Source organism: Platalea leucorodia (genome assembly GCF_965183815.1).
Source record: "Platalea leucorodia genome assembly, chromosome: 7".
NCBI classification, from domain to species: Eukaryota; Metazoa; Chordata; class Aves; order Pelecaniformes; family Threskiornithidae; genus Platalea; species Platalea leucorodia.
Window position 1 is genome coordinate 27087093 of NC_138829.1, and position 284023 is coordinate 27371115.

The following is a 284023-nucleotide window of genomic DNA, read 5'->3' on the forward strand; positions in this document are numbered from 1 at the left end:
GACCTGTAAAGGAGACGTTACCTGAACAAGATTTTGATCAGCTTTCTTTGGAACTGACAGCCCATCCTGCAGTTACCGACTAAACAGGGAATAAATATAGACCCTGTGCTTCCAGCACTTACACAGACTAGCTCACCAGAATAAACCTTCGTAAATATTTTTGATATATAAATTGACCCAGACTGCGTGTTTCTGGAATGACAGAAATGACAGAATAACAGAATGACAGTAAATCTTCACATTTACATTTGTGCTAATGAAAGGGGATGAATGACAGGGTAATCAAAACTTTACATGTTTTGTAGTAATTAATTTCTATTACTTTTTAAACGGTTGCGTTTTTTTGATGCTAACATTCTCGAAACTTATTTTGTGAAATGTTTGCTGGTTGTTGGTGCAGCTGTAGCATTAACTAAATTCTAACATTAAATTCCTTTATGCCTAGAAATACCCTTCTATTTTAAAGAAATAAAAGGTGCATTAAAGGGTAAAATATCCACCAACTGCTATCACAATGTCATCAGTGACCTCAGCAAAATGGTCTGCAGCCCATGAAATCATACATTAAGTTTTCTCTCTGGGCTTTAGACCTTCGGTCTCTCTGATCTCCACTCTTCCTCGGTAGAGCCAACCAGGGTTCTGCTCTCCAGCTGCACAGAGCCAGGCTGGATGCCTCAAAATGCAGCAGCTCCTGTAAAGCTGGCACTACAGTCTTTGCCTAAGCTGAAGAAGTCTGTAATAATTAAAAAGGCAGAGAACTGATCACCATACCACTAAAAGAAAGTCCTCCTTAAAGTCTTATTTGACGAAGCGGTGTAGAAGATAACAAAAGCACCAGCATACAAAGTGTTATTTATATAAAATGATTTGTACTGAATTATATTCATAGGATGCTCAGATGCCGTGGTAATGACCACAGCATAAAAGTCTAGATTAGATACTTCAAATACATGCTTGTGAATAATATTATATGCAAATACTTCCATGCACAACACTGCTGCACCTGAAACTTCTGGAGCCTGAGCCGTGCTTGGTCCTTCTCCCCTCCCTGTTAACGCAGACCTCTCTGCAGCAAAGCCAAGATCTCGGCCTCAAATTCCTGTGCAAGTGCTGAGCCTGATCTGATCTCACCAATGTCAATGATACAGGATAGATCTTAGTACAGGCGTGAATTTAAATTGATGCCGGAGGAACAGAGGAGCTGGTTCAGTTGACTTTCCAAACACTGCAGTTGTCCCTGAGAGATGGAGCAGCCATTTATGGATGAGTTTTGGGGGAAGGGGTAGCGACTACAGATGGCTTAGTGCTTAGAAGAGGGAAAGGTGGACCTGCTGCTGTGAGCAGTGCTCTTAAGGGTGACGTCTGAAGGGGGAACAGAGCTTTTAACTCAGAAACAGGGTGTCAGGGAAGACAGCATTCACATAGTAAGCCAAGACATTAAAGGTTTTAAATATCTAGCACCTTAGTACAGGTAGATGAGTCTATGGCAGTGAATATGTTTGGGTTTTCGGCTTCATTTTTCTTGTAAAAGAGTGTTTCTCTAAGCCATGTCTCTAATCATCACTGCCCACATCTGACAAGCTCCATGTTGGACTAGGGGGTAAATTTGACTTAGGTTGCTAACTGATAGTTTCCAAATCATGTTATGAAATTACCTGAAATAAACAGTCCACTCCAGCTCAGCAGTGAACAGCAGCAAATGATTTTTTTTTCCTTGTTCTAATTTACAAGAGGAGTAAAAATAAACTAATAATAATTTTTAGTTATTCAGCTTCATGCCGTTGCACATCACAGCGAGAGACAGAGGTTTGCACCAGGAGTCCCAGCTGACACAGGTGGGTGACAGCTAGGAGGGAGGGAGGGAGGGAGCTCGGTTAGATGAGGTGAGGGCCCCCCCAAGAGCATTCAGGTAGCAGGGTGCTGTATTTTTCTCTCCATTTTTTTCTGCCTTCAATACCTAGACAAGTGCTGCACTCTCTCTTTCAGCCTGGCTCTGGGGTATTGTGGCTGCATGCTTGGAAGAGAAGAGAATATCACTGAAAAAATAAATCCATGACAAATTTCCTGGAAAAGTCTGGGCACGCTTCTCCAGGGAGAGACACCGTGGGGGCTCAGGGACTTGCTGCTGGTTCTGCCTGGTGCAAGAGGAGGGGCCAGAGCCTCTGTGCTGTTTATGATTTTATTACATCCAGCACAATGTAGAAATCGCTCTGCACGACTCCAAAAGACACGGAGAGGGAAACCTGAAAAGAGTCTGGCTTAGGAACCCAGCGAAAAGGCAGCGATTCCAGAAATGTTTAACAGAAAAGTGAGAGTATAAAGACACCATCATTAACATGGCTTGAAAGACAGGACATTAATGCAGCTGAAAGCTCTTGCTGGTTGGACCTGCCAGGACATCCCCAGCTACATGGGTGTAGCAGCAGCCGGAGGGGCTTTGACTCTGTTGACGTAGGTACGTATAATCAGGAGAAAGTGGAGAGAAGGCACAGGAGGGACAGAGACCAAGAAATGAAAAAGTAGGAAGAGAGGGGAGAGAGAGGAAAGAAAGGACAGAGAGAAAAGGGAAAAGGAGAAAGAGAGAAAATGGGGGGGGAGAAGAGAAATGGGGAAGGCGAGCAAGCGAGACTGTATTTCTATAATTACTGTGGATTGGCTCGGATTAAGGGCAACTAGCTATCTCTTGGTTTTTCCTTTTTATATAACAACTAATCTCCTTCTAATCAGTTATTATTAAATTATATTCCATTTTTAATTCATTCACAGATCATTGGTGGCACAATTCGGACATCTGGACAGATAATTGAATAGAGATAATTTATGTAAATGAAGAACAGTTGTGTACAGAGGTGGGGGAGGGGAGATTTCGGCTCCTGAGGCCGGTGACCTAATGAAGAGTCTCCAAAAGCTGCCCTTGCTCCCTGGGAGGACTCAGGTGTGAGGGGGGATGCTGGGGATATTTGGGTATTGTGAGCTGGATATTAATACATGTACAAGAGGCCATCAAGCCTGAGCTGTCTCACTTGACCCAAGGGACCAAGCTGTATTGAACATCATTTCTCCCAAGGCTGAAGACAATGTCCAGATCGGCATCTGAAGACACCCCTTGCCTCCCAGGAAGAGGATGTTTCTACCCCAGATCTTTTCACCACCCCGATTTACAGCGTGATGCCCCAGCGCTGCACTGACCTGTCCATGGGGCTGGGGCAGCAGTGCAGGAGCTACCCCCTCTCAGTTATCCCAGGTGGAGTCCAGCAGCCTGTGGAAAGGCCCTGGGTGATGATGGTCTCTCCCAGGGAGTGAGCCCCCAGCTCAGCCCGCTCGGGGGAGCTGCTTGCCCTGAGCCAGGGCTGAGGGACAGAGCAGGCTTGGCTCAGTCACAGGCACATCAGGCTTCACAAGTGACTGAGTGCCATTTCCCTGTGACCAGGGGCTGCTATCTTGCAAAATTAAAATCTCTCAACAGCTGGCCACCTAGCGCTGCTGGGTGGATGAACACCAGCCAGCTGCCAAGCCTAGTACCTTGTGCAGGCCTGATCTTAACCCCGGGGACTATTTCTTACTCCTCAAGAATGCCTCTGTGCTCTTTGATAGACATCAGCTAATCCCTCATTGCTTGTCTCAAACCCTGAATTTGTGAATCAGGATAAACTTATGAAGGTAGCCTTCACAGAGAGCTTTCATGATCAAAGGCAATAGCCGAGCACCACAGAGGATCTGGACTAAAGCATTGTGTTAGCAGCAATAGGAAAGAACTTCCCCAAAATTCCTGCTTATTGTCGTCTATATGGTAACTCAGAATGAGCGAATGGACATCTGGAGTCAAATAATGTCCAGAGGGAGAACACAATGTGGCAATGGGATTCATCAGGCCCAGAGTGAACATCTACAGTGCAGGGAGACTACGTTGAGCCCATTCCCATTCTATCCAGACGTTTCTGGTCAATAGGCTCAATAGAGCCTAGAGCACAGTTCATCTTATCTTGAAATAGTTGTCCACACTGGATTAGAGGAATTGCATCTCCATTGACTTTATTGACAAGATTGATATTGACTACAGAAGTAGCCCATGACTACCTCAGGTGTAGGCATCTAAAGTTAGGCGAGATGGATCCCACTTTAAGGGAGACAAGGTATTATTCTGCTTTTGCAGTAATGGAACAGCAGAAATGCTTATTCCTCTGCCTCAGAACAAGGGCGAAGATTAACAAGTTCTTGTTCTGGGCTGTGGTTGTATTATTTTTCTGCTACATCTGGATGGCACAGAGCTAGGTGCTGAAGAAAGAAGCATGGTAGATAAATTTATCTTTCAAAGGGGGAAAGAATGCTAGACTCAATTGCAATGGCAAAAATCTAATTTCCATCACTCTGTCATAAGAGGAGGAATTTTGCTGTGCATACTGAATTGTCTTAGCATTATGGAACTGTTAGAGGAAGGGAACACCACAGATGCATTCAATGTGTGGGAAAGCTGCTCACAAGATTTGTTTGTCAAAATAAATTCAGGCTGAATTGCCAAGGACACAATCCAAATGAAATGAAACTGGTTCAGGTGACCTTCTTGCCTGGTGTCAGAAATACACTGGGCTTTGTTCAGCTCTGTGGTTTATTTTGTTGATTAAAAAATTCCATTTTCAGGCCTGTTCTTGAGGTTCTAATTAGCAAAATGTGAAATTGCCACTGGAAAATTATTGTGAATTTTCAGACAGGAGTTATCAGTGGGAATGAGAATGCAGCCAGATGACTGTACATGATAGGCTCTGAGTGTAACTGTCAGGCTGGGACAGAAGTTCTCCAGCAAGCAGAGTTTAAATCTGCCCTTCTTCAAGTCTTCATAAACGATGGAGAAAGCAGACCAAGCTGCATATTAATGCCATTTGCAGATGATACTGAGATGGAAGAATTTGTGCCCATCAGGGGGAGAGAACCAGAATGGTGCAGCAAAGAGAATGTAGGTGGGAGTCAACTCAGCAAACTGTCACAGAGGGAAGATCCCAGAGCCAAAAATATGCCTGAGAGACAGACAGCTGGACAGTGAGAACAGCTGGAAATAATAGTTTGGTGTGATCACAATGTACATTTGCAATATGACGAAGCTCTAAAAAGGATCGAGACAGCTCCACGTTCAGAAGCATGACACTGTGGAGCAGCCCATTAATGTTATATTGCTCTAATGTTGAGTTAAGTCTCAAATTTTCTGTGCAGTTTTGCACATTTGTTTTTTAAGGAAATACTGACAAACTGAACAGAGTCTAGAGAAGAGGAAAGAAAATGACTGAGAACTTGTGGTTTTGGTCTGTGAGCCATGCATAGATGTGCCTGACCTGCTTAAGTGATAACTAAAGGGAGGGGAGCAGCGATCGCTCAGCTACCAGAAGAGTACAAAATCTGATGAGGAAGACTAAAGATTTGGGCTAGCACCAGGAACAGGAGTGGTAGTCACTAAGTGAAATGCAGATCACCTATGCACAGGATAAAGGTGAACGCTGAGAGGGGATGGATGACATTAGACTGTAGACATTTCCCCAGAGTAACTGGAAGGACTGTGGGAGCTCTGTCATGGGGAACATTTACTAGATTAGATGTTTTCACTCTCACACACTTGTCCTCTTACTGGTGGTAGCCACCAGTGCCAGACACAGGAGCTGTGCAATGCTGCTGACCCCTTGCATCCTGCATGCTTGGCTCGTACGGGTCCCAGTGAAGGCATCTGCATTGCAGGGAATGCCTACACCATGTACCACATCCTGTCCCAACCTGCCTCACCCCCCTCCCCAACCTTTTTGACATGTTTTCCTGCAATCTTCTGTACACTCTGTGTCTTACCTGATACTGCTCTTCCTTCAGCATACTGGGGGCTGCTGAATGTCTTAGGGTCGCAAACCATTTTTCCTTATGACCATGAAACTATTTTGGTAACTGCTAATATAGTCTGTTAAGAAGGGGCTATTGCAGTTTTTTGTTTGTTTTAATCATACTTTATAATATTAAGCCCTCTTTTCTGTTATAGTGGAAAAGCTTCTTAAGATAGGGAGCACTGCTGTATGTCCTAAACGTATCCAGTTTGGAGTAGTGTACTTCCTCTGCGAACTTATTCATTAGCCAAACCTCTTTGACATTTATCTCAGTTTCATCTCCAGTTTCCCTCATTTCATCATGGACTTAGTCAACTGCATTTTCCCAAAGGAGCAGCTGGGCTGTGATGAAAACGCAGACTCAAATGTAATTGACTCTGAGAGAGCTTTGAAGACCAGAGCTAATATCCTGGCTTGGCAGACAATGCAACGTGAGAATCGGCACAACTGCTGGAACACAACAGTGAGCTGCTCATAGCAGCCCAAAGAAAGGTGGACCCTGGGATTGTGTCCACCTTTAATCCCGGATATAGTGAATTTAAGTCCAAGGCCCATCTGGCCAAGGGACCATGATCCTCTTGTGGTCTGTCTCTCCTCTCAAAAGAAAGCATGAAAGGCTTTGTGCTCCTCAGACAGACAAGGGTGTGTGGAACATCAAGTGTGATACAAGGGTGCGATACAAGTATCTTGGCTTGTATCAGAAATAGTGTGGCCAGCAGGACTAGAGACGTGATCGTCCCCCTGTACTCGGCACTGGTGAGGCCGCACCTCGAGTGCTGTGTTCAGTTTTGGGCCCCTCACTACAAGAAGGACATCAAGGTGCTGGAGCGTGTCCAAAGAAGGGCAACGAAGCTGGTGAAGGGTCTAGAGCACAAGTCTTACAAGGAGCGGCTGAGGGAGCTGGGGTTGTTTAGTCTGGAGAAGAGGAGGCTGCGGGGAGACCTTATCGCTCTCTACAGCTACCTGAAAGGAGGTTGTAGTGAGGTGGGGGTCGGTCTCTTCTCCCAAGTAACAAGTGGTAGGATGAGAGGAAATGGCCTCAAGTTGCGCCAGGGAAAGCTGAGATTGGATATTAGGAAAAATTTTTTCACCGAAAGGGTAGTCAGGCACTGGCACAGGCTGCCCAGGAAAGTGGTTGAGTCACCACCCCGGAGGTATTTAAAAGACGGGTAGATAGGTGCTTAGGGACATGGTTTAGTGGTGGACTTGGCAGTGATAGGTTAACGGTTGGACTCGATGATCTTAAGCGTCTTTTCCAACTTAAATGGTTCTATGATTTTACGATTCTATTCTATGAACAGGAATGCCTGGGGCCAAGAAAAGAAGGTGATAGAGGATGAACATACAGACTGAAAATAGCTGGGAATAGAGAGAAAGGGGCAAGGAAAAAAATTCCAACCTTTACTTGAAACTCCATTACTTGAGGTGGATACTTGTTCCAGCCTGATAGATTTCCCCAAGGAAACGTTGCAGAAATAGATACATCTATTAAGGTATATAGACAGTTTATAGTAAGTCTTCAAGCCATTGCTTGATTTAGATTTCCTAGCAGGGAGGAGCAGTACCAGCAGTCAGGTCAGTGATCTGGTGGTAATAGGGAAGGAGATGCTCACACCACTGTTTTAACTCTGGCAGCAATGCTCAGTCAGTCATGGGCTGGCATGACAGTGATCTGGGTGGCATGCCCCTGCCCTTTGCTTTTAGCCAGATCCCAGAAGATGGTAGGGGCCAACACTTTGTCCATCTCAAGGGTTCAGTCATCTCTTAGGTCTCTGTCATCTCTCAGGTCTCCATCTTGTCGTCATTCCTGGTTAGTAAGCGTATGCTGGGGCATGAGCGAGGAGAGCACTGATGTGGCCAGTGAACCAGTGGCACTCCCTTATGCCTCATCCCTCTGTACTTCCGTCTCCAATATTGCTGAAGGTTAGATGGTGGATGTCAGAAATCAGAAGATGGACTCCTAGAAAACTAGGCCTGGAAGGGACCCGGAGAGGCCGTCTCTTCCTCCTCTCTGCCTTGTGGCGTGACCGGCTATACCTGTCTCATTCTTGACAGATGGGCAAGCACCTAAGTAATCTCTTCCAGTGTCTCCCTTACAGTCTCTCTCTCTCTCCCCCCGCTCATTTTTCTTAATTTTGCTCCTACTGCCTAACACAGACCTTTCTTGCTGCCATTTCCTGTGGACTTACCTGCCTGCCATGGGCACAGAGGACAGATTTTTCCCTCTCCCTTTACAACTTTCGCGCCTGGGGATTTTCTTTTATCCTCTCTCAGTCTTCCCTCTTCAAGTTACACAACACCACTTCTTTCAGTTGTTCCTTGCAGGAAATGTCTCAGATCTGTGATCATTCTCGTTGCCCTCCTTTAGACACACTCCAATGGGTCCGCATGGAAAGGCAATGCCAAAACTGGGCTCAAAACACCAACTAAAGTCTCACCAAAGCTGATTAGAAGGAAAGATAATTTCCAGAGGTCTTGGCAGCTGTAGTCTTATTTATTCCTTACAGTAGGAGGTTTACTTTTTTGCAACAGCATACTATTTTTGACAGGGCTTGTAATCCATTATAACCCCTCCTGCTTTTTTTGAAGAATTGCTGCCTAACAAGTTGTTTTCCAAGCCCTGTTTATGCATTTCATTTTTTCTGCATCACCGACATTCTTTGCATGGTTTCTTGCTGACTTTCATCTATGTTTTTTCAACCACTTTCCCAATTTGCCAAGATGATTTTGAATGCTAAGCCTGTCCTCCAGTGTACTTAAAGTGCCTTCCAGGTCTGTGTCTTCCTGATGTCTCTTTTGTCATCCATGTTGTTAATTAAATCAGTGAGCAGAACCAGACCCAGAATAGATCTTTGTGGAGCTATTCTCAATACATTCTTTATTTTGATAGTAAACCACTGAGGACTATTCGCTGAGCACAGTTTTTTGACTAATTTTTTATCTATCTAACAGTAGTTTCTGCTAATTTATATTTCCCTAGTTTACTCATAAAGATAGCTTTTGAAATGGACCCTGAACAGCTTACTGAAGTAAAGATACACAACATCTTCTGTTCCTTCCTTATCTACAAGACCTGTGGCCTTGCGACAGCAAGAAATTAGAGTGACTGGAAGGGACTGATCCTTGACAAACCCGCACTGAATGCAACTGATTGATTGTCTCATTTTGCCTTTGATATTTAGAGATAACTTGGTGATTTATTCCAGAATTTTAATGGGAATGGGAATTAAGCTGATTGGTCCATAATTACCCATTGGCCTTTCCTTCACTTTTTAAAGAGCAATGCCTGTGGTTTTTCTGTACTCCACCACATCTCTACAGGTTCTGGAAGACAGCCACTACTGACTCTGAGACTGCTGTAGTCAAATTTCTAAGTACCTGCAATGAAGCTCATTATACCCAATAAATCTGAATGCATCTAACTCAATAACATTACCTCTACCATACTCTTTCCTTATTCTATGCCAAGATCTTACCTCTTTATCACTGCTATTAGTTTCTCTAATATTACCCTCTGTCAATAATTTTCATTCCCTGTCGAGCAGTGATCCAATATTTTGCTTAGTCTTCCTCTTGCTACTAATGAATTTACAGAATGATTTCTTGTTCCCTTTGATTACCCTGCTACCTGCAAACTTATTTTATGCTTGGCCTTTTTGATTAGGTTCCTGCATGCCTCTGCTGTTCTTCTATACACACCTTTTGTGCTCCAACCTACTGCTTATCTTCTGCATCCTTCCTTCACAGGTGTGAGGTCAATGGGGAATTTGTGAACTAACCAGGTTGTCTTTAAAATATTTTTTCCTATTTTACCAGGAGGCTGCCCCTCCTGGAGAAGGGAAGGACAAGGTGGCTCAGATAAATAAGGCTGGTGCTGCACGACCTTGCTGTTCTCCCACCTTGTTCCAGTGGAAGAAGAAGGTTCAGGGGCAGGTTGCAGGTTGGCAATTGGATTAGGAGATGCCAGAGGCAGGGAAATGCAGGAGAGTGCTTTTTCCCACAGTTGTGTTTGTTGTAAAAGCAACTATTTTGAACATTATTAAAGATCATAACCAGAGCTCTAATGACATTTGTTTGAAGGCAGTGTAGGCTGCATCCTTGGACTCTGCAGCCTGAGGTGTTAGCCTGCTACTCCAACCTGGGTGAAGCAGGTTGGTCTGATCCTCAGTCCACTAACAGTGCCAGGAGTGGGCGGGCTGAGGAGGGGCAGGAGACCACAGTGCTGTGCTGCAAGGAGGCCCTGCACTGCAAGGCACCCAGGGACAATGCCAGGGTCCTGGCCTGCCCCCACAGTGTGGCCCTGTCACCTCTCGCTATGCTACCACCAAGCCCTCCTGTACACCACCAAGCCCTCCTCCAGCATCCCACCTCAACAACGCCAGGGGCTGAGTGCACGGGCAGAGGGCTTGGGGGGATGCCAGGGTGAAGTCCTCCTCAGCGCCCTGTCACGTCACCTTGCCAGTGCTGCCCGACGCCCGTGTCTTCTCCAGCCTCCCAGCGCCAGTGTCCTTGCCCCTTTGTACCCCCCCTTTTGCCCTGACAACAGGTCCTCCTCTTCCTTCTCCTCCTCCTGGCACCCTGGGGGTCTGTGCAGGCAGGTCCCCTCCCTGCGCTCCTCATTAACACCCCTCCCAACCGGCAGGCGCAGACACCACCAGCAGCTCCTTTCCCCTCCAATCCCCTCCCCTTCCCTTCCATAATCTATCTACATATTAAAATGAGTTTGTCCCTGATTTACATGCGTAAGAAGGGATGTAATAATGAGGACGTAGATTAGAAGATTTAGCACAATCGTTTGTGTAGATTGTGTCCCATCAAAGGGCAGCTCTGACGAGCCGAGATTAAGGAGCAAACAGCTGCTGCTGGAATTCAGTCCATTTGTTTGTTTGCTGTTTTCTCTCTTGACTCCAGCAAACAGTCTCATTAACATGCAAGTGATTTGCCCCTTAAGCCTTTTCCTGTTTATTATTGGGGGAGTTGCTGACGAGGGCTTTGTAGAGTCCCTGGCCCAGTTCTGAGAGATCGACGTGCAAATCAAGATTAAAATGGGAAGTAATTAAAAACAAAGAAGAGGCCTCGACACCTTGGTCCCCTATTCCCTTTGAGGGGGTCTTAAAGTTAGGGCACCGGGAGAAGGTGTGGGGTGGGGGAAAAGGGAGCACTGCCCACCACGCCTGTGTGCCCCAGTGGGTCCTTCTCGGCTGTGGTGCTGGGCTCTCCCTTTCTCCTGCTCTCCTCCACTCCCCCCTCTGCCTCTCCCCTCCTCAAAAGGTCTGGCTAAACTCATTTGCAGCCTTTGCTTCAACGGCCTCGTTTGGCGGCACCTTCCATATGGTCCCTGCTCGCTCCCCGCCATGGCCTCGGGACACTGGGCAGCACGCCCCACACCAGCTGCTGCCTTCGTTCGTGGCCTCTAGCCCAGGGCCATCCCTGCCCTCTGCCCCCTTAGCAGTAGTGTCCCCATCCAGCATCATGACCCCACCAACAGACCCTGCAGCCTTCAGCATTCTTGGTGGGTGAGGGACTGGGATGCGCAGGGATGGTGCAGCGGCCACGCTCATGGGCACGGACGGTGATGCACCGAGGGCTCCTCATGCCTGGAGCCACGCCGGTTGTGAAGGGTAGCTCAGGTCACTGGAGCAACACTGGGAACAGACAGGCACGGTGTCTGTCTTTCAGTAGCACTCAGATTCAGCTGGGTAACTCTGCCACAGACCCAGGTGAACACCACTGGTGCCCTCAGCACCTCCGAGGTGGCGCAGCACCAACAACCACTGCTCCCTGGGCTGTTCTGCCTGTTTCGGTTTGGGGTTTTATCTTCCCAGGGCTGGCCAGAGCCTGCTTGGAGGCGGCTTTGTGCTGACCCACTGCTGGTGAGAGTGCAGGGACAATGACGGTGCGCTCATCCACCGGCTCCCCGGGTCTGGCTCACCCTATCTGCAGCTGGCTAGGGATGCCAACCGTGAGGAACGGCACAAAGGATTTCCTGGGCTGAGAAAGAGACTGACACATAAATCCCCTGCAAAGCAAGCAGCCCTTTCTGTTCATTTATCAGAGCACTTGCTGTATCTCCTGCAAGACAAGTGAAAATATAATGAAGACTAGAAACTTGCTCTGGGAAGCAGTAATGGTTATTAAGTGTGTGTCTACACAGGCAAGCAAGGACAGATGCGGGTTTGCTCTGGCTGGCAGCTGGCTCCAGCCTGGCAGCGTGGAGCTGTGCTGGAGCACCTCCACGCCCAGCCTCATGTCTTGGTCACTCTCAAGGTTCCTGGCTCAGGCACAGCTGCTCCTGGACCTGGGAACGCAGCATGTCTTGCACCTTGCCAAGCAGACTTGCACGTGCGCGTGTGGGCGTACCCTCCGTGGCAGGATGAGGCTGTTCACCAGGTGCTACCACACGACACTGAATGGTTATGAAATTTGTGACCTTCTTTCACGATTTTCTTAAATGCCTGATGTTGACAGGCCGCTGTGCACCTTTCCATGGGGCCCAGGGCCAGCAGGAGCGCAGGACGGGCAGCCCACTCTAGGCTAGCCCAAAACCCCTCGCCCAGGGGGCTGGCCGTTGTTTTTGGTGAGGTTACCCAGTTATCGCTGAAGTTAGTTTCACGCATGACCGGGGAGAGACTGCAGCACTGCAGATATGTGATTGCAGATTGCATTGTAATGAACAGGCATAGGAGAATCACGATGCGCGTTGTAAGTACTTTCTAACCTGAGTGCTGTATTTTTATAATCTTGGGGTAGAGCTGCACAGAGGGTTGGTCAGGAAGAGCTGCTGACTCTCCACCTTGCTCCAGTTAGCTGTCAAGTCCAGAGAAGCTCACGGCTTTCGTAGGATCGACTGTTTAGAGCAGCAGTGCCTTCCCCTCAAACCATTTCTGCTACTTGCCAGGGCAATGCAGGAAGCAACAACCAAACCAAAACGTGGCCGGCCTCAATGTTATGGCATTGCGCAAAGTAAACCAGGTGGTGGTCATGATCCTTACAAACACCCGGTGTCGCATACGGACGGAATGACAGGCGGGTTGTTGTGAAGTCCCTACTGTTGCTTCTAACTCATTGGCCAAAACAATTAATGAAATAGTTATAGCTTTTGCTTTTTCAAAATCAGAAAATGGCACGGCTTCATTGCTCACCCAGCTTTTTTTTGTGTTTGTTATGACAGTGCCAAGGGGGAGAAGAGTATTTTCCCAGCTGGGGCATTACCTGCAGGACAGCAGAGTCTGGTACATCTGGAGCAGCCAGTAGTGTTCACACGTCAGGGATGATAGAAATAAATATCTTTTTCTGTCTTGTACCTGAATAGCCACTGGATTCCTCTGATCTACTCTGGCCCTACCGCTGTACCCTTCCTCCTCCTCTCCAGGACGTACATCCCCAGCCAGTGGCCGGGCTCCAGGAGTGCTCCCCTAAGAGGTGGCTGTGTGGGGTCCCAGCCAGGCCCTTGGCTTCCCCAGAGAGGCAGCGCTCGGCCATACAGCTCCTTGCACACTCGCCTGCCATGCAGCCCCAGCGGCAGGGAGGTCTCCAGGCAGCAGCAGCAGCGTCCCACCAGCAATAACACTGCCTCTCTCAGCACGATTTTTCGACCTGTAACAACTCAGCCCTATTGCAATTGATTTTCAGTGGATCATTGAAAGCTGCTCCATCAGTCTAGCCCTAACAGATTTCTACGGCCTTGTTGTTTTTTTTTTTTCATTTCCACAAAGATAGAGTTTTTGTTTATAATAAGATAAGGGTTCTGTGGCTTGGGCATTTACTCTCATAAACACCTGAGCCCTTTTTGCTCAAACACAGCACAGTCAAAGCAACCGCAGCTTCCTTGGGTGGAGATCAGATCTGGAGAACTTCACACTCCCAGACCGAAAGAGTTATGAGTGATTAAGAGGGCAGGTGATAATAGAAATGCTTAGTCAACCTTGATGTAAGTCAGTCATTTGAGTGCTCCAGATCTAAATGGGAATGAGCTGGTGAAATCAATATGCATCTGCAGCATGCCCGTAAATAAACAGGGAGCTGCAGGAGAGCACTGCTCGCCCGCAGCTCATGTCACCATCCGTGACACCATCACACAGAGCATCCCTCCCAAGCTGGTCCTCGGCAATGTGCTGATGGACCCCACAAAGAGCGGGGCCAGTGCTTCAGCCAAAGGAAAACACGGGGGGGGGGGGGGGGGGGGGGGGGGGCTGGAAGAAAAACACTCGTAAATTGAGGAACGTGAGGATACTGGGGTGGTTCCTGATTCCCAAAAGAAGAGCTACCCTCCCAGCAGGGTCTAGAGATTCACCCTGAGATGGCAGGTGCCGGGGAAGCTCTGGAAAGTGGTGTCTTTGCCAAGGGGACAGAGGGGACACTGAGTCCCCCAGCACCTCATGGGCTCCTGCATTATGTGTGCAGAGGGGTCCCTGCCCAAACCCCCTGCTGCGGTAATAAGCACTCGACTGAGAACAGGGCAGGCAGAAAAAAAAGAAGGGCCTCATGGTCCCGGCTGCAGCATGTGCCACTGCGTGAGCCGGGAAGGTGGGGGAGTCTCTAATCCCCCAGGCCAGGCCAGCTGCCAGGATCCGGCTCGTTCCCCAGCATGGCAGCACCGCAGCCCCTCTCTCGTCACCCAGTGACACCCTGTGCAGGGCAGGAGCTGCCTGCAGCTTCTCTTCTCGGGGGTTGTGCTCCAAATAGCTACAGGGACAGAAATGCCACGTTTGATGTGCACCTTCTCTTGAGAGGTCCAGGGGGCTTTTTGGGACCTGCATAGGCACTTAGCAGGGTCAGGGGGGCAGGTTGCATCTCCTAACTTGCCCCTCTAGTTGCTGGTTGTTTCATGCACCAACTTTGCCTTACCTGTGCTGGGCTGTTGCTTTTCCTCTCTGTCAGGAATAAAGTATAAAATCATCCTTCTGGACACAACAGAGGGATTTTTAATCAAAGGCACTCCAATGCAGGCAGCTTCTCTCTTCAGAACCGAGGGATCCAACTCACCTTCCACCGCATCCTTCTTTCAACTATGATTATTGTTGCATTACCATTGCTATTATGTCATAAATTGACGTCTTGTGTTCCTGTTTGTTATCCAGGGATTCTGCTCTAATCTTGATGATCGCTAATGCAGTGTAAATCCAGTGCACTGGGTGATAATCTGGCTACATAAAAAAAAAAAAATGGACTTTCTAGGCATAATCAAAACCTTTCACTTTAATATTGCACACAATACTTTTACCATGAAATTGCATTTCCCTCAGCCCTTCTTCTCCGTGGCTCAGAAAGATACTTTGCTCTGTTTGCGCTCAAATAAAGCTGGTGCTTGCTGGGATTTAGCGCGCAGGGCGCAGGATCCGGCCCCCGGCGCAGCAGAGAGCAGTTTGCCTCCGGCGCTCCGGTGACATCTGAAAGTTGGCAGGAGCCCTGCTCCCTCCCCGGCCCCGGCAGGGAACGGCTCCCCTCTGCCAAACAGAGCTCTGGAGGATGGGGGTTTTTTGGGTTGTGCTAATTCCACATGAAAATTAATGCAGTACGACTCATTTTTATAGGTAGTAATTAATACCCATTGAAACTCCATTTTCCATCTACATATATCTTCACGCCATTAAGGAGGTGTGCTCATAACCGAGGTGGGCCTGGGTCAGTGAACATGAGGTGCGTTTCAGTCCCCCTTCTCAGACATTAAAAGCATACAAGTGCAGAAAGCACGGCAAACGAGGGAGAGAAAATGGAGGTGGCAAGATGATACATTAAGGCATGGCAGCACAAATATTAAGCAAGAAAATCCCCCAGCCGTCACCCACGCCACGACTTTTTGCAGGCTGGGCCCCCCAAGCAGCGCCCGGGGGCTGCCCCACGCTGTCGGGGGCAGGAAAGCCCCGGCCCCGGCCCCGGTGGCCCCCCGTCCCTGCCGCCCCGCCACCGCGCTGGCCCGCGGCGGCAGGCCCGGGGCTGGGGGCCGGCGGGGGCCGGGGCGCCCGCGAGCGGGGCGGGCGCCCGGGTGTCGGTGGCGCGGCGTCAGGGAATGCGCCGCTGATCCTAACCAAGTTTGCCAGCCATGCTTTTCTCATGGCTCCCGCACAATGGCCCGTTTTCTGCCCACCTGCCGATTATGCTTAATTAGGCGAGGAGTTGATTAATTTGAGGTAATTGACAGCTAATTACAGGCCTGAGGGCTCATTAACTTGACGTCCTGTCTGAGGGAATCGGCTGGAGGGGGTCAGGTGATGTGCAGCCCCCCTCCGGTGCCCGCTCACCTGAGCGGCCCCGGGGATGGGGACAAGCGAGGCCGCCCCGTGGGAGCCGGGATGCTGCCGGGCCACGGCCGCGGGCACCTGGGGACAAACACCCCCAGAGGGGACACGGCGTGAAGGACACTGCGGGGCAGGAGGGCTCCCCACCGTGACAAAGCAGGCTCTGGGTGGAGAGGGGGTTTGGAGGCCAGTGATGGGGTGGGGAGCTCGCGGAGAAAACGGCCAAGCACGCAGGTAGGAGGGAAGGGGGACATGGATGGGGTGAGGGCTCCCCAGGCTGCGGCTCCCCGTAGGCTCGGCCAGCAGTCCCCACCACGCCCGCAGCCCCAGCGGGGGTCCATGGCAGCGGAGGGCTGCCACAGGTCCGTCACCCCAACAGGAGCGCACGGTGGCTGCTGGCAGGCTGCAAACACCCATGCTTGCCATAGGGCAGGTCATTGTAAGGCACCGTTAGCCGCTTCATATTTACATCAGAGAGTACAACTACTGATTGAAAACAGGGAATTTTTTTTCAATAAGATTTTTCTCAGTTGCTCTTTACTGCATGCAAATCATGAGACAGCAGGAGAGCTGTTTACCTAACGTCCTATATGATCTCCCTCACCAGAGAATTTGGGCATGTCCTCTGGATTTACAAATTTATCCTTACCTCGCCCTTCTGGAGCAGGCAGGATCCCTGCATAGGGAGAGGCTAAATGACATAACCAAAGTCACATTGAAAATCTAACAGCTGAATCCAGATTTTCGAGCCCTAAACCCAGGGCCCTGACCATAAAACCAGCTTCACCGTATTCCTCAAGCACAAGGCAGGTTACCTGACCATGACTGACACCTGCCAGAGGTCTGGCCTTGCGGCCACTCTTCTCCCAGGGGACAGGCAGCTGCAGTGGGGCACTGGCAAGTCTGGGATGTTCCTGGCAATGCTGAGGAGAGGGGCAGAGGAGGCCTTTTTAAACTACATACCTTGCTGCTGTCTAATTACGTCAGGCAGGACGTGGCTGAAGAAATGTACTTGACACTTGCGTGTCCAAAGAAGGGCAACGAAGCTGGTGAAGGGTCTAGAGCACAAGTCTTATGAGGAGCGGCTGAGGGAGCTGGGGTTGTTTAGTCTGGAGAAGAGGAGGCTGAGGGGAGACCTTATTGCTCTCTCCAACTCCCTGAAAGGAGGTTGTAGTGAGGTGGGGGTCGGTCTCTTCTCCCAAGTAACAAGTGATAGGACGAGAGGAAACGGCCTCAAGCTGTGCCAGGGGAAGTTTAGGTTGGATATTAGGAAAAACTTCTTCACCGAAAGGGTAGTCAGGCATTGGAACAGGCTGCCCAAGGAAGTGGTTGAGTCTCCATCCCTGAAGGTATTTAAAAGACAGGTAGACGTGTTGCTCGAGGACATTGTTTAGTGGTGGACTTGGCAGTGCTAGGTTAACGGTTGGACTCGATGATCTTAAGGGTCTTTTCCAACCTTAACGATTCCATGATTCTATGATTCTATGAATGGTCACAAAGGGATGGCCAAGGTTTGTGGTGGCTTCTTGTTGCTGTGGGAGTGCTCACCACCCTTAGAATCCATCTCATCTTTTGGAAGTCTTGCCCCAGAGATGGTGCATCCTGGATGTAACAACTGATTATTAAGCTTGGTTCAGGATTCAGTGGTAAGCCAGTACAGAAAACGGCAGAGAGGCTGAATTAAAAGTAAGCCATGCCTGTGAGCAGAGTGACTACAGCACACAGTAATAGCTGGACTGTCCTAGGAGCCGCAGGCTCCATACCAAGGTACTTTGCACTACTACTGAAATGAAGGCTTGGATAACTGAAGTGGAAGGAATAGGATCTCCTGGCAAAATTGCAGACAGCTCTTCCTGGGTGCCCACATGGAAGTCTGGTGAAGAATCCACAAAATCATCTTAAACCACAGTCTGAGCTGACCTCGGAGGCTCTTCAGCCAAAGGAAACTGCATGGCAACTGCAGCCTTCTCAAACGCTTCCCTTCGCCCACTGGCATCATCCCTCTGCCTTGCTTTGGCCTTACTTCTGCCTGTGGCTCCTGTGAAAGCACTGTGCTGTCCTCACATTCTTGGTGTGATCAGAAGGGATAAAATATAGTTAGAGGTGTCTCATCTGCATATTGCTGACAGTGGATTTTAGAAACCTGACTAAACAACTTGCTTCGATATCCTGCTGTTGCATGCCATGGCTAACTTACACACTGCCCTTTATTCCTTTGAAATGTACTGGGGTTTCATTTTCTAAGCTCTTTTGTTTAAATTTTATGGAGTTGGGTAAAGCTGAGTGTTCTTTATGGCAAATATTATTTAATACCCTCCTCCCATTTGTTGTTCCTTCTTTCTACCCTAAATACACCCAGACTCAGTGATGATTCATGGTATGGAGGCCAAATGGACCCATGTGATGAATAAATTTTGCTCACCTGCTCAGAACCTCTCCTGTGTCTGTCTCTTTCAGGAGAAGGTGTCCATAATTTAAGTGGTATTTGAGAGGAGAACACCCCAACAACTTTTATTATGGCATTTATCACTTAGAACCTGGGAGAGGAGTTATTTGGAGAGGCCCAGACAGGTAGTTTCCTCTTTTTCTCTCTTGATCCATTGTTGAAATTGGCTAAACCTTGGTTATTTCTCATCTTGACTATTACAAGGCTGTTGCCTTCTAGCGTAAATACAAAGACTATACGTTGGTGCAATGATATTAACCATTAGGTATAGCACTGGGCTACCTAGTAGTGAATTTCTTCCTCTTTTCTGTGTTGACGCAGATTCCATCAACAGTGCATGAGAGTCTCATAAACAGGGATACATTTAACCATATACATTTTCTATGAGATCGCTTAATGTTATCATCAGTTTACAGATGGAGCACCAGGACCCAAGCAGATTAAGCGGTTGCCCGCGTTTAACAGGATGTCTGAGGTAGATTTAGATGGGAAATGGGCATTCTCTGTGTTTTAACTCACTGAACCTTTAGAGCTCTCTTTTGCTATGGAAAGCCTCACCCACCAAGCACCGCACTGTGATGCTGAGTGCTTTTCTGAAGAAGGAATGTTTTGTGGAGGCTGTGATTCTTCCAAGGCCTAAGCTTTAGGAAAATTAAGCTTTTTCATGCTGAATATCTGCCTGAATTCCCAAGTCATCTCTAGAAGCCAGAAGCCCCCTCAACTGAGTTAAGAGCTCCTTCTGTCTATAAGAAAATTGCTGAGTCCAGGCTTAGGGGGTAGCAGGAAATTTTACACAGCTGTAAAGCTTTGGTTAGGCAGCAACAGATCTGATCCTTGAGGGAGTGCTAAGTAGCCTCGCTTGGGTTGTCGCAGCAGATTGATGGATCAGGATAGTGTAGGATCCTTCATTTGAGAGGTGGTTCTTCAGAGCAATCCACCCTATAGCAGTATATTTTGACTTCAACTGATGTCAACTCAGCTGGAGAGACTGGTTACTGGTATATGTTCATGACAATTTATTGGTATTTGAATACAGGTCTCTTGGACATCCAGAATTTAATTAAATTTAGGCCATCCCCTTTCTATAGAAAGTCTGTGGATGCTGGAGGAAAAAAAATTTGGAAAAATCGCCAGTACTCATAGAATCATAGAATACCAGGTTGGAAGGGACCTTAAGGATCATCTGGTCCAACCTTTAAAGACTACTCAAAGAGAAGCATATAATACTGGTGGTCTATTTTACAGTAGTAGAAGTGCAAGAACTCCCTATACAAACTACACGCAAGCTTTCTAAATAGGTTGACAGAATGGAAATTATTGCTGACATCAAAGACAGGGTAACCTGTTTGAATTTAATTTGCTTTTTATCTCAGAATTTTTGGCTTTAGAATACTCTGGCTCTTGGGAATCCAAAGAAGAGGGGAAGGTCTCCTCAAATCATTTGTCCATGGAAGGCAACTCTACCATTTTTGAAAAGCCATCTGGACTTCCGGCAGGTTGGAGTGTTTTAGAAAGTCTGCAGATTTCAAGGAAGAGGATAAGATATTCCTGCTTCTGATCATTACCTAAGCAGTTGCAAGGATGCAGTTGCTGATGCCCCTGCCAGGGTAAAATGCTGCATCAGCCATCATGTGAAGCAGTCATTTGTGTTGCCCGGATGAGAACTGTGCTCACATATGGACTGGTGACATGGCTTGTTCTTTCTGGGATACCCTTTCCATTGCTTTCCTCTTTGGACATAGCTCAGGCCGTTTCAGGAGGAAGAGCGTTTGATCTAAAATACTAAGATTTTCTTGAATCTTCACCTGTTCTTCTCTGATTTGGCAGATACAAGCCGTTGTTCAGCACTAACATCCCTGGACCACGTGTCCAGCCACAGGTGCCTACCTCATAACTGCATTTGCAGCTGAAGCTGCGTCTGAACCTATTCACACCACTCTCTGTAATCACTGACTTTTAAAAAAGCAACCTGCTGTCTTCATTTCATTTGGGTACCTCTGTGGCATGAGATAATACAACAGGCCAGGAGGACGACTCTGAGCTCGAGGAGTGTGAATGTCTGGAGGGAGGGTTTCTTAGGTCTGAGTTTTCTGAAATACTTCCAGCTCTTTTTCTTACCTAATTTCTTTTGTAACATATGGAGGGAGTGGCCACCAAAAATAAGGTCTTTCTATTGAGTCTGGCTCCAGATGTCATTTTTTTCCAGATATACAGGGTCTGTGTGAATTAACACAAGGCTGTGATGCCAACAACAGCAGCTTGATGAAATGTTGCTTTAAAATCCAGGTCATAACCACTGTATGTGTATATATGTCCATGCTCATACATGTGTATGTTGGCACCTACTCTGCAGAGGCTGGAATGACAACTCTCCCAGATCAATGAGAAGACTGGTAGTGGCATCACTGAATTTTAGGTGAAGATCCTGGTAAACAGCTTCAAAAACTGCCACAAATATCCTTAGCCCATGGTTACACCAACCAGGTCAACTTCCCAGTTCTGAAGTTCAAAGAAGATATTTTTCAGATGCTGCCTGCGACAGCTCCCAACCACCAGCAAACCAGCCCGTATTTTAAGCTTAAATGTGACCTCGGGATCAAAATTCTACACTTCCAACCCAAATGCATAAGAATGTTTATCTCATTTTAGGCTAGCAGAAGAGATAGCAATTGTGAAATTTATCATTAGACCAAATGTATTTTTATTTTGCTGATGAATAAATGTTGAATGACTGACCTTTGTGCTAGTATTTTTCCCATTATTTCTGTAGGAATTTTATATTAAATTTGCCATAAAATGCTGGAATTTTTTCCAAATAAGAACAAACGACCTTATTCTTATCTGTCCTGCATTTTAACATTTTGGGGTGAGAGGAGAACCAAAACCCACCAGGTTCCATGCTGTAGAAAATAAAGAATATTTCTGAACGCTTAGCTTACATGAGACTCTTTATGTTCATAAACAGCAGTGCTGACCTGTTGCAAACTTGTTTGAATTAAACTGAAGGGTCCCAAGGGGGACCTCATATCTAATTTGTTTGAAGGTGCTGCAAGACAGTGTGAACCACAAGAATCAAAGAGAAGGAAACCTTTCTTTTTAGATCAGCAAGTCACCGGCAGGACTAGTCTCCTGGAGTCCCTGAGAGCGGTTGATTACCTTGGAAAGAGTAAACCACCCAGCGAGCTTCTCCTTCCTAGGATCCACCTCTCTGTACATCCAAGTGAGGACCGCAAGTCCAGAGTGAAGAGGGCACTTTGGTAAATGTGGGACAGTACCTCCTGCAGATCTGGAGAAGTGAGTCTGAGGAAAGGAGTATGGGGACAGCCGATTCAGAGTATCTATCCACACCTTCTCCCAACTTGAGAAGTATTTTGAAGTCGTGTAGGTGCTAGACATTAAAAGACATCAGATACTCACCCCTTCAAAGTACAGATTCTGTTTACTTTGGTATAACTCCGAGCCGGGATTTATAACCAATTTAGCAGGACAGCTCCTCAGAATTTATAGAGGTTGATTATTTTGGCATTAGTTTGATGACTGATCTCCAATCCAATGCTGAGACTAAATTAAGGTACTGATCTGATAAGACAGTGTTCTTTTTGTTAGCTTACCTCAATAATAACCTATAGCTTACATATGTATATAAATATGTATGTAGCTTATTTGGATGCTATTTTTATTTCATTTTAGTTTAAAAGACTTTTATGAACATTATAATAAAAAACATGTACAAATACCCTCCTGATACTTCTTCAGTAGGCAATAACAATTGCCCAGAATGGATATTACCAGGCAAAAAGCCTGACTGGATTCACTTAAGAAGTTAATGATTTGCACACATTTGTTTCACTGACAGCACATTTGGCTCGTTGAATATATAGCACTCTGCCTGCACATTCAAGTTTTTAGGATGGGGGCTTGTGACAAAAAGACATCTATCCATCCGCTACAAGAAAAAAAGACAAACATTACTTTTTTTACCACAGACAAGAATTTTGTTGAGTTACAAAAACTAGGAAGCTGCCTAGGGATTAGAGAAAAGGAATTGTGCCATTGATCATAAAAAAAGAAAAAGGCAAATTTAGAGTTCTCAGGAATATCTATTGCCAGTAAAATAATAGAATAAAAAAATTGGGGAAAAAAAATCACTAACCACCTAGGGATAAGAAAACAAGTATCAGCACTAGGCATTTACAAAGAACAAATTGTGCTGGAGAAACCTGATGATTGCTTTTTTTTAATAGAATTATAAAATTAGTGGATGAAGGGAACACGATGGATTTGATAATTTGGATTTTAGTAAAGATCTGATACATAAATCCTACTCAAAATTAATTCAAATTGGCTTGGCTACACCACCACATGGAATGAAAAATTGGCTGGAGACCCACAAATAAAGGATAATGATGCATAAAAAGGTACTGTGTTGGAGGGAGAGGTCTCCCTCCCTCCCAGAGACCAGCAGTCAGTTCTGTTCTATTTAACACCTCTTGACATGACACCTTCTGCCTGGAAATCAGGAAATTTTGATAAGAGAGTGAAATACAGAAGGACACATGGGATAGACCAGCTGAAAATAAAATGGGATCCCAGTAAAAATTCAAGTATTATCCAAACCACAGTATCCAGTCATGAGGAAGTCCCTAGAAAACACCAGATGAGAATCACGGCAGCAGAAACCAACAAGATAGGAATTTGCAGCGAAGGACAGCAGAAAAATAGCTGGAGTGTCTGAATAATAGAGCTGCAATTCATCCCAGTACAAAAAGACCAGAAGGCTTTTGCAGTATCTCTTCCCACATATGCTCTCAATGAGGCCCCAGGCAGGTTTTGGTGGCGTAGCTGGTAGGGGAGCCCCTGGAGTCCCTCCTATCGCATGCTGGAGACAAAACTGCAGTAAGAGATCTTTCTCCCCAGAAATAACCAGTGCAGACACTCACAGGGAAGTCAGCCTGATTTGGGAGGAGGGCTTTAGAATCATAAAATCATAGAATCATAGAATCGTTAAGGTTGGAAAAGACCCTTAGGATTATCGAGTCCGACCGTTAACCTATCACTGTCAAGTCCACCACTAAACCATGTCCTCGAGCAAGACGTCTCCCCTTCTTTTAAATACCTCCAGGGATGGAAACTCAACCACTGCCCTGGGCAGCCTGTGCCTGTGCCTGACCACCCTCTCAGTGAAGAAGTTTTTCCTAATACCCAACCTAAACCTCCCCTGGTGCAGCTTGAGGCCGTTTCCTTTCGTCCTATCGCTTGTTACTAGGGAGAAAAGACCTCATGCATTGTATTTTTTTAAATGTAAAACCAGGAAAGAAAATGGCAGTAAAACAAATTAAATGCATTAATAGCAGATATAAATCCCCATTTTCCTAATGTTTTCCCCTGCTCTGTCACTCACTCAGTCCATTTGCAATTTCAGCTATTCACCATCTTATCTTACCACCCATCCACAGGTGTACATGGGTGTCCCAATGACTTTGGAACCTGTAGGCCAATTTCAGACAACTTTGTGGAGGGTAGGTAATACGTTTCTGTACGTTTTGTTACGTTAACCGTCTGACAAAAGAAAGAAATCCAATGACTGCCCTCACTGAAGTGTGAGCGTACCCTCTGTTAGGCATCAGAGAATCCACACATGATGCAATCTTGAGACATATCCACAAGGAAAACCATGCTTCCCTGGCTGGTTCCACTGCTCATGAAACTTCTGCTTTTCTCTGACCTCCTTCTTGCTGAAAACCACTATCTATTCCTATTTGCTCCCCTTCTGTTTTGCTTTTTTCACTCTTTTTCTTCTTAAACTGCATTTATAACAGTCTGCTGCCTTCGCTCTTTTGCATTCTCCCCAACGTCCTGCCCATGCCTTGCTGTCTTCCCAACTGTGCTTTCTTACCTCTCTTGGTCTCCCCTCCTCTGTTTTTAAGTCCCTATCTTTTAAATTCTTCTCCCTTCCCTGTATTTTTCTTTCAGTCTTCCATATCACTCCATTTCCACAGTCCTCTCCCACCAAAATAGCTTGCTAATCATATTTTGATACTTGCTAGTGAAACTCCTGTAAACCTTACCTGGAAGCATTACACTAATGGGGTACACTAATATTTGTTGTAGCAAGTTCCTCCCTTTCCAAACTATTAAAGTGAATGAGAGAAGTGATCTCTCTTTTGCTAGAGCAAATAGTTTTAAGCTCCCTAGAGAGCTGCAGTGATCATTTTCATAATGTTCTCTGTTAAGGCAGGATCAGACCCACAGAGCATCAGAGCAAGAGCAAGGATTTCAACATGGCAGAATTAGGAAAATTACATTTTTCCTGCCCTGGTCTGTCGGCAAACATTTGGACTGAGCAAGTGTAGAATTCCATGAAATCTGGAAAGTAGCACTTACACCCTCTCTGAATGAGTGTGAGAGGCTCGGGAAGGTCAGAATAAGTGTTTGCATCCGTGAAGATGTTCAATTATTATTAGGATCTCTGTAACGCTCATAGCTCTCCTAAATGCGTGTGTACACTGTGCACTCTATGGCAGCTAATAGCACTGTGAGAGACCTTCATTTTTAGTGTTCTGTTTTTTAATTCTCAATCTTTAACACTGCATTAAAATGACTTTTAAAAAAATTTAATTCTCTGAATAGTTCTTACAGGTCTTTAAAAAAAGATTAAAATGTCTGGTATTGCACTGTAATTTATTATTATTTAAATTGCTAATGCCTGTCAGTTGCTTAGGCGTTTGCATTTTTATTTATTTATTTATTTTAAAGCCACATCTATTTAATGAAACAACAAGGCAGATGGCAAGCAGTGGAAGGGCCACTGGACTGTGGCTAGGAAGTTACAGGGTTTGAACTGTGTTTGCTGGATAACCTCTAAGGAGTCTCTGTACATCTTGGTGTCTTCTTTTCTCCTCCTACTCTTTTACTGCTTCATCTGTTCATAAGCTCTCAAGGACAGAGACCTTCACCTAATTATGTGTTTCTGTGATTGACAGCACAATAAAGTTTTGATACTTGCTGAGGTCACTGTGACTTAAATGACTACTGGAATGCAACTGATGATAACTCAAACTGCCGAAGAGATGTCCTGCAAACACCACTCCAACCCACAGGCCAGGTACCATACAATTAGTAAGTGGTACGTGAATGCCAGAAGGTCTTAGTGAAGGACACAAGAAGCTATCGCACCCTTTCCCTCCATCTGCATATTTTTCACCTGTCTTCACAATATTCTCAACTGCTGCTGATCTGTATGAAGGATCTTCTTCTTCTTCTTCACCAGAACATCCTCTTCACAAGGACACAGAACCAACACTTTTTTATACTCAGTTGATCCTTGTCTGCATTTGGAAGTCAGAAATTTGGCATGATATTAATACAGCAAGATGACAGGTCAGTAAAATAGAGGTGTAACAAGCAAGGACCCTAATACTTCCTTGGGCAAAGAAACTGAGATAAAGTGGGAAAACCAGCAATGTGTCTTCTTGGAGACTTCTCCTGGTGTCTGCCAGTGAGGTCCAGTCTCTCAAGGGAGGCTTGCCATGGGAAGTGTCACCAGCCCTTACTCCAGGAGGTCACTTGGCTCCAGAGCATGAAAATGGAGGTGGGTATGATGGTATTTAGTTTTCTGCCATTGATTTGGGACTCCTCCTTAGATCAAGACTGAAGCATCTGGAAGGCAAGTTAAGTGGCCACTCGGTGTAACAGGCAGTAACAGTAGTTTTTCCTCTTCAGAAACTGGTGTTACGGACCTGTTCTGGTGGGACACTTGAAAGCAGTGGTGATGTGGGTTTCACTGAGCATCCACCAGAGAGCCTCAGGTCAGGTGGAGCAATTGCATTCAGATGTTTCTCTCTCTGCCTCTTTCTATTCATGAGGCAGCACAAAAGCTGCCAGCTCACTGGTGTAAGGCAGGAGCAATAAAGCTTTTCGCCTTTCCTCTCTGGGTTTTAGTAAGAGGATTACATATCTCCTCCTTCTAGAATAAACCTCTTTGCAGGGAAGATACTTACTTCTCAAGCCCTCTTTGGAGATCAGTCCCTGCATCGAGACTCCTAAGATTCAAGCCATCACAGCAGCCAGTGGGAAATGAACCCCAGTTAAAAGCGAAAGGCTTTTACAGCTCTGCAGGACTGCAGGGCTAGCACATGGTATACATGCTGCCACGGGGAAAGGGTCCTTGCTGGGTTCACAGCTATCAGAGACAGAAAAATAAGGAGATACAAGCACAGAGCAGAGTTCAAGCTCCACCCACGATGACAGGAGACAGTTGCTGGAGCCTTGGAAAGACACAGCTAACCCTCTTGCTGGAACAGCTTCACCATCAGGGACAAACAACCCAAGAAAGAAAAGAGGGAAGGAACCTCTTGTAACTTCAACACTTTACCAAATATGTCTGAAAACAGTACCCAAGCATGCATGAGTGCATGGAATCAGCACATTGTTAAAACAGAGAAAGAAAATTGAAAGCTTTAAGACAGAATTATATGTTTTACTACATCTAGCCCAAAGACACTGATTAATTAAGGCCCTTTAAAGGACCATAACATCCAAATCAGACTTAATCACTAATACATTCCCATAACTTTGGAAACATCAACCAGCAATTGCTTCTGTTACTACATTCCTTTACAAAAACACCTATGCATTAAAATGAAAATCTGTGTGACAAGTAAATAAAACTGCTCACTTCCACTGACCCTCCTCAGCACCCACTGTTCTTCCCTTCTGCTGAGGCTATCTCAGCCGCTGTGATACTAGGGACCTTGTCTGGCTCCTGTTTTGCCTCCCATCTTTCCCATCACTCTCTCTACTCTCACTGTAGCCCGTTTAGGCTAATGGCATGAAAGCGCACAAATTATTTTGTAGCGTTTCCTATAGCTCCTTTGGTCATCATCTTCACCTACCTTAATCTATGTGAATCATTTCACTTTTGCCTAGATGGGACAAAAGAAACATCCTGATACATACGTACATCTTGCTTCTCACCTCAGACCACAAGCGTCCCCATCAGCGTAGAGGGATAGTCTGATTCACCTCCATGTCACCTCTCATCTTTCCAGCTTTCCCCTTCCTGGCTACACCAGGACCTGTGATGATCACTACAACTCAGAGGAGACAGATTTCTTGACGGCACCTGGAGGCCCTGGCGATTCCTCAGGTCTCTCCCTGCTGCCCACTTTCCACCCCTGCGGGGCAGAAGATGACACTTTGCACTCTATGTGAAGGGGCACTGGGGAGAAGGGATTGCTGGAGCTCGACCTGCTGCTGCTGCAGTGCTATGCCCTTTCCCTCTCTCTGTTGACCATTTTAATGGGTCTTCTGCACTTTTGGATGGCTGATGGACCCATCATATGTAAAGCCCCTTCCCCTCATACACACAGTGTTTGCCTGGCTTGCCCAGCGAGATGGTTGGGTTTTGGAAGCACCAGGTGCAGCTGCTGGGACCACTGGTTGGAGAAACATTTGCCTCCTGAGCCCGTTAATTAGCACAGTAACGGTAACTGTGCTCCATTAGCCAACCCATGTGGTCGAGTCCCCTCCCCGTCCACCAACCTTGCCCTTAATGAGAGCTGGAAGGGGGACACTCACAAAACACTGCTTCAGAATAATATTCGGCTTTGTCCACGCCGGTAACGAGAGCTGACAGGATCACTACGTCCATTTCTCTTCTAATTAGCACACTTCCAGCTCGGCCTGAGCCAGCAGCCAGAGAAAAGCGATCGGACAACCGTACCGAATCACAAACACAAAGAGGCCCATTCCCCGTAATTAGGTGAGACAATCCCTCAGTCTTTTCTCGGCTGGAGCTTGCCGGTAAGACTCTCGCTGTTTTGGTAAGTCCCAGCAACACAAGTTACACGTCTCCCCAGGACACTAATAAGCCCCTAATTGTCTTCCGCTTCACACGGCTTGTACCATAGGTCTGACTTGGGGGAATTCTTCTAACGAGCGGCAGCCAGCGCTCCCTGTGCCGCAGACGGACAGGGAGCCGCCTCTCGGGCACCGGGAGGAGAAGGGGGACAGGGAGAAACAGCCAGAAAAGCAGCTCAGGCTCTGGGGCCCAGCTACACGGCACGGGGCCGGTGGCTGGGCAGCAGCCACCTGTTGCTGGGGACACGGACCTTCTCTACCCTCTCTCCATTGCCACCGTCCACCTGTGTGGTGGAACCCCGAGTTCAACTCTCTGGCCTGCCTTCTCCTTTCTTGTCTCCAGCAGTACCCAGGTACCTGCGCTTTCACGCAGAAATGTACCATCCAAGCCAAACATATGATTGCGAAGATTTGCCTTAAGTCTCTGCTAAGGCTCACTGGGGGCTACCCTTAGAGAAACGCAGCACCTGGCATGGGCTCTTCTCCAGTGAAGCCATGCTGTGGGTCTGCCTCAGAGTTCAGGCTGGGAAGGAGCACGGGTGTAAACAAAACCCTGTTGGTTCCCGTGGAAAGGAACACGTGCTGGGTCTCACAGGACAGGTTCCTAAAGACGCCCACAAAATGATTAAAAACACAAGAACTTCCAGAAGCTGTGAGGTGGGTAGGAGACCCCAGCTCAAACTCCCTGATCAAAACAAGGCAAAGAAAGACATATACTCCCTCTAACTTTGAATCCAACATTTTCTTGAGAAACCATCATCAACCAAATATTTTTCAGCAAAACATTTTCCCTAATTTTTGATGACAAGCTCATTTTGAGCAAAATATCTCAGCTGATCCCATTAAGGGTACTCAGGGCCTGCAGATCCCTTTACCTCCTCTGCAGCTGATTACAAACTGATCCCTCCTGCAAATCAGGCCAACGGGCCTCCCCAGAAGTGCTTCGTCCCCGTTTTACATGTGCTATTCAGCTTCGGTGTGCTAACCAGGGGGAGAAACTTAAGAGAGGGTGACAAACTGATCCATGCAGAGTACAAGAGAAAAACAGGCGCCGGTGATTACCTTGAAAAGCAAGTTAGGATAATCAATGTACATATATATAAATAAATCAATTAAAACTAGCTATAACTAATAAATTACTTTAATACAGGGAGAGGAAAACAAAATAAAGGCCACGGAAGGAGGCAGCCTGAGTATCCATGCCCACTTGGGTCACTCTGCTGGTCTCTTGTTCTTCATTCTCATGTAGCTGATAAGCCCTCTTCCTGCCTTTTCGTACATAACCTGCTGCGTTTTGGGCTATTGTAGGCAGTGGAAGATGGCAAATGGCCAATTTCTGATGCTTCAGAATTAGCTTTAAAATTATATGATTATGAGGAAAGTTGTTAGACATGCACGGTATTTTTGGGAGGGGAATCTTCCCTGGCATCCAAGTGCCTGCAAGCACAAAATTTAATTACCCTATATTATTACGCCTACTCATCAGCTATTGGCCACAGAGCCAGCCTTTCAAGTGATACAGAACCAAGTCAAGTACTTTGTCCCCCCAGAGATCTGGTCAATAAATAAGGTGCAAGGTCATTCTTATTACCCATTTTTTCTACTAGCAATTAAGTAAGGGCTTTCAAGCTCAGCCCTCTTCCTCTTTTCTGTTCCTTACTGAGGTGTCTATAACAGAGACAGGCAGGGAGCGTTCTGGCTTCACTGGTCACTGATCTGTATTATAGGAATCAGCAGGCAAGCCAGAGGTCAACCACACAAACCCAACAAGAAAACGCCTATTCTGTACACGCATCAGCTGCCTGGAGTCAGTCATCCTGCTCAAAGGGACATGACGGAAAAGGTCAAGTCTAAAAATCGGCAGTTTCAGTGGATGATGAAGTCAAAATGTGAAGAGATCCCGCCGTGCTGAAAATCTAGCACAATCTAAATTACAATAGCATTATTGCACATATTCTATGCAGAATGTGAATTACACTCTTTAGAAACTGGATGGGTCCATATTTCTCTGGCCACTCGAGCTTTTAAGTATCTTTACGTGGACTTCAAATGATTGGCCACAATTGACTTCAGGATTTTGCATTTCACATCCTCCTGAAAGAAACTCAAAGCACTGATGTAAGGACTGGCTTGCAGAGATAACACATCCCTAGAATAGCTTTGATTCCAAGAGTCACAGTATCACATGAAAACAAAAGGATCCAGTCTTTTCCTTTTCCATTTCCGTGTTCTCCTTTTTCTCTCTTTTTTTTCCCTTTTCTTAACTTTTAAAAATATCAAGGCTCACCTCTTATCAGGACAATGCATATTTGGCACCACACATACAGTATCTTTGGAAGTATGTGGCACACTGGCAGATGTATATGCTGGGATGTGCATGTAGGAACCATGGGTTTTGATATTTCTGTGGTGGGACATTTTTGTTACAGTGATTTTAGAAATGCATTTACAACATTTGCATTTGTTGTTCTAATCATGTTGATTCAGTTCAGAGTTTGTTGGTCCATGGGAAATTTCTGTCCAACTGTGATTTTCCTGGGCTGAAGATACAGAGAGGATCCTCTGGGAAACTTTCTTTCAATGAATTATCTTCTCCTTCTATAGACTGATGATTTAATGACTTTTTAAAAAGTGTCAGTACAGAATGGTATATGAAAATGGCGGTATCACATTAAGGACTACAGATTATTTTCATGTTATATCAAGTTTGCAGGCCATATTCAGATAGCTCAGTCAAAGATGTGACACATTTCCCTGTTAAGAGTTGTCTTTTTCTTTTGATTGGGTATCTCTACAAATTGGTATTAGTTGAGATGTATTACAGAAATGTTTATGCAATATTACTGAACTTGTGGTAGGATAGAACGCCAGGATTTCAGACCATATGACAAAGATATAATTTATTTTTTTTACCTACTGCATAGGTTGATGATGGCATTACCCAGTATCACTTCCTCAACATGAAGTGGTTGGCATAACTCTCGTCACGATTTGGAAAAAGTGTTGCCTAAGACAAGTTACTGCGGGTGAAGATGAAATGGATGAGATCAGCTGCATGCACAGACTGCAAATCTAAGTGATGATCCTGTTCTCAGAGATACTCAAAACAGGATTTAGCCCATGATGATGTGGGAGAAAACAGCGGAGGAACAAAATATAAGCTGTAATTAGGACTTACACGCCTCCACAGTATGCTCACAATCTGAATACTCTGCAATTTTGATTATGCCATCTCAGATAGGCTGTAATAGAAGACAGACAATTGAACAGTGTGAACATAAGGAAGGTGAACATAACCATGCAAGCAAAAACATAACATGAGCTGAAAAACCATGAGCAGTGCACAGACAGCAAAGAAGAAAAAACCAAACAACTGTTTCTGACAATAAAGGAAATGGAAGGTTCAAAATGGAATTATCAGGCAAGCAGGTTTAAAACAAACAATGACCTCGCCCTCCCCCTCCTTTTTTTATTAAACTTTTCTTTGTATGACTGAATTATGGAACTCGCTGTCCAGGGGCATTTTAGGGGACAGAAGTACAGACAAATTAGGACTAAGACAAATTTACGGAAGGTAGGGTCTACTGTGGACGAGATTCAACTAAAACAGATTGTTGGATGCTGGGTAAGTTACCCTAAAGCAAAATCACTCTGTGTAAGCCTTTTGTTTATATCCTTCCCTATGAGCCTACAACTGTTTATAATCAAAGAGAAGATTACAGATCAGAAGGGCTTGTGATTTGACTTGTAATAGCACCTCACATTTTTATGTAACATAAAAATCAGTAAGATAAACCAGAATAAGGTTCAAACATTACCTCCGAGTTGGATTAGTCAGTTTTCACTAATCTGTTATTTCCAGGTGACTTGTTGAGGGAAATACGAAGCAAAGTTGAGAACTGTCGTTATAGGATTGTTCCAAAACTGTTAATTTTGTAATGGCAAAACACTGAGTTAAATGGAATATTCTGCTCTTCAACTGCCAGTGCAACTAGATTTTTATTTTGATAATGATTACTATAACTAACACGAATTTCTTCTCAGTTGGATTAAACAGCAAAGCATTTGATACTCCAAGATTGAAGTGAACAGCCTTTACAACTGAATACATGTAACACTGGCATTTAAAAGGAACTAAATACATACTGGGTTTATTTCCAAGAGCCTCACAGTAACATTTAACATACCAACTCATGAAAACACTTTATAAAGCAATGCATTAGCTCAATTAATATTACCAAATCTTGATCTTCTTATACTCTTCATTCCCATCATTTATCAGAACTTTTTTTTTGTTTCAATATACAGAAGGTTATCAGCAGCAAAAAGTCACTCAGATTTTCTTGTACAGAGAGATACTGCAGGGATGTCAGGAAGGACATCACTGAAGGAAAAAAACAGAGTTCCCTTAGTACCATTTGGATATTGCCAAATATTTATTTACTGATGGGAATGGAGCATCCGCAGGCCAAACCCTGAGGTAGTGGCATGCAGACACGTGAAGAAAAGGCTGAGGAAGAGTATTGCCTAGGTGGCTAAGCAAAAGCTTTTGCATCTCCGAGGGCTATTTTGGAAACCCAGATGAATCTCTGAGCTTTGCATTTGTTTACTATCAAACCACAAAGCAATAACAGACAGATTACAACTCTCTGGCTAACATGCAAAAATACATATAAATATTACCAATAAAAAAATACATCACTGACTCATCTCTACAGATGACAAGTACAAAGCCAATAAATATCACAATTCTAAAGCATACGTTACTGGCTGCCCTATAGAAGATAAGTACTGCATACAGTAAAAGGCTTTTTTTGTTTGGTTGGTTTTTTTTTAAAACACATGTATGTTACTAAAAACTACCTACAGTTTGAAATTCCTTACTGAATGTACCAGAAAATATACATATACTTCCATGCCAGGCTTTCATATCTTCTCCTATATTCCTCCTCCTTTCAGATCTCCATTTCTTAATGTGTTGGATCAACAAACCTCTATAAAATGCACAAACTCATATTGGTGATATAGACGAAGTATCCCATTATGTCATATATGTGTATATATATTATGTATATAGTATACAAACTTAAAATTGCATTTGAAATGTATAATTTAATACTTAAAGCTACATCAACATCAGTTTGCACCAGCAGGTTTTTTCTCTGTCTCTGAATTACCGCTTTTAGCTTCTCTTCACATTCATCTGTCTTAACTCTTGTGTTCTCAAGGGATGGAGTTCCTGTTAAGCTCAGCCCTGCATAAACTGTGAAGAAATAAATCCATTAAGTTTAAAATCAGACTCCTAGCATTCCTAAATATTCAGTATTTGTACAGGGGTCTTTCCGGGATGTGGCTTTTAATTCTTAAACTCAGTTAACAGGAGCTGTCCAAAAGAAGCCTACTTCTGACTGGTGATAGCCAAGACCACAGACTGCAAACCGAAAGGCCACCAGCATTTTAGTAAAAATTCAGAGAAGTCTATTCAATTAAAAAAATCTCCTCCTCTTTATTGCACATGCACCTGAAAAGAGACTCCTCTCTCTGCAAAGACAGAAAAACGCACTGCTCTAAGGACAGCCTATTTCCAAGTCATTTCTCCTCTCACATGTGAGTGCAGCCTGGAAAATGACAAGTTTTGAAAAGTCTCCATGCTAAAAATAACATTTCTAAATGGAGAAAAAGCCCTGCTCTTCATCAAATGTTTCAATATTATGTTGTAGCCTAGAAAGAACAAGTTTACTAATGCTTAAAATGTTGTTTTCTAGGAAAAGGAAAGAGGATGAAATGAAAAAACCTTATTCTCTTAAATAAAAGTCTGAACACGCTCTTCACCTCTTCTCAGGGGTGAACATGCAGAAGTGCATTAACAGAAGGAAAAGACATTAAACTCTAAGATGAATAAAGCCCAAAACTGTGTGCTGAAAGAGACCAGGTCACAGAAAATTCTCTCTTAAAAATTGTGGGTTTGTAGGGGAAGAAAATTTTGAGGTTGCTGTTTTATAAGGAATTAAAAATATCACAAAATATTATTTTCAGAAGTGTTAAGATTTTGTATAAGCAGACCATCCTTGCAATGTGGCTAACAATCCTGTTGCCCCTTCTTAGAGCGCTAACTGAAAATATTACCACCTTTCAACTTCATAACTTTCTTCAGTTTCTAGCTCTGTAAAAAGCAGAGAACTGCAGTGGACTGACGAAGCTGTTTCTTTGCATACTGGCCGAAGTTTCTGTAGGGATATCTTCCCTCATGATACAGTAATACCTCTTACTCCCTATGGTCTGTCAGTCTTGATTGCACCAGAGAAATGTTTAGTGGTGAGATGAAGCTCCTGGTACACCAAAGGTTTGGAGGTCCTCCTCGGAGGACCAGACATGCTTCTCTGAAGGCAGTGGGTAACTGGAATCTAACACACTGACTGCACTCAACTTCTAGGCTAAAAGCATATGCTCCTGCTGAACCAGTGCTATCGGTCAATCCGCACCCCAAACTCTGCTCAAACCTTTCAGCACAGAAGTTGCACATAGGAAATCAATGCATCTAAGACAAAAGACAAGCAAAAGGGTCAATGCCTCATGATGCGCACTGGCCAGTGTCAGATCTGCTGTGTGCTTCAAACAGGTGCTGCCCCTGAGAGCAATTGAATAAGGACACTATGGCTGTTCACTTTGAATAGCTGATGAGAACAGGTAACTTTGCCACAGCACGTCAGGGCTGAGTCCTCCTATTGGACATCTTATGGTCAGATGAAGTCCGAATTCCAACGCAACCAATTGCAGTCCTTGTGACCTGTGTATGCAATATACATCTCTCCTGTAAAGAGATGAGCTGTGGAAGCAAAAAGAGATGTTTCCTTCTGAAGGTCTAGAGCAAGAGCTTTGTACTTCTTAGAAGTTCTGGGGTTCATCTGGATCCGCAGTACGTAAAATGATCTAGTTGGGGTACTTTTGTCCAAACTCCAGATGCGGCAGCTACTTTTTGGGTTTCTCTAGGATGTTCAGGAATTTCCCTCGAGTCATTTCTCTAGCTGAAATCACAAGGGAGGAAAAAGAGATTAGTATTTTTTAAAAAGCCAAGAAACCCAAACAATTGTATAATTTACGGATTTTAACCACAGGATAAGAAATTCACTTAGATTTGTGCATATACCAACAGTGAGTAAGGACTATTTTATTTATTTTTTTTTAAAGTGGAAAATAAATAAAACTGCATTCCAGCTTGAATTCCTGACATCCTAGAAATGCAGGCAGGGCCTGGAATCTTCTAACCTCAGCAATAATTCCCACAGGCTGTCTCATTACATACAATCTATGCTTTCTATTCCTACTGCGTTATGCTCTCATAGCATCTCTTTTTCTCTGTACTATCCATCTCTTAACGGTGTAATCCAGATCTCCATCACTCTGTCTCAGAGCAATTGTTCCTGGATGTTATAATCCGTCAGAGATTATGGAACTCTCTCTTTCTCCATTTCAGGATTATTGGTCCCTGGATGCTATGATCTTGAACAGAAATTAGACAGCATTTTCTCTCTCTCAGCAGTGTCAGTCCCTGGATGCTGTAATATAATGGGGTTTATATTCCTTCAATGCAGTTCATCTATGGATGGTGTAATAAAGTAAAGTTTATAGAGCTTTGGTCTTCTCTCTCTCTCTGCATTGTCAGTCCTTCGATGTTTAATACAGCAAGGCAAGGTTTATATGTCTCTCTCTCACTCTTGGCACCATCAATCTCTGGTAGCTGTATTACAGCAGGGTTTACACAGCCACTTTTCTGCACGAGACACTTCTGACTTGTGAGCCCATAAGCCCACAAGCTGGCAGAGCAGCCCTAATACTATCTTTGTCTTGCAATAACAATATAATGCATCAAAGACAATGCGATTAGCAACTGAGTCCTGGAGAAAGACAATCTTCCCACCAGTGCTTCCCTTCATTTCCTTTAAATAAAGGTGTAAGCTTTGTGCTGGACTGACAGGCATCAAAACATGGAGGTTTTTATTCACAGGACTGATGAAAGCATGCATGTTTCCCACACCTAGCCTAGAGAGACTCTGGAAAGAGATGGGAATTCATTTTCTGTTTTATCCATTCAATTCCTGACCTCTCTACTGAGAGGAACAACAGAAATTACAATTAGCATAAAAACTGGAGGTGGGTTTGTTGCTGATGTTGGGTTTTCTTTTGACATTACTGATTATCTGTTAGAACAGAACTAAAATGTAATAAAAATGTTCAGCTTAAAATATTCAATACGTACCCTCAGGTAAAGACATTTTGTTATTCTTTACCTAAAGGTTAGAATTTGTGTCTTAAAGCCTCTTCTTTAAACTATTACATTCTAATTTGTCTACCCAAAATTGTACCACAAGGTACTGTTATCAACAAGATCCCTGTAAAACAATTAGTGGTATTATGAACTGCCTGGTACATATTGATATTCATAGGCTGCAAAGTCCATTGCCGTGAGTGGAACACGCTTCAGACTGGCTGCAGATTCAAGCAGATCACTGCATTATTCGCTTGGTTCATGCCTCCAGCTGTGAGTTATAACATCTGGGATCCATTCCCAACTCTGATTCACAGCGTGTACCACCACAAAAGTACTCCTTTGTACCTCTACTTCCCCATCCGCAAGCGAGCTTGTATCTTTTAAGTGCTGCCGAGGTGACACATGGACAGAACGTGCTGCAGAAGGGCAGAGTGGATTGTTATTTTGTCAGGAACTAAGCTGTTATGCACAAAGCATATGATTAAATAAAAAAGCAAGTTTTTACAAATTTCAGCTAGCAGTAGATTTTCAGCACCAGTTCTTTGACACCTCCCTGCCTTGCACCTTCAACAGTGCATGGTTTTAAAACACTCTTAACCAAGAAAGCACAAAGCCGAACTGTAGTTGATAGAGTGGAAAGTTTTCCGGAGTGCAAGTCCCATATAGGAGATATACGAATGCATGACAATTCTGTTCCCCCAAAGAGGGCTGCACCCTATAAATCAGGCAGAGAGCATAGACTCCTTCTGTGCGCTGAGTGAAATTACTGTGGGTTGGGGGTTGCTCCAGAGCACGTGCCCTCCTGTTCACTTGTCATCGGAGATGTTAACATTTCTGATTAATTCACAGACCTCTCATTTTATTCTTCATTCCTTTATCCTTGCTATCCTGTTCTGCCGCAGCTTAAAGATTCTTACCGACCTGCTACAATAATCACCGCCCGCTTCCCCCCCCAACCTGGTGAAATTGTTTAGTGATGCCAACCGCGCTTTTAATTTGCAAGACATCAGACACAGAGGTAATTTATACCAACATCTGTTCATTTCTGACTTCTGAAACAAACTCGCACATGCTGCTACAAAATCCCATTAGGAGCAGGAGACAGCCTTCTGCTATTCTGTATTCCTCTTCTCCTCACATACTCAGGCTTGCAGCGGGGCTTTATTTTTAAAGATATGATGCCAAACTGAAAGAAAAGACCTTACATCTTTGTATATGTATGAAAATGGCCAGGAAATAACATCCTCATATCACAAAAAAAATCACAGCCAAACTAAGGGCAAGTTTCCACAAACATTAACAATCTTGTTTTCCCTGCTTCAGCCGCTTCTCTTATCTGCCCAAGAACCACAGTTCTGTGTATTCGTGGTAAACACAGGCCAAATACATGTTACATGGTACTGTGTTCAAACGTCTTGGCTATTCCTTCCCCTTTGTTCCTCTTTAATCTGCACTGGAGTATGATTTCAGCTTGGGTTTTGTACAGAAAAACCTCTAATTAAACTGACTCCTCTGCTCAGTATTGCTTCTGATAAATGAATTCTTAATAATGGGAATATCATTTCCGACGGGGCCTTTTGGAGGTTGCTGGAGTGAGGGAAGAGCTTGTGAATGAAGAAACCATCACCCACATTCTAAATATGATTGCAGTCTAAGAGAGACGGTAAAACCTGCCGTAAGCAACTACCCAAGGGACCAGCAGAAGCCAGTTGCGTAGTAGATAGAGGTGGATTTTTTAATTAAAAGGTTGGACAAAACCGTAGTGAAAACCTTAGGGATTTTTTTCTTTAAAATGGTTGCTTAAACCACGGACTTCAAGTGAAGAGAGGGCTTGAGCGCAGGCTTCATCATACCAGCAAACAGACACAACAGAGGCTGTGCAGCGTGAAACAGAAACATGAATCTCCACGTCAAGTCACGATTTACAACCTTGCCTACACTGTGCGTCTACTACAATAGAAAAATCAACAATGGATACGATCGCAATAGCTTGGATACAAATTAATCTCACCTACTAGGGAGGAGGAAGATGATACTGAAGACCATAGAAAAAACATTTTAAGATGTTATCAGCACTGGTTACAATGGAAGTTGAGTGCTTGAATAGACTCTTGCAGAGAAATGTATTGAAAAATAGTAGCAGCCTATTGTAATGAACAGAGAATGCTGTACTGTATGAATTAAGTTTGCTGCCTGGCACGATCTGCCAAGCAGATCTCAAGAACAGGTAGTGGGTAGGAAGGGCTGGGGCTGAAAGGAGAAGGGGAGATTTCTACTTGACAGGGGAGCAGAATAAGATTTAATATAATCTCCTCTTTAGAACTTCAATCCCTCAATCCCGCATTTAGCCTTGTTGCCCAGGGTTCCTTTTCTACTACAATTGTCCCCAAGCTGCCTCTCCACAGTGAATTTTGTGGTTGCTGGTTGAAAAGGTTCAGTAGTACAGATTGATTTCCTACAAGTGAGGAGATGAGGGATTACCAAAAGCAGTCCTGGTTAACAAGATTGGGTACAGAATCTCCTGCTAGAGCAGCCCACTCTGCCAGTGCTTTGCATCCTTTCACTATGACATATGGGTTTCATTACACAAAGATTTTCCTGATTTTAACTTGGAGCCGATTACATTGGAAACTCAGAGCTATCTTTACATCTGTAGCAATTTAAAGGTTAAGTAACTTTTAATCAAATGACAAAGACTCATAATGTTTTTTCCTTGATTGAAAATGAAAACCGCTGTTCTGGATACTCCTTCCGGTGACAATTTAATTAGAAAAAACCACTGCACTGGAGATTGGGGTCCAGCCTGATTGCTCCCCGTAAAAAGCCTTCTCACACATATGACAGCACAGGACATACTGTGTCACAAGGTCTGGACAGCCAGGAAATAATGGAAGGATTTACTGCTATAAAATCAGCAATGAAAACAGTGATTTACACTTATATAAGCAACTTTCATCCAGGAGAATCCCTAAGCAACACACATATGTACACACTTTTTTAACATAATATACACTTAAATGCAAAAGCGCAACATACTTGGTGATAAAGTCTATGTAAAAGATATATGTGACCAACTGTATTTATCATGATCATTACACCTTCCGCTGCTTACTACTTCTGGGCTTATCTAAAAATCCCAAAACAAAGCCTGTGAGCATCTTCAAATCACAGATATTTTAAAATGAAGTCACCTGCCAAAGAAACACTTCTCTGCCTCTCCCCCAGATGTACAACTTACGGGACAAATTTGGCTGCGCTGCTCCTCTGACCTGAAAATGTAGCCGTGTTGAAATCTAAAGGTCTTGCTACTAAAAAGAACTGGAAATACAATTAATGCCCTGTGAACAGAACATGTTTTTAGCCCTGAAATGTCTTGTAGTATCACACTTTGAATGCTACATTCTTGACGACAAAAAGGTTAATTTAAGCACTGTCATACTTTGTTAGCTTATCAGTTATTCCTCCCATTCAGTTGTAGTTAGGGTAACTAAAGAACTTGTTTTTCAACATGGAAGGATTCCTTTAAAGTACTAATCATGCACTTTCAAATTACTGCTGTGTCTTGGCACTATGCAGAAAACAAAACTAAAAGGGTTTATTTCTGAAGAACTATCAGTGGAAATTACCAGTTCAGGGCAAAGAACACGAATTGCAGAGGGACAGCAGAACAATCCTCTGGTTTTTAACCCTTCTATCACAAGGGCCTGTTGCATCAGAAATTATTTCTTTTGTCCAGGGATACAATGTTAGGATAAGAAGACACAACCATTCTTTTTCCTAGTTGGTAGGACATAAAAAAGGCCTAGAGGAATCTGCCTGGGAGTAACCGCGGGAGTCTAGCTTGACTGGACTTGTGAAAGCCAATGGCAAAGCCACATCTTTTGGCTGAGGTCAACTAGTATTGCATTCGAAGGGAAATAAAAATATCAGTTACAGGGGTGGGAGGGAGTGAAGGCAAAAAGGCGATCTAAACACAGCAAAAATATTCAAGATTGACATTGTTACTAAACAGCCCTCAAAGAAAAAAGAGGCTTATTTCAGACAAGACCAACAGAATATTATAACCCAGCTAACATAATCTGAACTTCTATCAGAGAGAGAGATCTGTATGGACCACTTTCTATCTTCGAGACCAGATCCCCAAAATCCTACCACCACCTGGATGCCTGCTGGCACCAGCTCGCTCCTCTTCCTTCATCAAAAGAGCTCCAATTACTCTGCTAACTGCATACTTCCTTAACGTAATTGTCAAATGAACTGCTACTTGATGACTGTGGGCCTTTGACAAATAATTATCAGTGAATGCTACACCAAGCCTAATTTCATAAAGAGCTGGAACTGCCATCTCAGGAGAGCAGTGGTTAGCAAAAGCAATGTCAGTCGCCTTTACTGAAGGTAGAACTGGCACATGCAGATACTCAGACCTGTGCTTCAGGAACTGTTACGTGTACACTGAAAACCAGCGTAATCACCTAGCACTCCTGAAACACATTTTTCAGGTAAGACGACAGAATCAGCATAAACCTCCAGGTGAAATAAGCTTGCATTACCATGGCATCTTTCAATAATCAATATCGAAGCACTTGCAAAGTTTATCAAGCTTCACAATATTCTTGAGACCTACAGTGATTTAATTCCCATCTTACAGATGGGGTCACAGCCTCAGTAAGGAGTGATGTACAGATGTATACTAAAGGAGTCAGCAACCGTGCTAGAATTCAGGCTCTGAAAGATGAGTTCTGTCAAGTCCTGCTGCAGCATTTTAAAATATTAACACCACCCTTGGTAGGAAACATCACCGTCCTTCCCTTGGTGAATGAGACAGCAGAATCTGCCCTTACTTCAGCTGTAGTTCAGAGTCTGGCATGACTTGTTTTGAAATGCCAAAGGTGGGGGCTTGCACAAAACCAGGCTGTGAACCAGAGCAGGTGAGGCACAGGGACTGCTCCCCCCAGTGTGCTATGAAAAGTTATCTCTGACAGAGAAGCTGAGACCGATAATGTTTTAAACGACTGAAACAGCTTAGTGAGTGTTAGCTAGAGCCTTAAGAATTGGAATCAAATACCTAATGCTTTCCTGAATCATGAATTCCTCATGTGACCTCTTTCCACCTCGTTTTTCTCCACCCATGGTAGTGGTGTTTTATCATATACCTGATAAGAGATTTCAGAGATCATTCAGGATTATCCAGAATGGTGATAACAGATCTGCCGCAGATTGAGATATTCTCAAAAATGTCACTGTTACTATAAATAAATACTAAAATTATATCAGCTCTAAAAAAAAATTAGGTTCCTTCTCTGCAGAATAACTTACCTTGTTCTCCTAATCAGATTTCCCTACCTTGCAAGGCAGCACCATTCTGTTTGCACTCAGTTGCAAACAATGATGTTCACAGAGCTTTGAATGCAAAAACTACAAACAGTATTCATTCAAATACAGATGGGCAAAGCCAGTCAATGAAAACACTTGAAGCAAGGGTCAATGACATCCCTGCCAATGCCCAGGGAGCTACTAAACTTATGTTCCAGGTCACGGATATTAGGATGTACAGATATTTTGCCCTGAGTGACCCCCATATGAAAAGAAACTCTTACAGTACCTCCCACTTCTAGAAGCTGCCTATGGCCAACACCCTGTGGGGCCAAAGACCTGATCCCTTTGACCCTCAAAGCAGGGAAAGAGTTACATCTTCTCTCTGCGAAGCCAATAAAAACCTCTCTTGATTATAATTTAGATAAGAGCCACTGGATTGAATAATAATGTCTGAAACTCCCCTGGCTGTTTCACCTTGAGACGTCCATCACTGGGTTAAACATGATGCTAATTGCATTTGGATTGATTAATTTCTCTCACTCCTGTCTATTCGAATAATGCTTAACAAAATAATCACAGCACCCAGAGCCAAATCTTCTCCGTCAAAGGAATGAAGCCATCAGAACCAGCAGAGATGAAAGAAATGAAGATGACCCGTAATTACTGCTACGGTGATATCATTACCATATTATAGAAAATGAGTGTACGTGGGGGGAGCAGGGGCTGCGATTATTATTTATTTTTTAATGGAACCTCACATCCCAAGAATACAGATCTGACACAGTGGAGCATACAGAAATACAGAACTAAAAAATTATTGTGCATTAAATTGCAAAATACAGTGAACACTGGGACTCTAGATGCATCGAGTGTCTTGTACTGTGAGCTGCTGTTTATTCACTTCACTATTTTTTCATTGCAATAATACTTTGTATATGACTAGCATAGAGATTTAAGATGCCTACCTTCCCAAAAAGATCCTCAAGTATCTGCAACAGAACTCACCCATAACCCTGATGCTAAAGCCATTCTCCTTTAATATCATTACAAGTCATCTTACTTTGAACATTGGCATTCAGATTTTTAAACCACAAGATCTGACTTGATGCTCAAAGAAAAGCTAGCATGCAAGAAATTTTTATTCTTAAATGCTGATTCCTATCTGAAGGCAGTTATAAATTCCATCACCAGCCACAGTAGATCACTTTCAACCATTCATTACACTGGTTCTGTAAAGATATCAAATGTATCAAGTCTGGAAGAATTTAAACTAGGATTAAAAAAAAAAAAACAAAAACAAACAACCAAAACCACAACCCTAACATCCAAAAGGAAGGCCTTCTGCTCCCTTTATTCTCCCAAATACACTCCCAAAGCCCCTCTCATTTGAGAAACAAATAGCTTGGCAATTGTGTAAGATCTTCAGACACCTGTGCACTGCAATTCTAATTGTGGTTTATACAGTTCACTTCTCTCAGTGCTGCTTATGTCTGCCCCCTAGTCTCAGACCGAAGACAAAAAAACACACACAACTAGCAGCATAAAATATTTATTCTGGAATAAAGCCAAGGTCAAATACACAAAAAAATTTCACAAGCCAAAAATGTCAAGACCTAAGACCAGGCACTGGCTCATGAAGCTAATTAAACACAGAAAAATGATGTTCAAGTATTTTATAAGGCTTAAAGAAAGAAATTCAAGTTATGCTTCTAATAGTAAAAACAGTATGAAAGACAATTTTATATCAAAGTTGAGGATATTTTCAAGTATACCTGAAAGGGACTTCACCAGCGTAAGTTATCACTGGAACAGCTACAGCTTGGGAGAGCTTTGACCACCAAGTCCCACAGATGTTGGAGGCAAATAGTGGGATAGAAACATGGCACGTTTTAACAAGAGGCACTCTAAAGGGTTTTTTTCTACCTGCTTGTACCAAAAGGCAAATAATCTCTTCCTGGCCTCCCAACTCCTGCGGAGGACCAAGAGTTTTTGATGATTTAGGTTTTCTCATGACAGTATCTCAAAGAGGAATCTTCTTTATTGAGCAACACAGAGAAATGAGATCAAAAGTGTTTGCTCAAGAACTCTTGAGGATAAAACACACGAAGAAGCTAGGCAGAGAGGTCTGCACTGAACATACGCACACAGCCGGGTATGAGAGGTTTCTGGAGGTGAACGGAGCCTTCTCAGAAGGCACGCGGGCAGAAGCGCTGCCCAGGCTCCCACAAAACAATCCACCATGATGCGGTGTCCCTGCCTGCGCTGGGGAGCAGGTATTTACTGGCTGGGAGCAAAGCAAGTGAACCTTGAAAGTAACAATTTTTTCAAGTCTTACCAGTGGCCAGGGCACGCAGGCCACAGCAAAATCTGAGCCCAGGAGCCAATAGGAACAAAGGGATTAAGAGTTATTAGGAGTAGGAAGAATTACATATTTACTGAAAAATAATCGTGTAATGATTATGTAAGTCCCTATACTCCTTTTGGCTAATAATGTTGGGATACAAGCTGTATGGTTATGCAAGCCAGGGCACACAAATCCAATCAGAAGACATCAAGGCATGTTTACGGGGAGGCTTGCAGCTCTGGTTCAAGAACGGTACGGCTTCCTTGACCTTCAAAAGGCTGAAACAAGCCCCTGTCAGTAGGTTAGCTAATGGCTTGAGCTGTGAAGCAGAACTGAATTTTTAGATTTAAGTTCTCTCAACAAGCTTCATGGGAAGAGACACCTGGATGAAAGAAGTTTATACTATGGTAGTCTGTATTTATTTGTCCAGAGGTATGTCTTTACTTCAAAAAGCAGACTAAATTTTTAAAATGTTTTCTAATCCCAGGATTCCTTACTGAAACATTTTTCCATGTAGATGACTGCAGCCCTTGACATGACAATGAATTATCAATATTGAAGGTCTCTATGAAAAGAAGACTCATGCTTTTTATGACTGAACATTATTATTTGATTTACCCACGAAGTAAACCAAGATTCCTTTTGGCATTAGCACAATGATACAACACATGAAATTACATAGAGGACTTCCATAATTTCAAAAGATCCAAGTAAAAATCTGTATAAGCAAATACAAGTAAATGATTGAAATCTCAGTGTTCCAAGCCCAAAGTCTCAACCTCAGTTGAACCAGAATTATGGAAGAGCAGCAATATGCAGTTTGTGGGCTGCAGAAGAAAACTTTCACAATTGCCTCCACCATTTTATTCTTTCTTCCACATGAATCAAAGGCACTTTCTTTAATGACTACCCTTATCCCTATCCTCATCCTTCCCATTATATTCACTGTTTGCTTTAGTCCAGCTTTTTCAGTTATACTACTGACTAGTTTCATGCGCCCTGCCCGCCACAATCCTCTTCTCCTGGCAACAATACCCTGAGCTGAGGAATATTTGAAAGTCCAGAAGAGGGTTCAGGGAATTCAAAACCGTCTTTACCAACTTCAAGTTGGTCACAAGACATCGGAGGAAATGCATGGATTTGGAAATGTCACAGTTTTTACAGCATCCAAATGCTACTAGAGTCAAGTTCAAATGAATATAGAAAAAACGTCTATTCGGAAGAGTCAAAAATCACGGGAAAACTGTTGTTACTCAGAAAAACTATCACTAGTTTTAATCCGACCTACTTGATAACAAAATTGTAATACCACTCAGGGCTGTTTGGAATAGATATTAAAATATAAACACTGCAGGCTCTGCTACAATTATTACAATTTAGCTGTTAATGAGCTCAAAGGCAACTAGGGAAGGCCCAGTTATAAAAGCAGATATAAAAGATGCACCCAAAAATAAACCCTCCCAGACCCATAAGAAATGTGACAACATTTTTCATAAACACCCTCACACTTCTAGGACCCATGGGTTTTGAAGAAAAGCTTAAAGACATGATTCAAATACAAGAAATACAGAGCTATCAGAGTCTGCAGATATCTCCTAAGAGTAGCAGCCAGAAGAAACTCCAGTTTCTTGAAACCCAGAAATAAAGCATACTAGCCAACTGTCATTCCTAAAAAAACCAAGCCAAACCAAACCAAACATTATTTTTTGCTCCAGAAGGGCTACTGAGAGCAGCCTAGTAAGCTTTGGTACTCTTTTGCTTCCAAAAATCTCTTCATGTTTATTCCCAGCCCATGCACACCGCTGGTCTGAGGCGATGTCTACCATTACTTTAATCTCTTATAAAAGCTGAATACAGGGCCACAGGTATCTTTTAATGAGCAGACTAGTGTTCTTCATCCATTACTGGAAACCAAGAACAGAGGCACTGCAGTAAAGTAGATGGCAAACCATCTACAACACAGCTCAGAAAGTAGAGCAGAAGGTGGTGATGGCCACGAGGAGTCTCCATAGATTTAGTGACTGGTGAGATCGCTCTAAGAGTTGAGGGGCATTGAAGAAACTTTGGAAGCCAGGAGAACCCAGAAGACTCCATGATCCAGTGACAATGGGACTATCAGACATATTTGGAGGTAGAAAGGCACAGTGGAGTAAAAGAGGTGTAAGTAAAAAGAGGATATAAGGAAGAAGTGATGAGTGAAGAAAATTTAATCTACGAGAACAGAACAGATCAATGATAAGGTACACAGTACAATATCATATGAGGAAAATTGTACAGAATCAGAGAATCATTCAGGTTTGAAAGGACCTTGGCAGGTCTCCAGTCAACCTTCTGTTCAGAACAGACAGGCTGCTCAGGGCTTTAGCCAGTCAAGTCATGGATGGACACTGCACAACCTCTCTCGGCAATCCTTCCAATACTTGACTACTCCACGCTGAAAAAGTTTTCTCTTGAATCCATTCAGAAACCTTCTTGCTTCAATTATGACTGTCGTCTCTTGTCCTCCCACCATGCAGCACTGTGCAGAGCCTGACTCCATCTTCTCAATACCCTTCTCACAGGTACTAGCAGGCAGCTATCAGGTCCCTGCAAACTCACCTCTTCTCCGTGCTGAACAAGCCCCATTCCATCAGCCTCTGTTCGCAGGGCAGGTGCTCCAGCCCCCGATCATCTTGGTGGCCCTCCACTGAACTCACTCCAATTTACCAATGTCTTCCTCATGCTGCGGCATGGAGGACACCACTGGATGTGGCACTGCAGATGCAGTCTAATGACTGCTGAGTAGAGGTGGACAATCGCCTCCCTCAATCTACTGGCCATGGTTCTATCAACAGATGTATATGCAATCCTACATTCCTTTCCCAAATATTACCTACCTGCTATACTCCTGTTCAACACTGTTTCCTAGCCTCTAACCCTCCACCCAGCCACTGCTTTGCTTATTGTTCCAGGAAACCCGAGCGCCATAGTCAAGCGTCAGAGCACTTCGTGCTCCGAGACAGAGGAGGAACTATTTTCTCCTCCAAGTTTTATATGCATACATTAGTAAACAGAAATTGTAAGCCTTTTTTTATTTTTTAATTAATATGCTCTCTATTTTCAAGTAAGCCAGGTACTAGGCATGAAAATCTTGAGGCAACCCAGAGAACTCTCTGTTGAAAACGAAATGACAGCTTGGCCTGCTACCCAGAAGCATCCATCACCCAGCCCTTTTCTGCTGGGATTTGTGTTGAATGACGTCTTCTGCAGGTTAACAATTAGTTTTTAGCATAAGAGTCCTGTGTCACCGTCGTCATCTCCCCAGGAGAGAGAAACAGGCTGAGTGATTTTTAGATTATATGCTCTGATAAAACACAGGCTCCTGACTCCCTGTGTGCTTCTGCCATGCAGGCCACCTGCTCTATGGAGCTGCCACCGGGGACACCCTCAAAAAGGTTTAATAATAATGTTCTCTCTAGAGATGCAACTCAGAGCATACTCTGAATTTACATTCTATATCACTGACTAAAATCTTGTATATAAAATCCTATCAATAGGTAGGATCTAAGACTAGTCGCTAAAAGAAGAGTAATATAGTATATTGTAGAAATGTTATTTCCTATTAAACAAGAATCTGTCAGGTCTGTGGTCATAAAACCCATAAATGAACACAGGCATTGATAGAGCAGGGCAGATCAGTGATCCACCCAGTCAGGTATCCTGTGTGACTGCACCCAATATCAGAAACATCACATTAAAAAAAAAAAAAAAAGCAAGGAACCCCATTATGAAGACATATGGAATAATCGTCTCTGAAAGATTCCTCTTCTTCCTAAATGCTTGTTTTATATCCTGAAGCAGCCGATATTTCCTACTTCATTTTATATTTTATTCTGCTATAACTAGAAATGTTCTCATCATCCATTTAATTGCGTGATTCCTTTTCAATAGCTGTTAAGTACTTGATCAAAAAAAAAAAAAAAAAAAAAAAATCCCAGCGTGGCAGAAAGTTCCACATCAAATTATTCATTGTGTAAAAAGCATTCCTTTTTCTACTTTTAATCTGACTGGCTTCCATTACTTTTTTCTGAATTCCCCCCCTTTTATTCTTTTCAGGGTTGGGAGTCAATAGGAATTTTCAATTTATCTTCTCAATTGTAGAGATGTTAAATAACAACCGCATTACCTTTCAAAATCAGAGAGACCCACTTTCTCACATTCTCATGAAGAAATCTCTTGATTTATAAGCAGCTCTCTAGAAGTGAATGGTGTATTTCACACTATCTCGAAATTATTCCTACCAAAAGACTGCCTGAAGTGACAGAGTATCTGAAGTTACAAAAGAGAGAATGAGACTTACTTCCTTTCTGGGAAAAGATTATGAAATCTTATGCAGAAATATGGGTTGTAAAGCGCAAACAATTATTGAAGTCAAGCAGAAGAGGTGGGAAACAGCACAATAATTTGCTGTGACTTGGAGATTCACTCAAGCCTGAAGACATACAGGGGTAGAGCAATCCGCTCTGCTTCACCATGCTGGGGACTGTGCTTCCACCTGGCTTTCTGGACGATCCCAGGAGCTCAGGAGGCTTGAGGGGTACATGCAAAAGACGGTTAAATGCTGCCACATTCACCAACTGCACACAAACTCCAATTACTTTGTCTAAGTAAATTCTCTGGCAAGTTCACACAGATTTGTCATGAAAATTCTGTCAAACAGCAAGTTTTTAGTTGAGGAACATCAAAATCCTATAAAAAAAACAACATACAGAATATCAGAACAACTTAGCATAACTATTCTTATCAGTCCAAGTATAAAGAGCTATCAAGTGAAGTTGGCCCAAGTACAGATCCTTGTGTCACCACCTTCTATCCAACTCAACTTATGCCAATTGTTTTGAAACATACTCTTTACAAACCTACCAAAGTGACAAACCTTTTTTAAGGAAAAAATAGTACATCAGTGTAGTTTAACTAGAACTTTGTGGTTACAAATGCATACAAACATCATACTTAATTTGTTAACTTTCTCAGACTTAACCTAACCAGAAGTAACAGCAAATTACAATTACACTACAACTTCTTAAAAAAAAGATTTTGCTATTTAGGTACATGACATAAAACATTTAAAGATATTATGGCCTTTCAAGCAGCCTGCAATTTATACAGAAAGTGAAGATCCAGAAAACAAATTGTACTTCATTCTCTCCCTTCTACTTTATAATAGAAGAAAAAGAAAGGCTGTGACTAATTGTTGCCATGTTTGAACTTCAAGTATGTCCTCTTCTGTTTCTAATAATAGTTCTGAACAACACTGTTTTGGTGTCAGAAAGCATTATCTCAAATCCAACAAGAGCTGTGTTACTTATAGGTAAAGTTTTCTTTGATAGATACAATTATTGGGCTAGAACAATAGCATGCCCCAGTAGACAGCACTTTAGCCTGCAAATGGAAACCTGGTTTCTATTTCTGATGCAGTCACTCCTGCTGTATGACTTCTCCATCCATCCCTCAGGTTCCCCCACCCATGAATTGGCATATGTCTTTCTCTGTCAAGTTCCAAGATTGAGGGAATAAAATTGTTATGAAACAAGGAAATCCCATTTTAATCTCATGAATAGTGTTTTAGATCCAAGGCTTAGATCCATGCCAACTAAATTAAGGTTCCAGACTGAGGTGTCTAAGTTGAGAACCTCATATAAATCTGCAGAAAGATACAAATGCCTCCAAAACAGCAGTTCAGCTTATTTAAGATCTGTCTGCATGTACAGCTGAGGGTGATTCTATTTCCTATTTGGAGATTCCAGGTAGGTGTCAAAAGGTAACAGCTGCCGACACTGGTCCCAAACATCAGGCATATCTTTTTGTGGCATTTCCTAGAACTGCTTTCTTAAGCAGTCGGTCGAAAAAGCCTTGAACGCTCCTGCAAAAGACTAGTTTTATGTCATCAAAGCTCTTCAAGGAATACTCCACAAAGTTTATTCCAAACATATCTGCTGTTAAGACATGTAATGCCAAAGTAGAGGAAGCCAACATGTTCAACAGTGTCAACAAAAAGAGAAGAAAGCAGCCAGGATGCTAGCTTGACTAATACCTTTAAATGAATACCACTAGCTAGCAACGCTGATGTACATCTTGAATAATTATTTTGATGCCTGGAAGTTCTTCGTGTTGATCAAGTACCCACTCTGCTACATGGTGTACAAACACAGGACAAGTTATTTCTGCCCTAGGATGCTTAGGAGAGACACTAAATAAATACAGACAGACAATAGAGGTACACAGTTAAATGAGACAACACTGAAAAGTATCACACTTACAACACATCATCTTCACAGTTATCAAGATTTCTATACATACTGTACAGCAGGTGGAAGGAGGATGAGCTAGCTCCCTGGATGTTTACAGATTATGCCTCCAAAGTGTGCAGGGAAACCAGTTTCTTAGAAAGCACAGCAATGGCTCATAGTAGTTTGTATTCTTGACAGACTGGAAGTGTCTGTTGTCTTTCTGCTACTGGATGCAGTATATTAGATAAAGCGCCAAAAAAACATGAAGAGAAAGAAAGGTGGTTTGATAGAATACTGAAGTGTGTGGAGGAATGTGTGGAGATCTTGATCACAGTCAAAAGGATGAGCTCATCTTTGCAAGTGGAACAAGATTTGTTAAGATCAGAGTAAAACATTCTGGAAAAGGTGTAATATTATAAGAATTTGGAAAAGAGCTGTGTGGATAGATAGGAAAGGTTTTATTCCATAGGTGTTATATAGAAAAATGGAAGAAGATGTAGATTATAGCTTGGATGCCTGGACTTACTGGAGAGTCAAGCACTATAGTTGGTCACATGGCTAAACGAGGGACAGAACAGCAGCAGCGTTCACAGTCATCAAAAGAGGGATCACAGACAATTTGTTTGGAATAGGAGGAGAAAAGAGTAAAAAGCTCCAGTTTCCACATCTGCTCAGGTCCTCAGATATAAAGGAAACAAAGGGGCTGGTAGAAGGCATTTTTAATCCCAAATTAAAAAGGAGAAAAGGTTCTAGAAAAGTAGCAATGTTCATTAGCTCCCAATTTGGTCTAAATAATCTGAAATGGGTATGTTGCTAACTTACAGTCACAATATGGAACAATATATAAACAATATGCGGCAAACAGCCATGCTACATAGTTCTGACGTGGGCATTCATGCTAACTCCAAATGACAGTTGTGTTCCATATACATAAATTTTATCATTTCTTTCAAATTATTTGGCTGCTCAGGAGTAATAAAACACTACCTTGCATGAGTACAGTAATGCTTGTACAGAAATGATATTAAACAGCATATTTACTGAAAAGAAAGAATAAAGATAAAAGAATACAGAAAAGACAGGAAACAAAGATAAAGTACTACAGAACTGACATTCTGTTCATGCAAAGTAAACATTTTTCACTTCTCAGCTTCGTTGCCACAGCCAGTTACTGTTTGAATCATTACACTACATCCACATCCCACTGTCCTCATGATTTAATTAGAAGCTAAGTGATACCCACTCGAATTATCATCAACATCCACAATCTCTCCTCCTCCCAAGGACCCAGAAGTAAAGGGCCCACAAACTCCCACTGCCACCAGCCTAAGAAATGCCCTTGACTGGGACAGATGCTGCCACTGGCTTGAGAACTTGTGCCCTCTCTGGGAATCCAGCAGCGGGTCTGAGCTAGTGAGTACCGCGGGACTACTCCAAAGGATGAGTGCTTAACATTGCCTTTGCTGCCGAGCTTATTGAAAGATCACTGCTTATTTGCCCACATGACACGAATACCAAGATGACTGGCAGACAAGCAGATGGACAGACAAACAACGTAAGTCAGGAAAGAGAAGACTACTAATAGGGCTTGCCCAAATACTAAATGTTTAAAGGAATACTTTGAAATCCTGAAAATGGATTTTGTTGCAGGGTGCAGCACACCAGCCTTAAATTCCTTTCTTGTTGATCCATGGATGTGTTGGCTTTTGTTTTACCCACTAGGCAGGGGCACTCAAAACCCTCATTAGGAAGTGGTCTGCAGCTATGCACCAGAGAAAAAGGAAGAGTACAGCCTGAAGGGTTTCAGATTCCAGTTAAGGCACTGCTTATCAAGAACAGAGAGCAGCAGGTACATTTTCAATGCTATTTGCTGGGTAAGATGGACAACTCTAATAAAGGTTAGAAACCACTGTTTTCCATCTATCATCATCAACACACACCAACAGTTTCTTCTTCATACCTTACCTAAACAGAGATCAAAATTAAAGTTGTCTTAATAAGCACTTCTTATTCCCCGTGCTCTGTCAATGCATCCAAGAAAGCAAATAAGCCAATAGTTATGAAAATGTTCGCATGCGTAAAAATGACTGCATGTTACTCCTGCTGAGAATTCAGGGGGTTCTGACAGTGGAAAATATCTTAAATTAGATTTGATGAGAAAAGCCTGATGCCTAGGCTGCAAAACATATTTCTGCAGTGGGCCCATCTCATCTCCCATCCTAGAACGGCTAATACTTCTTTCTGAAGACAGCAATGAAAAAGTCACAAGACAGGCAGGTTTTTCCCTCTTGCCTGAAGAGTATTTTTCCCATTGGAAAGAACAAAAACTGGCAGTGTTCACTCAACTAAAAGAGTAGAAACAGACTTGTGTGTCACAATAAAACGGAACAGACCACTACTTTGAAGAGACAGGTAACTTCTATTGCTAAGGAAGTCCAACATAGAAAATATCCTAGAATTTGAGGACAGGTATTTATTAGTACAGAGTGAATAAAAGGTCAGCTTGATCTTGAAGATGAGGAACAACTTTCTGACTTTTGTGAATTATATCTTATATTCTGGTTGTTCAAATTGCAAAGCTTCATTAAATGTGTCTCAACTGTTTGCAGAAACCACTGATGCTACAGATATAATTCCTCATAAAGGACATCTGGACACACTCCTCCTGTGATACTGTAACCAAAGAACTTGCGGAGACTCTGGTGGAATGACCCTCTTGGTCTATCATGCCATTTAGACAACCTATTGGATCACCTGGATTCAGTAAAAAAGAGCGATAGACATGAAATGGGCTCCGGCACAAGGCTGATATAATTCGTATAAGAGATGTGGCAACAGATTGCACTCCCAGGTCCTCAAATACGAAAATCATACTTGCTGACGTGAAAAAACAACAATTGTTAATAAACAGATATTCTGTTCTTCAACACTCCATATGGCAGTCTGATGGATTAAACACCAGCAGAGTGTTGATCACTCTAAAAGCTCATATTGAGATGATCTGGAAAATCTGTCTATCTACAATTTACGAATTCTGGTTAATTTAATTAAAATGCTGCATCACTAAGTGCCTTAATATGTGGAAAGCCATAAGCTTGTGAGGTTCCTGGCACATGCCTGCTTTCAGAAGAAGCTACAGAACAAACTACCAAGAGTCTCCTTTTTAATTCAGGATACATAAAAGAAGACTCCTGAGCTACAAAATCAGTCTAAGTTTACATGCAGGGAGAAGAGAGCAGAAAAATCACCAAAATAGGCAGAAGGACAGGTGATACAGTAAAGCTAAGGATGCCAGCAGCATGAGAGAAACAAGGACATAGGCTGTCAAGGCACTGTGACTTCTTTGAAAGGGGCCAGACAAGGTTAAATGAAACTAGATGGGTTATAAATAGTTAGCAGACTGAGAAATGGAGAGAGAGGGGTGGGGTTCAGGAGAGGAACTGTCCCCTTGCAAGGGGACAAAGGCCAGGAAGTCCCAAGACAGAAGGGGCCTGTGATCAACGTGCTTGGCCGAAGGGAAATCCAATGCTGGAATCTACCTTTACCAAGGGAGGCTTGAGATCTGGCTGCTTCTTAAATGGAGACAGGCTACAGCACATACACAATCAATTACTGCAATTTAGGTAAGGGGTGGTACCTGTTCATTTTCAATTTGGGCCAACACCATGAAAGAGAATCCTTGAGGCTGAGCTAGCTTAGAAAATTTTTTCCTTGCTAGAAGCATAGAATACAGATATTCCCAACCCAAAAACCCTCTGAAAAAAGATAGGTGAGTAAACTGCTGGGATGTAGAAGCAGATGATAGTTTGGGAAACAGATGGAAAACCTTTTCCGTGTCTGCAGCAGCTCTGAGTTAAAGGAAGCCAAGGCATTCCCGGTACACTCTTACTGTCCCTGGAATGGACCCATGTGTATTAATACTTTTCTTACACTTAATAATAGCTACTTTTGTTCTTCCTATACCAAAGATGATGATGCTGAGTTCAGTTCTTAGCAGCTGAAGCTGAGGATGCAGCACCAAGGGTTTTCCAGGCACAACTGCTAAAATTTGAGAGGAGTCTGAAAAGAGGGAAATCATGTTATCAGGGAGATGTCATGGAAGAATAGACGGAAGTCCCCATGTTACTACTGTCTCAGTCCACTATAATTCAGCAAAGCACAAATCCTTTTTTTCTCTTTGCATTCTCAAAACTATCTAAAGAGAAAAAATTCTAGAAGGAGTAACACCGATTTTCCCCAGGAACACATTAGTTTAGGCTCATTTCTTGCTAAGAAACATTACACAGAAACAATTTTGGATTTTGTTCTGCAGAATGATCATCTTATTTGGAAAAAGAGGAGCAGTCTCTCTAATATGGCAATTGGTCCTCTACTTGTACAGGCAGACGAGGTTCTGCCTGCAAAACCCAGGAGGATCTGCTGACTTTTTGCAACAGGGGACAGCGCATGTGAAGCTGTGAAGGCCTGATCGCATTCTACGTCTAGCACAGTATTATAAAGAAAGACTGTCACCCATTTAAAGGCCACTTCAGCCGTTCCTACAATTCATTGCATGACAAGAAAGAACACTGACATTTTACAATGCCCACCCCTATACTAATCTTTCCTCTAATGGCAGAACTCAGAAAAATTGATCTGGAGTAAATAAAAAACAAAGCCATGTGTTTAGAGAATAAAACCCATTTTAAAAAAGCCTGATCACATTTACATTTCACTCTCCAATATCATCCCTATGCTTCCTCTAGACTATTTCCAGCCACTTTTCAGGACATGCGACTGAGCATGCTGGAGCTGAAGTTAATTATTTCCATATTCAAATACAAGAGTACTGATCTTCTATACTATTACGAGCATAAGAGCCAAGAAAAAGTGCCTAAGACAGAAAGCAAGGTGGGGAAAAAAACCTTCCCCTAAGTCTTCTCTGCTTCAGAGAGACCAAGCAGGCTGGTTTCAAAACAAGAGCAAGTGATATAACCAAACAAAAGCAGATCTGAAAGGTGAGCAAACCCCACAAGCCACACAGTCATTATTACTGTGTCGACAGCACACTTGTTAAAAATGTATATTTTAATTTTCTGTATTGCTAAAGGTCCCAATTTGCCCAGGGATCTAGCTAAGCTGCCATTTTCTACCACGACAGAGTCTAATCTTTATTTAATGGATTTAGCATCTATCTTCACTAGAGTGGTCTCTAAGGGAAAGGGGAGGGGAGTATGAAGGGGCATGAAGAGATGATCAGAGCCCCCCTCTCCTTCATCCATCCGGCGCTCATGTTTGTGTTCAAAATTCAATTACCTCCTTATTGATACTTCACAGAGATATTTAAGCTGCAAACATGAAGCCCTGATTTCCCAGGGGGCCATGCCCCTCTCTATTTCACTGCTCTGCTTCCCCCAGGGTGAATTCCTGAGGCGTCCATATTAATAGGTAATCAGTCACAATTCATTTATTAAACAGCTAGCAAGGTTTATCAGCCTGCCCTGATTAGCCGGAAGAAGCCACTGAATTCCTAATTTATTTATGGAAATGTAAGTGTCTTTTTGAATTCCATTCATGAAAGACAGGGGTGCCGTGGGTCTGGCACGCTGAATTCTAACAGGGAAGCAGCAGGCAACCCAGAGACTGGGGACTTCGCGACTTCAGCCCGGGAAATGCACTACAGTGACCCTAATGTGATCAATAGATTTAGGGCCAGAACGTCATACAAGCATTCACAAGCCAGCTCTTCAGAGAGTAGGCATTGCCACCCATCGTAACTACAGAATTACCATCCTGATGGCTCAGGGTGTGGATTGGCTAAACAAAGTTCCCTAAACAGAGCAGGTGATGTGGTGAGACTGGGTCAAAATAATTAAAAAAAAATAGAAGCATTTTAAAAAGTTCCAATAAAACATTCAGAACAGTGCTGAAAACAACTGCCAGGTAACACTAATATAAGCATTTACACATAAAGTTCAGCTTTTTGAAAACTACAGACTGTTATAACCATTAAATTATTTTTGCTATAATAATTTCAACTGAACTGGTTTTCAAATGCAACAAACAGTGCCACTGTACTTTTAAACTAAGACTCAGAAGCTCAGTGATGCTGCTGGATTACCAGAAAGTGAAGATGGCTAACAACAGGAAAAAAAAGCCACTTCTCTATTGTTTTAAACAGTGAAATGGAAAACTTGGTAAAAAGCAGACCTTGAAGTGAAAAGACTTATACACGCACTTAATACATCTTAAGGCAATTAGGATACAGCTTCAGATAACATAAAGCTTATATACAGACCTCTGAAGGTTCAAGGCCACCACTGGTGAAAAACACTTTCTTTTTATTCCTTTCAGCTGTGTAGCGATCTCTGAAACTCATATTCACCTGAATTTTACCCACCATAGTTACTTAACCATAAAACAACTAGGAATGGAAGACTATAGAAAATGTTTATTTCCTTTTTCTTCTCCATACAAATTTGTGCCAAGTAACTTTCACTGTATCCCCCTCTGCGTTTAGTGACTTTTCTGAACAGCTCAACAGGGAAGTAAACATAGGGATTGTATTTTTAAATCCTCTGAACAAGGAGGATGTCCCTCAGGCAGATGCAGTAGCCAAAAGGGTATTTTTAATTCATTTTTTTCCTGAATTATTTAGATCTCAAAACTGACAGGGTTTAACAATGTACAGTGCTATATGGAATATAGACAGAAGCATGTTTAAACATATTGAGAGCATTTCTGTAACATTAATTCTGAGACACTGTTATCAGACATTTTGTTCAGTGACTTCAATACCCTGATTATTAACTAACTAGGAAAGTATTCAAAACTAACAAGTCAAAGCATAAATAATGGAGGATGCAGATGCCACTCCACAATATTATATCTCACAGAAATTATTTCACTTCAATTACAACTACTTGAAAACATATTTCAAATAACAATCCAAAATCCTGTGTAGTTTACAACTGGCTACACCTATGTTTACCCTCTGAATTTACAAGCACAAGCTCAACAGTTGCATACAAGGTTTTAATTTGCTTAAGATCTCATTACACAAAAATTTCACTAGTGTATTATAACTGATATAAAATCCCCACTTCAACTAAACTAGTACAACCCATACCTTTCAATAAAAAAGATATGATTTCCTCTCAAATTACAGTGGTCAGACATGAAAAGATGTAGTACATGCAATAAATACATCCAAAATGTTAGGAGGAATGAGCGTTTGAATTCATCTACGACCAGAACTCGTGTGTTGCAGGTATCTGAAGTCAGGGATGGCATGGGGAAATGAATCCTGGATGAAGCATCTTTTCACTGCCCGAAAAAGTAATCAATAGCTTAATTGTTATTAGTTTGTGTTTCATGCAGACAAGGGTAATTCAGTGTATTTTTCTACTATGAAAAGTAGCTCCTAGAGGAAGGGAAAAAACAGAATTTACAGGAAAGATTTCTCAACACCTCTCCACCACTGTATAAGGAGGATTCCATGCTGGCACAACCAGCAGACATCACAGGATTTGACAACAGGCCCAAACATCTAATCACGATGTGGCACTCAACAGCCAGTTTCTCCAGCCCTCACTGCCTGGGGAACTGCAAATGCTACCAACGAAAATAAAACAACCTCTTCCCTTCCTGAATCTAGCCATACTTCAGCTTTTCCCCCTTCAGCAGTAAGTTCACAATGGTGATTTCAAGCGAGGGCTTTGCAGAGTACACAAGAACTCACCACGGAGCAGGTAAAGCAGGGCACTTGCACATGAGCTCACTGAGCATCAAACTCAACATTATTTTCACTCCCTCAATACATAAGCTCCTTATCATACAGAAAACTGCAGCACCATCCATAACAGACATCCAGCCCATGCTGCCCAAACGTGCTGGAGAATACAAGCTGTAATCATGTTGCAGTTATTTCTAGTCTTCACAGATGTTATTTCTAGTTATTTCTAGTCTTCACAGCTTTCGAAACACAACTGAGTGAAAGCAACGTAGCACTGGCTTTCTGAAACCAAAGACAATTGCTCCAGGAGATGCAAGCTGTTGTCATTCATGTCAGTAAATGTTTCTTCCTTGGCTGTGTTTAAGACACCAGCATTAGCACTGGAATTATTACACACTGCTGCTTATGTTAGCGCATACACCCAACGAAAGGGCTTACCTACCCAGCTGCCTTGCATTCTTATCCACATGTCGGCCCCCCCAAATGTCACCAGCTAGCTTCCCAAGCCATTGGCTTCCCTTATGCAATGCACTGTCAGCACAAAACCATGTATATGGAAAAGCAAACCTACAAAACTGTAAGAGAATAGAATTTAGTATTACAACAGAGAGCACAGCATTATGATCTTGAAATGCTTGACTCATTTTAAACTAACCATTGCAAAGTCCATTTTAATGTAACCAAGTCTGACACAGAATACCCAGTCGAACCCAGCATGATACTGCACACCCAGCAAGGCAGAACTGGGATTCATGTCCCTGTATAACACCCAAAGGAAAGGTTTGGAAATAAAAAATAAAAGTATTACATAGGTATTCCTTCCTTTCTAAATGCCACTTCATGTAACTTGATGACAAATGCCTATTACTCTGCTGAAAATTACTGTTCATATTTTCATCCTGTCTCATCTAGTCCTCCATCTTATACGTTTATTTTCTAACACTCCCGTAACAATGCCCCTATACTTCTAAGGTTACTACAGTAACAAACTGCATGGTTACAATAAAGGCTGGGATAATTATTTCCTGTCTTTCTTGCACATATAGTCATTGCTGATAACACCATACTTCTAGTGGCTTACACAAGGAACTCTGCAAACCGCATACAGAAAAATTATTTCCTACGCTACTTAAATGCTGTAACTTAAGTGACAGCCATTTACACACACAGCATAACACAGTTCAGAATAAAAATGAGAATCTCTAATTGACACTGGAGAAAATTAGATTCTAATTGCATATGCTGTATTTTGCTGATGACAATGAGGTTAGCATTTGCAAAAAAACTGTTATGAGTTCCTTAATGACCAACAGGTTATTAAGACCTTTGTCATATAACTCATTGGAAATGTAACATTTCCAACAGCAGAGAGCCCTCTAGAGCTACCACAGGATAACAGTTCAGCAACCCACTGGGAGAAGGGCACCAGTGCCGGCTTATTGCAACACCTGGGCTCTTCACTAATTCCCCTCCAGCTGCTGACCAAACCTGATTATACCTGGTTCAGTAGAATTAAACCTAGAGTGAGAAGTCACAGAAGTCACATTTTAATTTGAAGAAAATGGGACCTAATATTTGTTGAATTGCCACTGAACCTAGAAAGCTTTAAAATGTAACAATAGGTTTCAGAGATGTCATGCAAGGACTTAAAGAGATGCTTAAATTATTTATAATACAGATGTTTGTAAAACATCACCAAATATCTGGAAAGCCAGATTTTACATGACAGTGTATACTGACACCAAAATAATTGGCGCTTTGTGCAGTTTAAACAATATGTGGGCGTATGCTTTGTAGCACAGAAAGCTCTCCATATGGAAATGCCCTATCAAGGAAAAATAATTTCTACACAGAAAATATATTCTGCTGAACTTTGTTATAATAAGCTTCACTAGCTTTCACTAAAACAGTGCTCAAAACAACACACAAGCAAAATCTGCTTAATCAGTTATTAGATGCCTTTCAATTACCTCCATGCTTGTGCTTGTGCTGTAGTAACCAATCAGTAAAAATATGTCCTCAAAATTAAATTACGAACTGAAAATCTCTACTTATGCAGCATGGTGTTTCCTATTCCCATCTCCCCAATTACAGTCAAAAGTTGTAAGATAAATCACAGGAAAATAATTGAACTATATCCTTTAGCTTTACTGTCAAGACTTACAACTGTGAAAAGCAGTAAACACAACTTTATTCTCTCCTCATTGTGACCAAAAATTTCTGCAAGAATAAAACTCTGAAAGAATAAACCCACCCATTTTCTCAGAACCAAAACCCATCAATACATAACATTTTGGGACTGACAACTGAATGGTTCTGCTGTGTGTGTAAATGGCTGTCAGTTAAGTTACAGCATTTAAGCACACCAACCACAGGTTTGGCTCCACATTTTAAGAGCCTAAGTTAACCACTGAAAGTTATGAGCTTAACTTTCCGCGTGTTAATTCATCAGGCTTAATTATGATATCAGTTTGCAGTGTGCTCAGGGAACAACAATCTCTTGGACACTTTAAAGAATCCACAAACAGCCTTCAAACATGCTTTCATGGGCAAGTATAAAGTAATGTTTTATTACCAAAATAAATTTCTAAGAGCCAGCACTTCACTGGAGGGGGGAGGTGAAGAACAAACTTGCAATGAATATGATGAGAAGAGGTAGTATGTTTACTCTGCTGGCAATGGCATTAAGCGCCCTTTTTTGATGTCCAGCTAGAACTCAAAAAGCCACAGCAAAACCCTCCTGTACAGAGACAATTAAAAATGTCTCAGCACCCAGACAAATTCACATCAGAATCAAGTGTTGGATTTTTAATAGAGAAGCAATAGATACGTAGTAAATTCTTCATCACTATTAATTTGTTTTAGTGAGACAGGATTTTTTTTTTCCTAAAAAAGACAGTTTTTAAACAAGGGAATTCAGGCAAGAAATTAATTCAAAGAAACTTCCTAGCCAGATGATCAAAATTTTTCCTGTGACCTTCTAAACTGTACCTCTTTTCCACAGCTCAGGCTGGGTCTCATTTACAAGCTCCATTTCCTAGAGTGGACTTTCAGGATGCTCTGGAAGAGTTGAAGAGAAGTGCTCTATTTAAATTCTAGTCTTCTCAGAAGATTGCCCTTAGGCCTGAAACCAGACAGACCTACGCTTACAGAATAACATACAAGTAAGGGCAACAAAACACAGTTTTCAACACTTACATCCATAAAGTGGCTGGAACAAATTAGTATGACCTATTTTAACTTCTCCTAAATTTACTAAGATACTTCACACTGACTTCAGAGTGGGCTGAACTGAGTCACCTAAAAACAGAGATGAAACAAAAATAAGATATTGTACCAAAAAATTAGGTTCATTCCCTTCCCCTACCCGCACATTTCTGTTTTATCGTCTGACCTTGTACAGCTGTTGCATAGTCTCATGATTGATCTAGTATTAAAAGCCCTACCTTCAGCCAGTCTGTCCTTTTATCTCTCAGTATTATGCAACTGGTAGGCATCTGGTGACTATATACTTCCAAGCACCCTCAACAACTAGGACGAAGAAAATGTTTGCCATTTGGCAAAGTCTCCCCTTTCCTATCTCTTTTCCAAGCTCCCGCTCTTGGTCACTCAGCTTTGTGAATAAATCCATTCTCCCTTCACCGCTTCCTCAAGTAGCAGCAACATGAATTTCATTCTTCCTCCATTCTTCCTCTTCCTTCCATTCTCCAGCACTGAGAAAGAGGAGACCTGTTATTTTCACTCTATAGACTCTCAGAAAAGACCAGCCTTATAAGTAGCAAAGTAAGCCACAAGAGCTCTCAGTCCAGTACAACCATATCGCACCTGATCCAATTAATTCACACATGAGAAGTCCTTTTATAACCATTAGTTACATTTGCTTAATGAAAACAAACTGTATAGAAATTAATAAAAAACCCAGAGGAACAATAATGAAATCAGTCTAAAGAAATCTGTAAGAGGAAATAAAGGCAAAATAAAATTTGCAAGGAGATAAAGTCTTACATTATTAGACTAATGGATATAGCTGGGGGGGAATTGTAAGCTTTCACGCACTCAAGTTATTAGCTCTTTAATTAAAAATCGTATGACATTATATTATTAAATTTAACAAGATCCTGAAGAAGTACTACATAAAAATGTAGAAATAGGTACATTTTCAATAGGAAAAGCTATAGAACCTTCATGTTTCAGGGAATACACCAGCTGCTGTTGGGGAAGGTTGGCAAGAAACCTCCCTTTGCCCGCTCCTCTGTAATTGTGCAGAACGGTGAGTAGCTCTTCACACTGACACAGTCCGCTGTCAAGGGGCAAGACACTGAAAGAGTACGGGTCTGAGCACGGCAATTCTCATGGTCCTGTTACAAGTTGTTTCCTGAATTGATATAATGTTGTGATCTATGCTATTTCTGGCAGAAAACATTCATTTAACCCAACAGGCTTCATCTGCCAATCCCAACATGGCACTTAACAAACAAACAAACCAACAAAAAACCCCCAAACAACCACCCCAAAACCCAGCAAAAAATGCTCCCCCCCGCCCCCCGCTACCCGGGAAGTCAGAAGTACAATTCCCCATTCCAGCTATTTTTCTCTCAAGCCCACTGCTATATTCAATAATGCATTTCTAAAGGGGAAAATTATCAGAAAAAAACCCACTTTGTTCTATATAGATTGCTCAGTTCTATGTCCTAAACCCCCAAAAGCTCATAGCTATAAACTCCAGTCCTTTTGGGACATATGGATATGCTAGGTTTTTTACAAGATTTTTTTCTACCTTATGTCCAGTTTTCAATACCTGACAAAATGCAAATAGCTATCATTACTTCCACACTATTAATATCAGTGATCCTTTGATATTCTGAAATAAAGTTACTGTGTTCCTTTATAATCAAGTACAATCTCTATGCACCAAGCATCAGCACCACAGAAGAAAGGGCTTAGACATAGAAGAAAAGGTATGTTCAGGTGAAATCAGTTGGATACGCCTGGGCAGAGACACCGAGCAGACCCACACCGAGACCCGAGGGGAGCAGGAACACACAGCCATCCTCATTAGAAACACCTCAGGGCAGTGAACTAGATGTATAAACTGAGGGTCACAGCAGAGTCCTCAGCTTCTTGTCCCTCCCCCCATAAAATGCCTATTTCCGCAGGAGATATATGGGAACTAGTTATGAAAGTCAAGCAATTAAAAAGCATTTCTGAGGTATTCATGGGACTGTACCAGCCACAAGTGCCTGACAGCTCTACGCGTGTGCAAGTCCCTGGAGAGCCATCACACTTCAATTACTATCACTAACATTAGTCATTATCGGGCTGGCTTGGGTCCCTGGGGAAGGCAGCTTGTGATGACAATATCCAGCCTCTCCTTGTAAAACAATTCATTAGGCAAAGCGGAACAGCTGGGGCAGCCACGTGGAGGTCTGCAGAGTGGCCGCCCCACCGGGACCTCCAGCCCCCCTTTTCCTTTTGGAGAGGGGCAGCCACCACCCCCATGACAGCTGTAAAAGCCTCTGGGGACACTTCAGGTTTAATCAGTGCTCCTTATACTCAGGGGAAGCATTTGATTGCAAACTTAAACTAATGGCACTCAGAAGGTTACAACAATCATCAGATAAGAGGCTTCAGGGCATTTTTATCTTGTTCTAATGCTCACAAGTTAATGAGGCAATAAGAGACAGATACTATCAGACTTGGTCTAGCAACATTATACAGACGGGATGTTCAGAGCTGCATTTACTGGAGATGCAGGAGGGAAGGTGGCAAGTCCATTACCGATCTTACAGAAGACTTCATGCTCAGAACAACCAAAACCACTCAATAAAGTGACAAAACGCTAGGAGATTTTTCACATAGCCCTGTTTGCATTATCACCTGATCCAAAAGAGAGAAAACTGAAAAGGAATATAGCAATACCCTACCAACATATGTTCAGTCTATTTGACAAATACATTGTATTTCCTTTCTCAAAGCAGAAATGCTGGCTGAATGAAACGGTGAGGCTGATCCTTACGTACTGCGTAACTCCACTGCCTCTCAGCTAGCAGGGTAAATGTGCCACCAAACAGGTAAATAACCCCTGGTATTAGTATGGATACATAGTAATCATTTTTAGCCTTTATGCTGCTTGCAAATAGAAATTCTTGTATATATAATGTCTGTAAACAGCTGAGAATAGGCTTGCTTTTCTTAGTTACTTTGCTTGGGCCCCAAGCTGAAGAGCACTTAATATTAGGATCTGTTTCATCACCACATTCTCATTTTACTTCTAGTGGTGACATACACAATATTCTAATGATGCCTTCCTGTGGCATATAATAGGAGCAAGCAGGGGACAACAACAAACAGCATACAGGATAAAATACTGTATTAGGTTTGCGTGGCCAGGTTTTGGTAGCAGGGGACTATAGGGTGGCTTCTGTGAGAAGCTGCTAGAAGCTTCCCCTATGTCCAACAGAGCCAACGCCAGCCGGCTCCAAGACGGAACCACTGCTGCCCAAGGCTGAGCCCATCAGTGACCATGGTAGCACCTCTGGGAGTAACAGTTAAGAAGTGAAAAAAAAACCTGCGGCGGAACAGCAGCAGTGGAGAGGGGAGCAAGAATACGTGAGAGGGACAGCTCTGCAGACACCAAGGTCAGTGAAGAAGGAGGGGGAGGAGGTGCTCCAGGCATCAGAGCAGAGATTCCCCCGCAGCCCATGGTGAAGACCATGATGAGGCAGGAGGTCCACAGTGGAGCAGATATCCACCTGCAGCCTGTGGAGGACCCCACACTGGAGCAGGTGGGTGCCCGAAGGAGGCTGTGGCCCCATGGGAAGCCTGTGCTGGAGCAGGCTCCTGGCAGGACCCGTGGAGACACAAGCGCATGCTGGAGCAGGTTTGCTGGCAGGGCTTGTGACCCCACGGGGGACCCATGCTGGAGCAGTCTGTTCCTGAAGGACTGCACCCCGTGGAAGGGACCCAGGCTGGAGCAGTTTGTGAAGAACTGCAGCCCATGGAAGGACTCACGTTGGAGAAGTTCATGGAGGACTGTCTCCTGTGGGAGGGACCCCACGCTGGAGCAGGGGAAGAGTGTGAGGAGCCCTGCCCCTGAGGAGGAAGGAGCAGCAGAGACAGCATGTGATGAACTGACCGCAACCCCCATTCCCCGTCCCCTTGCGCTGCTCGGGGTGGGAGGAGGTAGAGAACTCGGGAATGAAGTTGAGCCTGGGTAGAAGAGAGCGGTTAGGGGAAGGTGTTCTAAGACTTGGGTTTTATTTCTCATTATCTTACTCTGACTTCAAATTGGCAATAAATTAAATTAATTTCCCTGAGTTGAGTCTGGTTTGCCCATGACAGTAACTGCTGAGTGATCTCCCTGTCCTTATCTCAACCCACAAGCCTTTTATTATATTTTCTCTCCCCTGTCCAGCTGAGGAGGGGAGTGATAGAGCAGCTTTGGTGGGCACCTGGCGTCCAGTCTGGGTCAACCCACCACAGATACTTAATGATAAAGGCTTTATATGTCTTTATTTTAAATCTGTGATTTTTCCAGTATCTTGCAAGAGAACATTAACATGAATTCCACCTTAGAGTTGGGGAAATAGGGACACATGAGAAGGCAAATAAATCAACCAAGCAGAACAGTGGTAGTGCCAGAAACTGAACAAAGGTCTCCAAAGTCACACTCTAGTGTGATTTTTCACTGGGATCAGCTGCTGCTCTGCAAATAGGTCCAGCTACCCATACTGGGAAGAAAATTCTCTCTTCGCTCCTGCCAGAATCCAAAATCTACAGGAAAACATTTCAGACAGACATGATACAGGGATAATCTTTCCAATATTTGTAAATACAGAGGAAATGTTCTATTAACGCAGAAGAAGTAGAAAAGTTTTAATTGGATAAAGGTATAGATGGCAAAAGAATTTTAAATAATAAATACAGACCAGTTGCAAAGGTTTGAGAGTCCCTGCCAGAACATCTCCTGAGATTTGTTTGGCATTTTTGTGGTTTTAAACAGTAATGCAAAAATGCACATAACCTTATGCTTGATCAAACTCTTCCCCATCCTCAATTCCTCCACTGACAGTAGTCTACAAGTTATCCTGTCAGAATGAGAGTAGCAAAAAATAGGCTTCTGACAGTGTAATGTAAGAACATTTTGTTTGTAGTCATGTTTCTTTCTGTGCCAAGCATGTGGCAGGTAGAAATGCTTTAATGTGACAGCCCATTCCTTTACTTCTGTGGCTAAAAGCTCTTCAGTCAAGCCCCATTGACCCCTTGCTTGTCTAGACAGATGATGGTGGTTTCACTGTTCATTTGAGCCAAGACACACAAGAACCTCTGTGTATGTTGAGAACCATTCTCTTCCTCTGCTTGAAGAATGATACTGAATGGACTGTTATCTCCCTACACAGAAAAACAGGTTTCCCAGTCCAAGTTGCATAGACTCATAATCAGCTCTGTGGATGGAAGTATTTGGAAGTCCATTCATCATCCCCCAGAAGCATGAAAGCCATCACTGCGATACAAGAATCCTTAGGTTGCTTGTTCCTAATCAGGCTGCTCATAGGGAGGCAGACCTCAGACTCAGACCTCATACTCAGACCTCAGACTCAGACCTCACAGGGAGGAGTTGCACCTGAGATCTCCTGCTCAAAAGTCATAAGCTGAACCAAGTGTTTGGTGCGGTGTTCAGCTGAGATCGGGGAATGCAGGCTTTGAATTAATTTACTTCTAGAAAGGATCTTAAATCACTGAATCATCAAATCACTGGATGATCTGGGTTACAAGGGCTCAGGAGGTCTCCTACTCAAAGTAGGGTCAATTATGGGGTCAGATCATGTTGCTTAAAGCTTTATTCAGTCAGGTCTGGAAAGCCTCCTACAACAGAGACTGCACAACCACCCTGGTGGCTGCACAACGTGTTCCACTGCTTGCTAATATTCCAGATGTCCTCACAAAGCACAAATTACTGCTTTGAGTAGCACACCAAAAATCCTGCAGAAGCTAATGGTGATGCATCAGGTGAATGGTTTCACAGTCTTCAAAGCAGTTTGGTCAGTTAGTCTCCAGATTAATCAGATCTCTTCCTCTTCTTCCCCACTAACACTGAAAAGGCTCACTTCTCTTAATCACACTAAGTACCTTCACTCTATCAACATAAACTCAACAACTCTTTTCCAGAAAGGATTAAACTATTGCACCATTTCTTCCTACTATCACACAAACTATGAAAGCCAAAGGGGACTTTCAGAAGAGAGACATTTTTAGAAAGGAATACCAGGGTATAACACAAATATTTTGTGTGGGGTTTTTTTGTTTTGTTTTGTTTTTTGTTTCGGTTTTGTTTTAATAAAGCACGTAATGCGTCCTGGTTCAAGTACCTTTCAGAGGTGACCTTTGTTTTAACAAAATCAGATCCACAAACTAGGTATGGGGATGTAGATAAGGAGAGGAGGAGGATGAGAGAAAAGGAAAAAGGACAGACATTTCAATAAAGACCAGGTAAAAAGCATCTCATAGTAACTCAGCTTTTATTTAGAATGTTGCTGTTGCACTGAGCATCACTCATTACGATCAACAGCAGCTTTAAGAGCACAGTTATCTGCCAGCTATTGGGCCACTCAGCACGTGGTCCTTATACTTAACTTTGGAAACTCAGTTACCAGAGCTAGACGGACACTGTCTAACACCCTAAAAGCTCCCCTCTGTATTTCCAACATCAGGCTCCAGAATTAACAACCATGCAATGGCAGATGTCGTCTTAGCATTTCTAACACTCCTATATCTATGCACATCCAGCTGGATAAACACATAATGCAATGGGTGGGCAATTGGCTGACAGGTCGGGCGCAAAGGGTTACAGCGAATGGGGTTATGTCGGGCTGGCAACCAGTCACCAGCAGGGTTCCGCAGGGATCCATCTTGGGGCCAGTGCTCTTCAATATCTTCATAAAGGACTTGGATGCAGGACTTGAAGGTTTGTTATCAAAGTTTGCTGATGACACAAAATTGGGAGGAGCCATTGACACTCTCCAGGGCAGAGGGCCCTGCAGAGAGATCTGGACAAATTAGAGAGCTGGGCAATCCCCAACCGTATGAAGTTTAACAAGGGCAAGTGCTGGATTTTGGACCTAGGACGTGGCAACCCTGGATGTACCTACAGACTGGGGAACGAGAGGCTGGAGAGCAGCCCCGTGGAGAGGGATCTGGGGGTTCTGGCCGACGGCAAGTTGAACATGAGCCAACAGTGTGCCCTGGCAGCCCCGAAGGCCAACCATGTCCTGGGGTGCATCCAGCACTGTATTGCTAGCTGGTCGAGGGAGGTCATGGTCCCGCTCTACTCTGCACTGGTGTGGCCTCATCTTGAGCACTGTGAGCAGTTTTGGGCACCACAGTGCAAAAAGGATACGAAGCTACTAGAGAGTGTCCAGAGGAGAGCCACAAAGATGGTGAAGGGTTTAGAGGGGAAGCTGTATGAGGAGCAGCTGAAGTCACTTGGTCTGTTCAGCCTGGAGAAGAGGAGACTGAGGGGAGACCTCATTGCAGTCTACAGCTTCCTCACGAGGGGAAGAGGAGGGGCAGGCGCTGATCTCTTCTCCCTGACGACCAATGATAGGACCCGAGGGAACGGCAGGAAGATATGCCAGGGGAGGTTTAGGTTGGACATTAGGAAAAGGTTCTTCACCCAGAGGGTGGTGGAGCACTGGAACAGGCTCCCCCGGGAGGCAGTCATGGTGCCAAGCCTGACAACATTTAAGAAGCATTTGGAAAACACCCTCAGACATATGGTGTAAATTTTGGGGTTGTCCTATGCAGGGACAGGAGTTGGACTCGATGGTCCTTGTGGGTCCCTTCCAACTCAGGACTTTCTATGATTCAAAAGCTATCTACGCAATCACAGGGTTTATATTGTTTATGATAACCTCCTTTCTGTAAAAGGTATCCAGCAGACTTAGAAAAATTCTATCAGCTGCATTTGGGGGTCTCAATGCATACTTGACATAATGGAAATTTGGGGGTGGAAATTTGAATATTTAAAAATAATTCTGTGAGAAAAAAATTACCTTCTTACTGTGACAAAAAATTAGTAAGTCACATACAAAAGAAAAAATCCACCCCAAACTATATAATCTAACAAAAGGAGATTCCACATACACAAATATCAACAACAAGCATCAAACAGAAAATAAAAGCAAAGAGAAATTGCAGAAGTTTCAACTTTTGACATATTTAGGAGAATTCTAGAGATTTTTCCCCTTTTCTCAAACTCCAACAGTGTACACCTCCTTCTGCAGCAAGCAGAGTCATCAATGCCTGGAGACTAGGACGCTGTATTAGTACTCGCCATCGAAATCCACAATAGCACTTTCCCCTCAGAGTAAGGGAGGGGGAAGAAGGCGAAGATGCAGAAATTTCTTGAAGCTTAGAGAAATATTTATTCTACTTCACCAGCAGACAGAGAACACCCTAAGGATCCATGCAATATTTTTTCCACATATGACAGTTACCTAGATACAGCATTTGTTTTATGGTAAGAATGCACGATTTATGCATATGGGTAGTATCACATTTGATATCATCAGTAGACTGTATGTCCCTGATTTTGTATTTAAGAACAGTCTGGACCTGCTTTTTTTTTTATGCACATAGAGGGTAACTCAACCACACACCCACTTACTTAAAAAAAAAACAATAGCAGCCAAGGTCCAGACTCAATTTCCATCCTCACCATTGCAACCTAATCTCCTGGCAAGTTAATGCAAATCAAAGCGAACACTTCTCTGACACTGGTAGCAAAGCGTGTTCCTCTCCCAAGAGAGACCTGTAAAACAGGACAGTCACTGACAGCAGTACAATTACTGACACAGATACAGACTTTATGGACATGTTTATCTCTGCTGTAAATCCACACTCTCTCTCCACTCCGATTCATGAGTCATAAAGAAATTGCAGATAATGAAAAAGTTGGAGAAATTTACAGCGTGTCGGAAACCTCAGACAGCCAGAAGAAATTAAAGAGCTGACTGAGGATAAATCACACAGGTACAATTAAAACTTCCTATACCTTCTTCACTTCCAAACTGGGGCACAAGCCAATGGAGATGATGAAAAGTTGAGGTCATGACTCCTCTGACTGTAATCATTTCTTAACTACCTACATGTCAAAATTAGCCAATTCACAGATCACGTATGAATGGCAATTTCAAGCCAGCATTCTGATGTCTCGCTCTTCCAACAGGAGCTGCCCTGGAAGAATCCTGCCTGTAAATAAGCCACCCAGCGAGCAGTATAAGGAAAGGTGATTTCCTCGTCCCTCTGCAGATGCAGAGTATCTCTTACCATAGCGCTGTGCATTAAAATGAAGAAACAGATCTACAGTGTGGGAGGAGGGTATAAAGAGAATTGGGAGCAAGGCCAAGGTTTCACATGGAAATCATAGCAGCTTGGACATCGTGGTGACAGGGCCATATAAACACCTTAACGGACAATGTAAGCGTTCTTTTCGCCTCTCTGAAACAATTGAATAAGGACCAAGGATTACTATGAATGTAAACTGAAAACAGCCTCCATATTTTTTTCTACTAAGGAAAACAAGAACAACCATTTCAGTTGATTGTGTAGGTCCTGAAAAACTCTGTGATCATCTCCTAATCCACAAATGAACCACCCAGACATTTTCTGAGAGAAGTCTACTTACTCTGCTAAGTAAATCCTTAAGCTAACTGCATATTACAGAAATCCAGTGTCCAAAGAGCATAATTTTGTTGTCCAGCTATAAAACTCTGCCTTCAAGCTTTGAAGCACATGAAGTATACTATTTCACATAAAGTCCTTGCCAAACACAGTACTAAATAACAAAATAAGGGAGAAATATGCTTTCAGGCAAAACTGAAACACGATGAAGATTCATTCAGCAAGGCAGGGAATGTAGAAACTAACAAAAAAAAAAAAAACCCAAAAGAGTTTCTACAAAGAAAATTCTAAGCAGAGCAGAAATAACCGAAGTACACACACCTCAAACTGCTTCCCCCTATGCAGGACAGCTCACCTTGCAAGAGCAAATAAACTGTGCATTTTAAGTTTAAGGACATAATGAGCACTAGACTTAGCCTACAATGTTCTCTTCCGAGCCCAACATATTTAGAACAATGCAGCCAATTCCAAAACATATTTTCTTCCTTCTTGTTTCAGACTAATACAGACACACTAGTGCTAGAACCACTATACTTCTAGAGGTGCCAGCTTTTAACAAAGAAAAGGCGAACATCCTCCTTGCTCTTTTGTCAGCAGTCAAGATGTTGAGAACGCTGCTATATCTTTCTAGTAACTGGCACTGAGACTCCTGCTGTGGGATCTAGATTTGGATCCACATCACGTGATCCTCCTTTTTTCCTTCTTCCTTCTCCAAAAGTCAGTCCTGTTCTCCAGCTCCACCAAAACACTTTAGGGAGTCTGTTTCTCCAAGGAAACAAGGAAAGAGTTCATGTTCAGGAAAGAGTCTGCTCTTCTACATAGATTCCAAAACCTCATTTTGGCTAACAAGAAGCCATAAGAATCCAGTTCACTTTTTCATGCAACTTCCTAGACTGCAGAGAGTGGACACACAGCTTTTACTAAAATGGACCAACAAGAGATTTCAGAAGGTGCCATGAGACAGACACCCCACTGACACCCTGAATATTCAAACACTCTTTACTTACACATACCTGTTGATATGTTGATTTCCTACCAAGGTAAGAATCTGAAACATTTTGTTGCAAAAAAGCGTAGATACTGACTGGAAAAGGCACTAGGCAACTGGAAAAGGCACTAGGCAACTGGAAAAGGCACTAGGCAACTGGAAAAGGCACTAGGCAACTGGAAAAGGCACTAGGCAACTGGACTGCAAGAAGTGGGGGCATGTTCACAAACATAAAGTAAGGCTTCTGAGCTTAAAAAGCCTCTGTGTTGATTGACTCAGGGAAAAAGTGGTGACAGTCAGGAAATGCTTTTATCTGATCAATTACATCATTGCTATAAGCCTGTTTGGGTATGAAGGCCAGGTGTTTTGCATGGAGCCTAAAGGCTGCATATTGGTACTACATGTAGACACTCCTAGAAAAAGACAATCCGTTACAGAAAAGGAAAGAGATGTTTCGGTAAGAGGATACATTGTCTTCCCTCCTTTCCTTACTTTGAGTCTAATTCAGCAACTTACACAAAGTTCAAGTTCAATACCTAAGTGTCATGCCCTGTTTTTTAGTTTAGTTAATACAAGTTGAGTCCACCAAAGATGGAGCTCCTGATTTAAACATATCTTACCTACAATCAGCATAACAAAAGAAGAAAAAAAACAACAACCAAAACCAAAACAAACTCAGTGAGTGCATTCACATTCAACCATGCAGGGAAGGAATACCCTATCTTTGAAATTATCCATGTCAAGAGTAACCTCCAAGGATCACAAGCAGAACTAAGTATATGTGTTTCAAAACATGCTACAGTTAAATCCTGCTGAAGGAGAAAGATGGAACTGCTTTACCCCTCCAAACCTACAAAAAAGCTGAACTTGCAGGCAAGAGATCACGATAGACAGCATTTATCTGACAGAAATGAAAAACCGAAGACTACCAATCTGAGAAAGAGTGGCGATCTGTAAATAGCTTGGAGTTCAGAAGGACTCCTTTATGATTTTCCAGAAATTTCAGAGGCTGCTGAGGCTGCAGAGGACTACAATTCACAACCAAGGACAGCTTAACTTGGTAGCAAGGTAGCTGTTCCTCATTCACGTGCCCATCCATCTCTTGCTGTCTCTGGAAGGGTATCTCCATTACAGGGACACCTTAGTGATTTCTGGTAGTGGTTGCTTAACTACCATGCAGTCTAGCCTATTACTAAAATAAATAAACAAAAAAACCCAAACACTGTCAAACAAAAGGTTCTTCCACCCACCATCCTGACGTGCCGATGGCAAATGCCTATAGAAGACTAAGAGCAGGGAAGCACATAGCTGTACCTGCCTAATAATCTCCCCCAGCTTTCTGCATCTCCAAGATTCCCAAGCCACTGGTGACTCCTCTGTGGTCAGACACCCTCGATGGATTTATCTTCCAATAATTTGTCTCATTTATCGAGCGAGATAAACTCCATGCCCACAACCTCCGGCAGCGATGAGTTCTGACTTTAATGCACAGCGCAAGTATCTCCTCGTGTCTGTCCTGACACGCTATTTTATTCTCTCTGGCTCCTGTACTATGAGAAACAGTGAAGTGTCATTCCCTATTCACACTTTCTCCGCATTAATCAGTTTTGCAGATCTTTTTCACATACTGCACCAGTTGTCACTCTCCAGGCTAAAAACTCCTAGTCATTTACTCATTCTTCATATTAAGGAAAACTTATCACTGACTGACTAAACCCTGGCTGACTTTTCCTTTATCAGTCTGTGGTGCTACAAGATGGACAACTTTTTGCTGTTCACCTGACATCTCCCAGGTCATCCAGGTCTAATTCTTGGGCCCTTGATAGCTAGCATCAAATAGCTCTTCCACTGTACCCTTGGTATTTAATTTGCTTGAACATATACGGAAAATAAATCAGTGTTACAAAGAAAATAAGAGCAAAGTTGCGAGAGTCCAGTGAAAGCCAGAGCACATAAAACCATGGGGGACTATAAATAGGGACACTTGGTTGAGCACGTGGCAGTAACTGTCTCATTTAAAGAGTGTGAGGATTTGACATTGGATAATATAGTCATTCCTACATTCCCAATTTTACAGAAGGAAAAGCACAAAACAGCTTGAACTCCAAATAAAAATTTAATCTAACATAAGAGAACAGATTAGCAAAAATCACTGACAGGGAAATTACAAACGGTATTCATATCTGTGGGGTCAGTTATCCCACATTTTCTAATATTTAAGGCAGACAGTGCACAAAAGCACCATTACCTCCACAAACGTGTCAGGGCTTAAAAAGAATAGGCTTTTCAGGAAGTCTTGCACTAGCGATATCACCGAAGCTATACTGTGATAGCATAGCAGCCAGATAATCTCTCTGGCATCAGTGAGATTTTATAAACATGGCTGTGATACCAGGTATATATATATATATACACACACACATTTTAGGACTTCTGAAGCAGTATAGCAGGTATTACCTGAAAAATATCAGAGATTCACAGGGAAGCAATAGCAGGGCCTTCAGAAAGTCCCTGGACAACCACATTCCTTCAGTGACATGGTGCTTTCCCTGCTTCCCCATCCTACCTATCTGTTACTTTTACACACAGGTTTGTTCCAAAGTTTGGAAAAAAATAAATTTTTTATTTTACTTTTTTCAAAAGATTTTTTTTTTTAAGAAAAACATTTTTCTCTGTGTATGTAGTTCTCAGATACACCTCTCTCTCTCTATATATATATTTTCAAACAGATGACAAGGCATGAAACCAAGACTTTAAAAATCTTCTAAAGTCAACTTTGACTCAGTTGCTCTGAAAGCTGTAGTGGGTCATACAGAGGAAAAACAGAGCTAGGTATCTAAATTTGCAGTTACTTACACAAACTGTTTTGAAACTTGCTGCTTTGTGGGCCACAAACATTGAGTCAGGATCTGTGACTGGGTTCCCAGATAAGAACGACCTCCCTCTTGCTCGCCACAGCAGCTGGGGTCTCCTCATTCTGTGGCGCCCACTACCCTGCTCCAAGCAAAGCTGGAGGGACACACAGCGCAAAAAAAGCCCGTAACAAGGCAATATCCCTTTTTTTCCTCCCAGGGTTCTGCCAACAGCAGAGATGAGACTTGCTGGCTCCAGCTCACATTCAGCAGTGATACTGTGCCTCCCAAAGTCACCCTGACTACACGAACAACTAAAAGTAGGTGTGTTCATTGAGCCCTGTTCCTCCTCCCAACCTTGCAATACCCACATTAACAGGAACAGCAAAATCCACACAAAGCAGGATTTTTAATACTAAAAATGGTTTAAATGTATTCTAACCAATAAAATAACTCTTTAACAGAAGGAAAATAGAAGCTCTAATGAGAGAACTGAAGCAAAAAGAGAAAAGCAGTAACAAGCAAGAGGATGAGGTAGAATTTTACATAGCTCAAAAAGGAGGCAAGGAAACACAAGCTGAGACCTCAGAAGAGGCATTAAGAAATAATTTATTTTTAAAAGATTTTATTATTATTGATACCACATCCTGAGCCTGGAAGCTGCTGGAGAACTCCAGAACCACCTTGTAGCAAAGAATAAATACACAAACCAGAGACCTAAGGATAGCCTATCCTTTAAGAGGAGAGTAAAAATAAATAAAAAAAAAAAAAAAGCTACAAAAATCCTGCTTCATTCAAGGAAGGCTATCCTTTAGGTGAATTCTGTGCTAAGGCAGGGAAGAATATTCTGCAACGAACGGACATAAGTGAGCAAGAATCCACCTACTAGCACGCTAGGAGGAGAGCTGAAGAAGGGATTCCCCATGATCACCTCGGAGATCCTTTCTGATCCACAAGAAAGATCTTCAGTGTAAGTCACCAGCAAATTAAATGGTGCAAATAAGAAATTCTGATTTATGGAAGAGAGCCCATCTTTTACTGGCAGTTTAATGGCCTGCATCTTAGTAAAAGGAAAATGAAAGTACAGGAAATCATGCAGCCAGCAGTCAGAAATACGTCTTTAAAAAAGCAAGGTGCTCACTTATCCATTTGGTTAAAAAAAAGTTACAAAGTTGCAAAATATCTGCCAAACAGAAGTCTTTTTAAACTACAAAGGTAAAACAACACCAAAACCAAGCAACTTATCTTGTCTGAGTAGGAACTAAATGTATTAGGTACTACCGAAGCTAGAGGAATCAGACACACGGCTGGACACATCAACAGTTACCTTATTCAGAAAGAAGTAACTGAACCCCCAGACAAGGAGGAGGGAGCCGGCATTATCAAAAATAGCATTAACTATTTCAGTTGTCAAAGGTCTCCTTTGACATTATCATCCTACACGCTCAGAGACTGACGTGTTATCAGATAAAGCTACTGCAGTCTGAACAGGTACGTGCTATATGGCACAGAAATCATAACAGAGGGCAAGAAGCCCGACTCCTCAGATGCCCATATAAAATACCGGAGGAAGCTCTGTTAGCATTATTCCAGCCTGAACGACATGCACTGTATCTCAGACGTCTAACAGTAAAATTCAACCCTGAAGTTTCTAGTCGACTCTTCCTTGAACTTACTGTTACAATCCAAGCAGGGCAAGCCTATTCAGTTTCATCTGATAAAGAAAAACTTTCACAGAACTCTGGCACTAATTAAGATATAATCATTTAAATCACATAAGAATACGCAGCTTAAAGTGCGCACCAGTGAAATAGCAATGACTGTAAAACTGCCTACTTTTAAAAGTGAAGGAAAACTGTAAATCAAAGCAGATGTCACCAAGCTGGAAAGAAAGCGTAAGTTACATGTTAGCAATTTAATTTGATTCACAGAAGCCATGGGGCATTCAAAAAAATAGCCAGGGTTACAGAAAGTAAAGGTAACCTTATGAGAAAAAGGGGAGAAAGTTAGTTGTAAAGAACAGAAATCTGTGAGAAGCAAGCAACCAAAAGAGGAACTGAGAAATTCACAGCCAAAAAGTTAGGGACAGCAGGAATTATATATGGTAAAAATGTGGAATCCAGGTAATAGCATTCAACTGTTCCTAGATGAAAGCAGCGAAGATGGACAAAGCATTCAATGCATTTGTTCCAAATCTGTCAAGAAAGCCCGCTTATATAGACAACATAGTAAGACAGTTCATATGAATTTAAGAAACAAGGCATGTAATTCAGTAATTATTAATTTATCAAACTACATCATGTCAAATCAATTGCTTAGATTTCACTTTTAGTGTTGCAATAGTACCTTGATGAATAAACTTTTCAAAAGGTACCCAGTCCCACACGTCTCTTTGCCTAATGAATTCTAATGCAAAATTAACATGAAGCGTGCTGTGAACTGGTTCAATAACAGACCTCACAACATAACTACAAAGTCACTCAATAGATACATTCGTCATGGAGTGCTGCAGAAATCACTCTGGTCCTGCACATTATTTTATCATCTGGTCCTGCACACTTATTTTATCAATAAGTTGGATGAAAACAGAAGTCTTTGAAAATATAAAGGATTTGAGATGGGATGTAGAAGAGGAGAGTTGGAAGGAAAAGTAAAGTTGCTAACACAAGGAAGCAAATTGTTTCTCACACTCAATACAGATAAAACATTTGAAAATACTGTAAAAAAAAAAAAGACAATGCACTTTCAGAACAGGAAATATGTCACAAAAAACAATGTTAGGAAGAAGAACTTCAAATCATGACTGAAACAGTACAGTTTTAGGAAAAAGCAGCAAGACTTCTACAGGAAGCCTCATGCTGCCATCTAGAGGAGACTGGTCAGCAGCAGTTTTAATCCTCTTTCACAGCCAGTTTCAATTAACAGTGAAGTCAAAAGGGGGCTAGTAAATTTCAGTACACAAAGATAAAATCAAATCCAATACCTCTGGACTAAAACCACAAGTCCCTTAACTTTAATGAACAGATCTTTTGGATTTTTCTTCTTATTCTCTCACTTATCTAAGTCTGTAAGAGAAAATAACTTAAAGACAGTATTAGGAAAACCTTTCCTGAGAAGCTCTGTTCAAACTCCGCATCTAATTTTCTGTGAAAATTTTCCTAAGTTACATGTATATTATGACACACAAAGCATGCAATGTATTATAGCCTAAAGGAAAACAGACTTCAGTGACAAGAAGTTACAAACACGGAGAGATTCCATAAAGCTTGAAAAGTCAAGATTTCTGTTACTACAGACTAAAGGTTATAACTGTTGGACCTCAGATAATTCACTGTTTGCTCACTTTGTCTTCTTTCTATATTTATTTGTTCGCAGTAAAAATAAATGGAAATGCATGCAACAAACATTGCTACGGAAACAACCACCTTGTTAGCTTTAATGTAACTCAGGCTCTGCTTAAACTCCATTTAGCAGGACAAAGCTGTCTGACATTTAAGCCTACCACTTAACTGAGAAAGCCAATCATCAGCCAATCTTTGTGTTTGACTCGGTTTTACATTGTTATACTTTAAGTTCTACTCCACTAAATGCTTTACACAGTCTTAACACATGTTAGCACTGAAAGTAAAACAAACTTGCAGGGAGCGTGTTAAAATAGGCTTAATGATATGTTAATAAGAAAGCATTAGGGCATCCTAGGTTTACAGTCAGGAAGACTCTAAAGGTCTGTTACCGCTTTTTGTTATCTACTGAAAGGAAGGTGAAAGACCTGTAAGTTTTAAAACTTTTGGTGCTTTGCATAGCCCAAGAGTAACTGCAACTAAGGTCTATGCTAGAGCAAAATTAAGCAGAAAAAACTAAATGTGTCAGTATGTACAGGTAGCATTTAAAAGAAACACAACACTTGAAATCCTCAAAGCTGGATCAACCTGTTAACAACAGAGTCCTAAACGGGATGACGAAAGCAGCTCCTTCTTCAAACAAACAGCCAATTTTTATCAGTTTTTAAGTGGGATGAAGGTCAACTTTAGTGCTCAATGACATCACCTCCTGCCACAATTGAGTGTAGAAAAAAACCCAACAGCTACAGAAGCAGAAAACTGTATGAACACTAAGTGACAGGAGAATCCCATACACAAGTGAAAGTTTCACTGTGGAGGCAGTGCATGAAGTCTGACAGAAGTACTGCCACGAGTATTCTGAGAAACAGCTTCAGTATCTGAGTGCGAAATTAAGCAAAGTGACCTGATTTATCTAAGGCAGCGTTAAGTCAGGAACAGAAGTCTATGTGCCACTAGACAACACCAGATTGACATATGGCCCCTTGTTATTTCTGCTAAGATGTTTCCCCTGTGCAGGTAGGCTGTAAGTCGGAGATGTAAGCTCGCTCCCTCGTCCTGTTTTGGAAGGTCACTAACTGGGACTGTCAGACACTTGCCAAACCTGCCAGCACACTTTTCCAGCTACAAATGTACCATGAGCTCACACTTCAGTGGGAAGATCTGCAACGCAGTCAGTCACATCTGCATACAGCACTTACATTCATCCAGTCCCAGCTGATAAGCCAGGTTCTGCAGGCCACGAACTTTTTCCATCAGGTTAGCTGTAGTGAGGCTCCCCAACTCTAAGAAGAGAGAAAAGCGTGAATGTGAGCACTGCCTATAGCCCTCTAGCGACAGTTTACCTGTTTACTACTTCACAGAGCACTTTCAAGTCATGCTTCTGACAACGTCTATTTCCAGTGACCAGAGTATGTTTGAAATTGAAGCTGATGTCACCCCTGATTTTAACATACTGAGAAAAGAGCAGTTTTCTCTACTGGAAAAGACAGCCACGGATCTGATTCATACTGTAATGTGCCACCATTGCAATGAGCAACTTGTCCTGTATTTTGTAAGTTCACACTGCTACGTGAACAAGCTACAAAAGAGTATGCAAGGGAATAGGCTTACTATACTTTAATAGTGTGTGTTTAAGCACATTTCTTGCAGCAAGTCAAAGCTACTTTGTCCCACTTTCACTTTGGAACAGTTTATCTGGAATTCACATGAGAGGCAGAGCATGCTCAAGGATGTTTACTGCAAACTAACAGCTCTAACATGCAGCAAATCTACATGCTAGCTAACCCTTCCGTAACGTGCTCATACAGCCTTACCGTTTGATTAGAGATCTTGGATCTACGAGTGAAGACACATGCACAGAGCATGTCTGAACAAGTCAATCACCAAGTCTAAGCTGCTCACCAAGTCTGATCAGCTGAAGCCCACCAAAATACAGGAGACACCCACCATACTTATGCAGTAAGAGACTAGTAAGCAAGGTAACCGAAACATATGTAACGTTGCACTGCTTCAACTAGTTCTTGCATGCTTGTTTTGAAAAATCAGCCTGCCACTGACATCTGGACGTTCTCTTGGAGATAACTCGATTAATGAAAAATGTATATCATTAACAAGATAAAGAGACTCCTGAGCTGGAGATTCTGCAAATGTGAGGGCTAGAGATCTGAGGCCACAGGGCCACCTCCAGAACATTTAAAGAACAAGTGTTTTAAGCCTCTTAAGTACTGAACTCCCATCTGCTTTGGCAACCTTACTTCCTACCCACAATGTCCGTACTCACCCTTTAACATATCGATATCATCATTTTCTAATTCAGCCATCCACTTGGGAGGAGAACTTGTAATAGGCTGTTTTGAAAAAAAATAGCAGTTCATACTCAGACAAGTTCATTTTTAGAATAATACAAAGAAGTCTGATCTCTTACTGAAAACTAGTTACACTGACAGTAAAAATACGAGAGTTCCAGGTGCTCTGTAGAGATATTTTTATGTTTAATCTTGTTTTCTAGCATTCTCCTGGAGGTTTTAGAGCTAAAAGCAGCACGCTACCACTCACCAGCCAAAGTCAGTATGAAAAGCAGGATCTCCTAAAGTTTAAAACCTTTTATTTCTTCCAAGGTGTAATTCTCATTCACGGCAAGTTGCATAAGGTATAACAAAAAATATAAGAGATATTAAAACTGAAAGTGTTATGCTAGCGTATACTGAAGTTACAATTGAGAAATGCTTTACAGAGCAAGAACAAGAGGCAACAGCAGGTCTAACATCGCACGGGGAGGGGGAACCGCGAAGGCAAAGCGGCGACCACTCACGCTTTTGAAGGAGGCGGCGAACTCGGCAACCCCGGGCACTGCGAAGAGAAAACGGAGGGCGGCGGCGGGTGAGCGCCTCCGGCGGCAGCACCCCCCCACCGGGCCCCTGCGGGCCCGGCCCGGCCCGCGCAGCTGCCCGAGGAAGGGAAGGGCCGGGCCGCGGCGGGGCGAGCCGCCCCCCCCGCCGGCTGACAGACGGCGGCGGGCCCGCCGGACTTACGCTGCTCGGGCCACAGGTCCGGGGAGGCGCGGTCCAGCTTCTCGAAGCTCAGCAGCGAGGCCTCCAGGTCGGCGCCTGCAGCAGAGAACGGGTGAGGAGCGGTGAGGTGAGGCCCCGCCGGGCCCCGCCCGGCCCCGCCGGCGGGACGGGGAGCGGAGCGGCGCCGCCGCCCTACCCTCGCGCCTTACCGTCCGCGGGAGCCGCCATCTTGCCCGCCTCACGTGACGCGCCGCCGCTGCCCGCGGTACACCCCACCCCCCACCCCCGCCGCACGTGACCCCGCCCTCGAGGCCGAGCCCGAGAGGGAGAGGAAAAACAAACCACGCCCCCGACCCCACGTGTCTCTCCCGCCGCCACGGCCAGGAGGCGTCGCCGCGGGGCGGTGCTCGGCCAATCCGGGCCCTGGCGGTCGGTGGGCGGCTCAGCGCTCGCGGCCAATCCACGGCCCGGCACGGGGGGCGGGGGCCGCGGGGGGCGGGGGCGACGGGCGTGCTGGCGGCGGATTGGCTGCGGGCCGCGAGGGCCCCGCCGGAGGGGGGCGCGGAGCGGGCCAGGCGGGTGCGCGGAAGGCCAATGAGGGCGCGGGGGCGGGGCCTGGGGCGCGCGGGGGCGGGGCGGGGGGCGCCGTCGGGGGCCGCGGTGCAGCGACCCTCGGCCGGGATGGCGGCGGCAGCGGCGGCGGTGGCGCGCGGCGCCTGGGGCGGGCGGCGGCGCGTGGCGCTGAGGGTGAGGCGGCGGCCCCCGGCCCCGCGGCGGCTCCCGCGGCTCGGGGGGGGCCGCGGCGCGGGCGGCCGAGGGGGTCGCGGCCCACCCGGCCCCGGGGCCCCCTGGGTGGGGCGGTCCGGAGCGGGGAGTAGCCGACGGCGCCGCGGCGGCGGTGGGTGGGTGGGCGCTAGGCGGACCCGCGGCGGGGGGTCGGGGGCGGTCGGGAGCCCTGAGGAACCGGGCCGCTCTGTGCTTCCCCTCCCGTCCAGCTGCCGCGGAGAGCCGGTGCCCCCTGGATCGCCTCAGCCGCCGCCTCCTTCTCCTCCTCCTCGGTGGTGAGTGCCCGTCCCGCGGAGCGGAGCCGGCGGGCGGGGGGAGCCGCGGGGCCGGGAGGGCGGCCCCGCCGGGGCTGAGGGGAGGCGGCGGGCGGGGGGAGGGCGCGGGAGGGCCCCGGGCGCCGCCGCCGCCCTCGGGAGCCGGCCGGGGGCTGCCCGCGGCGCTGCTCTTGTAGGGTGGTTTCTGCCAGCGCAGCTCCGCTCCCCTCCCGGCGGCTCCGGGCTGGTATTTCTGCGGCAGACGTTTGGGACGGCCCGTGCGCGGGGGGCAGCCGTGCTCTGCGGGAGGGGAGGAGGAGAGGGCCGGCGTCGGGTCTGGTGGAGCCCGGAGCTCCGGAGCGGCCGCCGGGGCAGCCCCCCGCGCCGCCGCTTGCAGCGAGCCCGGCCGGCCCCGGCAGGTGCACCTAAGGGCGCTTCAGTTAGTCGCGTCCCGGTTCGTGTGCTCCGTGTTCCTTCAGTAGCACGCACTGTGCCACATAGACACCGGCCTTTTTTTTTTTTTCGATTTTTAGATTTCTTTTACCGTGTGTAATACTTCTTCAATAAGATCAGCAAAAATGAATATAGAATAGATGACTAATGCTAATGTGTGGAAAAAGATTGTTTCAAGCTGTGTGGACTGGCCTCATACCATCTATTTATGGCAGAGAGAGGATCTGGCTTCCTTTGGGCAGTGTCGAACAAAACTGTCAGAGTGCCTTTTTTCTTCCGGTGTCCGTGGCTGTACGCTTTCCAAGTTCTGAACAGCTAAATCATGATTCTCCGAATAGTCTGCTTTACTACAGTCCTTGTTCCCACAGCAGGCTCATTCTCTACAGAAAAAAGGTGGTGATCTTATAGAAAAAGTGCAATCAATCTTAATTCAGCATTTCCTGGCTTGCTTAAAATATTTTTTCTTTGTATGTGCAATTTTCTAGATATCCCCTTTAAGCAATTTGAAAAAACATAAATTCCATTGCACTGAAGTTCCACGTGGGTCATAAAGCACTGGAGCTTGTAGGTCCGCTGCAGATACGTGGCACTTGGGCTAATGGAGCGACTGATAGCAGTAGGAGTCTGTCATTCTTTAGACCAGCACTAGAAGACCTTTTCTGACAGCCAGGAGACTCAGTCAAGGGACTCAGATTTCCTGTGCTTCCTTCCAGGTTCTAGAGGGGATTGTGTTTTCGTAGGCACAGACTTCTGCCTCTCTTTCCCAAGTGTAATTCCAGCTACATAGTCATCTGCAGCTTTTTATTTTTGATTCACTCCTGGTGTTACCTCCCAAATCACTAGGTCTTGCTTATCCATTAACAGTCTTACTTTACACTTCTCATCCTAGCTTTCTCATCTCTAAGCTTTCTCAGCTTGTCCCAACTCTCATTGCTGTTCACTTTTTTCACTCTTATCCACTTTTCACTGTCATTACTTGTCCAGCCAACACCATTTATATTCCTGAGTCTTACTCTGATCTCATTCCCTTCATTACACCTTTAGCATCCCAATCCTCGTTTCCCTCTCATCATTCCACACCCTAATTTCTTCACAGAGTTCCCTGATATATTTGGGTTTATATCCCATTTCTGTTGATCTGTCCCATTTCTGTTCTTCACACAGCAGATCCATTTCCCGTTCCTCTTATCTGTTGTCCCCAAGCCACTGTTTTGTGGCATGATTAACTGGCTCTTGCTTTCTCCTAGTTCTCTCCTTACCTCCCGATATCAGCTCCTAGGTTATAGTTTCTTAATTTATACAGTCCCAATCTGTTTTCCTGCATGATACAGTTTTGTTGCCTATCCAGTGCTAGTTGTAGCTTCTACCTCTGCTTTTCCTTCTGCCCTACGTTTACCTGAACTCCTTATGCCAAACTTTCCTTTTCTCTCCTCTGCATCTGAGTTGGAAAGTTCTGTTTTCTCTGCTGCCTGCCAGGACAGTCACTGTGAACTCAGCAGATGCAGGTTCCAAGTGGGGAGCAGGGAAAGTCCAATTTTCTGCCTGTAGCTATAAGCTGGAGAGATGAACCTACTTAGTGGCTTGATGGGAAAGAAACACATAGTACAGCGTGCACTGGGTACGTGGAATTCACAAGGTGGATTACTAACTTTTTTCTGAACATTTATGAATTGTGGTTTTTCAGTTTTCTAACTTAGTAAACATTGGGTGATTAAGTAGATTGAAATAGTTTTGCACATAAGCGTAGCAATGTATTTTTTCTATAACTGCTTTGAGAAGGAATTTTGGCCATTTTGGTGTAAAGTGAGAGAAAAATGGGGCAGAGAGCATGAAAAATTTCAGCCTAAGCAGTTAGCTGGGTCTTGCTGTAAATACTGGATCTAGACTCTCTCGTGGGCAGCATAGCGGTAAATTATGAAGGCTTTCCTGTAATAAGGCACACTGGTATTTAGACACTTTGAGACAAAGGTCACTCACCGTCCGGTGTTTTGTCCTCCACAGCCAACAACCAAACTCTTCATTGATGGGAAGTTTGTTGAGTCCAAAACTACTGAATGGATTGATATCCACAATCCGGTAAGTGACATAGTCTCAGCTTATATATTAGCAATCACTGTGCAACAAGGGTCTGTGCCTCTGTTCAAGCATCTGGCAAAAGGGGAAAGTACATACATTTCTTGAGAAAGGTTTAGGCTTGGAGCTTAAGATGGATTTAGCACTGTGTAATTGCTTCTCAATTTCCTTTTCACATGAAATGTCAGTCTTAGGAAAGTGATGACCTCCTTTATGTCCCCTGTGTAGTAAAACCCTGATCTCCGGAAAGGAAGCTTAAACTCCACGTAGATTTTTTTTGCTCATAGAAAGCCTCTGTGATCAGTATGTCTAATTTCTGAAGGGTTTCTGTCACCCTGTATGTGAAATCAACCAGGGGTGATTTGATGACAGCTGAATGTGGAGTCCTGATAGAGACTGATTTCACTCTCAGACCAAGGTAACAAAACCCTGACAGCTGAAGCTCCTCTCCTTTCAGAGAGCTTCTATCTGTGAGCCACAGTATTCACAGTGAATTTAGAGGTTGGATGCTATGCAGTGCAAAATAATCTTAGATTAGTAGCACTTGTACTTCTCTGAATCCTCCTCCAAAGACAAATGGAAATGAGGTTGCACTCGGAATTCTGACCCTTCTGGCTCCCCCAGTACGCATTTGGACAGCAGTTTCTAAAACTTTTCTCTGTAAAGCCCTATTTTGATTTGCTTTGTGGAAGCGATCAGAGCAGCGAACCGTGTTTCTGAAGTTCATTTGGTCCCTATGGGGTGACCAATGTTTGTGTTTCATTTACTTTCTCTTGTTTTGAGTAGTTTCTCTTTTAGTGATGTACCTGATGTTTTTGTCATGTCAAAGCAGACTTAATTTTTAAGAGTGCATTAGAAGAAGGTTAAACTGGCAAAGAAAAGCTTTTAAAGTTAATATACTGTAGAACTAAGGTTGCTTGTAAAAATCTTACTTTGGCCTAGTAGTCTAGGTAAACTAACATCAGTGCCAATTGCAGAGTCATGTACTGATGTTTCCAAAGGAACCTTGCCTCATTTAATGCACAAGAGGGGCAGCAGATGGGCCAAGATGATGCAGAGGGAAGAGACCAGAGTCCACAGAAACCTTTGCCTTATGCTCACTAGAAGTTTCAAGATAGACAAGTCACTTCAACTCCCACTTGGAAATCAGCACTGTACTTGCAGCTTTCTGGGTGCCTAATTTGAGATGTGTAGAGTGCAGGTTTTCAGAACTATTCTAGTTGTAGCCCAGGCCTTTTGTGTGCACAAAGGAAGGAGTCTCTTTTGTGCTCTCCCCTCAGAAGTACAGCTTCTTGTAGAACAAAGATATGAGGTGTGTGGTGTGAAAGGACCATTGAGTGGTCGGCAGGGGCAGATGGAAAAAGTTGAGTTTTGATGCAGTTTGTTTTTTCCTTCAGGCCACAAATGAAGTGGTTGGCCGTGTACCAAAAGCCACGGCCAGTGAGATGGAAGCAGCTGTGGCTTCTTGCAAAAAGGCTTTTTGGAACTGGTCAGAAACATCTGTTTTGAGTCGCCAGCAAATCTTCCTGCGTTATCAACAACTCATCAAAGACAATCTGGTGAGACACCACGGCTTTGTGTGATGGCTGTTGCTGAATGCGTTGCCGTTGACTTTAGGAATTAAACCTGAGACTCAGGGTTTACAGAGTTCTTGATGAGGCGTTGTTGCCATGATTGAGGAGCCAACTGAGACACTGTCATTAAGAGTTGTAGCAAAGCACTCTCCATCAAATGGGGACGGAGAGGCAGTGCTTCTTAGGCAATATTATTCTGCATTTGTCCCTTTACCAAAAGACCACAAGAGGAACTTTCAGCCTTGATGGAGAACTTGCCAGTTGATAAAGACAAGTGGGAGAAGTATGTTACTATGTCTTTGGATTTCTGATTGCGTTTTTGGTGTGTCTGTGGTGTGACACTTGAAAGCTGTAGAGTACAAGCCAACCCACAGTTGTTTTTTTCTAAAATGTCACCTGTGTGGCTTATCGGCTTGTCTACAAGGAGCAAATCAGTCAGTGTAGGCTTTTCCAGGTTCTGCTCAGTCCGTTCATTGTGATGTTCAACTCTGTTAAACAGTGTTAGCCCTGCACCCTATTTCATGGGCAGGCACTTTTCTAACGTTCATAAACTTCATGTTTTCCATTTCCAGAAAGAAATTTCAAAACTCATCACCTTTGAGCAAGGGAAGACCCTGGCTGATGCTGAGGGAGATGTGTTCCGAGGCCTCCGTAAGCTGCTGGCTCCTCCTGTTAAAAAAGGGGCTTTGAGAACCCATAGGAAGGGAGGAGGTCTCCTGAGCAACTGATTGCTCTGGGAGTCTGCACATGTAGCTCCCTTCGTAGCCTCCTGCTGAAAGAAAAGGGGCAATGGTAACTCTAACCTGAAAAGTTCCCTTAGACAGAGTTTCCTTAAATCACTTCCAAGTTGTTAGATCTTTCCTTTTCCTAGGTGTGACTACAAATTGCTGTAAAGGGATAAGAACTTCTCGCTTGTGCTCAGATGTCTAAGGCTGAGCCCCAGGTGGTACAATAATACTCTACCTGTGCATCTTCAACTGGGGCTCTTGTGTCTGTGCTCCTATTGTAATGACATATAATGCACTCAAGAGGGAATCCATTCACAATGAGCTCACGGTGCGTGGCAGAGCAAAGGGATTTTCTGGAGCACAATGAGTTTTAATTTGTGGGAAAAGAGGCTGGAAGAAAGACGTGGGTCAAAGCAGTGGTGAGAAGGGAGTTCGGGGACTAATTGTTAACAGATCATCCAGTGGCGTATTGCCCTTTCTGCTGCAGAGGTGGTTGAACACGCTTGCAGTGTGACATCCCTCATACTGGGAGAGACCATGCCCTCCATCACTAAAGACATGGACACTCATACCTACCGTCTGCCTCTGGGCGTGTGTGCTGGAATCGCACCGTTCAATTTCCCAGCCATGATTCCTCTTTGGATGTTCCCCATGGCTATGGTTTGTGGAAACACCTTCTTGATGAAACCATCTGAGCGTGTACCAGGAGCACTCATGTTCCTCGCCAAGCTGTTTCAGGATGCTGGTGCCCCCGATGGGACCCTGAATATCATCCATGGACAACATGAAGGTAATAATAGCTCTTCTTGAGAGATGGCCGGAGTGTGCAAGTGTTGTGGTGTATGTTCAGTAGAGGCACCGTTCGGAGAGTCTGATACTGCGGCTGTTAGATAGGTTTGGACAGATGCTTCAGCCCTCTTGATGGAGGTGAAGGGAGGTGGCTGGGAGGTTCTCTGCCATCTTGCACCAAATCTTTCAAGAGTTGTGGTGGACAAAATTTTGGGGGCTGGGGTCAGAGTGCCCAAGGCATGTAAGTGCTCACATTCTATTTAGCAACCTAAGCTCCAACTGAAATAAGTAGATAAATCATCTTGGTTTCCCAAGGAAGCCTAAACAAGAATTAAATGCCTCACTGAATATGCAGTAGATGCCAATATTCTAGCTCTTAACAGGATATTTTTTACAGCATACAAGTAGCTTCAGAACATGAGGGTACAAATAGACAACAGTAGCTTCGGCATTGTTCAGGCACCTCGGGAGAAGCCCAAAGCGTGAAGAGATGGCAGAAAGCCAGGTGTATGAGGACAGGGGCAGGAGTACACGTGCTGAGAAATTAGTGGGGAGATGCATAGGCAGGCAGTGGGGGAACTCGGATGTAGGAAACACAAGCAAGAATTTCGATAAGATGAAAGATAAATAGATTTAGCACTGTGGGGATGGGAACAGAGGGAAGCATTTGTGCACCACAGTTATAATGTATTCTTTCCTGTTTGAAGCTGTGAATTTCATTTGTGACCATCCGGATATCAGAGCAATCAGCTTTGTGGGATCTAATCAGGCTGGCGAGTACATCTATGAGAGAGGATCCCGGAATGGCAAGAGAGTCCAGGCCAACATGGTAATGCCTCTGAATGCAGTACGCTTCAGCACATAGACTGCCTCTGTCTCCTGTGAATGTTAAGAGAGACCACGCCACCCAGCAGCAGAAGCTGCCTTTGCTACCGATAGCTAAGTGATGGGGCTGCCCTTCTTGCCAGCCTGTTGGTAGCAGAGTCATAGCTACTATATGAAGATATTGTCAGAGAGCTAGAGAAGAAGTGGGTTGGGGTGGTTAATAGTGGGAGACTGTGTATGTGTTATATTTCAGGGAGCCAAGAACCATGGTGTGGTGATGCCTGATGCCAATAAAGAGAACACCTTGAACCAGCTGGTTGGGGCTGCTTTTGGAGCAGCTGGCCAACGCTGCATGGCCCTGTCTACAGCAATTCTAGTGGGAGAAGCTCAGAAATGGCTGCCAGAGCTTGTGGACAGAGCGAAAAATCTACGTGTAAATGCAGGTACAGACTGTGATAATTTCTGACGAGGTACTTCACTTCTGTACAACTGTAGCTTTTTAGGTCGGTGTATCGGTGTGTCCCTTGGAGCTACTGGCACCATAGGTTTGATGTGTAGGGGTAGGATCTAGCAGATTGTCTGGATTGGGAAACACAGCCCCAGACTTGGAGTTAGGAATATGTAGGAAGGCTTGGCAGTATGACTGTGATGCAAGGTTTACAGGATCAGTCTTGCTTTAACTGGAACTTTGAAGTTATGTCCCATGTTTAACTCAAACCTACCATTTATATAGCAACCTCAGAGATTCTTCCAATTTGTAGTAAGCATGCAATAAAAAGGAAAAATGGAAACAAGTACTTTGGAAAAACTAGACTGTTATTAATTCCAGGAGAATTATCTTTTGTTTATGTTCAATAAAGTCCTGCAAAGGGGAAAAGTTTCCTTTCTGAGAAGAATCTGTTGTTAAAATTTGGCTTCCCGGTGATCTCAAATTATGCTTATGCTTACGACTTCTCTTATTTGTTGATGATGAGAGTTGCAGGCTATTACTCCTGTTCATTAATGTTCTGTGTCTCAGAGACATCAGGATTTTCAGATTTTTCCTGCCAGTGTCATTATCTCCATGATGCCTGCGAAGAGGAAGCTGTCAGGGTTAAAAACTTGGTGTCTCTGCCTCTTCACAGGAGACCAGCCTGGAGCAGATCTAGGGCCTCTAATCAGCCCCCAAGCTAAGGAACGGGTTTGCCATCTGATTGAGAAAGGAGTAAAAGAAGGTGCCAGCCTTCTTCTGGATGGACGCAATATCAAAGTGAAGGGCTATGAAAATGGCAATTTTGTTGGGCCCACGATCCTTGCCAATGTCAAGGTAAGATGACCAAAACCAGTGCTTGATAGTATATATTGCAGGGTCAACTGAAAAATGGGTTACCCAAATCCGTCAGTAATCAATAATCACCAGGTAGAAAGCCTATAAATGGCTCAGCCTTCCCTTGCACAATTCCAGCGAAGTGCTCATTGTAATGCTGTTGTGGAGGCGAGAAAAGAATTTGCAGTAGTGCAGCATACTCTGAATGAGGTTAATGATCTTAACTTGAATGGATTGCAGCCAATTAAAAGAAGATATGGGCAGTTTGTACTGAGTTAAAGTAAATGTCCATTGAGTGTAGTGTACTGTCTGTAGTAATGGCCAGCAGCAGATGCCTAAGGAAGAGTGTGATGAACAGCCAGGCTTGCAATTTTCCTTCCTCCGTAATACGTTCCTGCAGTTTGCAATTTAAGGACTTGCAGAAACAAAAGTTATATTTGTGGAAATCTTCACGAGAATGATATTCACAGTTGAATATATTCACAACTTCGTTGAGTCAGCCTTTCAATATAGTGCATGGTGTGCAACAGGTGGACACTACTGTGGGGGAATATTCTTTACCAGGTACACATCCATGTGAGTTTTCATATCTAAATTTATTCTTTTATGTTTATGCAATTAGCTGGTATGATTTCCGTAATATTCAAGTATTCAGTTCCTCGTGGGCCTTTTGGTGAGTGATTCCATGGTAGCAAACCAATCTTGATAATTCTGGTATTGTACTTTATTCTTGGGATTTTATTGATTTTATGCTATTATATAATTCAGGCTTTTAATCTATGTCAGAACTTTCTTGCCTTATTTTCATTAAACATCTTAAAATACTTCACTTTCCTGTGATGTGTCATAAATATTGTTAGGTATTCAAAAGTAAAAGTTTCACTGAGATTTTGTGATTCTTAGTTTTCTTATACAGTGGTTAATAATATGATAAGCCACGGAGAACTTACAACTTGTCAAATTAATCATAGAATCATAGAATGCTTTGGGATGGAAGGGACCTTTAAAGGTCATCTAGTCCATCCCCCCTGCAGTTGGCAGGGACATCTACAACTAGATCAGGTTGCTCAGAGCCCCATCCAGCCTGGCCTTGAATGTTTCCAAGGACGGGGCATCTACCACCTCCCTGGGCAACCTGTTCCAGTGTTTCACTACCCTCATTGTAAAAAATTTCTTCCTTATATCCAGTCTGAATCTACCCTCTTTTAGTTTAAAACCATCACCCCTTGTCTTATCACTACTGGCCCTGCTAAAAAGTCTGTCCCCATCTTTCTTATAAGCCCCCTTTAAGTACTGAAAGGCCACAATCAGGTCTCCCCGCAGCCTTCTCTTCTCCAGGCTGAACAACCCCAGCTCTCTCAGCCTTTCCTCATAGCAGAGGTGCTCCATCCCTCTGATCATTTTTGTGGCCTCCTCTGGACCCGCTCCAACAGGTCCATGTCCTTCCTGTGCTGAGGACCCCAGAGGTGGAAGCAGTACTCCAGGTGGCGTCTCACCAGAGCAGAGTAGAATTAATGTTTTGTGGTTTGCTGTATTAGCTATTAGTGATTAAAGTACTCTCCAACTGGTGTTTTTGTATTTGTCAGATGTTGCTAATTATCAGACATAAATCCTGGACACTGAGTTGAAAAGGATAGCAGGTTCTAGTCACTTTGTCAACCAGAACTGAAGTAACCTATCCTGAATTAATTCCGGTCTTAATCAGCCTTGGTCAGAGCAGACCTGTAAGTGAGGTTAGGCAGGCAGTGAAAGCAGAAATCACTCTGGAGATGAAACGTGATACCCTCTTTAGTGGACTAGATAGATGGCAGGGCATGGGAAATGGTGAAAAAGGCAAGGAGGACTGAAGGATGGGCTGTGGCAGTGCAGTACGATGGGTGATCCTAGGAATATCCTGAGCATAGCAACATTCAAGAAGCAGTTGGACAACACCCTCAGACATATGGTATGATTTTGGGGTTTGTCCTACGCAGGGACAGGAGTTGGACTCGATGATCCTTGGGGGTCCCTTCCAACTCAGGATATTCTATGGTTTTATATGTGTTTATTATATCCTATTTACTAGGATATTTGTATTATATCCTGTTTATTATATCCTATGTACAAGCTGCTTTTTCTGCTGTTTGTCTTGGCAGCCAAACATGACTTGCTACAAGGAGGAGATCTTTGGACCCGTCTTAGTGGTCCTGGAAGCGGACACTTTGGATGATGCCATTAAGATGGTGAACAATAACCCCTATGGAAATGGAACTGCAATCTTCACCACCAATGGAGCCACGGCTCGGAAATATTCTCACTTAGTAGATGTGGGGCAGGTATGTTCAAGCTAGAATTGTTGCTACCAGTACTCACCATTTTCAGTGGGTAGCCATCCGGCTGTAGTGACTAATCACTGACGACTCAGCCAACAGTACCCAGCCTCAGATTTAAGGAAACAAAATGCGGTAGCTTTTGGAGAGTGCTCTGCAATCTGCTACTTCTTGTGATTAACGTGGCAGCTTTCCTTTGGTTTAGGTGGGTGTCAACGTTCCAATCCCAGTACCTCTGCCCATGTTCTCTTTCACCGGCTCTCGTGCCTCTTTCAGAGGAGACACCAATTTCTATGGCAAGCAGGTAACTTACTGATTCAGAGTACTCTATTGGGTTGAATTGTGATAAATCACATTATAAATGGCAATGGGGAGATGGTCGTCAGACCTCATTAGTAAGGAGACTTTGAAGCCGTCTCAACCAGGAAACTGAAGACCAGCCAGTGATCACAGCCACCGTAATGCATGTTACAATAGCCAATTCCCGTTTTGATTTTTTTTCTTAAATATAAAAAAGCAAGTCTTTTTTTAGGAGATTTGAGAAGGAAGCAAGAATTAAGTAGCAAGCTTTCTCACAGAACCAGAATCTTTGGGGAACTGGTAAAAGGAACGGGCTGACAGGAATTGTTCCCACAGAGGAAAACTCAACGCTCTGTAGATAAAGCAAAAACCGTTTGATGATACACCACTAGTGCAGACCTGAAGGATTCATAAGGCCAAACATCTGATCCTTGTGTCTCTCCTTTCCTCCAGGGAGTGCAGTTCTATACACAGCTGAAAACTATCATTTCTCAATGGAAGGAGGAAGATGCCACCGTTACCAAGCCTGCTGTGGTTATGCCAACTATGGGAAACTAAATCAGCCTTTACAGATGCTGTTCCTGGTGCCCTTCTCCTTCTATGCTGCACTTGCCAGCTTTGTCCTGACTACCGACATTTCCTTGGGAATGAATAGAAAGCTCCATTTTCTCAAGGACCTCTGTTTCTGTGCAGATCAGGCAGGCTCATGTAACGCACAGTCTGGGTTTTCTGTTGCTGTCAGTGCTTTTGGCTAGCTGAACTCAATTTTTTTTCCTACAACCTATCACAGAGGAAACAACCTTATCTAACTGAAAGAGCAGATAGTGAGATTGGTCTTAATTTGTGTTTCTTTCCAGACCCTCTGAACTTGAACATTACTCTGGTTTCCACTTCAATATCTTTAGCCTTAGTGACTCACTCCTGGCTACATCTTGTAGCAGTTTTCTTTACCTCTTTATCTTACATCTTAAGATTTTGAGTTCACCTTACTCAAAGATGAGTACTCATTTTGAGTGACATTACTGGGACACCTTGGGTGTCTCATAGAAGTGACTTTACATACAATGAAGACAGCAAATTTGGGAGTGGAAAATGTCAGTCTTTCATCTGTTGAGCAGTTTCCAAAACACTTGGGAAATAGCTTTCTAAGGATTTTTCAGGAAAGCATATTTGATTGCTTGTCTGAGGATGAAAGAAATTCCTATACGGTACAGTGACCTTCACTGTGCCTCTGACAGCTTGAAAACTTCTGTTCCTGTTGTGCACGTGGCTTGTATTCTCCAGCTTGCTGTCAATGCTGTTATACCTGAAAATTGTTTGGTGCCTTTATACTGTGCTGACAGATATGTGCCTACAGGTCCTGTAGCATAATGAAACTGTGGAAGCAGAAACGTAAGCATGTATATGTATCTTCACGTCACAGCATCATGTGGGTCTGGGTGGAAGGGAGAGTAAGTAAACAGGACGGTTGGAAGAAAAGAACACATTTTTTAATCACAAAGCAGCCAGGCCTGTTGGTTTCTTTTCCTGACTGTAGCTGTATTTCTTGTGTTGATTGATTGACTCCTTGTCACATTTGCTCAAACACAGTCACGTGCTCTAGGGGCTGCAGGTCCCATTACTAGAGAAGAATAAGACTTGGCATACTATACCCTGTTTTTAAGAATCTGTGCATTTGGAGCTGGAGAGCCTGTATTTTTATTCCTGGTTCCTGGAAGATGATGTAGCCATGAGGGATCTGCAGGGAACTCATTCAAGCACCCATGGAAAATAATATTATGCTAATGATCATAACCATTACTTGTTCTAATTAAACAACCTGAATGTGAACACTTTGTATCCTGCCTTCTGGTAAAGATGCCTTGTAACTGACAGATATGTATTAGTGCAATTGCTGTGCATTCACTAATGTTTGTATCTATCTTGTTTTTTTCCTCTGCTACACCCTAGAGGGAAATTCTCACCATGCAATTTGATTACGAATTAAAAACATGCTAATGCATTTCTGCAGAATATGACTGTTCCTTGGTAAGACATTATATAGGTGTGATGTTGACTTTATTCCCCTCTTTGCAGAGGCTGGCCTGTGACTCCCGTAACCCCTGTATACATCTTCCTTTTTACATTATTTCAAGGACCTCTGTACCAGTTTCCTCATACAGCATTTCAAGGAATGCCTTGTTTCTGTTTCCACATACACCTCATTTGATCACAAAAACTCTTTAAGTTTCACATAAATGACTTTATAATGGAAAATATATCTTCATCAAATTATAGCAACACATATATACAGAGTTCTAACCACTAGTCCAAATCCTAGTGCTTTGTACAGGGTCATCTGAGCTCCTGGCTTGGGAAAGAATAAAATGTTTACTTTAGGAAGGAGGAAAATAACTATATTTCAGATGGATTTCAAATGCGTAGTCAAAGCAGCAGTGCAGCAGACAGGGGATTTAGAATTTGCAGCTTTGCTCACAAGATAACTTCCAAAATGAAAAGTGCGGATGAGTCGGTAATTGCTGTGGCTGTTGTTCACGCAAAGTGTACAGCTGCATTACTCTGTCTGTGGTGTTAACATCTGAATATGCGGAAGGATTACTGCAGAAGATGATGAATCTGGTAATTCAGCCTGCTGTGTAATGAATATTTGGTTGGGAGAAGTATTTTCTGTGCTGCAAAGGTAAAATATTCTAGGTAAATCACCATTAAGACATTGGCATTCATTCATGCACCTCAGAAAGGAATCCTAATTAACATTCTCTAATATTGTCTACAGTCATTCACTTTCAAAATGCCTTAATTTTCTTCCTAATCAGTATTGCTATTCTGACTTTTCTGTTGTCTTATTAAAACCCATTATATCTTTCCTTTAAAAATTCTAAAATCCAGCTTCTCCTGTAACAAAAGCAGTCTTTATCAAGCTTACCTGCTCCCTGAAGAATTGCAGGAGTATCCTTGCGCTTTCTCCAGACCTGTTCGAGACACTTGTATAGTCTTTTCATTTGTGCACAAACATTTTTGCTGATTATCTGCATTCCCAACAGCATTTTTTAAACCGATGGTTTAGAAATACAAATCTTGTATCTGCCTTTTTTAGTTAATGAAATGCCTTTTTGGATCAAGCTGCAGATGCTGCCTGATCATGATGTACCTGCCTCATCTCACTGCTGTTACTGCTTTCTACCCATCTGTTTATTCTCCTTTTTATTTCAACATTTGCTATAAAAAATCAAGCTAAAGAATATCTTCTATATTATACAAAAGTATAATCTAAGTATAAAGTATCTCATAATAAATTTCTTTAGACTCTATTAAAATACAATTTTATAGTCGACCCTTTGTCTCCTATTAAAAATTGTTTCTTGCCTAGAAGGCACTGCAGTCTAGATTCTTAAAGCTATTTGATACTCTTAAGTCCAAAAATTATGTTAAAATAGTTTAACCACCTTTGAGAATCGGGCCCCGTGACTTCCACTTCTGTTTTTTTTCCCCTGTCTGTACAAAAAAAAGGCTACAACTCACTTCCACTCCTGTTTCTGGAAGCAGCGATCTGCCTGTCCAAAGGAGGTGTCTCTCGTCTTTCCGTAGCAATGCCTCCAGGGCTCCTGCTTATGAGCTTTATCTGGTCATTTGATGTCCGAGTATTACATTTTGGTTTATGTGCTTGACTGCTTCATGGCTGACGTGATGGCATGCCAGAACCCCTCCCTGCTTATTCCTCCAGGGTAAGTTGATATTGCTTGCCTTGGAGTGTTATAATTAGCTATATGGTTGTATTTGAGTCTGTATCTGGAAATCAGGCATATGAATCTTCATCCTGGTCCATTCTCTCTAAGTGATTCTATACTGAACGCAACATCAGCTTAATAGATTTTGCCTTTTAATAAAAACTCGCTGTGCTAGCTGAAAATGCATCTCCTTGTATGATCATGGCCCTTCACAAGAGAATCCTCAAAAAATAATAAAGCTGCTTTTCAATAAGAGAAGGCATTAAGGGGGCATGAGATCCATTTTTTTCATGAGATCTGAGTGTAAATGCCTGCTGCTAAAAGATCAACATGACCAGAAATTTCAAAATAAATAAAAAATTCCTCTCTCTTGTCACACATACTTTTTTTTGTGCATAGACACACTAATATAGATCTTCAGACAAATGAAAGACATTCCCACAATCCTAAAGTGGGAAGGATGACAGAGAGACAATTGCATCCATTTATATATAACCAGGAATGAGGAGATGTTAGATAGTGTGTTATAATTTAGTATCTTACCCCATTTTGCTTTCTTTTTTAGTATCATCAGGAGCTGGAGCTGAAGTAGCCAAAACCCTGGTGTATTTCCTGTGAGGAAGACACAAGAGCAAAGTAATCATCATCTAACGGTGATTTACGCTCAGCCAGGTTTCCAATCCCACACCGAACTTGTTTTCTAAAATGAACAGCAAGCAAGAAATGCCAGGGCACCTGAGCTATTACAGTACACTCTCCAAAATCAGCGCTATGAATCAAACATGAGTTCAGTTCACTATGGAGTTCTGTATTCTGTGGCAAAATCATTACAATTAAAGAGGAATGAGGAGAAACAAACAAACAAAAAGTTTTTTTTAAAAAAACGGGTTTAACCATAAGTCAACTTAAAATGAAGTGTTTGTATTCCATTCCTCAAGCTTTCATACTCTACAGCCTTATGTGTGCTCTTGTATGTTGGCAAATACCGATAAAAGGAGTTAGATCCATGCATAAATTGGAACCATAAAAGCTGATGGGTGAATCATTTAGTTATACGTTTCTTACTTCCACTGTAATAACCTTAACAAAATTTGCTAAAATTCCATTAATGTAACTTTTGCGAACAAAACATAAATTTAATTTTGAAAAAATTAAATAAACTCTTCTAACACAGAGAAGTTGATATTCCACCCTAAGCATTAGGTCTTCCCAAGCTACATTAAAAATCATAGCATTTTAGATTTCTCTTTGGGCCCTCTTATGTCCCAGTTCATGGCTTATAATATATTTAATGCTGTTTGAATGTTGAATTTCCAGTGTAAGCCATATTTTAGGTATCTCTGAAGTCATGCTCCCAAGTTTCTTATGCAGACAGCAATGAGCCATAGCATAAGTACACTTTCAATAATCCACTTGTGGATATTTGTACTTTCTAATACTGGGCAGATTGCTTTATGGCACTCTTATTAAAAGGAAATACATGTGGGGAGTGGTACTGCCACAATATACATTATTTACTTGTTTGGTAAAGATGGATAGGGATTTATTAATGACTGAACAAAATTAATCCCACTGCACTGAGCAAAGTTAATTCTCCTCACTTCTCCTCTCTTCCTTAGCACTACCAAAATGTACTTCCACTTGCTTTTCTTTTGATACTACACACAAAGATCTAACAGTAGTCTGGTGCACGTCCAAAATTAGTATATAGTATATCAATTTTTTCAAAAGGTTAAAGTATCTCACACCAAGCCACACAGTTAGCTAGATTTTTATGTTAGATGCAGAGTTTCTTGGAATCCCCTGACCTGGAGTTATCAATCAGCCCAGCTCCTGTAACAGTGACAGTTCAGCATTCACCTACTGAAGAAACAGAATATTACCATGGATTTCTGCCATTCATTTTGGCAAAAAGCAATCGCAGAACACGTTCTTTTTGTTCCCATGTCAACTCACTGATATCCACTTTTTCAAACTGGATTTTTTCCCTGAAAAACACAGAAAAGATCAATGTATTAGAAGAAAATTTCAAAGGCATATCTCTCATGGAGTCTGTATGTATAAAACAGGTTTTAAATTCTAGCTCTGCATTGCTCTTGTTCAGCTATTCAGAGCATGTAAATTCAAAAAATAAATCTGAGCACACAGTGCTGTCTTTTTGACCACTAAATCCATGGCTCTCTAAACTAAGTAGAAGAAAACCAATGATTTCTGTTACACGTGTAGTGGTTATAAATACTGGGAGAGGGAGGGTTAGTACTAACGTGTGTTAGTTTCAAGTACATTGTCCTTCCCTTGCTTCTCCTGTTCATACATAAAACGGTCAATACGTATAACCCATTTTCATTCTTGGCTCCAGTCTCCCCCTTCTCTTGCTCGAAGGAGAAACTTCCTTAGATCTCAGTAACTACTTTCACCTCTGATTTTTCATGAAGTGTTTCTGCTGTGTTATTTTTGAGATAAGATATAACCTGAGCTGAACAAAGCATTCTGACTGATTGTGTGTCACTAAGTTATTCAATAACCAATGCATACTAAGCAAGCATTTTATTTGGGAGTAGGATACTTCTGATCTCTCACCAAGGATGTATGCAAGCTTCAGCTATGGGGGACCTTAACTCTATGGCTTCAAATCCAAGTGCTGGGACACTGCTGCAGTTTGTAGGCACGGATTTCTAGCAGGAGACTGGAGATCTGTAATCCCGGCTACTGCAGCATGTGGAGCCCTAATTTAAACTAAGCTGCATCCTAATACGAATTCTGAGATACTCACACTTATAAATCTGAGATTTTGTTTTATTCACTATAAAATGTAATCCTGTCAATCAGTACTGTACTGCATGCAATCTTGTTTTTGATATGTCAGTGTCTATTTCATGTAATGGCTTAGTTTTTAGATTATTATGAAGCTTTAGGAAAGCAGCCTTTGAAAGCACAATGCAAAGCAGGGGCTTCTGACATATGGAAGAACAGTTGAAAAAAGACTGAATTTGCCATCTACTGGATGTTTCTGTCAAAGTGGTCAGCAACATAGCAAAGAGCTGTTAGCATCTTAATTGTAATTTTTAGGCTTCAGTGTTGTTAGCTCACTGGAGTGAGTAAAAAGCAAAAGAGCGATGCCAGAAGAGCAATGTCTGTAAAACCAAAAAGATTAGAGAAGCAACAATAATTATTGAAAGGAAACTGCAGAAGAACATCTATACTGGAAATTCTATATCAAATTCCATGGCACATGGCAGGATATGCAAAGAACTCTTTTGAGCTTATCTTTAATTTAGTCCATGGAAATAATGACCAAAAAGTGGCAGCTGAATTGAAATTAGGTGCCCGCAAAGTCATTACTGATAGATAGGATATTACACCTCATACAGTTATTCTCGCTACAGAAGCCTCCACAAGCATTCCAAATCTAGACAAGATTATCGCACAAAGGGTTTTTTCAGGTGTGCTAGGAAGATAGACACTAGTTTTTGATGTTTCAATACCAGTAGCATTTCTCTGCTTCCTCTAGGTCTCTGTACACACTATTTGTGCTATTTATGTTGCTTCTGAATGTTTTTATTTTGGGAAATTCTTCCTTCCCTGCACATGCCTCCATCATTTTTCTGTAATAGGCAGTTTGGGCCTTTTTCTTATAGTGCTTTCTACTGGATATGATCTCCTGCTTCACATGTTCCAGAGCATCTAGGAAGAACCTTTCCACCTCAGTCCTCTCATTTAAGATATTCCGGGCTAGTTTCTTCACTCGGTTCATCTCCCGATCCTTCATTTCTAGTAGTTGCTGCAGTTTCTTGATCTCCACCATGCTTGCCTGGTTTTCTATCAGCACCTGATGCTGTGTTTCCTGAGTCTCCCTCACAGATTCTCTGGTCATGCGACATAAGGCCACCTCCAGCTTTTCTACTTTACGCTGCAGATCTCCAATCTGTGCTTTCTGGCGATTGATCTGTAGGATCTTTTTTCTAATCAAACCCTCATTGGTTTCCTAAAAGATGAGAAGAAAATATTTGGGCTTTTATTTCATTTGCACCAAATCTGGAGGTTTGTTTTTTTATCCCCCAACACTGACAATGTAGTAAACATGCTGGCACCTTCACATTGAAGAGTGAATAATTCTCTGGGATCAATTCTTTGTTTAACAGGAGAAGCCAGATAAAGAAGGCGTGGTATGTAGTATAAATTACAGAGAGACCTATCTTAATGGGCTAGCATAGGAAACCCTTCCTTCTTTCTCCTCCATAATTAAGATAGAATAAGAGCTCTTCTTCAGACAACTCCGAATTCAGTAACTTCGGAGGTGTCTGACTGGGGAGAGGTTGGCCTCAGTAAATTTATATGTGTATCCAGATGTACCCCGTCTTGGAGAATGAAACAGAATTAAAACCAGAGCAGAAACCTTCTCCTGTAACAGAAGAGTTTTGTCTGCTTCTAACTTCTGTTTGATTTTCTGCAATTCCCTTGTCTCTTTCAACTGGTAAGCAAATGCACCGTGAAGACGAACATTCTCCTTAAACACCTCTCTCCCCGTGCTGTTCAGCTGCCTGGACAGAGAGAAACAAAATCCAAGAGCTTTAATCACCACCTTTCTTGCTTTTTTTATATTAAAATCAATATTTCAGTGTCCTAATTTCAGAGCTAAGCTGTAAAATTCTTACAGGTCTGTACCAAGTTTTCATAGCTTTGCTTCTAGTCCTACGTCTGGACTGGGAGAATGAAGAAAACAGCAGTACTGTTGTGATAATATTACCTCCAGTTCTGCCCTGGAACCAGCATGAGTCTTACAATTTAAATGTAAGTGCTGACATCATCTTGACATTTGAAATATAAAAACAGCCTAGGTCATCACTGATTTTGCCCTTCAAAAAGGCAACATGGGCAACTTATTTAGAACACAGCGCTGAAATGTAGAAAAAGTAGAAAACGGGAAAAGCAAGTGTTTCTTACAGAACAGCCTCACGCTGGGCAGTCTCTGGCATCATTATTTGCTTTTTCTCAACATCTTCTTCCAGTCCTTTCTGAAAGGGAGAAAAGCCTGTTTAAATTTTGCATGGGACCTGTGGCACTGAAGCTAAAACCTGAAACAGTGTAAATTCTAAAATCACACCCGCAGTTTTCAGCTCACCCGACTTCTTGCTACAGTAAGAATGAACCCCCGAGGGCACTGAAGTACCTGATGGAAGTGGAGAATATGGCCTTTCTGGGATCCTGGCATCCCATGTTTTTCCCTGGAAAGCTGCACCTAGCCTCCAACTCATTCATCATACTTGTGTTCCCATACTTGACATGGGAAATTGTAAAATGCTCAGTAAAGAAGAACTGTGAGAACTATATAAACCAGACTAGTCAGTGGCAGAAATCATTTTGTTCTAATAAAACTTTCTTTAACTGCCTGTCAGTCTTTACCTCCTCTCCAATCTCACAATCATTTCCTGATGTTTCCTGTTTGAAATCTCCGTACTCTCTTTTAACTATGATAAAAAATAAAATGTCTTTAATAATGGCATTTTATTGCAGCCATATAACTAAAAGTGTGGATGTACTCTTCAAGGAGGAATTTGGTAGTCTTTCCTGGCACTACCCATGGTCTTCATCAAATTTTTACGCTATTTATAAAATTCACTTAACCTTCTGACTTGTATTATTGCTTTCCTTCCCCTTCATAGTTCACCTGTGCCCATATTGTCACATCACTGCCAGTCACTCACACACACTCTGTCACTCTGTTTAATGCTCAGTTTTAGAAATCTGTAGTCTATTTATTAGACTATTATCTATTAGACTACTATCTATTAGAAATCTTTAGTCTATTATTCAGTCATCAAGATCATTCAAAGTCCAACGCCTCAAGTGTTCTTTGAAAAATGCCTGACTAACTTGCATTTGATATCTTAGCTTAAAAGTAGCTTTATATTAATAATCCAAATGCTGTTGACCAATCATTTGTCTCCACGGAAAGCATTTGGTGTTGTTTCTAAACCCTTTCTTGTGGTTGATAAAAATCCCAGTAAAGCTGAGTCAGCAAGGCACTTGAATTGCTCGAGGCACTTTTTTCATGTCATCAGTCAGATGGGATACTTTTTTATCCCAGGCTGAACTGTTTTACAGCCAATACTTCTACTTAATATCTGTATTATAGCTCCAAAGTATCTCTGATTAGGTCATGTGCTGTATAAGGGCTTAGTGAAAGACAGTCCCTAGTTTTATATTCTAAGTGGCTTATGTGGTTGAGAAGATGGTACAATACTAACGTTCACATCTTAACTGCGCCGAGTAGTGAGAAATCAGTCAGACTTAAACTGCTTATAGTCAATTACTAGCTCTTCCATACATATCTTTAAAGTGTGTACTAGATGTTCTAGTCCATCCACATACATGTTTGTATGATTCCATGTGACTGTGTAAAAAACCAAAACCAACCCTGCAGCACTGGACCATTACAGAAGCGAGTTCTGGCCTCAGAACTTGCATTTTACCCAGCTAGTGCTTTTCCTCACTCTCTGTAAACTGTAAAGAAAACAATCCAGCAGACTGGCCATGTCTGTTCTCCTCCACTCCCAAATTCTATGCTACCACGCAGAAAGGTTGCTTTTTACAGAAATATTGCAAATGCCTATTTATGACAAACTTACATCTTCCAGTTCTTTCTCCACAGCTGCTTTCTGTCTGTGGAACTCCTTTATTAATTTCAGTTCTAATTGAATTTCGCCTATTTCTCTAACTTTTTTCTGAAATTTCTCTTCCAGTTCTTTTATTTGTTGGGCATAATAGTCTGCCTGCAAATCAGAAATTCTCAATAAGAAGAAAGCAAAATGAGAGAAACCAATCACCAAATATTGTAACATAAAACACAGATCACACCGAACTGAATGTCTGCAATTATACCAAGTTGCAGTGTTTTAAAAAACACCAGGAATTCATCTTTAGAAGAAATGCTGCAAACTCAGCAGAAGCTACCCTCATTGTATTGGGTTTGCGTGGCCAGGTTTTGGTAGCAGCGGGGCTACAGGGGTGGCTTCTGGAAGAAGCTGCTAGAAACATCCCCCATGTCCAACAGAGCCACCGCCAGCCGGCTCCAAGATGGAACCACTGCTGGCCAAGGCTGAGCCCATCAGCGACTGTGGTAGCGCCTCTGGGAATAACATAGTTAAGAAGGGGGAAAACTGCTGTGCAACAGCAACTGCAGCCAGAGAGAGAATACGTGAGAGGGACAGCTCTGCAGACACCAAGGTCAGTGAAGAAGGAGGGGGAGGAGGTGCTCCAGGCGCTGGAGCAGAGATTCCCCTGCAGCCCATGGAGGTCCACGGTGGAGCAGATATCCACCTGCAGCCCGTGGAGGACCCCGTGCCAGAACAGGTGGGTGCTCGAAGGAGGCTGTGGCCACGGGGGAAGCCCGTGCTGGAGCAGGCTCCTGGCAGGACCTGCAGACCCATGGAGAGAGGAGCCCACGCTGGAGCAGGTTTGCTGGCAGGGCTTGTGACCCCACGGGGGACCCACGCTGGAGCAGTCTGTTCCTGAAGGACTGCACCCCGTGGAAGGGACCCAGGCTGGAGCAGTTTGTGAAGAACTGCAGCCCATGGGAAGGACTCATGCTGGAGAAGTTCATGGAGGACTGTCTCCTGTGGGAGGGACCCCACGCTGGAGCAGGGGAAGAGTGTGAGGAGGAAGGAGCAGCAGAGACAACGTGTGATGGACTGACCGCAACCCCCATTCCCCGTCCCCCTGCGCTGCTCGGGGTGGGAGGAGGTAGAGAACTCAGGAGTGAAGTTGAGCCTGGGAAAAAGAGAGGGTTTGGGGAAGGTGTTTTAAGATTTGGTTTTATTTCTCATTATCCTACTCTGATTTGATTGGTAATAAATTAAATTAATTTCCCTGAGTTGAGTCCGTTTTGCCTGTGATGGTAATTGCTGAGTGCTCTCCCTGTCCGTATCTCGACTCATAAGCCTTTTGTCTTATTTTTTTCTCTCCCCTGTCCAGTTGAGAAGGGGCATAACAGAGCAGTTTGGTGGGCACCTGGCATCTGGCCAAGGTCAACCCACCACAGCTATCATCTATAGCCTTTTCTGCTCTTTATAATCTGAGGGTGAAAGAAAGTTCCTTGTGGAGTCTGCTTGATGGGAGATAACTGTCTTAAAGTGCAGATGAGCACAGTTCTGTGCTTCTTATTGAAGCCAGATTAACAAATAATCATTTTCTCAGTTCTTTTAAGAATTCTTGGTTCAACAGTAGTGAATGAAGGAGAACTATAAAAGAATTCAAAGTAGTTATTGTTTATCTCATTAAAAATGAAACATGTTCTTGCTGTGCCTCTGGCCTCACCGTTACCCAGCTGGTTCCTGATACTATTTCAGATGCTATAAAATATTCCTACTACTATCTGAAATTATACTGCAGAGTCATGGGATAACTCCCACATCACCATTGGCTTTTTCAAGTTCTTTCTTCATGCAATATTTTTGCATCAAAACCTGTAACAGTTAACTGCCCTAGCTTGTTCCTCATACTAAAATCAGGATGACTTTTCAGCCTGCTCAGAAGATCCCACTGTTCTGAGGACAAAGAGAAAAGTTCGTTCACCAGCTTCTTCTTCTCTTCTTGCGCTTGCTCTTTCAAATCAATCAGCTCCTGCTTCAGTTTCTCAATCTGTGAAAAGAGAAATCAAGAAACAGTAACTGTGGGATCTTTGCTGTTTCTTCTCTTAAAATTTAATTATGAGAAGACACAGAAAGGGAGGAAAGGTCCCTCGTTTGCAGTGTTCAGGTCAATTAAACCATTTTTAAAACTGTTTGATATGTGTTAAGCATACAAAATAATGTAATCTTAAACTATAAAAACCCACATGTATTAGATACAAACAGGTCTGTGACTCTACTGAAGAATTAAAATTATGTGGACAGAGGGCTTTCTTCCTTACTGTTTTGGATAGTGGTGCAGTGCTAGAGAAGCAGTTTAGAAAAGGAGAAAAAAGACACATACAGAAGGAAAAACCGGCAGCTGGAAAAAGGTCTGAGTAAGATCTTCTGTGCTGGATAGGCTGAAAGAAAACAATGGGATATGAGCAAGAAAATTATCTCCCACCATTTGACCTCACCTGTGTCCTGGGGATCAGAGCTTTGTATCTTCTTATTCAATAAATAGGATGTTGATTTAATTTTATTTAAACTGAAATTTTTTAACTGAAAATTCCATTTTCAGTTTCTTTTTCCAACTGAAAAAGGGTTCTGCTTGATATTTGGATTTAGAAAAGTAGGAATAGGACTAAAGTGAAATAATCTGCGATAGTGGAAATGGAAGCTACAGTGTAGGGCTGCTTTTTCTTCATTGTGTTCTGAGCAGAGTCTGGCTCTATTTTCTCTAAAACCTTCTCTAGGTAGCTAAAACCAGTGGATTTCCCTTAGCTTTCTCTTTGTTCAAGCTGAACAAACGCTTCAGCTTCTTCTTGTCCACCGTGTGCTGAAGCCCCCGACCGTTTCGGTGCCCCTCCCCCGGACTCGTCCCGGTGTGTTGCTCTCCCCCCTTGTGCCGAGGGGGATCACAACCGGACGCCCTGCTCCCGTGCGAGGGAGCGGGCCCGGGGCAGGAGGGCACCGGGGGCAGGGCCTGCCCCTCGCAGCGCAGCCCGCCCAGAGCCTTCCCGCCGCCAGGGCGCACTGCTGCCTCACGGCCCGCCGGGCCCCCGCGCGCCTGCCGCGCCGGGGCGGGACGGGCGCTGGCTGCAGGGAACGAACGGCGTCCCGCCCGCGGCCGCCGGCGCCGAGCGCGGGGGCAGGACCCGCCCTTGCGCGTTCTGCTACAGGTGGCTGCGCGCCGGGCAGCCGTGCGGGGAGGCCGGGGGGGAGAGGGGCCCGCCCGGCTGCGCGCACCTCCTCCGCCTTCTCCCGGCCTCGCTTCGTGAGCAGGGCCGTCACGGCCGCCGCCTCCCTCTCCGCCTCCGGCTGCCGCCACAGCAGCGCCGCCTTGCTCCCGGCCGGCCGGCGGGTGGCTTCGCGGCACTCGGCCCGGGACGCCGCGGTCGCCGCCCGCCGAGCCTCCCATCGCGCCGCGGCGACCTCGTCCCGCTTCTCCTCAGCCGCCCCAGCCGCCTGCCCCGCCGGCCCGCGGGAGCGGGAGGAGCCGCTGCTGCAGCGGCCGCCCGCCATGACCGCCGCTGCCGCCGCGTCTCCACGGCAACCCGCCCCGTTGCCGCGGTTACCGGCCGCCGCGTCGCCTGCCCGCCTGGCGCGCGGCCTGCCTCGGGACCCCCCCCGCGCCCGCCGCAGCCGGAGCGAGGAGCGCGCGGCGGCCTGTTCCCGTGGAAACGGGACGGCGCCGTCCCGCGACGCCCAACTCACGCGACGGGCGCGTCACGCGGGCGCGCTGACGTGACGCGCAGGGCCGGCGAGATGTGGCGCCGCCGGCGCTCCGAGCGGCCGGTGAGCGCGCGCGGCGGCGGCAGGGGCGGGGGGGAGGTGTGCGACAGCGCGGCGCTGCCCTGGGGGCCGCGCCCCTTCCCGCCGCCCCGTGCCAGCGGCGCCGGGGCCGGGAGCGCGGGGCTGCCGGAGGCCCCCGCTCGGGGCTGCCGCCCTCCTGCCGGCGCGGCAGAGGAGCGCGCAGGGAGCCGCTGCGAGGCGGGGTCACCCCCCCGCCGCCGGCGCCCCGGGAGGGAGCTCCGCTGGGCCCCGGGGAGCGGCGTGAGACCCTGGGAAGCCGAGAGGGCGGCGGCGTTTCCGTTACCTCCCGCGGCGCTGCCGCCCGGGGCGGGCAGGAGGACGCGCGGTCTTGGCCGAGTAACGGCTGCGGGCGGGGGCTGAGGGAGCAGCAAGGGCTGCTGCCGGTGTTCCTGCTGAGCGGTACCGGTGCCCGCTGCGGGACGCGGGCGGCGGCATCCCGGGCCGCCCTTAGCGGCGGGGCGCGGGCAGGAGCCGCGGGGACTCGGGCTTGGGGAGGGAAAGTGAAGGCAGGGGAAACTGTGTAGGCGCGCTCAGCGTAAGGGTTTAGGCTGCAGCTGTTTGACGTGGAGACGGGAACGATGCTGCGGCCTGGAGGTGTGCGCACGTCAAAAACCCTACAGCCCTCGCGGTGGTTAGATTTGGAAAGGGGGGTGAGGGTGCCCGTCCCCGGATCACTCCTGGTGAAGCCCTGGTGAATGCTTTCAAGGCGTAAAACTGGTAGCATCGTGCTGAAATTTGCACTGGAGTTCTCCCCAAGCTTAGACTGAAGCAAAAGCCCTCTGCACCCAAAACCTCTCGGCACCCAAAATCTGTTTTCTAAGAATACCGGCTGGTCCAATAAAGATGTTATTTACAGCCCCTGTAGGTATACAGTTACAAAGTTGTAAAGGAACACTCGCTGGCACGCTGCAGGAGGGTGAGACTAACACAGCAGCCTCTTGCAAAGCTGCCTTGGTCTAATTAAATAGGAAAATTGAAAGCTCACTTGGCCAGAAATGAGCATAAATAAATAATATGTATTTGGAGCCTCAGTACGGGGAAAAGGAAGATTAAAACTGCTGATAACGCATGTTTGTGAGTTGGTTCTATTTTTTCCTAGCATTTAAAGCTCTAGATCCAGAATTTACCCCCAAATGTACGTGTGCAAAGAAAATTGAGCCATTATCTTTATGGAAATGCTGGGAAATTCTGCCAATGAATTTAGTTATTCTTTCTGTTGTGATTTTTAAACTGTGTACTTTTAAGAAGCTTAAATTTTTGTCAAAACAATCCAAGAAAGCGTTTTTTTACTAGGTAAAAATAAGTCCGGAAAAAATGTAATGACTTTTTATTTCTGTAAAAAAAAAAAAAGTAAAAATGTATTTATCTAGTCATGAGTGTTAAGTGTAAAAGCTGCTCATCTGGGAAACAGATTTTGTTGCTGTTTTAGTGCAGAAAACAGACCTTCCATTCTGAATGATTTTGGTGTGCTTGAGCAATAAATAACACTATGAATTGAATTACATGATTCGGCTATTTTGTTTCCTAAAATATTTGCCTAAATATTTATATCTCATAAATATTTCTAATTATTTTCTAATACTTTTCTTTATATCCAAATATTTCCCAATAGTGTATTAGGAAACAGAAGGGAAATTCTTGTGTATCTCAAGTACACTGCTTTTCCTTCCCCTCAGATCAGAGAGACTCATTTTACAGGGAGGTGCTCCTGTTGCTGTATTTTGGGTTTTGCGTGTTCTTTTGTCAAAAATATTCAAGAATGTGGGTGAGACTTTCTTGTCTTGAAAATTACCAGTGTTTGTGTGTATAGCAAACTCTAAGCAAGGTGGTGTTTTGCTGTCTTAAGGTTTCTTATTGTTATTCAGGCATTGTTTTTACTTTTGTTGTTTAAGAAGAGTTTGGTTGGGGTTTTTTGTTTGGGTTTGGGTTTTTTTTGCTTCCTATTCATGCTTTCAGTCTTGGCAGTTTATGCAGCATCCCAGTATTTTTGGATTGTACAGTCTCTGTAGCTCCCAAATCTTTACATTGGATGTGCTTGAACTTTTTGGCTTAGTATCTAAAATCTGCCATATACAGATGGTGTTTACATGTGTTTCTCTGTGTTGGGAAATGAGTGTTCTGCCTTGTGTCACTGGACTCAGGCCAGCGCTGCTGAGGTCGACTGTAATGTCTGTGTAAATGTTTTACTAACTTGTTGAACTCGGTTAACTTTCAACTTCTTGAAATTTATCCTGCTTAATTATCTCAGCATGTTTCACTGCTTGTGTTGAGCAATGATAAACTCAAATTTGAATAAAGCAACTCGACTGATGTTTTATGTGCCTCCATGACCTTATAACTTGCCTGATACATAGTCCACTCCTACTAGCTGAAAGCAAAGGTGAAGAAAAGAAGTGCAGACGCAGTGTCTCTTGTCGCAGCGCTCCGAAGTGGTTTTCATTAGGAATCTCTGGAGTGGAATAGCTGTTGCTTCCATCCTGCTTCAGGTGTGTGCCTAACGGATTCACGATTGATGTTGATTATGGCTGCTCGTTTATAAAGGCAGTAACTGGAGCCTAATGATGGTGATCTGTGCATTTTACCTTCTTGCTTATATTAATGAACTTGTGCTTATATTACTGTTACCCTGTTTTTTCCTTTTTGTTTGTTGTTCATTTTATGCCTCCTGTTGTATTCTGATAGCAGCTAGGATTTTAAGTTGTTTGAGAGGAACTTTTTTGGAAATATTTTTCCTTCTCTGTAGCTGATCTCTTGTCTATCTCTACCCTAAATTTTTTCTTCCATTCTTTCGTCTGTTCTTATTGTTCCAAATTCCTTTTCCATTGCTATTTCTGTTATGCTCAGCCCATTTCCCTCTCTCGTCTCTGATTTTTTACTCTCACCTATTTTTAAGCTTCATGTGGACACTGTTTTGCTAGTGCGCTTGGTTAAATGATCTGCACCACTCATCAAGCTCCGTGTGCTTTTTTCATTCTTAATGAGGGTGGAGAAAAATAAAATCCCAAGGTGGTTTGTTTTTTTTTTTTTTTGTCATTATGAGTATAAAGGTGGAAAGGAAAAAAGTCAGGGGAGACAGAAGGGATACAGAAGAGAAGCTTAGTGAGGGACTCTTTCATGGGAGGCTAAGGCTCATCCACTAGTAGATCTGGCAAGAAAAGTATGGGTTAATAATGGCAGTTGCTCAGATATTTTCGGATCATCGGAGATTCTGAGGCTTGTGTTAAGTGTCACATGTGCCCTTTGTAACAGGACTCTCGAGTTCGTTCTTAAGGCAGGTGCTTGGGTTGTATTTGTGATTGTTCAGTAAGGAAAATCCCTATATTGCATGAGAATAACACCACCTCTTCTGACCAGCTGGAAGGTAGTACTCATCAGTGCGGCTTATGTTCTGCTAAAACGGCACAGCTTCTTGGATTTTCAGTAGACCTCCTTGCTGTGGTGAAGCAAACGTGGGTAATGCCAGCTGCATCTTAGTACAAATCCATAGCTATGAAGCTGCCAAACGGCTCAGCACGTTTCATGGACTCTATTCAGGATAGGTCTTTCAAGTTGTTACAGGTTAGAACTAAGTTTTTACCCATTTCCACATAAAATGCGAATGCTTTAGAAACTATTACAGTTGGAGTTGATCTGTCACAGAGGCTGGCCAGGGCTATCGCCTGTTGGTGGAACTGTAAAGTCACTTCTTCCTCTTCTCAGAATGTGCTTCTAAGGCAGAGTGGGTCAAGAGCTTGTGCTTCCGCCTGCAGCGCTCTGCCTTTGCTGGGAACGGGAGGATACAACTAAAGGTCACAGAAGACAGGCAAGGTTACCCTTCTGCAGTGGGCTGTGCGTTTTGTTTGCCCGAGAGATAGCTGAACGCTTGCGTGAGTTAGAGAGGCACTGGAGGAATGACCCAATGTGATGTGTGAATGGGTAAAAGTTAATCTCACTTTGCTGTAACTGGGGACAAAGGTGAAGGATGGAAATAATAGAAGTCACACGTGGGCTAAATCTGGGATAAAAGGTAGTGGAGGATAAGTGAGTTCTTTGGGCGTGGGAGAAAGGTGTGTGGAAATAGAGGCTGTGTCAGGTTCACATAGAAAGGAAAGGAGAGAGGTTAGGATTAGGAATGCATAAATGTAGGATAGAGATGGTCAATAAAGATTTTGAGAGAATGAACATAGTGGGGCTGAGCAGATGGCTAAAAGACAATCAAATGTAAGCGCTAGAGGTGGGCGAGGGTCTCGGGCAGAGGAGAGGAACAGGCATATGAAGTAGAATATTCAGTGCTAGGGGCAGATGGATGCGTTACCAAGTGTCTGGAGAATGATAAGGAGCTGTTTGCACTTTTTGTATGCAGAGTGCTCTGTGTGTATAGCAATGCAGGCGATACTGCATATGGTTGGGCATCTGGCCACATGGTCTTTTCTGCTGTTAAAATGCAAATAACAAAGATATATGTATCTATTTATATATAATATTATATATAATATTATAATACATATATCCTCCTTTTTACCTGGGCACCTAGTGAACCCTATCATTTCTGTGCCCATTTTCTGTATCATTCCTTTATTAGCATTTCATAGGAAAAATATATGCAAAGAGATACATGTTAACAGAGAGGAGGTGTAGTTGTATCTTCATATCCAATACTGCTTCACACAGCTTTGGGGCCTTGGCTTCTGGAAGCTGTTGTTAGAAGCTGTGTAAGCAACCTGAGTGTTCAGGGCAACTGGTCTAGATGTGGGAGTGTGGTGGGGTTTTGTTGGGTGTTTTTCTAATTCTGAAAATGAAAACTGTGTCAGGAGAAAATGACGAAAAACCAAAATGAAGACAGAAAGGAAAAGTATGAAAAATACTGAGAGGCAGAGCCCAGGTGCACCTTACAGTTCAGTCCCTCTTGTGCAGCACAGGCTTTTCTTGGGGACGAGGATGCTGCTGGAAGGTTATGCCTTTGCTCTCTCTGTGCGCTAATCTGTCCCAGCAGCTGTTCTTAGCCCAAGATGAAATTCTCTTTGTTTGTGACTCTGAATAATGCTTGTGTTCTGCCACAGCATCTCAAGTGTGTAAATGTTAGGGCAAAGCAGTTCTGCCCTGAGCTCCCCTTTGGTGATGCTTCTTTTCGGATAACAGTTGGGCTTTTTTGAAGGTTCTGGGGACTCTAAACGTTGAGAACCTTCAAGCCAAATCAGAGAAAAAAATTGTCTAAATAAAGTCAAAACTAGAAATACTGGGAAGCAAACTAATGCTTCTGCATTTGGGAAATGGAGAAACCTTTACTCTGAAAGAACAAATCACTTAACGCAATGAATCACATCTTTTGGATGAGGTGTTGAAAAACATCTGAAGGGCAGAATATATGTGTACAGACTGATTCCCCCCCCCGACTTTTTAAGGAGAGGGCTCTTGGTAATTTCCATTGCTGTTTTTTTTTTTTCTCTACAGGACCTACTGCAGCTCTGTGATTGCTGATCCATGCTTGACTGCCTCAAGGGGTCCTGGCAAGATGGCATTTTCCAGACTTCTCATCCTTCTAGCATTGGGATTTTCCTCTTTGTCCTTTGTTCTTTCCCATTCAAACAGGGAGATGTGGTTTCAGGATTTCTTTCCACCTAACATGTGCCCTATAAATGCCAAAGCCAACACCTTTTATGGCATAATGTTTGACGCAGGAAGCACTGGAACCCGGATTCACATTTACACCTTTGTGCAGAAGAGCCCAGGTAAGACCCTGTGTCAGTCTGTGCACTTGGATTATGTTGACTTAGGTTCCAACTTCCCAAAAGAGGGATTTTGTCCCAGCACAGCATTTGGGAACAACTGAAGATTTCTACAGTTTGTCCTTCAAATGGTCCTCTGGCAGATGATTATTGTCCATTTGTGGTGGTGTTTTGCTGTGAAAATATATTTTTTGTAGATCTTTTGAAACTCAAAGGTTTAATTCTGGGTATACTGGAGAGTTCTGAATTTCCAAAGATTTTCATTTATGCGGCTGTTTAAAGGAATGTCTCACTAAGTTGGAAGGAGGCTTACACTGTTTTTGTCAAGTTGCATGTTACCTTGAATTATATCAAGAGATACTTAAATTCTGCATATGTTTATATGTCACATTTTGTAGCAAATTAAAATCAGTAAATTAAAGAGTTATAAGCACCGAAGGTCTGAGCCATTTCTGGGAGAACTCCTGTGCACAGATGCACCACACTCCAGTATATCTGCTTCTGACACAGCGCAGAGGTACCCAAGTTGGCTGCACGTGCAACAGGATTCAAGAGGGTGAACTAGCTTGGGTACAGTGAGACAGCAAATTTGCAAAGATTGAAGGCTGGTTGACGGGACTCAGCTAATAAGCCCTTCAGGGCCACGCATAGTACCTCTGTGGCTTCACATCATTTCAACCTTAGTTTGGAAGGTTGGGTACAACATCCAGCTCTGATGGACTCAGCCTGACTTGTGATATGCAATACCCAGGGATAGCTTCTAGACCCAAGCTGCTCTGGGAGCAATGGTCACACTTGTTTGGCTTTGCAGCCAAGTGCTTGAGCCCAGTCAGCTCTGTTCTGTGTTTGTGAGCTGGATGAATCACCTAAGAATAATCAGGAGTTGACTGTGTGTGTCTTAATATGAATTAGTATTTCACAATTAGCTTGGGGACAGAAAGGGAAGGGAATTTTGTTAAGATTAGGCATCAGTCATACTACATTGCTATAACTCATTGTAGTTCACAAATGCAAAATGAACATACTTCTAATTATAACAACATATTCTTAAAAAATTGTTTGTGAACTTGGAGGATACAAGGGCAATATTCTGTTAAATATGTTCTTGAAGTGAAGGAGCAGTGCTTGTTTTAGGAGGGGAATAGTATTGTTTGCAAGGTGAAATCAAGGATAGTCACTTTACAGGGGTTGCAGGCAACCTTCTTGAAACTAAAGAAAAAGATTTGAGTTGTTGACCGTTTCATGTAATGTTTCGTTTGTGCAGAAAACCTTCCAGAGTTGGAAGGGGAAATCTTTGAGTCTGTGAAGCCAGGACTTTCTGCATATGCTGATCAGCCTGAAAAGGTAAGGCTTTCCATTCCCTGTGAGTTGGTCTTGCTTCTGTTAATATCAGTTGGACTCTACCAAGCAGTTCAAGTATTACTAATTTTAATTGCAGAGAGTCAAGAAAAATGTAAAGGTTCTACTGCTGGCTCTCTAAACCTGTTGCTCTACTTTTGTGAGTTAATTTCTACACAGTGAAATAGGAGCTGTTGTTTTACATATTTCATCAATGGAACAATGGCTTAACTAATTGCTTAAATGGTATATACAACTAGATTACGTGCCTTTGAGAATTTCAAAGACAAAGTGATTTCTGGCTCTAGCAGCATCCATATTCAATGTTTATTTCCCCTATAGCTACCCCTGAGTAAATATATACTCCTGTCTCATTTACTAATAATTTTCTCAGTTTTTCCTTTTGGTTGAAATTTTCAGTGCAGGTCACAGTTCAAAATGGGCATATTTTGTTTTGATTTGTTTAGTTTAGAAGTAAGGGGGTTAAGACTGCGGGGGGGGGGGTTCTTTTTTAGTCATGTTACACTGACAAGCAAAGACGGTTCATTTCTCTGACTCCTAAAAATGTTTAATTTTTTGTGTGTATAGTCAGATCTACAAAAGTTAATTTTTGTTAATAAGTTATGGAGAAGGGGAAGAATAAAGATGCACTTAGCAGGTTACATCAGGCCTTAATATTTCTCTAAGTGTGTTCTCTGCTTCTATCATCAGATTTCCAATAATTTGTTTGTTTTGATTCTTTGCTGTTATCTTTGGAGCCATAGCTTGGAAGCCAGTGCTCAGTGATACACAGGACTCGCTTCAGTCATGCTCAGTTCAAATATTTGGTTACACTTGTAGCTGAATAATGATTTAGGTACAGGCAGTTAATCTAATGCCTCAGGACTTGTTGTTTTGTTTATATGCAGAGTTTTTCAAAACACAGTTGGACAGTTCCATCTTCTACAATCAGATGTATTAATTAACATATGAATTTATAATTTAATAAGAAGTTGAAGTTAGGTGCAATCCTCTTTATTTTCAAATGGGGGTGGTTGTGAATACGTGCGCACTACACTTGTTCCATGCCACTCTATTGGATTAGGAGTCAGAAATGAGCAGCGGAGCAGAGAGCACTAAAATAATCCTGTTGTTGTGATACACGGGGCCAGTCCTGAAGTAAGCTGCCATTTTCCAGATCCCCTGTGCTGACAGTAAGCTCTTTCACAGGCTAAATGAGGTGCCAGAGAAATGATAGATTAGATACTCTACCTTGTGTGCTTCAGCAGTCTTGGAGCTGGGGGCTAGCATAAGGGGAGTTTCACGTTTCTCAGTTTGCTCGGTTCATTCAGTGCTACAGGAATTTGAGTGAGAAACTCTATGGAAAAGTGAATGGCTTTTGGATTTTTTTAAACTTTGATGAGATCTCTCATTATTTCACCGAATTGTCTTGTTTGTTGGGTAGGAGAGGAGAAGAATTCACCCCAAGAGAAATTTCTAGACATTTCACAGGAGAATGTTTCTTGCTAATGCCAAACTGTAATTGCTAGAGCAGAGTAAATAATTGAGAGCCCAGCAGTGATGCCTGTACCTCGTGTAGTAACCATTCTACAGCTGGCATTTTAATTACACTATTTGCTATGGACGCACTTGGAATTCTTATATTGCATTTAGTGAAATCTACAGACGTTCCTCCTGACCTTTGCAGCTTCAGTCAGTAATTGTACCATTTAGTTTCATCATACTGCAAGATGTCTAGGTTTGTCAGATACTCAGTTCCCTCGCCTCCCTCCATCCTTTCAAATAATACTTTCCACAAACAATGACATTTCTCTTGCCTAAGATATAAATCTGAATACACTCATCCTTCCAATGCAGACATTCTCCCTAAGGTTCTTATGAGATGTCTAGCACAGTTTTTATCCGTATCTTGGGTGTGGGTGAGGTATCTTCTGCTATTGAATAGTGGTTTCACTAGTGTTGAGGGAGAATTGGGAGGCCTATTTTCTGATGGTCTGTAGGAGGAAACCATAAGAAAAACAACACCTTTTTCCTTTTAGGGTGCTGAAACTGTCAAAAGATTGCTGGACATGGCCATAGATGCTGTGCCACCTCATCTCTGGAAGAAGACCCCGGTAGTGTTAAAAGCCACAGCTGGACTGCGCTTGCTGTCAGAGGAGAAAGCTCAGGCTCTGCTTTTAGAGGTAATACTAAGATCTGTTGGATGCACTAGTATTGTTTTCCTGTTTCGTCTTTCATGACTCAGTTCTCCATTCTATTTAGCATAAGAGAATTTCAGCTGTGAAAAGTGACTGTAATCCCATGATAGTATGAAGCTCACAGACTTTACAGACTTTCTTGTATAGTCCTGAAATACTCTGTCTTGATGTGGATAGAAGGCATGGGGAGAGAGATCTACAATACTTGTTTCTTTCTTTCCTGGCCCTTGAAAGAAGAAGAATTTTGTCTACTCCATACGCTTGTCTTATTTTATACCGCTGTGAAAAAGAAAACTTTCTCTGTCACCATCAGAGCAGAACAAGACTCGTAAGACCAAGGTATCTAATCATTATTTCTTTCTTCAGGTGAGAGAAGTCTTTGAGGAATCACCATTTCTTGTTCCAGAGGACAGTGTTAGCATCATGGACGGGTCTTATGAAGGTATGTTTTAGAAGGAGGAAAAAGTGAAAGCAAAGAGGAGTGGGGGGGGGGGAGAGAGAGATCTTAGGGACATGAGAGGGAAAGAGAAATAGTCACTGAACTGAGGGAAAAAATAAAAGGTTTCTAGCCCTGTTTGAAACTATTCAATCCTGCTTTTCCTAGGAGTTGTCGATTACTTGGTCATCGGTTAGGCTACAAATGCAGATACACAAAGAGTTTTATCAGTTAGCTAGATGAAGGTTCATCCAAAACCTTCTGAGGTTCCAGAAGAGAACTTCATCTCAGAAATAAGTATGCAGGCTAATGCAGGCTAACCAGCTGAAGCCTGCTCTTGGGAACTGGTGGAAAAAAGATGGTGCCCACCTCTGAAAGGCTACATGACGATATATAGCACGCTAGGAAGCTTATGGAAACTGCCTGGTAAATTCTGCAATATCAGCATTAAAAATAATCTATTATGATTCGCTCATCAATTTTCAGGTTAAAGTTGGAAGCATTGGGAATATTAGAGGAGAATGAAGGATAATTGGCAAGTATTAAAAAATCAGATAAATAAATAATAAAATAATAAATTTTAAAAAAATTCTGATTGCAAAAATGCAGCTAGTAAAGTAGCAAAGGAAGTAACCTAAAATACAAGAAAAGGTGAAATATGTTGTAGGTTTGGAGTAAGTGATGATTTTGCAGTGCAGAACAGACCACTGTAACATTTTGACTATGTCTCCAGACATATTACCTTGGAGAATAGGCAGGTAATAATCCTTCTGTATGGGTGCCTGAAAAGAGCCAGCTGTGGTGTTACACTCAGTTCTGAACACTTCATTATGGCAGTTATATTGCCAGTTTGCAAGGTGTTCAAGTAAAGCAAAAAGAATTATCATGACGCTTAAACAACTAATAAATGGAGGAAGATTAAAGAGCAAAATCTGTCCATATGTGCCAAGAGAAAAGGAGAAATAACATGAAGTCTGCAAGTATTCGATGAAGTATGGTGCAACGCACAGTATGTCACTAGGATTAACGGATCAATTGTATAGTAGGGAGAAGTGTTGTATTGACAGGGAGCAGGAACAATGAGGCATAAGAGAGCACAGTGTAGCCTTCCAAGGTTTATTTAAAAGTCCCACCTCTTCTACTGTCACATGTTTGTCTGTGTTTGGGTGAGAATCGTGCCAGCATCAAGCAAGCCGCTGGAGTCAAAGAGGAGTTGTTTGTGTTTTACTGGTTGCTACTATGTAGTGTAATTACAGAAACCACAACATTAAAACACAGAGTGGTGCGTATGCAATTAGCAGATTAGGAATTGAAATGCTGTGGGGGGGAGGTGCCCCAGGAAACTTGTGCACTGTGTCAGCTTATTCCTTCTTTGCATATTGTTCGGATAATAGACATGATTTGTGCATGCTGCAGTTGCATGGATATTACAAATGTTCTACCTATCCCAGCTTATGAGATTTTAACGAATCAATAACACATCATATCACTTAATTATAAGTTTGAATTAATCTCTGAAGTATGGGGCGGTTATGTTAAGTTAGTAATGATTTCCAGGTAAATAACTAACTTGTGGAGGGGTGGTAAGGGTGGGCAGGAGGTTGTGGGAGTACTCAGTGGTGACTTTTTTTTTTTCCTTTTTCACTCTTTGCAGGAATTTTAGCCTGGATCACTGTGAACTTTTTGACAGGTAGTTAATTCTGTATAACTTTTCTCTAAATATGAACTCGAGTCTTTTCTGTGGAGGTGATCACCCTAAGTTCCTCTGCCTTGGTTGCCATGTCCTGCTTCTCCTCCCCACTGTGGCACCAGTGCTAAAGCAGTCGATCATCTTGGGCAGACTGCGTTCCAGAGGGTCAGCCACACCTGTAGTCAGAAGGAGGAATCTTAATCCAGAAGGTGCCAGGATTTACTCAGGAGTGGGAGGCCCTGGCAAGCTGGCTTCTGTAACGTACGTAGGGGAGTGGTACTGCTAATCTATTAGAAGGTGGGAAACAAGGTTGAACAATGATGTTCTTCATCCCAGCGTGAACTATGCAACTAAAATGGTGTAACAGGGAATGCACTGGTGCCTTAGCCCTCCTGCCTCTAAGAAGTTCTGGGAATGCAATCTAGTGAAAAGAAAATCAGTACTCTAGTAGGTACACAAGCAAGCAAAAAAGCTTCTGTGGGTGAAGAGAAATGATAATAGTTGGTTCTGCTCTTACTATCCTTCCTCTCCTACTGCTCTTGACCAGCTACATGGTGGTTACAGAATTTATGTACTGTCCCTGACCATCTTCTGCAGGAGATACTTTGTCTCTTACTTTCAGCTTTTGATGGATACCCAGAGATTTATCTGCTTTTGTCTCTTTGGAGGTGAAATTGGAATCAAGGAAGAAAGTCCTATGACTCTTTTCGTAATACCTTCTGTTTGTCTGCCTTTTCTCTGTGATGTTTTTTGTCTTTGAAGGCCAGCTCAGCCCTCCTGTATTGCTGTGATAATGTGATAACTTGGTGGCTGCCTGAACATGCACGCAGTATTTTGCACTTGGGGCTGTTCTGAGCATGATGTTGTTTGCAGGGCAGCTGTCTGGCCAGAACCAGCATACTGTTGGGACTCTGGACTTGGGAGGGGCCTCAACCCAAATCACATTCCTGCCACGATTTGAGGTGAGGAGTGGTTAAAAGTGCGCGGGTTGGGACTGCAGGGTCAGTGGAGAGACCTGAGCACTGCTGTGCTCTCTGATATCATTTTGTCAGTGCTGGCACAAGCAGAACATCTGTGGTGTACAGAACATCTGTATTTCTGTTCCCTTTGACATCAGCAGTTGGCTGATAGGCACTTGCAAACAAAGGAGCCTGGATAACAAGAAAGAAAAAAGAAAGCAAGCAAATGGGTAAAAACAAAGAGAAACAGCTTTTGTTTTCTAGACCCAGGCTGGGAAAGCCCCATTAATGCAGACAATTATTTTGTATTCAATAAATGTAGAACATCTCCAGGGAGTATTCTTGTATATTACAAGAAATTTAGGGTCTGCTCTGAGTTACCTTTTTTTTTCCCCCCTTTCCAGTCTGACAGCAGATCCTTACTAAATTTTGGAAGGGGGTGTCTCACGGGGCAAATGTCTTTTATAATAGCACAGCCAATCCCTCTTTGCTTTCTTATCATTTTCTTCTAATTTTCTTTGAGAATTCCCCTCTCTGCCCCTCAGTCCATCTCTGCTGGATTTGTCAGGAATTCTGTAGTTCTTTAGAAACAGTTTGAACTGGGACCCAAACCTAAAGTTTGCATGGGAAAATTACATGGGTATTGGAAGGGCGCTATAGCATTCTGTACCTTGGTATTGTGAAGTTGTTTTTGTCCTCTTTTCTGAAGGAGTCCTTTGTTTAACATTTTTTTGTTATACAGAAATTGAGATTCTCAAAGGGTGTTTAGGGACTACAAAACACATGGTTTTCATAGAAGGATATTTTAATTCTGCAGTGGTGTGTCATGTTGAAACATGACATGCAACCTTATCCTGTTCAGCCAAGCCTCAAGTACTCTGAGCTTGCCCTCTGTTTTGTGTTGATAACACCTGCTGAAGCGGGCACTGGACCAACAGGAAAGGGTGTTGCATGTCAGGGTTTTGGAGAATAAATAGAGCTGTGAAGTAGGCTGAACTGCAGCTCAGGATTCAAACGTCTCCTTAGAGCCTTGCAGGAAAATGTCTCGAGGGTTTGCTACTGACCAAGACCAATGGTGTGAAAGTCAAGGTTCACGTTGCCTGCTTGTACGCTATGTCTGCTTCTTGCCTGTATTGTCAAGTTCATACAAAAAAGCACATACATAGCTCACTATGTTTCTGAAGAGTTTTTCCCATCTGATGGAATTAGCAGGGATTTCCCCCTTTGATTTGCAGAGGGGTTTTTTCCCTTCTTGCAATTTGAGGCAGTCATGTTTGCTCTTGTATTCGTTTTGAACAAAATACTCTTAATAGTAAGAGATTCATTAATGAAATGTAGATTACAAGCAAACAGAGGACATATAATGGTAACTGCATGGAGCTGTTTTTAAGCTAGTGTTATGCTTCTCATGGTATTATTGCCAAAGTGATAAGCAACTGAAAACCAATCAATCACAATCATTATGAAATTGTCTATCTGGTACCTGCCTCATTTCATAGAATCACAGAATACCAGGTTGGAAGGGACCTCGAGCATCATCTGGCCCAACCTTTCTAGCACAATCTAGACGAGATGGCCCAGCACCATGTCCAGCTGAGTCTTAAACGTGTTCAGCGTAGCAGAAACAACCACTTCCCTGGGGAGATTATTCCAATGATTTGACTGTTCTCATTGTGAAAAATTTACCTCTCGTGTCTAATCGGAATCTCCCTGGGAGTAACTTGTACCCGTTACCCCTTGTCCTCACCATGTGACTCCTTGTAAAAAGGGAGTCTCCATCTTCTTTGTAGCTCCCCTTTAAGTACTGGTACATGGTGATGAGATCACCTCTAAGCCTCCTTTTCTCAAGGCTGAAGAAGCCCAGCTCTCTCAGCCTGTCCTCATAGGGCAGGCTTCCCAGGCCCTTGATCATCTTGGTGGCCCTTCTCTGGACCCCCTCCAGCCTGTCCACATCTTTTTTGCATCACGGGGACCAGAACTGTACACAGTATTCCAGGTGTGGCCTGACAAGCGCTGAATAGAGAGGGATAATGACTTCTTTATCTCTGCTGGTGATGCCCTTTTTAATGCAGCCCGGCATCCTATTGGCCTTCTTTTGGGAGGGGTGTGAGGATTTCTACATTTTTGTGAAAATAAGGCATGAAAAAAAGCCAGTTGTTTTCTCCAAACATTTTTTTTTTTTCAGGATCTCTCCTTTTTAAAAATTTTTGTGATGTAAGGTTTAGGAACAGAACTCAAAATATGGCAGTGTCTGGGTGTGTTGGGTCAAGGATGTGACTGCTGTTCCAGTGAAAATCTACCTGAGGCCCAAAACAAATTTCAGTTTGTATTTGTTCAGGAGAAACTCAAGCTGAATACTGCCAAATCCCTTTCAGCTTCGAGCAGGCTTCTCTCTAGGACTCTACAATTCCAGATCTGGGTTATTTTTGCTGTATCTGCCTACTTGAATGGTAACTACAGAGACTCTGCAGCTTCAGTCCTCTCTGAGATTCTGCTGCTTGGCCCAAAGTAACAGTGTCTGATATGAATGCAGAGGGCCAAGAAAGGATGGGAGAATGAGGTCACTAGCAGACGAAAGACAGAAACTGGGATTGAGATCTCGTGGACTGGAAACAAAGGAACAGTAAATGAGCCCTGAACTGGTTCAGATTTACAAGAATATGACAGTTAGTCTGGCAAGAAGGTAGGGACTGAGTACCAGTGGGGCAGAGGTGCACACAGAGGGAAGACTGTGAAAGGAGGAAAACTGGAGGTGTTGAGGCAAGAGGTTAATTTGGAGGAAAGCACTTAAACCAGGAGGTAAAGCAGCCCTAAGACTAGGAGTGAGTGGCCATAGAGTTTCCTTGAGTATCAGCATGGCATTTAACATGGTGAAAATGTGGCCTATACTTTACTTTGCATTTTTAATTCTTCCGAGTTCCTGATTTGAGATGTCTGGTCTGACTCGCAAAAGTTCATAGTGCTTCTAGTGCAGTTGATTTTGAAGGAGACTGTGTATATATAGACTAGCATGTAAGTCCTCTGAAAAATTCAGGTATCCTGAGTTAGAAAGTAGTTTCATCCTGATCTGTTGCGCTTCCTTATTATACATTGAAGTAACACAAAGATGCATGTAAATAAACTCAGTGTTAAAAGCTGCAGATATTACAGCAGTGGGCACCATTGGAAGGCTGTTCTTTGTTTTCCAAGCAGATCAGATGAGCGTGCAGTAAACCCTATGTGTATATCTGTGATATTACATCAAAGTTGGTTATTTTTTATTGCATAATAGAAACTAAAAGATTTCTTCTTTTATTTAACTTTTAGGAAACTTTGAAGGAAACACCTGGGGATTTTCTTACCTCATTTGAAATGTTTAATAGCACCTACAAGCTCTATACCCACAGGTGAGGAGCAAAAAGGCTGCTGTCTCTGCTGGGAAAATCAGTCTTTCTGCAGCCCCTGAGCTAACCACAAATGGGCAATGGCCATGTCATCCTGTTAGCAGCTGTTGGGACCATGACTTTTTTACTAGTTTTCTTATCTGCTTGAAACATTAGTTGAAGTGGAACATGACGTGAGTTGACTGGAAACGTTCCAGGCTCATGGTTAATATCACTGCAAGGGAATATTAGTCAGTCTGTCAAATGAAGAGGAAGCACTATGAGTCACTATATTTAAGGAGAAGAATTCTTATTACTGGATTCAAGACAAATACTCTGGACCAAGCAGAAAGGTGGATATGATGCCAGTAGTCAGAACTAAACCTGGTCAGAGGTTTGGGAAGAGGTCTTTCCTGACACTTTTTTCTTCTTAGTTCGAAATGGCACATCTCATCAGCAACCGGACAAAAAGTAAAACCTAGACTGATGTAAACCAAAGAGAGACAACCGCAGGCAGCTGATACAGACCATGGAGCACAAAAGATTCTTGAACCAATTGGAGGGGATACTTGGCCTGGAATAACATAAGTGCTTACTGTGTTAAGCTAACAAGTTTCTGAGATGTCTGCAGTGAAATCCAGAGAGTTTACCTGCATGACTTACAGTCCAATGAGAACTCAACCATGTATAATAGAGAGTTGGTCTCAGCCCGTTACTAGTGGGGTGAAGATTATCATCTCAGTCAGTTACAGAATATGCTTACTTGACAGCAAAGCTGGTTCAATAGTCCTCCTCTCCTACTGCTTACATTTACTGATGTAACTGATTGCTGTATTCACCAATACAGTCCATTAGATCACTTAAAATAATTAGGATTGAAAATTATCTCCTAAAAAATGAGGGAGCTGGAGGTTAGTTTAACTCTGATTATTCTGTAAATGTTTGTACTGACATGACTGAAGGGATAAGTAGCCAAACATAGAGGAGGGAATGAAAGGCCAGCAGGTTTTTAATCTAGCTGTGTTGCTGAAGCCAGCAACATATAATGACATTCTTATAAATGTTGTTCACATCCTAGCTTGTAATGAGTATAGTGGTAATCTGTGGAGTGAAACAGAGGTGAGTTTCACACAAAGGCAGAGCTCCCATTTAGTGGGAGGTTCTGCAGTTCTCCTGTTAGTTCTGCCCTAAGAGCACATAGCCTTATGTGTGTGACATAAGAATGGCCATCCTGTTCCCCCGCACTCCTCACATACTCTTCTTTCTCCCTTGTTTTTAAGACTGTGCATTTTTGCTTTTCATGAATGTCTTGTAGAAATCACATCAGCTCTAACCACTTTCTGCAGTTTTAGATTTACCCATTTTACAGCTCTTTGTAATTCTTGGGTTTGTGTCACTCTTTTGGTACTTGGAATTGTTCTGGCAAAGGGAGCTCTCTGTTTTAGAGAGGGGAGACCTGTGGGAAGCAGAGGAAGGAAATTTGGTTTGGGTGTTCCAGGATTTAGGAAGAGGCTATGGGTGAAGCGTACCAGATGTGCAAGAATTAAAACTGTCATGTCTGTCTTTGTTGTTTGCAGCTATTTGGGGTTTGGACTAAAAGCTGCCAGACTAGCAACACTTGGAGCTTTGGATATGGAAGGTATGTTCATATGATAAAACATCCAAGATTTTTGAAGAGATGGTTAGACTTAGTCTTGTGTCAGCAGCCCATTTCCCATGTCTTCACTTCTGTATCTTGTGTTTTGCTATGTTTTCGCTGATATAGATCTGTCTGGAAACAGGCTACCGCTTGTTAAGGAGTTGTCTTGTGAGACAGCTGCTTTTCCCTATTTCCAGGTTCAGCCAGCAGTGAGACCGAGTGTAAATTCCAGAAATGCACACATGGGAACATACAAACACAGTATAGACATGGCCAGCCACAAACGCACACCTTTACAAGCATCCACAGAAACACAAACAGCATGAATGGATCCTTTTCCTAAGGATTGCTGCTTAGGCCAAACCCACTTTATAGGTCTCTCTGTTATCTGCGTGGCCTGCTGTGTTCCCCCAGACCTCCTGCTGCATTCGCTGACTAGTCTAGCTTGAAGTCCCCGAGCACATCACACACAGTCTCACTGACTAACCTAAATGCATACTCGCTTTCCTGAGTCTTTCCAGTCTCTGATCCAGACCTTAACTCCCTCCAGTCTTCATGCCCAGACCTTAGGCCTGTTGTCCAGTCTCTGGCCAGGACCTGGGGTCTTTCCGCCTTGTGGATTCTTACTTGCCAGATAGATGGACTTGTGTTAATTACTGGAATGTACTCAAATCAAAAACAGTTGGGAATAGGGTTTAAGAAGAAGATAGGACAGACTGCAGTGATTGGTCACAAGGCTCAGCCAGAAAAGCATACTGACCACCTGCCTGCTTACTTGTGATTACTTTCTTTTATCGTCCCCTCTATTTTCCCACACTTATGCTTCCTGATCCCTTGATTCCCTCTTTCCCTGCCTTTGAGCCTTCCCCTAAACATCCCATAGTAAATTTTGCACAGTCCCACAATCCCCCTCAATCATTCTGTAAGAAGTTTGCTTTTTCTGAAAGATCTGTGCTGGCCACAATAATCGTGTTTTCTTCTTATCAGTTACAGTATTCTGGTTGAACCCTTCAAGGGTACATTCAGTGGATCCTGTAGTGACTGTTGATCAGTGTCTTAGGAGTTTTTGTCTTCATTGCCCAGTTGCTTTGTTTGTCTTGGTTATCTGCTGTTTGTTAGGGTTTGTGTATCTGTGTGTTTAATGAATTACTTCTCTTGTTTCTTGTCTTCTGTGGTGAACAGCCATTATCCAGATACCCTTCTACCATTTATCTCTCATTAACAAATGACAAGCCCAGCTGCCCTGCAGCCTGCAGGAGAAAATGGACACAAATTTTGCAGACTGAGACTGGTCCTTAATTCATAATCAGTTTGTGCAGCATCCATCAATTCAGATTTCCATACTTTTGCTTAAAGACCTTAATGAAGATCTTTCAGCCTCTTCTTTTCTGGTTCTGCATATTGACTGATAACTGTGTTAAATTTTATCTTTTCTGACTCTCCCCTCTGGTTTCATTCCAGCTGTAGATGGACAAATGTTCCGCAGTTCTTGTTTGCCAAAGCAACTGGAGGCAGAGTGGCACTTCGGGGGAGTGAAATACCGGTATGGTGGCAACAAAGAAGGTAAACTAAGGAGACTTCTTGCTTCTTGTAAGATAAGTCTTGTCCTCAGAATCTGAGTTTTTCCTTGGCAAATACTCCATCAGTTACTTTGGGTTATGAAGTACACCTGTCCAGTCATAGTGTGGACTTCTGACAGAGCCAAAGAAAAATCTGAAGCTGTAAGAGTAGCTGGCCTGCATTCTCTGTGATCTCTTATTACAAATGCTAACTTTATAGGAAACATTAAGAGTTACTTGTACTTTTTCTGAGGCTTTGAGCTAAAAGTGCAATAACTGTGGCTGTGTTAGGGTACAATAACTGGTAGGCCAAAGTATATCTCACCTGTGGAACTATTTCTTAAGATGCTGTCCTTAATGCTGCATACAGAGGGTGAAGCTGCTACCATCAGTGACTACAACAGACCCCTCAGTGACTGATGTTGCTTTGTTTTACAGTGGGGAACATGAGAGCTGAGTTGCAGATTTGGTGTGTGTGGAGTGGATTCATAAAACTACAGTGTGATGGAGAGGGAAAGTAACGTTTTAGCTAGCAGGTGGTAGCAAATGTAAATGAGATTCTGCTACCACAGAATATAACAATGGGAGTTTTGCCTGGTATGAAGGAAGCTTTTCATGCACCTCCGCTAGTTTGTGCAGCGCACCTTTCAGACATTGCTATGATCTGCTCTAACCAGTTCCACTCGATGATGGTGTTTGAGTCCTTGCCTGCATGCAGGTGCCATGCTGGATTACGGAAGGGATATCTAAGGTCTTCTCACATCTTCTGATGCTTTAATCTCTCCATCTTCCCTTTTCATCCTATTGCCACTGATTCTTCCATCTCCTGGATATGCTTCTTTGGCTCACCCCATGTGTTTGTCCTGACAGGAGAAACAGGATTCAAGCCTTGCTACTTGGAAGTACTCAAGGTTGTCAAAGGGAAACTGCACCAACCAGATGAGATTCGTGGAAGTTCCTTCTATGCTTTCTCCTATTACTATGATCGTGCAGTTGACACCAACCTAATTGGTAAATTGGTTTGGGATAATCTACTATGTGTGAGCATGTCAGCCAGAAGGTAGACAGGGGAACCCTGGAGGCTGGAGCCACGGAGAGCAGGGAAAAGGAATGGTGGTGAGAAAGAGGGAATATACAAAATGCCTTCAGGGAATGAACGTGTATCTGTCAGTGCAGTTTGATGTTCAGAGTTCAGCAGATGAGACTTGTGCTCTGAGCTCCAGTTACACTTGCAGCTCTGTCCTCTGTTACCAACAGATCTCACTCCCAGCCCAGCATCACCAAGTTGCACCCTAGGGTCAACTTAGATATAGAACACAAATGCTTTCAGGTCTATGATGATGTTTTCTCACCTCTTCCTTTTCAGATTATGAACAGGGAGGTGTTCTGGAAGTGAAAGATTTTGGAAGAAAAGCCAAAGAAGGTAATAGTCATGAGACTTGGGAAACTGGTGGGGATGAGAAATAACAAAAATATGAATGTCTATAAGCAGTACATAATGTGAGTTTGACTTTTTAAAAGAAGTTTGTTTAGCCTTTATTCCACTTACTTACACCTTCGGTGTCATGTTACTTAGCTTTTATTAGCCAACACCTGTAACTGTTGCAGAAGAAAGTACTGAAGAGCAGTGAGGGGAAACAAAGTGTTAGCGGCTTCCTGGTTCTGTTCAGGAGAGGAGGGAGATAGTTCATAAATGTCAGTACACAGGAAAATGAATTTGTTCTATCAAGAGCTCCTTCTGTCAAACTGCAACTCTGTGAGTTTAGGAGAGTGCTGACTTCTCTAAGTCTGTCACCTTAAATCCTTTCTAATCTCTAACAAAATGGAAGGAAAGAGCAGAGGTTGTTTAAGCCTGACAGCCTCTTTTGCATTCCTTTCCCTCCCCCTGACTTTTTTTCCTGAGTGCTTGTTCTAGTTTTGTACCTCCTCCTGTGAAAAAAAGATCTCCCACCTTGCCATGCTACTGATGGCTAAAACTTTAGCTTACAGAGCACATCATTACCTCTGAATTGTGGTAATCATCCTCATGATGATTAGTAGACTGTATTTGTCACCAGAAGATGATTAATGATGTAGTTCAGGACTGACTTTTTTCTAAAATAGGACCTAAATTCTAATGATTTTTCAGTTAAACTTAATCTCCCCAGAAACTCAGATGGTTTTGAGTAGGGGGATTAGGCTCTAAAGTTTGAGTGTCTTTGGTTTGGTTTGTTTTGTTTCCCTGGATACTGAGAGAGCTTATTTCCAAAGATGCAGCTAAGATGTTATATAGCATCATCAAACCATTTATTTAGCTTTAGAGCATCAGGAGATCAATTCTGTGATCCTAAATTAATGCTCCTCTTTCTCATTTCAGTAGTAGAAGGATGCTGCTTATCAGCTTCTAAAAAGAAGTGAACTCTGCTCTTGATGCTTGTAGAACAGGGCGGTAACAGTAGGTCCAGAAGACAAGGTCACTGTCATGCTTACTGTGGAATCTTGACTTAGCTGCAGCGAGGGAGTGGTTGGTTGGGCAACAGCCTCTTCCGTGTCCTTGGACATGTGTGGTTGGAAAAAAAAAAATAAAAGCAGCTGCCAACCTAGAAGGTGGAGTCCATTACTGGAGCCATCCTTGGAGACTAGACAAAGAAGACAAACGATGCTGTGTTCTTGAAAGACTAAGTAATAACCAGCTCCCTGCCAGTTATCAGTTGAGCAGAGATTCAGACTTTGGAAGAGCTATGTGGATTATGTTGCTGTAATAAAAGATGCACTTATGATGGAGTTAAGAGAAACTGGAAGTACTATATGGTTTGTTCTCCAACATTATAGAACAGTTGTGTAGCATGTACCATGTGTCATATGTACCCCTTAATAGGTGGGTGGGTTGTTTTAATAGGCTTTGGCTTGAGGTCAGTTCAAATGTATAATGTGGATAAAAGCTCCTTTATTTTGCTGAGATCTGGGTTTGGTTTTTTTTTCCTTCCTTCTCTAGTCTGTGATAACATGGAGAGGTACAAGTCAGCCAGTCCTTTCCTCTGCATGGATCTCACTTACATCACTGCTTTACTAAAGGAAGGTTTTGGATTTAGGGACAACACGCTCTTACAGGTGAGAAAAACAGTTAAATCCCAAAGCCAGCTCCCAAATTTCTCTTATCAATCAACATACATCAGTTCATTTTTCTGGCTAATTATCTAATGAGTCTTTCCAGTGTCATTACATGTAGTTGCTGTCATCTGTGCACAACATATGAATCGAGAGAACTGTTGGGAACAACTTCTTTTTCTTCCTTTACAGCTAACAAAGAAAGTGAACAACATAGAGACAAGCTGGACTTTGGGTGCTACCTTTCACCTACTGCAGTCTCTGGGGATAACCTATTGAGCTGCGACATTCCCGTGGACTTCAGCATTTCTGAAAGGCTGAGAAAGCAAACTGAAATCTCCAGGTACGTTGTTCACCTGGAGTTGGTCACAGAGCAGAACACGGACCAAAGCTATAGAACAGATCTTCACCCTGGATTGGCATCGTGCATAATGAGAGTTGCCACAGGACGCTTTATAACTGTGATTGCCATAAATGATCCAGAAGCTGCCTTCTGAAAGTCAAAAGGCCTAAACTCCAGCAGAGTATCCGCAAGGGGCTCAAAGCCAGCTTTCACCAGCACGTTTGTAGAGCATCCCATTGCTAGAAGCACAGAATACCTGGCATGTGGTAGCAGACTACAGACATGTGATTTCCCCTCCCCCTTTTATTTTAAACATCCATAACTTAAGTTTGCTTGTGAGATGTTAAATACAGAAATTAAAGATGGCATGGACGGTCATTCTGAGAAAAGTGAACAACTCTGGACGCTGCCAGCCTCAGCGTTCCAAAGTACCTGGCTAATACATTGCGAGAAGACTCCAGTCTTTCAAGAAGGGGCCTGCTATAAGAGCACACTTTGGGCATGGTTTTGGGAAAGGTGTTGGCTAAAACATAGGTTGTAACTTACCAAGCGTTTATTTAGGCAGCAGTCATTTCCTAAGCAGAACGCGTGCCTGACTGTTTGTGTTCCTTTTTGCTGCCCTTTACAAATCTGTACAGCTATACCGTGCATCTGGCTACCAGACCCGGTAACTTCATTCATTTAGCATGTAGTCATAACACATAGCTGTGCTGGCACAACTAGACAGCAGTGCCAGCTATTTAAACTCAGCTGCCAAAAGAAATGCTTGTCACATTACACCCACAAGGAAATTAAGGGTGCAGTCAGATGAAATGGCTGATCCGATAGCTCACTTTGCCGTGAGAGGCAGTAGGCAGCAAGGCACTCCCGCAGCCTTCTTTCCTCTGATGCTGATGCTCCTCAGGTTCTTTGGTGAACCAATTCATGACACCAAACTTGAGTTAAATCAGCTCACCAGAGAGTCAAGTCTAGTGCTAGCACAAGGGAGACAGGCATTGCACAGCCTGGAGAGACCTGCTGAGCCGGTGAGCTGTTAGAACAACACAGCCTGTTTTACTGAGTGAGCTCTGAAGTGTGGTTTCCCATCTGAAAATTTGGGCTTATCACTTCCTGCGCTCTCTTTAGGAACCTCCTCCGAATGCAGAGCTGTGGTGAAACAAGTTGTTTTTTCAGTTGTTTAATAGACAAAAAAGGGAGAGAGCAGAACTAGCATCAGAAACAGAGGGAGAACAAGAGTGGAAGTAGCTTTGCTTTCTTATCCCTTGTTTGCTTATCCCTTGTTCATTTTAAATTGTTTTAAACTTAATTTCTCTTTAATATAGTGGAGTTTAACCCATAAAATGGTGTGTGCAGCCCTGCATTGCTCTGGAATTATTTTTAATGTATACAGCAGAGCTTTAGGAACAGTGCATCCAATGAAGGAGTTGCAGCTGTTCAGGAAGTCCAAAACTTCTGTCAGGATAGCATGAAGCTATTTGAGTAACAATTTAAAGTAAATCTTGCCATCTCTTTCACACCAAACACGTAGAAGCAATGAAAGATCAATATTTTAAATAAAGCATCTTGTCAGATAGGCTAGAAAGCTGGGCTGTAGGATCCTGGTTTTCTTGTTTAATTGGCTGTAGAGAACATCAGGATTCCTTGAATACCTGGAGGCTCCAAGTGCAGACCTTGCATTGTATAGAAACGGCTGTAGAAACAACTTTTTCCACCCCATGAAATAGCTGGCAGCTAGCTCATCTGTTTCCTCCTGTTTAGCAAAAAAATAGTATCTTCTACTCCCTGTGGAACGTGTAACATAAAGATGAACTTATCCCAGTCATAAGAAGAGAGAGGTATTACGCACGTGACTAAGGGAAGCTTTTATCCACTGATCTCTTGTGATGAACCTTCCTGTCAGGCATTTGCACTTACCTATTTGCTATAACACCTTTCCCAATTCTGTAAAGCCAAAGACTGCCCTCACGCTACCTTCTCAGCAAACTGGATTTGAAAATAATTGGTAATTCCCAGCAAGGGGAGGAAGTAGCATGCTCATGCCCTCACTAATCTTGCCAAGCCGTTTGGATACTTAGAAATTTGCCTTACTGTGAACATTAGTCCACTTCCTCTAGTTAGCAGCACAAGTTTGACTGTGCCCGATTAAGCTACCCCCTTCTTGTATCTCAGGTTTTACGGCGCTAGGGTGCAAGGTGTGTTTTTGATTGAACAAGTTCAGTCAGCAACAGGAGCCTGAGGGATGGGGACAGAGCTACCCGTACTTGTCCCACCACTGGCACCTTGCTGTAAACTCAGGCTGTGTCTCTGACATATGAAATGCTCATCCTACCTGTACTCCTTACGAGAATCTGTTTTGAGATCCATGTTGGGAAATTCCTCAGTGTCACACCAAACTCATGTTCCTTCCTCACTAGGAGCTTCTGTTTGAACACAAAGAAAGTAGTGTTCTTCTCAACCACAAGCATTTCTCATTCCCCTTCCTAGTGTTTGGCAAAGCTTTGTATATGGTCTGGTCTGCATACCAAGGTGACTGCACGTGCATTCATTTTGTCGTCAGTGAACAATTGTATTCACTTTTGTATTCTCAGAGAACACAAAGTAGGATGCAGTGGTTACTAGCCAGGCTGCATCACTCCTGAGACCTAGCTAATTTAATAATCCAAAAGTCTTCTTTCCGTCTGAGCCAGTGCTATGACAAACTCTTAGTAGCTCTTGGGGCTAAGAGCAATAAGCAGCGAGGCTGTATTTGAAACAGGAAGGAAAGGTGGGATGTTGTATGTAAGGAGCCAGCAGCAGCAGCGTATCTGCCAACTGAACAGACGCTAGCCCTGAGGAGTACTTAAGGGTTTGGTTTTGTCTGAAGGGAGGATGGTCTCAAACAAGACAGGTACCACATAGAGCAAGTTTCTTTTCTGTGTTCTTTGCCTCAGACTCTGGTACTACAAATGCTAGGTGGGAGCATCTGCTTCCCAGTACCAAAGTTGCATTAAATCTGAATGCTCAGGGCCCTCATTTGTCAGTGGCACAATTCATTACCTGAAGCAAAACTGCTGCTCTCTATCAGGGGCCTGGTCCTGCAGTCATGAGAGAAACAAAAACTCAGCTCAAAGGTTTCTTTTGCAAGAAATTGCAGAATTGAGCCCCTGCTGTTTACATCTGAACTACTCAAGGTGGGTGGGGGATCTAGAGAAACCAGTCAAGTCCTCACACTTACCCTAGTGCAATGAGATTATTTATTAGCTTAACTAAAGACTAAGCAGCCTTTTAAGAGAAGAGTTCTCCTTGCAGCCCTGATTTTTATCTCCTTTGTAATGTCTTTTAGCCAGTCACTAACAGGAACTGCCTAATAGGAGTGACTGAAGAAGCACAAGTAATGGCTTTCAGTTCAAAACTTATGTTTCGTTCTTTCTGATGTTAATTCCTGATACTGGTTAACCATATATGTAAATCTTGCCTGTGGGCAGTACTCACTTAATGTTGTGAGTGTCTAAAGTCTAATGCAGGAGGCTGGTGTTTGGAACCTAAGACAGAATATCTTGAATGTCTATTTTAGTAATTAAAGCATTTTTAACAATATTCAAGACATCGTGGTGCAGTTTTCTTTCCTAGACATTATTGTCATCTTGCATCTCTTTTTCATGGAGCCCTTAAGACTAGCCTGTTCCACAAGACACACCATTATTAAATAAAGTACCAAGAGAAGGGCAGGGAAGAGGGTGAAAGAGAGACAGATTAGAGCTTCAAAACGTATCTGCCATGATGAGTTGGCTCTCCTCTACTGAAAACTACCCCTCCTTTCTGAGTTCAGGAAGCGCTAAGAACCCAGGAGTGACACTACAGCTCTAGAAATCATGTCAGAGAAAACTGAAGGTAATTAAGCAGCAGAAGTTGTAGCTGGCAAAATTCAGCACTGCATTTGCCAAAAGACAGACAGCTGTTTCCACCTCAGTCTTCAATTCAGAAGGCCCAAATTAAAAGCACGTTGTACAGATAGTTCTGTGGCTGAAGACACCAGTGGATGATGTAGGACACAGCTCAATCCCTCAGTTTTATTGTTAAATTAAAATAACACAATTCAAAGATTCAAGTCAGTCACAGTCCTTATAAGGGCAATGCCTTCACTGGCAAGCTGCTGTTCCAAACTGACAACAGATCACTTGCTGGCAAAGGCCACGATTTGCTCCTGAAAGAGGGGAAGAAAAAGAAGTAATTCATAAACTGGTAATACGGATACACTCTAGAAAGCAGCTATAGTTTCCTTCCCTTTAATATATACGGAAAACAGTTCTTCGTCAGCCTTTTTAGCCAAGTGCAGAGCACCTATCCCTGTATGCTAGAAAATTAAAGAAGTTACAGCATTCCTTTGCCTCCTGAGTAGCAAAAACCAGAGGTGTTACCAACAGGTTCTATGCTCAGAGAAGAGGTCTTCATTTGTTTTTCTGCTATAAACAGAGAAGCACCACCTTGCCAGTGGCAGCTACTACGCCTTAGGAATTTACCACTACTTAGGTAGCGTCTTAACTGTGACCATAACACAAAGGAAACAGGCCACCTGTGTTTAATAGGAAGAAGATGACTTGATTTGTAGAATAAAACATTCAAATCCAGAAATGAGGAATCTAATTTGTGGGTGCTTGGCAGCTTTGAGAGCAGGTGGCTTAAGGAACCTCATGAAAATGAGGCAACTGGGTCAAGACAGTGCGGAATTTAGGCAGACAGGCTGCAAATAGAGGGTCTGTGTTTAAGACTGAACCTCCTCACCACTGCCTTCCTCGAGTAATTTCCATTATAGAGACTTGCACTTCTGCCATGAGGGATCAATTTCACAAGGCAAAACAGGACAGAAAGAGATAACTCGTTTGAGCTGCACACCACGTCTGTCAAGTCACCTGATGTCCTATTCTTAGTGAAGCTGTGTCTTCATAGGGCTGGTTTTTCATAGTGCGTTTCTGGAATGCAGTTCAAGGTTCCACATTTTCATTCCATAGCAAAATAACATCAGAGACTTCTAACGAATTCTAACCTCTAACTACTGATACAGAGTATAGACACTTAGATCCTCCTCTTCCTTTGCACTGCAGGAGAAACCGCTACTACTGAGCCATCAGTTATTTAGGAACTCCTCAGGCTCTTTCAGGACACAAAACCTCAGTTTGAACAAGTAGCATTTTCCAACCAAAAATATTTCATTTAAAAGAAAAAAAATCTTCACAGCTTGCATATGTTTCACAAACAGTTCTGGACTCTTCCTGCTGCCCTCACTAAAGTGCGATTCTTACTTTGACAGGAGGCAGGGCATTTGTTGCTTGCAATCCCCATGTCCTCAGCAACACCAAGGGAGCCAGCCTCGTGGAGTAAAGCCTCTTTAGCACATCAGTAGCAGCTATCAAGGAGACATTGTGCCTCTGACGTTCTGTCTCAAACTTTAAGAGATGTTTTAAGGAGCCTAGAAGAGATAATTGAATGGTCATATTAAAATTTACTTGCCACAAAAGAATTGTGCATCTTATCTATATAGCAGTCTCCACTGACAATTGAAAACATAGAAAAAGGACAGAGAAATGGCCCATCTGAATAAAGGCGTCCTTCCATCAGCTACTGGTCTTCATCTCACCACCTCTCTAACTACAATCCTGCAGAACTTTTTTCTTTTAAAGCAGCTCTGAGATTTCTGGGATGGAAACTGCATCCAAAAATCTTTAACTGCTCCACAGCCAATGGATGTCAGAACAGTTTTTCTTCAAAGGTGCTTGTGCCTTTCCAACACAAGATAGCAGCACGCTTAACCTGCAAACAGAGATAATGCTTGTCCTGATGTTAGCAGCGAAGGCCTGTAAGACTGGTCATCTTACTGCCACTTCATTGTCTTGGATCCTTACCCAGATCGCTCCCATTGAAGGCTGCTGCACTGAGGTGATGGGCTAAACATGCAATATCACCGAAGCCCAGGTTTACACCTTGTCCTGCAAGCGGGTGGACTCTGTGCGCTGCATCCCTGGAGCAAGAGAAGACAGAAATTTGTATCCCTTCTTGAAGAAAGCCATAATGGCTGACAGACCCCAGGAGGGATCAGTATAGCACTCCTCATCTCTTCGCAATGAACACCACCTTACAGCAGCATATACGCTTTATCCAGTACCTCCTTGCATGCTGTGCTGAACTACCTGACTGCCTCTCCAGTTGTAAGAAGCAAGACAAAGGGGAGATAACAAAAAGCAGTTCTGAAAGGAAAAATTATAAAGAGGTAACTAGCCGAAGTCCTCTCTCCGATCACGTGTGGAACAGGCCTTAATGTTTTTGTAAGTGACCTCAGCACAACAGGAGGCATATCATTGGCACGTTTCACAAACCCGAAGTAGACAGACACCATGAATACAGAGGAGAAGTGGGATATCACTGAATAAAAACAAAATTGGGTTCTTTTATGAGCAGACTTATCTGTAAAGGACAAAGCCAGACATATTGATAAGGGAGTCTTAGAGAAATGAAACGAAGTTTGGGTATGAAATGTAAGATCATGCACTTTAACAAGCTGTAAATCACAGAGTGGCTCACAGGTTGGAAAGATGAAAAGTATCTGAAGTGTAATAAGGGACCCAAGAATTACTATAAGCTACCAGTGTGTTGCAGCTGTGGTGGAGAAAAAAAGTACACACAACCTTAGAACGTAAAAGATGAGATATCTTCCTATTTCTATAGACCACCATACAAAAGCCTATGACATCTCATCTGGAATAATTTTTAAGTTTTGTCATTTTTGTTAAAGAAAGGCGAGTTCAAAGCTCAAACTGGTACACCGAATGGCTGCTACAATGCTTGGGGAAGTACAGGTCCAGCATGAGATACTGGATTATTTCACTGGACTACACGAACCAGAAAAGAGAAATAATTATCTCGCAATTTACATAGAAAGCACAGACAATGGACAGAGAGCTACTCATACAAAAGGACTTTGTTGGCACAAGAGCACACGGTACAAACTGGGCCTGGATAAAGTCAAACTGAAACTATAAATTATTTCTAACCATCTAATTTGTTGACTGGGAGTCGCTATACTTGCGTCATTTCTAACCACACGCCACCCACTCATGCAAGGGCTACCACTGGGGACCTTACCCGATAAGAGCCACGCGGTGCTGGACATACTCTGTCGCATGCCCCATTCCAAGAGGGAACATGGCTCGGCTCCCTGGATCTACTTTTGCAACGCTTGGGGGCAGCTGACGGACTGCAGTCCCCGAGGGTTTCAGGAGTGAAATAGCAGATCGAAACATGGCCCCAGCAGTATCAATGAAGTCAGAGTGGTTTACATTGCTCCACTGAAAAAACAAACAAATCTTTAGATGTAAACCCAAACTAGACATATATAAGAATCCAGCTGAAAAAATCTGAAGGAGCGCCAAATACTGAACTTTAACTACGTGTAGAAAACTATACAGTAGAAGAAACTATCTGAATCGTTTTAGGACATACAAATTTCCAACTAGGATGAGCCCACCCCTCCCACCTTTTGGAAATTTAGCTCAACTTCTTCTGTGGCTTTCAGAACTAACCTAATTCAGTCCCAAAGGGTCATCCTTTCTTTGCTAAGTGCCTTTTTAATATTATCTTCACCAGAGGAAGGAACTTGAGAATCCACCTGTCCTATTACTATCCTTTAAGCTGTAGGGTTCCATTGTATTTCTCGTGATTACAACAAAGTCAGCCTCATACCCGCCGCAAAGCTGATACTCACAAAGGCAGAGTTGATGCTGTCCACAAAACTTTCCTCATCCATAGCGAGAAGTTCCGATGCATGTTCATGAGATGTAGACCAGACCAGAGAGCTGGCAGTGTCAGACAGCTGGTTTAAGAGAATGTCAAGGGTAAGTATCAAGAGAAAAAGCAGCAAAAATAAACGATCAGTGCAAAATTTCCCCACTGCCCTGCCCCACACCAGTCCCTCTGCACATTACTCTGCCAGCCCAACTTGCTACAAGTGGGAAATACCAAGGATAAAGTGAGAGGGCAGGAGGGGAAAACAAATGCAATAACTGAAAAGCAAAGGGCAGATGAACAAATTCTTAAGAGACAGAGCCAGCGCAGACAGGCACAGACAGAAATCAAGTTACTAGAAAAGAACAGACTGGAAAAAAAAAAAAAAAAAACAAACCAAAAACCACAGAGACCACCACGACTCATCTTACCGGAAGGAGTGCAATTGGCCCTGTGGGAAGGAACCTCTGCCATGCTACATTATTGTCTGTGGCCTACAGTGGAAAGAAGCAAGTGGACAGTTACAAACTAGTGACCTGGATCACCTGCTCATGCTGTTCTGCTGCTTATGGAAAAGTCAATTAGCAGAATTTCACCTCAGACAAATGAAGAGTTGCCACCACAGCTGACTGGTCATAGCGATGCTCAATGGTCTTAATTTCAGCTTCCTTACGGACTACAGAGTTATGACCATCTGCACCAATCTGAAAAACAGAGAGATAAAAAGCAACCTCTTCAGCAGCTCCTAAGAAAGCCAATATTCCAGTCTACAAGTCTCAGCCTGCATGTACATTTTTTGTTTATTCAGGGGAAAAAAAAAAAAAAAAAGATTCCCCAAAAACCAGAAGAGGTGGCCCGTTCTGCTCTTGTCCAATTCAGCACAGTGTTCTTGCATCAGGTACAGAAAAGGCTATGAACCATGTCCCATAGCAGCTCTGACAGAGTTAGCCACTCACCTCACTCAAGCCCTCCACGTGGGTGGAGCGGCACACACGGAATCAGAACCAAATCCAGTGGAAAGGACTTGGGTGAGAGATGACGCCTGATCAACAGAAATAAAAAGTTTAGTTACCAGCAGTTTGGTCTGAAGTCTGCGTCCATCAGCTAACTCAATTTGGACCCAAGGGCTTGTGTCACAGCTGTGAGAGGGAAGGGGCCAGGTATACCCGACTGCTCTGCTCCCGTAGAAAACCTCCACCCGGTCTGATGGGAACACAAAGTGCTATGGTCACAGCATGATACAGGCATGAAAAAAGGAAACATCACTACAACAGCAAAGGCCACACATGTCTTAATGCTGACCCTACAATTTTCAAGGCACTCCGAAAGAACAGATCTGGCCAACCCTTTGTCACTGCAAGGCCTGCTCTGGATTGAAGGCTAAAGATCTTTTCATTAAGTCTATTTTTGGAGAGACTATGTTCTGGAGAACTACATATGCAACTGTTTTCTTGCTGCATAGCCTTCGGAAGACGGATTTCTCCCTCCCCTCCCCAATTCAAGAAGCTGCCCATGTCCCAGAGTTACTTGTTAGATGAATTATCTTTCTCCCTCTCATAACTTAGCGCACACAACAGAAGGCAAGTAACTGAAAGCTCTCTGCAGGAAATAAAATATTAAAGAAGTTGTCCACTACCTGCTACTGCATCTAACTGTTTTGTGAGAGCAGACATAATGACATCATTCTCCACTATGTAACCCATGTCATCTAAGTCATCTTTCTCAAAAACGATCATGGCTTCTGAACAAGCATCCCACACCTACAAAGAAAAAATACATGACATGAAGCTACATGATAAATAAGTGCTGTTTCTTTCAGGGACTATGAATGCATCCATCTTAACAGCAAAAGGACAGTAGAAATACAGAACTAGAGGAAACGTCCTGGATTATTGTCCATTCCCAGCTACTAAAGTACATCACATAATTCCTTTCATACAATGATCTAGTTGCATCTCAAAAACGAATTGCAAAGAAAGTTTTTTATCCCTCCTTTCCTGTTACATAATTAACATATTAAGCTACCCTACCGCCTTGTTGTGGGTTAACCCTGGCAGGCAGCTCAGCCCCACACAGCCGCTTGCTCACTGCCCCCCAGTGGGATGGGAGAGAGAATTGGAAGAGTAAAAGTGCAAAAACTTGTGAGTTGAAATGAAGTCAGTTTAACAGGTAAAGCAAAAGCTGCATGCATAAGCAAAGCAAAACAAGGAATCCATTCACTATTTCCCATCAGCAGGCGGGTGTTCAGTCACTTCCAGGAAAGCAGGGCTTGATCATGCATAACAGTTACTTGGAAAAACAAATGCCATAACTCTGAATGTCCCCCCTACCTCCTTCTTCCCCCGGCTTTATATGCTAAGCATGATGTCATATGGTGTGGGATATCCCTCTAGTCAGCTGTCCCAGCTGTGTCCCCTCCCAGCTTCTTGTGCACCCCCAGCCTCCTCGCTGGTGGGGTGCTGTGAGAAGCAGAAAATGCCCTGGTGCTGTGTAAGCACTGCTCAGCAATAGCTAATACATGCCTGTGTTATCAACAGTTTTCATCACAAATCCAAACCGTAGCACCATACAAGCTACTATGAAGAAAATTATCCCAGCCAAAACCAATACACAGCTTTACCTTTATTTCCTGACTAGTACCCATGCCTCAATATCTACAGCTTCCACTAGGAATCAACCTTTCATCCTGTAACATCAAGACTCTGAGGACGAGTATTTCTGAGTAGACTGCTACCCCCAAAAAAGTAACAGGAATCATCATAAGCGTGACCTGCCCTTTACCAAAGAAAAAAACCTTTGGATCATTAATGTAAGTACTTCTGAGAATTCAGAGTAGACAGACACATAGTGTATTTGCAGCCCTAAGTAAGGCACCTGCATTCGCCGGAACGGTTTGAGTCTCAGGCTGCAGACATGATCCCAGGCACCAAAACCTAAAAGAGAAAAAGGACACAAACGCATGGAGATGCAGGCTCACACGTGACATCGAGACTCAAACAAAACTGACGCTCACTCCACACTCTCCTCCTCCCTCCCTGACTATCAACGCCCGACTCTGCTTGCACCATCCCTAGACAGAGCCAGGTCTGCCTCAGTACTTTCACAGCTCCAGCATCGCATTATTTTACTGTTAACACAAGCCAGTAAAAAAGAAACAAGAGCTTTCCATGAACACTGTGACTTAACAGTCAACTCTCACTGTCCTATCACTCAGTAATAAAACAGACACAGAAATGCACGGCCATCATTGTTTAGAACATTCTTTCTCCATAAGGAATCAAGGCTCAAATCTGTCTTTAGAACGAAAATTAATCAGAAGTGAGTTACCAGGCTACAGAGCACTAAGTACATGCTCCTTCTGTGAACAGAACATTCCAGATGCTATAGAGAGCACCTTATAACCTTTCACTAGCCTAATGTCACACATATTTATATAACAAATCAGACCAAGATACCAGAACACAGATCCCTGTTATCAAGAGAAGCCCAAGTTAATCACCACAATTCAGCATACAGAATACTAACAGACAAAGGCAAATAATTCTGTTGAGTTTAGGATGAAGGCAGCACATGCTCAAAGGGGTTTTGTTTAAACAAATTAAAAACAGCTCAAACATATTGTTAAAAATGCAAACAACAGAAATAATACTTACTGCTTAGGAGGGTTGCTGATCCTGGGGAGATGGAACTGACCCTGTTACTGTAACTGTCTGGCATGCGATCATATTCTTTCCTAGGACCAGCCTCCAGCAAAGCAATCTTCTTGTCATGGAAGTGGATATCATGCCCTAAAATAAGCAAATATATGCTTTGTTACAACGCTCCTGCTAAAAACATCATTTCTTATTTCTGTATCAGTAATGCCTATGCATTTTTGTAATAAGATAGAGTAGATGCAAAGTTAATAAAGAAACACATTTACAATACAGGTTTTGACTAGGCAGGTAAACTTTTGTATTTTAAAGCTTTATGACTACAATCCTGTTACTGGGACTGACAACTCTTTTGCAGTTAAAGCAAGGATTAAACATTTTCTTTCTGTACAAAGTTTACATTTTTGTACAAATTTGTGCATACTTTGTTATGAAAGTTCATTACTGAAGTATTAACGTGTGAAATCTGCAATGTTTATTCCAAGCACAGAACACATTTTTCAGAGCTTAAACATAAATTCACTAATTAGAACAAGAGATCAACATAAAACTTGAATGATACTTAGCAACCACACTTATGTTTTCTTTATTCTTATATTCTGACAGCGGAATAGCACAGGCAGTTTAGACTTTAACTTTCAGTCAAAGAGAACTGAAAAAAATTGAAGAGATAAGTCATGTAAAGAGTAAATCACGCTACCGCTGAATTAGCCATGGTCGTTACATCTGACCGCTACGGTTGCGGAAGGTACGGAGACCAGAAATGGCGTCCTTATAACATCCAGAGTTTACTACTACAGCAGCCCTAATAACAGCGGTATCTTGAACATATTTTCTAGATTATGCACAACATCATAACCTCATCTCTTGAAAGGTCCCAAACCCACATGTTATCTTTAGATACCACTGCTGGAGGGGATCCTTATGCTGTCTCAATTCCACTGCGGTCTTCTTTAACAACATAAGCAGAACAATGCTAAGTTTGCAAGGTAAATCCTTATACTGGCACAGCACTTATTGCTTAGGACCTCTGCTCTCTTGCTCTCCTTTGCACTCCCTTCTTTAGGCTTCTGTCACTATTACACCCCTCTGAACTAACGCTGCAAAGCAGCAGCCAGTACTCTCAGGATCCCTAGTGATGCAAACCAAGCACAAATCCATTTTAACTTGATAGTCCAGTGTTTAAAATACAGGGTTAGAGAATGACACTTAGGATCAGAAAAGCGTTTTCAGCTATGGCTGAAATTATCCATCAGTGATTTAAGGGTGACCCTTGTTTGTTTGACAGAAATGCTACAAGTAGTCTACAGAATTTAAAGTAATGGCTACACTAAAAAAATAAATAGGGTAAGGCTCATCAAAGCAATCAGGTATCCAAACAGCTTTAAGTCAACCTTAGAGTGCTGTCACAAGAGGATGAGGGCATAAGGAAATTCCACAACAGGATCTTGAATCTTAAGATCCTAAACGGTAACCACATAGTTACCTCACACTGTCACCAACAGAGAATAGCGTTGACTTATGAAAGTATGCAATGCTCCACACACTGAAACATGAAGGTTTTGGGGAAACTCCCATTTTTAAGTTTTTGTGCAACCGGTGAGACAGACAGTGAGGGCAGCGGGACACAAAACTCGCGACTTGCTGCACTCACAAAACAGTGCGGGAGACCCAGAGGCCTCCGAGACCTCACACCACCGCGGCAGGGGCAGGAGGAAGAGACCGCCGCCGACTGCGAGGCCGTGACTGCAACGGGCCGGGGCGGGGACCTGCGACGCCGCCCGGGGCGGGCGAGAAGGTCACAGCCTTACCCAGCACGGCGGCCATGGCGCTCCCGACCATACCCCCGCCCGACACCACCACGTCGTAGAGCGGCGCGGCGGCGGCGACAGACCGGAGCGGGGCCCGCGGGCCGGCCCGCAGCCGCCCACCGAAGGGAGCCAGCAGCCCCCGACCGCACACCACCGCCATCGCTGCGGAAGTGACGACACGCCAACCGCCTCCGAGCGGAAGTCGCTCCGGGAAACCATGACAACGCAGCTCACCTTGGGGGCGGGCACTCCCCCAAAACACCTCTTCCCGAGCACCAATGAGCGAGCGGCGGGAGCCACCCGTCTTGGAGTATGATTGGCTGCTTTAGGGCAAGGAGGCGGGCCTAGAGCGCTGCCGGCTTCGCTAATTGGCGGGAGCCGGGATGGGTGCCGTCGGAGGGCTGAGGCGGCGGCCTGCAGGTGAGGGGAGCGGCCCGGCCGCGGCGCCCCCGGCTCTACCTCGGCCCCGGCGGCGGCGACCGCCGCCGCCGGGGCCGAGGTAGAGCCGGGGGCGCCGCGGCCGGGCATGGAGGTTGGGGTCGCACCCCCGAAACGAGCACTTCTCGATTGTTTGATTTTTCTTGCAGGTGACACGGCCTCCCCTCAGGCTGTGTAACGGACCAGCTCCTGTGCTTCCCGCCACCGGGCGAGGAGCTGGGAGCGGCCTCTCGGGATGGGAGGCCGGCGGTCTCCGTTAGAACCGGGCTTACCGTCCCAGGCAAAGTTAAGGGATGACGCCGGGGTATCCGAAGAGGATGAGGAGCTGGAGGGTTTCAGGCGGGAGGCGGCAGTCCTGCGTGACAAGCTGTGGGAGGCTCTCAGGTAAGATGGTACCAGGTAAGGATGGCAAAATGGCATGCGGGATTCCTGCTGCTTCTGACCAGTGACGAGGCGGAGCGTGAAGTCCCAAGGTGCACATGTACAGTACCAGCACGCTGGCCACCAACGTATTCACAGATGGGAGGATGGGGCCAACAGGTGCCCATGTAAGCAGCATTCACATTAAACATGAACAGCACAAAACCCATTCCCGCTTGTCAGCTAATCACACTTAAATTTGCTAACAGATCACGCGCTTTCTATCTAGCATCCCGTCTTCAGAGCTGTGGTGTCTCCACTGTCTAGCTCTCAGACGTCTTGTCTTTCTCTGTGGTTACTCCAGCTCAAAGTTCACTAGCAGATCACACGCACACACGCTCTTACAAAGGAAACAGTTTATGAAGAACAGATTGCAGCAATCACCAGGCAAGTGTATTGACCAGGAGCATGTTTACACATGATCAGCACCTTCTGTTTCACCCCCTTTTCCCATTTTCCTGTTCTTGGTCCACCCTGATCCACCTCGATCCTTCCTTTTACCTGCATTTATTTCTTTCCTAAATATCTCGTAAGTTTTACTCAGTTTCACAATCACCCTCAAACATCCTATGAGAAGTTTGCTATTTCAATGAGACCCATGATAGTCTTGGGTTTTTTTCTTGTTATTAATTATATGGTCTTCTTATCAGCTACAAAGTTTCCAGCTGAAGCTCTTAGGTGTTGCACTAAAGCAGTTCCTTGCAATGGCCCTTCCATCAGCCTCTTATGAATTCTGGTGTTTGGTACTGTTTGTTAGGATTTGTGCATCTGTGTGCTTAATTTCTTGCCTCTCCTGAGTTTGCCTTTTATGTTGAGTAGCTATCAGCCAGATATCCCTAAAGTTGGAACTTTCTGGTTTCCGTGTGGCCTTGCTGGCAATAGACTACTAGCAGCGTAATAAATTGCATTACAAAGCTAAATAGGCATAACCGCCATGTTATACATGGAAAATGGAAAAGCAGCAAAGCTCTGCTCGTGAACTTTGGTAGTAAAGCAAAATGTAGAGCCCGAGAATGATAACCCCTAGGTCTGTGTTTTAATGACCAGCTCAGCCTTTGGTGTCTCTCTCTCAATCAACAGTGTCGCCCTTCTTTTAATTCTATTTTTTAATAATTTCCCTTATTTCCCCTTCATAATGTCTTTGTCTTAGTCATACATCTGGTAACAAAAGGCAGTCCAGTTCTTTGATCGACCTCACCTCAGACAGTACCTGGGATCAGCAAAAGCCTCACTTGTTTCCTAAATCCCACTTGAGGCCAAAAAGCGCTTCGTCTCCCTGGATTCCTTCCATCACCATCCCTCAGCCCTTCGAAATGACACTGCGGGAAGCTCGCAAAAAGTCCCAGTTGATGAAGTCATACATGTTTCTTGAACTAAACAAACAGAGAGACGAAAGGCAAAGCCAGGACGAAGCTGAATGTCAGAAACAATTCCGGGCACAGCCTGTACCTGCCCATGTGTTTCTGCCCCTTTATCAGGAAATAGTGGAGCAGAACGAGCTTCGCAGGCAAATAGCAACACAGAAAAGAAAGGAGCTGCTACTTTCAACCCAGCGGCCTTTCAGTTTCCTGGAGAAGGAGGAAAAAAAGAAAGAAGCTATCAGACAAAAGTTCCTGGCAGCAGCAACCCCAAAGGAGAGCTCCAAACAGAAGCAAGCCAGTAAAACAATTCCTAAATCTACTTACGATCCACTTCTTGGAGATAAACTCAAAGGTAAAATGCCAGGGCTCTTCCTGTAAAAACAACTCCCTGCCTGTCCCGTGCTGTCTCCATGCTGGGAAGTAGGATCGTGGCCCATAGGGCGTTACTTGGGGCATAAAGCCAATACCATTACATCCCCTGGTGTTGTCTAGTCTCCTGTGTATCACTGGTCATTACATTTCAGCTAGATACCCTTACAGCAGGGTGTCCTAAATTTAGTAGTCTTGTATCAGTGTCAGCAGCAGTAGTTCTGTACCACTCCCCAGCACACGTGGGTACACTGAGCTCTTCAGACAGATTTCCATACCCTTTTTGCTGCGGACCATCACAGTTTGGGGATCCTTCCCTGCACTGGATTCCATACCTTTGGTTATGCTAAAGGGACTGAAATGAGTTGTGGCACAAACGTGAAGACAGATGTAGTGCCAGAAGTGTCCAAGGTCCAGGCAGTATCTTGGAACTTACAATTTTACTCCCACTCAAGTGATCTGTGCTGCACAGGACCCCTAGGAGAAAAATATTTCCTGAGCCCAAATCAGGCAACTCGTTTGGTTCTAAGTGACAGTGCAGTGGTCCCGTCTCTCCTGCCATTCTCTGATGTTTTCAGTTACCTTCCCCACTCGCTCTCCACCTTCTTAGTAAGTGCTAAAACAGGGGAGGTAGGTGCCAGGACCATTCTAGTCAGAGGGACAGCCAAGGAAATTTTTTCTGATGTTCGCTTTCTTTCAGATGGCGTAAGCCCCCACAGTTGTAAGTTTGAGGTAAGCAAGACAGACTTCATGCTTGAATACAGGAATTAAGCCAGTCCTCGATAATCGTCATTGCTTTTCTCACCCCTTTCTCTTTTTTTTACTGTTTCCCACTGATTTCTTCTTGAGTATACACCAGTTCAGTTTTCATCAGAAAACATTCTGTTGTGGTGTACAAAACTAAATAGATTAGAAAGGTAAAAGACAGCAAAGGACAAGCCATTGTTCTGTTTCTATCTGGTATATGAGAAGGGAGGAGGAATGAACATTTCATCCCTCAGTCAATGCAAACTTATAAATAGACTCAAAAAAGTCTTATCTTGCAAACAGCAGTATTGATTTTTTTTCTAAAAGCAAAAAAAAAACAACAAAAAAACCTAAAACGAAACCACAGCCAACTGTTTGTCTGCAGTTTCTCAAATACTTAGTGCTGCACAGGAAAGAGCTCAGTCTGACCCTATACCCTGAAACACATCCTTTCTATGGAAAGTTTGTCACAGAAGTCACAAGACATGATCCATCCACCAAATGCTCCTTACTTAAAATCTTTTTCAATATAGACAAACATTGCTAGATATTACATAGAAAAGCCATCATCCATTACAAGTATATTTGAACAGCCTGTTTGGATCACACAGTCAACATAATGACATAAAGTCCCATGTGAAAAGTAGAACCTTGATTAACACAACACGTGTGCAAGTCAAAGGCCCCAAGTTATCTGGTACCCCTAAGAACAGGAGTAGGAGGAGAAGGCCCATTCAGTAACTCACTCTGGTAAGTGAACAAGATATCTAGAGATTAATGCCTAAGAAAGAGACTCCACCATGGTTTTTTTTTTCTGGTATCTTTGATTTTTTTTGTCCTGGGAGGCAGAAGAGAGAGAGGCTGGAAAGTGGGGAAAGAGAACACAGGATGTCTGGTCTCTCCTATGCGTGTAGCTGCCATCATAAAGAAAAGTTGAGAGTTGTGCAGTGGCAATTTCACAGCCTTTTATGTCACTCATATTCTTCTCATTGCTTTGCTTTTGATTCATTAGAAGCTGAACTCTACAGAGAAATCCGCATTCAAATGAGAGCCAAGGATTTGCTTGAGAGCTCCGTAGCTCTTATAGATACTAGCAACTGTCGGAGGGAGCCTCAGTCCCGAACGGCCGCTAAAACTAAGCAGGAGAGACTTGGCTTCTTGCAGGATACAAGTTTCAGCTTCAAGCCAAGGATTAATCCAACAATACCCGATTTTGAAGGACTTTACTGGGCATTTCAGAGGGAAGCAGTAAGGAGACAAGAAATCAAAGAGGCAACACGTAATAAACCATTCAAGCTAAGAACCTCCAATCTCCGTGGCAGGCAGAGGCAGGCAAATGAAAAGATAAAGGTGAGATGACTGGATATTTCTGTCATACTGCTTTCTCCGATCAAGATAGCAACTTCTTAAATTTATAGCATTTATTTACAGATGGTTAATGTCCTGTGACCTCTGCCCTTGTCTTGGGACTACTGCAGAATTCTAGGACAAACCAGAGGACAAAATTCTACACAAAGAGATGAGCTGTGACAGCTAAGGCTCAGCCACTCTTCCATACTCCTAATCGCATCTCCTTCCCCTCATCCCTCAGCCCCTCCCCATGTTGATCCCTACTGATGGAAGAGAGAAGAATGAGTGCATTGCCCACATACTCTTAACTGTTCTCTTTGGTAGACAAAGAACAGAGGAGATTCTGTACTGTCAATAAGTACACTGAACGTAATTCCATTTTTTTCAGGATTCTCAGCAACTTTCCAAGGTTTCAGTGCACAAAAGTCATTCTCTGACCGGACTTTCCTCTCTCTCTTCCAACACCCTTCCAGTGCATATTACAGATGCAACTAGAAAAAGGGAATCTGCGATTAGGTAAGTAGAAGTTTGTCTACAAGACCATACACGAACTAATGACCAAAATGGAGGGAAAAAAGTCAATGTTTTCCCTCATCACAGCAACAATACTTTTCTTAAATGTTTCTCTGTCTTCTTTCTTTGCTAATTCTTGCCCTGCCTCCCAGTTGATTTGCGAGCTGCACACTCCTATGTCTGAAATTTTGCTTTTCTCCTTAGAGGACTACAAAAGTGAAATTCCCCGCTAGCACGTAGTCTAGCAGTCTTAAGTGAGCTCATTAATAACTTTTTTCTATATAGATACTCCCAAGACAACAAAAAGGAATGGGACAAAGAAGGAATTTATTGGCTGGAGAAACAGAAAAAGAAATGTCAAGCTATCCAAAAGTCAGTGAATAGCCGAGCAAAAGCCCTGGATCCGCATAAAAGTCTGGAGGAAACATACAAGGAGAAGTCGAAACAGAACTGGTCAGTATCCCATTCTGCACAGAAATAACCATTTGCTCTACCAACTGGGGATCATCAGCTATATCTTTAGGAGGAGTTGGGTTTAAGAACATTCCTAGCCTAACTTTTTTGGCTGTCATTGTCTGGATTTCTTGACAATTCCATACCTCTCTTTCCATACAGAACAGTTTCCTTTAGATTAACATTTGTAGAAACTAATTTGTACAAACAAGCCAACTGAAATGTATAATTTGGTAAAGCATACATAAGGCTTTCTAAAAACGTGAACGCTAGTTCTCTGCCTACACTCTAGTAGTAAAGCTTTGCTAATGGGTCTATAACTTGCCAGCAATAGCAGTGTTTTGCCCAGCATTCAGAATCAAGACAATTACCAGAGCTATTTAAAGGACAAAACAGTTAGTGAGAATTCCTTGTTCAGCTACAGTCAGAAGGAACCTGTATTAGACAGGGAACTTTTCTATTATTTCAGGCAAAATATGAGAGAGAGAACAAAGGAATACAGAAAGGAGCTGGAAGAAATGCAGCTGCGAGTCAAGAACAGACCATACCTCTTTGAACAGGTCACCAAGGTAACTGGTCAAAGTTCCAGGGTGTTTCTGGGTGACAGGATACATTGTCTTTCATTTAAGACAGGCATTAAGAAATCTAGTCTTAAATTAATTCATAGGTAAGAAGGTGCAAATGATTGCATAGTCTCTTGACTACACTCAAAATAACACCTGGAAGGCCACCCAAGTGTAATTTCAGTTACTTCCCACCACCTGAAAACACACTCAGACTTATTTCTTGGTTGTAAAGCTTTCCAGTCCCTAGTATATACTGCAATCAAAATATATGGTCTGATCAAAATTAAGGGCTTATCACATGAGAAATTATATGAATACCTATTCTGCACCTGAATACCTACAGTCTAGAAATTTTAAACTTTTTTTCTTAAAACCCTCTCCAGCTGAGCACTTTCTCTTTGTACCTCTAGTGCTACTAGAAAAACATTACTGACAGTTACGTTGCTTATATCACCTGCAAGCTCTGCTATCTGGGGTTGTGCTCAGCACCCTTCATCCATCACACAGTACCATCTGCAAATCTATATTGCACTTGAGGTGTAGATACAATCTTTACTCTCTACAAAGTATCTTTTTCCCTGGGTTTTCTCTATCAGTTCTGTCTCCTTGCAGGGAGGATATCTGGTTAGAGACATAGTGACAACACATTGACAACATGCTGATTTAAGATTTCTCAATAGAAAGTACCCTCCTGGGTCAGACTTTCTATTCAGATGAGTGGCTAATTGAGGCAGAGAACACATTTGTATGATGAATACTGGTAACCAGTAGCCAGGTTGGTAAGAATTCTCCAGTATTGATAGAATTCACTCATGTGGAGACTAGATTTCTATCCTTCCACACAGAACACCTGAATCTTTAGGAACTGGCCAGCCCCTCTGGAGAACAGTCATCTCAGACTACATTAATCTGCAAGGTTTATTTGGAGGCAGTGGGGATATAGGACCCAGGATGCTTGGTTTTCAGTTTCTTGAAGATGAGCTGATATGAAGCTATTTCACAGGTGCTCTCTGTTTATTGAACTCCACTGTGATTAGTGCTTACAAATTACAAGCAAACGGGCTTCCAGAATTTCTCACAATGCCTTTTGCACATATTCTCAATCTGAGTGTCAGAGTCAGGACTCAGACACAAGTATGCTACAGCATTCCAGTCTTACCAGACTAGAAGCAGGAGAACAGAAGAAGAAAGAAAAAAAGAACAGAAGCAGGAAAAGGTGAGCTCTGGCTTTGAGAGACGTGAGGCATTCTCCTAGCGTTCAGTTTTGGTACCATACTGTATGGATGACAAAATTCTGGATGGGGGCTTTGCTGTCCTCTTGTTCTCATTAGGAGTGTCAGCCACGAACTTTAAAACAACTTGACCATTATGGGGAAGCCCCAGTTCTACGTGCTTACTGTTAAGTTTCGATTTCATAGCATGATGCTCGTCAAGGAGCGGAGCGTCGCTACAGACACACCCTCCAGCAGGTTGGGCTAAGCGAAGAATTTGTAAGGAAAAAAGGGAAAGATGCCACTGACTTGCTGGAAGAAGAATCTGACATTCACAGGTAATAAAAACAATGCAATACAGCTCTTTTGCCTTTGAGTAGAAATATTTTCCTTGTTCATGAAAGCGTTTCAGTTTGTATCATCTAGTGCAGGCAAAATTAAATCATCCTGACTCCTCTTATTAAGCATCATGGCTTCTCTATCTTAACTCCTGTGACTGCACTCTGTTTCTTATGCATGGGGCAAAGCAGCAAGTGAGCACTGCAAAGCATTTCTGGTATTGGACAATCACTGTTTCTGCAGAGCACCCAAGCCTCGGGGTGAAAAGGACGACTGTACTGTACAGGAAGGAGAACCTCAAGAGGAACAGAGTAGAAAGGAAACGGCAACATGAGATCTAGCAGAAGAATCTATCGATCATCTCTTGATTTTTTTAAATTCAAGATTCTCCAGGTTAATACTCAGGAACTTTCTGGTTTAGGCTGACACCTAAGAATTGCTCTGCGATAAGTGAGATCTGAGAACTTAGTAAAGGAAAAAAAGGCCAACTGTTGTTTAGAGCATGTCTTGTCCAACCCAGCAAACCCTGCAGCCTTCCTCAGTCTTCACAAACGTTCCCTGTGTGAGCCATTTCTCTTTTGTTAATGGGCAACAAAACAAGTTAAAAAGATTGAAGCACTGTCTTTCGATAAAAGTAGATATGAAAGATTGAAGAGGTACATCCTCTAGTGTCAGCTCCTTGTGTTCATGCCACAGAAGCACACAGAAAGGGAAGAATGCCTTTCAGTGCGCTAAACCTTAGTTTACACATATATGTGGTAGAATGCTTTTAAACAAGGTATTTTTTAAAAAAAAAAAAAAAAATTGCAGTATTTGACCTACCTTGGGAGAAGACTAGAGGGAAGTCCTTCTCTGGTGTTAACTCCTCATTCGCTCATTACCAGCTCTGCTCCTTCCTCCCATTAGGAAGAAGCAATAGTCTTTCTATAATAAAATATCTCCCATACTTCGTTATTTGAAACGGTTTTAACATCTTACCAATTTAGGTCACTAATTTGGCCTGAAAAACAACCAAAATTATGAAGAAGGTTGTAATTAAACAATGCATCACTTTGGATTGCTGTTGTCCTAATTCTACAATTACTGTGATACAAAAAATGGACTTTGGTGGAAGAAAGATTAGGTATTACCTGTCAGCATGTTGCACGCAAATGCCTGGGGCATCTTAAAATGGTTTAGTTCACCCATTAGTGGTCTTCCTTTACCTGGCAGTAATAACGATCTCAAAAATACAAACCCTTACCACCTGGAATGTTTTCTGTGAATTATGATATCAAAGCACTCTGAGATTAAAAGATTTTTAACTGGCTATCAGCGTTTCTGCATTGTCCAATTTCTTTATCAATCATCTTTTCCTCACTTTTTAAATGGAAGCTGTGTCTCTTTTCACCTGTTACCTCAATCCATTTCTCCTTACACTGTAACAACAAAACCTCATCATCAACTCGGAAATACAGTACCTGTAAGAGCTGCCACATTAGATAAAGATATAAAACCCAGATCATGGCATTTTTGATCGTAACAAAGTACTAGATCTAAGAATTTATGGTCCCAGGGTTTCAGGCTGCTATCTTACACTGCCACAGAGACCAATTCATGCCGATACATAGCTGAATGCATTGGGTTGCAGCAGTCCTCCTCACTGACCCAAAGAATCTCCAACAAATCTAAGTTTAGGCTTTTCCCTTATTTCCTCCTTTTCCAGCTGAAGAGCTTTCTACACAATGCATCTGCCGAGTGCTGTGTCACAGATCGAAATGCAGCCTTTCGCTAGAGAAATTCCCAACGGGTTGGAAACACTTCCTTCACCGTAGGGACTTTCCACACTGAGAAGAGGCTTAAGCACCTGGGAGGATTCAAGGAAGGCTGTTATCAGTGTACCAGTTTCTACATAGGTTCAGTCGTGTAGGACACACAAAGGCTGTTCTTTCTGCTGTAACCCCTGGAAAAGAGCAGGGATGTAATCATATTCTCTCCATGCCTTGTCACATTGAAAGAGGAAGGAAAGAAGATTTCTTCTGTGGTTCAAGTCTGTGGTCTGAAGCCCACTGGGCTTGTGCGGATATATCCGGAGCAGCGGGAGGGAAATTTTAATACCTACATTTTAAGGGGTATTTACTAAAACTGTTTGCTACTTTGCATAATAATACTTGATGATGCTGGAAAAAGAAATTTCCAAGTATGCGAAGTGTAAAAGAAAACCGTAAGAAAGGAGGAACAAAGGCTTGACTTTAAATTAATATATGATACTATGCCATATCCCTTTAACAAATATTAAGGTGACAGGCATGAATACAGTAACAGATAAATCCAAGTCTTAATATTCGTCCCTAAACAGAAATTGCTGAAATGGTGATGAAAGTAAAAAGATCAAACTAAGTAACTGAAACTCAGTTAGCACCTCTCTTGCTAAACAAAGTGTTGTTCTGAAAGTAGGATTACATTTCTGTAATCCTAAAAGAGATTCGTAATCTCTTAATATATCTCAAAAATGGTACGGAAATAAAGAATTTCCACTTTTGCTCTGGATTTTTGCATTTTATGAAAACATTTTATTATTTTTAGTTATAAGAATTACAGCCTGTTTAGCTGACCTATAAAAATACTGTAGTAAAGAAGGCATCTCACTAGAACATCTCTCATCAATTTGTGAGATGGTAGCCAAACCGCATCAGATCCTGATTCACAGGTACCTGGTGGAGCTTCTGCAAGAACCTCCAAATTACAATACCTTTAATGACAGCAGCACTACCTTTACGTTCAGCTAGGGAGCAATATAAACTAAAAGCATTCTCTTCACATAGGAGCTGTTATAGACACGTAGTATCTTAGCAGAAGTCTGCATTCTTAATAATCCCAATTCTGAAGAAACTCTTTTTAAGTTAACAAAAATTCAAAACATCTACATGGTAGAATCATTTAAAGAGCCCGATGTGCCAAGCAAATTTTGGAGGAAAAAGTGACTGGGGAAAGCAGGAAAAGAACACAGCAAAGGTAATTAAATGATATCAAGTAGTACATTTATTTCAGATAGTAAGTCAGCTTCTGACAGTGAGATGTATTAGAATATAGTCTCTGAAGGTAAAGGATGGAAGGAGGGCCTGTTGCTCAAGATACTGGATGTTTGTACAGTGCCTAGCACAATGAGGTCCTGGTCCTGAGCTGGGCTCCTAGGTGCTCCAGCAAAACAAACGCATTAGGCTTTAGGAGAATGGACTGCATAAACAGTTTGGAAATGGCGTTCCACGACATGGGCTAAATGACACCTAAGCAGCAGACTTCACCTTTTAAGCTCTGCAAGAGAGAAACTTGGTCCAGTAGGTCTTCTCCAACTCCAGTTTTACGATTCATTCTCCATCTACCCACCTGCTCTGTGCACAGTTAAAGCAATGTTCACTCATCCCACTGCAACGCTGTCAGCCTCTAGGAGGAATGATCGATCCCGCTTCAGTCACCACATATAAGAGGGCGAAAAAAAGAGCAGCTGGTCTCACCCTCCTCTACTCCAATAATAGACTCTGTGTCTGGCAGGTGCAGAGACTCAACACCAAGGCTGGGCTGAGAGTTCATGGAGATGAGATTCTTGCTATGCACTGTAGATTCTTCCAGCAAACTGCTGCCCATCAGTGACTCTATTGGGAAAAAAAACACAAACCACAAAATTCTCATGATGTAATGATACCGCAATATACGATACAATCCCTGCCCACCTCCAAGTCACACAGGCTTCTTCCCCAGACACCTACTTTACCCCTTCCTACTCTTTGGGCATCCAGTGCTCCAATGGATGCTAACTCCTGTCTTTATTGTTTTGAGCCTTAGTACGGCGGGATCTCATGCAGGCTTGGCTTTCTCTTTAAATAATTCACATTGCATAAAAAAAACAGGCTTCTTACAACAAGAATACATAACAAAGGGCACAAATTCCATGTGAAAAAAAGATACAAGATTCATGCCAATTTTGAAAATAATAAACCTATCTGCCCCTTGACCACAATACAGAAATACACCTTTGTCTTCTATGCTAGAAAAGGGGAGGGTGAGCAATCCATCTTCATCTCCAAGAGGAACAGTTTTATTCCTTACTGGCTTGTGGTCTCGTATTTTCAGGACAAATATCTTCCCTTCTCTTTGACCATCCACTAACTCTTTCCTGCACTTCTCCCCCACAGAGAGTGCCCTCCGTTCCTTACCTGGCTGTTCTCGGTCTCTGCTGCCAGCTGTTCCAATTCGGGAGTGGTGTTTCCTCATATGCACGTTTCTGCTACCACTCTGGGAAAATGTCTTCCCACAAATTTGGCACTGATGGGGCTTCACTCCTTGCAGTAGAAGGGGGAAAAAATATCCCAAGAATTACCAAATTGGGAATAAAGACCTCATCAACCCAGAAGCCACTAATACTGTTTTGAAATGGCTGTTGACACCACTGGTGCTAATTATCAGTGGGGGAAAAAAAAAAAAACCCAACCAAATGAGAAATATTCCTGTTTCCTGGAGAGCAATAACCTTCCACAACAGAAGAGTTTTAGGTACCAGTATTACCAGATGTTGCAAATCTCAAGTCTGAAGAGTAACATAAAGTCTTAAAGTCTGATTTATGAGAGGGAACAAGTTATTTGGAATGTCTTACTCAGTGACATGGAAATATTTGATGTCCCATACCTAGAATAAAATGACCAAAAGCAAGGAAGCAGAAGCAAGGACGCTATCTCCTGCCATCACACAACAAATTGCAGCATCTGGTTTACATTACTGAGTAGACTCTGGATGATGATTTGTCACTGCGAAAGGATTTCCATTTTACAGAGCAGTCTATCATTTTCACAATACAAGTATGATGTCCATACGTGTGAGCTCAATAGCATGGAAGCCAAGGAGACAGAAAGAAAATGCGCGGAGCAATCAGGTAATCCCAAAAGTTACTACCCCAATAAAATCTCCCCTTCTCCAAAAAAGCCATATTCATTACGTGCTGATGATATTTAAGATAGATCAATCAAAACAGAAGGCAGAAGCTTTGAAACACTTGTGAAATACATTTCCATGTAATGCTTTGTCCAATTACAAGTATGTAGTATTAAAAAAATAAAGGAAAACCCTACCTATAGCAGAAACCCACTCATGAGAGATTTCAGATTTGAATGGCTTTGATTAATATATAGAAGTGCTAGATTCTCTCTTTTAAATAAGAAAATGGCAGCTATGAAACAGATATCCAACTTTGTGACATTTTAGAAACAATTTAAAAAATAAATTTAAAAAATGCAATCTGAATTTAGAAACATAAAATTTAGAAACATAAACAACAGAAAAGATAAAAGTGTATAGGCTACAGGCACCAAAAAGGAAGCTATGAAACACAATGACCAGAAGTCCTGTAGAAACCAGGGGATTTTTCTTAAGGAAATCAAATCAAAGTCCTACAACACAGATCTTTTCTCAGATAGGTCACAGAATGTCAGGTGAAGACTCTTACCTGAGTGAACAACCAAATGTTTCCGAAGGCTGGAGTATTCGGCAAAGGAGCGACCACATCCCTGTGCCTCACACAGAAAGGGTTTTTCCCCTACAAGGGAAAAGTAAGCTCTTAGATTTTGGGATCATGATTTGATCTGATGGTCCAAGTCCCTCTGACGATCTCTACCCCATTCTCCCTTTTGGCCTTAGATGCAACAAAGTTCAACAGAAATTACACATATGCTTCCTAAGGCTTTTAAAGCATTCTCATCGTCAGCTTTCAAGAGGAAACACTGACATTCGTTCTGAAATATTCTTAGATCATCATTCACTGAAAGTGAAGCAAGGGTCCACTGTTTCTAAATAGACCTTCCAAGTATATAAATACCAAAAGAGTAATATTAAAGTGCCCGGACTATGATATATCTTCTACATGCAGTTCTTAACAACCAGCTGTTTCACACACTCCCAGGATCCTGTTCCCTTTCTGCCTCTCTGTGCCAAAAATCCCATTAACTGTATTTCCCTTCATATCAGATTCTATACTTTATTTCAGATCAGGCTGAACTTGGCAAAATCCCGTGAGAGATGTGTCAGTCATTTATATTTATGTGTGGAGGAACAGTAATTCAAGGCACAATTTGTTCTTACAGGCTGAAATTTGTTATTTTTATGTATTTCCACAGCTATTTTTGTATTTGTCTAAATGATGATAAATTGGGAGGTGACTACACTAATGCAACGCAATATAATTAATCTGTTCTAAACACCCTCTTAATAAAGCCTTAAATAAAACTAGAGGCAACTTTTGCCTGCACATTAGCAATTTGCAGTTAAGAAAGTTATTATTTACTCCTCCAGAAGCTACTACTCCATTGGTTACAGAACACTCACTCTATCATGGAGGATTGTGGATGTGTCAGCGGGCCTATTAACTTTATCTGCGTCTTGGCTGGGAGATGTAAGTGCAAAAGACAACTGTAAAAACCACAGTTGCTGTTACTACACATTCAAAATTTTATTATTGGTATATATAATTTTTAACTACATCCCAACATCTGCCCCCAAACCATGTGTTCTAGCTAGACTGCAAATTCTTTAAAATAGCAACCTTTTTTCGTGTGTATCTACAAAGTAGATACCATACGGTAGTGTTTAAGTAAGGCAGAAGGCATAAACAGCTGCTGGCGGCCCACATAATCTGCGATTTCGTTTTACTAGAGAGGCCTTGTGCTCTCACAGTTGTCAAGGTTATTTTGAAATGTTCACCAACTGTAATGCAATGCTACCTTCTTAGGCCATCAGGGAATCTCTAACAATATCCTGAGAGGCTTGAACTGGGTCATTTGTTTAAGTGGTGTGATAACCCTGAGGCTTAAAAAACCAACCAAACAAAACCACCAGCATATACACTATGAACTTGGCTAACTATTAAATTGCTGATCATTTCAGCAGTAACTTTTGTGCCTCTCTCAAGCAACTTTCTAGGATAAAAACACCTAAAGCACTTTCTGCAGTTGTCAAAACTTTGGCTGGCTACTCTAAAAATATTGACAAGGCAGGATCAAATTCTCCAGAGGAGACAGCATAAACAAACCATGTATAAAATACAGTGTTGTGAAATAAAGGTTCTTGTTTTATTTAATATATAAAAAGCTGAGCATGAGTTAAAAGTACATAGGCTCCAGCATATGGTAACATCTCAAATTAGCATTAGCACAAAAAGAGCAGTTGGCACGCCAAAATGCTGTGTTCTAATCATTGCCTTTTTCTACTAGACTTTGCTTCTATATTTTTGCTACTCATCCCACTGTATTCCTCACTTTCCTAAATTTCCCAAATGTAATCACTCTACAAGCAGCACAGGTAACATAAGCTAGTCAGATTCAGCCAGATGTCAGTACAGCTACAACTGTGTCCACCAGGACTCCACACTGGAGCAGTATCTAAGCTATTGTACCTTTCAGGAATTTAAAATAGCTTCTTTATAAAAAACAGTTACAGCAGTTGTGTTCACTAACTATTCTCTTGGGAATAGTCTAGTTTCTCCCCAAAACAACACACACCCCTTCCTCCCTCAAACAACTTCGAGGGAGGAAGGGAATCTTCAGAGCATGGGTTTGAGCAGAGTACGGCATCATCATATAGTACCGGAAGGGAGAAACGTGTGAAATTATATAGGAAAGTAAAGGGGGTAAGTAGTTGATTGATTTGACCTATAGATCAATGTGAATTGATAGAAAAGGGACATTCATGAACATCAGAGATAAACAACATAATATTCTCAAAAGTTTGAGGACGGAGGAGGAAGTGGTGTATCCCTCAGTAAAGACCCCACCTCTGCAGACCACAAATAGGTGAGGTCTAAAACACACCGGTGTGAATTCGTAGGTGGTTCTTCAGATTTCCAGCTGTTGTGAACTGTTTCCCACAGCCCAACTCTGTGCACACAAAGGGTTTTTCACCATTGTGAGTTCTCATGTGCACCTTCAGCCTCTGCAAGACGTAGAAACTTTTTCCACAGCCTTCTGCTGGGCAGGTGAAGGAGCGGTCGTTCCTGGAAATCAACAAAAAAGCTGTTTCATTACCAGCTACTGCAATGTGGTTTTCACGAACACTTGACTACTTTTTTTTTTTGATTAAATAAAAAGCAGAAACATTTAAACCAAAATTAATTATATCAGAAAACTGAGAGACTCAACCAAAGTGAGTGACCTAAGTCCTAAGGAACTAGAGTCTGGGTGGTCCACTGGAAGAATTTGTTCAGGTAATATCTTTTCATCATATTACCTTGCCTGTTCCCTATCCAGAATGATTTAGTAAAGCAGTGCAACAGATTATATAGGAACATTGTGGAATTTCAGTCACTGGAGGATCAAAAATGACTGTATGTGTGCATATAGCATATGCAATTACTGCAGGCCCTGTCTCAGGGCTCGTGTCTGTTGGAGTCCTTCCCAGTTTTTCAGCTTCTCGTCTACAATTTACCTTAGAGACTGCCAATTTCTTAGCTAAAAAAGATGAGGGTCGTTTGTTAGAGCAAGCAACTTTGTTCAAGGATATATAAAAATATGATAGCATCCTACAAGTTCCAATGCTCACCATACCACAGAAGTGATACTGATCCTCTTTACTAAGCACCTGTTAAAATACAAATGTTCTAAACCAAACAGTAACAAGGACCTGCAAAAATAATCTAAATCTGGTCAAAGTGTTTCAACATAAATGACCTAAAGCAAGCAACAGGCCTAGTATTTCTAAGAGTAATACTAGGCTTTCACAGCTTGTTGATGCCAAAAACTAATGCTATCCCAAATACAGAGCACAGTTTTTCAAAGTCATGACAACGTATAGCTTTATTCTGCTCACCTGTGTGTTTTCAGATGATACTTGAAGTGAGCTGGCCACACAAATGTCCGATCGCAGCCCTCAACTGTGCACTTCAGCTTCCTTTCCACGCGAGATAAATGAGGAATGGGGCTAGAGTCTTTTGGCTGCCCATCTCCTGAGCAAAGATGAACATTTTCACCTGGAAGAAAAAGCCCAGCAAAATCTAAAAAAAGATACAGATTACTATAATGTGTCAAATTTAATACATAAAACCAGCATCATATATGGTACAGGACTATAAAGCAAGTATATGCCTGGCTACTAATTGTTTACTATGTCCTACATGCTGCTGCCTAGCCCATAACAGGGATCAGACACGGATTTGCAAACTTTACCGGGCCCATAAACTACTCCCCACAAGCTATCTGTATCAGATCAGCTGCTACCAGATGAGGCTTATCACAAGTAGAATAGAAAGCCAATGCATCAAAAATTATAAAAATGGTCTGTATATCAATATCAACCAACCAATTTTAAGTACCAGCCAGGATAACTATTTTTAAAAACACCTTAGCTAAAAAAGAGATATTGCATTTGTTTGCAATTATTTATTAAAATAATTCAGTCACAAAGCATGTGACTAAATCCAATTATGTATTCTCCAGAAAGCTGATCTCCAAACCCAGTGGAGCTAAGAAGAAAGTATGAATTACAGTATGCATTAAAAATAGACACTTGAAAGTGAAAATGAAAGTTGAAATACAAGCAGCTGCAGTCAGAAAGAAGATACTCTTTACATGTACCAGAGAACATGCAGACTACAATGGAACTGCTGGTTCCACTGAAGTTCATTGCCTGAGAAAAACTGAAGAGCCTATTTATATTGCAGAAAAATTACATGATTGTTCTGTATAATTCTGTCACTGATGATTTGAAGACATGTCAGAATAGATTAAAAGCAAGAGAGAGTGAGCGAGAGAGGAAGAAACAAGCCGAAACTAGGGGCCTTGTATGGAACATTCAACTTTCGAGACGGAAGCAGGGGATTTCCTACCATTATTGCTTGCTTTGGCATTCTTAGCGAGCTGTGCCCGAGTGGCAGCAATTAAACTGTCATGGGCCAATTCTTGCACTCGTAGGAACCATGGGGTACTGCTGTCTGTGCTATCATGAGAGAGAAAGTCATTCCCAGAATCTTCTGCTTCATCTTGAACAAACACCAAGTGCTCTGCTGGAGACCCCAGCCCTAGAAAAGAAGACAACTTCATGAAACAGAAGGATAATGTAACAGAGGGAAATTTCTTTTGCTTCCCAGAGGCTGGTGTTCATGGCATAGATGCAATAGCTGCACTGAAAAAGTCTTCACTGACCTCTACATTATAGGAAGCTGTTGATAATTAAATGCTCCTGAAATATCCAATAATGCCCAGCAAATTTTGTGATCTTTCCCCTTCATAAGCAGCAGGGACAGAGTTGTACTTGTATCTCCTGCATTCTGTTGTTTGAGACATATCCAGCCAGATGACAAACAGAAGGAGAATTACCTGCTCTTGTTAGGTTGAGAAGAATAAATGAAGTGCTGTCACTGGGCTGGAGGTCTTGCAATAAACTAGAAGTCTCTGGAGTTGACAGAAGTTCGGATGGTTTCTGTACATTCTGTGCCCTTGTTTCCTCTCCATCAGGGCCCACATTTACCTGGAGACTTCTCAAGACAGCAGATGAAGAAACATCTTTGGAAGAATTAGTGTGACTTGGAGAAGTGAGATCTCTTTCATCATCTAGTGAACAAAGTGAAATCAGAGTAAATAAAAGTATAAATACACTATGACTAAAAGATATCTATGAAGTTATTTTTCTAGGAAAAAAAATAAAACTTGAGAGAGATGGGAGGAGGAAGGAATTTTCTAACTAGTCAGACTTCACTGTTAAATGAGAAAAGCTTCAGCCACCCTTCTGAACTTGTTCCTCCGTCCCTGGAATGCTGTATCAGCAAGAGGCAGTGCGTCACAGTGGCGCAGTAAAGACAGCTGTACGCTCACAAAGATCTGCCGCATAGATTTTACCTGGCAACATGAGTCTGTTGCATTCTGAGGTCTCAGTTACAGGAAGGAGAGAAAGACAGGTGATGTCTTTTGGTTCCGATTCCACCAGCCCTTGCCCCAGTGGAATAGAAGTATTCTGAACAAACTGAACCAGCAGCTGAAAAAAGATACTGAGGATTAGGTCAAGAGCAGCACCAATCATTTAAAAAGGTACTAAACCCAGTCTGTTACCCACTACTGTCTTGTAGGAGACACTGAATATAATCCCATGAATACACATCAAAGTAAATGGAAGCTTTTCAGTTTACATTAATGACAAAGAACGAATTGTTTGTATTTGTCATCATTTCTTTAACATACAATAAACAGCTCTGGATCGTTGCAGACTACTCTGAAGGCTACTTAGGCTATATTCCTTTTTAATAAATCTTTTACCAAGATAAGTTTTACCAATATATGCCATGTTTTAAGGCATATATTCCTTTTTAATTCATCTTTTACCACTTAGTACTTTACTATGCTGTAACCTTCCAAGTAAATGTTTTCCATGCTCAGCCTTTGCTACAGGTATTTTTTTAAATATTTGTCTTTAAATACTTAACTGAAAGAAAGTTGACCTTTTTTAAATATAAAAGCAAGCAAAAGACTATTTGCAAAGATGTCTAGCTAATGGCTATTCAAAATAGGCAGATAATGATCAGAGGAACAAAGGGAGAACACAGCCTTATCCATCCAAATCAGCTTCTCCTAAGACCATCAAAGATGGACAATTAAAGCCACTGTCCTTAGTGTGAAACCCACCCACTAAGGGATTCAACAGAAGAAACCCTCTCCAGAATCCTACCCAAAATAAGGGGGACTACTGCATGAGGAGGTATAGGATTTATACTGGGATGCATTCCCTGGGGAGGACTTCGGGACTGAACTAGAGATCTGGGGGACTGCACAGGACTTATCACGCATCATTTAAGGGAAAGGCCAAAGGCAGGAAAAGGAAGGGATCAAGGTGGATCAGGGCAGAACAAACACAGGAAAATGGAGAAGGGAGGATAAAAGAGGCCCATCACATCTAAGCAAGAAGTTGGTCAATTCAATAGTCTGGCGCAGCCTAACCATCGCAGTCCGTCCTGCCCGCTTATTAAACTCCATTCCTAACTGTTTCCTGTGTGATCCCGCTCTCTAGAGTGTGTGCGTGTCACATGCTAGTGAACTCCAAGCCTGACTAGTCGGCAAGCAGAACGAGAGGTGTGGGGACATATCCTGGAGAAACCCATGAAGGCTGGCCCTAGGCAGCAACCCTTGGAAACAGAATCACGTACGTTGCGCTGCCTGTGTTCATGTGGGTAAAGCTGTGAGCGTCCTACCTGTGTTCATCTGCTTGGCGCCAGTCACATCTGTACAGTGCGTGTGTGTGCACACCTATTTGAAAATTGTACTAACCCTCACTAGTGGCTGGATCTAAGATCAGAAATACAGAGCAGACCTCATCTTGATGGGCCCAGGAGGTGAGAAATGCCCGGGTCATTCAGTCCAGCAGATTCAGCTATCCTTAACACCAGTCAGCTCTGGCAATGCAAAAATTACTTCTGGCTAACTCCTAAAAATCTTGAGTTATAAAAAAGGAACCCGACATTTGAAAAGGAACTGGAAGTGAAAGAAATGCCCTTCCTCACCCCTGAAAGTCTTCCCATATTTAACCCAGTTCAGAAGAGCAAAGCATGTCTCTTGTTTACTCATTCTGTCCCCTTGACAACATCTCAAGCTTTTGTCAGAGTACTGGATATAATGCTGGACTCCTCTTTACCTCCAAGGCACAGACACAGAAATGAGAGTCTCTTTTTTTTCCATTACCAGTGCCACAGCAGCCCATACTAAAATATTCTGATTTAACAAAGGAAGCGCTGCTGGGAGCGAGGAGATGACAGCCCAACTTTTGCAACGGACTGAACTAATTCTTCGGTGAACTCCACAAGCTTTTTTAACAAACACGGTCTCAAATCCCTTCCCTGTATGGAATTAAACTTCTGGAGACCAGAAACACTGAAAGGGGTCAGTCGTAACAGACCCAGACACATACTCCACATTTCAGAGAGAATGCCCCTCAAAAACCATATATAGGATCTACTTATTTGGCTGTAAGTTCTGTCAAGTAGACACCCCTATACTCACATTCTCAAAATATTTTTAAAAACACAGATGAAAGAAATATGGAAAATAACAATACACCAAAAACTTAACCCTCAAGTCACTATTCCTTGTCTCTAGGAAACTCCTTGACATAAAGATCCTGCATTCTGCTGCTGTCTAGCAAACAACTGTATGCAACAGATTTCCTTTATCTTTGTCATTTAGAAGGAAACTGTACAAGACACTTATTCAAAAGCTGCTACCCTCATTGTGACACATTTTAGTATGCATTCATGCAGAGCCCAGACAGAGTTGTCTGTACAGCAAGGTGGTTCATCAGTGTCAAAAGAAACAGAGTAAAAAAAGCATGATACGCCCATGGTATATTTGTGATTAAAACCCAACAGTCACTAATAATTTGATTCCTATTTTGTATGTTGTGATTGTCTTAGTATTTTTGCAGCAACTGCAAAGAAAACTTAATAGTTTGGGCTCTGATTTCTCTATGCTGATTTCCTCTCATGAAAACACTGGAAATATTGATGCTTCCTCAAACAGTTTTACCTCAAAGTACTGCTGTGAGAGCCCTGGAGCCTTAACTGCCCTGAGTGCTCTCACCTGGGGCCCCCACCCACACCCTCTGGCCAGGGGTTCCATTTAAACCCAGGGGCTCCATTTAAGCTCAGCCTGTGCTCCCTAGTTCCTTCCTGAGCTGTGTGTAGGTTTACCTGTCTCAAGCTCTGTCTCCTGCATGGACTTCAGACTTTTAGATCAGTGTCTCCAGCCCCATCTCCTGCTACTCCTGACTGGGCTCTCTGGATAGACCCTGGACCTGGTTCATCACTTTGCCTTGTCCAGGGCTGTGGATGGGTCCTGTTTCCAGCACCCATTTCTGTCTGCTGTGTGCAGGTGCTGCAGGGCCGTGCGCTGGTCAGTGAGGACACTGCTTGGGCTGGGATCACCCTTGGCTCCCAGCTCACCCTCCCTTAGGAGCAGCTTGTCCTCACTGACAATTATGAAGGCAAAAATTAAGTCTTGAAGCTGTTCAGATGGCAATATGCCACTTGAACTAGGCCACAAGCCAGGCTGCAGTTTGAAAGGTTAGCATTTTTTCCTCTTAGGTATAAGATTATCCAAAGGCCTCAGTCAGAAGAGGGAACTATTTTTATGTTGTCAAAAAAAACACATAGGCAATAAGAGACAGTGCCTCCCTCAAGGCCATGCATTCTAATTTAAGATTAAAAATAGGAGAAAGAGGGGTAAAAAGAGAAGGGAGTTAGAAATAACAGAGCAAGGCAACCAGAAGAAAGAAGTGGGACTAAAACATGTCAGCAGCAAGATGCTTCTAAATTACCGGATTGTCTTTCATTTAAAAGCTGTTCATGATCCCTACTGCTGCCTACTCCACCACGAAACACTTGTTTTATGGACTGTTCTATTTTTATACAGAAAGCCTTAGATAAAACTTTCCTCCTACAATAGCAAAGCTTTGCTTCAAACCCTCCGCTTCCACAGAACAACATTAAGGCACTAGGGAAAAGCAAAATGCAGCAGCCGCAAACAGATGCTCAAAAGAAGATGGATCCTTTTAGTTTTCTTCATAAGGTAATAATAAGCTAGTACAGAGCATTAAAAGGGGGCAAAAGAAGAAATAAACAAAAGGACATGAATCATGCTCACTGTTAAAATTCGGAATAAAAACCACTAACCCTTCCCATAAACTAAAGCAAACCGATCACCAAATATATCCCTCCCAACTCTACATCAAATAATTCAGAGAAAATAAAAATTCTCATGTGACAGTTGTATCTTGACAGCCAAGTACTTTCAGAAACCTTCCTTCCTGTTCAAAATCATTGAATACCTTTGTGACAGCTACAGCAACTGGAAAATGGGGAAAAACTAACCACAAACACGGTGTGCTGCTTTCTTATGTTTCTTTTAACTTGGTTTTGCAGCTGAAAGCAAATAGGAAATTGTAAGGGTATCTGGTAATTGGCTATTCAGCATAAAAGACAGACTAGGAACAGCAGAGGTGATATATTAAATGTGCAGATACACAAACTCTAACAAACTGCAGATAAGAGAGAGTAACAAAGACCAGAACTCCTGGGACACTGATGGATGGGCCATTACAGGAACGACTTGAGTGTGACCTTGAAGGAATTCAGCCAGAAACTTTGTAAGAGAGAGGAACAATATTATCATGGGTTACCAGAACACATCTAATAGGCAAGAGCAAACTTCTTATGGGATATGGGGGAAATTCTGGGACCGCATAAAAACCTATTATTAAGATGTCTTAAGAGGAGGCTGTGGGAATGTGGAAAAACTTATGGATGTTTAAGGGAAGGATCAAAGGTGGGGAAAGGGAGGGATCAAGGTGAATAGGAGAGGAACAACCATGGTGTACAGGAAGGGGGTGGGGAATAATATGGGTCGACCACATGTTAGCAGGCTGCAGGTCAGTATGCCTCTCACTCTGCTTCATCACTGTAGTCTATCCCGTCTTCTTCTCAAATGCTGTTTGCTCCTAAATAGTTTCCAAGTACATTCATCTAATTAACTTCAAGTTAGACTAGCCTGTGAATAGGAAGAAACCACAATCTCGAAACCCAAGATCCTGGCCAAAGGCTGGATTAAATAGCCCAGGGCCTGGAGACGGATACGGGAAGGACTCAAGGTTTGGCAGAGACTGGACAGATTCACAACTGTGAGTACGCATGTCAGCTGAGAGAGGGCACGCGTGTGATACGTGAGCAAATTTCACGCCTGATTACCTGGCAAGTAGGAACAGAATTAGGCCATTTGTGGTCTTCCTGTTCCATGGGAATGCCATTTGTGTTTGTGGGTGCCTGCAAAGATGCCGTCCTGCCATCTGCTAGTGTTTACAGCCATACATGTCTGTACGGTCTATGTGTGCATGGGCACATATTTGCAGTTCAGGCTCAGCCTCACTTCTGCCTGCACCTGGGAGCAGTCCAGTGGTCTCTTGTCTGAAGGACCAGAAGGGGAGGAATCTCCTGGATGCTACAGTTTGTCAGATCTCATAACCATATAATATCTGGCATCAGAAACAGGATCCAGGTGGGCTGTAAGTATTCCTGAGATGGTGACTATAGAACCTCTACGTAAGGAGGAGACTGATCCTTCTGCAAATATGGTCAAAGTGCTGGAATTTGTAACCAAGCAGACAGAACATCTTGGGGCACCTGAACAGGAATAGTTAGGGAAACTGAATGTACAGAATATTAACAGAACACAGAAGAAATGCTAAAAGGTGTAAAGTGGCTTTACTCTATAGCCAAGACATCCCTTGGAATTTGTTTCAAATTCCGATATTGATTAATTGTAAAGGGACATCCTCAACTTAAGAGATTCAAACTTTCTGGGCCAGATGACAGTCATACAGAGAGAATCTATAAGCCTTGGAGGGACAAAATGAGCAAAGTTCAGCTGCATCTTGCTATGAAGAATTTTATTTTTGGCTCTGCCATACCAACTTCTTGAATATACCCTCCTTTTACTCCTTCTGCTGAAACACCACATAACTCTGAAAATCCTGTAAGTAATGTAGACAGTATATGTACTAAAAATGTAAAATATTTCTTGGATCTTGTCACTAAACAAATAATTGTCATCCCTGCTGTTCAACAAGAGATGGTTGGACAGGATGATCCCAGGCTCTATCACAAGCAGTACAGAATGCTTGTTACCAAGAAGGCTTGGATAATGTCCCTCACCCGGGTGGGCGGGGGAATCTGTTTAAAGAACTGGGAACCCGTCCTAGACATCCTAAAAAGAAAAACCAAAGCCAAAACCACAACAGAAACAAATGAAAATATGGCCATCTGGGAAGGATCGGGTTGAAGTTTGTGTCCCATAACAGACCCCCTTCATCAGATGATTCAAAAGCCAAGAAGTGCCAGGCAGCTGCTTTGTTTGAGATGGGGTGGCTGGGAGGAAGAGGGGGGGACAGTTGCTCCAGTACTAACCTTCAGAGCTATTGTCCCACTGGACAGCTGGCGAGCTAGACTAGACTCCCACAGCAGCAGGGACTATGTTTTTAATCGATACTGTTTCTGTTCTAAATTTAACCAGTGAACCACTACAAAATAAAGAGGTCAAAAGAACATTTAGCAGAGAGGGAGGGGTGGAGGGGAAAGGAGGGGCTGGAGCTGAAGGTTGTGGAGGGCAGGAGGCTCATTAGCTAGAAACTAGGATGCCCTCCTCCCATACAACCCCTGGGCAATTAATTCATTCACAAGAGTCTCTCCTTGTGAGGTGCTGATGAGGAGAGAAAGGAGAGGCTAAAATGCCTCCCTTCAGTCCCTTTTCCATAGCCAATTCAACATAGAGACCAGAGCTGTAGTTCACTTGATTGTGCTACAGCTACCCCTGACAGCAGAAAGCTCCCTGCAGCAGACCAGTGTGGCTGGAAATATTTGCAATTGTAACAAATCACCCTGAGGGCTTAAAGCATGCAAAATGCAGATCTTATCCGTTCCCTGAGGAATGCTGGTAACACAGCTTTGGGGGCAGGGAGCCCAGAAGAAAAAGCAGATCCATCTGCCCCTACAAACTGTCTCCAAGCAACTTTGTAACTTCTTATGAAAGGAGGATTCACCTCTACTCAAGTATTTAACATTTACTGGCACATCGGTGGCTTCTTTAGGGATAAAAGCATTAGCAAAGAAGCTTATGCAATCCATCCATAGTGCTTTGATTAATGTTATCTAGATGTTACACAAATACAGTTAGCTCTTAATTAATACCTTTCTCCCATGGTAGGGGATATGAAAAAACATCTGTGGCTCTAAGAATTATGGTGCCATGGCTCCCCAGAGGATATAAAATAATGATTGACTTTCAGAGATACTTGAACTGCTATTTGGGAAAGGTATTTTTATACACAGATGGCTATCTACCGGTTTCACATCAAAGGAGTAGAAAATAGCACTAACTTAACACTCGACTTCCACAGTCAGAACCAGAATGAGGGTGTGTATAGAGCTGACAATCCACAATGCAAATTAATCCCAATTTGTAGTATAAAATAGCCTTGATCAAGATTGAGGAACATGGTTTAGAAGACAGCATCTATGGAAAGGACGCCCTCTCCAACTGCCGTACCTTTCATGCATCAGGCCTGTTCCTACTGAGAGTGGCCTACTCTGTTCTGAGCTTGCCGAGAAGGAAATGCAACTCTGCTATGGGGAAATAGGACCATTATGTAAACACACCTAATTAACAAATACCTTACTGAAGTCGAGAAAAGACAAGGCCCACTTACAGCTCCTATTTGAGGAGCAGGGAACAATCATTCCAACTATCCTGGTCCTTAGCTGTCAGAAAGAATCTATGGGAATCCACCCGCCCACAGACTGAAGTAACAAAGTCCCCCACCTTATCATTCAGAACTGGGAGAAAATTTGATAGAAGTTGTGAGATATCAACCACAAGGCAAGAGAAATGAACTCTTTGCAGCCCATGCTGAGACTGCTCTGGGCTACTATGAATTTGCAGCTACTTTTCCTGAATGGTGCGATTGGAAGGCCTTTGGCTGCTCCGTTAAGAAAAAAATACCTTACCACATCACCTGGGCTGTAACGAATTACCAGCATGTAATCGTTCTCTTTAGAGTACCAGTTTAAGATACCTGCTGTATTGCATATGGACTGAAAAGGGATAGAAACAGACGACTCAATAAAAACAATCCTATTTACACCCGTGAACTTCCCCAAAAGGTACTTCCTAGCAGTACTAAGTCCTCTGCTCGAGGACCTTAGCCTTCTGAAGAGGTAAAGCTGAGAATCAAAAAAGCAAGGGCACAAGGCGATACAGCCCTCTGCACTTTTAAGTGGGGGAATGTACAGATAGCTGGCTAATGGCCTCAAAGGCAAGAAACAGGAGAGGTAATAAAGGCAACATGCTGATACAATTGTGTTGAATGTAACAAACTGCAGCAGTTGTATCTAGCAAATTACAGGTTAGAGTAACAAAGACCAGAAGTCCTCAGACACTAATCAAGGGGCCACTGCTGAAGTGAAATCTTGAGGAGGGTCAACCAGAACTTCTGTAATTGGTAAGAAAACAAAATTGTCGGGTTATAGGAAAGACCAAACTTATTATTGGATGCAATAGGGACTGCAGGACGTGTAAAACTTATTATGCAATGTTTAGGGGGAGGATCAAAGGAGGAATCGAGGTGGGTAAGTGGAGAAAGAACCATGGGTAGGGGGGGAAGAGAAGAGACTCCTGTCATATCTTAGTTGGCTGCTGGTCAGTACACTGCTGTGTCTGGTCACTGCAGTCCCTTCTATCTACTTACTAAACATATTCCTAAATATTCGCCCCACAAGTGAGTGCACTGCTAGTGAACTTCTAGTCTACTAATGTGTGAGGCAGAGGCAACCACAGTCTGGAAAAATCCAAGATTCCAGCCATAAACTGGCTAAAAAAAAATGGGTCTGGGCACAGATACCAGAAAGACTTTAGGCCTGGCAGAGACCAGAGACACCTGTGAATGCGAGTATGCACGAGTTGAGTGAGGGTACAGATATATTCCACTAACAAACTTCTGTGGCGTTCATGCTGTTTGTGTTTACCTCTTAAAGGTACTTAACCTGTGTACATGTTAATCTGTTTGTGGCCAGCTGTGCGTGCACTGTGTGCATTTGTGTGCACACACACACGTCACTGCAATTCCTACTCAGCCGTGCTACCGGCTGAACCTGGGAACGGTCCAGCAGCCTCACACCGAGCAACCAGGATCCCCTGGGTGCTGCTGCCTACCACTCCTGCCAACTGCTAATGGGAACACGAGTACTTTAAAAAACAGAACGGGCTCATGCTAATAGAATAATCCAGACTCCCCAAAACCGAGTAAAGTCAATTTGGTTTGAGGGAAAGAAGTAGTCAATACAGTAATTTATTTTATTCTTGTAACAGGAAGAACATTATAATAGTGAAAAAAATAACGTAACCTGAGAACAGGCAAGAGTATTGGCCGACACTTGAAAGGAGGGCAAAAAACCTGCAATATTCTTTAATCTTTTACCATTCAAATCAAAACATGGACGCATTAGAAGATGCCACTGAACAGACTTTGAGAATTAATATGTAAGCAGCAAACTGAGTAAACTCATTGAGCTTTTTCTAAGTGTTTCCCATAAACGTTCCTGGGAACCAAACCCAGTTCGTAATTGCTCACCTCAGGTTTGGATTCTAACTCATCCGATAACATTGATTCAAGTGTCCGATTCCTGCAGCTGTCCTCAGCAAGGCACAGATATTTTTTTTTTTTTTTTAGTTCAGAGAGAACAACACTCCCTGCTTATTCTCATATTCTCCTAAGTGTAAAACAGTGTGGTGGTCCTTCTGCAAGAAGCTGTGTTGCGCAAATATTCAATTTAACCTAAAACAACAAAAAAGGAAATATAAAGAGATAGGAACCAAAAAACAAGTGCAAAGCAAAAAGAAGCGAGCAGATGTTGCATGCAACTGTAAAATACACTTTCAAGTACTGGGAAAACTCATTTACCCAGGTTCCTGCATTTCTGTTGTCACTGAGTAAGCAAAATAACATCCTAACACTGCAAAATTAATTTTCAAAGGCTATTTACCACATTTTCTTTGCAACAGCTCATTTTCAATGGAAAATTCAATTGTTTGTCCTGGGAAATTATGGGATCAACTGAAAATCACACAGAGCATACAAGAGACAAGGAGACTGAATTCCTAGCCTGCAAAACAGTAGAATTATCCCAGTTGTTGCTGAAAGGCAACCATATACAAACGACCTGTCACCGGGAAACCTCTGCTTTTCCTGTCTGTTAAGATGTTACATTTCTGATTATGAGAAATATCTTCATGAACACAGGCAGGTTAGAAGTTATTTCACAACTACCCATGCAACGTTTCTTCTTTGGCCTACAAGGGAAAATGAGAACAAGTTTGTATCTATTTTTGCCTACCGAGAAAGCACTCGGACACTAGCGATGGGAGAAGAAAGTGAACTATGTACAGTTCTTCCCCCACTTCCGTCACAATTACAACTCTACTGAATATATTAAAAAGCGATGAGAATACCGGATCAGCTAAAAAGAGAACTTAAAAGCCTTCCTCTAGTGCTCCTGACAGCAAGCAGGGCGACACAAGATACTCAGTACAGGAGCCTCACCTTCTGCCGTGAAGGGACAATACAATAAACACAGTGAAAGCAGAGTAACTCAGACCAACGCACGCAAGCCAGGGCTCGGGAGCGTTCCCGCTTGTTAAGCCGCTGCCCCCTTCCAGCCCGCACCCGGGAGGGCGGGCCCCAAGCGTCCCACGGGGACGAGAGCCGGAGCTGCCAGGCCCGGCTGCCCACGCCTCGGCCGAGAGGGCACGGGGGCAGCCTGGCGGGCACCGGCCGGAGCCCGGGGGGGGAACAGAGGGAGGCCCCGGCGCCGCGGGGCGGGGCAGCGCGCCGAGGTCCGGCTAGGGCCGCGCCCCTCCCCCACACGGGGCAGGTGCGCCACCCCTCCCCCCCGGCGGGGGCCGGTCCGTCGCCCTGAGGGGCTGCCCCGGGCGGTGGGGAGGGCCGGGCCGCCCACCCCCGCTCCCCGGCCTGCCTGGCTCCCGCGCCCCGCAGAGGGCGGCGAGTCCTAGAGCAGCGCCCAGGCCCCCGCCTCCCCCCGCCCGCCTTACCGGCATCTCAGCCGCCCGGATGTGACGGAGCACCCGGCCGGAAATGCCAAAGGCGCGGGAGGGGGGTGTGTCCCGCTCCTCCAGCTCTATGGTAAGCGCCGTAAGGAGCGCCGCTTCCGGCCGCCGCCGGTGTCCCTGTCCCCGCCCCCCGCCCTTACCGGGCGCCCGCGCCCGGCAGCGCCGCCGCCCCGGGGCCTCCCACCGTCCCCGCCCGGCTGGGGCAGCGCCGGTGCCCGCCTGGGCCCGGCCTTCCCGAGGAGCCTCCGCGGGGACGCGCGTTGTGCCGTGCGGGAACCTCCCGCCTGCCCCGGGAGCGGGGTTGCTGCGGTTTCCCTCAGCCCGAAAGACGGCACGGTAACGGCCTGGTGCCTGGGCTTCTCCCCGGTGCCATCGGGATCGTTACCGGGGCTGCGGTGTTGAGCTGCAGCCCGGTTCCTCTTAAAATAACCTTTTGATCGGGAGAGTATTTTACAGGTGAAGATTATGCAGGGAGCTTACGGTCAAGTTCAACGTTTAACTGCTGAACTCCTCTTCAACATAAGTCAACGCAAAAGACACGTTATTTCAGTTTGTTACAGCACGTCTGGAAACAGTGGTTTCCTACTAGTAGTTGGTTTCTGTTTCAGCCTTGCTCCGACGTGGTGTGCCTGTTCTTGCAGTTGGCGATGGAGAACTCCCGAGTCCACAGCAGCTCACCGATGACACGCACCGAGTTAGTAACTCCAGAAACATACGTGTCTTAACAATGTACCGAAAACCCAAGAAGGGACTAAGTAATCTACTTTGGTTTTTGCTCATTAGCCTTATCTGTGGGTTAGCAGGACAGAGCTCCTGAAGCAGCGGGGCTGGCAGCCTTTGGTCTCGACACAGCTGCTGAACTGGTGACCTTCAGGCCCAGTAAATTTTGACTTGGTTACGGCTAGTCCGCAGCTTTGGAGCCACGTGTGATTCCTCACTCCCACGTCAGAATGGCTGCTTGTGGGGCGGCGCTGGTGTTGGTGCTGCTGAGCAATGAGAATCCCAGCGATGCGGAAGTAACCCAATGGGAGCAGTCGAGCCTGGCAAAACCAGGTTCCCTGGGCGCACAGCCCGTTCTGATCCACAGTGGACTGTGCAAGAATCTGCGGTCACTTCCCGCGAAATTACTGTCATCGCCTGCCTGTGAACTGCTTTGGAATGATTTTCTCTTTTCAGCCCCTCTAAGAGGTGCGGTACGACTCCTCTGCCTTTCAGTCACGTGAAGGTTTTGATTTTCAGCCTGAAGATTCACGGTTACCCGCCTCGGCTTTAAATGTTCAGCGAGTGGCTTCATGGAGGGCTGTGCTCTGGAGTCATACTGACAGCCCAGTGCTTCAGCAAAAAGACCAGCTACCTGCTGGAGCCACCCAGTAACTCCCTAACGTCTGCAATCAAGTTAGATGTGTGTCTTTTTCCAAGGCATTATCCCATCAACTTGCAGTCACTGCATTAGTACTAAAAAAAGCCTGCACTGTGAAATCAAGTCCCAGTCAAGCTGAAGCACATTTCTGATGTCTAAGGCACGGAAAACTGTGATTCAACACCCGGAATCGGCAGCCTGGGAGATCTGGTTGCCTCAGTGCCATACTGGCCATGCAGGTGGATTGAATCAGGGAACCTCACCAAGTCTGGCGTTTATCACGTCGGACCACTTGGCCATAGTTGTGATGACCTGAAGCTTTAGACAGACCCATTTATTCGCTCAAGCCTACAAAACCGAAGTTACTAGATCCCGAGATTGAGTTTTTTAACATAACCCCGATAAGCTGGAGCTGAGTAAACGACCATTCAACGGTCACAGCAAAAGACCATTCCACTGTGTTTATTATCACGGGCACGATCCCAGCGTGCCACATTTGCTGACCCAATACAGTCCAACAAAGGTAACCAGAAAGGCAGAACTACTAACTTCATAAACCATTTTTTCTTGGTGCCACTTCGGTAATCCCAGGGCACTGAATCGTAAAGCTTGATTCTGTTACATTAAGATACTTGGTAATCTCGGAAGTCGTTTGACTCATCATCAGCCCAACAATGTGGAATTGTTGAGTAGGTATTAAAATATGGAGACGTGTAGGCGCGTAAGTTCCTTTCATTTGCATCCTTCTAGGCTAGATGAGCTTGGCTGCTTCAGAGCTTGCATCTTGACTGCCTGGGGAATTTTGGTCTAATAGGGGAATCTGCAGTGGGAGTAGCACAGCGCTTACCTCAGTTGTTTATGCAGGTCCAAATCACTTGCGCAGGTGTGTGAAGCAGCATTGGTCCCTGATGGGAGAAGAATTGTCCGGCTGGGAATTTCCTATAGTCTCACCTTCTCAATAACATCTGCCCCTCTGGGATCCTTTTCTCTAATCAAGGAGAAACAGAAGACTCAGTCACATTTCCACCATGACCAGATTCAGGAAAAGAGAAATTATACTGTTTTTTCGTCCCAGCTGTGAGACAGAGAAAGTGTCTAGTCATGGAGTAAAGGGAGAGTGGTGTTTTAGATTTGGTTGTTGATAAATCTGCTTGTAATGGGACCCTATTCTGAATGCAAGGAGGAGCCTAGGCTTTATTTCTCTTAGCACATCTTTTGTTCTTTCATGTGTACACATTTCTGTACACTCAGATATAACATCGTTATATAAATTTATGTGCGTTATTCCAAGATACTGGCAGTAATCAGTTTTTTTTTCAGTAAGGCTTTTAAAATTGTAAAACTTACACGTACAGTTGCAATTAACATCGCTTTGAGGTTCGGCCTTTGCAGCACCAGAACGTAACGGGTATTTAAACTCCCCCAAAAGTCTGTCTGCACACCAGAAGCTATCTTTCTACACCTGCAGCTGACGCTGGCACGGGTGTTACAAAGCGGACGAGCGTTAGGAAACGGAGGGCGCCAAGACTTGGAGCGTTTCCTCCCGCCTCCCCTCGGGCTCACATCCAGTTCCGTCACATGCCGGACTCCCCGCCGCGCTTCGCCTTTCCTGCGCAGTCAGCGCGTTTCCCCTGGCGGCGGCGGGAACGCTGCCGAGGTCACTTCGCCGGCTGGAAGGCCTACGTGCGCTGGCATACGGGCCTACGTGCGGTGGGATACGGGCCTCCAGGCCGCCCACACCCGACACCCTTTCCACGTTTTCGTGAAGAGGAGGCGCCCGGGGCAGGCGAGCCCGGCGGCTCCCTCCTGCCCCTCGGCAGCGCCCGCCGCTCCCGCAGAGACCGGTCCCGGGCCTCCCGCCGCACTGCGTTAGGGCGGAGGAGCCCTTGGGGGGGGGAGGGGGGGAGGAGAGGGGCCCGCGGCGCCGGGCCGGGCCGGCCCCTCAGGGCGCCGCGCCGGTTGGGCACCCAGAGACTCCCGCCCCGCTCGGCCGCGGAGCAGCGCTTCAGCCCGCCGCTCCGGGTCCCGCTGCGGGGCTGGGGCGGAGGCACGCAGCCCCCCCGCCACGGGGGGTCGGGGGCTCCGCGGCGGGGCAACCTTCCCCGCCTGGGGTAAGCGCCCACCCCCCGGCGGAGGCCGTTGGGCTGGCTCCGCCTCCCCCTCGCCCGGTGGCACGTTCCATTCCCCCCGCGGGGCAGTTCCTCCTCCCTGCGCCGCCGCGGCCCCCCTCGCCCCGCAGGAAGAGGGCGCGGCGCCGGCGGCGCGTTCATCCCCACCCCCCTGCGGGCTGGGTGGTAGGGCCCACGCGGCGCCGGGCGGGCGGGGGGAGCCCGGCCCGCCTCTCCCCCCTCGCGCCCCTCCCCGCCGCGCCGGGCGGTGGTAGGGCCCGCTCCGCCCCTCGTCCCCCCCGGCGGCGGCGCGGGTGGTGCGTCCCGGCAGCAGCCGCGTCCCGGCCGGCGCCCGCCCCCTCCGCCTTGTCATTGATGTTGTTGTTTTTGTCGCAGGAGCCGGAGGCGAGGCCGGGGCCGGGGCCGCCGCCTGTGGCCGCCGCCGCCGCAGCAGCAGCGGGGCTCGGGCCGGCGCCAGGCATGTCGGTGTGCGGGGAGGCGGTGGGCGCCGGCTCCCTGCCCAGCGAGCTGGTGGTCCACATCTTCTCCTTCCTGGCGGGCCCCGACCGGCTGCGGGCCTCGGCCGCCTGCTCGCACTGGCGGGAGTGCCTCTTCTACCCGGCCCTCTGGCCGCGCCTCCGCCTCAGCCTCCGCGTCTCGCCGGCCGAGCGCCCGCGCCTCGAGTTCCTCATGCGCAAGTGCGGCTGGTTCGTCCGTGAGCTCCGCGTACAGTTCGCCGCCGACAACTACCCCAGCGGCGGAGGGGGGGCGGCGGCGGCGGGCGAGGGCGCCGCGGCGGCGGGCGACGGGGAGGCGCCGCCGCTGTGCCCGCGCTGGCTCGACCTGCTGAGGACCTACCTGGAGCTGGTGCTGTGCGTCCTGAGCAGCGTCCGCAACAACAGGTACGGCCGCCGGGCCGGGCCCGGGGCGGCGGCGGGGGAGAGGGCCGCGCCTCGCCCGGCGGGAGCCTGAGGGAGGCGGCGGGGCCGGGGCCGGGGTCCGGCCGCTTCCGCGGGCGGCAGCGGCGCCTGTGGGTGACCCGCGCCGGCCGGGTCCCGCCGGGGCTGCGGCTCCGCGGGCGGGGGAGGGACCCGGGCGGCCGGGCCGGGCCAGCGGTGCGTGCGCGGCGGCTGCGGGGCGAGCGGGAACGGCGGCGCGCTGCTGCGGGCTGCCCGGGTTTCGTCCTGGTCTGTCGCTGGGTGGAGAACACGAAGGCAGGCGTTTCGCTGGCCGGCGGCCGGTCGGTGTGCGGAGCGGGAGTAGCTGCCGTGACGGAAACTTCCTCGTCCGTGTGAAGGCAGGGGGAATGCCGCTCCGGTGGAGTAAGCGACAGCGGGGGGATTGAACTGGGTGCCTGGCAAGGCACCTTTCTCGCTTTAAAATGTAAGCCTTACGACAGATGGGCTTCAGACCTCGTATGCACGATTGAAAAAATAATTAACGTCATGAGAAATTAGTAGGGGGGTTAAAATTGCAGCAGTGGTGTTTTTCTGGAGGGAGAGGGATTACTGCCCCGATAAAACACTTTCATCTTTGCAGCTCTGAGGGGTTTTGCCGTTGAAAAGCTGAGCTTTCATGCCGGCTCTCGTGTTACCTGCTAAACTGAGATGTGACCCGGCTTTAACTAGGAGGAGGCTTTTGTGTGTGTTTGTTGAAAAAAATACTTCAGTCGTAGGACTTTCTTGACCAAATTGAATTTAAATGATTGATAGAAATCTTTTCCTGTGGTTTGGATTTAAGATGTGTTTAGATCCTGCTTTTTCACAGACTTACTTTGGCTGGTTAGATCGTTTCCTCAGGTTGGAGTTCTTTAAAACGAAAATGCTTGCGTTCTCTTTACCGTGTGTGGATGTGATCAAGGTAAATATCTTTTAAAAAAAGATAAGAATCAGATATCCTAATACGTGGCCTCTAGTCAGCACCTAGGATAGGAAAGCAAGGATATTCCAGTTAGGTTATGATATGTTTGGAAAGCCATGCACATTTTAGGATAGGAAATGGTTAATATTGTTTCCCCTCTGTGTGCGCATAGCTTCACCTATCAAGGAAAAAAAAAGCGGCAAGTATTTCAGGGCATCTTTAGGATGAGTTAAACCTTGTGGATGGCCTTTGGAAAACTGTCTGCATCTCAGTCGTGGTCTGGTCGCTGCCCCTCTTTGATTCCAGAGATTAGAGAGTAGTTTGAGGCCTTCCTTGCGTCTTTATTTTGAGTTGTAGCAAGAGAACTTTAAATGTAATTCCTCGTCGGTTTGAGATGAATGCAAATGTGGTGTGTGAAGTCTCACTTTCAGTTCCTCTGCTCTGTTGTGCCCAGCAGGTACTTCCTGTGGTGCAACTGCGACGGCCTGGCCGGGAGTGACAAACCTGACTTCTGACAACAGCTCGTTGCTCCCAGCTCACCTTTATCTTAATTTATTTCTTGCCCTCTGAATCCTCAGTGTGCGAATCATGATCATTTGTCTTCGTCCATCTTCTCTTGCCTTTAACGAGCTTTCACTTAACTGTTGAATCTTTGGGAAATCCAGCTAATGTCATAAGTGGAAAAAATGTTGAAGCGATGTTCGTGATTATCTGATCTGAGACAAATATCACTACGTGGACTTGGAATCTTAAAATAAATAGTATCTGCAGGAGATGTTGCCTTGGGGTTTCATTGGAAAAACTAGAACGTTTCCCCCCGCCCTCCCCCCACTAAAATATGAGGCTGTCAAAATTAAAAGCATTGTGAGAAGGCTTTTGGTACACTTTTGCGTTTGAAAAAGATTAATTTTCCATGGCCTTGTCTGAAACTTGTACAAGGACACTTGCTTTCTAAAGTTCTTTTTTCAGATTCTGTATGCATGGTGTGGCTCAGGGCTGCAGTAAAATACTGCATAGAAGTAGTTGTTTCTCCAGTACCTGTTCTCTGGCAGATTAGTATAATTTTGGTAAGCCAGAGGTGAAAAGTTACCAACTTTGACAGGATTTTGCATTACTGTGCTTTCTTGCTGTCTTCAAATAATTTGCATGCTGCTCTTTTGTTTTGAAATGAATAATGTATGACTGGGGAACACAGGGTACCTGCTTATTGCGGCAGGCTTTTTTTTTAACGAGCATTTTAAAAAAGTTGGTGGGGGGGGATTTACATTAAACACTTGACTTTTTATTCAGATTTACTTCCTGAATAGATTCCTTTTTTCCCTTGGACAGACAAGGTTTTTAGTTTATTTTGATGTATTTTTTTTGCTTGCAAGGTAACTACTGATAACTGATCGGTTTGCATGTAGAACGTTGGTTTTTAGCTCTTTAAGTAGAGTTTTGAGATTGAAATGAGGTGGGAAGAGCATTAACATATGTCAAATTGCTGCTTAGTTCTTACTGTGACCGCATGTCTAAACTGGAGGCTTTGTCACCTGCCTGATGCCTAGTTTTGTCTAAGGAATGACTGCAGTCCAGTCACTTTCTCTGCTTCTGCTTGTTCATCTGTAACTCAAGGATAATTAACAATTCCTTCTTGTGTTTGCCATATGCCATTGTACATGGGATAGCTATTGCAATTTCCAAAATAACAGAAACAACAGCGTTTTTAACTTCTATGGTGGCTGAATGACTGTAAATGCACTCGTTTTGGAATTAGGTTTAAAACAGGATGGTTCTTTCATAGCTCCTGTCAGCCCTCCTGATAGCTTTTTGGCAGAGAAGTTCAAAGAACTTCCATCTTACACTTCAGAACTGGGGAGGAAGAAATCTACTTTTGTGAAATGGTATGCTGTTTCTTAACTGTGTAATCTTGTTGTAGGCTTTTAAATCTAGTATTAAACAAGACAGTAACACACCCCCCGCCCCTTGCAGGGAAAAAAAAATGTTCTTTAGATGGCTCTAGAATTCCTTGAGGATTTACAATACTGCAAGACCTAAGAAAAGTAATGACTAAAAGTAATGCAATTTTTAGATGCTCTCTTGGGTAAAGGAGAATGATGTGTATTTTTGCTAATAAAAACACTTTCTGTACAACACAAAATTGCCAATTTCTAAGCAAATCTGCATGTTAAGTCTGAAGGAAAATATTTCGGAGTGACCTTTGCTAATTCTGATGGAATTAAGGAAATAACTACTTGTCCGCAACTTGGTTTAAAAACAACTGATAATATTCTGACAAGTGTTACTGCTGGCAGCCAGTTATCATCCAAAAAGGTACATTCCAGGGCTGTCGCATATTTGAGGTAGAGCTCAAGTTGCCATAAACTTTATTTTGTGGGTGGCAGCATATTACTCCCAAAATATTGCTTAAAAAGTGCTGGGACCATGATGAGCTCTAAAAATCTGTAATTTATTTAATTAAAAGATACTAAAGTAGTGTTTATAATGATCCGTAACTTTTCCATCAGCTGTTATGACAGTAAATGAAGCAAAATAACAAAGTATATTATTGTTTAAACAGTTGATGTTCTACTTCCTAATAAAGAAAAAAAAAAAAAAGGGATGGGTGGGCATAATGTTCTGTAGCAATATCAGGAGGGACAAGTTGTTTCTTAGTGGCACTTAAGAGATCCTAGTAATCTGCACCTTCTCAAATTGATCTTCTAAAACTAAGTTCTGGAAGGCAGGTGGGAGGGCGACAAACTTTCTGTGAGTCATTTCAGTGCATTCAGCAGCTAATAAGCAACTGCTGATCATTCCGTAGGAAAATTCTGTGTTCTTTTATGTAACTCTGAAATCCCAAAGTATGGTCTCTCCTCTAGCTGCTTACAAAGGAAGATAGGAAGGTAGTGCTTCCCTCACCCCACCCTTTCCTTTGCCGTACATTAGTTTGTATGACTTGTTTGATCTTTGCTGTGGAAACAAAAATGCAGGTTATAGTAAAAGTGTGGTACCTTGCTGAAGTATGGTATCTGTCTTGGAGCTGCCAAAAATTGGTGAACCGCTCAAAGCGGTAGACTGCATCTGTATTTGAGGGTTTTTAATGACTCTCTTCTATTGGTCTGAGCAGGCAGCTGAAACTGGCAAAAACTAGTATAATAATACAATATGTGCCTTATCACGTTGTTCATGTTGAATGTAAGCAAGGCCATTTTGTTCTTTTTCCATTGGGTGTTCAAAAAGACCAACCAAAACTGAAGATGGAGCCTAGTAATAAGCTTATTACTTTTAGTATGCTTTTTGAGCTAGTGGAAAATAAATGGTTTAGAAATCCCCCAAAAAACACATGATTTTCCCCAGCTGTGTGTGTATGGGTACTACATAGGATTAAGATGCCATTATGACTTTTAGCAAAAGATGACAATTAACTTCTAAATAATTTTATTTAAATAGCAATCACTTTACTGACTCTCTGAAATAAAGATGTGAGCTGAATGCCATAGACGTTATATGGCACTGCAAATAGTAGCAAAAATCTAATATTTGTGTTGAACTGTGATCAGATTTGTTGATGGTAATAACTGTGCTGCAAATGGAAAAATAATTGGATGTTTTCATTGCTTAAGTTTTGAGAGGGAGGACTTTTCCGTGTGTCTCTGTAGCGTATGAAATGGTAGTCAGATGTAGTAAAAATGTGTGGGATACTAGTAAATACTGTTTCATGTGTCCTGTAGTTCGGTGGCTCTAAAATTAATACCTGCCTACAGTAGGTAGGTATAGGTCACTGCGGGTATGAGGAGCACAAAACAAGACCTGTGTGTGATGTGAGTACGCAGGTGATTCAAAATCGTTCTGAAGATTGCATTTTGTCTCTTAGGTCTCAGAATTAAGTCACTGAGATCAGAAGGTAAAAGCTTAATTATAGCATTGGCTCTGAACACTGCCTTTCACACCAGGTGGAGATTGCTGCTGCTTTCCCTGTCATACCAGACTATCTCTAACAGCTTTTGAGGAAGGAAGAGCCCAAAATACTCTCGGTGGTGATGCCAGTGTCTTCAGATTTCCCTGCCAAGCTTATTCTTCAGTACGATCAGGCATTGTCTTAGTCACATTTATAGAATATTGAGCATGTGGTCAGGGCTCAGTTTATGTTAACATATCATTAGTACAGTAGTCCTGTATTTAAAAGACTAAATGTTAAATTGTTAGAATTTCTGAAACAGTTGTAGAATCTAGGTGTTTTGCTCTAGTAGTTGTCTGACTCAATATGAAGCTTGTGGATCTTGCTATTAAGTTGTTGTTCGCCTGTAGAAGAAAAATAGCAGGTTGCAACAGTGGATAGATTTCAGGAAACTAGTGTGCGGTTCTTGAATACAGAAGCTTCAAAACAGGTAAATTATGACTTATGGTAGATACTGACTGGAGACTGCAATTCATACTTAAAAAAAATGTAAAACTTGATTACTTCATATTTCTCCCCCTCCCTCTGCTTCTTGGTAGAATATCAGCTCATGCTGTGGAGGTTAGTGAACTGGCACCAGAGCTTCCCTACGCTTTGAGCATTGTAATTGTATTGCATTTTCCTCGAAGCTGATCTGAAATATTAGCATATTATTTGTAAGCCAGCAGAAATAAGGATTTATGTAACTCACTTAATTCTTAGCCACAGGTTAATTGGCATCTACTGTTTAAGATGAATTTAACTCATATATCCATTTGTGATGAAACTGGAGTTTCTGCCATGTTAATTATCGAGTGCAGACTAGTCCTTGCATGTTAGGAGTAAATCTAATTTATAGCACGTGTAAATAAAAAAGCATTGACCTGAAACTTAGTCAGTTAAAAAAATAAAAATCTTAAAAGTAAATGCCATACAGCTACTCTAAAACTGCAGTCATTTTCCTATCTCTTGCTTGATCTTTTTTAGGAATAGAAAAGATGCAAGTTGGAGAAATAAACTGTACCAGGGACTGTCTAGCACACCGAGTCATGTCCAGCATAAACCTAGAGGTTCTTCTTTCACTTCTTTTTAGGTATCCCTTCTAAAAATTAAAATTATATGTCATGGTGGACCACTAATCCTCTTCTGGTCACTGATGGGAAATATTAGAACAGCTTCCCCTACTTTGGTATAACAGAAATTAGACACTGATTAGGGTGTGGGGAGCTTTCGATTTTCCTGTCTGAGGTTTGCGTTGCCTCGATTGAGGCAAGTTTGGGCTCCCGTTTGTAACCCAGCTGCCGTACGTAAGTGCTCAGACAAGGTTGGTTGTGGTTGTGTTCTACTTGGGCATTAAACGCAGCGTTAAATGTTATAAGGAGTAGGTATTTGATGTTTTCATCTGTGACACTTAACACACATGTTCCAAGGATTAAAAAGTGCATGAAAGCACTGCTAAAAGTTTTCTTTATGGCACTGGCCTGCTGAAAATACTCCTGTGGTGACTGAAAACTGGCATTTGCTTTTACAGCTGGATTCAGCAGTTTGTGTAGTCCTCTTCCCCTTTATACTTCAGTCTCATTTTCTGTAGTTCCATATGTGCCTGTATTCCAGGATGTTTCAGTAGGATGTTTCCCAAAACAGGCTGTGTGTTCCATGTAATAAGGTGTTTTCATTGCCCGTGTTTTTCTTATCCAGAATGATTCCTCACAGTGTTTCAATTTTGTGTACAGATTCCTTTATATTTTGTCGTTTCACAGGAACCTCCAGAAGTTAAGTCTCTTCGGGGATATTAGCATTCTGCAGCAACATGGAAGTATATCAAATACATACCTCGGCAAGGTCGACCCTGATGGCAAGAAAATTAAGCAGTAAGTTATATTTGTAAATGATCAAAGACATTAAAATAATAAAAACAGATAAAAGAACACTAGATTTTCATGCCTGAAATACATGACTGAGAAAACTTTATGTTTTTGAATAGGATGAGGATCTAAATTCTTAAATTGAGTTGATTTCTGTTCCTACTATTTACATGAAGTAGTCTGTTTTGTGGGGTTTTTTTTCCCCCTTCTCAGCAGGGCAAGAATCCTTTCTTTCCTCTTTTCATTGTGTTCTAGAAACAATATTATGTTAATGGCACAAAAGGGGAGGAGGGACGGGGGGTTGTTACCAGCACCTCTATTATTGCTGTACATGAAAAATTAGAAAAGGAAGTAATCTGTTGCATTTCACAAGAATTGAAGAGATGTAGCAAGTAAACTTGAAACGAGAACATAAACACAGTCAACTTATTTCAAGTTGCATCTCAAAACTAGGTTATGTATTTGCAGAATTCCTGGAAGATCATAGCTCACAATGTGCTTGTTTAGTTTGGAGGTGTATTTTAGCTTGCCAGATCTACATTACGGTACAGTCCTTGAATGCTTATAATCAGAATAGCTAGTTCTTCTTTGGAAAAGGTTAAATACAGTGTAAAAAGCTACTGACTTCTGGAATAAATTATCACAGAGGAAGTGATGCCAAGTTAACTATTTTAGCAGTTCTGCTAAAACTTTCCATATAGATAAAACCTGAATACCGTCATTTTAATCTGTGTCAGTTTAAACATCTTTCTTCCAGGAGTTTGGGAGTGGAATAAGTACAGCTACTCTAGATCTTTACTATTATTTTTTACAGTCGTTTTAGAACTAGTGCAGGTATGTTACCAGATCAATGTGTGTAGGTGAAAACAACCATTGAACTAAATGCTTGGGCCTGACTTAAATTTGCAAAACAGTGCAAATACAGATGTGTGTCACATACTGTGTCTTTGTCATCCATTATGCTTAGAATGCAGAACTTGGAGCGCTTTGGGATTCTATTTAACGTATGTAGCGTAGTGCTGAGTGCAGGTAAAAGGCTGATTTGGTAAAAGCTCCTTTTTTCATATTCTCTGTTGTGAAAACACAAATATATAATCAAATCTTTGCCAAGGGGCTTGAAGGGAGCCATCTAAGCAGATGTTTACTCAGCTGAGTGCATGGTTAAACATTTATTCAAACAAATAACAAAATTAAGTATGTGTATTTCAGAGCCATAAACCATTCAAAGCTTACTATCTAATTTGAAGTTAGTCTTTTAGGTGTATATTGACTTCAGCACGTTTTGGACTGAGCAAATAAATGCTACCTCTTTTTTGTCTGTTTGGTTTTGGTGGGCTTTTTGCTAAAATAAAACAATGTACTTGAAACTTGCTAGTCTTTTTCTAAATGAAAGGAAAGCTGGCAGTGTTTTATTCAGTGTTCTCAAGTTCATCAGCACTAGCAGCAGATTTACTCCTTAGTCTTGTCTTTTGCACTTGGGGTTTGCATCAGTTAAGTTGCAAAACATGGATACTGATAACTAACACTGAAAGATATGGAGCAACCTTTGGAGACAGCGTTATTGGTAGCTGCGGATTTTTGGAACCCGTATGGTGATAAACCTTACTGGCTGTTTCAGGAACTTCCTGCAATTAAAGCAGTCAGGGAAGAAAATGTGACGCTTCCTTAAGTCTGTGGCATTCAGCTGGGTGTAACAGACTGTGGGTGAAATCTCAGCTAGCACAGAACCATTAGAACGCTCCCCCAGGTTAAGACTAAGGCTTTGGGTTGTGTTTTCAAAAATGTACTTTTGCAGTGATCAGCATGGGTTTTTAATGCTTGTTCTTTTTCTGTATAGCGTATGTGTCCCTGGTTATTTTCTAAAATTCTCTTTACAACTTATTTCATTACTGTTGGGAAGCTCAGCATAAACAATACATTTATCTTGAGTTGAACAAAGGGTAATTGTTTAAAATTTTGGCTTTCTGAAATCTGCTTCCCGTGATTGATCCGTGTGGTTCAGATAGTTTGGTTCCAAAAGAACCAGTTTAGCAGCCGCTGTTATTAAACAAAACATTTTGATTGATAGTATTTAATTAAACGAACAGGCTCCATATGGACCTTATTAATATGTTTGTTTCCTGTCCAGGGCCATGGATGTGCTTCGGTACTGGTCAGGACTGTTGCTTGGGCTTCAGCAGTAATCAGCCTGTCTAGTCAGGCTTTGGTCTGTCCTCTGTCTGAAAGCGCTATTTGGGCCATTAATTGTGAAAGTAATTTATTTTGAGTTTTTTGGTTTTTAAATAGTTTGCTCCAGTATGATTGTTTGTAGGTTTCAGGTTGATGGTGAACATCCCGTAATTGCTGCTTACAGGGAGCAATGAGGACTGATTAAGTACGCTTGTTGAGGCATCACTAGGTTATGTTGCTTTCTGGCATGTGCTGAGCTCTGCTTATATTTTGTGTTATACTTACTAAACCGTGCTTAAACTTCAGGTTTATAAGCGAGCTTTAAGATGACTGTGTGTAAGTTAGGATAAACGTTGTACTACAGGCTAGGCAGTTGAAGTAAAAGTTAATATGATAATAAAGTAGGTGTTAATTCCGAAGAACTCACTTAATGTGTCTAAATTTCTAGAACACAGTTCAGACTATTTTTGCAAACTCCGGTTAGATGCAGTCTATTTGTAAAAAATAGGATGTACATAAGAATTTGCAGGGGAGGAAAAACCCCTGTTAGGGTGTTTGAAACACTTACTTGAAACATGTTAAAACTAATGGCATGTGGTTTGTATTGTGCTTCCTGTCTGGCCTTATATAAAGCAGGTATTAAAAACAGTGCAAAACTGATCACTATTAAATATTCTCTATTGACATGTTTGATCTCTTTTTATTAAATTGGCAAAGAACTGGAGGAAGGTGGCTGGAAAGTTTTCTTAGGACCTACGGGTTGGTAGACTGTTAGCACAAATCTAAATACTTGTATAAATACTTCGGTGCTTGCACTAAAATGTTGATGTGTAGATAGCATTAAATCAGTATCTCTCTTTTAAAAAGTTACTTAGTGCAATTCCCACAAGGAAGAGGAAGAAAACCCACCCTACAGCTGCAGAGTTCTGTATCATGTTTCTTTTCATTAAGTTGTACGAGTACTAGACCAGTACTCGTCTGAGCTTAGATGTTTTAAGTCGCATCGGAAACAATTTAAACAGATTTTTAGTGCAGTGAGGTATATAGATGGTAGTATTCTACTGAGCATCTCAAAATTGATATGTTATCTTTTCAATTGTTCTGCAAAATATTACAAGCACTATTAAGACTGACTACTTGGACTATTACAACATAAATTGTACCATTGCTGCAACCATTACAGCACCTTTCGTGGGTGTGTATGGTGAGAGGGGGGAGGGAAGAGTCTTTGTTCATTGGAAGAAATCAGAGAGGTTCGTGTGGTAGACCCTTTTTCTTTGGCGGGTTGTCAGAGAATCTGCCTTCAATTTAAGCATTGGTAGGAATAATTATGAAACAAACATTGCCAGGATCAAACAGGGCTCATCTGAACTGTAAAAGAATTTAGGAATAAAATAGCAAAACTACACTATCTGTGACTCTTGACCTGTTGTTTAAAACTGCGTTTAATTTGCGTCACAGTTGCCAGTCCTCAGTTTTAAAAAAAAAAAAAAAAAATTCAGAGAAGATCTGGAAGAACTGAAGTCTTTAAACGTGATGACTGTACTAGGCAAAACCTTAGGAACTATTCTGAGGTGTATAATAGATAAATACAGTAACCACACCAACTTTTCCACTTAGAAAGAGAAGTCAGGCCTTGCAAACCCAGTACATTCTTAGGAGAAGGAAGAAAGCATGTGCAGGCAAGGGAGAGGATGAATAAGGATTTGCAGAGGGAGAGGATGAATAAGGATTGATCTTTTAACTTTCTCGCACCAGAAGGATTATGGGGCATCAAAGGCAGTAGGTGACAGGTTCAGAGCAAGCAAGAAGAGGGGGGAATCGCACTGCAGAGTTCTTTATTATTGGATGTTACAGCTGCTAAAAGCTTACTTGGTAAATTTGTAGAAGTGAGGTCCCTGAGGGTTACTAAATACAGAAAGCCACCTCTGGCTCAGGAGGTCCGAGTTACAAGTTTTTGGGAACTGAGGAGATATTTGAGAAATATCCCTACGTGCTTTCCTTGTTCTGTCACGCTTCAGGCGTTTGTGTTTCTCTGCTGTCAGTCAGGATGGTGGGCTCAATAAGCCTTTAATTTTATCTGGACATTATCTCGATTAAAGATACGTGGGTGAGAATAATAACGTTGTAACATTGTTTTGCTTAGATGTATAAAATATACAGATATTCATAACAATAAAGGAAAAAGTGTTCTATGCAAAACATTACCTGATTTGAGGCACAAAGATTTCTGCAAATTTTGTACTGGAGGTGTTTATATCTTATTTCTTGGCGTTTCATGGAACTGTCATAGCCTGGCTCAACTGCTTCCCTTAAATGCTGATCTTTCCTTCTGGCTGACCAGGGTTTGAGGTCAAACTCTCATCCACACAGGTGTCCCAGAATGTGTATGCTCAAAGAACACTTTGCTGTCTGGGCAGGAGGACTCTTTGGGGCCTTAGCAGCTGTGGGATGAAGACTGGAAAAATATTTATTTGGAGAAAGTTTGTAGAGTTTGACTGTACTATTTGAATTTAGTATTCAAAGTCTTATCTTAAAATACTTTTGTTGCCTTCCTGAATTAAATATCTAACTTAAAGAACATACCTTCATTAAAAAAAATAAAGGGGTAGGAGAGGTGGGATGCATCAGAATAAGTGCATAATAATCATACAGCGTAATAAATGGCATGAGATTCTGGCAGTGCCAGAATCATCTGGCACTGATAATCTGAGATCGAAATGTTACCAGGTCCAAGTTGTTTTGGTAAAACTTGAACATGTTGACACTGGAAAACCCAGTTAGCTATACATTCAGAATTATTTAAAAGATATTCGTATATGTTTGTTCTTTACCCTTTAATGAGCAAAGTCAAGCAAGTAGTTTCAGATCATTCTAACTTATGTTCAAAGTCAAGTTTCTGCAACCTTTCATTGAAAACGACTTATTTTTTTCCATATTGAGTTTGCAGTTCTGGAGAGGTTAGCAAATATGAAAAGCTGTTTTTAAAAACAACCATGTTTTAAAAGCATTACAGGCTTTCTTATTTGCATAACCTTAAAATGTATGTGGGAGGGTGTTAAATACGCGCTGAGAAATACATGAAATGAAGGTTCATAGTGTACCACTGTTTTTTGAAAGACAAAGTACATAATTTTTCTCAAGATAGTTTACAGTTTTAACCTTTTAAGTGCAGTGAAGGTTAAATTGCTGTGGGAGGTCTGCAGAGTCAGCTTCTAACATTTGTAGTTCACAAGAACTGTAATAATAGCACCTTCCTGCAGAATAAGACCATAAATGAAAGAAGAATAATTCTCAAAGAAAAAAAAAAATAGAATGGTATGCAATTGGTAAGACTAAACCATGTTTAATAGGATCATTGTCTGTTTTGTTTACTTGCAGAATCCAGCAGCTGTTTGAAGAGATATTAGGCAATAGCAGGCAATTGAAATGGCTGTCTTGTGGGTTTATGCTGCAAATAGTAACTCCCACATCATTGTCCTCCTTATCAAACCCCATAGCCAACACCATGGAACATCTGAGCTTATTGGACAACCACATCCCTGGTAATACCACTCTTATCACTGCAGTTGAATTGGAGCGCTTTGTGAATCTGCGTTCGCTTGCTTTGGATTTCTGTGATTTTACAGCTGAAATGGCAAGAGTCCTGGCTGACAGCAACCACGTGCCTTTGCATCGACTGTCTCTCCTGGTCCACAGTGTTTCCATAATGCACAAGTCATTGGACAGTATGCCAGAAGATGAGAATTGGAAGGCGCTGACTCGCAACAGCACTAATCTTCGGGTCTATATAATGGCTTTTGATGTCAAGAGTGATGATATGTTAAGGATTCTTAAGCCCAGTATCCCCCTAGAGAGGATTCACTTCGACAGCTACATCACTTGTGTTTCAGGGGCTGTTGTTGACCTCATATCCAGGCAGTATGACAAGTTCCTCACTCATTTTATACTAATGAATGATGTGATAGATATGTCTGGCTTCCCAGATCTTAGCGACAACCGGAATGAAGATCCACTTGTCTTATTAGCCTGGAGGTGCACAAGACTGTCTCTCCTAGCTGTTCATGGTAGGTAATACATAGCACAGGCATAGGATGTGACTTTGAAATACTTAAAACACTTCAGCCTTTCTAATCATAATGTGTTTTAGTAGAGTGGCGTTCAAAAGTCTGCTGCACAGTTGCTATATACGCTGTTGTACCTTATACTGGTATTTTCATGTTTGAAAATGTGAAGGTGTTTATTGTGTATGAGTTCTAAACATACTTGTAGCTTCCTAACTTCTATTGAGAAGTCACGTAGGATTTTATTAGACTGCTCACAGAAATGAGGATAACTAAGAACTGAGCATTCCAGGAGGCTTATCCTGAAAGCGGTCTGCAGTGTGCAGTTTCTACCAAGTGGCTGGTTACGTGAACGTGAACACATTTGCTGCTTTACTGTGAGCTCATATGCTGGCAAGATGAGATGATTTTGCTTCCTGTTTGTAAATAACATGGGTTCAGTGCCCCGAGGCTGAGGGGAGGAAGTCTTTTACCAGTTTGGTAAGACTTTGCCAGCAGATGAAAGCTGAAAAATACAATGTGGAGGAGGTTGCCTTGCTCAGTGCATTGGTTTCACCAGTAATACCAGAGCAAGGTTTATCCCACCTATTTATTTGCCATGTAACTGCAAATAAAAAAAAAAAAAGCATGCTTTTGTATTCAGCTCTGTCATCAGTACAGTACTTGCTAGAAGTTACAGTTGTTTGGCAAATTTTAAGGCACCCGAAACTGAAATAATTCAGAATAGTTCTTTTTGTTTGTGCTGGAATCAGCTTACCAAGACCAAGTTTGCCGATGCATGAAGGAGTTAAGTGATGACTCTGTATTGTGTTGCATAAGAATGAATGCTGATTTCCTGAGGCTGCTTGGGAGGGTAAATCTCCAGTCATTCAGCACAAACAGGAGAGACCTTCAGCAGTGAAGGTTGTACATTCAGATTTCTGTTGGCTGAAGTCAGAAGGTCCTGCTGTATTTGCTAGAAAAAGTTTTTCTACTGTCTTCTACTGAAAAATCATAGGGGGGGGGGGGGGGAACCAGTTCAGCTGTGTTTTCTTTATGGTTTCCAGGTCTGACAGATTTTGGGTGCTGGCACATGACCTTACCACTCTAAATGTGGATTTTAGCAGTTTCTTTTAACATTTGGATACAAGTTTGAGGACCTTTTAAAAAAAAAAAAAAAAAAATTACATGTTGCCTTAAATTATCCTCCTACTACAGGGAAGTCCTCCAATATATTATCTAAACTTAAAAAGTGGTAAAATATCTGAACATAAGCTAGCGTAAGTATCATTTAATATCAGTGCATGTCTGTTCAGTAGAAGGTATTAGCCTGAGCATTGGGAAAGCAAACACCTTCTACAATTCTGTCTAGCAAATGGTTGTTGCTGCATCTTCTTTGTTTGGAGAGATGCTGTCTATACCTGGGGAGAAAATGGCCAGATATCACCCTTGCTCTGATGCTGGGATTCAGATTCTGTCCCCTCCTTGTCTCTTCTCCTTGCAGCAGAACCTAGCTAAGCTGCTTATAAATGCCTCCTGATCTTTTTTTTAAGCTGTGAATGAGACTCCTCTGGTACTATAGCATAAGCATCTTTCTTCCAGTGTAGCAACTGTGAGAAGAACATGACGAGGAAGAAAGATCTAGAATGCCGTGATGCTTCAGTACAGTGTCTTAGCCTCACGCTTGTATTTTCTGAGGTTTACCAAATAATGGTTTCTGGTTCCACTTGTCATATTCTTCATGATACTATCAAGCTTCCTTCAGGAAAAAATGGTGCTTTTCTTCAAGGTGCCATAATTGGCCTTTTATGTAAGTGCTCAGGTTTCTTCTCCTGTCTCCTAAAGTGGTTATTCTTCAGTTTCCAATACTTCTCAGGATTTTTGGTTTTCCCTCTTTTGCTGTTAGTTTGCTCTGAAAAAGGCTTTGATTTACATACAGTTTTGGCTGCCACTTGTCACTAACCAAAAGAGGAGGGGGAAAACATACCCTAAGGACACTCTTTTCCTTGGGTCCCTCGAGATTCTCTTCTGTCTTTTGTGGGAAGTCATATCATCTTTCCACCAAGGCAGCATCTTCAGGAGCAGAGGAAAGGTGATTGAAGGATATTAAATACATTCTCGCAGAATGAAGGAAGGGTGTGAAGAGTGTGTGGTCGTTTGGGGTGGGATGGGGACAGTGGGATAGTCAGAGTGGTATGATCTGGCACTGTGACTAAAAAGCACAGCTCTTCTATGGGGGCTGAAGCCTTTTTTTTCCCTCCCCCCCTCCTCCTTAAGAGGACACTTCATGTGGATTTTCAAGACTTTGTGTTGTAAACATGTTGTGTTACCTAGGAGATTCTTGGGTTTATTCTGTCCACGAGCAAAATGAAAGTTGAAATTTTTACTAGCAAGGAAAAACAAATTATGGTGTGCCCATGGTGAATTTGTTGTTCTGTGATACTTGTAATGAAGTGTTCATTGCCTGTTACCTCTCAGTACTTAGCTGGGCAGAAGCTTTTTGGCTGCTGGAAGGTTACTGAGAAACTTCAGGCAAAACTTTTGAAAGGAAAGTTGATTTAAAATGAGATTAAGTTGAGAATAAGATGGTTGTTCCAGAGCATAGAGGATCTGACCATGAAAACTTCTAGCAAAAGCCGTGTACCTGAACCACAAGGACGGTACAGGGGACTTGACCATGGTTGTTGTTCCCTTTATTCTTGCACTTTCTGTCAAGGATTTCTTTAGTAAGTTCCTTTATGATCAAGATAACTGGAAGGTGGTGTGAGCGCCTTCAAATCCTGATATAGGGTGGTGTCATCGTACAGGTGGGTACGATGACAGGTGGGTTCCATTGGGTGTAATGTCCTACAGCCTTATTGACAGCTTCATCTTCTCTGGACAGTTGTGCTGGAGGTGAGGTATCAGCAGATGAAAATTGTGGAAATTCATGCATTCCTAATGGTTAATGTACCAGAAATGAGCCATACAGATGTGTGCAGGCTTCTTTGTTGAAAACCTACCCTGAGCAGCATACTTACAGGAAACCTTAGAGACAAACAGTAAGAAAAAGTAAAACAGAATGAAAAATTCTCCTTTCTTCATTACTTTGACATTGGTTTTCTTCATTCTTTAACTAGCTGTCTTATTTTGAAACATTATGATGTAGAGCATGTTAACTGCGTTGTTGAAGACCAAACCACAGTTAGTTTTTATCTCTCCAGCAGCTTAACTTTCCCAGTTCAAATACTGTGCAGACTGCAGCTTTACTTGGAATCTAAGTGGGCATCTCACCAAGAGGCTTAGCACCTGTGAGAGTGATGATGAAGGCAGAAATGAGCCTTTCCTTTTGCAGTGGAAGGGCTGACTTGGCAGAGCTCCCCAAAAGGGAAGTTCCCAGATCATCTGTGGTTTGCATCTGAATAAGGAGGAGCTCAGCATTTGCCTTAGCCAGGGTACAGAAAGCTAACAGGTAACTGGGGAGTAGGTGTTTTTAAAGAGGGATGCCAGTATACACTAGTGGGAAGAGAGGGAAGCTTTGTAATTATGTTTAATCTCAGATAGAATAACAAGATATTTGCAGTTTGGGGGTTTTTTAATACTGGTGTGAGCTATTTCCTGGAGAGGCTTCTAGTTTGTGTGTTGAGTTTTTTTTTTTTTATTTGTTTGGTTTGGGGTTTTTTGTTTTGGTTTGTTTTTTTTAAGTCTACCTCTAATGCAACAAAAGCCAACTTCATTTTTTTTTTTTTCTCTAGCACAAACACAGTTTTAAAACAGTCCTTTTGTACATTCACTTAAAATAATTGATTACTCACTTTTTTTCATTCTATTTATTTATACTACGAAGTAAATCACAGGAGGTTTGAAACTGTAGATACAACTTAACTTGGAGTAAAGAAGTCCACTTTTCTACAACTGGTGAAAAAATTAGATCTAGAAAAGCTTGGTCAAACTACCTGAAATATTTTTGATACTTCCTTATTTGGAATATAAAATGGGGCTTTACTACTTGCAACAACAACAAAAAAAAAGCTGTAGGGGGATTCTGCCAGATGGAAGATGACAAAAATAGGTTGGGAAGGATGTTGAGATGCTCTGGTATTAAGTACTGCAGTAGAAAAATGCCTTGTAGCAAAACGACAGAGCAACTTTTCTTTTTTTTTTCCCCCCCCCCCTAGGTTACACAGTTTGGGCTCACAATCTTATTGCAATCGCTCGTCTTCGTGGCTCTGACCTGAAAGTTCTCGAAGTCACAGAAGAAAGCATTGATTTTGACCAAGGAGAACTGGCTGATCAGGATGTGGATCCAGTACACAATCTCATTGAGCAAGTATCTCTTGGATTGGGTCGACCTTGGCACGCAGTCATGGACATCGAGCTGCTCAGTGTCTTCACTGAGCCAACCCGTCACTTTTACAGAGAGATGCAAAGCTTCAGTGAAGGCATTTAGCTCCTTATTTACAATTCCTGTGGTTACATATGCAAGTAGGGTCCTATTATGTTTTTTCAGTAGCGTGAATTAACCCCTTTTTGTGCTGTGTTTAATCAGTATTAGCTATATAGAATTATATATGTGTATTCTACTTCTTGATCAAAGAACGTAGTCGGGTATTGGTTTAGAAGCTGAAAGTGGCAGTGTTTAGGGTTTTCACGGTTAATGGACTTGTCTACCAAACCTTACAGAGATACAGCCAAAGGCTGTCTGAGGTTGCCGGCTAACTTTACTTTTATCGAGTAACTGCATTTTGAATGATTTTACTATTATATCGGAGTTCTGTGCTCAGGAGCCAACTCTTTTTAATACCCATATCCATAGCCCAGTGGATTTCCATGCTGTCATTGTGTGCTTAATCTGGTAGCATGCTACTTAATAGGCTTAAAAGGAAGAGAAGTCTATCCAGGGCTGTTCATTGTAAGACTCTCACCTTGCTTTATTTCACGTGCAGATTCTGAAGCATGACTTAACTACCATTCTCAGCTTTTCTTGGCTGTTAAGCGGCGGTGTGAAACAGTAGCTTTTCAGGTACCCGCAATTACAGGTTCGCTCCATAAGCTGTAGTCTTTGGGATTCTTTGCAAACTCCTCCTCGTTTATTCTCATGTTCTGTCATCTTCCTTAAAAGTTAGCTTTGGGCCAAAGTTTAAAAGAAAAAAACAAGAATGTGCACTCCGATGAGGTAAAAACATAACAGTGAAGACTTCAATACAAAGGTATACACCTGCAAACAAACATTAGTCGTGAAATCCCTAGCAACCAAGTCACTGGATTTTCTCTGTCAGCGCCTGTGTCAGCTGCCAAAGAATAGATTAAAAACGAAGAAGTGCCCACATGCTGGCAGGGGCAGGCCAACTTCTGGCCAGCCAGATACTGCTAGATTGTAATATATAAGGTCGAATTTCGACCTGTGGTACACAGCTGTGCTGTGGCTCAGTCAGCAACCTCAGAACTCTTAACAAACATGCACCTGTTTCACTGTGAATAGTGAATGTAAAGGAAGGAAAGGAAACAAATACAAAGCTTGTTCTATCACAGGTATGAGCTGCTATGATGCATGAAGAACATTCCATGAAGTATGTTTTAAAATCTTGTTATATCTGAGAGGCTTTAAAAGCCGATTTAACTGTTTCAGGGCAACCGCGGTACAGACGTGGTCTCTGTGAGACTTCCACCTGACCCCAGTTTTAAGTGGTACGAATGTTGTGCATTTAATGTTTAAAGGACAGTCTGCAATAATAAAGTAAGTGGCCAACGTGGGTGCCCAGCAGTGCTGAGACCTGGCTGCTATATTGTAAGCTTTGGAAAACACAATTTATGCAACAGATGTCCAGATATGATTCTATTTATGGAAAAAGTTTATATGTGTTTTACAAATGGTTTTACCATCTTATATTAAAATGACCTTTTGACAGGTGTGCGCTGTTTTGTCTCCAGTGAGCACATACCATGCGGATTTTATATGTACATCAGTAGAGTGAATCCACTGGCACAGTGTGTGTATATGCCAGATGTGGTGAGATTTTATCTTATAAATGTGATCAGATAAAAAAAAAAAAAATCCTGACAGAAAATGTAAGGAAACCAGCTGAATGTTTGAATTGATGACTGATGTTGTATGGTTTATGTTAAATGTATATTCTTTTAATCAATGAATAAAGCATTAAAAATTGATCGCTGTATAAAATATTTTATTGTATCAGCATGAAGACTTTTAGAATTAAAACGCAACATCGTTCATAAGCTGTGTATAACTGGTAGCTCCCATTGTGTTTAGGTCAACAAAAGAGTCTAAAATAAGTCGTACGGTAATTTTTTTAATTTGGCTGAATTTTGTCAACATTTGGGGGGGTGGAGGAAGGAGAAGGACGCTTTGCTAAAGATCAGGCTATCAGACCAGTTAGCACGAACGGTATATCATGATATGACTTACTAGACTGATACAGTAAACTGTGGATTGTAGAATATAGACGACGATTTTTGAGAAATTCCTGCATCCATTGCAATTGCTTCAATCCAAATCTAATGTGCTCAAGAAAAATGTGTAGTACTTCTTTGGTGTCCCACTATTAAATAGATTATGAATACCTGCAATGCTTCAGTTTGACCTTTTATCCGTACTCAAGAGTACGTAGCTGTGCCTTCTGAATGAAAACCGCAAATGTCTGGTAAGCTGCCGAGGAGCGGCCATGCCCTGCAGTGGCTGATTGCGCTGTGAGAGTTGTCGGAGTGGCTGTTCAGTGTGTGCGCGCCGAGCACGGATTTAATTTGAGCTTCTGAACTTCATTTTATGGTAGTCCAAACCGCTTCCAAGCGTGAGAATCGCGCCGCTTGGTGTTGAAGCGGTCTCCTAGGTCTTCTAGATTTGGTCTGCAAGATCATTTACCGACTTACTGAAGAGATGCTGTGGGTAAGAAAGATAAGGCAAAGGCAGCTTTTCATGTTCCAGTAAAGTGAAATCATGGGACTTGGTCTCAGTGCCTCTCGGGGCTCGGCCTCAGGAGGGAGGTTTAGGTAGCAGTTAACTCTGATAGGGGTTGTTCAGCATCATCTGGACCTTAAACTTGGTCCTAAAGTGATCGGGATTTCTGCCTTTTTCTGTGCAAGTCCCTGAAGAAAATGCTGCATCCTCTGGTTTCAGCAGAGTTGCAGGATGTTAATTTTATCTCTGCGGACTACTGTGTTTCTATGGATAACTGACTGCCTTACTTAACGCAGTTGGGAAGTATATTGTTTACCTTTCTGTTATATAAATGACTTTCTCTTTTTAGTCTAACCTATGTTCTGCTTTGTTTTTTATTACCTTAATCTTGAAAGGTAAGAAAGATAAGGAGCAGGAGAGACAGGCCACTTGACTAAGCTGGAGTCCTTCCACTTACTGCAGTGACAGTGTTTAAAATAGGCTGTATCGACGGCTGTCCGTTGTGGGATCGATTTTCCATACGGTCTGAAATCTGATCACTGGGGCGGCCCGTGTTGCAGGTGCAAAGTCAACGCTGTACTTCCTACGCACAGACTACTATCATCTTTCTTACTTTACAGCTACAGGGAGTCCGGTAAGGCAGGAGTGTGGGGTGAAGCCCTTACCTTGAGCACTGTCGGAGGTAGACAGATAACACCTCTGACTGACTGACTGATTTATTGTCTGAGAAATAAATCAAAGTTCGTTTTGTTGTTTGTTTGTATTTTTAGCAATAATAATCTGAATTAGTGATACCAGGATGAAAGGATTCAAGCTTGAAACAATTTGAAAGCAAGTGTTAGGAAACTAAGACGGCCCTAATGGGGAAAGCGCACTTGTATTGGGAGTGGGGCCTCCCAAACTCTGTGAAATTACTTTGAGCTTGCATAATCCCAAAGGGGGTTTTAAATTTTTTTGATGTTTGTTTCTCTTTGTTTTTCCAAAAGAAAGAGACAGCGATGTCAAGTTAGTCTGGCTGCGTTCTAGATTTAGCAGCAGGAGCTCGGACCAGAGGCCCTCGGTGGTTAGAACTGGATTGCTGTTTCTCTTGCGGGGGGGAACAGGGACTTCCCCGCGTAAGCGCTTGTGTGACCCTTCTTGGTTAAACATCTCAGTACGGCTGTCAGGTTACTACACCCTGCTTCCTATTGCATAAATCGGAGCTCGTTTTTAAATTGTGTGTCTGCAAATAAAATTTTGTGCTATTACTGGGGGGGGGGAAATGTCTGAAATCATTCTGTTCTCTCTGCGGGATGATCTAATCCGCGCTTGTCCTGCGTGATCTTAGTCCAGCAAACTTTTGTTTTGCCTGCAGCTTCCAATGTCATTGTGGGCATAGAGCAGATTGTTTTGGTGGAGGAAGAATTGGCTTTTTGCAGACAGTTAACTTAGTTACAAGCTAGAACAAATATTTAACCCACACAGAGAAAATACTGTATTTGTTCAGCAAATCTAGCTACATTTATAGGTAAGTAGTTTGCAACCCTTAATGGGAGTTGGGGGAAAAAAAAAAAAAGGGTTTTTATGGTGGCGGTATTATCAAACGAAGGAGCTCTGTGCTCTCCACCGGTTCTGTGTACGGGGCGAATTGATAGTTGGCAGTTCTGGTTGTTCCTAGGACTGATAGCAAGGGCAAGGGTAGCACCGAATGGTGCTGTCTGGCATCCTGGTGAAGTCCTTCAGGCAAACTCGGAGCCTTTCGAAAGCAAGCGATTGGCTAAAAATGATGCAACAACAGCTGAATTAATTAAGCTAAATAGCAGTTAAAAGGATTTAATGTGGATGATGCTTTAAAAGGTCTGTTGTCAAATTAGTCGTTGAACAGCTCAAGTACAAAGGCTTATCTAAAGGCCTTTGAGGACTAAACTAGTAGAAAGGAGAATAAAGAAATGGCCGGAATGAGCCATGGAAGAGTTTTGCAGCTGAAATAAGCCTACGTGGAAACGATGGCAGGAGCACAAGTACTGAGCCGCGAAAGAAAAAGCTCCCTTGGCAGACTTGACCTAAGCAATTACAAAAAAAGTGGGCTGGAGATTGTGGTTGTTTTTTTTTTTTTTTTTTTTTTGTAGCTTCTAATTACGGGGTGCGGTGGCTGCACTTTCATTACAGGCTGAAACGGCGTGGGGGGGGTGTGCCTGCAGAGAGCGGGGGAACGGCAGCTGAGCTGCTGCTGCTGCTGCTGCACGGGGGGCTCGCTCAAAACAGTTTCCTTCTTTATTTATCTTAAAGTGCCCCTCACCAAATGACTGCACCGCTTTAATTAATGACATGGATTGCAAGTTGAAGCTAAACTGACAGGAGAGCTTCTAGCACAAGTGTTTACATTGTACAGTAGTCGGTAAAAATGGAGCTAGGCTCTGTCCAGATCCAGCACGGTGCCGAAACGCCCGTGCCCTGGCTGCAGGTCAGCGCGGCCGTTACCGCAGGGGAAGAAGCAAGCAGTACCCCGAAGAGGTGGACGAGACGACGCACCAAATGCTTTCATAGGCACAGAATTATTAACGCTGCTGTTTGTCACGTCTTTCTTGTATTTTTTAATTCTGCTTTTTTGTGAAGCCTAGCAACCATTACAAAATGTGCATGGACGCGATTCATGTCTAAAATGGTATGTTTGTTTGGGTTTTTTAAATGTTCCCTGCAGCAGCATGTTCTTGACCGCTTTTGTTGCTTTTTTTGCTTCCCTGCTTGTTCTAGACAAGAAGTTCTGCCTTGCCTTGCCCTTGTAATCACCTGTACGCTGTGTTAGGATGAGCGCGCTTACAGAAGTCTCCTGCCATTTTGTTGATAAATCCCGAGTGCTCTCCAAAGTTAGAGCTCAAGGAATTGTTTTTTTTGTCACACCCAGCTTCCCCAATGCCAGTGTTAAAATCTGAAGACTACTAAACTGAATCTATGTTGAGACAATAAATATTCGTTTGCTGCAGACGTGCATCTTCAACGGCAAGGACGCGGTGGTGCTGAAGCATCGCTTCGCTCCGACTCCTTCCTCCCATGTCATTAAAAACCCATCTACACATCTTCAGTAAAGCACAAGCCCACACTATCGGTTTGACAGCGGAAAGACTACCTCCGAGGTCGTTAACAGAGTATGGACGTAGTAGGGAACGATACGAATTCCTCTTCGCCTCCTTCTATAGTACCATGTGAACAGCGACAGTGCCTTCGTTTGCAGTAGACTTTTATTAACTGTTTCAATTTGCTTTCACATTCTATTCGTAAAGCAGCAAGCATCACTTTTGGCATGCAGAGAGATTCCCTGTACAGCTAAACAAGGACCAAGCAGCTGGACTTTTAAAATATGATTCACATGATTTAATTTTATACACCTCTGAAGAGATTACTCAAGTTAGAAATACTTAATTTAAAATGACTACTGTACAATGGAAATCGCTTATTCACAATATTCATAGTTATTTCATTCTTTATTTACAAAATACTATCCTGAGAATCTTCTATTAAGCTTCAATTTGAGCAAAGTAGTTTATATATACCTAAGTAACAACGGTTACTTAACGTAAGGAAAAACGCCATCAGAAGAGTACAGAAACGGTTCCGCACGTTGCTCAAATGACTCTGTCAAGTCTCTTGCTGGGGTTCTGGTTGCTCTACAGCTGATGGATTTGGCTGAGGTGGCTCAACTCTGTTTTCAGGAGGTGGCGGTGGAGGCAAAAATCCCGGTCGCTGAGGTGGATAGTGAGGATAAGATCTCATTGGAAATGGATTTCTTACTGCGAGAGAATCAGAGCAGTGCAGTTAATATCGATCACGACCGCACACGCACACCTGCTCCTCCTGCCCCACCTACACAGACGACAGGACGCAGAGCTAGGTTAGGGGCTACGCTCCAAAGAGACACAGACGCTAGGAAGGGGGAAGACAAAACGATCCCTTTTTTCAGTAGTTACCTGCAACTGGCTCACAGCAGCCACCAGTCAGTGCCTGGTAATGGGCTGCTGCTGCCACCATCACCTTTGGTCTGCTGTAGCAGCCCGCGGCTGCCAGACCTTACGGGGACCTTACGGGGACCTTACGGGGACCTGGGAAGATAACTGTTTAGTTCTTCACAGGTTAATCAGAGAACAGCAGGAGGCAGAAGGAAGCCCTTCAGTCTCATACTTGTATCTTGCTCCACTAATGCAAACTCCAAGGAAAAACCATTAACAAGTACATCCCAAATGCATGTCTTTGTATGGACACCAGCATCCCTCAAAGCTAAAGGATGAAACTCTAAGATTTATGTATGATGCAACCTCGTAGGAGGAAAAGGATTAAGGTAAGCATCTACTTGCTTTCCTACCCAAAAAAAGAACCCTTTAAATGCTGAACAGTGTGTGTGTGTGTATTTTCCAGCCAAAGCTAGTATTTGTAAAAACGTTATCAATACAAGCAACCGTGAGGAAGAAAGCGTACGACGCAGTTAGCCTTCATCAGAAACAATGCTCCCAGTTAGCTGAATTAAGAAGTCGTATGTGCAAATAAAGATCTTGGTGTTCACCCAGTGTGGTAATCACTACCTGCACAAAGCACTCGTGTTCATCAACCTGAAGGAAACGCTGACAAAAGCTACGTACTTGGCAGTGGAGGGCGTGGAGGCCCAAAGTCTCGGACTGGAAAACATTCGCGTGGTCCATACATGCCAACAGGAGGAGGGGGAGGAAAAGGAGGTCCTCGTCTCATGAAAGGTGCTCTAGGGTCCACGGGCATCAACGGGGGTCTGACTGGAGGGAAAGGTGGAGGAGCAAACCCTGAACTGATGGCTTCGCTTTCAGATGCCAGCGACTGATCAGGTAGCGAGTTCTGCAACACAATGAAAACAGGGGAGTTGGCTTAGAGAAAGGGATAAGGAGACATTCCAATCAAGAACACCTCCAATCCCACCAGGCCCACTTTGATGCAGGCTGTCACACCAGCTAACAGCTAGTTCCAACTCTGCCTTAGCTACGGCATAATCCTGAGCAAGGCTATCGATGTTCACTGGCCATCAGCCTGACCACAGTTTCATCTTTTGGGTTATAATTAATTTTCAGCAGGGATTACAGTAGTCACACATCAGAATTAGTTCACAAGACGGTAAGCGCTGTGATACAAGTACACATACAATTTTATAGTGTGGACTGCACAGTGCAATATGTGACCAACGTACTAGGGACAAATTTTCCTAAGTATTTTGCAGAAAATTAAAGCATGTTTCAATCAAGTTTCTGTTTAGCTACTTACGCTAACATTAGAATGATCTTTCATCCCATTTCCACTTGGTTCTGTTTGTGGGCTATTTTCTGAAGATGTTTGTCCATCTGTATCCAAAAGATAAACAAGTTATTCAGTGCTGACCTCCTTCTCCCCACCACCAATTTCAGTATTTTTTCCGCAATCAGGATATATAGGCAAGGAAAAAAAAAAAAAAAAAAAAGTATCACTGCACCAAGCACCAGTTCTGCAGGCAGACTGAAAGACAACTGAGGAACACAAAGCTATGTCCGAGTATTTCCTCCATCTTCTGTACAGGTTGGACATGAATTACAAGGTTGCAGCTTTTACCAAAGTTTCCTGTATCAAGATAAGGCTTTTTCTTCCGTATTTCTACTTTTTTCAGAAGTTAAAAGTGCATTTTCCTAGTGATACATCTTAACATCACCGTAGTAGTTCCGTTTTTCTCCTCCCTCCTGTTAATACTTTATTTCTTTGGTAAGTCCCACTCTGGGAATGACCGCACTGTGATATGCTCTTGCCATAGAGCTCGACAGCAATCCTATTCAAGTTTGACAAAAACTGATTCCTTCCATAGTTGCTAAACATCAAGGAGACTTTCAGAACTACATCAGTTCTGGATGAGACAGAAATAAGAATAAGGATCCTCATATTTGCTGTGCTCACTTTATAAAGAGATAAATAGGATCTTCAGTGTTTTTACCTTTATATTTCCCTGAGAACAAGTATTTTCAGTAACAACTGGAGAAAAATATTAAAAGGAATTGTCAGAAGAGAATCTGACAGGATATAAATATACAAAATATATACACTAAATGTACTCTTTTCTTAAAAAAACAAAAAAGCACCAAAACCCAACAAAAAACACAACACGCACAAAAAACAACCAAAAAAGTCAAAGCAAACCTGAGATTTGAAAAATACTGCGTTCTTACACTTCTGCCTGAATGAAGACGATAATACGAAAAAGCACAAGACCAAAACAGTACTTCTAACAAGTGACAGATTTTTCATCTACGTTGTACTACTTCTCCTCTGAAGCAAACAAAGCTATTTTCTCAATGAAGAGATAGGTCTTTTCAAAAAAATCTAAATTACACAACATTTCAAGCAGGCCCTGCCTTTGCTGACCTATTGTTACTTAAGAATCTGAAGCATTTTAACTGCTTATGTCACACACAGAATATCCTGCCTTGATACATATGTTGCATAATGCTTTCCACTTTAAATCCTTATAGAGTTGCTCACAAACTCTGTCAAGCTTTAACCCTTCTTTCTGACAAGAAGTTTCCTGCTTCAGGTATCTGCCTCAGGTTTAACGTTTTTGTAGATTTAGCCACCTCAGCTTAGGAAAATGCATATTATTTTGTTCACTTTAAATAACATTTTGATCATCTTGCTGAGAAAGTGTAGCTCATTCACTCTTTAGAGTTGGAGCCTTGATTTCAGTACTGTGAGACAGGTTGCTGTTGTGAAGTCAGATGCTATGTGCTGGATGGTGTGGGTTGGTTTTTGTTTGTTTTTTAATTTGTTGTGGTTTTGTTGCTATTTTTACAAATATTCACCCAAGTCTAGTGAAATTATATGCCTCTAAAAAGCAACACTCACATATGCTTAAGAACCTGCTAAATGCTGGCAGCAAGGTTATCCAAAACCCTGTTTCCATTAAGTAGGTTTTGAACTGCCCAAGATCTGAATACAGCTCTTTAATTTTTTTTTTTTATTGTTGTTTGCCAGCAGCTGAAGAAAAGGGTAAAAATGGATACAAGAAATGAGTGCAAAGACAGTGCACTTCTCCTGTCCTTCAGTCTTTTAGCACCTGGATGCTGAAAGACCTCAGTGGAATACAAACTAGTAGAAAGCAGAAATGAAATGCAGAGAGGCTTGGGAAAGGGGGTAGGAAGGTGAGCGGCTGTACAGGAACAGAGTTGTCTTCCAGTAGAGAACAGTTCCCTGTAAAACTGGAAACAGAATGCAGCATTCCCAGTTCTCACATTAGGACACCAAGTAACAAAGGTTCTCTCTCCTATCGCCAGAAACTGGGCAACAAAGATGGCAACTTACTACTAATCATATGCGTAACTGAATACCAGGTGGCTGAATACCAATCTATGCGTAACTGAATACCAAGTTTCTGTCGTGAGTTTAATGGCTTCAACCTAGCCGATGACTCAGACACATGTGACTTATGAGGCATTAAATAAGGATGAAAACTGTTTAATAAGTATTGAGGCTTTAAGCTCTTAAACTGTTTAAGCTCTTAAACTGTTTCAGTGATAAGGTTTAAGTCACCAAAACTTTGCCTCTGAGCTTCTGGCTGTTGCTAAGCATCACAAACTAGAATTTACATCATTGGCCAATTTAAAACAAATGGTACTTGGGTCAGTGAAATATGTCATTAAGTTGGGGGCAACTGCACTATGAACTACAAAAAGCTGCAAGTACCGTAAACAGTTTGACTGAGGAGGCCTGAGGACCTTCTAGTTCAGTACGCAAAGACCGTGGATATTTGAAAATTTTGCTGTTATTCTTTCAGTCTTACTGACTCTAACTCTTTCTAACTTTGCCAAATGTGGCATGGAAATGCAAGTAAAGGTTTGTGATATTTTAATGCTGTGGTGAGCCTCCTGGGAGGGGCCGAAACAGACTCAAGGCCAAGCCTGAATAGTTAACACACGGAACAGTGAAGGTGGACAAAGGAAACACCTCACGACTACCATTCACTGAATCCCATCCACCTGACAGAAGAGACCGCTATTGTTGGTAACAGGGAAAGACTGCATCAAAGCTAGCAAGTATTAAATTGTTTTTTTACGCAATGGAACATCGGGTCTGTGGTAGCTATGAAGTTGTCCTCTTACCATGGCTTACTACATATAGTCAACCTATACTGAGATTCTTCATTTGATATTATCGAGTATATTAGATATTAGAAGTAATTCCCACCTGGTTTATCAAAAGACTGCATGTTGTAAGTTCGTAGTTCTGCTGGTCCAGAGAGTCTTCCAGTATTTGGAGGATTAGGGAAAAATCTTTCTTGTCTTCGAGGAGGAAGAACTGGATCAGTGTAAGGCTCAACTAACATTGAAGAAATCACAAAACAGGTCAGTAAATATTTATTCCCCCTATTCCATACAATTTTAGAGCAGCAAAATTCTCCGGATATCTTATGCTCTTGTAAATATCTGAAGTGATTATTAGTCAGGGTGAGCACACAATCTTAAAAAACCCCAAACATAGGAATCCCACCAAGTATGTACTACAGCTTACATTTCTAAGGAGCTGCAAAAAATAGAAGTTCATTGATTTTTGGTTTAACATACAGTAGAATTTGAAAGTTATGATTTCCTAAGTTATAAACAGCGGGGCCTTGAAACAAAGGTTCAGCATAGAAATGAAGGTCAAAGGCAAAACCAGTTACTATACGTTTTAAGCCACGCTTACATCAGAGTGCTGTTTCCCATTGTGTTTCATAGTGCTGTAATGGGTTTCCACCAACTTCCTTGCATCAGATCTAGCAACCATGCAGCTACAAGACAATCTGCATCAGTGAGATCCAAGTGCAAAGACGGGGTAAGAAAAGGTCTTGACCTTGCTCAGGTCAAGCAAGCGAGACTAGCCCTCTGCAGCACCCTGTCAAAAGATTGGATCTGGTGAATGAGAAACTGCATCCTGAGTGGACTTTGAGTTTTATAATCGGGCTTTCACACAGATAAGTAGCAACTACAATATTGCTTGCTGTATCTAATAATTGAGGTGCTTTAATCTGTGTAGTTTACCTAATTTTTTAATTTTTTAACTTGTAGGATTTTTGCTTCTTTATTGCAGGTATACAGGAAGGTTGTCCTTCCCCCTGCATTGTTTACATAGTATCCTCTTTGATTCATCTCTGTCTTCCTTGACTAATAGTGTGCAATACAGATGTTTAGCTGAAGAAGTAAGAGCGAAGACTGATTTTGTTGTTAATTATCAAAGAAGCAGTATCAACATCAAAATATGTACCAAACAGGATGACTGTACCATGATACTCCTGTGCTATTCATTTTTTGTGGGGTTTTTTGTGGTTTTTTTTGTTTGTTTGTTTGTTTGTTTGTTTTAAAATCACAGTATTTTTCAACATTAGCTAGCTTCTATTTATTTATTTATTTAAGGCTAATGTACCATTAAAACTTTTTACTTTCTCAGATCTCCTGTTAATTATCCAGCCCAGACAGGTCTTTTGATGCACTAAAAAAGCCCCCACTAAAATGATGAAACTGAACAGTTGATTGTACAGTGCTAGGACCAATATACATTTAAAAGACAGCATAGAAGAACTGCAAGTGAACCGTACCATTCAAGAAGGGGAAAAAACCCTACTATTAAAAAAAAAAAACCAACAAAACAACCAACTTTTCAGTGCAGTTGCATATGCGGTTCCAAGAAAATATTTCATATTTTTAAGAAAAAAATATTTAAATATATACACAAGTCAGTAACTCCATTTTTCCATAGGTACAGTAGCTAAGCAGATTTTTATACCTGGTGGAGGCAGAATTATCCTGCGTTCCCTGTCCCAAGGAGGGGACAGGGATCCAGTATCTGATGGTGGTCTGTGGGGATCAGTTAATCTGTCAGAACTCGGCTCTCCTCTTTCATTACCAGCTTCATACATGCCAGTTGGTCCTCTGGATCCTAATTGAAGAAATCAGATAGCTATTTACCCAGGTATTTTAAATCCTCTATTATGGCTTTCTTCATTAAGTCTGAAAATAGTAAAATAAATCATGGAATGCCAACACTGTCAAGATATGAGAGGTGCATGGCTCCACAGGACTCTCCAGCTGTTTGCTGATGACCAGTTATGTTTACTAGAAGTGTTTAAAAGGTTTATTTGGAATGAAAAAGTCTTAGTTCAACAAGAGTGCAATCTAGAGTACCTGCAATTTAAAAAAAAAAAAAAAAAAAAAAATCAATCCTTTTAAGAGTTTCGGTTCATTTGAATCGGAGAAACTCGTGCCCTCACAATAAATCTTCTCAGTGCTAAAAAACCTGCTGCTAATCAAACTAAAACATTAGCACACTGAAAGTTGATGCCCTCATTGTAAGAAAATATCCACATTACATTCCATGCTCTTCTGGTTCTTTCTAATTCTTTATTCAAGAAAAAAAAAAAGAGAAGACCAGGTCAACACATAACCAAGTGCAAGAGAAACTGTAACAATGAGTGATTTTGGGTTGCAAGCTTCCTTTAAAATAGATTTGGTCTGAAAAATCACAGAAATACTGAATTCTGGTATCATTCTCTAATACTCTATCCTAAAATTCAACCTAAAACCTGAAGCCATTTCATGCCTTGTGCAAAGTAAGATGAGCACTATAATTGCACTGTAGCTGGCATTACTTAAACATTAAACATTACTTAATCTGCCCAAGTTACATTACTGTTCCATTGTGAAATCGGCAGTAGTCATGCCTTTGCATAGTCTCTTTCCTTGCTAATACTGCATCCTGAAATCCAATTTTTACTCTTCCTCACCAGCAACAGCTGAGCTACAATTTAAAGATACATTGGACAGCTCAGTTTTATTACTTACTGTCTCTATACAAATAGTCAAGTATGATTTTGCTTGTACGTGGTATAGCTACAGTTGAACATTCAATCTCAAGCTTTTTTCTGACTTAGAAAATGAATCAACTTTCATATGCACCTGGATATGCTTTTTACAAACAAGTGAATAAATAGTCCATGCTGGTCTTTTAAAAATGTTGATTAGTGAAATCCTTATAAGAAGAGACATTAAGACGTACTTCCCATGAAATAAGTACAGGTTTCAACCGGTGTAATAGTAGTAGTAAATTAAATAGTAGCTTCTATATTACCTGTAACAGATGCTGAACTCCACTCTAGCATTTATCTACACTATTTCCATCAACATCAAAAATATGAAGGAACAGTTTTTCTTCCCTTACAACCCATGACACCATGGCTTGCTTTCACCTACTCCTCAGTCTCTGCATTTTACTCCTTACACACAACCTTCCTGGTCCCTTTTATCACTAGGGAAGAAACTGTCCCCGCGTATAATGACTGCCTCCGATTTAGAACAAAGGGAGGAAAACAATTTACTGAATCAGTAACTTTCTCGTATCATGACCCCCAATAAAACTGTCTCGTGTTTTTGACAATGCAGGTACCCCTTCCTTCTCTCACCAACTGTAGACCAATGAGATGAAAGTGGCAGCATTTTTTCTTCAGAAAACTAATCACTTTTGTTTACTTTAAAATCGTAAGTTTCTTTCAGCAGAACCCCATTTGTCCAAGAAAAAAACAAGACTGATAAAGTTTGGCTTTTCACTTTTCTCAATCTATGCTTCTAAAGTGAATCCACTGACCAACCCACTAATACCAATGACATTTTCCATTGTACTGTTACACATTAGACAGCTTTAGAAGCAAGTTGAAAAACAGGAAGAGTTTGTCCAATTAACTGTTTATATTGAATTGGTTGTTTTAATACTTTTTGTCACCAGCAAGAGGAAAAGGTGTGATAGGTTCATAGTAGAGGAGAGAGAAATCCAGAATAAATATATTTTCAAGTTTAAGAATTGTACCTCTTCCTCCTCCTCCACCTGGAAGCATAGGTGAAAGCCTTAAAGGACCCTCCAATAAAGTTGGAGGGGAAAGAAAAGCTCTTGTTTCAGATGAAGGCCGGCCCATTGGTGAGGGTCCATATGGGGAATGCTCTGGAACAGTTAAAACAAAATACTCAAGTTCACAATATTTAGTTTAGCAAACTGTATAAAGTAATTAACTTCTCAGGTGAAGTTTAAAACTAAATTGTGTAAGTGAAATGAAAGTTGTGCTCTAATTACCATGTGTATCATATTCCCAGTCTACTCTCATCGATACTACAAATGTTCTTAGTTTCAACAAAATACTCGACGTGACCTAGAGTCACTTATGACCCAATTATTTTTTTAAATGACTGTTATTTGTACATACACATGGCCAAGATAGTTCTCAAACAATTACATATGTGTGGTCTTGGGAAACAAAACCATAAACCAAAACAATTAGGCTCTATTTTACAATTCAATACTGTACCTCTGCCAAATGGTCTAACTGGAACATCAAGCGCGTAAGGATCTTTTTCTAAAAGGTCAAGTTTAAATTCCGTTTCAGTTAATCTGCAAATAGACAACAAAAAAGTAGTAAATAACAAAGAAGTGCAAAAGTTTTACTGGACTGCACTGTTTACTGCTAGGCTTTCTACTTAAAGGGTTAATAAAGCAAGGTATTTTATTCCCTAACTCTGAACTTAAGAAGTCCTGAAAGTATTTCTCTATGCTGCTGTAATTAAACTGTAATTCAGAAGCTGAAGTGGCACGTCAGATGTCACAATTCCTAGCACGACACTACTCTCATGAGTACTCTAAACTGCATTCCAAGTATTAGTTAACTTCACAGCTAAAGGTTCCTCACAACCACTACCACCTGATCTGTTAGCTCAGTATTAATTTCTGAGATAAGCTGTAAAATCATTAGGTAACCATGACTTCTGGTTGATACATATCTATTTAAAACAAACGAACAAAAAACAAACCCTCAAAACCTTTGAGTTCTAGTACTACATTCTGCTTCTTTCTTGAAACTTTTCAACACTTTACATAGTTCTTAAATTTTTACTTCCTTGCATGTTATCATTACAGGAATGCTCAAATAACTCCCTTTCTGTCAGAACTCCAATGGAACACTGTGCTCTCTCTGCCCTGTTTGGTCCACAATGGATTAACACAGGTCTAGAAAACACCAAATTGCATAAATCCAAAACATACTCACATGCCAAATTGTGTTTGTTTAGAATTAGATCAGGATTGCACTTACTTTTGTCTGTTATGAGCATTTTCTTTTTTTATATCATTGAGATGTCTTTCAGCTGCTCGGGCTGTCAGCTTTGGGGAGGGACAAAAATCAGATGTTTAGATATTGCTATTTATTAATTAAATGCTTCATATATGTCACAGGTCCTAGATCCAAGACTTTTTTTTTTTCCCATCTTAAGCGTGCGGACTGTATTTTCACAAGATATGACTCATGTATAAAGCATATGAAACAGATCCTCACATACGTCACCAAATTACATGAGCAGCTCTGCTACCCAAATTTTTGAGGAATGATATGGCTTTCCTGCAGGTTCTTAAAACCGCAGAAATGAAATTCTTTGGCTATAGCTGCTTTGAAGCATCTACAGAATATGTACAAGATTTAAAGTCTCAAATTTCATAAAAGAAAGTTTTATTTTAAAATCTTATAGCTAAGAACTGTAAAATTATGACCACGAAGCGCCATAGCTTTTAACATGATTCTATCTTATACAGACCATTCTGTGAAACTAAAGAATGTATTAGTCAGGAGATATTTTAAAGATTCCTGTTTGGAAAAAAAGGTAAAAATGGATTTGGTAGAAGCATTCTTAGGAAGCTGTCAGTGGAACATACTGTTCTCACAGGACATAACGTCTTCTATTAGTAGATAAAAGGAGTGAAGTACATCCAGGGAAAATATTAAAATGGCATTGAAAACAAGGCCAAAAGCTTTTATTATTAGCAAAATGTCACACACTTGTTAAATAGTAACATGTTATTCCAGCAGATGTACTGCTATAGCAAATAATATTGTAATATCGTTCTACTGTGCTCATAGGTATCTGTCTTAATTATTCCAACTATTTTATATGATAGCAGTATTTTTAATGTGGTTTTGTGTATTTCTGCAAGAAATCCGCATCTTTAAAGGTGACAGGTTAATTTTTATTATCTGTTTTTAATAAGAAACAGAAAAGTGATAAAGCAAGCTATTCAAATAGCTGAAAAGGAAGATGCACAGAGTTCAGAAAATTCAGTATTTGGAACTTACCCAATTATCATGAGCTTTTTTCTCATGTGAAGTAATCTGTGAAAGAGATTCATTAGATCATTATACATGTAAAAAAAGAAAACTTAAGATTGAGTATATGCTCTTATTCATAAATTTGTCTGTGGATAATTTATAATGAGGCATCTAAACTTAAAATTTAGCTTTTTAATAAAGTTATCTGGTTATCTGTGCTATGAAATTGTGTCAGTCAAAACCAGATGGCATTTAGAAAGGCAGGGGGGAAGGCAAAAAGAACACCCAACAAAACCAAGCCAAATACAGTATCACAACCTAGCTGAAAGTGGTATTTCAGTTGCAATAACATCCCTCCTACTTGGCATAGATGGCAAGTAACACAAAGCACATACCTGATTCTGATAAGAACGAATGGTTCTTTCTAGCTCTTCTTCAAGATCTTTTGCTCGCTGTCTGTAACAAAATAAGGATTTATGACATTGTAATAAAATGTTGAGGAAAGTCATTTTAAATAGAGTAAACACAATGGTAAACACAAGGTATAATCAAAATTTTTTATCCAAAAGACAGTATTGTCACTTAGGCCCATGGGATACATAAAAATTACAGTAGCAGTGGAAATTCTAGGCCCTAGATTAGTGCAAACAAGACAGTAAACAAAAGAACAGAAACAAAAACCCCAACATCTCCCCAACTTTTCAGTGGTCTGCGATGTTTCCAATATAAAGGATATCCCTCCACCTGTGCCCTCACAGCCAGCCTCACCCAGCTCAGCAAATGTACCAATGTGGCTGGAGCATCATGCTGTCACAGGCCACCGCAGTCCTGAGGGACAGTCACTTGCACTGAAGTTATTTCAAGACCACAGAAAGTATGATGCCACCTTTGCTGCCAGCTGCCCTGTGCACAGCCTCTCTAGGTTCTACACTCTCTCAGTGGGTGGGCCAAAGACACATTCATTGTTTAGGTATACTCCCTTTGCAATATTAATATTCTCTTTAAAATTAAGATGTCTACAAAGTTCATGGTCTGCGTAAATCAAGAAGGGTGAATTTTGTCTTCCTGTATGAATACTGAAGAATGACTACAAGAACTTTACATTCTAGAGAAAGAATTTATCTAATTAACTCTTCAGGAAGCATTGTTGATCAGTATCGTTCTGTTAGAGTCAATAGTCCCATAAACATTGAAGGAAGATGGGGAATATACATTACAGATCGAGGAATTATGCCATAGTTTCAGAAACCACAGAAAGAAACCAGAAGTACACCGTTGGTGTAACACAAAACAGAGCAAAGCAGTTAAAAAACAACTACAGAAAATACTGCCACATCACAGTATTTTAGTAAAGAATTTCTAAACAACAGTACTATTTGACAAGCTTAGAAATACAGAAATAGAATACTATAACTATACAACATAAATATGTTAGGATCTATAGGAAAACTGAACATTGCATTTATTTCACCGCATTCTCTTAACTTCGTATTTTTATCTCTGTTCAGTAAAGGGAACTAGATTAGAGACCCACTTCTACCATTCCATGAAAGCTAATATATGTCAATACAATTAGCATTCTAATGGAAGAAAAGTTGCCAGTTATCTTCCATACCCAAATTATTTAACAAAGCAAAAACTACCTTAGTACGTATTATTACACACAAACTAGCATGTTAACATACACACACACAGAACAAAGAAACTGGAAGAAAATACATTCACTTATGCTGGTGTTTTTATTAATTCTCTATTGCCTTTTGTTCACTTTGGAACAACTGATTACAGCAACTAAAATCTGTAATTACCTGTAGCTGTTTAGTTCTTCAGCAGCGTGATTAATTTTTTCATCTACTTTCGAAAGCTTTTCTTCCTTCTGTAGGCGTTCTCTCTCTTCTACTGTCAGCTTCCTTTAAGCAAATTCAAAAAACTGTGGTTAGTTCTGTTTCAAATCAACAATTTTGTAGTTGGTCTGTCCAGAAAAACTTCTGAAATTTTTTAGGCATGAAGAGTACATGATATTTATTCAGATAAACAGTTTTATAGGCAACATATGAAGTGGCATAAATAGCACTAGTTTGTATTCATATTCGTTTATTCAGTTCATTAACTGCTGTATATGAAACATTTAGATTACCACTATTCCTAAAAGGAATTTACAAGACAATCCATATTCCCAAAGAATATTTCTATTAGGGGCGGGGGGGAGGAAAGCAGCCACAATTCAAATCAAACAAACTAAAACCCAAACTACACTAACTTTCAGTGATTTGTTCTGGTACTTTTTTACATTTTAAAGTAATTTTCCAGAGAAGAAAAAGGTTGTTATTAGCTATTAAAAAATAGTTATTAAAAAAACATTTCTTTCCAGATCCCTCTTTTTTTACGCCTTATTGGGCATTATGAAAGAGAAAACACATATTCCAGACCACAGAATATGCACAAGGTAATTCTGCAGAACACTAATGGATACTCCTGCTGCATACAGCCCCCAATGGGTAAACTGGTCATTTTCCTGTAATCAGCAGTCCTTAGCTGTCAAACTGTCTTAAATCATGGATCTGTTGGACATGATTTAAACTTCTTTTCTGCTCAATCTTCATTTCCCACTTTTCTATTTCCCTTGTTTGAACACGCCTAGCTTTTTAAAAGATGCCTTGTTAATACTAATAGCCTCTTTTATTCTGCTATCTCATCACGCCAGCTTCTCCCCACTCTGTTTTGGCTTTTCCAAAATCTTTGATAAGCAGCACACATTTGCTGAGCTTCAGTGTGGTATTTTTAAATATCATCCACACAGTCTGCAAACATTTTTCCTTTTTGACTGCCCATCATAGCTTCTTTTTAACAGGTTCCTTCCCGCCCCAGCACCCTCCTCTTTTTTAAAATCAAATGTTAATGTAGTGGATTTCTGGGCTTTGTTGCATCTACAAGGATGCCAAATATCTATACAAATATATATATTACAGAGCAGGTTATTGAAAGTAATTCTTTAAAAAGGTCCTGCATACTGCTCAGTACAGGATCAAGACTTGTGCTGCTTCTCTTGCTGCCTTCAAGATTACATTTGCTCCTTGAAGAAATAAATTCTGGCTAGTAAACTGTAATTTTACCATTATGCCCTAGAATGATGACTCCTGCTCCCTCCCTGCCCCATCCATACACACACACTTCTGAAGGTTACTACATGCCCAATCCCATCCCAATCAACTTTATTTCTAGCCTGTAGCACAGTTCTGATTTCAATCAGTAAGTCACAATCCCTACTATCACCCTGACTGTGAGGCCGATAGTACAGCCCTCATATTCTGTCTGTCTTGGTGGGGAAACCCTGATTCACAGGGGTTCTATGTTGCTTACTGATAATAGTTAGCTTGTCCATGTTTTAACTCTAAGCTTAGTTTTATATATAGCAACACTTCTCTGCTGACATTACCAGCTCTCTTTACTACATACAATATACCTCACAGTTAAAGCAGCTACTGATTATCTTTCAGCAACACTGATAGCTATATTACATCATATCTTAATTAAAAACAAAACAAAGCAAAACAAACAAGCTTTCCAACTTTACCCACATTATTTCATAGACTAAAAATGTGTTACTTCTTGTTTTACCTTTGTTTCTGTACTTGCTTGTGAAAATCCTAAAATAATATACCACTACTTTCATGGAAACAATTTCTATAAAATTACTGTGATCACAAATGTACGTGAAGGTGTCTTCACAAATTCAGAAACAGGGTCTTCACAATTCAGAAAACTCTAGAAAGCAGTATTCAAATTTTCAATAATTTTCAGCCCCCCCAAATCAAAGCATCACCTTCAAATGAAACAGTAAGAATTGAACATAAAAAGAGGAACCAGCACCTGTGTAGTTTCATTTCATTTTCTTGATAAAGCTCAGTCATTACTTTAAGTTTCTGCTGAAGCTTTTGAACCTCAGTTTCAAAACGTTCATTTTCAGACTGCAAGGAAGCTTGTTCACTTTGAAGGTTTTCTATGCGTTCTGTCAAATTTAGAGATAATTATATTGGGACAATGCACAATTTACAAAATTAAAATGAAGTCTGCAAAAACCTTTGATCCTATGTTGATTTAATAATATAAGCAATAATATGTTAATATATTTCAATGAATCACACAAATTGAGAAGCAGTATTGCTTCTTTTGATAGGAAGCCAGCAAATATCCTCTCTACCTGCCACAAAGCGCAGCTCTGATTGTATATCTAGCCTTTGCTCCAAATTGTATAGCTTCTTTGACAACAACGCAGTTTTGTAATTCACAATATAAATTTTCATTTAGGGCTTTTATTATTGTAAATATTCTACTAAAGGAGTAAAATCAGTACCATCGTATACTCTTGCAGATTTACTCAGACAAGATCTTGCTGAGTAGCCTGAAGGGATATTTGTCAAACTACTTTATCTTTCCAAATTAAAATCAGTCATGTTTCTTTTCCTATTTACTATTCCTATGCCTCTCTTCAAGAAACAAAGAAAGTTTCAAGTAAGTATGAATATCTTTATGGGACAGAGTTACAATCAATTTGGAACACACACTAGCACAAAGAGTCAGTTTAAAGGACTATCAAAAACTGAAAAATACAGTTTTACAGAGCATTTCATCACCCAAATAACAAAGCACAGTACATTCAAATGTGATAACTAGTCTGCTGGCTGCTATCTATGAAAGCAATAGCTAATTACAGGCTTTAATTTGAATTAAAGTGGCAGTTTTTTCATTTCATAAGGTTTAATTCAGTATGTCCTACACAACAAAGGAAAAAAACAGAGCAAGATGCTTTTAGTTTCAATTGTCTAAATGCAGTATTTTGGATTTTAAGAGGTATTGAGTTTGCACCCATTACAAACTAATTACAATTAAGCTACCCTTTTTAACAGATGGTTTTAAAATTTAGATTACAACTCCACTGTTTCATGTCCAGAAATTATGTAAAGAAGGGATTATTTACTTATTAACATCACTTTGCCCATGTATTTTAAGATTCTATAACTTAACAGTTACAGAACGCTCCAACAGAGTACAACAAAATTTGCAAATGGTGCTTTAGCAACCATTATACATCACTACACTTCAATTGCCTTACCTCTAAAATAAAATATTTAAACTAGCTAAGCAACTTAAACTCAAACAGGCATTTTAAAAATCAAGTAGAGCTATTTAAAAATCAAGTAGAGCTATTTAAAAATCAAGTAGAGCTATTTAAAAATCAAGTAGAGCTATTTAAAAATCAAGTAGAGCTATTAATGCAAAGTTAATTCAGTTTTTACTAGAAGTAATACTTACAGCCTGCAAAACCATTTTACAAAAGCAGCATCTTATTCATCTTAAAGGCAAAACAATGTTTAATTACCTGTAAGTTCTCCTTTAACTTTATTTTCATCAGACAGTTTTGAATACATTTGATCTCTTTCCGTTTCCAGGGTCTTTAAGCAAGCATTTAACTACAATCAAAATTAAAAAACAAACAAAAAACCCAAAACAAACAAACAAAAACAAAAAACAAGATTTTAAGATTACCAGAAACTGTTTGCATGAAGAATATCTAAACATTAAAAGATGCTGAACTCTGTGATACTGATATCTATATGCAATTAAACTTATCATAAAAATTGCATGTATTCCCTCTAGTTTCCCCCCTTCCATCCACAAGTTTCTTAAAATCACACACCTTTGCAGCATAGATCAATTTCTTCACAGTTCGTTTTTGCTGATCATCTGATTGACAGAATAGAATAATACATTACATAAAAAGCACAAAAAGGCTTGTGACAGAGCTTGCTACTATTACTTTATTTTGTTTTTATAAAAAAGCAATCCCCAACATACTGTGATAGGCATAGCATATTGCAGGGGGGGGAAGTGGGGGGATGCCTATATTCTAGTGCTTTGTTTGCCAATCGATCAGACTCGGAATGCTCATGTTAAAAGTGAGATACTGAATACACACACTGTAAGATTCACTGGGCTGTGCCCTGTGGTATAATCAGCACCAGCATAAAAAGAAGCTGCAGCAAGAAAAAGGAGGAAGAAAGGCTCTTCTGTGCTGCTGTTTTGAGGGGACCCACATCTACGCCCATCGGATTCCAGTTGCTACCATACTGCCTGCAACAAGGAACACCTGCATAAGCAGAAATTAGGCTCTAAGGACCCACAGTGCTACTGCTGGGAGGAGCTTCAGGAAGAAATGAAAGCAAGGTTTCCACCTAAAAATGTTTCAGAATCACTACTTAATACTAACATAGGCTAAAGCCATTCTGCAAGAGACTGAGCACCGAGTCTTTACATTGCTCTATGATATGCTTTAGCTATATCCACACACTGCTCAATAGTAGCATAGGCTCTTATTCCAGAAACATCCAAGCATCAGTTAACTGTCCAACATAAACAACATTGGGTGAGTTTTGAAAACCCAACTTCTACAAAGCTGATCTTTCGACTTTCCTGAAGCTGTATTTCTAAAACATCTATTAAATTAATATTTAAGATGAGAAGCTACACAAACCATACCTAAATGCTCTCCATTCTCCGTTTCACCCTTTATATCCGTGTCCCAGTGATTATCTTCAGCATCATCATCTTCTCTTATTGCTGAACTCCAGTCTTTCATCTTCAGTAAGTATTGTGTCAGCGACTAAGAAAAAGCCCACACAAAACACAAACAGTAAAATAAATACAAGCAATGAGAATGTAGTTACCATTACAGTTACTTCTTCAGGATTTCTGTCCTTTATTTAGTTCCCTTAGTAGATTAAGTGAGCCCCATATATAGGATTCCAGATGTCTGATACTTTTTCTATTACAACATATATCTGCAGGTCAACAGGTGTACCCTTGTGAAGACTTTTCAGATAGCCAAGTATGCATGCTTTTAGCAGGGTTTGTGTATAAGGTACGCTCGTGTAAGAATACACTCCCAACTCCCATGCTCCAAATTAAAAAAAATGCAAATACTCTTATCAGAGCTAAAAGAGTTTTTCCTTATTTAACGTGCTGGCTTCCAAGGCTATCAGACTGCTCCATTGTGCTGCTAAGCAACCTTTTTTGCTTAGCAGGAAACAAGACATTAGAGGATGGAGACAGCAAACAAAAACCCAGAACAGCTTAATGCATATTAAGACAAGAAGAGGTTGTTAGACTTTCTTGGAACTCAACGACTAGCATCAGTGTGAATAATTTGATTCAATGCTAGCTGTCATAATTTACCTTGACTTGACTCTCTTTGTTTTTCAATACTTCTTCTATATCTGCTTTAGACGATTCAGACATCTTAGTTTGTTCATTTAGTTCGCTAAATCGTTCACCCCATCCTTCAGCTTCTTGTAAAAGCTAAAAAGGGAAATACCAGATTAGAATGATTTTGTATTACAACCAAGAATCAAGGATGTATAGCACTTGAGCCTGTTATGTGTATTATCTATACATAAACAGAATTTTAACCTCTCACTCATCAGTAAGAATTAACAGAGAAAGACTACAAGACGGTTAAACCTCGAGAGCTGAAAAATAAGACTTCTATGTTATTGTCCAATTGCTTTAGCTGCAATAGCTCTCCATTGTAATTAGTTGTTAGGATATTTTTAAACATTTATAAGAACAGTTCAGTTAATATTCCACTCAGTTCAAAAACCCTGATGTGACAATAACAATGCATATAAAATAGTGACAATTTGTGTAACAGCTACAAACATTGGGAAATGGATGGAGAGAACACTCATTCCTCGATATGCATACACACTTCCGAAATTGCACCCGTGTCTTTTCAACCTAGAAGAGGTTGGTGAGGTAAGGAAAACCAGGAAGCTTTTTAGACAGCTGTTTAGATTCACGTGACTTGCAAAACTATATTATTTCTCCTACTCTCCTCCATACCTCTAAAAGTAATTTTTCAATTTTATTTTAAAAAAGCTTCCCTGTTAACGAAAGTCACAGCAACTGGATGTAATCAGCACCTACTAGTATGTATCTTAGTAATTAACTATGGTTAACTAAAAAGACAGGTAGATTCCAAGGTTACATTTTACAGACATCCCCTAGTAAAACCTCATTTCACAAAAATACTTTACAGCAGTAAAGGGATTAGTACACTTAAGCACCAGTTCATTAAAAATAACCACTGCAAGATATTAACTAATTAAACCACGCCTTCATATTGTGAGAATGAAATTGAACTGATTCAAATTTCTGTTAAGACAAAACACGCATTACAAAACATGGGGTATGGTAAAAAAAAAAGTCTTAGTGTCTGTCAAAAGAATATTGCTTAAAGTTGCACAACAGGCAACCAATGTAAAAGCAGTTAATGTACAGAAAGGAGTAACTAGGTTGAGCAACAAGAACATAACAGCCAGTTATACTAAAAACCAGAAAATGGTAGTTAAACAGGGGAACTGCCATGCAAATAGACAAGCGAGCACTACTTATCAAAGATAAACTAGAAGGCACAAAACAGAAGGTATATGACTAGAATTGGATGAACCTCACTTGGCATGGAACTACACCTTTCAAGCAGTAAAAGCCATGTATGAATTTGCAGCATCATGCAAACTATGTATTACAGATAAAACAAAAATACTCTTTATGCTAATACTGCTCAGAAGACGTACACAGGCAACTACTTTTATCATTAAATGTCATCCTTAAAGGGAAGCTGAACTTAAGAGACTCCTTCTTCATGAAGCCAAAGAGAAAATAAATTGACATAATTTTATATACCTGTAAGAATTACAATAATGAGAAATAGCAAGGATTTGCAATAAGCTAAAGCAATATATATTTCTAATGTTCCTGCAAAAACCAAAGCATAGAAAGTCTGGAGTTCATTAACAGTTCCCTTGTTCAAACTAAAAGGCCCAATCCTCTCTCTGACACATCATAACTCTGAGACAGCACATCTGTTATAATGTTTAAGCTATGATGTGCCAGAAGATTATGACCGATTAGTGCAAATGGACAGAGGAAGAAAGTACTCTAGTTTCTGTGAACAAATAACACCTTTGTTACCTTTTGAGCATAAGTGAAATTCCATCTTTAAAAAAAAAGTAAGAAAGAAAAATAAAAAAGGGATATGGATATTCTAATATAGCAAACTAACTCACATGCTTACAACAACCTCATAAAAGAGAATACAAATAAGCAAAGTAGATACTTTCTCTTCTTTCCTTATCAGGTTCCATCAACTCCTATTAGGTTATTTATCTTCTAAAAAGCATAGCAAAATACAATATACACAAATGTTCTCAAATTACTAAAAACTGCAACAAAGCTCAGTTAACAACAAAGTGCAGTAATTCATCCTAAATAATGTGGTTAAGGAACTACTTTACCCAGGTTATCTTATCTGGAAGGAATGCAAAAAACCCTATTTTCATCTGGGAACGTGGCAAGTTAATTACATCCCGGGAGTTGTTTTTACCGATTTTTTTTCCTGGTTTTGCTTGATATAAAATGATTCCCTATAAAATGTAGAGTAATTGTCACCGCTTATTATTATCTTACCCCAGATACTATTTTTTAATAAAAGGAAAGAAAAAGATTCTTCTCACACACACACACACACAAATAATTGGATTATTTCTGTTTGAACCCAAGAAATTACCAGAGGAAAAAAAAAAATCCCTCTCTATTAAAACTTTATGTAATAAATTTGAGAAGCTGTACACAAGTATACTGTCACATTTGAAATAAAGCACCGAGATCAGACTCTTCCTCCTCACAGAAACAAAAAGCATGTATAGATTAGACAAAAAAGACTGTTGAAAGAAAACAATTCTCAAGCAACTTCATCTCACAGTGACAGCACCCAAATATACTGTTCCTCCACTCACAGCATCTAATAAAATTGTCTTCCTTTTTTTTTTTTGTAGTCACAAACATGTACTCCTTCTAAAATTGGAGAAAAATATGAAGTTTTACTGATAAGAGTTGGGCAGAACCGAAATATTCCTCCTGCAGAAAATTTTCTACTTCCAGTAACCTTTCTTTTTTCTGAATCAGTTAAGTCTGATATACACAATGTTTTGATAGAGAGGACTAAAGCACTCCCCAGCTTTTTATAAGAATGCTAAAAACCAACAGGCCTGTACTTCTACTCCCCACCCCCCCACCCCAAGGTATCTATCAGGTTACTATTCAGACAACAAAGAGATCATCATTCAGACAGGAAAAGAAACACATATCCACTAAAACAAATAAACAACCCTAAAACATTCCATAGGACATTTAATGTGCAGAAAGAATATCTTTTTGTTAGAAAAAAAAATAGAATAATTTAATTGTAAAAGTAGTTATTGCACAGGACAACTATTGCATATGCTGAACATTTTAAAATAATCAGCATTCTTTGGGATATGGCTACAGCACTGAGAAAAATGAACAGCTAAAATTTGGGAAGTAACAGTCTTTTCTGTCCCTTCATATTACTTACCCGACTTTCCATGAATTCATCTATAGTTGTACTACAATAAGTTTTTTACCTGTCTTTTGCGTACTCTGCAATTTCTTAATTTCATTTGTTTTCTGGATCAAGTGTATGCATTTTCTCTCTGCCTCTGTAAAGGATCCTAGCTGTGGACTTGCTGAAATCTTTCTGCTTTCCTCCAGGTCTCAGCAAAATTCTTATTAGTCTTGTGTTACCACATACTCTCTCGCGGAACTCTATGCACGTTTCTCCACAAACTCCAATTATTAAATTTCTTTTAAAACAGGACTATTTCAGACAAAGATATTCCAACATAAAATCATTTTAAAGCTATATCCTCGTCCTCATTCCATTTACTAGAAGACGCAAGGGGTATTAACACGTTGAGGGTGAGCTCCTTGGAGAAATCATATTTACAGAGTATAAGAAAATACAGTATTTCTAAGGATAACTAGGAAAAACCTACCTGTTTCTCACTTTCCTGGAGATGGCAGTTTTCATCTACTGCATCTTGAATGGAAGTCTTGAGTCTCTCTGTATTAATCTCATATACTTTTAGGGTGGACTTGGCCTAAGTGAAATAAAAAAGTGTTTTGTTTCAACGGTATAGGTGAAGATATAAGTGGGGTCATGACGGTATCATCGGACTTATTCCTAGGTTTTCTAGCTGTGCTACATATGTACTCTCACATTCCCTAGAATTTCAACAGTTTTTGCTGATTGTAGTTTTGCAACACTATATATCATTGTGGAGTAAGAAGGCAAATAAACGACAAGGTAACTGTACTTCCCAATAAATGGCAATCAATATATGAAATTCGAAGTTACTAAATCAAGTCACACAAAAGTACTAAGCCTTACAAAGTCTTTTGGTTTACACAGCATATTATTTCTGCACCCTTAACAGAAAAAAAATTAAAAGAGTAACTACATGGAGAACAGAGAAATTGCAAAGATTTGAAAACAGAAACCATGAAGATTGGACATACCTCATCAATTTGTGACTGGATAGATTTTGCTTCATCCTCTAAAGACTCCACTCTCTTCTGAATTTCAGCCACCTGAAAATTATTAGTTGTCATATAGCTTCTTCCACATATTTGACTGAAAAGGTCTAGGCAATTAATAAAGTTATTTTAATTTTCCAACTGAGAAGGTTCTACAGCTGAATCAGCGAAAACAGCTTTTCTTCTTTTGAGTATTTTCCTTTATGGGTGTCATTTTTCTAATATGCTACATACAGGGAGTATGAGGGGAGATAAAATGGGAAATGTAGTTTTTGTTTCAAAAAACCCAAAGAGAATAGTTTGTCTTCTCCATAGAAAATTTTTTGTGGGATTTTTTTTTTTGTTTTAGTGAATAGTAATAAAGACAAGATTCTATTTATTCTTACCAAGTTATCATTTTCTGATTGCTTAGATTTTTCTTCTTCCAGTTCTTTTTCTAGATTCTCTATTTCTTGCTTGAGTTCCAAGTTTGACTTGTTCAGTTTTTCATGCATTTCCTAAATCAAGTTGTTTTGACAATTAACATAAAACATTTGACATTAATTACATATGAACACAAGTATGTTTTAAATATGACTGCAAAATACATTTAACAAATTTCACCATATCAAGGATAAATCTCAAAGTACTCTAGAGACTCCTGCATATTAACAAAACCTGTAACGATTAGCTGTATCGGATCTGAGGTGCAGAATGATATACACCTATTCGCTTTTTTGTTACATAAATTTTATAGAGCCCGTCAAGTATTTGATTCACTTTTTTGGAACTCTTTTACAAATATATTCTCAGTTTGGGGGATATAAACAATGTAGTGGTAATTTTTGTTTACGACTATGCTCCAGCAGCCTATAAAATATATTTGAATTAAATCAGATGTGAGAAAAAAATATTTCACGCACTACTCCCTCTCTCTCTCTCTCTCCCCCCCCCTAGAAACAGGAAGAATTTACTTTTTAAAAAATTAAATACTGTCTAATATGCCATTTGCTCTAGTATCAATAATTTTAAATGCAATTGTTACAAAAACTTCTCTTAACTTAAATGCCTCGCTTCTGTGTCATTTTCAGTAACTCAGGACTAAAATAACAATGCTTTCAATTAAAACAATTAAGGTTTTTTGGGGTTTGCTTTGGGGTTTTTGTTGTTGTTTTTCGGTGTGGGTTTTTTTGCGTTTTTTTGTTTGGTGGTTTTTTTTTTTTTTTTTTTTTTTTTTTTTTTTTTAATATGGGCAGCATTTTCCTGATACAGTGCATTAAATTGTAGAAATAACAACTTCCATTTATCTTTTTACCTCAAAAAAAGATGTGTCTGTTGATTCTTTCATAATGTTATCATCCTTCAGAGACAATTCTAAATCTTCAAACTGAAAAGGAAATACTTTATGTCAGAATGTATGCAAAGAATTGCTTAAATAATAGCATTAATTTATGATGCTCTAGTCTGAAACATAGCCACCACCCAAATATTCACAAATGCACCTTGCTGGAAATCAGGAAAGCCTTAGCCCTAGATGATTATCCCAGTGGCATAAAACAAAGACATTTGAAAGTTGCTTCCAGTGAAATATATCATGTTAAGAGTTAAAGGCTGAACTTGCTAACATCTTAATTGCACTGACAGGAAAAAGCATTTGAAGAATCACTTTAAAAGGTTTTAAACATCTTATTTTTAGATAAGTTTAATACTTTAAATAGTTGATAAATTGAGCCCATTTCTGCGACACATCTGAAAGCAATAAACAAGGACCATTACCTCTTTTTTGCAAAGGCTGAGTTTTTCAAGAATTTTGCATTTCTCTTCAAGTAGTTCAGCAATTTTATTGGCAAGCTGTTTTTCCCTTCCTAAAAAAGAGACAGACAATTAAGTGCTGCAACATCCAAATAATTAGGAGGGGAAAAAAAAAAAAAGAATAAGAGTAAAAAAGAATAAAAGTCATACTCCAAAGAAACAGTATGAAAAATAAGCTTACCTACATAAAGTCGACTTCTAACCTGAAATAAAAAGAATAAATACTGAAAATGTCTGATCAATTACTCTTGCATAGTATCTGAAAACTAATCTTTTAAGCTGCAGTTCCACGATCAGTTTAACCATGGAACTTAAAAGAAGGAATATAAATACAGGCTGCTGTTAAAAATGGGCAGTTACATCCTCTGCTCTTATGCCCTCCATGGCTGTGTGTTTGCCCTGTCCTTCTCCCACTCTAATTAAACAGAGAGAAGAGGGGAAAGGAGGTTAGTTTTCACCTGAATCACTTTTATAACACACCTCTGTATAGTCATCATATAACCATGACCGCCAACACAAAGTGGCAGTGGACATGCACAGCCAAAAGAGTAGGAAAGGGGAGGGAGGGAGGGAGGGAGAAGCTCCATGTGCCAGCTCAGACTTAACTTCCTACGAGGAAAAAAAACCCACACATTATAATACGTAACAGTTAGAGCTGCAGTAAGGGCACTACTTGATGGGCATCCCGCCCAGATGCAACTCAGTGGGAAGCGCCAAACCAGCAGCTGCCTTGTGGAGTCTAGTGCCCTAGAATCAAAATCTAACAAACTGCGGGACAAAGTCTGTCACAAATGGCCTGGACAAGAGAAGCAGAACTTGGCTGAACCCACAAAAACTTTACAACACAGCATTCCTCTCAAGGCTGGGCCTGGATCACGTGCCTAACATACAATGAGTCCCTCAGGTCTTCCCTGTTTCCTCCTCATTTAAAGCCATGGGATGCCCAAGGAGTCCAAGTAATAGAAAAAGGGGAAGAAAGTCATAAGCACACCTTATCCGATCATCCCCCTCAAAAAACCAAAACCAAACCCCATTATTTTTAATTAAGTAACCATTAATTCTTCAAAGAGCAGTCAGAGCGGTTCTAATTACGGATGACTGAAAAAGCTATCAATAACTTCTGTAATATCTAATCCCTTAGTGGCATGTGCAGGAGGAAAACAATAGTAGAGCTGCTGCTTGACTGATTTGAGCTGAAACCTCCTTCATACCACCTAGAGGGATGCTGCTAGAAAACAGAAGGAATGACCCAAATTATAGATACATTAACTTATACAAATACAGATCCCCTTCCAGACAATCTGAATCGCTGATGCACAATAAGGCAGCATTTTTCCAGATCTAAGTTGATATTAGAACCCTAAAAATGCAGTTGCTCGTATCTGAAAAACTAAACTGCTATGCAACCTACCTTCAAACATGAGCATCATTACACCTACCACCAAAATCACATTCTGTTTATTTAAGAGAATGAAAAAATGGGGAGAAATTTAGATTAGTGAATTATGGACACCAGCCCCATTTCATCAGTAGGGAGAGTATGGTAGGCAGTTGTTATTATTCATATCCTTACTTATTCACAATAGAAGACAATCCTTACCTCAAAAATATAACCTGATTTGTGCATTAAAAAGTTTCAGTACTGCATTTCTCAAAGTCATCAGCTTAGTGTTCACAAACAGTGCACAGTAAAATTGGTTCAGTGTTCCAATAAACAGAATCAAGGTCACTGTCCAAAGAGTTTTAAAATGCCTCCCTTGATGGGATCCATCTGGATTCCTTTTGCTTACAATTGCCTTGAAAGACCTGAACTGGCCTGGCTATAGCCAGGGCAGTCGCAGAGCTATCAATACTCATAGCAATACGTATGCTCTAGGGAAGACCTCTATATATTGTGAAAATAATTTAAGGGCTGACTTTGAAAGTCTGGTGCAGAAATTAAGAAGAGAAGTAAAAAGGAAGCCTTATTACAGCGAGTTTCATTGAGCTTCCTCTAATGACAACAGTCGCTCAGTACACACACGAACACTTACTGTCTTGACAAAACAGTCTACTCAACTTCACTTTCAGAGGGATTCTAAATTCAATCACAACAGATTTAAAACTCTGAAGCATTATACATCTTGAATAGAACAACAATTTCAATTCAAACCATTCAGTTAAAACCATTAATGCACTCTACGTATCTGCATGTAATTTGAACACTTACTGATTGATAACTTCTATACAGGAACAAGAGAATTGTAAAGGCTCCAACAATGCCAGCGCAAATGACTATTTCCCAGGGGAAACCATACAGATCAGGACCAGGTCTCATATCTTCAGGCAGTGAAGCCACAGCCTGAAAAATAAAGTAAAAAGCTTCAACTAAAGCAAAGAGGCTAATATTTTCAACAGAAATAAACACAACTTGTTGACTTAGTTTCCTTCTAAGGCTTGCAACAGGCTTGTACATCTTTTTTTTTTCCAAAACTCTACAAAAATGGTTAATAGAAGCCTTTGATTTTTAAATTACACATTTACCAAGTGAAGAAAAAAATAAGAAAAGTTCCAACAAGATATGATGACAGCTAGATAAAGCCCTGAAAACTTTTCCTTCTAGACCTATCAATTATGGTAAATTCTCCTTTGAATTGTCTACACATTTCACTGTTAGAAGAATCAATACTAATAAGTATTTTATTAATTACCTGTAAAAGATTTGTCTTCTAGAAAAACCTGCTGAACCAACTTCATGCTAAAATAACGTACTGAACAGAGTCAATGATTTAACACGTTTTAAAACATTTAAATACACCCGCATTTTATTGGTAAACGGGTATCGCTATTTTCTCAAAAATATAACCTGCCCAACGTCGCTCACGTTTGCTACGTGCGGCGCGTGTCCAAGAACGCGTTACCGCGCAGGAAAGCCTTCGTCTCGATTTCCTGAACAGAACGGCCAGACGACCCCCACCTCAAGCCAAGCCGGGTGGGCGCGCCTGTGTGCGGAATCAGGGCGCCCTCCCTTCGCTGCTTCGGCTTTCCGAGACCGCTGTTACTCTCGAAAGAACGGCCAGCCTCAGCAGGGCCCGCCGGGCTCGGGGTCCCCCCGGGGTCCCGGGCCCCCCGGGGTCGCCCCCGGGCCCCCCTCCCGGCTCCGGGCAGGCTGCCGGGCCCCGCCGCACGCCGGCCAGGCACAGCCCGGCTCGACGCCGTGCGCTCCGGTGCGGGGCCGTTTCTCTCAGACCCGAGACCCTCGCCACCGCCGGCAGCGCCGTTTCCCCCAACGCCGCGGCAACAGGACCGCGGCCCTCGCGGGGGTCCGCCGGAGCCGGCCCCGGGCGGAGGCGGGTCCCGCACTCACCCTGCGCGCCCCCTCCAAGGCCAGCCCGCAGTAGCGCTGCGCGCTCTCCCGCAGGCCCAGCCACAGGCTGGCGGTGGCGACGTCCAAAGCATCCCCGCGGCCGCCGGCAGCCATCTTACCGCGGGCAGCGGCGGCGCCGGCCCAGCGCCGCGCGGCCCCTTCCGGCCCGCCGCCTGACAACCGGCCTGTACCACTGCCCGGGGGGGGGGGGGGAACCACTGCTGCCGCGGGCGGGGGGGGGGCCGGAACAGCGCGGGCACAGGTGGGAGCAGCCGGGGGAGCCCGAGGGGGGCGGCGGCGGGCTGTACCACCGCGGCAGGAGTGGGGGCGCAACACCACCGCCGGGGGGACGGAGCGGGAGATACCACTGCCGGGGGAGGTGGGAGCGCGGCGGCGGGCCCCGGGCCTGACCGCCCCGCCTCGGCGCAGAGCGGGGCTGCCTCCGGACGCGGCTCCGAGTTGCGGGGCCGAGGGGCGGGTGCAGCGCCGGGGCCCCCTCTCCGCGCCCTCCCAGCGCGGGGGGCACCCGGCGGCTCTGGGCCGGGCGGTGCAGCGGGCCCAGGGCGCCGCAGGTCTCCGGCACCTCTCCCGGCAGAGCCTCCCCTCCGCATCAGGCCCGCGGGCGGGAAGGACCGGCGGCTCCCCTCAGCGTGCGCCCGCCGCCGCCCCCCCGGCCGCCGGTACTGGCGCGGCCCCGCTGGCCGCGAACCCCCTCCTGTTGCTCCTCCGGGTTACTCGCCGGGAAACTCACCTCCCCCTTGGCGCCCGCTCTCTCCATCGGCAGCCCTGCCGCGGCGCTCTTCCCAAAAATAAACCGGCCCGGGCTGGGCTCCTCGGGGAGGGCCCGGCTGGAGCCGGGGGACGCGCCACCTCGCCGCCCGCCGCCCCGAGGAGGGAGCCGGCGCTGACATTTGCCGGGCGGGGGAGGGCGACAGGTGGCCCGGCGGCCGCGGCCTCCGCTCTTGCGCAAGGCGGCTGCCGCCGGGGCCGGGGCCGGGGCCGGGGCCGGGGCCGCCCTCTGCGCCGGAGGCGTCCCGCGGCACCGGGACCAGGGCTCTGCAGCTGAGGCTTTTTTGTTAAAAATTGATGGTCCTGGGGCTGCCGGTGCGCAAGTGTCAGGGAAGATGGGAGAAGCGGGTAGCTGCAGCGCCGCACGGCAATGGGTTCTTTATCTCGTTCGCTAGGACTAATTCTAGTTCTGTATTATATTTTTTTCCGTGTACCTAACTACACTTTTTTTTTTTTTTTTAACGTATGCTAACTCAGTTTTCACAATGCGAGGTGAGTGACTTGCCTGTGGAACTGGTACCACCTAAGAGACCCTGACAGGTAGAAGGTGGAAGCAGCTTTTTTAGCTGTATCAAACAATAAAAGAATGAGTTTGGCCATAGCAGTGAACTATCAGTGAGCATTGGAATCCAGTCTTCTTCATGAGAAAAAAAAGCAAAGCCCTTCCGTTTTCTTCTAGGCTGCAATTTAGCCAGAATCTATTTAAGTGCACTGGAAATCAGGAACAAATTTATGTGGTTCTTAACCTTCAGTTACCCAATCTAAACAAAGTTAAACCAAAGTACCGAAATTAGTGCAGTTTACCATATACCACTTTACCTGATACTACTCTTCTGTGTAGAGGGGACAGTGCAACACCATCTACCTTTTCTCGCATTCCTCTGGCAGCATTGTTTCTTGTGCAGTTATGTCCAGTAAGGTCAACCTTCACTCTGTCACTACTTTTTGATATTTAAGACATCCCCATAGCAATCATAATCCCATTTTGTATTTTATATATTTGCTTAGAGAAGTATTTCTTATGCAATTATGAAGTATGGGGATATTTGGGAATCAAGGCTTTGAAATTACTTTTTAAAAACAACGGAAGTATTCTGATTATTTTACTCATCCTAACCCAAACTTTCCAAGTCCAAGCAAATTTAATCAGTACTGTCACAGGACCTAGAGGGAGCTGTAAGTTTCGTTTAAAAAGAAACAAACAAACAAGCCCTAAATGCTGATATTTTCACCACTGAGGTATTTCCTGGCTGTTGTGTAAAAAAAACCAAACAACAACAACAACAACAAAAAAACCCACACTAAATTCATCCGATTCTGCAGTGCAAATAACAGAGCCAGATGAACAGCAGCTAACCTGACATTTTCTTGTTTTATCTCTATCTCATTTAGCATCAGGTACCCCCAGAAGCAAGGGGACTGCAGAGGGTTTCTTTAAAAGGATCTGTTTTGTCTTTCTTTCTAAGGATCTGTTTTGTCTTTCTTTCTTTTTTTAGGAGCTTCATTGCAGAACATAACCAATAACTGGCTTAATTTTGCACTAATGTCAACAACATCACATAAAAAATTCTTACCTTTTTGATAATACTTGTCACTGCTGAAAATGCAGATTTTATCGATTCCCTGATCTCAAGAGCATTCAAGCACAGAAGTATCTGATATATCCAGCCTCCTGGTTTGTTCATAAGGGGGAAAAAAAAAAAAAGGTTTTACATTGCAATTGTCAACTTAATATAATTCCAATTAAATTTTTTTTCTAAGATTGCAAATTTATTTTCCTTAAAATTAAGACAGTTAACACTTACCGTTACTTGGAACGTAGTTCTGGATAGCATCTGAGAAAGGCTTTTTGACATCAAATGGAGAGTCAACTACTGAACTGTCCATTTTTTCTTCAGAATTTACTGGAGGAATCGCTATTGCTTTTGAATGTTGGTCACTGCCGCATTCACTGTCTACAGCTGCATTCATTTCATATTCCTTCTCTGGTGTTTCTTCTAGTAGCTTTCTTCTGCTGCCTAGTCCTGCAAATAATCATGAAGGGAAATCATGCTTATTTTCAGAGGATTCAACTTAGACACAGACACACACTTTTATAAGATATTAACCTCAATAGAGATTTTGTTGGGTTGTTTTTATTTTCTTCAACTTAAAGCCTAACACTGGAGTGCTACATCAGAGTAAAAATGTGCTACAGATGTATGATTTAAGAAATACTGGTTTAAATAATGGTCTCAGAACAGAGTTTGGAGTATAGAGCTTTAAGCAAAACTGGTGATGTAGTAAAGTAGTTAAAATCAACATTCAGGAAAAAATATGCTTGGTTTTGATAGTTAGCCTATAGATTCCCTGTTCAGGATTAGTATGTCTCTTTCTTACATTATATCCAATTACAAGTGGGAAAAGCTTTACAAAAAGAACAATTAAAAATGCCATGTAGGATGAAGGATTAACAACTTCCCACAAGATAACAAACTTCACTGCAAATTACAAGAAACCACAGGCATGTTCATGCAGAAGTATGACTGAAGGCACTTAGCTGCCTCAGTTTCAGTGACTTAGAGTAAGTTTCCTGAAGCAAATAAAATCCTGCTTTCAAAACCCCCACACCTTGCTTACCCATGTCGAAAAAAAAATACCATTTACAAATTGATTAATTTTTAATTCTCTGCTTCAAGCCACTGCTGGCCAAAGATACCCATCACAAATAGTCTGATAGTCAAAAGTCAGGAAGAGTAACTGGCTCTTAAACTGTTACCGTTATATTAATTCAATCTGTATTATCAGACCCTCAGAATATCAGAAATCAGGCATTAACTACTGTGAGTTAATAGCTCTATGATTTTAAATCACCAGAAGGAGACAGTGTTGTGTCTATTGTAATTTTTTTCCTCAAAGCAAGCATATTTTGTTCTTGCTAAATCACTGTGAGTGAAGCATTAGTCTAGTACCTTTAGCTGCGGTTTGGGCTGCACACTGACTTGTTAAGCAGACAAAAGCTCTGGCAGCTCTAGAAGAACGTTCCTTTTTTCCATACATTTTTCCTGCCCAATGTCCAAATTGTGCCCCTTTTGTACAGACGCCATCGCTTGTTTCCTCCGCATAACATTGTCTTTACATGAGTAAGCTGTGATTTCATGCTGAATCTTTTCAAATTGCTGGTGCAGCTGCATCAGTTTGCTTCCCTTACAGAGATGCTCTACGGGTTGCTTAACATCTTGTTTTAACTTCAAATAAAATTGTTGGAACGTAATCAATGGGTTCGGTAAATTTGGGTATTTATCACACAATATTTGCCTGGTTTTGCTTGCTTTTTGGGACATGAACTCTATCTGCCCTACTGTGATCTTGTCAATTTCCTTGTTTTCGCTGGATTCTGCAGCAGTATTTTTTCCAAAACGCCAAGCTGTCCTTCCTCAAATTTATCTTGCATGATTTCTAAATTGATTTCATAATTTTCTGCACCTTCTACAGATTTAGTAGTATCTTTTTCTTGTTCAGATTCCTTTTTTCTTAACTCCATCTCATTCCTCAGCATAGTATTTAATTCTGCTAGTCCTAGTGTCATCCCTATTTTCATTTTTTTTGTTGTTTTTGTTTGTTTGTTTTTTACAAAACATGTATCCTCAGACTATTTTTGTACAGGCTTAATTGTTAGTTTTGCTAAATGTATTTGGAAAGAACCATGATGGTCTGGTAAAAATACTACCTGGAACCCTTTCTGTTAGAATATCATTTTTATGATTTATATTTCTGGACTTTTACTCTCTCTGATTTTCAGATTCTTTCTTTTTTTCTTTCCCTCTCCTATCTTGTTTTAGTAGCAGCAATTAATTTTTCAGTATTATCCATCCTTTCAGTTACAACAGTATCTTCTTTTTCAACATATACTTTATCAGCCAGGTTTCTGAGCAATCCCAGGTTGCCGGAATTTAATTAATCTGTTTTTTTTTTTTTAATAGCAGTCTGGCTTTCTAGTTTGAGGGTTCTAGGAGACACTAACTGTAATGCTAATTTTTTTTTCTTTAAAATTGTCTTCTATTTTAGAGGGCTTCTAGGGTAAAAGTTCACAGTCAGACTAATATCACATGACTGCTCCGTTGCTTTTACTGTCAATAAATTTTCTTTATAAATTTTTTTTTTTGGACTTGGATTCAGCTGAAGACTTTGGTATTACTGTGCCTGTTGAAGTAGTGTTTGATGATGCCTTCCAAAACTCAGATTCGTTTTCTCTGGTTTTGTATCTTGCACTGTTATAATGGCTTGAATTGATGGGCCTAAATCTGATGATACAGAAGAATCTTCTTTTACGATTTCACATGTGATTTTTATATTTCTTTCTAAGATCTGGATTAGGACTGTCCTCTGACCCATTCTCTGGTACCAGAAGCTCAGGCTGGGAACAGGAATCTACCCATGTTATTTCTGCTTCACCTTTCTGATGATGTTGCATGTTCATAGGAATTTGTTCAGTTTGTAGCTTCTCTCCTGACAAGCTATCAGCAGGAGCATCAAGTGTTGTCCTATCTTTTACTAATCTGGTAGATGATGTTTGGTTTTTTTTCCTCCGCTGCCCTGTTTTTATTTTGCACTGCCAGCTGAAGAGAGAAATCATTCTCTTTGGATGTATCTATCTGCATTACTGTTACCTGATTCTTTATGTTTAACATTCTGATTTGAGGGGCCCTCGGTTTCTTTTCCCCATAGTACTTTGCCAAGGCTTATGCTGAGGCCTTTTTTCATTATGGAAGCTTAGTTTTTCTGTTCTCAGCAAGCAGTTTTTACCTTCCATTCTGAAACTCCATATGTCTTCCAAGTGACCAATTTCTTTGGAAGTTTTGGTACCTGTTAAACTGAAGCCACTAGATGAGGGGTGAGGAGAGAAAGGTTGGTCTGGAGTAAATTCTTGAGACTCCTCAGATTTCTGATCCTGTTCATCATGAAAAAATATCCTGACTGAACTCTTTGATGTTGTTTTCATAAAAACCCAGTGAGTAATTTTTATTCTCTGGTTTGTGAATTTTGTCTTTTACCTCACCATCCCTTTTGAACTGGCTTTTCGATGCCAAAGCTTGTTCTGTGTCACAGCATTCGACTGGTTTGCCTGCCTTTCTCACATCTTTCCAGAGTAAGACTCGGTTCACTGTCACATGGGGTCGTCTTGATGCCCAGATGATTATCTGCAGTTCCTGGTAGTTCCCCATAAAACAGTAATTCATTTTCTGAATTTCCAGGTTCTTGAATAAAAGTGTTCAGGTTATTTTGTTCTTTTTGCACTGTTTCAACTCTTCCCATTTTTTATTTTCCCTGCAGATGAGTTCCAATTTCCACTGTATTTTCAAAATTTGATTTTGAAGGTAAATATAGAGAATCTTTGGAGACAGGGTCATTACAATAACCTTTTATACTGGCGTTTTCCTGACTTTCACTACTCTTAGAAACATGTTCTTCAGCATTGGAATAACTAAAGAAGGGTACATACTGTCTTTGAGATACTTCAGGTTGTGCTAGTGTTTCAACAGATAAAATCTGTGAAGCATCACTATCGCTAACTAATTTGACAAAACGTTTTGCTTTTTCATTACTGCGTTCCTTATTTTGCACAGCTAGTGAGGAAAATGGATTGCTTTCTTGGATTGCACCCTCACCTTTTTCAGACAGCTCCTCGCTAACTCTCTGATTGACTTGTACTTCTGTTGGTCTGTTGTTATTTCCTTGTAACGTTTCATCATCATTTTCAGTTTGAGGGGTTTCTTCACTAAAAAACACATCATCTTGCAAACTCTGCACTCGCTCTTCTTTGGCTGTTGAACTCCAAAACTTCAGTATGTCTGCAAAATGACTAAAAGAGAAGAAATGGCTCTGTTCTTCAGCTATGTCAGGACTTCTGTCTGTATGTTTTGTGCCTGAGGGATCACAGTTCTGAGGTGGGCTAGGAGAAGAAGAAATCTGATCTGATGCGATTGATTCATGTCCCTGTTGATTATCATATGTGTCCATATTATAACTAATAAAGCTATTAGAGAGATTTGTATACCAACCTGACTGGCGATGTTTGCTTTCTGACTCCTGATTTCTCTTTTTAGCTTCAGTGTTTTTCAGCAGCTGGCTTTCTGTTACCAAGTCTTCTTCTGAACTGTAAGGTTCAATTGGCTTCTCTTTGCCACCTGTTAGTATATCAAAATATGATTCTATGCTATTTGAGGTGCTTTTGGTGCCATTAAGAGTACGCACACTTGCTGGTATCTCCCCGGGATTTGGCATGTTACTGTTTGAATCTATTATTTCTTGTGCATAGTTCTCTTCATCTTCTCTATCTGTCACTGCTTCAACTCTCTCCTTTGATTCTTTGTCTATGGGTGATTCTTTCTGGTCTAAAGTCTGCACTTCTTCATTCTTATTTGCTTCATCCTCTGTTTCTCTGCTTTGCTGGTCTTCCACAGCATTTGTATCTTTCTCAGCACGGCCAAAATTAAGAACATTACTTAAACCCAAATTAAACCAATTTGATCTGGATTCTTGGCTTTCGCTCTTTTCTTCTTCTGTCAGTAACTCTGTGCCTGCTGTTTGCTGTTCATCATTGGAATGTCCAGGCACAGCAGAAACATCATGGATTTGTGGATCGTCTTCTTCTGATGCCAAACCAGCATCCACATTCTCTTCACCAAAATACAGAAAGTCCGTCAGTCCACCTTGAAACCAAGCAGATGATGGGGCTTCTTGTTCCTCCTCCTCATTTGGCTCCTGAAAGTCATTTTCGGCAGTTACCACTATTTTTCTGCCTCGGTATGTATTTTCTTCTAAAGATTCAGTAACGGCTTTTAAGGGCTCTTCATTGTTTTTAGTTCCTGTGGTGAACCATCCTGCAATCCAACTAGACTGGGCTGGATTGGGCTCTGGCGGGAGACTGTTTTGCATTTGTGGCTCTTCAGTATCATCTTTTCTAACCAACTTTTTGCTTGCAGACTCCTCCTCAGTGTGAGGTTCCTTGGAATCATTTTCAGAAACCGATTCAACTCTTTCTTCCTTTTGCATGGAGTCTCTTGAATGTTTTAAGAGTTCATTTTCCTGCAGCTTTGATTCTACATCAGATGAATATTCACTTTCTTTGTTGTGATCATGTAGTGCGCTATCTTCATTTTCAAAAGCGTACTTATCTCCATGAAGACAAAGGAAATCAGTTTCCTAAAAGAATAATATAGACTTTTAAAATGTTTTCCTGTGTAATTTTCTACAGCACTGTGTAGCACAGCAATATATCTTCATTCTCTTTCTTTCTGTGTAGTTATTCGTGTGTATAACTTCACACAAAGGACTGTAATTATATCATTCCTAATGGTTCTATATCATTTATTAGATAAAAATTATTTTGGAGGACAATAAACACATAAATGGAGCAATAATGAAAAAAAACCCCATGTTTTGAATTATCTGAAATAAAATATGCATCGACACTTGAATTTCTAACTAGGTATTAGATTTTCAGTTGCTGTGAACTACATTGGAAAATCTGGTGATGCTGGTTTACCTTAGTGAGCACTTCGACTTCTTCTACAATAAAAATTTCCTCAACCTTCACAGCATCTTTTGGGAAATAGCCAAAATCCTTTCCTTTCTGTAAAAAAAAAAATAAATAAATAAAAGGAACGAGAGCATTTAAACTTCAGTGATAAATATGTTAGGTGTTTGCATATATGCTAGAAAAGTATGAATAAACAAGAAGTTTATAGGACTGCCTCCTACCCCCTTCATATCGTTTGGTCAAAAGATATTGGTTTATTTTTCCTTCACAAAAGTGTTCCCTTTGCCATTTCAGAAAGCAAGGGGAAGTATATTACTCCATACTATTATTTTCTGTATTATTTTTATAAACGTGTGTTTTTGCAGAACCGAACCAGCAGCTTTAACACTGCTTCAACTGAAGACAGTGTTGTGTGCACAGATGGCCTCAGCCAGCTCCTACTAAAATTGGCTGCAAATTTTCCATTAACTGAAGCGGGAGAAAAATTGTGCCTTAATAACTAATGGCCCATAATAAGTTACAAGAAAAGTAGGATATGAAATTCAGGTACGAGGCCAGCTGCAGCTGAAGAGAAAATGGCAATGAAGATGGCAACACTACAGAAAATACTTTGATGATAATGCCCAAAAGAATCGAGTAAGGGTCAGTCTGACCAAGAAACCCGCCACTAGCTTTACGTCAAACCATTGCACGTAGCCTTTAATGGAGGAATACGTCTTGGAAGGCAAGGAAGAGTGAGGTACCTGCAAAGATACTCTTGGATGAAAAAAAGGAAGACAGAATTTCACTTAAACAATAAATGTGACAGATCATTTACCAATAAAAAAAAAAGTTTACCAATATCTTCTGGTTTTGAAGCACTTACACAGTTTTGCTAGCAGTTGGATTTGGATCAATGCATCTATTCCTTCTTAGCTACAACATAACTACATTGTCAGTTGTTCCAAATCGTTAAATACGCGTGATAACTTCTCTGGGAACTTTCCTTGAGCACTGAACTGTGAGGTCAGGTCCCAGTACTGGATCACTGATTAAGCAACTGTAAAACCTTCTTACCCACAGACCTGTAGGTATGTACCTGACCTGATAGACCTGGATGTGTTTAAGGGAACCAGATGAAATCATTATAGCCAAATGATCAGATGAAGGAGACGACGGGAAACTGGGATTCTGATCGTGACTTCGTTTCTCCATGAGTGATCTTTGCCAAGATTCGATTTTCCCTTTCTATAGGAAGATAGTAATAATGACTCATCTCCCAAATACTATATTGATCCATGACTGGTTAATATTACAAAAGAGATGGCAGATCCCTAGAAGCAAGCCGACTGCAGTTACCACGCTCTTATTATACTATATCTGAATTATTTATGGGGAAAGTCTTTCAGATTGAGGTACTTACGCTTCCTGTCCACAAGTTTTCATTTTTCCTTGAAAGTTTGGAGTATACTATTATCTCTTCCCCTGTTTTGAAGTTAAGATACCGGCAGTCAGGCCCTAAGTAGTCTGTAGTGGCTTGAACTCTGCTCATTGCTGCTGGAATAGTATGTAGAAAAAAAGAAACGAATAAGTATAGCAGCCATTTTACCTGAAGTCAGATACATTACTGAGGAAGTCTGATACGTTACTGAAGAAGTCTGATATATATAAACACATTCAAATGTTTGTTAATACATCAATATGTGCTTTGTTATGATACTAATCCATTTATATCATCAAGTGGAAAGCAACTAATGCAAAAAGCAGCCCTATCCTGTTCTCTTTCCTATTTACTATAGACATCAAGGAGAAAAGCTCTTGTCCTGTATGGGCATTTTTCAGTCCTTATTCAGGCAAGCTTTCAATGCTGAAATGCGTGTGGCAAATTAGCACGTTCAACTACTAAAGCCAGACCTAACCAGCTAAAAAATATTTCCTAGGCTTATTTATAATTGTATATGTTATCAATTTTAAGTTAAATCTAGTAATTATTTCAGGGATTTTGTCCTCTATTTTGAATACATTTATCTTACAAAGAAAATAGGTAAGTATAAGCAATATAAACCTTAAACACATTGTCAAAAACAAAGTTTCCAATTCAGTTTGAATTAAATTCTCTTTGTCTCCACCCCTGTCTCCCCACAGAAACCACTACTGATGTGCTCTGGTCAGTTTGGAGCCCATTCCACATGCTCTTCCACAAAGACAGACATCTCGGAGCATCCAGGACCCACTGAAGTCAGGATGGCTCCCCAGGAAAATAAAGATCCATCAGCAGAGGCAATCTAAGGTCCCTTCCACTTCAGGACAAGCTATCCACATTGAAAGTGCAACAACTAAGGCTGCCAAACCAGTGGAGACAGCTTAGAAACAGCTTCAACTACCTGTGATTATGTCAGGTTTCACAATGGTAATCAATGGATAATAAATGGGGCATTATTTATCGCTGCCCACTTGTGATTCAGTGGCTCTGCCTCCTGCAGAGCTGCTTACTGCCCCAGGAACTCCAGAACTAGTTACTGCTCTTACTTCACGTTAAAGAAGAAAAAATAAGTGAAGAGGATATATTAACAGTGTCTTTTGTAAAAAGGATTACAAAAAACCCAAACCAAACAGTTTGCTTACAGTAGAAAAAAAATAGAGTTTTGCAGAATGGGCTGTGAATGTGCTATAAACACAAGATATATAGTCTTCTTTCTCAGTTTATAGCCTACCATTTTTGGGTTTTTTTTAAATTTCTTTTGTACCTGTAAAGAATGAGTTAAAAATACTTTAAAGCAGCTTTATACTGCCCGTTTTGAGGAAACCTGAGAAAAAAAAGCTATTCAAGAGTATTTTTACTGAACTTTGATCTTTATATACTTATACAATGCAGTCCAGCAAGTGTTTTTTTCTCTTTTTGTTTGAAAACTTTGTAATTGCTGCACATACATCATAGACTCTTTTTGAAAAAAAAAAGTTTTTTTACTTACTCTCACATTCCCGATCACCACACTTCTTCCATTCTGAAAGTACCTTTGTACTCTGCAGACTTGTTAAAAATGAAATCACTAACAGCAAAATTCTCTGATCCAAGATCCTTGACATTTTAGATTAACTCTAGAATGCAGTGAAACTGTGAAAACTGCATCGATGTGCGCTTAGCAAGAATATTCTACATTGTTTTTCTTAGCCTAACAAAACATTGCAAATAAATTTATAATCCTGTTTTTCTTCTCTCATCTGCTTAAACAGAAGTACACTATACTAACCTGCTAACAATCTGCAAAGTCAGGTTTCCTGATTAGACACACACGTTTAATAATTAACTATGTTCTGATAGCTAGGCTGATGTTTTGACTGCAGAGAAACTAGTTCTGGTCACATCAAAATTCAGCCTCTATCGGACAGGTTCTTTTGTACTGAGTTTGTGGAAGATTGTGGTGGGGGAAATTCAACGAGAGTTGTATCAGGATTTTTTCTGGATTATGAATGGATTTTTAATACATGTCTTCCATCCAATTTTAAGATGGACTATCAATTTTATGCTTATATTGATTTGCATGATTGCTAATATAGCTACTGACAATTTTCTAGCTTTTTTTGTTGAATAAACTGTATTTTGTGTGCACTGATGTGTTTTAGATTATTTATAGGTGGTCAATGGGAACTCAGAACAGACATTTTTCCCACATGCTCTTTTGGAGTTTTCTCATGCACTCGATGCTAAGTACAATCCTTTAGCATGGGGAATACCTACTCGACTCCCAAGTCTTTTAAATGTGCTTGGCAGTTTTCAGGCTCTTAAGACAGCTAGAAAATCCATATGCTATCTCTACATCATATATCACAGGGCAATATACCAAACCTAAGCAGATGATATGTCCTGCTTTTTAAGGAATACTCTCTGTTTCTTAGCAACCTATTATCCAATATGGACTTATAAATAATGTTTTCTCAAATACAGGTTGTGCTTTAAAGTAGTGATTATGCAGGGAGTTGTACACTGGTTATATAGGTATGAAGTTGTGCTATGAATGAAATCTTGCAGAGAGGTTTGCGTTAGAAGTAAGCTTTGCTTCAAAGGCCACATCATTGCCCTGCACTTCCTTGGTGACCCAAATGCAGTATGGCTAATGCACCTGCAAAAGGGGCTTCGCCTTTCCTTTCCCACCCTCCTGCACGAGGCAGCCTCTTCTCTCTCCCTTTTGATAGCTCCCAAGGATCTGCATTCCCTCCCAGCCTGATAATATTTGCAGTTGTCTGCTTCCTAGCAGGCCTACCCCTCGTTCAGTCCTAAGCATGACTCATGCAGAATTCGCTCTGCTTTCTCTTTCCGTGAACCTAAGCCGTCTCCTACTTGCAGCATAGTTTCCCCTCCCTCCTGCTCCACAACTCAAACCTGCCGGACGCTGGTGCTTGGCTGATGTACTGGTGCTTAGCTGATCTACTGCGCCAGCAAACAGCCCACCTACCGGGGGCTGGGAGAGAGGGCACAAAGCGAGGCAGGGCCACGTTAACCAGCAATGCCCTGCCAACCAAAAAAATCACAGCAGATGACACGTCCTCCAGCTGCAATCTAACACGTTGGCCCCCGCCTTTGCCACATGACCTGGTAGTCAGACTGGCCGATCCCATGACCCAGTACAGCAGCTGCCTCTGCTGTTAGGTAAGCCAGGGGAGAGCCCTCTCGTGCACCAGGGAAAATACACTGCAGATCAGCCCCCCCACTCGCTCCTGGCTAGCTTCGGTGCAGCCCCATCCCCAGCATCACCGTTCTCTCCCCTTCGCTCCCCTGGATCCTGTGTTGCTTAGAGGGTCAGTGGTTTGGGACTTTCCCCGGGGTCCTCTAAGTTTATCTGTAGGAGATGAAAGGGAAGAAATGCAATACCAAGCAGCTAAAACATGACAAATGCAAAGAAACCTGGTGAGCAGATAGGATGGGCTTTTTTTTTTTTTTCACTCCCAAGTCTCTACAGATTAGGTCAGATCAGTGAGAAGGAATATACAATAAATTTATATTGGGGGGGGACTCTCTCTATATACTAAGTGTTGTACAAAATCAAAAAAAGGACAACATTTTTATCCCACCAAGATTAACAGCTGGTCAGAAGAGTCTTTCATAACATACACCAACCATGGAACATGGGAGAAAAACCAATAATGGGCCTAGAAAGGTTGTCAGTCCCTTTTTCAGCCTGGTAACATGGAGCTGATTCACCTAAAAATGGAAAAGCCGGGTATTCTGATGCCTAAAATTAAGTACTTCAGCAAGTTTGTGTGGGTGAACAAACTATCAGACCCACACCTTGAGATCTGCATGTTATTACTGTATTTGTCAAAATAGCTCTGAAAATGGCTCTGACTTCAGTTTCATATGGATACCCAAACTAATTCTCAAGTCTTTATATGGAGATAAAATGTTGCAGCTCATCTTAGCTACTCAGTTTAAGCTACATCTGCAATTTTCAAGTTATTCTGGGCACTGCTCATTGCGTAGCTTAGTCTCAACAAGCATTCTTCTAGGCTTGAAGCTGTTAAAAGGCTGATGAGCACTGCTCTGGTCTCTGGTCTGTGATATTTGTTCCTCTAGTAACTTCAATAATAAATCATATTTATATCAAATATTCTTTTCTTCTGGGTGTAAATCCTATGCTTGCGGATGTTATACAAGCATAACTTCTAATCACCTTTGAACTAAAGTCAACGATAAAGGTTCATGGAGTTTATCATAGCTGGCTTCCAAAGGACAAAGTTGAAAGCTTTATAGCAGATAAACTGAGACTCCAGTTAATTTCTGTTCTGCAGAACTGAAGCAACAAATGTGAGTACTATCACAAATGTGAAGACAAACAATGCTAATGAAAAAGTAAGATCTATTTCCAACAGCTTTTGCTCGGATGAAACTATTAACTTTTACTTGCAATGACATCTTAGTGACTTTAACTACCGAGCTAGAAATGCAGAGATCCCTTATGATATATTAAAATTCACAGAAGGATCAACTCAGAATGAATGGTGTAATTTAAATAAACCGAGTAGTATGGCACACGGGATGGCTCTTTTAAGACATGGCTTTGTATAAGTAAAAGAGAGATTGCATTTCCTCGACTATTCAGTATCTGCATTAACAGTAAAGATCCCAAAGCAAATAATAAGTTGGTAAAAGTTCTCCTAAGTACATTAAAGTCAACATCTATTTTATAACAGCAACAGTATATACAGCTTTGGTTATATTCTTATGATAGCACCAAAAGGCTCCATACTGAATGTAGGGTTCCACCGTGTAGAATATTGCACTAGTACATAGAAGAATACAGTCCATGGCAAAAGCACTTTAAAAATGTATTTCTCTTGACTTAGGATGTTTGGATGAAAATACAGATCAGCTTTTACATTGACTCAAATGTCATGCCAAAATGATTTTTTTTTTTTAAACAAATATCTTTTAAAAATTAATAAGTCAAAGAAAGAAAAGAACACTAATTCACTCTTCCAGTTAGACAGATCTAAACAGGTAACAGCCATTCGTCATCCAGATTTAAACCAGCTTTTTCAGCCAGAACAACAAATAGCAAGGAAAAAAAAACATTATTGCTTCCCTATTACAAAAACGGTTACAAGCATGACAACCAGCAGTGCATTTCCAGAAAATCAGGGAACTCGTGACTTATATTACTTTGAATTTTGATAATATGTTTCCAAGCTTTGAATGCCTCACATGTTGCCATATAATAGAACACTGTCACCTAATAACAACTGCCTGAAGAAGGTTTGCGGTAAAATACAGGTTTGCTATAAAACTGAGATGAAGGGGGGAAAAAAAAAGTCTGAAAGAGCAAAATTATATCCTCCTCCAAAACACAGATCTCTGTACGCTACTCATACACCACTGCCACAACATTTGATCCCATCATAAGTACATGTAGTCTCAGAGAAATACTTCTTTGAGCAGGGAAACTCATTTTAAAGGTCCTGGACAGACATAAAATGAATAGGTTGGTCCTGTTGTACCACAGTAATTGCTACAAAATCAGCAGCTCAACCTGAATCCCAAAATTATAACTGGGACCTAGCCACAAGACCATTACTTTCCAGATAAACAAAAGATGCTCTAGAAATCTATTTGCAAATTTACTGGGTTTGGAAATTTTGCTGGAGGGGTGTGTTTAGTTCACTAATACCTACTTTCCGCAGAAAAAATATGTTCAGGTTTCCTCTGAAGCAATGAAGTTGTTCTAAGCACAAAGACATCACCTTAAGCAAAGGAGCAGGAATTAGGAGAGGTGTACCTTTTATGCAAAGTCACATTTCAGCTTATAATTAATGAACAATCTGTGTAAAATCTACTCTGACAAGGACTCCTAGTGGAGCATCATGGAAAAAACACATTCTTGGAGCCTTCCAGTTTATCTGTGCATCAGGACTGAAGAAAAAGGCAAGGAAATGGTATAGAGTCAGTGCACAGTATAAAAGCTCAAAAAAACCCAAACCAAACAACTGCCTTCTAAAGTTACACTTAACGCTAGGAGGGACCATCTGATGGAAGCACTCCGCAAGACAGGCATAGAGCACACGTCGCATGTTGCCCGCTCACATAAAGCATCTCTACTTCATTCTTAGTTTTGCCCCTTTTCTATCATTCCTTTTCCCACATTACTTGAGTGAAAAGAGAACAAGGTATTTTTCCTTTGATGTCCACTCACCGCTATGGGGAAGGGAAATAAGAAAATGTTTTAATCATTTCCTACCCCGATGCTATCTGCACTTAATTCTCAGAAACCCCAAACCATTGCAGCAAATTCAGCCTTGAAATGGCCAGCTCTTTGAAACAGTAGACTGGGAAGAGAGGAAGGAAATTGCACCCGTGGTCTCAGCCCTATCCACAGCTCTGAAATTGTTTCAGGGTAAGAGGATGGGACCCTGAGGGCAAATGTAACAATTACTAAAAATACTACTGCTTTATAGAGACACAGGTCTTTATGTAATATTGCGCTAATAGCACACTGCTACCTTATACTATTTCTGTAGTGGAATTGGTTGGAATATCTAGCTTTTAGAAAACTTCATTCTTATGAAGTTATCACATACTGATGTTTATGTTGCATTGAGCTGCTTAGATTTAGCAAGGCTAACTATTAATTAACGACACGGTTATTACCATGGCAGTAAGTTTCTTCTAACAAACATTAAACTATCAAACACATCACCAGCTTTGTACTCAGCTCAACAAAACCCCTGTATTTTCACCTTGTCAAAAATACATTGCTGCCTGTAATATAACCTGAAACCACGTAATCCACCCAATCCTTAGTTCAGTTCCCAGGAGCCACCACATTGTTTTTATAAACCCTGTGAATGTGCTCCTCTGAAACAGCGGCTTCCGACTAGTAACCTACGTCTCTAGCTTTGCATGATGACTACAGTATCAGCCTTTAAAACCTGTACAGTAAATACACTACAGCAGTGAATCACTCAATTAAGTTCAAAATAAGAAATCTTAAAAATACTCCATGTTGGGGGGGGGGGGGGGAATCGACAAAATTAAAATGGCTTCCAAAGGCAATTTGAAGTGTGAAGTTAGTTGAAACATGCAAACCAGTAACATTTACACAACCACTCTGTTGTAGAGACGCAGAGGCAGATAGAATATTGAAGTAGCAAATGGACTGAAGAATCAGCATAAAGTCTTGAACTTGTTAGAGAAGCCTGAGGAACTTTCCCACTGCATCTATTTGTGCTGAAAGAACACTCCATCCCTCCCTAGACCCATTTCTTTACGCCAGGAAGTTCAGCACTTCAGAACACAGAAGTCTGTTGCACGAAAAATCCAAAACCTGACACCCTCCAAAACTAGAACTTTGCAAAAGTCTGCTCTGTTCCAGAAAAATGGGGTATATATGGCATTTTGTATGCTAAAATAAGCTTACATATCATTTTCATTCCAAAATCTTTCTAGGACTTCCTGGTCTGTCATTTGGCATATAAGAATTCTCTTCCTGCCAAGACAACATGGATTAGAGCAGTGTTTCATATTCAGTTAATAGGCATTAATTAAAGCCTCTAAGAACAATTTTGGATACAGAGCTTCTAAGGTACAGTCACCTGCAATTAGGATTCATGCTTTAAATGTAGACAGACTAAGGTAATACACCTGTGTTACAGAAAACACCACAGACATCGAGAGAGTAGTCTACAAAGCCACATTTATTTGCACATGTACAGAACAGAGCGACAGATGTTATTGTTTTCCATACAAAATTATATAAAAACAGTATTCACCTTCATAGATAACACCATACCACTTTAAGTTGTATTAAATACATTCAGAAAGCATTCTTGCACGCACACAACATTAGTATTAGGTAGTCCCAGGTAACTCCAACACTGCAATGTAATTATTCCTAGTGGTATGAAGGGATCAAAGATTAGTCTGCAACTAAAATAAAAAGAATCCTGGTTGAGAAGCAAGCTGAAGTCTTTCCCCCACTGGCCATCAAAGCAAGGAACATCATTAAACAGATTGACCAGAACATAGGTGTAAATACTACCAAAGCACCTGCAGAAGGCAGGTAAGAGCGGTATTCCAGACTGACTTGAGCTATCTTGGCCAGTGTTAACATTCCCATTTGATCACTGCTTGCCTATGGATAGGAAAAAGCTTTCTAAAACTGGAAGATAGAATTGAGTAAGAGCTTGTGATTACAGAAGAAAACAAAAGGTATAGATCCAAATCAATTATTTTCCCTTCCTACCCAGCACTGGAGAGATTACTCGCTTTACTGGGTCTTAAGATTCCCATCCTTGCAAGGAAGAGAGGGGAAAAGCAAAATTTTACATTTCCTGCAACACTGCCTCCCTACATATGATCTAAAAGGGGAATTTAATTGTCAACAGGACATCTCAAACAATTTATTTAAAACGCACATTTATTTCTACAAAAAAAAAAAGTGTATGATACAGAAGAAGTGATCACATCTACTTAAAGGTTTACCTATTAAAATATACAGAGGATCTGAATGAGTACAGGATATTTAAAAAAAGATGCAAAGGAGTGTTAATCTTTTATTTTTACATTTTCAGGAACTTCACATAATTTTGGTAAGTAACCTTTTACAAAATTATGTAAAAAGTACAAGAATGCCTGGTAAACAGTCTGCATTTTTCCAAAAGATTTTTTACAGCATGCAATTCTTAAGGCAGCCTTCTCCTCCTCCTTACAAGGAATCCTTTCACTCAAATAATCTTCCGCTGCAAAGATTAGGCTAAGGAAGCTTGGTCTCTTCTGTTAACGCCTTTTGTCTTTCCTGTCTGATTTACGGTCTCTTTCACTCCGTGAAGTTCTCTTGCCTGACCGACTACTTTCTGATATAGACCTCTTTCTGTCAGATCTTGAACTTTTATCCTTTGAGCTTTTGGCATCTCTACTCCCACCTTTTGAGGACTTGTGACTTCTATCTACTCCTGAAGGATCCCTTCGCTTCCTGTCTGTGCTCCTTCTGCGTTTTCTATCTCTGTTATGCCCTCTTCCTCGGCTTCGACTTCTACTTTCACTACTGCTAGAGCTACTGCTGCTACTGTCCCTGCTAGTACTTCCACTTGTAGTGCTGCTGCTGGTGGAACTACTCCGACTGCTACTGCTGCCAGTGCTGGAACTACTTCCAGTAGTAGTACTGCTCGAAGTACTACTGCTACTACTGCTGCTGCTACTACGGCTATGACTCTTACCAGTTTTGTTCCCTGCCCTACCCCTGCTTCTACTCCTAGTCTTACTCTTAATTTCTACACTTGGTGTCTGACTCTGATCTGTCTGTGCCTCGACCACCTTTACAGACACCAGAGCATTTTCATCCTTGTCTGCCTGGGGCTCTGTATCCTGAGTGGACTGAGACAACTGAGGTGACTGTGGCAGCGGCACAGACTGTGGCTGAGACAGAGCCTCACCCACAGGTTCTGGCTGAGCTTCAGGTGCCTTCTCCTGTTTTTCTTCAGGTTCAGCTTCCATTTCCGGTTTAATACCTTTCTCCTTCTCGGGAGAAGGAACATTACACACTTTTTCTGACTGAGCATCACACTCTGTTTCTGGTTCCGCTTCTTTGCCATTTTCATTTTCTACAGGTTCTACACTATCTGCCTCATTCATTTCAGCCACATCCTGCTCATTATCCACTGGCTGAATGTTTTCACTTTCCTCTTTTACAACTGTGACCTCTTCATGCTGACCATCCTGTTGCTTGTCATTCTCCCTCACCTCGGCAGTCTCTTCTACTTTAATCTCCATTTCATGTTTCTGTTCATCCTCTTCCTGCTCTTTCTCTGCATCGCTATGCCCTGAACCTATTTTTCCCTTTTCCTCCCCTACCTCCTCCATTTCTACATCATTGTGCTGATTACCTGTCTCCAACTCTTCCACCTGCTGAGCCACCTTACCCTCTTCCTGCTCCTTGTTCTGTTCTTCCTTCTTTTCTTCATTCTGCACCTCCTGCTGTTCTTTTTCCTTCACAGATTGTCTTCTGGGCCTGGCCTCCATTTTGTTAATCTGCTCTGCAAATTCATTTCGCCTGCTTTCAAAGAGTGCTAGGGAATAAATGCATATATAAGTTTCAGATATCTACAGACACTGAAGTATATTTCCCCCTTAATTATGAGCTAATAAGTTATTAAATTGCTTTAACTTATAAGTACTGTATCCTTATTCATTCTGAAGTAGCAAACCATTCATGCATAATGAAAAAGACTGCTAGTTACCTTAAGGAAACAAAGCAAAGAGGATAGTCAGCTCAGCTGAGTATCAGAACAGTAAAGTCCTAAATCTACACTAACAAAAAGAGTTTTTGACTTCATTAAAATCAATCCAACCAACAGTATATCAAAATAATACCTTAATTTCCTGGTATTTATATATTAACAAGGTTATACTTCCTAAGGTAAACAAAAGACAGTAAGAATCAGCAAAAAGCTGGTTAGGTATTAAGAAAGCTTAAATAATGTAAGCTATTCAGACAGGTGAGCTAGCTTCTCTTATTGCCCAACCCCACACAATGAAGACAAGCTCCTTAAGAGAAAAAACCCAATACATTCTCAGTTTAATAAAAAAGAACAGTAGGACTACCATCAACCGCAGTATTTTAAATTGTTTTCCAAAGAAAAATATAGTCATCCTGTGAAACAGAAATGAACACACATTAAGGTTAAAAAAAAAATCATCATAAAGTTCTAGTGCTGTGCTTAAGAAAACTTCTCAAATCCTTTGCAAAAACCTGCATTTCCTTGGGTCTTCAATCCATAGAATCTGCCTTTTTAAAAACTAAATTGCTGCGCTGGCATACATCTGGGTACTAAAGCTAATATAAAAAGACTATGTTTTAAACACATACCTCTGAGATTATGCATACACCTCTTTTGACTTCTTGTAAGAGAATCAAAGCACATCCAACATAAAAATAAGTCACTGAAAGAGTAATGTTCGCTTATGATGAACACCCATGCACGAACAGTTTGTCCGAACCATGAAATTCATGTATTTAAGCAGAGAGACTTAAAAGAAATTTGTACAGCAAACATCAAAGGGAGGCATGAACAAGGGCCTTTGTATCACAAAGGCCACTTACCATTCATCTTTTTCTGTGACTCTTCCATCAACTTCTGCGTAGCAGGACACATTCTACCAGGTATGTAGAATAAATGGGGTTTTGTCTTCGTTCTTATGTATTTAATTATTTTAGCATTATGTTCATTCCATTCTTCTTGCTGAGAAATGAAAGAAAGTGACCCTAAGATACACAAGAATAGTTTAAACAAGATTAAGAGAAAGATCAAGAGCAAAACTAAAACTCACCAACTGAGCAAGCTCAACCTTTTGCTCCAGTAACCGCAGCTCTGTCTGTTTAGCACGTCTTTCTTCAAACAGTTCTCGCCTCTCGTTTTCAACCTGCTTTCTTTCTTCCTCTGCCTGCACTTCAAGTTTTTGTTCAATTTCTTGTCGTCTCTTTTGCTAAAATAAATAAAGAAGTATCTTAAATAGTTTTTCCAAATCAAGAAAGTGTTCTAGTTTGGTCCAATTAAAATTTTGAATTATTTACACCATTAAAGACATTCCTAAAATGACATTAAGAAATATCTCCTAAATTACAGGTAATGGAAAAAAAGAGTGTCATTGCTTGCTGGCATCTGATTTTTTGTGGGTTAACTATAAAATTATGGGCCCCTGTGGATTTTTTGTCTGCTTTTCTATCATTCAATTTGGATTTGAATTTTCAATACAAGCTTCAACACATTTCTTTTCCCAATGGCAGAAAAAAAAAGAAATAGATTTCAGGTATTCCACTTGGAAGGAAAAAAAGTCATTTCCCCAAGAAAGAAATGAAGGACTGCAGACTGCTGTTTGTGACCAACAAAACAAATTACATTGCAAATACTACCAGTATATTCATCACTAATTAGATATATTGCTATAATCCAGGAATGCCCTGTTTGTATGTCCTAGACAGCAATATGCTCAGATTGTACAATAGTTGTCTAATAAAAAAATAGAATTTAGTGCCTAGATAACAAAATAGCTGTGTCATAAAACTCCTCGGGCCTCAACTTTGATTTATAATAAGTTTTTATGGATGAAGAGAACAATTCCTATACAAATTCTCAGAAAAATGTTGCAAAGAGCAGTAATTCCTCAAAGTTGCTTTATGCAAACACGTAGTACTATAAATTAGACAAGGACTCCATATTTCTAGATCATCCTAATCAGTAGCTTTTTTGTTCTAAAGGCAAGCAGGCAACAGAGAACTTTGGTCCTTTCTCATGTGCCACATGACAAGTTAGATAAAACAGCAGGATATCCAAATACTGAATCTGAAAGTAATCAATACCAACACTGCAAGCCAGCTATGCTAATACTACACAGAAAAGGTTTTAAGTTGAAAGACTTTGTATCCGCTTCCACTGGACTGCTGAAAGTAGAACTTCCAAACACTTTTTAATCTAAAGGTTATTATTACTAACTGAATAACCCATTTAGGGCAACAGTAAGCAAATACCATACCCTCCACAATTTAAAAGAGTATACTCAGAATAAAGTTATCACCATCCTGTATACAAGTTTTTTGAAGTTACCACTAAGCTCTGCAAAGCCTTCACTTCAGTACAATCACATGTCCATTTATTAAAAATGGGAATTCTTGTTATCTGTACTGGGAGGGGGAAACCATTTGTAGGCAAATGGATAGCATAATACAACCATACATTTCTGTATACTTGGTTTAATTTAAACATCTGGAACACATCAGAGTGGGCACTGCTTCAGCAATACTGATTCACTGTTATTTACAGAAGTAGCCTATGATCTATTAAATAGTTACGTGATTAAGTGCCATTCACTTTAAAATGATCCCCAAATAATGTAAACAAGAAAAAAGATAATAATCTTGTGGTTTACATGTTTTAAAAATGTTCAGCAATTAAAAAAAAAACATCATCAAAACACTGCCTTTTCACTTCCGCAATGGTCAGAAATAGTGTTGTAAAGTCATGAAATTGCTGGAGTCCCTGCCTCCAATTCCACTAAACTAAACCAAACGAAAACCTACATGCACTCTTACCAATATGTTGCACCTGCAACCTACACCGTGCAGAATTTCCATTCCTATTTCGAGCAGCTTAACCACACAATTTTATTATTTACAATCTGATAGAACTAAAAATAAGTACCCTCTCAGTAGCAACCGTGGACTCCTGCTTAAATTTTTGAAGAGTGCCCATCAACAGGCCAAATATACGTCGATTCCTGAATAAAAACAAAAAGAAGTTTGAGATTCAGTTCAAGTACTAAGATTTTTATTTGCATAAACAATCAGAGACACTTTCCACCTCAGAGATGTTTATTTTTAAAGGCTCAGTATTACTAAAGGCCATTAGGAATAAACACATATCGACTGTGCCAACAGCCAAGGATATAATTTACAGTGACATATCATATTTTGCTTAAGAGTAGGACACAGCTCTTATCCGTAACACAGCGCAGTTAGCACTGGGAAAGTTGGAAGCCTGCACATTTTACATCTGGAAATAATGACACTAAAGAAATACTAAAAAAAAATAAAATAAAATCCAAAAGTAGAGAGTACTGAAGAAAAGGTTGAGTAAATACAGTGTGAGCTATCAATAAGGCAGTGAACTGGAAGGTCATGGGGCTTTCTGAAAAACATACCCCCCCGCCCCGCTCAGAGGATTAAGGAGAAATGGAGCCACAGGGGAGTGAAAGCTTATCTGTCACAGTTTGCCTAACAGTATCTTCTACAATGAGACACTGCCCTGTGGGATGAAGCCAGAATTCCTCTCATCCAATTAAGTGTTGTTTTGAGAAAACTTCAACAAGCGAAATTCTTCAAGGAATTCCCTTCTTCTGAACAAGATTTAATTTCTTGAATTTCATCTTGTCTTTCTTTCCATTTAATCCCAAATTAAGCCTCTATAGCAAGAGGCAGACTCTCTTATTCGCCTTGAACTTTTACCCAATTAAGAGAGAAAGGAAATGCTACTCTCTTCACTCAGTACCACTCTACTATAGTGGCACAAACCTGATGTGGAGAAGTAAAGGTACTTGTATATTAAACAGTAGAAACCGGAACAAATAAACAATTGAGAGCTAGAGATTACTCAAAGTGTATTTGTATATGAAGGACATCCCAGAAGACATGGAGCAAAATCAAGAGTTCAATGGATGCTGTCCTCTTATGGAGCCTCATTCCACCACAAGTCACACAGAGATCAATACTGGTTTTCTCATCTCCCCAGAAGACTACTAAAGCGCAAAACAGTAAAACTACAATTCTGAGGAAACAAACTTTTAGTGCCTGAAACTCTAGGAAGTCCACTAAGAATTCTGAAAGTCTTTCTGCAAGGAAAGCAGTTGGAAACTGGTGATGGAAACAACGGCAGTCTGTTAGGGCTGTTGTAATTGTAAAAGAAGCAAGCGAAGTGCCTTGTCTGTGCTAACTGATCTGTGGTTCTTATCAGAGAAGTTCTCTATAGTTCCTTATTCCAGCTCTCATTCTTCCATTTATTTGAGGTATGGGTTATTATTGGACCAGTTGAGCTGCAGACTGAAGTGGATGGAGTCCAAGAGGTTGGACACAGGTGCAAATTTGCTTTTCCAACACCTCTTCCCAATAGAACTGCGTTTCAGCAAGAATTTTTATGAGCTACCCTGACACAAATAGAATATAGGAAAAAGGAGATATATATAGGAGGAATCTAAAAAGAAGCAGGCAAAAGGAAGGCGAGACGGTACACACAATAATGAGTCTGAAAGTAGTAAGAGAAAAGCAACACATGATGGAACTACTGTGTTTAAAAAAAAAAAAAGGGAAAAACCCACACCCAAAAGCCTCCTTCAACCAGCAAAATAAATTATGTACCAAGACAGTTGTAACAGTCCAAAATGTTAAGTAACCAATGAAGCTATATATATATTTCTGTCTTACTCAAAGACCATCAGTTACAATAGCACTAGCAAACCTAGTCCTGTAGGTGGCCTGAGAAGTAGAACCCCTGTCAGTTGCGTGAAGTGAACGATGTGTTGTTACCACTGTGAAGTATTTTGAGAGAGTATTTTTTAAAATCAATTTTATACCATTATGGCACCTCTTCAACATCATCTTTGTTACCTGAGAGCACCTGTATAATACTTTTTAAATCTAAAGCTACTTCCTATGCTAGCACTCGGAAGTACCACATTAGTGCTTAGAAGAGATTTCTGCATACCTTTGTTTTCCTTTCTCATCCATATTTTGATCTTGTATAAGGTCTCGACGTGTTCGCTCTTTGGAGGTAGCAACAACAGAAGATGGCAACGCTGGCTACAACAAAGAAAAACAAACTACTTTGTTCATGTTCCAGATAAGTAAGTTTCTTCCTGCACAGCTCCATTTATCATGTATTACCTTTTTAATATCATCATCCTCTGCGTCGCTTTCCTGGCGTGATTCTCTTCTTGTCCGACGTTCTCCACCCAGCCTGAGGAAGAAAAAGCATTAGTGGTCACTAGAGAACATATATTTAGGACAGCATGTGTTCTACCATGAGAAAAATACAAGTCAGCATATCTAGCCAGAAGAACCAAAATGTTCGGTAAAAATCTCCCTGCTGTTCCAATGACCAGTAAGTAGCATTTTACAGACAATCTACCGTTGGTAAAAATCAGTGTGAGAAAACAGTTTAAGTTTTACTACAACTTGCACAGTAAAGTAAAACAGAAGAGCCCACATTACTACCATATTTGACTTTTTAGAATACCTTTGGAATTTATTTCTTATGTTTAACGTCTGCACTTTTCTTTTTCCAGAATCTCCAAAATGGCTACTGGTATAAGGGGATCATGAGACAGATTTAAATGCATCAAGATATAAAGGTTGGTATGCTCTTTCAAATGGAAAATGCTATTTAAGTTACCTAGCCAAATACCTAGAAAACAGGTGAGGAGGAGCAGAGCACTTAGGACCTGAGAACTTGCATGAACTGAGGCTTTCACAACGAACAACTAGGCCATGTATTAAGTAAAAGTGATTTTCAACTTTCACTCTCAGCTTTGTGGCACAGCACTTTACTACTGGTAAAGCCGTTTCACAGTATTAATTTTGCAATAACTCAAAAATTCAAAAGCAAGCCTTGCTTTAGGCAAGAACTGCCATTGCAGTTAAGTGCCCATAGAATGAATCTCACTATAATGAAGGTCACTATAATCAATCACATCTGACAGATCTGCATCCAGATGTGAAAGCTAAAAATGCGAGTCTATTGTCAGACTGTATGCATTCAATTTATTGAACAGAAGATCTCAGTCATAACTCAATTTGTGTCTACTGTAAAGCAAATCTGGGCTACTAAGCAGAATATAATATAGCAGACTGTACAACAAGTAAAAGAGAAAATTCCAGGAGTCTTTGTATTGCTATATCTTTATATTATTGCTATAATCTATATTGCTATACAGTATGAAAAAAAAAAAAAAGATTTCACCACAGTCAATTGCTATAATCCAAATACATTTCCAACAAGTCTTGAATATGTAATCTCTGAAGAAGACAGTGAAAGTCACCAGTTATTAACAGTTATTGAATCTAAATATTTTAAATTTACTGTTATAAATTCTCATTCTGATAAAGCAAGTTCACTGCATCAGTTTTTGCACTCACCTACTGGCTGCCCCTTCAAGATCCCTCTGTTTGGCTGGGGGTCCTCCTCCACTATCCGAGAATCCACGCCTAAAAAGAAAACACTTGTGATCTCAGAACAAGTTAGGCTAACCCCAGGTCCAGCTTAAACCTGCACAATCAAACCGTATTTTGGCTTTGTGGTCACGACGTAACAATAAATTTTACTCGGCTCTATCATCATTTACTGTTACTACTGCAATAAAGTGTTTAAACATACTGCTTGTGGACCAACTAATTTAAACTTGAATTTCTGCACTTACTTAATTGAGTAGCTACACTAAAACAAGGAGTCTCATTATGTTCAAGCGTTCATATTTGCAATAACTTTCAAGATGTATTAAGTCTTAACCAGCAGTTTAATATTGAAATTAATCAAAAAATCCACTATATACTCCATTGAGAAAGAACTACTGAACAAAAATTGGCCTTTTGATTCTACTGAGGTGAGGGGGCAGGGGAAAGGAGGTAAAAAAAGTTTAAAAAAAAAAAAAAAAGGAAATCCACAACAAAACACTAATGGTTTTACCTACACCTGTTTTAAAATTCCTGTCTACTTCAACTCTTTCTATTCCTCCTGGAACAGCTACCAGTTTCTTAATTACTGAGAGATCGCTTTTGAACGTTCTCAAAGAGACAAGGTCCCAGATACCACATAACACCTCCCTTAACTCCGATGTTTCCTCTTATTTTTCAGGCTAACAGCTGAAAGGGTTAGGGGAAACCACCAGTTTAAACTTGTTATAACTCAGAATGAGAAGCTACTCTAAATTTCAGGTGGTGACATAAAACTCCAAATGCCCCGTAGGCCAGCTTTCAAGCCTGCTTACTGAAACAGCAGTACGACAAGCAACAGGATCAGACGAAAAATATAAAACATCCTAGCATAAGGTCAGCAAACCAATGCCAGGGCAAAGGGTGGAAGAAACCCCCCTGCCCGTTTGTGCGGCTCCTTACCTTAGCAATAAGCTCCCACGCCCTCTACCTCCACCAGGGCCTGTGATGGCTAACAGTCTGTTCTGAGGGGGCCTGCAAGAGACAGCGGGCGCTGTTAGCGGTGCCTGCCCCGGCCCCCCCGAGCCTCTGCAGCTCGCCCAGCCAGGGGTGCCCGCGGCCACGACCGTTCCCTCACGCACCCCACGGCTGCGTCCCCCCCACCCCCGCCACGACGGGCAGACGCCGCCAACAAACCAGCGGGACCGGGGCCCCGCCACCCCCCCCGCGCTGCGCCAGAGGAGCGGGGACGGCCCGCAGAAGGGCGCGGAGGCGGCGGCCTGCGGGGACGGCGGCCCGCGGGCAGCTCCTCGCCGCCCGCCGCGCGGGCCCCTCGCGTAACCGCCACCCCCCCCACCCCCCCGGGACACCAGCAGGGCGCACGCCAGCCCCCTCACCCCCCCGCCCGCCCGGCCTGGCCGCTTCCCCCGCCTCACCGCCCCTCCCGCCGGCGCCCCCCGCCTCACCTCACATCGTTGGGGTCCCGTCCCGTGAGCTTGCGGATGTTCTCGTCCACGTGCTTGAGGCTCTCCTTGGCTTTCTCCAGCTGCTCCTGCAGCGCGCGCACCGCCACCGCCATCCCGCCCGCAGCGCGGCCTAGCCGGGCCCAGCGCAAGGCACCGCTGGGTAACGGGGGGGGGGGGGGGGGGGGGAAGGCCCCGCCCACGCGCGGCGCGGCCCGCCTGGCGGCCCTCCGCTCCGGCAGCCGCGGGCCGGGAGGGCGCAGCCAATAGCGCCTCGGCCCTCCCCTCCGACCGCCAATAATCGGGCACGAGGGGAAAGGGCACGCCCTGTGGGAAAGGCTCGCTGAGCGGGCCCACCAATCACAGGGCCCAGAGGCTGACTGGCATCCCGACCGACCAACTACTGGAAGCCTCTGCCCGCCAGCTCTACCAATCACCAAAGGGACCGCCGGAGTGACATCGCTCAGAGCTAACGGGAACTCACGCGTCAATTTCCCGCAGCCCAATCAGAAAGCCACTTCGAGGACGTTTATCCCCACCCACCTAGGACGCATCCTACTTTCCCTCTCCCTATGCGGCCGACAGGCCGGCACGCAAGCAGTCGGGCGAGGGCCAATCACCGCTCCGCTACAGAGGCCGCCGCGCCAAGCGAGCCAATAGGCGGGGACGTTACTGAGGGCTGGCGCGCTGCCCGGTGGCGCGCAGGCAGGGGCTGGCGGTGGGGGCCTCACGGGCGGTCCCGCGCCTGCCCTCACGCCTCCCACCCGCCACCCGGAGCTCCGTGGGTTGGGCTTCGGCAGCCACCTCTCGTTTAGCGGCTGTAAAACGCCGTTACCGGACGTTATTCCTGACGCCTGGGGCGGCGAGGTTTCTAACGGCGCTCTTCCCCGCCCGGCAGCCGGTGCCGTTTCTGTGGAGAGGCTGGGGTGGGCCCCGGGCGCGGGGCCCGCTGCCCTTTCACAGCGGCGGGAAGCGGAAGGCGAATGAACGAGTGACGTTCTGAAGGCAGTACCCCGCCCCCGACACCCCCCTTCGGCCCCCAGCGGCAGGGCGGGCGGGGGGCAGCCCCGCGGGGCAGAGGTGCCCTCGCCCCCCAGCTCTGTCTCCCCTTCACCGCACTCCCTTGTGCAGCCCCGGTCCGCGCCACTGCCCGAGGCAGCGGGCTCTGGGAAGCCATAACGCCAAAGGCCCTGTCCCGCCTCAGGCCAGGCTTCGGCCGCGCCAGCCAGCCGCGCCAGGCCTTCCCCAGGCGGCGGCGGGCGGGAAGGCGGACCGGTTCCCCGACGGGGAGAACCAGTCAGGCGGCCGCTGCTGAGCCGCTCCGCCTCGGTGGGGAGCGTCACAGGCTGGCAGGGCCCGGCCGGAAGGGGCGGTGCGGCGGCGGCGGCGGGCCCCGGCGGCGGCGGGCCGTTGCCGCGGCGCCGGGCGGGGGGTGAGGGCCAGGCGGCGGCGGTGGCGGGGGGGGGGTATCCCCGCTGCGGAGCAGCGATGGCGGACGAAGCGCTCTTCCTGCTGCTGCACAACGAGATGGTGGCGGGGCTGTACCGCGCCGCCGAGCAGGGCGAAGGGGTGAGTGGGGCCGGGGCCGCCCCGGGGGCCGCCCGGCAGCGGCCGGGGTAAAAAAGCGGCGGCGGCGCCTTGTGTCTTGCAGGAGAACGGGCGCTGCACCACCAAGCTGGAGAGCATGGGCTTCCGCGTCGGGCAGGGGCTGATCGAGAGGTGAGTCCCCGCCGCTGCCGCAGCTTCGCCCCTCTCCCTGCTCCCGGGGCCGGCGGGCGGTGCTCGTCCGCGGGGGTTTTCCCCTGCGCCGGCCCGGCGAGGGCCCACGCCCCCTCCGGCCCGGCCTGCGGGGCCCGGCGCCTTCCCCGCTCGGTGGCAGGCGGCTCGCCGCCCTGGGTGGACAGGGGTCACGCTGCGGCTGTGTTCCTCCGGTTACGCGTTCTGGCATCTGGTTCTTGCGGGGACCTGTGTTTGAATACGACAGGACGGTTGTGGAGTGTGTGCTTTCCCCGTGCTTTCCGTCGTGAAAACTTGAGTCGGGGTATATGGTTACTTTTAATACCTACAAGCCTTTTTAAGTGCACTTTTTGTAGACCTACTTTTGCGTGTTTCCTACTTCTGGTATGTTTCATGATTTTCTTCTCTTTCTAATTTATTTCTTAAACGTAATTTTATGAGTGGCTACTCCATTTCGTTTTTCTAAAGCGCTCTCAGTCCTTGGAACTTCGTGACCGAGCACGTTGCCTCCTTGTTTCCCCAGGCTCTTTGGGGATGCACGATGACTTGCTGCACATCCAACTTCAGCGCCCTCGTTCTGAGGTCGTGTGGAGACTCTTGAGCCTCTGAAGTCATGCTTTCGTTGAATAAAGCGGGGCTTTAGTGCCAGATAAGGACCCTCAAGGAGGATAAAGGGACAGAATTCTGAAATAAGCAAGAGAAAGAGGTCCCTTTTTGGGAATGAGGAACAAGTTTTACATGTTTGTTCATATGTGTTAGTGCTCTTTTGCATATTTGAAGGACTCCTTCCAAGCAGTAGTATAGATGTGAGCTTTTTGTTTATCGTCTACTTAGACATTTAGTTGAAGATAAAACTGATGGAGTGCTTTGCATCTTTCTGTACTTCAGCTGGTTTTAATAATCATATAATTAAAACCGTTTGTTTTGCTGTCATGTTGCAGGTATTAAGATAACACTGTGTTGCTCTATAGTTAAAATACTTGATGAATGCAGAATGATGCTAGAATGATACCGTGCAATGGTTGGAAAACTAATTTCTATAACAGCCTCAGAAATAATGTTGCATAGTACCATTTTTTTGTATTTTCTGTTTAATCCATCAAGTTGTGTGTACCTTCGTTATTGATATATTTCTCACTTATCTCTTAGGTTTACAAAAGATACTGCCAGATTCAAGGATGAATTAGATATTATGAAGTTCATTTGCAAAGATTTTTGGACAACTGTATTCAAAAAACAAATAGATAATCTAAGGACTAATCATCAGGTACTTATGCTGTGGAGTAAGATTTAACTTATAAAATCGGTAACAGTTTTGAGTTACTAGCGCATTTTTGGTTTTTCTCGGTCTACAATTAATTACCTGATAAGAAACGCAAAATGTTTTTTATTTGTTTTGTTTAAAAAGCAGGTTTTTATGGTTCATGTTAGCGTGTACCTTCAGAACACAATTATAATTATAATTATAAAAATACTAAATGCTTTGAATTTCATATGCACTGTTGCAGAGTTACAAACTGACAGGACAGTAGTGGTTACAGTTGCTTAACACTTAAACAGGAACTTTTTTATATATCTCTCGATAAATTTTAGTAGAAAACTAGTGTGAGAAAGTGATATTGCTGTCTTAACATCTATTTAAATAGAATGTCTGCCTTGAAGTAATTTTTTTATTTTGAAGAATATTTAAAGATTTCGGCAGTTGAGACACTTAGTTGCACTCTACCTACTGAACATACTTGTATAAGAAACAGCTGAAAAACTTCCCAGATTTGCATGTTGGTGACACTGTGTTGTATCTATGTCCTTTTCTGTATCAACAGCCGCAGGTCTTAAAGCAAGATCAAAATAATTTAAGGAGCCATTTTGCTAGAGTAAAAAATCTTTTTCCTTTTGAATGACTTGGTTTTCTTATGGCTATTTTCCTGTTGTATCAAAGTAGAAACAAGAGAATTTGTACAAGGATTGTGCCAAATAGAATACATTTTATTTTTCAGTGAACTGTTTATCAAGTAAGAACTTTAATAGATAATAATTATCTTAGAAATCTGTTTTTGAATTCAAAGAAAGCTGCAGTATTGAGCTTACGTCTCAGTTCTATATGCAGCCTTAATTTAAGGGTTATGAAGTTCTAAAGTAGCACGGTCATTAGCAAAGAAATTAAAATTACAGGTGTAGATTAAATTATACTGTGTTCATACGTAATTTATTAAAATGCATATTATGGTACACAATTGTAATGTAGAAAACACTAGACTTATAATTTGATCATCTGCTGGGTGTTGTTGCCTGTATCGCCATTAAAGTAGATAATTCTCACTGAATTTGAGAATAAGAATAGTGAATTGCATACCAAATGAAGATTAAGATTTGAATGTAAAAATCAGCATGCATTTGATAGATTAACAAAGACCTTCTAATGTGGAGTGACTGTTTCTGAGCACTGGAAGAACTCTTCCAAGAAGAATGTAAATAAACATTTTTAGGTTAACTGATCATATTATTATCTAGGGGTTTTGTTGTAAACTCACAATTAAGTATCTTTTCTTTTGTTTTGATATTTTATGTAAGTATATAATACAGTTTAAACTTAAATCACATATGCCTTAATCTAAAATTTCATTTTTCAACTTGAGAGCATTTATATTGTATCTACAAATCAAATCCCTTCACATAAAATGTTGATTGCATGTTACTGCATATTTAACTAAAACACCTTTTTTAAATTTTTACCCAGGGTATTTACGTCCTTCAAGACAATAAATTTCGTCTCTTGACACAAATGTCTGCAGGAAAGCAGTATTTAGAACATGCACCAAAGGTACCCTTCAGTTTTATCCTTGGGATCTACCAGTTTGATTTGAATTATCTTGATCTATTAATAATAACTTTACATTTTGTAATTGAGTGGATGCAAACTCTTCAAAAGGGCAGCTAAAGTTTAGCCTCTAAAACCTGTGCTTTTTAGAAATGCATCTTGTTTTGGAACAGCGGATTTGATTTATGGTTCAAGAAATGGTCATAGTTGCTGTGAAACTTGCTGTTGTCATGTTTGAGTTACTTGATGGTAGGAGCTGGTCTGCCTCTATCTGCCACTATCACACAAATTCATTCTTTCTTTCTCTTTGGAAAGCATGCGCTTTCAGAAGCTTTCTTAAAATTTCCAAAACGTATTTGGAAAACACTATTTGTTACCTAGAACAAGCTTCTGAGATTCTATGAACATTCAGAAAGATCTTCCACTGATTAAAAGTAGTTTTGAGTGTAGATGCTGAGTTAGGGTAATAGTTTAGGTAAGTAAAATCAGTGTCTCTGCAGAACCTCTTACAAAGCACTTTGATTCAGGTGGGTTTTAGGAATGGGGCATTCAGTTCTGTTTTATGGTTTCTTAATTCTTGATCATCTTAGTCATCATGGTTGCAGGCTACCGTCCTTGGGTTTTTTTTTTGGTGTTTGGTGAGATGTTTCTTCTGTTTTGCAACACACATTCTAAATATCTGCAGGCCCTTGTATTCTAAGATGTGGCCTGTCCAAGAATGCTATCTTGGACTGTTTCTCCTTCGTTGACTTTAATACCAGTTGCTAATTTCAGCCAAGTCTTGGGAATAATTGCTTTAAGGACAATAAGTTCCTACAGGTTTAATGGAAATAGAAACAGGTGACTCAAGATAGTGCCTCTAACAAGAGAAATCTGTATTGTGAGCTCTGCTGTGCCAAATATCGGAGCTTTCATCTATTAGAGACATGACAAAGTCTTTTAAGCACGGTAACAAAACCTCCATAGTTTTATATTGTCCAAGTCTTGTTCTTGAGTACTTAGTTTCAATCTTTAGCAACAAGCTTCACCCTTGACACTTATTTAAAGTACAACTTTATATTTAGTATTTAGCATTTACCTGTGGACTAATCAGAGGAGGCCTATCGAATTTGGGAATAAAGAGTATTGTAACAGCTGAAGTTTCATCAATGCCTGCATGTAAGTAGTTCTTGGAGTATTCAATAATTAGCTCATTTGGCGACTTTCCTTACTGACTTCATCACTGTAGAAGCATTTATCAAGGTGGGATTAATTTGAAGCTGCTGGGCCATAGGATTCAGTATGAACTTCAGGATATGGCTTGTCACTAAATGCTTTAGTGTTTAGAAAATAGCAACAGAGGGTGAACCTTCATGATATTGAGTGGAAAGCAAAACTAAAAAGTTGTATTCACATTTGGAAGCATCAAATGCATAAGGATGTACCTCCAGAAGGCCATTTGAACAAGTGAAGATAAAAACAACTAGATACATGCTTTTTCTCTACGGAAGTTGTTAAAAAAGTTATTAAGTGAGGTCCATTCTAACTACCCAAGCTGTAGGGTGGATTTAAAAATTTTCACAGACTTTGCACAAATTTTAGATTTAGCTGACGGAACTGTTGTGATGTGGGATATGGATCAACTTAAAAAGAAAAGAAGGAAAAAGCTGTTCAGCTGGAGTTAAATTTAAATGCTAAATTTAAATAATGGCTAATTTTTCACAATTAAACCGTAATATTGAAATGTTCCTTACTATTTCTTTTAACAAAATGATTACAGAAAAATAACTCTAATAGTGATACTTTGATCTGACTTTGCTTTTTCTTTGCAGGTAAATTTCAGGTGATGATACAGAAGATGTAGAGCACATTCAAATCTGGGTATCTACCTTAAGAATCCTTTGTGTGTGGGTTCAGTATCTTGGTTCAGCTTTGTATGTAGCTTGTAAATTACAGCAGTGTGCAGCACAATTCCAAAATATATAATAAATGTTCATCAAAATAACACAATCCTTGCATCTTGGTATGAAATTTATTCTATACCAAGGTATTAATGTCCACATGGTAAAAACTGTCTACTCGAAAGTTTTCAGCAAAATATTTCAATTACCAAAACAGCACATATGGAAGACCAGAGGCACGTTTTTAGAACAGAGTAAAAGCCTGACCAAGACTAAATTGGAATAAGGCACTGATGTGTTTTGTGTCACCTAAGATGAACGTCCAACTGCTACCTTTCCCTATTCACTCTGAACTGTGAGGCAGCAATTACTTTTGTATTGCTCTGAGGAAGCCATTAGCACATGAATAAACAGCCTTCATTAACAGTGTTCAGTGGAGGCTTAATTCCTTTGTAGGAATGATATGGGGCAGTAGAAAAGAGAATGCATTTCTACATAGTTAAACGGTTTCTCCTACCTCCCTAGAGTTAGCAGCTGTTTTTTGTGTCAGAATAATTTTACAGGTAAGGTCAGATGTACTGGCCAAAGAAGGAAATTTGTTTTAGCTTCTTGTGCATAAACTCAATATTAATGTAATTGTTTTTAATTGCTAGCTACAAGTCACTTCTGTAATGAGTGTGTGCAGGAAGATGATTAGGCCTGCAAGAAGCTATACAGACATCACCAGGACTCTTGAGGACATTGGGGTTTGCTAGATACTACTTGTTACAAGATTTGCATAACAATACATATCTTGCTGTAGGTAAGCATGAAAACATCTTGTTAAAACTGATAATGAATTTTACTCTAAGACTCTTCTGTTGGCAGGTTCAGGCCTTATACTTTCAAATGAATCACAATAGAAACTTATGGTGTTTATTCAGAAATGTGATGTATTGGGTTTCCAGGGACAGGGGCTACAGGGATGGCTTCTGTGAGAAGCTGCTAGAAGCTTCCTCTGTGTCTGATAGGGCCAATGCCAGCCGGCTCCAAGATGGACCTGCCACGGGCCAAGGCCGAGCCCGTCAATGACAGTGGTAGCGCCTCTGGGATAACAGAAGGGGAAAAAAAAAAAAACAACTGGGCAACAAACTACAGCCAGGGAGAGGAGTGAGACTGTGTGAGAGGAACAACTCTGCAGACACCAAGGTCAGTGGAGAAGGAGGGGGAGGAGGTGCTCCAGGCCCCGGAGCAAAGATTCCCCTGCAGCCCCTGGTGAAGACGATAGTGAGGCAGGCTGTCCCCCTGCAGCTCGTGGAGGTCCATGGTGGAACAGATCTCCACCTGCAGCCCGTGGAGGGCCCCACACCAGAGCAGGTGGGTGCCCGAAGGAGGCTGTGGCCCCGTGAGAAGCTGTGCTGGAGCAGGCTGTGGACCCATGGAGAGAGGAGCCCATGCTGGTTTGCTGGCAGGACTTGTGATCCTGTGGGGGACCCACGCTGGAGCAGTTCGTGAAGAACTGCAACCCGTGGGAAGGACTCGTGTTGGAGAAGTTCATGGAGAACTGTCTCCCGGGGGAGGGACCCCACGCTGGAGCAGGGGAAGAGTGTGAGGAGTCCTCCCCCTGAGGAGGAAGGAGCAGCAGAGACGTGTGATGGACTGACCGCAACCCCCATGTAGGAGGTAGAGAAATTGGGAGTGAAGTTGAGCCTGGGAAGAAGAGAGGAGTTGGGGGAAGGTGTTTTAAGGTTTGGTTTTTATTTTCTCATTATCCTACTCTGATTTTGATTGGTAATAAATTAAATTAATTTTCCCCAAGTTGAGTCTGTTTTGCCCGTGACGGTAATTGGTGAATGATCTCTCCCTGCCCTTATCTCAACCCATGAGCCTCTCATATTTTCTCTCCCCTGCCCAGCTGAGGAGGGGAGTGATAGAGCAGCTTTGGTGGGCACCTGGTGTCCAGCCAAGGTCAACCCACATCTGAGAACGCCTTGTGACCGATTCGGTGTCTACTTTGATACTGGTAAATAACAGGTTATCTAGAAAAGCTAACATGTTAAAATAGCACCTTTGATTGTTATAACTACCTTCTGTGTTGGGAGAAGTGTATGTTGTCCAGTTGCATGGTGGGCAAGAACAGTAGAAGCTGTTCTTCCCTAAGCTCTAGGGAAGGTCTGAAGTTTGTAATGGATGAAGCCTTTTCTAGAGAGCTGTTACAAGCTGGCAAGCTATAGATTATAAATGTGATAACCAGGGATTTATTATACCGGAGCTTAAGATGTGACCAAATTCTGATCTTTTCAGGTACTGTTCAGATTAGTTGTAGCTGAATAACTTGACAGTTCTAGGAAACATCTAGAGCAGAATTCGAACTAGCAGAATGCCATCCCACTGTTTATAGAACTAGCAAAGATGAAAGTAACTACAGCGGTATGGTACGCAGTGGGGATCAGCTGTTCGACTGCTTGAAAAGGCTGGGTTCTTATACTGGTAGTTTATAGGAAGGCTGGGGTTGTTGTGCAGCTTTGCAACTCAGAATTGTTTGAAATTGTAGCGCTAGAGAATTAGCTAACTAGGATTCTTGCATTTCATGGGTTCTTCAGTTGCCAACTCATCCTGCTTTCAACATGCTGAAAATGCTACTAAAGAGACTAGAAAAAAACTCGCACTGTATGTCTAAAAGATGGACATTTCAATGTCATTGCATTTTAGGCATCTGCAGTGTGGTAGACATTCAGTATCAGCATATTCAGAATCAGTTACTTGCATCTCCAGAATTAAAACTCTAGTAGTTATTGTAATTCACTTTGATTTTTCGCTGGACAGTTAAGACTACCATTCCAGATGCAAAAGTGCCAATCATTCAAGGACATATTAAAGGTTTATCAATAACTGGTTGTGGTTAATGATTACTTTTAATAGCGAGGGGAAGGACTTAAATTCTACAATATACAGAAACCAGATGTCAGTTAATACTGTGTATCAATTTGCTGCTATCAGCAGGATTCATAGTTCCTTTAACATGGATTTTTAATTGTTGAAGATAATTAGAACCAGAGAGAGTCACGTATGTACCAAACAGATGCTGATACTCTTGGCAAAGCACTCCATGTTAAATATATAAATAGGCGAGCTAATGTATTTGTCAAGATACCATACAGAAAATAAATTTGTTCATTCTGTTTAATAAATGCTTCTATTAAAAGCATTGAATACAGCTGTGTAATTTTCACTGGTTTCTGCAACTGTTTACTAAAAAATAGTATTACTACTCAGGAAGTAGTAATTTTTATGTTGTACTAAAATAATTGTTTCAGTAACTTACTGGCTGTAGTTGAACTGCTTAGCAGTGCTTAAGCTCAGAAACCAAAGCTTGAAAAAACACGTTCAGTCCTAGTTGTGTAGATTCCTATAGTAAGGCTGCTGTTAAATAGTATGAAGAATGAGAAAGGCCACAATGTTTAAGAACTCTCTTTAAAATGCTTCAGTTTTATTAAAAAAGCCGTCAATAGGTGTGTGTAAGACAAAGAACAATCATTTGTAATGTAACCTCAGACTTCACCTCACAGCAGTGTTCACAGGATTACTCACATGGTAGAAATTTCTAACCACGAATGTAGTTTGCAGAGACAGTAGCTTGAGAGATGATGCCAGACGCTTCATTGACCGCTTTATGGTGACGATGATATCGGAGACATTGACAATCTCATGCTAAAGCTTAGCTTAAGTTATTCATGGCTGTCCCAAATGCATTATTGTGAGCGTGTTCTGAAGGGGTTGTATAGTACTTCAGGTCTGAACAGTGCAGTGTCTTGCTGTTAACTCTGCTAATGCTGTTTGTGCTATGGCAACGCAAAATACTTGATATTCTCAAAACAGTCTAGGAAGGCTCATCAGCCAAGTCACGTTGATCAAAGTACCTGGTGGAGAGAAGTGGAATACGGTAAGAAACCTCTAATGCAACATACTCCTTACTTCGCTCTCAGTTGTTAGACCCCTTGCTTTCTAGCTCTTCTTATAGTGTTTCTATCATAATTATAGCTTTGTAGTTCAGGGGGCTCATCTGAGGAAACCAATAAGCTTACTTTACTCTTAGGTTTATCTTGAGTCCTTTTAACTAAGTATATTTGCTGCATAGGCCCAGGGTACTTTAATTGACTTCTGCTTTAAAAGAGTCTAGGTTAGGACAAGAGTAATCACTCATTTATTCTGGACATATTTTACTGTTTTAGGTATGTAAGTGGCATTACCTGCTAACTAAGCAGATTATCAAGTTCAGAGCTGACATTTGTTCTTCATTCTTGTTCTCCTGAAATAAATATTACAACAGGTCTTTTGTTACCTGTGGCAAACAGAAAAGCTGTTACATGCCATGTTACATGCTTGTAGTCTTCCCTTCATTCTCGAAGAAACTCAGGACATGAAAAATTACTTACCAAGACTTCAAGAACTGAAAAATCATCCTCCTAATAATTTGCTAAGTTCAGCAAGTCCTTTGCGCAATGTTATATTAAACGTTACCTCTAGTACTCTGACTTCTGAGCATCGTCTTGCCAGCTGTCGAATAAGGGAGTGAGCTTCAGGTAGCAAAGGTTTTTCAAGGCATGCCAACAGCGCATAAAGCCATCTACCCTGTGTGGGTTCAAATAACAGAGTTTTAATTATGAGCATTTCCTTGAAGTTTCATGCAGTTCTTGTTATATAGAGCAGGCCTGGAGTGTAGGTCTCAAAACAAAATTGCACTTAAGTGCTACTGCCGGAATTGAAAAATTTGAAAGCCAAATTAGACACTACACAGTACAATTTTGTGCCTCTAGATAAGCTTACGAGCAGTACTCCTGGATTTCCTGATATTTTTTGGAATACTGGCCAAGATATAAATTAATACAGCTTACACTATTAAAGTCTGAGGGAAGGATTATCTAAATATAATATCTAAAGATTATTACTTAGCTATGAATTTTTAAGTTAACAAACCGTGGAAAAACATTCCCGAAGAGTGAATATATCGAGTCAGATCTTTGTGGAATTAATGCCGTTAGATCAGCTTTAAGATTTGCACCGCTGTGAAAACATGTCCTTGCATTTTACTTCACTGAATTCTACTGCATTCTTACAAACGTACCTTCTGCTACCAGTCTAACTTCTTAATTTAATTCCAGTGTCTAGTGGCTTTCGTTATGGGAATAAACTAAAAGTCAATGTGCACGTTCTCTGCAGCATATTGGTTAAAAAGAAAACAGTCCTACAGGAAAGGACAGAACATGAAAGGCCTTTAAGTGACTGAAAAAGTGAAACTGTGGTTAGTATTATGGAAGTAATTTTTCATTGCTCTTTTGCTTTCTGGTACTGAATGCGATGAGATGCATCCACCAAGGTCTTTTGTAGATGCAATGCCATTAGGTAGCCAGACGATCTAGTTGTGGCCAAACTCCATGCTAATGTACCCTGTCAATCAGAATTTCTTACTAGGTTTGATTTGTCACCGCGCTAACGCAGCTAAGCTTTCTGGTCTGTGCTGCGCATGGAAAGATTAAACGTCTTTGCCAGCACACTGTCACGCATCTCCAAACTCAAACAGAAAATGTCTGTAAATACAGCATGCAGCACCCTGACAGCTTAAACTGGTCAGGACCAATGCTGCTGCAGTCTGACCCTCTTCTCTCCCCATACTCATCTAACCTTGGGTTTAAGTTAGCGTGGGGAGCGATGAAAAGGGGAGGGGATTTTGGCAGTACTTGATAGATCTGTATCTGTTATGTTTTGTAATTAGCCTTCAAAAAAGTTCTGTGAATACTCATTTTAGTATCTAATCAGGAAAGTTTTGAAAGTAACTGAAAATGATACACGCATCTAGAGAACTCTTTAGAAACTAAAATAATTTCATAGAAAACTATGAACAATTTATCCCTTGTTTAATGCATTCATGTGCAAGTAGTTAAAATAAATGAAAAATTACCAGTTCTGGAGTAAATTTTTTCTCTCCAAACCAGCTTATCAGGTATTCTAAGACACTGGTTACTGTTGCCTTCAAAAGAGGAACAGAAAGAGACGATACAATACTGCAATGTTTTGTTTTGCTGTCCTTCTACCAGGAGGATTCTATTATATAAAAAGCAATGTGATTTTTTAAAAAATATATACATTACGTATTTCTACTCCACTGTGATACTATATGGTATTTATTCCAGGTCGAAGTTACGTATAAGGGTAAAGTAAGTGTTAAAGCACCAGTTCCTGGAAAGAACTTTATATAAAATGAAGTAGTTTTCTGTGTTAAGAAAAAGTTATGGATAAGTAGCTACAGATTAGGAAAGAGGCATCACATTGAGACTGGTTGTTCCTGTATAAAGGTGACTAGTGGGAAACGTAGTAGTAAAGGAAAGTGTGATTTTTCTAGCCTTGCAATGTACGTAAGAGTTCACAATCAAGTTGAAGGACTGCACTTTAAATGAGAAATCTTAAAACACTGTCAAGCATCTAATGGGGCATGCAGCAAAAATTCAAACATTAAATGTTCTACAGAGAAATTACAAGGACAAAATACTCTTAAAACTAGTCATGATAAATGTTCACTAGTAAAGTTGTTTGTAGCTGAAGGTGAGATAATGATTACGTGTTTTCCTTGTAAGTGTACAATGAATAGCAGTTGTAATAAACAATTGCCTACTCTAGCACAGAAAAACAGACAAGACTTCTGCAACAGATAGAATGAGAAGTAACAATTTATGCAATGTCACTATCCAGTTCTAAGAGGTAGGCTTACCTGATTCATTCTGCTTACAATACTTAGCAACGGGGGAAAGCCCACCTGGAAAAAAAAATCAAGTTGGAAAATGCAGACATTATCATAAACATTTTTGTTCTAATTTAGAATGTACTAACGTGTTAATGTGATGCTCAGACATTTGTAGTGATTTGAAAGTCTATCCTGAGCTTAGAAATCTATTAAAAAAAATCTTCAAGCGAGTTCAAGATAAGGTCCAGTCAAATTTGGTATTAAAGAACCTTACTTTTACAGTTATTTGTTAAAGTTTTGTTTTTTCAAAATGATGCAGTGAAAGGCATGTTTGTAGGATAGCATGTATGAGGAGAGGAATCCCATATCACCATTCAACCAAACACAACAGCAGACGATGCAGAAAGCTTTCCGTTCAGTTCAGTGAGCAACATAGTAGTGCGCTTTAGCTGATACCAGATGAAGGAACTCTTCAACTTTTTGAGTGAAGGGATAGATCTGTTCTCTGCTTCACTCAGTTTTCACTTAGAAGGGAAGGAAAATGGGACTTTCTGGGCTCACCAGAGAGCCTACTTTCTATTTAGTACAAAGTGGTAATGAACAGTAGGATTGTTTCTGGCAGCTATTCCTGAAAATAGCAGCTGAAAATTAGACAGAATTCCTATACTCACCTTTATGTAATCTATTCCTAGATTTTCATTATCAGATAGTGCATCTATTTCTGAGTATACTCTTTCACCCAGGCAGAACTTCTTCCAGCCTTCTTCATCCTCTGATTTTGGCTGAAGTAAATAAAAATAAATGAAAACTGTGAAATATTGCTATCTGGAAGACACTGAAGAAAAGACTTGATAATATTCACGATTTGTTGCATTAAACTGTAAAGCAAGATTAACCATGGATTTAATGACTGGAAAAAACCCACAGCACCGTTATGAATTCTACTCACCATTGTAACATTGCTGTCCAAATGTTGTGACCGCCAGTGATTTCTGTGCTTGTTCAAGCTCTGAGGAATTGAAACAAAGCCAAATCACAGTTTAACTTTGCAGTTATTTTATCCTAGCCATAATTGCTCTTCATTATTCTTAAAATGTATAAAAAGTATATTCTGTGATGCTCTATAATATAATCAGTAGAGGCATAACTGGCTAAGTATTTCCCATGCCTCTTCATATAAATGTAACTAAGTTGCTCATGCTGAGTTTTTGGAGGTAATGAAAAAGCTGAAGGAATTTTAAAGTCTACTACATAAAGTTAAGTTGAGGTAGTAAGCTGCAATAGTATTCCAGACTTTTCTTGGTATAACAAGCTTAAGAAAAAAAAATTGATTAGTCCAAAAGCACAATAAAGCCAATATCCTGCTTCCAACAGTGGTCTGTATCTCTATCAGATGTCTACAGAACTGTTAGAAAGGAGGCAAGCGTGCTTTCCTAGTATATTTCTTCTACCTGACAGTGATGCCATATAAGAGAAATTGGCCTGCTTGACAGTTTCCTGTACCAGAGGTGTAAAGTTTTTGTAACAGAAGAAATTTTTCTCCCCATCCAATTGTTATTGTAGCAGTATAAATGACCACTAAAAATGCTGTAAGTAACAGTAGCTGATGCATAGTGTTTGAACAAGTGACTTCTGATGCTCTTTTTTCTCTTAAATATTTTTTAGAATATTCTCGTACTTCACAGTGTTAATTCTGGCACAGATGAGAGGACAACTGATTTGTGTATAAAAGAAATATCTGCTCAGTGAATATGCCTTTAGATGTTAGTTTCCTTAGTTCTACTAAAACCCTAGATTATGCCTAATATACAGTATACAATGTGATACCTTGTAGAAATAGGGGCTAGTTCAGTTAATGTTTACAATATAGATGCAGCAGTACAGATCTCCACTGATTTACCTCCCTGAAAAAACAGGGCAAATGAGCTCATGCAAAGTTCAGTGCTACAGCAGCTTCAGTGCAGTTGGTTATACTTCAGTGACTTGAGGTATTCCTACAATGCAGTATCAATGCATTGTCAACATGCCTTCTGCAGCACTGGAGTCATAAATGATCTCTACCTACATCTTTATTATGTTTTGCATTTCACCCTGTTCAAACCGCGGATAGAGAGAGACTGCTCAATTCTCCATTTTTGTTCTGTTACTTAAGAGCAGGGTGCAAATGCGGTAGCAAAGATTTAAGTCTGTGCTAACACTACAACCTTATAAATACATTTTACCAAATCAGTATTTCTCCTCATAATGGGTGCCACCACTGTCAACAGTATCCTAAATGGACAGCGTGTTCTACGTACATGAATCTCCTGGTGGGTTAAAATCCATTTGTTTTTTGGTTAATGTTGAGTTCTGCAGAACATTCTGGCTAACGCTAGGTGTTAATGTAACTGCATAACATCATAGGTATTTTTGTCCTCCCTCAGCTACCCTACATCATTTATCTATCTAAATATCTAAATACTGACAGATATTTTTGCTGAAGTTGAAGAATTTTTTTTTTTAAAAAACATGACTTTCAAGATTTTTATCAGAGGTTTAAAAGCCATGCAGTATATACTCAGTTATTTTTCAAGAACTTAAAACATTTACCTGCAAACATCTGTCCTACCATAAAGTCATAACATTTCTGTACTAGATATAAGGTTGTCCCCCGTAAAGCACAGGTGTGTTCTATCTAGACAGTGCAATTCCCCTCACACACACCATTTTGTACCTGACGAACGGCTGAGAAATTGGCCACTTGCTGCTGCTGCCACTTGAGTGTTGGAGAGTATCCTTCAGGGGCAGGCTGACATCCGGAAATCTAAGAAAACACTGGCAATAATTATAATGTAAAGAAAGCTTTATAAGAAGAATCCTTAAGAACAAGAGAATCAGTAAATGTTTACTATCAGGTAAACAATATCCTTTAAATCTTCATTTAAGAAAGGTAATTTCATGACTACATCCAAGACTGACTTAACAGTTGGTTTAGACAAAATTTCCTTCTGTTTGACTCTTCTCATATGCAAATAAGAAGGAAAACTAAGTATTCAAAATACATTGTCAAAGAATTTTTTAAGGTCATCTTTTTAGCAATTGTTCTGCCTTAACTTCCCTCTTTATAAAAAGCAAGGTGCTGTTTCCTTATCTTGGACAGATGCTATGAATCTTAGGCATTCTACTTGCCAAGACAATAAATTGAGGAAGACAGAAGACCACAAAAATATCTTTTAGGAAATTAACTCTTGACAGTTAAGTAGATATAACATCTTTAAAGATTAGCATGAAAGTTACTTAAAAAAAGAAAAAAATCTTTCTACAAATATTTAAGAATGCCACTACAAAGAGATGAGACAAATGAAGAGAACGGTTGCAGAAGTTACATGGTCATATGTTAGTACTAGAAACTTTTCTTGAGCAACCTAGTAGTGAAATTTCAGATTACACAGTTTTCACCAGAGAAAGGCAAACTTGGTCTCTTGAACTATTTCAAAGTAGATTAAAAACCAAGCTGGCACGGCAATGTGACAACAGAAAAATCTGCTTGGGCAGTAAAGAAAAATTCCGATAAAATATTCCACCAAAAAGGAAAGAGGTGGTGCTAGAATTTAATCTAACTTTAGTAAAGCTTAGCCGTGCTTACTACCCGTACCCTAGATACATATTTAAATCTAAATACAGGTATGGAGATACCCTTCTTCTAAAGTTTATGCAGATTTTATGACTAAATATTTGTAAAATTTCATGTAACATTTGATTTCCTTAGACAGTAAAATAGTCTGCTGCATATCAAATAGTATGGATGTTATCAATTTAAATCAGTTATAAAGTCTGCTGTTAGCCAGCAGTTTCTTCAAACCCAGACATTTGATTCTGTAGATGCTTTTAAAATGCAGCAGTGCTATTTAGTTATGCCAACCACTCCCCAAAATTAGTACAAGCATTACGATATTAACATCTTTCCCCTTAATTTTTTTTCCCTCAAAACAAAATGTGTAAAAGCTCTCACTTACTGAAATGTTTACTGTCTGCTTCTTTCTCAATTTTTTGGGGTCTATTTGCGCCACGACCACATCTGGGCATCGAGCTGCCTCAATCCTACAAAACAAAATCAAGTGGCTACGTTTTTTCCATTTTGTAATGGGTGGTTATGTGCCCCATGTCTCTGAAATACTGCACCTGCGGAAATCTTCAGGTACGTAAAACACTGACTATACCGGTGAGTCTTACAGAAGGTTTGACTTGAGAGTTACCGATGGCGTGTTCTCGGTTTTTGCACGACCGCTCTGGCCCCCTCAACGCTGGCTTGCATCCTAACCTGCCGCAAGCGCGGCAACGCGTCCTGCAGCGAGACCTGGGCAGGCCGCCGCTATGGCACGGAGAGCCGAGAGCGGGACCTCCATCCTTCCGCGGAAAACTGAGCAGCACCGGGCCTCGGGGCGGCGGACGGCTGCGGAGCAGCGAGCCCCGGCGTGCAGCGGGCCCTACGCGGCCCTGGAGAAGCAGCCGCCTCGCAAGGAGCGGGTGGGTTTAGGCCCGATGCCGGACGGGATCCCACCGCGCTGGGAAACAGCTGCGGCGGGCAGGTTAACGGTAGCGCCCCAACGCGAAGCTCGGCCCGGGCCCAACCGGCCGCGCCTGCCCGCGGGAGCTCGGCCCTTCAGCCCCGCCACTCACTGGACGCGCTTCAGATATTCCTGGGGCGTCCTGGGAGGCACCGTGGGGTCGAAGTCCTCGGCCAAGTCACAGTCATCCACCGGCAGCAACCGCGGCATCAGCTCCTCCACCCCCGACTCCATCGCCTCGGCCCCACCGGCGCCCGCTCAGGCGGCCTCCGCCGCCGGGGGGGGGCGGGGCGGAGCTTAGCTTAGCTTAGCTTAGCTTAGCTCCGCCCCGCCCCCCCCCGGCGGCGGAGGCCGCCTGAGCGGGCGCCGCCGCGAAGCGCGCGGGCTGCTCTCGCGAGAGCGGCGACGCTGAGCGCCAACGGCTGGTTCCTCACAGCGGCGCCCAGCGGGAACGGGCGCTCCCTCACGGCGGCGCCGGGGCTTCCCCGCCGTGCCCCCTGCCTCCCCGTGTAAGAGACTGGAACGTCAAATAATTCTCTCAGAGCTTGCTCGTGTGTGCACCCACCACCGAAGAACTGAAGACCGAGGACCAACGGGACGCCGCTGGATCCATGGCGGTGCCTATCCTTTGCTTATCTTTCCCAATGCTTGCTTGCTTTCCTCCTAATATTTCCTGCCTTCCCTATCGCTCTGTTCTTCCGCTTTTATTCAATAAAACCAGCCTGATAGGCGGCATTTGACCTCGTTTGTGTCTTAATCTCACTCTTGGGATCATTACAAACCTTCCCTGAGCCCAAAATTGGACCAGGACTTGACACCCCGGTAGGGGCCCGCGTGTCCTGGGAGCAATGCCGTCATTAAACACCCGTCTCCTCTCGGTTCTCGTGCCCTGATAAGGGTGCGCTGGTGTTGCGCTCTGATGTGGAACCCCCCTAGAGTTGGTGGCCTGCTCGGGAGGTTTTAGCTGCCCCGAAAACCCAGGGAGGGGAATAAAAGGAAATTTGGCCAAAGAGCAGCGCAGAAAGTGGTTGCGCCAATTGACTGCCTGTCAAACTAGGCCTATTTCTGTGGTGAATCGGTGTAAACCTTTAATAACCATTTTTATTAGGCCTTGTGCCATTATTCCAATATACCGTAGTTCTTGCAAGTGGTCCTTTAAGACTCATCCATTAGTATTTTATACGTGTGGACATCCAGGAGTAACAATAGTTGTCCCTTCCTTGAAATGGTTTCAGATCTATGGTTGAAATTAGTTACATGAAAGTCAATTGCTATGAATTTAAACAGTTCTCATTATGGAAGGGTCAACGCCTGAGTTTTTATTTTGTTGCTGTATGGGTTTTTCTAAATACTGTTATGCGGGAGTATGCACATGCCAAATGAAAAGCATAGCATTAGCATAAAGGGGGGTTGCTTTTCAGTTAAGATAAAAAGAGGAAGGATAAACCCGTAATCATTTACATTGTGTATTGTGAAATTCCTGTTACGCTAAATGTCAATCTGTATATTATTTTTCCTGTTAGTTCTGCTGCATGCGAAGTCGGTTTAGTGCTACCCACAGTCCATCTAGCAGATCAGAGTAGCTCTAAATACTTCTGACATAAGTTCAAAAAACCAATGCTTTTTTTTCTGCAAGGCTGTATTTTAGCAGTTCTGAACAAACATCTACCCTAGCTCCTCCTCTCCACTGGCTTTTGTTTGTTTTAAGGTGTTCCCAAAGCCACCTACGTGTAACAGGGAGTTTTAATTCTGAAACCCGGATCTAACATCCTAGTTGAGTATGCAACAATTGCAGTCACCACTAGAAATAAAGCCTGCTTAGCTAAAAGTACAGTGATATCTCTGGAAGGGCTGCTCAATGGTCAAGACAAAAACTTTGGTGAGTCCAGCTGCAAAAAGTTCTCTTCTAATACTTTGGTAATATTCAGAACTTATTTTTTTCTATTTGTCGTGAAGTCAAGAACTATGAACAGAAAGGGAATCCACAGATATAAATATACTTTAAATATACTTCCTATCTTTAGATTACTTTTTCTGGAACTTTCCACTGACACTTTTTAAACGAAGTAACATTTTTAGTTATTACAGGTAGTCTTCCAAGGATAACAAAATTGTTCCTGACAAGTTTTACCAACGATGTTGATGCGGTGGCTAGCAAATATGACTCAGTGGAGGAAGAGGAAAAAGAAACTGGAAATGAATATTCTTTCTTCTTGACTGCCTAGGCATTATGGCAGAGTCCTTTTCCAAAGAAAGGGTGAGTTGCCATCAGTGGATATGCACTGCTGACTAAAAAAAAATCTAACACTAAAAATTCTGCATTAAGAAAAATGAAATGCTTTCACTGTACACTCTAATACTGGGAGATAATAAAGTATTTTCTTATAATGAGCATATACCATGTTAGGATCCTATTTTCTGTTCTATTTTTTTGCTTCTCCTTGCTTTTCTCTGTGGTTTGCACCATTGTAACAGCTGCAAGACATTTCTTGAAGTTTAGAGCACTGGATTGAGTCATTATGTAAGGAAATTTAATTGTGCTAATGACTGTTTAAAAATATTATATACCTTTTATTTGTAGTGAACTTTCCTGTTATTCCTTCGTCCCTTTTAAGTACCTTTAAGTGTCAGTTGCCTCTTTTTCTCTTGTTGTCTAGAGAGTTCAACCCGCAGTTCTGACTTTGGGACTTGCCTCTTTTCAGTGTAACTCTCTGAAAATGTTTCAGAGAGTATTTGAGTACTTTTGAAACTATAACACTGTTCATCTGTTAGAAGTTTGCCCCGTTGTGGGTTTTGGGTTTTGTTTTGTTTTTTGACAAACTGAGGCGGTTACGTGGCCTTGGCAAGCTCCTGCTTAATACTCCCACAACTGGCAGTGAGATTTGTGGATGTGGAAATTTAAATTCCCTCCCTTTAAGTTCTGCTGTTGTTTACCTGCTCATGTTTTTAGAATGAAGAGGACTGGCAAACAATAGTGGAGATAGTAATGGCACAGAAATTCTACCATAATTGCATTTGACATATAAGAAAAGAGGATAAGGATGTTCGAGTCATTTATATTTGGTTGGTGGTCATAGCACGTTTTCAGAGTTGCAGTAAGGAGGACGCGGTAGTCAGCAGGATGTTTTTCAGTCCTCCTCCATGCCCGGATTGGTTGCACTGAGGTCCGTCGGGGAAAACAGAAGTTACTGTTCCAGCCTTTTGTGCCAGCCTTGTTTAAAACAATTCTGAAGTGCCCTGAAACCTAAGCGTCACTATAACTTGGGTTTGGGGGGGGAAGATAACCACACTAACAAAAAAACTGAACAAAGTGTGTATTTATGGCTACGTGAAAGTTATTGTGCGGATGGTAAATAGACGTGTTATGTTTCTAAATATTTATAAATCTGTGATAAAGTATTGTCTCAGGCTAAAAACCACCAGGAATATAATTTCAGTGTATTTTTTCCCAGGCACTCCGAAGGAAGACGTAAACGATCTTCCAGATGAAAAAGCTGCCACGGTGGGAGATGGGCCACAAGCAAGGCAAGGCCTCCCGGCAGCCCGGCGGGGCCGCTCCCGAGGACTGGCCTGGAACAGCCCCCCGCGAGCAGGGAGCCCGGCGGCGGCGCGGCGCGGCAGCTCCGCGGGCGGCGGCGAGGGCGGCCCCGGTCACCGCGGGCACGGGCGCAGCCCCAGGGGAGAGGAGGCAAACCCCCCCCGGCGGCCGGGACGCCTCCTTTCCCGAACGGCTGTAAGAGCGAGATTGAGACAAACGGATCTTCGGAAGAAATCCGGGAGCCGGCGAGGGAAGAAGACACACGCCCGCAGGCGAGCAGGAGCCGTCAGGGCGCTGAAGCGAAGGTCAGCGGCTTGGGACGGCTGGCGCCGGGCCCCTCCGCTCCGCCGGCCGGGGGGGGGCCGCGGGGCACAGGCGGGCTGGCCGGGCGCGGCGGGAGCGGGGCCGCGGCGGGGGCCCCCCCTGCGCCGGGGAAGCCGCGGAGCTCAGCCCGCCCCCCGCCCCGGCGCTCTCTGCCCCTTGACGTGGCGGGGCCTCTCCCATCAGCCATGTTGACTGCGTCGGCAGCGCCGGGGCGGCTGCGTGCGGGCGGGGGAGAGCCAGCGCGGCGGCGGCGGCGGCCGGGACGCGGGGTGAGCGGGCAGGGCGCGGGCTGAGGGGCAGCGGAGGGCGCGGGGAGCCGGAGCCGGCCGGCGGCGGCAGCCGGGGGTGCCACGGGGGGAGGGTCCTTGGCGGTGGCGGCAGCCCCGCTCCCCGCGCTGCCTGGGTACGGGGGCGCCGCGGGGCCCCGGCCCGCCTGCTGGGCCAGGAGGGAGCGGGGGGGGGCTCCCCGCCTGCTCTCCGGAGGCTTCGGCGCTCACGCCGCCCTCCCCGGCGGCGGGGCATCCCCGGGCGGCCTGACGCGGCTCCCGGGGCCGCCGGGCCGCCCCCAGGGGCCGGGGATACCGCCGGCGGCCGGGCAGCGCTGCCCGCCGCCTCCCGGGCCCCGGGGCAGGGGTACGTGCGCCCCGTCTCATCAGGCGGGGAGCGCCCACCCCGGCCGCCGCGGCGGAGCCCGGCTGGGGCGGTGCGAGCAGCCGCCGGGAGCCCCGTCCTCAGCTGGGGCTGCGGCAGGGAGGCAGGGCCGGCGGGGCACGGCCTTTGCGCGGCCGCCGCTGCGCAGGGTGTAAAGTGCGGCTGGGGCTCGCCGCCCCCGGAGCCGCTCTGTACCCGCGTCGTCGTGCCGCTGCCAGGGGCTCTGACAGGGGCGCCTTGCGAGATAGGTAAAGCTACGCAAAAATTGCGTTTAGGCAGGCCCTGCTGCATTTGAATATGTGTTTTTTTAATTTAGGTGGGTTATTACATACCCTGTTTTTTCCTTTTTATTTAAAAAAAAAAAAAAAGCCCTTAGTCAACAAAACTGGGAGAGCAGGTTTGGAGGATGGCTGTGTTTGAGTAGTGAAAATGAGATTCTTATGTTGTCAGTTTGACAACTTGCAGTTGCTTTGGTTAAGTACTAAGTCATTCTCCTCGTATATTTCACTTCCTCCTTGGAACTGAAATGGATTTGTATCTGAAATGCTGATTTTGGCATAAAAAAATAGTTACAGGCTTATTACTAATCTCTTTTATTTTTCCAGATAATTAGTGTATAATAAACTGAAAGAATAGGTTTGTTGTAAGAAAAGTGCACAGTGAACTGCACTAATTTAGTGGTATTTAAGTAGATAGTCATATGAGGGACTCTGATCTCTCAATGCTGGAACTCTTAAGACACTGTAGAGAGAAATGTTTTCATTTTGTTTCTGTGTGCTTCCTAGGATTTGCGTGATCTTCTTTATTGGGTCGCATTTATGTGTGGTTTGTAAATGTTTAAAGGTGCTGAGATGAAGCTTTTAGAATAATCTGTTTTGAAGAAACTATCATTACTGTTTGCAGTTGCTTCTAGAAACATTTCAAAATAATGTAATTTCAAAGCTGTTTATTCAGCTACAGGATAGCTTTCCGAACGGTATATCAAACGTGTTTGATATGTGTAATGGTTAGAAAGTCCTGACTGTACTTTTGCATCTAGTCAGAATAATTACATAAATACTGTTATTTACCGGAAAATCAAGCCTTTGTAGTCAGGTGTAGTCAGCCGGTGACTCTGTATGCAATTCAGTTGTGGCTGTTTTGTGTGACACAGAGATGGCCATGGCGCAGGGATGTGGGGTACCTTCCCCCCAGCTCCCCCAGCAGCGGGAGGGAGGCGGCAAGCCGGGAAGGACTGCTGGTCTTGCCTGGGTGTCCTGTCCTGCCGCAAAGCTACAGCAGTGACACCCCGACATGGGACCTGTTGCTGTTCAGCTGTTCTGAAAATCACTTCTCTGTGTTTTTCTGAGGTGGGCAATATGTATTTTGTGGCATTCAGGTGTAGGAAGTTTGGTTTGTAGTCTGTAGGTCAGGAGGGTTTGCTGTTCTGGTCTCATGTAGTACATCTCCACACCCGTCCTAGAAAATGTACCTGGATAGCTATAACAATGCTATTGAAACTGAATGTAACTTGTCAGACCATGAGTTTCACATTTGATGTATGATGAAATATGTAAGCGTTACTGGCTCTGGGAAACAAAGAAAAGATGGAGGAAGATTTGATTATTAGCAGGTTCTGTCTTCTGCATAGGAAATACATACCTTACTAGAAAGTAACAATATTTAACTCTATAAATCCCACAAATCTTTTATGTGTGTGTATATATATATGCACTTTATTAGTCACTGCGCACTGGTGTTTGTACATTGGCCTCTGTGGAGCACTAACTGAGTGGTAAAAATAATATCCATATAAAACCATTTAAAGTGTAGCTAGAGTAAAATGTGGAGAAAAGACTTTAAAGTCCCGCACAGAAAGTGGGAGTTCATGTTGCAGTGTATGGAGACGGAGTTGGTGGGCTTCGTAGCAGATGCCTATGGAATGACTGAAATGGCCTTTAAGTCGCAATTTTCTCTGTCTTTTCAGGAGATAATTTTAAAAGGAGAGATTATTCAGTTTGTGGTTATAACTGAGATTGTTGCCTCATGCAGGTTGTTGTTTCAGTACCCCATTTTTCAGGGATAATATTCCTTCACATTTTGCACAAAACACTGATGGATTTTGATGTATTAGGAGAGAAATTTCTTAAATTCTAGATCCTTTTCAGATACCAGGCTGTTCTTTGCTCTCTTAGCTGAATTCTCTTTTGTCTCTCATCCCTCTGTACTAATTATGATTTCCAGGTATTCTCTCCCCTTGTGTTTGCTCATTTTTTTTTTCCCTGCCTGATGGCCTCATTCAGCCCAACGGCCTTGCAGCAACTGGAGTAAAAGTGATGGTGGAAGTGGTTTTTTGCACAAAGTCCTGTGTAGCACCCTGTGTCGCAATTGCCATGACACGTAGATCTGCTCCTAATATCAGTAAGATAACATGCCCATCGAAATGTTGGCAGACTAATTATCATAGTACTTCTGTTACAGTGTGGGGACAAGTGGTAGTGATTGCACCTGTGGAAAACTTGAAGAGAAGGGTACTCTATAAGTTTGCTTGTCAGTCTGTTTTCTAGGAACAATTTTGAGACTGCTTTTTGTAGCTTTCATCGCATGCTGAGTTGATTATTTCCTAACGATATTAACTGTGAAATGTAGGGCTTCTCTTTGTTTTATGGATGTTGTTAATCTGTTTTGTTAAAAGTCAGCATTAGAATCAAACTATTAAGTTAACACTACAATTGAAAAAACTTGAAAAGTTTCTAACTGTCATATAAACTGAAGATGCAATGTCATTATAATTTTAGTAAAGAGAGCTAGGTCTTCAGAAGTGGAGAGTTTCCCAGGAGTCTTCCGTAGCATATGTAATTGCTGGGCTAAGAGGGTTGTCGGTGTGTTTGTGAGAATTCCTGATTTAAATCTCAATTCAGGGGGATTCCTGCAGGTCTAAAGCTGTTCATTAACTTCATACAGTCTAACATGAGACCTAGGAGTATTTTCCCAGGCTGCCTCTTAGGTGGTTCGTTTAGGCTTTTACAGTAAATTCTTAATTCTTAGGCAGTGGGTGTTTAGATATCCTAGTTGCTGGAAAAACCCGTATAACTTGTGTATTATAAAATGTACTGGGAAGCATACAGCAGGTATTCAGGGACAGCGTAGATAGAGCTGAGTGTTGGGTTTTTTGGGGGGGGGGGGGGGGGGCGTAGGGTGGGGGATGCTTTTTGCTGGCTTTCCCAGATGTTCACAGGCTCCTGTTGAGCTTTTTAGATGTGTCTGTGATAGCCGGTGCTCCAGCTTCTGAGTAACTGTAGCTGAAAATTTTGAAAACCTTTGGTTGGTGCCCAAATGGTAAATTTGAGTTCAAACAATATTTGAAAGGTGCATCCTGATATATAATGTAGCGGAATGTGACACATGTACTTCTTAAAAAGTTATTTCCTAGCATTGCTGTAGGAATGTACTCTTGTGGAATATAGTGCTGTTATTCCTTTATATTTGTATATAGGCTACATGATGAGTTACTGAAAATGGTTAATTTTGGTTACAAAATTCTTACAAAATTGGACACAGCAGAAGACATAAACCAATTACACTTAGAAATACTTTTTGCTATTTGATTCTTAAAGAAACCAGAGGATTAAACAGTTTGCAAGAATGAATGATTCTTGAATAATGAGCAGAATGAATAATTAAATGTATTAGTGAAAGGTCTTAAAGCAGGGTGTATTTTTTTTTTGTGTAAGCAAGTCTTTTTTTATAGTGTGTTAGTGTGCTGCATGTTTTCTACTCTGACCTACCCTAGAATTATTGCTTTAGTTATAACATTTCTTGCCCGAGTTTGTTGCTTGAGTCAAAAAGTGATCAGAAGATGGACTGTTTTAACACTATGTATTTAACTTGCACCATGTCAAATATTTGTTATTTTGAAGAGGTTGCTGCATCCTAGGAGTCTTAAATTTCTTTCTGTTTCACCTTGTAATGCTCTGTGTTGCTTTTAGGATTTTAGAAGCACTACTCAGTGTTTATTGATTGTAACTCAATTACAGTATTTGAATGTGTGACTGTCATTAAGTACATTCAACATTTTGTGGTTAAAAACGTTTGTGCTTCAACATTCTGCTAATGGTTCTCTCTTTATTATAGTGATAAACAGAGAAGTTGAACATGACAACCTTCCTGGAATTTATCCAGCAGAATGAGGACAGAGATGGAGTTAGATTCAGCTGGAATGTTTGGCCTTCAAGTCGTCTTGAAGCCACAAGAATGGTAGTCCCAGTGGCTGCCCTCTTCACGCCACTAAAAGAACGGCCAGACTTGCCTCCTATTCAGTATGAGCCAGTTTTGTGCAGCAGGACCACGTGTCGAGCTGTTCTGAATCCTTTATGGTAAACCTAACACATACGTTACACCAGTATTTTTCCTTATAAGCAATCTTTAGAATAGTGCCAGTTAAACTATGCAAAAGATCTGGTGTGTGGAAGTTCAAGTACTGCTCTCATGAGTATACAGCTCAAACTTCTAGATCTTAGAAATTTCTGCACGTAGATTTGCATATGTAACATATATACTTAAAACATAGCTTTCATTTAACTAGTCTTTTCAACGTACTTAATTAATGATTAGGTATGTTATGTTTCTGAAACTACGCATCTTTTGAGTTAGTATACTCCTGCATTTTGCCTCTAGAAAATAACTAGGGTAAAAAGTTACTATGCTATATCTTTTTACCTATTGGGCCCTGATATAGTTTTATTTCAAAGTTAAATAAACTACATTTATTACTGACCTTAGTTCATTTGTAGACCAAAGCAGGTTAGCTGATTTAGTTTACCAAAACAGAAACTGAAAGATGTGATAGATAGATAAATCAGAAGTAGGCAGGAGAGAGGGTGAAAGCTGTTTAAGCTAAAGGGCACGAGTACAAATGATTGTGGACTAGTCATGGATAAGTTTAGTTTGGAAGCAGAGGAAGTGTTTCATAGGTTGTTCGAATCACAGAAGTATGGAAAAGAAATGGAACAATTTCTAAGGTGGAGTTTGATAGGCATGGGAAAGGTACTGAGTGATAGTGAGAGATTAGACATGATGTAAAAGATCCTGTAGAACTCACTCAATTTTATGAATGACTTGTCCCTGCCTGGGAGAAAAGATGATTTCAAAGCAGATGTAAAATTGTGTCTCAGTATTAAACAGACACGGTGTCTGATTTTACTGGAAGTCAGACTTAGTGGAAGCTAACTTTTTCAGAAGCATTATCTTTTATTGGGGGCTGAAAGCAAAATAATGGAAAGACAAAGCCCTAAAGGGTCAGTCAGATCCCTGACATTACAGTGAACTGTATACATTTTTCCTGTCTCATGTATGCAAGTTGTGACTGGATTTTTATTTTTTCTTTACGTGGTGTGATTAGAGACTCAATTTGGGGGGACCTTTTGAAGCCTGTGTGGCATAGTGTATTGGGCTAAATAATCTGCAGACCCTGAAATTGGTATAGATCTTTTTATCTCAATAGAGTTGTGTTGTGTTTACGGCATGCTGGGATTTATCCAAAGATTTAATGATATTTTAAAAAGACCTTTGCCCTTGTAGACAGGAGAAGATGTGATAGCAAGAAATGTACATTGAAAACACGTAAAGTTTACTTTCCCTTAAGATGTGAGTAGGACTTTGTAAGATATCTGTATGGCCTGAAGGTACAAGTTGCATTTTTTATTTTAACTATCTGAATACTAATAAAAATGTAGATAAGAGGAGGTAGGCTCATCAGTTGAAAAAAATGTTATTTTCACTAGAGATAGCTGTTAAGTTGGAACGTGTTTTTTTAGGGCATAATGTATATTCAGGATAGTCCCAGACTTGTGACAGCTCATAGGCATAGGCTGAGAAAGGAGCAAAACGCAAAGGTAGGGAGAGTTAAAATGATTTGCCTAAAACCGTGCAGAAAGTCTCTAATAAAGGTGCTGAGTCTGTATTCTTAAATTTCTTACTTGCTTCTTTTCCTTGAAGACCATTCTTCATCTCTAAAGACAACCATTTGCTTGATATGTCTGTGTAAGACTACACTTACTTTGAATTTGTAACATGGGTATTTAGGAGACAGGAGGAAGCTTTGTCAAGTCCATGTGTTTTTGAAAAATTAAAAGAAACTTATTCTAGGGTCAGTGGAGGAAAAAGAATTGTTCATGCTATATAAACTTTTCTTATTATATTTTTATAGCCAAGTGGATTATCGAGCAAAACTCTGGGCTTGCAACTTTTGTTATCAGAGAAATCAGGTAAGAAAACGAAACGTTCAGGACATAGAAAATCTTTTTTATAAGGTAAAAGTGAAAATCCTCATTTTTCAAGTTGTAGTTGCGAACTGAAATTGACAGCAAGAGCATGAGTGTGCAGCTGTGTCTTCAGAGATTGTATTGAGATTTTTTTTCATGACAGCAATAGTGAACATCTGTTGCAGAGGAAAGTAGTCCATACATATGTTTTGTTTTTGTAGAAGTTGTAATCTTTTGGTTGTACTTAATTTCTGTGGTTTTATTTGCAGTTTCCTCCTACCTATGCTGGCATATCTGAAATGAATCAGCCAGCTGAACTTTTACCTCAGTTCTCCAGCATTGAATATGTAGTACAGGTAAAATCATTAAACAAAATCTTTAACATCTATAACTTTGCAATATACAAAAAGAATTAATTTCAATTTTATTTCTTCACTGCGTTTTAATGACTGTGAGTCTATATGTGCTTGTTAGTAGACTGAACATATATGTCATCAATTGGAAATGGAAAACATAACTTTTTATAAGAACACAAGGGTGGCTAATAAGATGGGTTAAAAAAAAAAAAAGAAAAAAAAAAAAAGAGGTCTCTTCTAAAGGCAATATTTCTGTTAGGTCTGTTTCTTTACCAGAAGTTTAATTTGTGTTTGTGCTGGGGGTCTGCTTACTGCTGTTGCTTGCTCAAACTATTTCAGTTCAAATTTCACTTACTTGATTCACTCTCAATCATTTGAATTTAAGTTTGTAATTGAATGATTATGAGTTAGTTTTAGGGCTAGCTGGTTTAGAGAAAACAGCTAATACATATTCAATTCAGGTGTTTGAATTTTAATATTCATCCTTTTTTAGGATAGAATTTACTTGAATGGAAATAATAAATGGACCTACATGTGCAATTGCAAATTTGTAATCTATAAATTCCATTTTTGAGGATTAAAATTTGTAAGACTTCAGTGAGGCACTCAGATTATGAAGAGTGAAGACTGAATGGAATCTCTAC

General features: G+C 42.2%; 13 protein-coding genes across 60 annotated transcripts in view; 6 read left to right on the plus strand and 7 right to left on the minus strand.

The window, feature by feature from the left end:
- Positions 1–25140: 25140 nt before the first annotated feature.
- On the minus strand, positions 25141–81470 carry LIN52 (lin-52 DREAM MuvB core complex component). Of its 15 annotated transcripts, none has more exons than XR_014228754.1 (8): positions 81395–81470; positions 81207–81281; positions 80987–81024; positions 80456–80522; positions 79374–79457; positions 61511–61612; positions 61304–61372; positions 25141–35425 (listed from the first exon to the last, which is right to left on the minus strand). XR_014228754.1 is itself a non-coding variant. In XM_082317583.1 (7 exons), exons 1-7 carry the CDS (start codon positions 81411–81413, stop codon positions 35414–35416), a joined length of 366 nt encoding a protein of 121 aa, XP_082173709.1. In that variant the 5' UTR covers positions 81414–81470; the 3' UTR covers positions 25141–35413. The 15 variants fall into 15 exon arrangements, 8 of the variants coding, with proteins under 8 accessions (XP_082173709.1, XP_082173706.1, XP_082173711.1 ...); XR_014228755.1 differs by lacking the exon at positions 25141–35425 and adding an exon at positions 54640–54657; XR_014228756.1 differs by lacking the exon at positions 25141–35425 and adding an exon at positions 58686–58887.
- A 380-nt stretch (positions 81471–81850) lies between these two features.
- On the plus strand, positions 81851–94741 carry ALDH6A1 (aldehyde dehydrogenase 6 family member A1). The gene is made up of 12 exons (XM_082317577.1): positions 81851–81932; positions 82181–82246; positions 84680–84754; positions 86149–86310; positions 86898–86976; positions 87541–87843; positions 88550–88671; positions 88921–89110; positions 89792–89973; positions 92109–92288; positions 92488–92586; positions 93036–94741. The coding sequence occupies exons 1-12, from the start codon at positions 81867–81869 to the stop codon at positions 93138–93140; spliced, it is 1629 nt and encodes a 542-aa protein (XP_082173703.1). The 5' UTR covers positions 81851–81866; the 3' UTR covers positions 93141–94741.
- A 334-nt stretch (positions 94742–95075) lies between these two features.
- BBOF1 (basal body orientation factor 1) lies at positions 95076–106528 on the minus strand. Its single transcript, XM_082318662.1, is given in 11 exon segments — positions 95076–95254; positions 96854–96922; positions 98194–98298; positions 99796–100295; positions 100707–100851; positions 101255–101342; position 101714; positions 101716–101778; positions 102940–103083; positions 104885–104950; positions 106171–106528. Coding segments are annotated over 11 exon segments (1575 nt in total). The 5' UTR covers positions 106447–106528; the 3' UTR covers positions 95076–95136.
- Positions 106529–106611: 83 nt separating this feature from the next.
- ENTPD5 (ectonucleoside triphosphate diphosphohydrolase 5 (inactive)) lies at positions 106612–131651 on the plus strand. 3 transcript variants are annotated; one of them, XM_082318665.1, is made up of 15 exons: positions 106617–106719; positions 109106–109223; positions 112168–112445; positions 113707–113786; positions 115820–115963; positions 116345–116420; positions 118069–118104; positions 118978–119066; positions 122370–122449; positions 124003–124064; positions 125526–125627; positions 126494–126634; positions 126990–127046; positions 128598–128713; positions 128903–131651. In XM_082318665.1, the coding sequence occupies exons 3-15, from the start codon at positions 112229–112231 to the stop codon at positions 128987–128989; spliced, it is 1287 nt and encodes a 428-aa protein (XP_082174791.1). In that variant the 5' UTR covers positions 106617–106719; positions 109106–109223; positions 112168–112228; the 3' UTR covers positions 128990–131651. The 3 variants fall into 3 exon arrangements, with proteins under 3 accessions (XP_082174792.1, XP_082174791.1, XP_082174790.1); XM_082318666.1 differs by lacking the exon at positions 109106–109223 and having other exon boundaries at positions 106612–106719; XM_082318664.1 differs by lacking the exon at positions 106617–106719 and having other exon boundaries at positions 106841–109223.
- On the minus strand, positions 119078–174919 carry COQ6 (coenzyme Q6, monooxygenase). 13 transcript variants are annotated; one of them, XM_082318647.1, is made up of 22 exons: positions 174628–174916; positions 173912–174052; positions 170209–170412; positions 160890–161025; positions 160371–160604; positions 159881–160072; positions 158866–159049; positions 157872–158053; positions 155516–155605; positions 154233–154358; positions 153534–153671; positions 140462–140596; positions 139683–139741; positions 138445–138568; positions 137881–138011; positions 137405–137512; positions 137240–137302; positions 136789–136896; positions 136170–136372; positions 134933–135048; positions 134333–134499; positions 119079–119255 (listed from the first exon to the last, which is right to left on the minus strand). In XM_082318647.1, the coding sequence occupies exons 3-22, from the start codon at positions 170239–170241 to the stop codon at positions 119145–119147; spliced, it is 2640 nt and encodes an 879-aa protein (XP_082174773.1). In that variant the 5' UTR covers positions 170242–170412; positions 173912–174052; positions 174628–174916; the 3' UTR covers positions 119079–119144. The 13 variants fall into 13 exon arrangements, with proteins under 13 accessions (XP_082174767.1, XP_082174777.1, XP_082174773.1 ...); XM_082318640.1 differs by having other exon boundaries at positions 174418–174916; XM_082318645.1 differs by having other exon boundaries at positions 174412–174916.
- Positions 142783–150843, plus strand: FAM161B (FAM161 centrosomal protein B). 6 transcript variants are annotated; one of them, XM_082318657.1, is made up of 8 exons: positions 142783–143094; positions 144281–144843; positions 146620–146957; positions 147346–147473; positions 147756–147923; positions 148393–148492; positions 149908–150038; positions 150283–150843. In XM_082318657.1, exons 1-8 carry the CDS (start codon positions 142946–142948, stop codon positions 150371–150373), a joined length of 1668 nt encoding a protein of 555 aa, XP_082174783.1. In that variant the 5' UTR covers positions 142783–142945; the 3' UTR covers positions 150374–150843. The 6 variants fall into 6 exon arrangements, 5 of the variants coding, with proteins under 5 accessions (XP_082174783.1, XP_082174784.1, XP_082174786.1 ...); XM_082318658.1 differs by having other exon boundaries at positions 150231–150374; XR_014228921.1 differs by lacking the exon at positions 150283–150843 and having other exon boundaries at positions 148393–149705; positions 149821–150031.
- Positions 174920–175547: 628 nt separating the features above from the next.
- FBXO33 (F-box protein 33) lies at positions 175548–195175 on the plus strand (the record flags this gene model as incomplete). The annotated part of the gene is made up of 4 exons (XM_082318499.1): positions 175548–176074; positions 182712–182822; positions 188367–189052; positions 193186–195175. 4 exons carry the CDS (start codon positions 175548–175550, stop codon positions 193455–193457), a joined length of 1596 nt encoding a protein of 531 aa, XP_082174625.1. The 3' UTR covers positions 193458–195175.
- A 3669-nt stretch (positions 195176–198844) lies between these two features.
- On the minus strand, positions 198845–233252 carry MIA2 (MIA SH3 domain ER export factor 2). Of its 3 annotated transcripts, XM_082317937.1 has the most exons (26): positions 233071–233252; positions 229228–229446; positions 228997–229094; positions 225497–225628; positions 223469–223490; positions 223252–223340; positions 222791–222862; positions 221883–221993; positions 221479–221550; positions 220956–221060; positions 217276–217398; positions 216580–216703; positions 215741–215787; positions 215423–215513; positions 213913–214051; positions 211851–211952; positions 210438–210498; positions 210070–210105; positions 209038–209105; positions 208258–208340; positions 207765–207896; positions 205692–205844; positions 204117–204248; positions 201180–201256; positions 200534–200759; positions 198845–199690 (listed from the first exon to the last, which is right to left on the minus strand). In XM_082317937.1, the coding sequence occupies exons 2-26, from the start codon at positions 229391–229393 to the stop codon at positions 199539–199541; spliced, it is 2613 nt and encodes an 870-aa protein (XP_082174063.1). In that variant the 5' UTR covers positions 229394–229446; positions 233071–233252; the 3' UTR covers positions 198845–199538. The 3 variants fall into 3 exon arrangements, with proteins under 3 accessions (XP_082174063.1, XP_082174062.1, XP_082174061.1); XM_082317936.1 differs by lacking the exons at positions 228997–229094; positions 229228–229446; positions 233071–233252 and adding an exon at positions 227385–227556; XM_082317935.1 differs by lacking the exons at positions 228997–229094; positions 229228–229446; positions 233071–233252 and adding an exon at positions 226634–226779.
- On the minus strand, positions 232721–236475 carry LOC309593790 (uncharacterized protein; the record flags this gene model as incomplete). The annotated part of the gene is made up of 3 exons (XM_082318863.1): positions 232721–234607; positions 234951–235037; positions 236347–236475. The coding sequence occupies 3 exons, from the start codon at positions 236473–236475 to the stop codon at positions 232721–232723; spliced, it is 2103 nt and encodes a 700-aa protein (XP_082174989.1).
- Positions 236476–245004: 8529 nt separating this feature from the next.
- PNN (pinin, desmosome associated protein) lies at positions 245005–254732 on the minus strand. Its single transcript, XM_082318281.1, has 9 exons — positions 254572–254732; positions 254069–254140; positions 253094–253162; positions 251843–251915; positions 251664–251758; positions 249609–249684; positions 247741–247896; positions 247514–247652; positions 245005–246479 (listed from the first exon to the last, which is right to left on the minus strand). The coding sequence occupies exons 1-9, from the start codon at positions 254682–254684 to the stop codon at positions 245191–245193; spliced, it is 2082 nt and encodes a 693-aa protein (XP_082174407.1). The 5' UTR covers positions 254685–254732; the 3' UTR covers positions 245005–245190.
- A 1224-nt stretch (positions 254733–255956) lies between these two features.
- TRAPPC6B (trafficking protein particle complex subunit 6B) lies at positions 255957–264368 on the plus strand. Of its 3 annotated transcripts, XR_014228835.1 has the most exons (9): positions 255957–256137; positions 256220–256287; positions 257455–257572; positions 259043–259126; positions 260188–260281; positions 260935–260983; positions 261657–261805; positions 262014–262191; positions 262294–264368. XR_014228835.1 is itself a non-coding variant. In XM_082318064.1 (6 exons), exons 1-6 carry the CDS (start codon positions 256057–256059, stop codon positions 260964–260966), a joined length of 477 nt encoding a protein of 158 aa, XP_082174190.1. In that variant the 5' UTR covers positions 255958–256056; the 3' UTR covers positions 260967–261112. The 3 variants fall into 3 exon arrangements, 1 of the variants encoding a protein (XP_082174190.1); XR_014228834.1 differs by having other exon boundaries at positions 262014–264368; XM_082318064.1 differs by lacking the exons at positions 261657–261805; positions 262014–262191; positions 262294–264368 and having other exon boundaries at positions 255958–256137; positions 260935–261112.
- An 87-nt stretch (positions 264369–264455) lies between these two features.
- GEMIN2 (gem nuclear organelle associated protein 2) lies at positions 264456–272547 on the minus strand. Of its 6 annotated transcripts, none has more exons than XR_014228833.1 (10): positions 272381–272547; positions 271717–271801; positions 270425–270535; positions 268671–268730; positions 268393–268503; positions 267749–267793; positions 266942–267010; positions 265504–265614; positions 265233–265324; positions 264456–264902 (listed from the first exon to the last, which is right to left on the minus strand). XR_014228833.1 is itself a non-coding variant. In XM_082318060.1 (10 exons), the coding sequence occupies exons 1-10, from the start codon at positions 272500–272502 to the stop codon at positions 264863–264865; spliced, it is 792 nt and encodes a 263-aa protein (XP_082174186.1). In that variant the 5' UTR covers positions 272503–272547; the 3' UTR covers positions 264456–264862. The 6 variants fall into 6 exon arrangements, 5 of the variants coding, with proteins under 5 accessions (XP_082174186.1, XP_082174185.1, XP_082174188.1 ...); XM_082318060.1 differs by having other exon boundaries at positions 265233–265291; positions 270435–270524; XM_082318059.1 differs by having other exon boundaries at positions 265233–265291.
- SEC23A (SEC23 homolog A, COPII coat complex component) overlaps positions 271876–284023 on the plus strand; it is a 34968-nt gene continuing 22820 nt past the window's right edge. The window contains exons 1-7 of one of the 6 annotated variants that reach the window (XM_082318054.1): positions 272640–272885; positions 273977–274147; positions 274348–274525; positions 275721–276111; positions 280895–281136; positions 282969–283026; positions 283293–283379. In XM_082318054.1, coding sequence (XP_082174180.1) covers positions 280916–281136; positions 282969–283026; positions 283293–283379 — 366 coding nt within the window. In that variant the 5' untranslated portion in view covers positions 272640–272885; positions 273977–274147; positions 274348–274525; positions 275721–276111; positions 280895–280915. Of the gene's footprint in view, positions 271899–272639; positions 272886–273976; positions 274148–274347; positions 274526–275720; positions 276112–276312; positions 276400–280894; positions 281137–282968; positions 283027–283292; positions 283380–284023 lie in introns of those variants that run through there. The other 5 variants (XM_082318057.1, XM_082318055.1, XM_082318053.1 and 2 more) reach the window with 5 other exon arrangements.

Excerpts from the sequence above, each read along its gene's own strand:
- LIN52 (XM_082317579.1), bottom strand. Across the intron at positions 79,458-80,455 it reads TGATATCGATATGTTAAAGG|AGTTGGGGAGCCTCACTACA; the intron begins GTGAGTACGGAC and ends CTCTCTTCTTAG. Across the intron at positions 62,631-79,373 it reads TCAGCTGGGACTGGATGAAT|TGTCTTGCCCCTTGACAGCG; the intron begins GTAAGTGCTGTA and ends GTACTCTTTCAG.
- ALDH6A1 (XM_082317577.1), top strand. The coding sequence starts at position 81,867 with ATGGCGGCGGCAGCGGCGGCGGTGGCGCGCGGCGCCTGGGGCGGGCGG. Across the intron at positions 84,755-86,148 it reads GGATTGATATCCACAATCCG|GCCACAAATGAAGTGGTTGG; the intron begins GTAAGTGACATA and ends TTTTTCCTTCAG. Across the intron at positions 89,111-89,791 it reads AAATCTACGTGTAAATGCAG|GAGACCAGCCTGGAGCAGAT; the intron begins GTACAGACTGTG and ends GCCTCTTCACAG.
- ENTPD5 (XM_082318666.1), top strand. The coding sequence starts at position 112,229 with ATGGCATTTTCCAGACTTCTCATCCTTCTAGCATTGGGATTTTCCTCT. Across the intron at positions 116,421-118,068 it reads CATGGACGGGTCTTATGAAG|GAATTTTAGCCTGGATCACT; the intron begins GTATGTTTTAGA and ends CACTCTTTGCAG. Across the intron at positions 124,065-125,525 it reads TGGAGCTTTGGATATGGAAG|CTGTAGATGGACAAATGTTC; the intron begins GTATGTTCATAT and ends GTTTCATTCCAG.
- FAM161B (XM_082318657.1), top strand. The coding sequence starts at position 142,946 with ATGGGAGGCCGGCGGTCTCCGTTAGAACCGGGCTTACCGTCCCAGGCA. Across the intron at positions 146,958-147,345 it reads AGGCAAATGAAAAGATAAAG|GATTCTCAGCAACTTTCCAA; the intron begins GTGAGATGACTG and ends CATTTTTTTCAG. Across the intron at positions 150,039-150,282 it reads GAAGAATCTGACATTCACAG|AGCACCCAAGCCTCGGGGTG; the intron begins GTAATAAAAACA and ends CTGTTTCTGCAG.
- COQ6 (XM_082318647.1), bottom strand. The coding sequence starts at position 170,241 with ATGTTATCGGATGAGTTAGAATCCAAACCTGAG. Across the intron at positions 139,742-140,461 it reads ATCAGCAACCCTCCTAAGCA|GTTTTGGTGCCTGGGATCAT; the intron begins GTAAGTATTATT and ends TTTCTCTTTTAG. Across the intron at positions 138,012-138,444 it reads ACAGTTAGATGCAGTAGCAG|ACCGGGTGGAGGTTTTCTAC; the intron begins GTAGTGGACAAC and ends TGTTCCCATCAG.
- MIA2 (XM_082317937.1), bottom strand. The coding sequence starts at position 229,393 with ATGAATGCAGCTGTAGACAGTGAATGCGGCAGTGACCAACATTCAAAA. Across the intron at positions 211,953-213,912 it reads AATGAAATGAAACTACACAG|GAAGCTGACAGTAGAAGAGA; the intron begins GTGCTGGTTCCT and ends ATTTGCTTAAAG. Across the intron at positions 201,257-204,116 it reads GCAGTCTTTTGATAAACCAG|ATGGACAAACATCTTCAGAA; the intron begins GTGGGAATTACT and ends TTTTGGATACAG.
- PNN (XM_082318281.1), bottom strand. The coding sequence starts at position 254,684 with ATGGCGGTGGCGGTGCGCGCGCTGCAGGAGCAGCTGGAGAAAGCCAAG. Across the intron at positions 253,163-254,068 it reads CGTGGGAGCTTATTGCTAAG|GCGTGGATTCTCGGATAGTG; the intron begins GTAAGGAGCCGC and ends TTTTCTTTTTAG. Across the intron at positions 251,916-253,093 it reads CTTGAAGGGGCAGCCAGTAG|GCTGGGTGGAGAACGTCGGA; the intron begins GTGAGTGCAAAA and ends TTTCTTCCTCAG.
- TRAPPC6B (XM_082318064.1), top strand. The coding sequence starts at position 256,057 with ATGGCGGACGAAGCGCTCTTCCTGCTGCTGCACAACGAGATGGTGGCG. Across the intron at positions 259,127-260,187 it reads ATTTAGAACATGCACCAAAG|TATTTAGCATTTACCTGTGG; the intron begins GTACCCTTCAGT and ends CTTTATATTTAG. Across the intron at positions 260,282-260,934 it reads AGTTTCATCAATGCCTGCAT|GTAAATTTCAGGTGATGATA; the intron begins GTAAGTAGTTCT and ends TTTTCTTTGCAG.
- GEMIN2 (XM_082318059.1), bottom strand. The coding sequence starts at position 272,502 with ATGGAGTCGGGGGTGGAGGAGCTGATGCCGCGGTTGCTGCCGGTGGAT. Across the intron at positions 270,536-271,716 it reads AGCAGACAGTAAACATTTCA|TGTTTTCTTAGATTTCCGGA; the intron begins GTAAGTGAGAGC and ends AATTATTGCCAG. Across the intron at positions 265,615-266,941 it reads AAAAATTTACTCCAGAACTG|GGTAGATGGCTTTATGCGCT; the intron begins GTAATTTTTCAT and ends GAACCCACACAG.